The 225,980-nt window shown below is 29.9% G+C and overlaps 15 protein-coding genes and 1 long non-coding RNA gene across 26 annotated transcripts; 8 read left to right on the forward strand and 8 right to left on the reverse strand.

Annotated features, from left to right (window-relative positions):
* Positions 1-10,983: 10,983 nt before the first annotated feature.
* On the reverse strand, positions 10,984-12,669 carry LOC127263099 (adenine/guanine permease AZG2). Its single transcript, XM_051292051.1, has one exon. The coding sequence runs from the start codon at positions 12,667-12,669 to the stop codon at positions 11,104-11,106; it is 1,566 nt and encodes a 521-aa protein (XP_051148008.1). The 3' UTR covers positions 10,984-11,103.
* Positions 12,670-36,805: 24,136 nt separating this feature from the next.
* On the reverse strand, positions 36,806-39,131 carry LOC127262776 (uncharacterized). Its single transcript, XM_051291587.1, has 6 exons — positions 38,809-39,131; positions 38,291-38,374; positions 38,100-38,195; positions 37,507-37,610; positions 37,293-37,429; positions 36,806-37,103 (listed from the first exon to the last, which is right to left on the reverse strand). Exons 2-6 carry the CDS (start codon positions 38,348-38,350, stop codon positions 37,021-37,023), a joined length of 480 nt encoding a protein of 159 aa, XP_051147544.1. The 5' UTR covers positions 38,351-38,374; positions 38,809-39,131; the 3' UTR covers positions 36,806-37,020.
* A 3,175-nt stretch (positions 39,132-42,306) lies between these two features.
* Positions 42,307-50,668, reverse strand: LOC127263167 (uncharacterized). The gene is given in 21 exon segments (XM_051292172.1): positions 42,307-42,598; positions 42,600-42,611; positions 42,695-42,763; positions 43,485-43,571; positions 43,707-43,859; positions 43,968-44,114; positions 44,210-44,371; positions 44,481-44,723; positions 44,829-44,871; positions 44,956-45,019; positions 47,337-47,442; positions 47,840-47,962; positions 48,151-48,231; positions 48,328-48,370; positions 48,628-48,689; positions 49,071-49,157; positions 49,236-49,282; positions 49,360-49,492; positions 49,864-49,932; positions 50,029-50,115; positions 50,415-50,668. Coding segments are annotated over 21 exon segments (2,046 nt in total). The 5' UTR covers positions 50,547-50,668; the 3' UTR covers positions 42,307-42,502.
* A 5,028-nt stretch (positions 50,669-55,696) lies between these two features.
* On the forward strand, positions 55,697-60,978 carry LOC127263152 (uncharacterized). The gene is made up of 10 exons (XM_051292139.1): positions 55,697-55,944; positions 57,143-57,165; positions 57,342-57,420; positions 57,508-57,717; positions 58,031-58,153; positions 58,231-58,288; positions 58,378-58,451; positions 58,555-58,643; positions 58,733-58,811; positions 60,768-60,978. Exons 1-9 carry the CDS (start codon positions 55,858-55,860, stop codon positions 58,800-58,802), a joined length of 813 nt encoding a protein of 270 aa, XP_051148096.1. The 5' UTR covers positions 55,697-55,857; the 3' UTR covers positions 58,803-58,811; positions 60,768-60,978.
* A 765-nt stretch (positions 60,979-61,743) lies between these two features.
* LOC127263028 (uncharacterized) lies at positions 61,744-64,120 on the reverse strand. The gene is made up of 2 exons (XM_051291945.1): positions 63,241-64,120; positions 61,744-62,479 (listed from the first exon to the last, which is right to left on the reverse strand). Exons 1-2 carry the CDS (start codon positions 64,026-64,028, stop codon positions 61,879-61,881), a joined length of 1,389 nt encoding a protein of 462 aa, XP_051147902.1. The 5' UTR covers positions 64,029-64,120; the 3' UTR covers positions 61,744-61,878.
* Positions 64,121-71,322: 7,202 nt separating this feature from the next.
* Positions 71,323-76,482, forward strand: LOC127263150 (iron-sulfur assembly protein IscA-like 1, mitochondrial). Of its 8 annotated transcripts, none has more exons than XM_051292130.1 (6): positions 71,323-71,574; positions 72,763-72,853; positions 72,957-72,996; positions 73,773-73,938; positions 75,612-75,729; positions 76,199-76,482. In XM_051292130.1, the coding sequence occupies exons 4-6, from the start codon at positions 73,797-73,799 to the stop codon at positions 76,308-76,310; spliced, it is 372 nt and encodes a 123-aa protein (XP_051148087.1). In that variant the 5' UTR covers positions 71,323-71,574; positions 72,763-72,853; positions 72,957-72,996; positions 73,773-73,796; the 3' UTR covers positions 76,311-76,482. The 8 variants fall into 8 exon arrangements, with proteins under 8 accessions (XP_051148087.1, XP_051148089.1, XP_051148091.1 ...); XM_051292132.1 differs by having other exon boundaries at positions 72,957-72,993; positions 73,771-73,938; XM_051292134.1 differs by having other exon boundaries at positions 72,815-72,853.
* A 14,681-nt stretch (positions 76,483-91,163) lies between these two features.
* LOC127263033 (elongator complex protein 3) lies at positions 91,164-98,764 on the reverse strand. Of its 3 annotated transcripts, none has more exons than XM_051291955.1 (9): positions 98,224-98,764; positions 95,413-95,482; positions 95,153-95,325; positions 94,647-94,821; positions 93,744-93,910; positions 93,430-93,649; positions 93,245-93,349; positions 92,837-93,157; positions 91,164-91,506 (listed from the first exon to the last, which is right to left on the reverse strand). In XM_051291955.1, the coding sequence occupies exons 1-8, from the start codon at positions 98,694-98,696 to the stop codon at positions 92,846-92,848; spliced, it is 1,695 nt and encodes a 564-aa protein (XP_051147912.1). In that variant the 5' UTR covers positions 98,697-98,764; the 3' UTR covers positions 91,164-91,506; positions 92,837-92,845. The 3 variants fall into 3 exon arrangements, with proteins under 3 accessions (XP_051147912.1, XP_051147913.1, XP_051147911.1); XM_051291956.1 differs by lacking the exon at positions 91,164-91,506 and adding an exon at positions 91,529-91,543; XM_051291954.1 differs by lacking the exon at positions 91,164-91,506 and having other exon boundaries at positions 92,030-93,157.
* A 1,329-nt stretch (positions 98,765-100,093) lies between these two features.
* LOC127263012 (uncharacterized) lies at positions 100,094-106,653 on the forward strand. The gene is made up of 13 exons (XM_051291925.1): positions 100,094-100,556; positions 100,682-100,710; positions 100,858-100,960; positions 101,417-101,588; positions 101,818-102,003; positions 102,373-102,533; positions 102,635-102,911; positions 103,203-103,414; positions 103,556-103,654; positions 103,741-104,267; positions 104,580-105,343; positions 105,482-105,680; positions 106,268-106,653. Exons 1-13 carry the CDS (start codon positions 100,382-100,384, stop codon positions 106,418-106,420), a joined length of 3,057 nt encoding a protein of 1,018 aa, XP_051147882.1. The 5' UTR covers positions 100,094-100,381; the 3' UTR covers positions 106,421-106,653.
* Positions 106,654-113,768: 7,115 nt separating this feature from the next.
* LOC127263212 (nucleoside diphosphate kinase 2, chloroplastic) lies at positions 113,769-118,628 on the forward strand. The gene is made up of 7 exons (XM_051292246.1): positions 113,769-114,052; positions 114,145-114,201; positions 114,292-114,378; positions 114,510-114,590; positions 115,989-116,101; positions 116,233-116,282; positions 118,232-118,628. The coding sequence occupies exons 1-7, from the start codon at positions 113,834-113,836 to the stop codon at positions 118,297-118,299; spliced, it is 675 nt and encodes a 224-aa protein (XP_051148203.1). The 5' UTR covers positions 113,769-113,833; the 3' UTR covers positions 118,300-118,628.
* Positions 118,629-132,715: 14,087 nt separating this feature from the next.
* Positions 132,716-135,385, forward strand: LOC127263213 (glyceraldehyde-3-phosphate dehydrogenase 2, cytosolic). The gene is made up of 12 exons (XM_051292247.1): positions 132,716-132,861; positions 132,977-132,997; positions 133,135-133,235; positions 133,459-133,577; positions 133,667-133,766; positions 133,912-134,058; positions 134,141-134,201; positions 134,280-134,377; positions 134,510-134,652; positions 134,759-134,842; positions 134,927-135,016; positions 135,109-135,385. Exons 1-12 carry the CDS (start codon positions 132,858-132,860, stop codon positions 135,155-135,157), a joined length of 1,017 nt encoding a protein of 338 aa, XP_051148204.1. The 5' UTR covers positions 132,716-132,857; the 3' UTR covers positions 135,158-135,385.
* Positions 135,386-143,069: 7,684 nt separating this feature from the next.
* Positions 143,070-148,875, forward strand: LOC127263214 (uncharacterized). The gene is made up of 7 exons (XM_051292248.1): positions 143,070-143,758; positions 145,764-145,931; positions 146,282-146,386; positions 146,470-146,571; positions 147,060-147,200; positions 147,284-147,610; positions 148,267-148,875. Exons 1-7 carry the CDS (start codon positions 143,297-143,299, stop codon positions 148,507-148,509), a joined length of 1,548 nt encoding a protein of 515 aa, XP_051148205.1. The 5' UTR covers positions 143,070-143,296; the 3' UTR covers positions 148,510-148,875.
* A 3,031-nt stretch (positions 148,876-151,906) lies between these two features.
* LOC127263105 (protein PLASTID TRANSCRIPTIONALLY ACTIVE 10) lies at positions 151,907-157,320 on the forward strand. Its single transcript, XM_051292061.1, has 12 exons — positions 151,907-152,698; positions 153,166-153,225; positions 153,382-153,411; positions 153,598-153,671; positions 154,256-154,337; positions 154,813-154,886; positions 155,038-155,104; positions 155,367-155,459; positions 155,603-155,779; positions 155,863-155,913; positions 156,409-156,560; positions 156,726-157,320. Exons 1-12 carry the CDS (start codon positions 151,967-151,969, stop codon positions 157,198-157,200), a joined length of 2,067 nt encoding a protein of 688 aa, XP_051148018.1. The 5' UTR covers positions 151,907-151,966; the 3' UTR covers positions 157,201-157,320.
* A 5,079-nt stretch (positions 157,321-162,399) lies between these two features.
* On the reverse strand, positions 162,400-165,892 carry LOC127263017 (uncharacterized). Its single transcript, XM_051291931.1, has 4 exons — positions 165,344-165,892; positions 164,492-164,923; positions 164,031-164,337; positions 162,400-162,848 (listed from the first exon to the last, which is right to left on the reverse strand). The coding sequence occupies exons 1-4, from the start codon at positions 165,734-165,736 to the stop codon at positions 162,706-162,708; spliced, it is 1,275 nt and encodes a 424-aa protein (XP_051147888.1). The 5' UTR covers positions 165,737-165,892; the 3' UTR covers positions 162,400-162,705.
* Positions 165,893-186,104: 20,212 nt separating this feature from the next.
* On the forward strand, positions 186,105-188,355 carry LOC127262732 (uncharacterized). Its single transcript, XR_007841236.1, has 3 exons — positions 186,105-186,569; positions 186,716-186,781; positions 188,096-188,355. It is a non-coding gene; the product is annotated as an uncharacterized LOC127262732 (long non-coding RNA).
* Positions 188,356-188,825: 470 nt separating this feature from the next.
* LOC127262730 (mitochondrial pyruvate carrier 1) lies at positions 188,826-191,325 on the reverse strand. The gene is made up of 5 exons (XM_051291529.1): positions 191,196-191,325; positions 189,681-189,795; positions 189,557-189,611; positions 189,342-189,477; positions 188,826-189,214 (listed from the first exon to the last, which is right to left on the reverse strand). Exons 2-5 carry the CDS (start codon positions 189,771-189,773, stop codon positions 189,175-189,177), a joined length of 324 nt encoding a protein of 107 aa, XP_051147486.1. The 5' UTR covers positions 189,774-189,795; positions 191,196-191,325; the 3' UTR covers positions 188,826-189,174.
* Positions 191,326-195,352: 4,027 nt separating this feature from the next.
* Positions 195,353-197,529, reverse strand: LOC127262809 (O-fucosyltransferase 37). 2 transcript variants are annotated; one of them, XM_051291638.1, is made up of 5 exons: positions 196,741-197,529; positions 196,508-196,646; positions 196,033-196,406; positions 195,685-195,943; positions 195,353-195,591 (listed from the first exon to the last, which is right to left on the reverse strand). In XM_051291638.1, the coding sequence occupies exons 1-5, from the start codon at positions 197,346-197,348 to the stop codon at positions 195,373-195,375; spliced, it is 1,599 nt and encodes a 532-aa protein (XP_051147595.1). In that variant the 5' UTR covers positions 197,349-197,529; the 3' UTR covers positions 195,353-195,372. The 2 variants fall into 2 exon arrangements, with proteins under 2 accessions (XP_051147595.1, XP_051147594.1); XM_051291637.1 differs by having other exon boundaries at positions 196,478-196,646.
* Positions 197,530-225,980: the final 28,451 nt, after the last annotated feature.

The following is a 225,980-nucleotide window of genomic DNA, read 5'->3' on the forward strand; positions in this document are numbered from 1 at the left end:
TGATAGATTCATACAACCACATATGGAGAATATTTAGTACCATACATTTAATTCTATCCAACAAATATATATAAGAGACATGAATTATTCAATAAATTGAGGTTAGGCCCTGCAGTTACAACACATCAACAATTGAATTGACTTACACAGGACATTCACACCTTTTGGTTTGAATTTGGTATTAAAATAATATTTACGAGATATTTTATAAAATATATATATTTTTTCGAGATACGCAGAGTTTAAATAGTAAAATTTAAAAAATTTAGGGTAAAAAAACATATTCCTAGGTGAAATGATTTTTCATAAATTTATTAAAAAATATTATATATAAACACATTAAAAATATATATATATATTTATCTATTCATAAAAAGTTTGGGTGTGTTTCTTTTGGTTGAGTTTGAAAAAATTTGGTTTGAGTTTAGTATTAAAATAATGTTTGATGAGATATTTTGTGAGAGAAAAATATATATTTTTTTCGAGAACAGCAAAGTCCAAATAGTAAAATTTGAAGAAAATTATAATACATATTTGTTGAAACATGTGATGTGTATATTATTAGTATGTATAAACAAAAGATCATATATTATGGTATGTTAACACATGATATGTATTATCAATAGTGGCATATATTGTATGAACTATTGTCATGCGCGGAAGATTTATATTAAACTATATTATATTAACATTAATAGTGTATTGTATGTCTGTTATGTATCGTCTCTTTATGCACTGTATTTTTATTATATAAGATAAATTGGGTTTTATCCGCCTATTTTATATATATATATATATAGATATTGGATTTTGAGCTAAGATTTGAAAAATAAAAATTTTGAATTTGAATAGTTATATGATGTGATATAAATGAATATTAATGTGATATTTTTAATATAAAATTAATTTTTAATATAATATAAAAAAAAATAAGTGTTTGATTTGATATTTTAAAAATAAATAGAATAAACAGTGTATTTAGGGGAAAATACCCAAAACAAACACACCCTAGATGTAATGTTAGTAAAGTGGTGAACGTAGGATGTCAAATGATATCCCACTAACCCCAACATCTATACGGTGGGTGAGCAAAATATCCGAAATCCGAAAATTTAATCCGAATCAAACCGAAATTTAAAATTTGGTCGGATTTTTTGGATTTTCAGATTGGATCGGATTGAAATTTTAACAAATTTTGAATTTTCGGATCGGATCGGATCGGTATACTTAAAATCCAAACAAATCCGAAATTCGAAATATAATATTTTAATATATTTTTTTATTATACATATTTAATATTTTATTAGAAAATATTATATTTTAATATAAAAACTCAAATTTATTAATTATATTTTAATATATTAATTTTTATATATTATATATATTTAATATTATAAAATAATAATAAAATATAAAAGAAATTTAAAAATTAAAAAAAAAATAATAAAAATATTTAGAATTTCGGATTTTTTGGTTTGGTTCAGATTTTTTAATTCGGATTACGGATTTTCGGATTTCAGACTTCGGTTATTTCGGTTCGGTTCGGATTGAGTTTTTCAAAAATTTTAAATTTTCAAATCGGTTCGGATTTTACCAAATCTGAACAAAAAATCCGAATGCTCACCCCTACATCTATCTATGCAACGGTTGAGTAATGAAAAAAATAAAAAATTACTCCGTTAAGATGATTCATTTGATTAAAGAAATTTTAGGTAGTGTAATTTAATAGGTTATTATAGTAATTATAATATTATTTTTTATTATTTTTAATATAAGTGGTGGTGTTATTTTTTTTAAAAATAAAAAATAATATATATGATTAAAATAAATCTAAATATTCTAAACGTTATGTTTTAAAAAAATATATAATATGGATATTATTTTATAGAGAATTTATGTAATACAAATAAAAATATATTTATTTATCTATAATTAACATAAATTAATTTTATAAAAAATGAGGAGGTTTAAATATGAAATAGAAATATTTATTTATTGAAGAGAGATACAGAAATAAAAGAGTTTTGAATAAGTCAGATTTAAAATTTAATTAAACTGATTTATAATTGTTAAGTATATTTAAGATTATTAAATTAATAAAAAATAGAAAAAAATTATCTTATGTTGGACGTATTGAAAAAAAAAAAAAAAAAAACGAATCATCTCTGGGGAGACAGAGAGTAATATTTTAAAAATTATTGTTAGGATTGTTAGAAATTTTAGGGGAAAATAATGAGATTGTCTTATTGATCATCAAAATAAGAACTTATACATAAACAATATAAAACAGACTCGATAAATTTAAATCTAAGTAATTAATATTTGAATAAGATCAAATTTAGATATAAATCTACTAAATTTAAAACTAAATATCTAAAATATCTCGAAAAGGATCCTGACACATAAAGACGTCATTCGACATATATGTTTTGTTTAGTATAACTTACATTGTAGCCGAAATTTACTATGTACATATTCAATTGAAGATTTACTCTGTACGCCTTGAATATTGCTGAATTATGTAATGTTAGTAGAGGTGGCTTCAATTCCTTTTTTAAGTCTTTTCTATTTTTTATTATAAAATATTTTTGAAAATTTACTCAATAGGCACTTGTCCATTTTAAATTACATTGAAATAAATAACCTGAAATATTCTAATTCTAATTTAATATAAAAATGTATTAAAACATAAAAGCCCTTAAATAAGCAAACCGATTACACATAATGCATAGATAATTTCATCCAAAGATAATGCATAAATAAGTGTTTGTTTGGGGAATTGGATTAGATTTTCACTATTCATTCCATTTTATTTCCCAAAAAATATTAAATCAAACACATATTTTTTATTTTTTATATTATAACAAAAATCAATTTTATATTCAAAACATCACATCAACGCCTATTTATATCACATCATGCAACTATTCAAATTCAAAATTTTTACTGTTCAAAATCTAAATCTCCAAACACACTATTTTCCAAGATGATCATTTGTGTAATTTTAAATAAAGATATTTTAATATATAATATTTTATTAAAAAAATAATGTTTTCTTTGTGCTCATTTGAACTGAAAATGAGTTTTAATAAATATATTATTATATTGATTAATTGTGACGTAAAATATAATTATTTTGAAAAATATGCGAGTGTATTAATAAGGTAATTTTTTTTAAAAAAAATAAATTGAATGAGAAAGTAGTAATAGCATATTTGTAAAGAATATTTCTTCCGTCCGTTTCTAAAAATCATATTTACCTTTTGCGTCATTGTACTTAACATTAAAAATATCCATATTTTTGTATAACTTTTTTCTTTTACAAATGTCCTTCTATTAGTATTATAACACACTAATGGAAGTATTTTTGTAATTTTTTCTTAATTTGTATTAAGTTTTGATATAATAATTAATATTCAAATATCAACACGCAAAACGTAAATGAGACCCTTAGAGCCGTACGGAAGTAGTTATAACTTTGGTCGATCCGGATGTATGGGAGCAAGACAAATATATATAATCTTGTATCGGCACGCAATAGGCTGCAAGCATCCCTGTAGTCTATATTTCGCGGTTGGTGCCATGCAATAAATCGACAACTTGCTACGCAATATTGTAGCTGTGTGTTGTGCATTATCGATCTTTTTGTGTATCGTCATTTTATGATACAATATATATATATATATGATATGATATGATATAATACGATATTGATGGCGAGAAGGCGACCCGACTAATTGTAATTGAGAGTGGCAGGTGTGAGTAGGCATTGATTCATAATTAATATTAATGGGTTCCCATGAAGATGAAGGAGCACACACCAGACAGACAACACAGACATCTCTGCAACTGCAACTGCAACTGCCATTGCCATTCCCAATCCAGCTGTGTCTTTGCTGCGAGCGAGCCAGCAACTAACTTTATTACTCACTTGTCGAGCTGTAAATGAGCCGAACAGAGCCGAGCTTGTCATGTTTGAGCTCGGCTCGTTAAGGACTCGAGCTTGGCTCGTGTTTGTTCGTTAAGAGATACGAGATGAAATTTTTGTTTGAGCTCGGCTCGTTTAACAATTTTTTTTGTTCGTGTTCGGCTCGATTCGACTCGGTTTGTTAAGAGAAATTTTATTTTATATATTTAATTTTTTTATAAAAATTTAAATTTAGTTAATTATAATTATAATTTTTATTAATAAATTTAAATAAAAGATAGAATGAAATATAATAGTTATAGAGATATATATTTATTAAATATAAAATTATTAATTTAATTTTTTTAATAAATACTATCGAACGTTCGCGAACAAGGTCCAGCTCGTTCGTGAGTGACTTGTATCTATTGCTGTACCTCCATTCTTAATTATTCCCTTTTTGAATAAATTCACGATACCATCGTGTAGTGCCAAATTAAATCAAGACCACATTAATTTAAATATATCAGAGATGATCATTCATTTATAAATTAAAATAAGAATTACCTACGGGCGGAGTTTGAATTCTTTTTACGTGGCCGAATTGTTTTTATTATATTCCCTCGTCCATTTACCATGTTCATCTTTCCATATTTTCACAATTTTTCTTTTTTTTTTTATTTGATTTTTTTTAGATATGAAAATAATTTAAAACTTAATTAAGATAAGTATATTTGGACAAGTAAATTAAATATTTGTAATAATATTAATTTCTTTTTCTAAATCAATAGGGCGATTGATTATTTAAATTTTAAAAATTGTACTTATATATTATACAAAAATAAAAATATTTAAAATAATTAGGGGCCAACACCTTGGCCCCTTTAGCTTTGAGTCAAGGGTATTTACTTTGCTATTTTTATTTGTACAAGTCGAAAGTATTTATTTTTCTTTTAATTACACTAATATTAAGGGTAAAATAGATTTTACATTTATTTATTATACTACACATCTATAAAATGTCAATATATCTAAATTCGCGTGTAAAAATCAAATAGGTACCTTTCATTCAGACAGAGGAAGTATTTAATGAAGGTGTGTTGACGGCTATACTTTTACGTGAAATTGTGGAATATATTTGTGATACTCTGGAGTTGAGCCGGTGCTAGGCCTCCGATATTGTATAAAGATTTAATGGATTGAATAGAATACTCATGTAAAAAATGTGCACATTCTTTTTCATAAGTCTACTTGAGGGAACTCTAGAGTTAAATGTGCTGGCTCTAAGGTAATTTGAGGATAAATGACTATTTGGAGAGTCTCTCAAAGTGTGCGTGAGTGAGAACAAAACCGTCAGAAGACTCGTGTTTGACCTGTGGAGCCAGTCTAATCCCGATACACCCGGTTAGCGCGGCTTGTTGAGCCGAAGTGTTACAATTGGTATCAGAACTAGCCTGTAACAACCCATAGTCATTAACCGAACTGTTGAGGGGCATAGTGCTTTGATGAATCCTTGAATGCAATGTGAACGTCATATTTTTAAATAAGGAAGAATGTGATAGCCCCGGTGTTTCAGAAATCTTCCAGAGTGCGCGTGAATGAAGACAAAGAAATGACTGAGACCAATCTAATTCCGACACATTCGATCAGTATAGCTTGCGAGTTGAGATGTTACAATATTACCGATATTACCGTCCAATTACTAAATAAAGAAAAGTATCTTTAGTTATCTTGTACCTATCACTCCACTAACAAGATTTAAAATAAACCACGGCGTTTTGTTTTGTGTTTGTTTGTAGGGTTTTTATTCAACTTTTATTATTAATGAAAGTAAATATTATCTCAAAAGTATCAAATTAAGTATCTATTTTTATTTTTATACGAAAATTTAATTTTATATTTAAAGTATCATATTATCTATTAATATTATATCAAATAATTATTTTAATTTAAAATTTTATTATTCAAAATTCAAACTCCGCAAACAAACACTAGAATTTTTTCTTTTTACTTTATTTAATATTCTTTATAAAAACATATACTACTTCCATGCACCTTATATTAATTGCTTGCTTTTGTTCCGGCGTGTTTTTAAGATGCTATAATTTTAATAAATATTTGTCTTATTTTTTGTTTATTTTTTTATAATTTTTTTTATAAATTATGTTTAGGATGGTAAAATGAAAAAAAAAAAAAAAAAAAAAAAACTATTAGTAATTTTTTTTAAGAAAAAAGAGAGAAAAAACATTTAAAATAAAAATAATAAAAATATTTATAATGTAAAGTGTTGTTTTTATTAAAAAAATATCACATCTAATAATTATTTAATTAATAAAAAAAAAAAAAAAAGATTAAACATACTCCAACTAACCTTACTCAATTGTACCTATCACTCTGTTCTTAGAGTGGGTTTGGTACATATATAGAATCTATTGTATAGAAATGATAATGAATAGGAGAAAATGTGAATTAACCTAAAAAATAAGAATTGATTTTTTTTTTGTTTTAAGCGTGGAAATTTGCAGTTGCTGTCCGAAAGTACGCACCGGATAAATTTTCGGCTGAACCTAATACCTTACAAACTAGGTCCGACAAGACAAGTTATACTAGACGAACCATGTATGACAGGCGAACCTTGAAGCGTCGAGATTTGAACCAATGACCTTACGGTCACAAGTTCATTTACCATGACCTAGAGAATTGATTGTTTCGGTTTGATAGAATGCATGATTCAATAGAGAAATATAAGAAATAATTAATTGTCATCTAATCAAATATATATATACAAAATAATTTAAAATTATGATGATCGACAAAAAAAATATAAGTAAAATTCACCATCAATTTCAAGAAATCTCCAATTGCAGTGGTCGATGGTAGCGGAGAAGAAAATTTGGGGAAAAAATAATCGAAGATTTTTTGTGCGTACTTTCGAGTAGTAGCTCCATGTCATAAAAAACAAAAAGATTATTGATTATAGTGGTAGTTATGCTATACTTTTAACTTTTTTTTTAGGGTAAACTGTTTTTTTAGTCCCGTAACTAGACCATTTTTATCATTTTAGTCTCGTAAATGGAGCCTGTCGCAAACTAATCCCATAAGTGAAAAATTTTAGCTGTTTTAGCCCTTCGGCGCCGGAGACGCCCGCGTGGCTCGCCGGAGGTGACGTGTCCGCCAGGTGTCCTGCCAGGTCAGCGACACCTGGCGGACACGTGGATTTATTATTTTTTTTTATTTTTTATTTTTTTTAAATGTTTTTTAAAATTAGGCCAATTGAAAAAAAAATACAAATAAAATTAAAAATAAGTTTTAAAAAATGAAAAATAAAAATAAAAAAATCCACGTGTCCGCCAGGTCAGCGACACCTGGCGGACACATTACCTCCGGCGAGCCACGCGGGCGTCTCCGGCGCCGGAGGACTAAAACAGCGAAAATTTTTCACTTATGGGACTAGTTTGCGACAGACTGCACTTACGGGACTGAAATGGTAAGGGGTCCAGTTAAGGAACTAAAAAAACGATTTACCCTTTTTTTTATTTTAAATAATTTTCAAAATATAACTTCTATATAATATTATATTTTTATATCTTCTCAATAAACGAAAAAATATATTTATACATTAATTTTTATGTTTTTTTTTATATATAAACAATTTACGCAAATTATGTATATATTTTTTTATATTATTTCATTTCAGTTTTTTATGTATTTCTAATTACATATATACATTATATCATAATTCAATTAAAAAAACAGTCTATCATTTCAAACAAAACATCACATAAAAATATTTTACATTTTTAGTTTTATTTACAGGGTAAACTGTTTATTTAATTTCGTAACTGAACTTCTTTATCATTTTAGTCTCGTAGTTGAAGGTTGTTTTAAAATAGTTCCGTAAATAAAAAAATTTCGCATATCTCGTTCCCCGGCGTTGGAGGTGCCTGCGTGGCATGCCGGACGACACGTATCCGTCAGGTCAGCGCCACCTGTCGGACACGTGAATAATCTTTAATTTTATTTTTAAAACGTAAAAAATATAAAAAGACAAAGTGAACAAACTTACGGATTAAGATAACTAAATAATTCAATTAAAATTTTTAAAAATATTATAGATTATAAAATTTAAAATATAATTAAAGTGTATAATTATTTTTAAAAAAAATTAAATAAAATGAACCAAAATGAAAATACTTTAACATTTATGTGGGATATTTATGTCGGATGAAGAAAATATAATTTTATAAAAAGTAAAAAAAATAAAATCTTATATTTTTACATATTTATATAAAAATATATTCATTTATTTAGAATAATAAATATGATTACGGATGACATCTACTTTAAAAAATATTAAAAATATAGTGTGAACCACACACTAGTCACTGTGTAAACGACAACCGACATATACTAGGTTATATACCTTTCATATAGGCTGGGAAAAAGACTTCCCAAAGACTGAAAAATTGCATTCAATAGAAAATTCGTGTATGTATTATTAAAAAGGGTAAAGTATTTTTTTAATCCCGTAGCTGGATCCCCTTATCATTTTAGTCTCGTAAGTGGAGTCTGTCGCAAACTAGTCTCATAAGTGAAAGATTTTCGTTGTTTTAGCAATTTCGTGAAAGTCTATTTTGGAAAAAAAAAAAAAAAAGGACAAATCTACTACCTCCGGTAATGATATATTGCGATAGCCAAATTACAAAAAGCAAAGGGGAAAAATAGAATTTACAGTGATAAATTCCGACATATCCGATACATACACAATACTGTGAGACAATTGATCACTAGAGGGGTTATGAATGTTGACTATAGGTCAATAAGAAAACCTTGCGGATCTGCTAACCAAAAGGTTACATTGTGATCAAATGTGTAAATTGCGAAAGGAAATGGATCTGCAATCCATGAATTAAGAGACAATTACAGTGGTAACCCAACCAAATCACTTGGAGATCCCAAATATTGATTTAATGGGAAAACTAAGATGTAATAGTTGGCACAAACACTCTATAACCATTCCCTAAAAAATAACGAGTGTTACAATGTGCAAAGTGGTGAGGTTGAGTCACTGACTCTTAATAATGCTGAAAGTATAGTTGAACACTTTAAGATAGGATTACCTATATAAGTGTGAAGTGCGGGCCGCTTCAAATAAAACACTTATGAATCCAAAGATGTGATCCATGGCCGAAACGGATCAAAACGTGAGAACAAAATGAGGTTGAGATAGCGGCATGTCAATAGTATTGACTAAAATGTACACAAATGTGGAATAGTTTAATGCATCGTGTCAACTAGGCCGCTGGTACATACAATAATATTGACTAAGGAAGGTTCAAAGCCACAAACTACTTATTCCGACGTGTCGATGTCTCAAGAACTGAATTGTGTGTTGTCCGAATTAAAGGGCTTTTCCATTCATATGGAGGATTGTTGGGAATCGGTTAATTATTTAATCGATAGAATTTAATTTTAAACTAAATTCATAATTTTCTAATTTTCGGAACCGATTATTCGGTGAGTTGAAATGCATGTGAGTTGTATGGTGGTTATTAATAATGTAGTTAGGCATATAAATGTTGGTAAACCATAGGCGCGTACCACTTTCCGGATCCAAAAATTAAAATTAACATGCATGTATAATAAATTATTATTTGAAATTTCAAAATTCAAATAATATATTTATGACCGGAATTAAATTTGGTGTTTATGACCGGAATTAAATTTGGTGTTTATGACTAGACGTTACCAGAATTAAGAGCCGACGATTTCGGCTCGGCATTTAAACTCCAGGGGGTGTAGTGTGTATAAAAGACCCTCTCCATCACTTCATTTTACACACCAAAGCTTGAGAGTTTTCCCTAATCTCTCCCTCTCTAATCCTCTCTTCTCAGGCAAAGCTTTCGGCGAGTTCTCTGGTTAAGTTTTCCTGCGACTTTCCGACCTCTAGCCTCCCAACACAATGTGTGTTTCCCTCGTTTTAGTTCGCTGGAGCACCGTAATATTGGGGTGCCACCTAATTTGGAGACGAACGTTGTTTTATCTTTGGAAATATTGCGCCACGAACCGGAGCCACTACCGGGGCGTATTCGTTTTTACGGACAGAGGTTCCACCTCGACTCGACGTGATTATCGAATTTATTTCGATAATTTATTATCGAGATTATCGAATTTATTTCGATAAAATTGTCATGATTATCGAATTTATTTCGATATATTATTATTGATATCAAATTTTATTTTTCGATAATTATTTAATATTCTCGCGGTATAATAATTTTCTTACAAGCCAAGCCACGTTAGCAACAACAGGCCAGCATGACAAGTTCGGCAGCAGAGGATCATTTTAATGAAAACGTTTTACTTGCGGGACTATTTTCTAACATGGTTCATTAAAGTCCTAAAATGATAAAATGAGTAATATACAATATTTTTTTTTTTTTTTTTTAAAAAAAAGGCAAAGCCAAGGAACCTAAATTAGAAACTCATTAATTGTCACCATTCATCGTAAAAGGCATATTGGTTTTAAAGAGTATGGATATATCCAAGCATGTTTTGAAGAAAAATATTAATTCTTAAGCACCAAGTGCTATATTATTGTCATTGTCAATGGTAGCCAATGGAAACTCAATTCAAAGTATGAGACATTGGTAAGATCCTACTTCATCAATTTCAATAATCAAAGAGTAAATGGATAGATACTTGTACCAATCAAATGATTTGCTAGCCCTTAACAACATTACTTAACCATATTTTCCAAAGCAAATGTTAAATTATAACTTTATCTTTATAATTGTGCCATAATTAATTTAAAATTTCTAACAAAAGATAATCAAAATCACAAGTCATTTTCCCATATCTTTTTTACATTTACGACATCACCAATCTTTATTATATACAGTTGAAAAGGTTTATGTTACTTTGGCAATAAAAGTCAAACCTACACAACAACACTCTAAAATGAAAGTAAATTATAATTGACTTTTATTCTGCATAACACACAACTGTCAATCTAAATATTTATAACAAAAATTAAAAACAAAAAGAAAATTATGTTGAATTGTTAAGTGATAGTTATTGATTGAATAATTATCAAGTTTTAAATTTCATTTTTTATGTAAATGCTCGAGCGAATGTGTCTTTCTTGTGCTTAATGAGAAGCATATTTTGTACGGGCATCTTATTGCGAAGTTTCCTTAAATTATTTCGATGTTGTGTTGACCTACAGAGGTATTCGACACCTGAATTTGCTTGCGCAACACCTTCTGCTGCTTCTCGATCAGCCAAGCTATCCATCTGACAATATGATCGTATAGTCCTAACACCATGTGCATGCCGATGCCCCCAATGATCCCGTATGAGATGGAATACGTTAAAGGCATTAGTATTATGGTGACAAACGCTGGCACGGCCTCTTTAATGTTGTCCCACTCGACATCCTTCACCACTCTCATCATCAACACCCCGACCATCACGAGAGACGGGCCTATGGCCCACCGCGGCACGCTAGTGATCAAAGGGGCAAAGAATAAAGACAATCCAAAATAGATGGCTATGATCACCGCCGTCAATCCTGTCCTACCTCCTTCTCTGATCCCGGCCGTTGATTCTATATATGTAGCAATCGGGGAAACTCCTAAGGTTGATCCCACAATTGTCGCACTCGCATCAACCATGTAGGCCAAGTACTCACCCTCAAAGGTTCCTTGGTCATCCACAAGCCCCGCAATTTCAGCCATTGTGTACAATGAGCCCGTCATCCCTAGAACGTCGACGTATAGCAATGTAGCCAAGGCTACCCATACTTGGCCCTTGTTAAAATCGTTGAAGCTAATGGCCCAAAATATGGACTCAATTTTGGGGAGGATTGCTATATTCTTGAAATAATTGTAGTTTGTATCTCCAAGAGGTGTGTGTGGAAAAATTGTGACCGAGGTTGTCCTAAACCATGATATTATTGTGACAAAAATCATTCCGTATATCATGCTTCCTTTGATGTTCTTCATAAGGCCATAGCACATTATAACAAAGCCCGTGAAGCCTAACCAAAATTTCGGGCTTTGCATTTTTCCGTCAATACATCGACCATTGATTGAATCTACAGTTCTACAAGCAGAAAGGGTGACCAGAGTAGCTGGATCTGGGCCTACTAGGCCTACGCCTTGGTGGGCTTGTAGCCCTACAAAGGCAATGAATAGCCCAATGCCGGCCGCAAAAGCCAGTCGTACTGATGTTGGTATGAGCCGAGCCAACTTTGCACGGAGCCCAAAAACAGAGATGGCGAAAAAAGCGCAACCTTCGAGCAAGACCACGGCCATGGCAGTCTTGTATGATATCGGCCCGGAGCCATGGAAGCCCACTAAATTATATGCCACGTATGCATTGGATCCCATGCCCGGGGCTAAGCCCAATGGGAGATTAGCTAGTAAGCCCATAGCCAGTGACCCGATCATGGAGGACAAAGCCGTGGAAACAATAAGGTCATTTCTTATCTTAGAAAGACATTTTTCATAACCAGCATTAGATTTGAGGGTACACTCAGGACTGATAGTTTGGTTCTTAGGCGACGAACAATCGGCCATGGAGCATGTCCCGCCGGAATCCGCCAAGATGGTGGCATTGACCGATATAATATAGGCCATGGTGAGAAATGTGGCGGTGGCGGCGCGCAATTCGACGGTGAATGATGTCTTTCTTGCCTCTAACTTGAACAAGTTGCCAATTTTGCTCTTAGAAATGGTTTCATCTAACCTTTTGTGCATTGTGTGCTTTTCCTTAGGCTTTGGATTATGAAAAGTTTGCAACTTCTTGTAAGAAGTTTATGATGGAGAATCAAGAATGAGTACATATTATATGTATATGTATATATATATATTGGACAATCTTTCAATTAAATTAAAAGAGAAAAGACAATGTATATATATATATATTTTTATTTGTGTATAGGACAAAGACAATCTTCGAATTAGACAAAATCAACTAATACTTTTGAAATGATAATATATAATTTATAGCCATATGCCCGTATGGGATTGGTATTTTAATAAGACTTTTATTGTATTTAAAACTCTATAATTAGTTAGAAGCATGGACTCTATTATTGATTTATTGTTGCTTTAGTTTAGGGTTAGCCACTCGTGACTTTTGGGATGCTATTTTTGGGTTTAGTTTAGCTTAGTTTTTTTTTTTTTTTTTTTTTAATGACGTGGGAACTTGCAGTCGCTACCCAAAAATGCACACTAGGTAAACCCCCGACGCCTCAGGTCACCTACCACACATGATTCGCCTAGTGTGACTTTTCCGTCGGGCTTGATTTGCAGGGTGTTTTTGTGTTGTGTGAAAATTGGTTTGTATGTAATATTTTGTAAGAAGAAATAATAAAAAAATAAAATTAAAGATTAAAATAATACAATTGTGAATGGTCTATTTTATTTATATATTTTAAAGTGATTATTAGATATGATCTTTTGTATTAAAATATAAGTGTTTGATTTTATATATATTTTTTTAAAAAAAAAAAGTTAAAGAGATTTGAATATATGACATTTAAAGAAAAAAAAAGAATACTCACTTCACCTACTCTTAATTTATATTTAGTCATTTTAGTTTGTCCATTTTTAAAGAATATATATATTTTTTAGTAATTATATTTTTTAGTTTAATAAATAATACTTTTACATTTTACACAATATTGCAAAAATATCGTTAAAAAGTAAATGAGTATTAATGTAAAAATATTTTTTATTCTTCTATTGCACTAGTAACAATAAAATACAAGTATTCTAAAATTTACGCGTAAAAAGTAAACGGTTATATTCATAGTGAACTAAAACAGTATAAAAACAGCACAACAACATATTCAACAAGTGGCATAATTTTTCCGGAAGACGGGTAATTATCATACTATTTAACAAAATTACATTATTTATCTTTAATATTTTTCCATTGAAGCAATCAATATGGTGAATATTCTATACATTCACTGCAATATTTATTTTAAAAATGTATGATAAATAAATGATTGCAATGGGATTTTATTTTGTGTGTGTGTGTGTTTTTGTTTTTTTTTCTTTCAAATATTAGTGTCTATAAGAAATTGATATAAATTATTTAAAAGTATATTTAGATGTAATATTTTTTATACATTTTAAATTTTATAAGCAAAATATCTTTTTAACATGATAAGTATTTACTATATCTTGTGAACATATATGTTAAAGATTAAAAGAAAAAAAAAAAAAATTGTTTTTATGTTGTTTAAGGTACAAAAGTTTTTATTTTTATTTTTTATTTGGGCTTGTATATGGGGGTTAAATTTGTATAATAATGATTTGATATGATCTATCATTTAAAAAATATAATAGAGTATTTTTTATTAAAATTATGCATAGAAATGGTTATGGGAATATTGAAAAGTCAAAGCAAATATAATTTTTTTATGATTTTTTTTTTTAAGTTTTTCAAAATAATTATTAGATGTGATATTTTTTTTTATGAAACATTATATTTCCACCGGTAAATTATACGGGATTGGTTGGGTATAGAAATTAACGCTTTGTTCTTATAACCAATTTTTTTATCGATATAATTCTCAATATATAATAAATATTCTATTCTTTTACAAAAAAAAATTAATATTTAATATAAAATATTACTTCCTTTGTCCCTGACAAAAGTATATATTTGGATTTTTATAGTAAATTAAAAAATAATAGTATTTGATTACTTAATAAGAATGTATAAGATATTTTGATATTTTTACTTTGTTTGGGGGAAGTATATAAGATCATTTTGATAAGTCCTAAATCCTAAACTCTCTTTGTACTTTTTTTTTCTTTTTTTAAACGGATGTTATTTGTATTTTATATATATATGTGTAATGGTATATATTTATAATTTAAACAAAAGTTAAAGATACTTTAGTATTAGTATGTGATTATTTTTACTATAATAAAAAAATAAATACTTTTGATGCGCAAAAAAAATAGTAAAAATATTACTCACATTAAACAAATACTTCAAAGTAAAACACTAAACAAACAAATCCTAAGAAATAATAATAGTATTTTAATATTAAAGTGGATAGGTAAATAGTAAAATAAAATATTATGAAAACTTTAGTAACTGATTGATAAAAAGAGTAGTAGAATAAGTAGAAAATATAATGACAAATTAGTTATTATTTGTTAAAGTAAGAGTAATTATTATATATACATATCTCTGTTGTATTATTTATTTAAGTTTAGCCATGAGCTCACTAGTATATATATTATTGTACTCTTATTTTCGTAATAATACAATTTCATAATATTTTCATAAATTGTAACATGATATCAGAGCCTATTTTTCTCTTTGAGTAGACACAATATACCAATCTAGATTTTCCGGGTACATCCAACCTGGAATGTATCCGTAGTCTCCAAAAATTTGAAATTTTGTCATTAATCTTTTTGTTTAGAGTTTTGGTTTCCATTTACATTTGGATTTGAGAGTTCTGTCTGCGTATTTGTCAGCAATCGATATGTCATATTTCTCTAGAGCTATGTGTCCGACTGCATTGAGAGTCTCGTCGTTTCTGACTCTATTTAGAATCTCGTCATTTCCAACTATGTGGAGCGTACTCCCATCGCTTTTGGCTCCAGTGAGAATCCTGTCGTTTTCGACTCCGTTATGAGTCATGTTGTTTCCGACTCTAATTCAATTTAGAGCATTGTTTCTGACTTTGATACGGTGAAGCGGCGCGACAACAACAGACAAACAACTGTTATTTTTTATTCGGGTCTTTTGCTTTTGTATTCACTTTTTCTTTTATCAAACTCAAGTTGGTTTCTGTTATACCACTTGAGTTTGAGGAGATGTTGAGATATTTTAGATATTCAAGTTTAGTAGATTTATATTTGGTCTTATCTATATGTCATAACAAAAAGTTGAAAATATAATAATAATATGCAATTTAATTACAAAATAAACATCTCATTAATTGTTAATGATACCTTCCACGAGCTCACTAAACATATTGAGTTTGATTGTCACTTCATTCGACACAATATCGTCGATGGGGTTATCCATCTCGTTTCGATCTTCTCCGAAAATCAGACAACAAATATCTTCATCAAATCTTTTATTCCTATCAGCTTAAATATCTGTTTTTTATTATTTATTTTAGTTTAGTCTCGAACCCACTAATATATATTTTTGTACTTTTATTTTCGTAATAATATAATTTTATAATTTTTCCATAAATTCTAACAGTAATTGATAAAATTGCGAGCAAATAAAATTATTTATTATAAATGAATTGTGAATATAAATTTAACAAATACAAAAAAATAAATAGTAATATAAATTTGGTTGATGAAAAAATATTTTTTTTAAAAATATGTGAGTTTTGATAAATGATAGTAAAAAAAAAAAAAAAAAAAAAAAAGAAAAAAAAAATTAAGTATTTGATAGTATTATTTTTAAAGTATTAATGTTGATAAATAATGCTAGAAGTAATTTTGGGTGTAAGTCAACAGAGCCTTTATAATACAAAGAAATGATCTCTAATTTAATGTAATAATAATATACGTGTAGAATTTAAACCCATATTTTTTCCGTCACGAAAATATACTCTATACTTTTTTGGACACATTTTAACATGGTTTAGTAATAATTAATATTTTTGTTTTTAATTAAAAAAAGTGAAAAATACAAAAAATAAAAAAATAAAAAAAATAAATAAATTGAAGATATAATATATATTTAAATTCTTTGAAATTCATATAATATGATTTGCATAAAATTTGAATAATTAAGTGTGCTTTATAACTAAACATCGATTTTAAACGAATATGATATTTTGTACATATTTTAATTTAACATATATATTCACACAATAAATAAAACAAGTTTTGCAATCTTTTTATCAAAAAAACACACTCAAAAAAACAAGAAAGAAATGTTATACTCTCTCTCCGTCCCTATATTTGTAGTGGATAAAAAATAAAGGTAAAAGACTTTTTTGCCCTTGTGAGTGTATTAGTGTAAAAAATAGTGGCAATTGTGTAATAATAATGAAAAAGTAATGATAGTTTTATAGTGATATGATTATTTATAGAAATGAGACTATTGCTTTGTAACAGACAAAAATAGTAAACAAGACTATTGTATTATGACAGAAGGAGTATAATTTAACACAGCTAGGCATATATTTCGATGATAGTGGTAGTATAAATTTAGGGGTACATATATATTGAGTTTAAACTAAAGTAAATAATTTACTCAGCTGTTTCTAACATTCTTTTCGTAGTATTACTATTATAATATTTCCTCCGTCCCATAAATATAGTCTTAATTGGATTGGGTACGGAATTTAAGGAATATTGATATTATATTGATAGTTGGTAAAAAATATGGATAAAAGACTTTTTTTGCTCTTATGAGTGTATTAATGTAAAAAGTAGTGACAATTGTGTAATAAAAATGAAAAAGTATGAATAGTTTTATGATGATATGGTTATTTATGAAAATAAGACTATTCTTTTAGGACGGACAAAAATGATAAATAAGATTATTGTATTGAGAATGAGACGAGGGAGTATCTTTTAATTATACATATGTGTAGCACCTAAAATTAAATTAAATTAAATTAGCTGATTTGGGAAAACTCAAAACTCGAGAGGCCCCTACTCACTTGCAGCCCTATTCCTATCTCTACTGGATTGGACAATATATGGTAATATTGAGCATAATTAGTTCGATTTGAATTTAAATTTAAATAATATTGTGTAGGAAAAAAAATAATAATAATAAAAACTAGAGTTTTGAATTAATTTAAAGATATTAAAAGTTTTAATAGAAAATAACTCTATTTATTTGAGAACCTAGATTTTGGGTTTTGAGTGTGGTTTTAAATAATAAAAATTTAAATTTCAATGGTTATTTGATATCATGAAAATAGGTATAGATATAATATTTTGAATGTAAAATAAATTTTTTTAATGTATTCTAAGAATAAAAAGTAAATATTTAATTTGATATTTTGAAAAAAAAATGAATAAATAGTAAAAAAATAAAAATTCTCAAAACACCACAAACAAACACACCAGAGTGCTTTTCTTTAATAAAAATGTATTATTATTATTATTTTTTTATCTCAAATACATATTCAACTAAATTTTAAAAAATTATCAATTAAATATACCATAAGTACTTAATGTAATATAAATAGATATCAAATATGTATTTTAAATCTTTATGTAATATTTTTAATGAAAAATATATATTTAATATGAAACTTTTGAAGACATATATTTTGATTAATAGTGTAAAAATAAGCTTGAAAATATAAATTTGTTTTGGTTTCTTTTTTGTATTCATATGAGAATTTAATATTATATTTTATTTTGTAAGAGAAAATAATTTATTTTATAAGAAAACATGAGATTCATAATAATGAAACAAAAAAAATGCTAAGAGAATGTTTGGTTTAAGTTTGAATTTTAGTTTAAATATTATTTTGATGTTTTATTTGGTAATAAAAATACTCTCTCCGTCTCGGTGAAAGAATGACGTTTGCTTTTTGCATATAGATTTTTAAATATTAGTATTATATTAGATTGTAGTAAAAAAAAAAATACCCCTTATTAGTATAGTGTAATATAAAAATAATGGCATTTGTGTAATAAATTGTAAGGAAGGGTATTTATTATGTTAAGTAAGTAGTACAATTACTAAATTAGGAAATAGTAACCATATTTTGGGACGAACAAAAATGAAAAATGGCAACATTCGGAGAGAGTATGAGTTTTAGTGAAATCTATGTAGATTAAATAGTACTCTCTCCATTCAGGATATAATCTCGGTAGACACAAGAATTTTCAAACGATAAAATTAATAAATAATTAAAAATTTATTAGTAAAATTAATTATATTTTAATACAAATAATTATATATTAAGATAAAGATAATATAAAAGTAATAAATGTATGTAATATATTAAATTTTGAAAAATATTTTTATTTATGTTTTAGCTTAAATAGTTTAATTGGATTAATTTTTAAACAAAGTTGTGATACTTTTAAGTCCAACAAGTATCAACCATAAATCATTCTATTTGATAATTTATGTTTTGTATTTTTATTAGAAGCATATGAATTGATTAGTAATTTTTTATTTTTTTATTTGTTTAAAATGCAAATCAAACAAACACTTCACCTCAATTTTCATATTTGAGTTTGTTCACCTAACTAAAAATTTTTGCTTTCCGATTAATATTCTAAAAAATACAATATACAAATATTTACGCAAAATATTGTTGGACCCAAGAACGGTAGCAAGTCCAAGAAGAATGGTGTTGGCCCGAGTGGATGCTTTCACTTCATTAATAACATATTTAACTTTATTCTTACCAGAGATGTCGGGCCTCGTGAGCTTAGAGAGCTCCTTCATTTGGACATATAGTCTTTCCAACAGTAACAAAAAAATAGGATAGACCCGTAAATAGCGTTGGTCTATTATTTTCTAGTCAGTCAATCTGATTAGCAGCAATATTTTCTATCAACGTCTGAGCCTCAGATCGAGCTCCATGAAGTTAAGGATTACGGTATGAGCGCACATGCATCTAACTTCACATTTTTATTTTTATTTTTTCCTGACACTTCACTTGTTGAGCATCAGACTCCATTCTTCATTATTTTTTGGTGGTCTATGATATCCTTCTTCCACAACGTCTCATATATCTTAAAGAGAGAAATAACGTCTCCGTTTGATTAGTTCAATAATCAAAATGCTCGTCTTCGAAAATAGGAATTTGGTACAAGTATAGGAGAATATGGTAAGAACTAAATTTGCTATCCTACTTTCATTCCACAATTTGTTGGAGATTTGTTTAAGAAATCATAAAATAAAACATTGAATGTTGCTAAATGAAAAATTCTATGGCAATGTAATCTTATATCCATTTTTTTCCACTTTCACAATTTAATTAAACCATATTACAATTCTTATATAATGACATTGTCATAAGTGACAACAATGAGTCAACATAATTATAAAGTTATTTCCAATTACATTTATTTGTTCAAATACTTTCTCCATCCCACATTTTTTTGTCAATTTTTCTATAAATATAAAAATCTAGATAAAATATAGTTAATAAATAATTAAGAACCATATTAGTAAAAATAATTACTATACAATATAAATAATTATATATCAAAATTAAGATAATTAATTAATTTAATTAAGATTTAAAAATATTGATCATAAAATTTAAAATATGATTAAAGTATATAATATTTTTTTATAAAAATAAAATGAAAAATCAGGTGGGACGAACAGAAATAGAAATATTGTACGAACAAAGTGAGACAGAGGAAATAATATTCTTCTTTTTTTTCTTCTTCTTTTTTTTAATGGATTCTTTAATGTAAGTGTAAAATATAATTAAAATTTTTTGTGAATGAAAAGAAAAAAAAAAAAAAAACTAATATCCACATCAAAGAAATTAATCGACAGTTTCTCTCTATTTCTACGTCATCATTTCACTTTTCCCTTTCAACAAAAAAAAAAAATAAAAAAAAATATATATATATATATATATATATTTATTTTTTATAATCAGAAAACCAATGTAATGCATGCAGCATGTAGCGCAGGCAATTGAGATCATTTGAGATGACTAATTGGGGAATGATATGATCCTTCTGCAGGCCTCATCATAACCACAGAGGGCTTGCGGGTTGCGGCCAAGCCCTTCCCAATTTTATTTTATTTTTTAAGTGTAAATTTTTTATTTAGTAATCAAATTGGTCCCCAATTTATTAATATTCTACATAAATCTTCGTAATATTATTATTATTATTATTATAATTTATAATAATATATAATATTTTTAAATAAAAATATTATATAAAAAAAAATATTTTATATTAAATATCGTTATATTTTGTAACACAGTACATTTTTTTTTGTTTCTTTTATTTTATTTTTTTTCTCCACAATCACATTATAGTGTTAATGAAAATTAAAAAAGTTAAAATGACATAAAGTTGGTAGAAATAAATCGACGAGAAAGTTTTTATATTATTTTTGTATACACACAAACACCCGAATGATTGTTTCAAATAAAAATATGCTCGAAATAAGTTGAAACTAAAAATAAACGATAAAAAAGAATGAAACAAATAAAAATGACAACTTTATCCCCCGGAGCTGCACAGCTGGTTCTGTCACCGGTAACAATGGTCTTCGGCACGACGCTTTTGAAGCCTGATATGAAACTGTCGACTTCCATCCTCCACCAAATTAGCTTGCAGAGCTCCTTTTTTCAAGCCAAAAATCGACGTGTCTATGAATGCAGACTGGTGTAGAAGAAGGAGCGTCGACGAAATCCTGTATCTTTTTCTCTCCCCCATCCGGCTGTATTTCTTTATCTCTTTCATCCTGCGTCAAAACAAATGTAAACCATTTTGTCATTTTTCTTACCGTTTCAAAATCAAAATTAGACACATGGGCTAGACACTGTAAGAAATTATTAATTTTGTAACGAGATTTTTTCGTTCCTAAATTCATTTTTTCTGTTACTAATGATATTAAAGAAGAAATTAGAGATAAAATTATGTTAGCTACGTGAACTTTAGAAACGAAATTTCGTTACAAATATACTATTATATATATATATATATTTTTTTTATTTTTTTTGTGTAGTGTAGAAGGGGAAAAGGAAGGATTTTTTGGGTTAGGCCATTGCCTGTGCTCGTACCTAACTTCCGGTTTGGGCAAAACAACTGGGCCAAACCGGGCCGGCTCCCCAAACTAGGCCGCCGGCTCCTCAAGCAGCGACAATTGCTGCAGCTTGCAGCAAAAGCTGCAATATGTATTTTTTTTAAATATAATTTTTTTTTCAAATATTTTATTTATTTAATATTTATAATAATTATAAAGTAAAAAAAAATATATACAATATATATTATTTTGTAAAAAATAAAATTTTCTCTAATACAAATAAATAAAAATTTAGATATATATATATTGGGTATAATATAAATTTATAATCAAGTTATACGATATAAATTTTATCAATTAAATATAATATACATTTATATTATTTTATTCATTATCCATCGCATTAATATACATCAAAACTCCTCAAACCCCAACCAAACTTAAACATAAAAGAAATATCAAAATTCAAACTTATCTCAAAATTCAAATAAAAACTCAAATTTCCCCAAACCTCCTAAAGAAACATACCACGACCACAATTAACATATGTTATACCTAGCTAAGTCCACATTGCGGTTTTTGTTCATCCCATATCCCATGTCATTTTTTTTTTTTGAAAAATAATTATACATTTTAATATCATTTTAAAATTTTTAATTTAATTTTTCTTTTTAATTTTAATTAAACTAATTAGTTATTTTAACCTTAATTTATAATTATTTATATTATAATATAATTATTTTTACTAATATATTTTTAATTATCTACTAATTATAATTATCCTAAATTTATGATGTACACAGTGATCCGATCCAACGTGGACGGAAGGAGTAATTAATTTGCTGAGTGATCACGTTCGCGCTCACGTGACTGACTGTCTCTAACTACTAGCTGCTAGCTACAACATCGTTCATTGATCAGGTCATAATAATAATAATAATAATAATAATATTAATAATATGAGATCAGATCTTGATAAGTGGAGCACTTGGAATTGCAATTTGATTTGTTCCCACACACAGTGAATGTGAGAAAATATATATTGCTTTAATTACTGTGTTAGATTGGATCAAATCAATATGCCTAAAAAAAAATAAATAAATAAATAAGTAAATATTAATATTTCTTTCGTCCGAATTAAATGTATTTATTTTTTAATTTACATATGTCCAAGTAAAAGGTATTAGTTTCTTTCTTTTTTTTAAGTAAAAATACCACGGAACTAAATAACAAAATATCTCTAATTATCTTTTTATAATCATTCTTTCAATACCATTAACGTTATGGGTAAAAAGCGTCTAGATCGATATATTTATAAAATACTAATATATGTAAATTCGTGTACAAAAGTCAAATAAGTATCTTTGACTCAGATAGAGGAGTATAATATATAGCGCATTATATAATTATATGTAGAAAAATATATTTAATTTGACAAAATAGTAGTTTGACCTAATGAGCAAATATCTATGTATATGAAAAAAAAATAGTAAATATTAATATATATACTCTCTTCAGTCGCCTCTAAGAGTCACATTTACCTTTTGCGTTATTGTACTTAATATTAAAAATATCATTATATTTGTATAATTTTTTGTACAAATGTCTATTATAAAACACTAATGAAAGTATTTCTGCAATTTTTTTTAATTTGTACTATGTTTTGATATAATAATTAATATTCAAATATCAACACACAAAAAGTAAATGAGAGCTTTGGAGCTGTACGGATGTAGTATAATATATTTTAATAGTACATTATATAATTATATATAGCAAAATATATTTTGATTTTAACATAATAGTAATTTGACGCAATTAGCAAATATTTATAAAGAAGTAGCAAATATTAATATAATAAATATCGCATACTCCCTCCGTCCCGTTGAAAGGGTGGCGTTTGCTTTTTGCATGTAAATTTTTGAATATTAGTATTATATTAGATTGTAGTAAAAAAGACAAAAATACCCCTATTAGTATGGTATAATATAAGAGTAATAATATTTGTGTAATATATTGTAATTAGATTGTAGTAAAAAAGACAAAAATACCCCTATTAGTATGGTGTAATATAAAAGTAATAACATTTGTGTAATATATTGTAATTAGATTGTAGTAAAAAAAGACAAAAATACTCCTATTAGTATGGTGTAATATAAGAGTAATGACATTTGTGTAATATATTATAAGTTGAAAGGGTATTTATTATGTTAAGTATGTAGTACAATTACTAAATTAGGAAATTGTAATCTTGTTTTGGGACGGACGAAAATGAAAAATTATAATATTTTAATGGGACAGAGAGAGTATTTTAATATCATATTATACAACACATATGCTATATGTCTTGTAATATTAGCTAATTATTTCAAGTTAATATATTAGTTCTTCCTATTGTGCAGTACTTTATACTAATTTGATTAAATCAACACTTTATACTAATTTGATTAAATTAACACGGTAACCGCCATCTTACATATATATATATATATAAATATATGTCTACTAAACTAAATTCATCGTATTAATCATATTATTTCCACAACTTTCCATATATATAAATTTATTCAATTTGCACATTAATTAATTAAATGTATTGTGGAATATAATGGTTCACTTAATTGACTTAGAATCATGATGTTTCTTTGTGGTTTGGTTTATATCATTAGCCATAATTAAAGTTGACCAATTTATTTTTAGGGATGTGGGTGTGTGTGAGAAATTATTTCCAAGTACAGTTTTGTATATATTTGATGCCTAGCTTAATTAATTGACCTCTCCATATCATTTAGTAATGACCTAAACTACCATAATTTTCCAATAGTCCATCATTTGTTAACCCCTAGCCCATTGAATAGTTTTTTCTTTGAATAAGGGTAACTTTTAATTACACTTAGAACGATTAACGATCCGAGCCGAGCCCAAGTGTTCGTTCACGTTCGCGAACAAGACTCGTGTTCGATCGTTAAGCTTTCGAGCTCGTTAAAAATTTTTGTTGTTTGAGCTCGTGTTTGTGTTCGGCTCGATTAAGCTCGTTCGAGTTCGTTTGTTTTATTTTTTTTTATTTATATATAAATTATAAGGAAAATTTAAAATTATTTTATTTATATATTATAAATTAATATTTATTTTTTTTATAAATTATAATTTTATATGTATATATAATATTTATAATAAATATATTATTTAAGTTAACATTCGCAAACAAAGCTCGGGCTCGTTCGTTAACCAAACAAGTCTATTTATGTTGTTCGGTTCAGCTCTTTAACGTTTGCAAACGAGCTTTAATCGAGCCGAACCGAGCAGAGTTCGCGAATGGCTCGGTTCGTTTAACAGCTCTAATTAAACTAGAGTAACTCTCGAGTTGTTGGAAGTGTCAAACCTCACTTCTTTGATGATCATCAAGATTTTCGTAGTCATTGCTCTCTTCCATCAATTTTTTTTTTGCAAGGTTGTGAATTTTCTGTAGCAACACGAATCTCTTCTACTAGCACTACCAGAAATTTGTGGTTTGACCTCGAAAAATTGCCTCGGAATGAATTCCGAGACTATGGAAAATATATATATTAAATCAACAAAATTGGTGTGGCTTCAGATTTTTAAAATAGCCTCGGATTTGATTATGGGCTACTGCTCCTTTATTTCCCGAGCCTCTTTGGATTCGGTTCAACCTAATACTCCCTTCGTCCGGCTCTAAAGGTCTTGTTTATTTTTTCATTGTACTTTAATATTTTTATATTTAAATAATTTTTTTGCACAAATGTCATTATAATAGTACTATAAGACACTAATAGAAGTATTTTTGTTATTTTTTCTTAATTTGTACTATATTTTCATATAATAATTAATATTTAACGATTAACACGCAAAAAGTAAATGAGACCTTGGAGCGGAACAGAGGTGCTATTATTTTCTGGGGTGACAGTATCCATAGCAAGCAACAAATAATTAAGATCATAAGGAACTAGCTAGCATCATATACATGTATATGAAGGATTACATAATTAATAAATCATCAGATACACAAGATTAGCTAGCTAGGCAGGCTTTCAGATATATATATATATATGTATACCACAGTATGCATGCATGCATTCATTCTATTCATTACTGCAGCTGCAATTAATATAAGTAAACCCCCGACGCCTCAGGTCACCTGCCACATATGGTTCGTCTAGTGTGATTTGTCTGTCGGACCTAATTTGCAGAGTACTAGCTTCGGCCGGGTGTTTGTCCAGAACGTACTTTCGGGTAGCCAGTGGCGGAGCCAGACCGCTCGGCTTGAGGGGGCAATGCGGAGGCAAAAAGTTAAAAAAAAAAAAATTAATGTCTTAAAAAATTTATTAATGGTGTGTTCGTTTGTAGGATTTAGATAAAATCCTACTATTCATCCAAAATTTTTCCCCCAAAAACATCAAATCAAACACCTATTTTTCATTTTTTATATTATATTAAAAATCAATTTTACATTCAAAACATCACATCAACACCTATTTATATCACATCATACAACTATTCAAATTCAAAACTTTTACTATTCAAATCTCAACTCAAAATCCAAACCCTCAAACAAACACATAAATTTTATTAAATTAATTATATAATTTAAATAGTCTATTTTTAAAAAAATAAAAAATAAAAAAAATAAAAAAATAATAATAATAATGTAGATATGTTTATTGGGATGTACAATGTAAAATTGAATTTAGTGGGCCACTCGATTATTAATTAGTTACATGCAAATTGTTGGGTCCGCTGGGGACAGGCGCTGGCCAACTTGTATCGCAATCAAAATTTTGATATATATATATATAGGCTCAATTTAGGCAGATATTTTTCTAGACTTTTAAAATTTTGAAAATTTAGGAAAGATACATTAAAAAGTTAAGTACTCCATTTCATTTGATTTCTTGTGAAAAAATATACGAGTATATATATATATATATATATTATATTTAATGTAATATTTTTTAAAAAATAAATATTAAAAATTGATTGTGTACTGGTTATATATATATACACACACGTACCAACAGAATACAGTCTAGGTAGAATATTGTCGTATGATCTATCAGATCATGACGACATGGACACGTGCATTGCTACATTTTTCTTTTATAACGTAAAACTTGCAATTGCTATCCGAAAATATGCACTGAGACTGCAACGCTACGTATTTGTCCGAAGCTGAAGTGGAGCACTCAGATATTTACATGACAATGACATCAATAAATTAATGTGGGCCGGGCCGGGGTGCAATCACCGCTCATGTTTATCATAAGAGCTAAATTAATGGCGGCAAGGTAGAGTACCAGACCACCAGGATAATTAATTATATATACATATATATATATATGCAGAATAAATTACTCCCTCTGTCCCATATAATATGAGTGTATCATTGTAGACACGAGAATTTAGATAAAGTATAATTAGTAAGTAATTAAGAAGTGTATTAGTAAAAATAATTATAGATTAAGATTAAGATAAGTAAATAGTTTAATTAAAATTAAGAAAATTATAAAATTTAAAATTTAAAATGTGATTAAAGTGAATAATTATATTTCCAAAAATAAAAAGGACAAATTATATGGGACGGAGAAAAATAAAAAATAAGGAAAAATTATGTGGGACGGAGGGAGTAATTAAGGATCGGATCGGACAAGATACATGCATGCATGCATGCATATGTAACGTAGACATGAGTGGTACGATAGTACAGTAGGAGGGAAGTACGTAGCGTAGATGTAGTCAACTCATTCGGACAGGGCTAGCTAGCTGCGTTAACTAAAATATTACTCCCTCCGTTATGCAAATATGTGCTCATTTGATCGGACACGGGTTTTAATAAAAGTGAATAATAATTGTTACTTTTTCTTTTTATAGTAAAAAAAAAAAATTTACTACGAGAATATTTTTTTATGACAACCCTAAAAAGAAAGTGATCATAGATTTGAATGACGAATGGAGTATTATTATTATTATACAGGATGCCGGCTGCATGGGCCATGAGAATGACGATGCTGAAGATCCTGTGCCAATTTGATTATAAGTAATTAAGTGAGTTGATGAGATGACTAGATTAATTGGTTTGGTTTATGTATAGATAGGATTCAACATGCATGCATGCATGCATAATAGAGGTGAATTGGAGTGCATGCATGGATTATTTGTAACGTAGATTTATTATATAAATAAATACAGAAGCACCAGTTAATATAATTCATTCATTCACTCAAGTAAACGTGACAACTTCAATATATTACACACATGCAGGCAGGCATGCATTCCATCGCATATATATCTTAATTAATTAACTAATACTGTAATAAATTAACCATTCTCTTCTCATGCAGCTCATGCTTGCCTATTATTTCTTTAGTGCCTAATCAGCTAGCTCTAGCTAGCTAGGGCACACTCACACTCACACTCACACTCACACGCATATATATATATATATATATATATATATAATTAAGATACTTTGGATTGGGGTTTAGGGTTTAGTCTTGTGTTGTGTTGTGTTATCTGTGAGGTGAGGTCAGGGGCGGATGGCGTGACGGGTCCTGGGCTTGTAGTCCTGATCTGGCAGAAAGTGATGAGTGTTCTGGTCGGGTGTATTGGACGAGGAAGACGACTCCGCATTTGAATTTGAGTTTGCATTTGAATTTGAATTTGAATTTGGTGCGGAGTAAGCCCCCCTGAAATCATTATTCAAGAGGCGTCGGCTATGACGACCAAGCTGGGGTTGGGGCTCAGCAGCAGCAGCAGCTGCAAGATCATGGCTTAGCAATGGCAGCTGGAGCTGGATGATGAGGGAGATCACTACCACAACTGCCCAGGGACCGGGACCGGGAGGACCTATCTTCGTCTTCTTCATATCATCGACTCTCTATTACTTAATTTATCTGTTATGTGGCACAGATCGATCTAATTAATGATATATATAGCTAGTAAGAGAAATATATTCAAGATCTATGTATATGTATATAGTGAAAAGTAGTTTGTTACTGTTTAGGTTTATCGATCGATCAGATATGATGAGTGGCAGGCCAAGATTAAATTAAAGCACTAATTATGAGAAGCACAATCCATATATAGGTGGAGCTAGCACTACCACCCACAACACATATGTATATGTATAGAATATATATATTCCTTTCATTATTTTCATTCACTCATGGATTCTACTGTTGATTGAAAGCATAAACAAATATTAGAGTATATACTAGCTACTCGACCAGTGTGCTCTGGGTAAATCTTCTATTTGACCTAATATCCTACATACTAAATTTGACAAGGCAAGTCATACTATGCGAATCATGTGTGGCAAACAAAACTTGGAGGTGTTGGTGGTTTAAATCCATGGCTCCACAGTCACAAGTCCACCCCTACACCACCAGGTCATTATTTACGGGGCCTATTACTCGAAGTTTTTGTATTATGTATATTGGTATACAGTAATATTAGGAATATGACACGAACAAATATTTTCTGAACTTTAACAATGACAAAAATAAAAATGAAAAATTCAAATAACACAAGAATATACGTGGTTCGGTCAAGATAACTTATATCTACGGGTAAAAGCGGAGCAAATTTTCACTATCAAGAGAAAAATAAAAAAATGGACTTGAAGAGTAATTCTAAAGCCCATAACTCACAATCCCCCAAAAGTCATCAAAGCAACAACTAAGCCACAACTATATATGGTAATGCTACTTAACAAATTTTGGTGTGTTTTAAAACTCAACCCAAAGCCACCAATTTATAGGGAGAAACGTATTGCTAATTTGGCACCATAAGTAACGTGAGACAATATTTTCTTTCAATTTAAAAATATTTCAATATGGGACTAAGCCACATAACAAATATCCACCTCGGCATATCCAACATTGACAAAATAGTGAGTTTGCTCCACATTCTCCACAAAAAACCCATTAGGCTAAATCACCAACAATGAACTTCAATCCAACTCGAGCACTGTTTGAACTTGAGGATTGACAGAGATTTTTTAGACATATTAATAGGATTCTCCTTTGTATTAATTTTCTGAACGAAGTGATACTTACATTGATGTGCTTCGTTCTTTCCTGATGCCTTTGATTTTTAGTCAAATATATCACACTTTGACTGTCACAATTAATAATAGTAGTACTCTGGTGTAGATTGAGCTTACCCAAAAAATCTTTCAATCATAAAGTTTTTTTTAATTTCCTATGTCATTGTCATATATTTTGTCTCTGTAGTAGACAATGTCACAACTAGTTGTAAGGATGTTTTTTAGCTAACTGCACAACCGCCAATGCAAAATACATAGCTTGAGAGAGATTTTCTTCTATCGAGATCGCCAGCATAATTAGAATCTACATATCCAACCAGAGAGCTACTATTTTTCCAAATTCCGAACAGGCATTCGAAGTACCTTGTAAGTATTTTAGAATCCACTTCACAACCTGTCAATGTTCTTTTCCAAGACAAGACATATATTTGCTAACAACACTGACTGCCTACGAAATATTTGGTCGGGTGCATACCATTGCGTATAGAAGACTGTTGATTGCATTTGAATAAGGAACTCATGCCATTTCTTATTCCTCTTCAACTGATTGTGGCGACGGAGCAGCTGATAATCGAAAGTAATTAGCAAAAGGGACACTCGTTGGTTTAGCATTATTCATGCCAAAATCCTCCAAAAACTTCTTAACGTAGCTTTCTTGAGTTAAGGTCAGTCTTCACTATCCACGATCACGTTGGATATCCATGCCAAGAGTTTTTTTTGTTGCTCTCAAATCCTTAATTTCAAATTCACTACTAAGCTGCAACTTCAGAGAGTAAATTTTGGACATATTTTTGGCAGAAAAAGCATATCATCAACATACAACAATTAATAGATGCGAGTACCGTCAACTAACTTCAAAAAATAAACACAACTATCATAAGTACTCATCGGATATCCATTACTCAACATAAAAGAGCAAATCTTTTACATCACTGTCTCGGAGACTGCTTCATTCCATTTAAGGATTTCTTCAATAAACAGACATGGTCTTCTTTTCCTCTAGTTTCGAATCTTTGAGGTTGCTTTATGTAAATATTTTCTTCAAGTTTCCCATGTACAAAGGTTGTCTTAACATCCATCTGTTCTAACTCCAAATCCTCAATGGCAATCAAAGCAAGCAAAATACGAATAGAGCTACGTTTGACAACATGTGACTAATAGGTTTCATGTTACGTCAATTTGAGCTTACCGTTTTCCTTTCTAGGAATTTCATGGTGGAATCCTTCGCGATGGAAATGCCCTCTTCCCCACTCTAAAGGTTGCCAGTCTTTCCTGATTGGTGACCACAAGCTTCCATCTTTGAGATTGTCCAAAAGGGAATCGGTCGGCGCGACGCTCATTCTTCTTTGAGGTAATTTTGGCTTTTCCCTCCATGAGATGAGCCCAGCCTAACATGGCTAGATTAAGAGATAATTGAGCATGCCAATGCCACGTCTCCTGAACAACCTTGAGAAAGGGAGCCATTGAAAGGTGACCAAAACACTAGAAAAGAAAACATCATTAAAATCAACACCTTATACTAACTATAGTCTTTTGCAACCAAATGTGATTTATAACTATCACCTTTGGAATGCCTTCTTTTTTCTTGAAGATCTATTTGTTCCAATAATTCTCTTATATGGCGGGGTTTCACAAAAAGCCAAGTATTAATCTTGTGGAGAGACTCGATTTCTTCATTCATCGCCGCTATTCACTTAACAGAATCATCACATTGAATTGCCTTTGAATATGTGGATGGGTCACTGTCTCCACCTATTTCTTATGTAATAGACAATGCGTATGCAACAAAGTCTGCATACCGTTGTAGAGGTTGAGTATCTCTTTGTTGTCTTCCAGTGGCTATGGAATATGTTTCTTCTATACTTTCAATATCAACTGATGTCTGTTGAATATAAGACTCTGGTTGGGGAGTACTAGAATAACCAATTCCGAACTCCACCTGTTTTTGTGTATTCTCTCGTGAGCTCAAGGACTCCTTGTTAGACTCCATTTCGTCAAAGGTAATATCTTTACTGATTGAAAATTTTCGAGATTTGGGATCAGGACACCATAATCTATATTCTTTAACTCCATAAGCATAATCAAGTAAAATACATTTCTTAGTCCTAAGCTCCAATTTTCCTTCATTTACATGCATATATATTGAACACCAAAAAATCTTTAAATTAAAATAATCAGCAGGGGTACCTGATCAGATTTCTTCAAAAGGTTTGAAGTTGATAGTAAAATTTGGAGAGCGATTTACAATGTAGGCAGCCATGTTGATTGCTACATCGACATCCATTGTCTACTTTGGATGCTGCCATTCAAGAGATTATTTTTTAGGAGACCCGCCTCTAGTTGACTAAGACACCGAGTTCTAATTCTGTTTTAGTTGTGTCTCGCCAGTCTCGATCTGCTAGTACTGGATGTTGAGTTTGCAAGTCTCCTGATCACACTTGGTCCACCTGTCCGAAGATTGAGTGTCACTCATGTCATTTGCGTAGCCATATTGCTCCGGCTTGTCCTACTAGATCTCAGCGTTCAGGTAGTTCTGATCCCAAAAATTCAGGTGGTTCGGCTCCCAAACTTCGAAAGCCTAGTGGGTTTTTTTCGACTGCTTCTTCTTCGATTACAACTGCTACTACTAATGAGACTCGGCATTCATCTTACAATCTTCACGGCATAGAAGCCATCATCAAACAGGTTATGCAAACCAATTCTGCTATGTCTACCACTCTATGTACATCTACTTGGTATTTTGATTCTGGTTGTTGTCATCACATAACCTCTAATCCTCATAAGTTAACATCTATGTCTCATGTCTCCCACTTACCACCTATACATATTGTCAATGGTACTACCATGCATATTACCCACACTGGTCTTGCGTCCCTCATTCCCTATATCTTCCTGATACATATTCCATCTATGACTTAGTCTTAAATCTTATCTCTGTTGGTCAATTAATTGAATAAAGTCTTACCGTTACATACTCTTCTCGTGGTGTGCAGGTTCGGGATTCTCAAACGGGTCAGCTTCTCGGGACGGGCCGCAAGACGAGTCTGTTATTTGAGCTTAAGTCTTTCCATACTTCATGCACATATCTCCGTTATGCAGCTCTTACCTCTTATTTCTCCAATCTTCATTGGCATCTTCGCCTAGGTCATGCGTGTTCCAGTAAGCTCCAGTCACTTCATACTAAAGGTATTTTAGGTCCAAGTCGTTTTGAGTCTTTTAATTGTGTCGACTGTAAACTTGGCAAACAGTCTGCTCTTAGTTTTTCAGAGAGTTCATCTACTGCTACTGAACCTTTTTCTTTAGTAGATTCTGATATTTGGGGTCCTTCTCTTATTGCGTCCGTCAGTGGTTTTTAGTATTATGTTATATTTATTGATGATTTTTCATGATTTACTTGAATTTATTTTTTGAAAAATTGCTCTGAATTATCCTCTATTTATGCTCAGTTTGCTCAGATAATTCACACTCAATTAGCCCGTCCTATTAAAGTCCTTCATACTGATAATGCTTCTTAATACAATGCGTTATCATTTTTTCAGTTTCTATCCAATCAGGGTACTTTGGTACAGAGTTTTCATCCTTATACTCCAAACAGAATAGGCGCGCAGAACGCAAACATCGTCACATTCTCGATATTGTTCGTGCCCTCCTTCTTTCTACTAAGGGTTGTGATCATTTTTGGGGGGAAGCAACCTTGATTGTTGTTTACAGCATTAATCGGTTACCTTGGTCAGTCCTCCATGATGTCAGTCCCTTCAAGCGTCTATTTGGTCAGTCCCTGATTATAGTTTGTTCCATCCGTTTGGTTGTGTGTGCTTTGTCCACATCCCTCCCCATGAGCAGACAAAGCTTCAACCTTGAGCTCGTTTATGTTTTTTTTTGGGTTATGGCGTTGAACACATGGGTTATAGATGTTGGGATCCTATCTCTAATCGATTGCGCATATCTTATCATGTCACATTTTGGGACCGCACCTATTCCTCCACCTTATCCAGGTTTAGCACACCATTTCACTCATCTTCTCATTTTTTTTTTCATCTTCTCTCTGATCTATTCTCAGAAACCTCTTCATCTTCTTCTTCACAGCTCATTGATCAATTTGTCTTGTCATCGTCTCCTGGATTTGATCCGTCTGAGCCGACGTCTCCTCCTACGCCTCTCCATGCTTGTCGTCACTCCACTCGTGTAAGTAACCCTCCTTCTCACCTTAATGATTACCATTGTTACTCTGTCATTTTATCTTATCATGAACCTAGGTCCTTTTGTGAGGCGAATGTTGATCCATTACGGCAGCAAGCTATGACTGAGGAATTGCAGACTCTGGAAAAGACTCACACTTGAGATTTAGTGGATTTTTCATCTGGCAAGACCTCTATTGGGTGCAACTGGATTTTTAAAATCAAGACACACTATGATGGTTCCATTGAGTGCTACAAGATTTGTCAGGTGGCCAAAGGTTATTCCCAGGAGTATGTAGTTGACTATGAGGAGACCTTTGCTCCTGTTGCTCGTCTCACTACTATTCGTTGTCTTCTTGCCGTTGTTGTTGTTCGTCAGTGGTTCCATTCAAAAATGCATTCTTACATGACACACTTTCTGAAGAAGTTTATATGACCCCTCATCCAAGTTTCTCGTCTTCTGGAAAATTTTGTCGCTTACGTCGCACTTTATATGGGTTGAAGCAGGTCCCTCGGGCTTGGTATGCCACATTTAGCACTGCACTATTGGAGTTTGGTTTTACCATATGTGTTTACGACTCTAGTTTATTTCTTCTTCGTTTTTCATCTGGGATAGTTATACTCTTACTTTATGTTGATGTAATGATCATCACGGGAGATAATGTATCTGGTATTTTTTTATCTACGGGTATATCTTAGCCAACAGTTTGAGATGAAGAACTTAGGTCCCCTTTGTTACTTTTTAGGGCTTGAAATCTCTGATTGTCCCATGCTAAGTATGTATCCGATCTTCTTGCTCGAGCTGGTCTCACAAACTGTCAGGTAGCCTCCACACCATTTGCCTGCAATGTTCGGGGACTTACCCCTCATGATGGCTCTCTTCTTAATGATCCTACCCTCTACCGTCAGCTTTTCGGGAGTTTGATCTATTTGACTGTCACTCGACTAGATATCGCTCATGCAATCCATATTGTGAGTCCGTTCATGGCGGCTCCGAAGACCTCTCACCACTTTGCCGTCTTACATATTCTTCGTTATGTGAAAGTTACTCTTCTGCATAGCTTACACTTTTCCCTGACTCTCAGCGATTACTCTGATGTTGATTGGGGTGGTGATCCCACCGATCGTCATTCGACCACTGATTACTGCTTCTTCCTGGGTGATTATCTCATTTCTTGGCACAACAAGAAGTAGACTTTAGTTTACGCTCGAGTGTCGAGTCAGAGTTTCGTGCTCTTGCTGACTCTACTTCAAAACTTTCATGGCTTCAACGTCTATTCACTGATCTTGGTGCCCCTTAGCCATCTTCTACGGTTCTTTACTACGATAGTCGGAGTGCTATGAATATGGCCTATAATGATACCTTCACGAGTGCACCAAGAATATTGAACTTGACAGTCACTTCATTCGACAGCATGTTATCAATAAGGGAATTCATCTCGTTCCAGTATCCTCTGCAGATAAGACAACATATATCTTCACCAAATCTCAGGTCACTTCTGATTACTCTTGGACAAACTCAAGTTGGTCTCTGTTGCCCCATCTTGAGTTTGAGTGACGTTAGATTTAAATATTTTCTTGATATTATTTTGTTAGATTAGGCCTAAGTCCACTAATATATATATATATATATATATCTTGTGAACTCTTATTATTTTTTAGAAATACAATCTCATTATTTTACTTCAAAATTTTTAACTGAATATATGTCAAAAATATATATTTTTAATTAAATTGTTGCAATATATAATTCCTTCAAATATAATATATTAAATTCATATATAATAATATATTATTTTTATTATAGGGATGTCTTCTACCTTTATCATTTCCTTAGTATTTATGTTGAAAATATTTATTTATATTCTATTGTAGATATGAAATATTCGAATTATATATATATATGAAATAATAATTTAATATATAATCCGTTAAAATTTAACCAACAAAAGTGTCGGAATCTTTTCATTGAATTTTTATATACAAATATAAAAGTATATATCCTACATTTATACAAAATAAGTCTTAATACAAAAATATTTATAACTCTTAACTTAAAAAGTATGCATCATAATTTAAAAAGTGCACAAGTCTCTGGTCTGAATTTGTAAAAAATACTGTATTTGATTATATAATTATGTACATACTCTCTGCTTGAAAACTAGTGTTGTTGAAATTTCAAGGCTGCTCCATTTTATTTTTATTTTTATTTTTATTTTTGAAGTGTTTAATCACTAGATTGGTTGCATCATATTCAAATGAAGCTAAATAATTGGTTTGTTTGTGTTTCCGTACACTCTGAATAGTGAGTATCAATTCACTTTGATCATCGTCATGTTTGGTAGAAATATAAACATTAATTAGACGATGAAGAAATTGATATACTAGTTGTGTTTAGGTATTGGTGATTTATTGGACATTGTATTTGAATATGCATTGTGATTAGATCCGGGTATAATCGGATCCGATTCAGGTCTCGGGTCAGGTCCAACCATGTATATTCGGGTCGGGTCTCAGGGCCAACCGGACCCGACCCATTGCCATTCCTATTTGATGTTCTTGGTGGAGGTGAGAGATCGGTTAGAAATTGAGGGAAAATAAAGTAATTGTTTTATTGGTCAGGCTATAAATAGGTAATACAAAAAAGACTCAATGTAATCAAATATAATATACAGATAAGACCAAATCTAAATATAAATATATTTATAAATATCTAAAATATTTCAACAAACCCTCAATCGAACACTCAAGAGAGCTTTGAATCTCAGGATCTCTACCTTCAATTCATGTCAACACCTGGAATTAGCACCATTGCATTTTCTGAATGCAACAAAAGCCATCAATTCGTGGATCTGGTGATTTGATGTCCACAATGGCTTTTTTTGGTTCACTAATTAATTTTTATGTGACTTCTTGGACTTACATTTGGTGTAAATCATTATCAATATGTAATGTAATGTTTTTAAATCTGATTTCTTGATGATCATTATGCAGTTTCACCTATTATTAGGAGGCTAAGTCCATCTTTAAAATAGGCGATAAAGTTAGATAGATGCAATATGAAAGCCATAAAGAACCTATCTAACACTAACCGACAAAAATCAGAAAAATGTCGTAGAGCAAGCAAATGTCGAGAAGCTTTAGCTTTTCCGGGTAAAGTTGTTTCAGAGATCCGGCATTCCCATACCGGTTTTAGCATCGTAAGTCTTCTCCAGAACGACATCCATTGGAGTGTCCTTAGGACCAACTGCATTAACAACAAAAAACAATAATAACCAATCCTTCCTTTGCTAAAGAAATCTAATTTCCAAATTTATGGATTTTGGGATCAAGTAAAATGTCTCGAACAAGGTTTTATGGATGCATAAACAGCTATAAATCAACAAAAGAATTGCAGAAATGAGATTTGAGTATTCAAGAACCATATGATTTTTACCATAGTTAGGCCTGGGATGCCTCCTCAGCTTCAATATCTCCGGGCGAGGTATGATCGATCCTGATGATCCGATTCCTCTAGATACGCGCACCTTGGTGCCATCTTCCAAGTATTTAGTTCCAACCTTGCAGGGATTCCTAAAAAGGGAAATGTGAAATGTTAGGCGCCGTTTTACCAAGAAAATGGTGCAGCCCAGATAGGGTAAACCTCTCACCCGGTGACCGGATCTACAATTTGAACATTCGAGACATGGAGAGGGGCTTCCATTGTGAAAATCCCACCTGCATTGCCCTGTGTCTGCTTCACATGCTTTTTCACCTGCTCAGAAATTCGTAACTTTTAAATTTGCCTCACAGATACACCCATGATATGAAAAATTACACAAACAGGAGAAGAACTAATGGCGTCAACGAGCAATAGAGAATATTGTCTCTGTGAAATAATACTTTTTCTACATTCTCAGCCATCATTTGAATTGCTTCCCTGAGGAATCCACAAAGAATCTATTTTACCAAAAAAGGGGCACCATCACACAAAATCAATAGGGGTCGAGGATCTTTCGACAAACTCGAATTGTCAGACTAGTAATGGACATCAACAGAACACCATTAAAGAGTATATAAAGAGTTGTCATTCAAAATTATCATACTAGTAATGGACATCAACAGAACACCATTAAAGAGCATATAAAGAGTTCTCATTCAAAATTATCATGATTTGGCTGCAATGAATTTTCGTGAACTTTTTTTCACTATACAATCTTTAAATTCTCTTAAAAAATTGAGTAAACAACTTAGAATAGCTCACCAAATTCTTTCCCCCAACAATGACTCGATTTTGGGAGCGGAATACACGTTTGATAATTCCAGTTTCGCCTTTATCCTTTCCCCTAATTATCATTACCTGCATAGATGATTAACCAACAAAATCGAAATGTTAATGGAAAATGATCTGGAACAAATTTGAATTTTCCTTCAAGATTGCTTAATTCTCCTTACATTATCACCTCTGAGGATTTTCCAAGTCTGAATTATTTTTTGTGCTGCCTTCCAACCCATCTTGTTCTCCCTTGCTGAAATTTCCTATAAGAAAACCTTCACGCAGTCAGAAATCGAATCCAACATTTACTGCAGTTGAACATAGCCGACAGAATCAAATCTCATCAGGTTCTAGATGAAGAATACAACCTCAAGACAAGATCGAGAGCACACTAAACAAACGAGAAAGCTAAATTGGAACACGAATAAGAAAACAATTCACTGCAAAAACACTACAACAGAATTACTCAAATTAGAAGGCGATCAGTCACCACATTCCCATTATATATCAAATACAACAAAATTAATCAAAGAACTGAAAAAAAAAAAAGAAAAATGAGGAGCAGAATGTTTCCAAAGCTTTGGAAGTCACAAAGCAGACAAAATACAGAAAACAGAAAATGACACAGTACAAAAAAAAAAAGCTATACCCAAATCGACACCAGCAGTAACCAAAAATGAGAGAAAGAAATGCATACAAAGAAACACGGATAGTATTGTGCGCGCCCGACTGCGAGGTGGGGAGGGAGGCCGGCGGCGATATGCGAAGTCGAGATATAGGTGTGGGAGCGTGGCTGCGACGATCTCAGAGGATTGATTTGGAATCGATGGGAGGATTTGCAATTGATTCGGTTCGAATCGGCGGTTAAAAACAAATTATATATATATTAACCTCACCGTAAGGTACCAGCATTCACCAGGGGGAGCACCTGGGTGGTTGAAGAAGAAGAAGAAGAGGAGGAAGAAAGGAAAGAAAGGGGAACGAAGAGGATAGAGAAAAGAAGCTGCAGGCGCCTGCTGTGGATGTGTGATGTTTCGATTAGGGCAAAAAAAATTGAAGACCGTGTTTGGTTTTGGGACTAAAATTAATAAATTTTTGGAATTAAAATTAATAAATTTTTGGAAAATTGAATAATTATGATATGGAATGGAACAAAAATAATTTTTACCGAGAAAATTGATGTTGTTTGTTTAGTAAAATAATTTGAAAATATGTGGTGATGTTTTGATTAGGGCAAAAATTTTGATCTTGTTTGTTTAGCAAAATAGTTTGAAAAGATAAATTTTTTTTTTTTTCACGAAATTTTAAAAATATTATTGGGATGTAGTAGAAAAAATAAATTAAATTAAAATAAATTAACTTTATTAATATTGTACTCTCTCTCTCCTGTAAATATAGTCTTATTTGAGTTTCGGAACGAGATTTTAGGAACATTGATAGCCTGTAAAAAGTATAGGTAAAAGAATTTTTTGGCCGTGTGAGTGTATTAGTGTAAAAAGTAGTGACAATTGTGTAATAAAAATGAAAAAATAGAGGTAGTTTTATGGTTATATGATTATTTATAAAAATAAGATTTTCTTTGAAATAGAAAAAAAAAATGATAAACAAGACTACAGCTTGTATAATATATTGTAAATTTAAAAAATATTTGTAATATTAAATAGATTATTAAAAAAATAGATATTTTGCTACCAAAATAGAAAAATGGATATATTCTTAAACAACAGATGAAGTATGAAATACAAAGAATTGCTGAAAAAAAATAAAAATAATAAATACATATAATATATTAATTTTTTTTAAAATTAAGCTTTGTTTAGATATGATTTTTGGAATTTTTGAAATTTAAATTTTTTTAAAAATATAAAAGAATTTGTATTTGATTTACTAATATTTTATGAAAAAATATATATATTTGATATAATTATTTTTTAAATGAATAATTCTAAATTAATGAAAATTTTGCAAGGTAAACAAAGCCTATTTTGGAAACACTTATTAAAATGAAAATATATATTCTATAAAAATAATATTAATATTAATAAGAAAATACAGTATTATTAATGATATAAAAAATAATATACTATTATTTTTATATTTTCATATTTTAGATTTTATAATTTTTTATTATATAATTTAATTTAAATTAAATTATAGATATAATATTTTTTATAATTAAATTTTATTTATACTAATTCAATATTTAATTTAACTCGTTACTAAATTTATTACTATTTTAATGGTTTTTATAATATAAGAATTTAATCAATTATTATTATTTATATAATTTTTATACAACAAATAAATATTTAAATAAAATAAAAATTAACATTAACAAATCTTTAATATAATTAAAATTTACAAAAAGTTAAAAAAATATATTAAAAATAAATAATCAAAATATTTAAATCAAAATTGTCAAACTGAAACTGAAATGAAGATTCAAAAGTTTCTATTACAATTTGACCTTTTATGATGATTATTTTGGACATAAACCATTTGCCTAATCCATATTTTTTACTTGGGATATGCTGAAATTAAATAAGTATGTCATTATTAAATTTACTTATAATTTATTAACAATAATTTTATTATTTTTATTTTAATAATAATAAATAATTTATTACTATTCTTTTTACCATCATCCATTTTAATTAGTTTCTAAAACGGTGAGATCAAGGACCGTTTGGATTGACTTAAAAAATATAAGTACAAGTCAAAAGTGGAAGCAGAAGCAGTTCGATTTTGTATTTGGATAAATCATTATAAAAACAGCTTTTCGTAAAAAACTGTTTGAACGTTATATAATTAAAGTGTTTTTAAACTGTTAAAATTACTTAAAAGGACATGCAGTTGATATAATACTAGTTTTTCTATAACACTTTTATAATTTAATTTAAAATTTATAAATTATATTTAAATATTTTAAATTAAAGTATAAAAAATGTACTTTTAAATTTTGATTATTTATATTTTAAAATTTTAATTTAAGGATAATATATCAATTAAACATAAAATTACAGTATAATATTATATAATTTATATTTTATAATTTATTTTAAAATTTTATAAATTATATTTAATAATTTAAATATAATTAAAAAATTTATATACTCCTATTTACATTCGGTACTTAAATTTTAAATTTTAATCCAAATATAGTACATAAATTAAAAATAATAAATTAATTATATTTTTTAATTTGTATTAAAATATAATATATATGTATATAAGTTATTTATTTTTATATTATATTATATTATTGATTTATTATTATTATTATTATTATTATTATTATTATTATTATTATTATTATTAAGGATAAAACAGTAATTTTGACTTTGCTTATTTCAAAAACTACCTCAAAAAGTTGCTTCTGCTTTTGGACAGAAGCCAATGCAAACAGGTGCAAACTGCTTTGTAGAAGCCAAAAACTCCTGTCAGAAGTCAATCCAAACGGATCTAAAATTGATTAAAATAATTAATACTTGCATCAAAATTGATGATTTTTTTTAATATTAAAACCAAAAAAAATCTTTATTATTATTTTGAGAATATGTTATTTTTTAGAATAAATTTGAAAATATTGTTTTTATTATTGTTTGTATTTCTCTATTTTGGGTTTGTTCTCTATATATTTTTAGCTAAAAATGTTTTTGATGTTAGACATGAGTAAAAAAAAAAAAAAAAAAAAAGTACTCCATATTTTTGTGTTGAATTATTAATTTTTTGTAAATCAAAAAAATATACCACCTCCGTCCACCCGTTAATTTATCCATTTACTTTTTGCATGTTAATTTTTGAATATTAATTATTATATCAAAACATATTACAAATAAAAAAAAATGACAAAAATATTTTCATTGGTGTCTTATAATACTAATGTAATAATATTTATAAAAAAAAATAATATAAATATAAAGATATTTTTAATATTAAAAATAATAACACCAAATACAAATGAATAGATTAACGATGGACGGAGGTAATATATTATATTATTGTGTATATATTGTAAATTTTTAATAGTAGTAATACTTTCGAAAAATCATTCCACTTAAAAATACTTCTCAAAAAATCCTTTATTTCTTTATGGTAAAATAATAATTGAATGATACTTTCTAAAGAATAATTATCTCATTTAAAATGGGCGCCTTTGATTTTGATTTGAATCCAAAACCACGCCAATTGCCCATATAGTTCACAATTTTTTTTAATAATTAAAAAAAAAAAAAACCATTATTTTCTCTTGCAAATATATATCAAAATATTACTTTAAATCAAAACTTAAATAAAAACCTCACTCAAATCAAAATCAAACAAACCCCATATTTTTTGCTAAAATGAAAAATAAAACAAACCAAGACAAGATACAGGCAATAGAGTTGTGATTACTTGGCTGCAGAAAATTTGTTCTTCTTGTTGCCTTTCTTCCTCGTGCCGCTCGACTCCGGCGCTTCCTCCTCTTCGGCCTTTTGCTCGGCCTCTTAAGATCGCCAACTACATTGTATCAACCTCACCACAATAAGCATCGACGTTTTTGTAAATTTTGTGACCATCAAGTTTAAAGAAGCTTTAGTTACCTCGTCAAGTATTGGCTTGAGTTCCTTATACCGGGATTTCGCAAGGTCGAATCCATCCTTCCGGAGTTCCTATAGACCCAAAAAAAGCAATTATTTAATACAAACATGTAAAATATTATGTATAAATATTGTTGCATAACTCAAGTTTGTGTTACCGAAAAATATATACAATTTTTTTTTGTGCAAAAACAAGAAATTTTATGCACTATTTTACTAATGCAGAGGTAAATTATACTCCCTCCGTCCGGCTCTAAGGACCTCATTTACTTTTTGCGTCAATGTACTTAATATTAAAAATATCCTTTTGCACAAATATCATTATAATAGTATTACAAGATACTAATAAAAGTATTTTTGCCAACCCTTAGAGTTGGATGGAAGTAGTATAATAACATTTATATGGGATATTTTATACATTTATAATTGGATGTGGCTTGGAAAATTTGCCCCGTTCTCTTTTATGATTTATAAATTACAAGAGACTCATGTTTTATAAAATATTGCACAAATTTCTCTGGAAATTGCATGAGGTCCCTTGTGTTTTAAAAAGTATTGTATATAACCCTTTAAAAATTGCATGAGCTCCCTTGTATTTTCGAAAAGATTGCAATCTTTTAAAAAATACGAGAAAGTCTTAGCAATTTCTAAATCATAAGGAGAATAGTACAAACTTTCCAACCCATAAGGAGGTTGAAAATAATTTTGCCTTTTAAATTAAAATATAATTCTATAGACGTAATTTACTCAACTTTCATCAAAAATAAGGAGTGTAGGCGAAAGAAACACGGACCTTGCCGGTGTGTTGTGTGTGCTCATAAGCAGCCATTTGCCAGTACATATTTGTGCGCTTGTAGAAGTCCTTGAGAGATTCTCCGGGCTTTGTTTGTACAGAGAAATATTTAGTAATCAAAATGAAGAAATTGAGGGAATAGAAGACAGAATATGGAATAAAGAAGCTCGATTAAAGAAGATGACGTAAAGAGAAACACCAAAAGTTTACCGAGTATTATACCATTGGTGTTCTCTGTGCATCAGAAAGACCAAGGCTGGCTCTAATCTGCTCGATTCTGATGCGTTTCTCCTTCCGTCTAAGTTTCCTTCCTTCGCCTTTTATAATAGCAACAGCGTCGCCCATTTCAACCGAATTTGCAGCACCATTTGTAGTCTATATAATCAGACAGGCGTCACTCAAATGTATATCATTTATCAAAGAATTGGCTATAAGATTAAACGTAGTTTATATTCATGAATTCCGAAGACTAGAGTGTATCACCTCCAATTCGTCTTCTTCATCACCTGACTCTTCGCTGTCGTCACCACTGCCATCTTCATCATTTTTGCCATCCTCTTCATCTTCATCTTCTTCCTCGCCATCTTCTTCTTCATTCTCTGATTCCTCAATCCATTCTGATTCAGATGCCTGAATAAAGTTCATACCGAATTGTTAAGGAGTACACCACAAGCGCAACACTCAATTGGAAAATGATAGAAGTGTTTTAATCGATGAGCACTAACCGGAATGATGCACCTCCACTCATCCAGTTTGTTAAGGTTGAGTGCGTACAGATCGTCCAGCGTAATTTCTTGATCTTTAACTTCCATCATCCCACCATAAATGTATAACGTATCTTTTCCAACAACCATACAAGAATTGATTCGTCCACACGGTTTTACAACCTGCAAAGGAGGTTGAAGACAAACATAAAAAGCCGAGAAGATTTCTAGAATTGTCTGATAATAACTGAAATTCGACACAGCTAGATAAAGTAGAATATGCTCGACACACCTCAGGGATAACAGAGCTTTGCACAGCAGATCTCTTGGTAGATGCGGAAGCTTCCATAGTGTTACTGATTGTTACATTTCTACTCAAATTAGACGATATATTTTTTACACTGCACTCGACCTCTGCATCATCATCTTCAGAATTATCGTCTTCATCAGAGGATAAGTTACTTTGCCTTTCGGCCACTCTCAATTTGTCAGAGATTTCCATATCATTTTGTCCCATCTCAGAATCCTTCTTTTGCTGCAAAAATGTTCCATGTCTCCATAAAAACATATATCTCTCAAAATAAATAGAAGTTGAGAATCACATGAAATTTTTAGATCATCAAATCAACAAGATCCGTACCTTTGCTTTTGTTGCTTTCTCCTTTCGAAGCTCCAAAGGATACCTTTAATGAAAAAAGAGGTAAGTCTCCATAGATTCAACAAATTAAGTAAAATTATACCGAAGCATTCAGGGAGTCGGAAGCCACCAGCGATGATTGTCCAATTGGAAGCCATAAATTTCATTCAAGAACAAGCTCATCATTAGGTCACCTGTAAAATAGCTAGGATCAGAGATTCGATCATGGAGAGTGGTTTCAAGATAGCAAATGAACAACGCAGAATATACGAAGATATCATTTAACCTCTGTGAGGAATATAGAAATAGAAAAAACAAACCGATATATTAAAATAAAGCCATGTCTTGATAAAGGCAATTTAGGACACAACCAATTCCTTGACAAATTGAAAATATACTTTGGGAACAATCTGATGAAATTAGAGTAATGGTGGTCATGCGTAACATGTGTAAGAATCTTAACTCTAAGGTTCAATTATTTTTTCGGCTAGTCATCAACTATTTAGGCCAGCCTGTTACAAGGCTAGTATATATTTTGATTACAATTTACATTGACGAAAGAAGAATATATGAATCATTCCATGTCCTGGATATATATTTTTGTATCCCAAACCAAAAGGCCAAAATGGCAAAACTGTTTTCTAATTACTAACTCCGTCCCAAATCTTTTGCAATTCTTTCTAATTTGGACTGTCCAAAATCTTTTGGGACTTACCTTTTGTTTACACAGTTTTTCGGTTTTTAAAAAATTGTTTGGATATAATAGATTTGTTTATTCTGTATTTTTGGTCGGATGTATTTTAATGTTAGATATGAGAAATTATGATGATAATTTAAAAAGTAATATTTTATATTGAATTGTACAAAGTAGATAGAGTATATATATTATATATAGTGTTAATGTGTGTATATTAAGTTTGTTCATCCAATATATTTTTAAGTGGCACAATTCCCCTATAAATATTACAAAAGATACAATATATACATATTAACATAATATATATAATCTATTCACCCACAAAAAAATCAACAAATTCAACATAAAATGTTATTTTTTACATTTCTCATGCCTAACATAAAATACATATTCATTCAAACCACAAAAAAATCAACAAATTCAACATAAAATGTTATTTTTTATATTTCTCATGCCTAACATAAAAATACATATTCATTCAAAACTACAAAGTGAACCACTTCTTCTGTTCCTCCGTTTGGTGAGTTAAGAACCTCCTTCGATATGATACTTTCTAGACCTACGAGGGATTTGGTATGAGAGATGAGATTGAACCCTGTGTATTTTTTTTAAAATAATATTTATAGGAATCGTTACACCCTAAAACACTAATTGAACAAAATAAAGTTTGAAAGTGTTTTTAAACTGCTAAAATTACTAAAGAACACATGTTACTGTAAATGCATTTTTTATTAAGTTTTTCTAATTTATTTTTAAAAGATTTATAATCAAGCCTAATTGAAAATATATTTATGTATCAATATATTTTAAATTTTAATGGAGTAATCTACAAATAAAGAAAAATATAATTAACTTAAAATAAATTTTACACTACAATTTATTTTAACACTTTATAAATTATATTTAAAAATATTAAATTATCTACTATAATTAAAACTTATATTTTTTAAATATGATACCTTAATTATATTCTTAAAATTTTTAGTTAAAACACTATAGCACAAACAAAAATTAAAATACAATCATCTTAAATTTTAATTTAAGTATAATATATAAATTAATTAATTTTATGTTATGTTATTTTATTATTGTTAGGGATAAAATAATAATTTAGGTATTAAAGTTGCTTCTGCCTTATTCTAAAACACACTTGGAGCCTAAAAGTTGTGTTTGCTTTTGATCAAAACTCAATGTAAACATAAACAAAGTACTTCTCTTTAGAAGTAAAAGTCAAAAACACTTTCTGAAAACCCTCCAAACGGGGCCTTAAAATATTATCATCAATGGACTTTTTGTCCAACTAACTTGCTTCATATTGTTCAAGTAACCTAAGCGACCTTAACTCTAACGATTTAGCTATAATAATCCACTGCCTAACACCATACAACCCCATATAATCCAGACTTTACCGCTCCTTAGAATTTAACATTTTGGTTACTAGTTGCCTCAAATTAGGATTAACTATATGTTTTTATCTTTTCTTGGAGAGCAACTCCTAACCTATGTTATAACTACAGAGATAGAATGCTATTGCATAAGGACTATAAATGGTATATATTGGTTGGCGTCGGCCAGCCATCATTTGGGCTATTGGATTTAAATAGTGTGGTTTCATTCTCATTTCCTCCTGTTAATGCAGTAGACAAATTAATCACTGAATCTTACTGCAGCAATACAGCATTGAAGAGTTCCATTTTTGTCTTTTCAACAACCTAAAACCAACATTTATCTAGGAGAATATTCAAAATGCGGATACGGAAGTATTAATTTTGAGCTTAAATATATTAAAAAAAGGATTGGGGGAGGGGGGTTACCTTCCATTTCCATGTCCACCACTCCTCCAAAGAGTAAAGCCCGCTTTTTGTGTATACACATGGAGAAACCAGCACGAGGTCCAGGAGGCATCCCACTCTTCTTTACCTTTTTATACGAACAAGAAATGTAGGATTAACTGATTATTCTTGCAAGTAAACTACAAAATGTTTTCCATTTCATGACATTGTAATAGTAGTTGACCTTATGATGTACCAGAATTCAAGGGAGAAATGATTTAAGATTTATTTGCACAAATTTTAAAGCATAAAATAAGCAATAACAATAGGAAAAGGGTAAGTCTAAAAATAGGTGAAGTGAACCCACACATTATAGACAAGCTTATATAGCTATATATATAGATATATAGATATTAATAATGAACTGATCATGCGTCACAGAACATTTTATCTGACATTATCAAGAAATCCATGAAAAGTGAGCAAAAGATTGAATATAATGAGAATAATGCCACACTAGTGCATCAAAAGTAGTGAGTATTTACCTTGTTCCATTCCCAAGTTCTAGGATCAAGACTCCACATGTCTGAATGAACAATTCCTTTTTCTGATACCTTTTTGTCTGGTGATGTTGAAACCTCTTTGGAATAACCACCATATAAATAAATCTGAAATAAAAAGTTACTAAGAACATCTATGGCTGTGAGGATGAAATAATTTCAGCTTCATCAATTTCCACATAAAACTAGATTTTTTCCTCAGTCTCACATTACTAATATAGATGCAAAAAGAAAGAAATTTATATGCTAATAGTATTTGATAATACAGAAGAGAATCCCGCGGGTGAGGTGTTCACCTCATCTTGACTAACAAAAAATTGAAAGCCACTTCGCGGGCTAGGCCACAAGCATCCAAGTCGAGGTTTAATTTCTTCCCACTACAATGAAACAAATTGGGTTCTGATTAACAAACACAAAAGAGAAAATACTAGCAATTGACGTGCAGAAAATTCAAACTCATCACCGCATCATACCTTAAACTGATCGAGATCAAATACATGCAAATCATTGTAATACCTACATCAAATAAAGTTTTAGTAGGGATGTAGCATAAATTCAGAAACAGAAGCAATTCTTATAGCCAAGCAATGGTTTAAATTTGACAACTGGATGAGGCCACACTACTAAAATTTGGAGAAGTTTTAAATACAAAAGGGCATGCATTTAATATCAAGAGACGAAACAAACATAGCTCGTTGCAAAACTATACTTATTCACACACACACACACAGTGAAGTTTACATCCAAAACCAGGCTAAGAACTAGAAGGCAACCTAACTTCTCTGAGAGTATCATAGAAGCCTCCAAAAATTATAATTTTGTGCTTGTACAGGACCTGCAAAATGATGAGCCGAAGCATATTAATTTTAGAATCTGAGAAAGACTGGATAAAACCAATGAAAATAACTAAAACATAACATAAAACACAAGCATAAGCAACCATAAACAAGCAGCATTAAACACATGATATCGCGACAATGTACTGAGCGATGGCTCTCTTTTCCTCTTCCCTCTGAACCAAAGTCACTGATTCATCACTGAATACCACAAGAGACATTGGATATAAAAATCCAACCAATCTCAGATTAATCTCAGTTTTCATCTGTTTGAATTTACTGAACCTAAAGCGATGAACAGATGCTTATAGAAATCCAGTCCAGCTGATAAACACAAGCAAGCATTAATCACATTGGCGGTCCATAGGGAAAAGACTTACCATTCGATGTCCCGATCTGGGACTTGGACAACCTTTATAGTTCAGTTGCTCCCATTGGTTTGTTCTCAAATCTAGCATCCAAAAGTCCTACAAACGAACTTTAAAATTAGTATTAACTGAGATTTCACTACCATCAGTAATTTACTTAACAACAACTACAAACACCTTGTAATGGTGAAAACGCTCTTGATTGGGAGATGTGAATTCACCACCTGATTACATCATAGAACCAACTTATTCACACAGATCTTGCACAAAACTTGAGTGTGTTTTCAGTATGAGGTCCTACCGTATATATAGAGATAATTTTTCCAAGCAACTGCTTGATGAGCACTTCTAGGAGGAGGGCTGTTTGGGCTTGATATATGTTTCCACTCTTGCTTGTCAACGTCATACCGGTACAGATTGCCATATACATATGTCTGGAAAAAAAATTCCAATCTCAATCACAACTATTAACTCAAATTCCTTCAAACATGTCAAATTATAGAGTAATAACAACACAGAACCACATTATTTCCTAATGTATGACCATGAAACCCCCATTTAGAGAATTAGCACATGCAGGAATTCAATATCATTTCAAAAACTAGCAATTCCATTCAAGAAAGTTGCTTGTTTTATTTCGCTTGCTAGAAGGAAATAAAAGAAAACTGCATATAAAGTTATCAATGACTTGGCCATTTGAGTAAAACTGTTATATTTCTTATTTCTAAAATATAGGATCACAAAATTCGAGTTCTGCCAATAGTTTCATACGCTTAAGGAACATAAAAATTACAAGGACACTAACCTTTTTCCCATTGTAAAATTCACCACCATAGAGAATTAACTCTGTCTCTTTCAATGGATTAATAGTAAGCTGCCAAGAAAAGAGATTAATGATGCTCATCTATTTTTCTGGAAAATACACAATAACGCCATTAAAGATTTTGAGGTTCGGATCCTAGTATCCTACCGAACAATTCGATCTAGGAGTTGGAGCAGGGACATTGTCTTCAACATGAACTTCTTTCTTTTTTGCTTCCTCTTTTTGTATACTCAACTGCATAAAACAACTCCAAAGCGCTTTAAAAATTCAAAACCATACTTCAAACTTCAAAATTTTCTCAACAATGTTTCAAAAAAAAAAAAAGCTCAGCCTTGCAAGAAAGTTCACAAATTATGTGTCTGCAATGGCTGCAATGATCGTGAAGAGTGTTGACAGTTTGAATATGATAGAAGGGAATAAATTCCTGTAAATGCTCCCCAAATAATGCACAAACGACGAAAATCAAACAATTGAAGCAATTAAATCAAATCCTAAAAGTAAAAAGAAGTTTCACAGAGTGTGCTGATGAATACCAGAATGGCATCGATGTCGTCTTCGGGAGAGAGTTTTTTGGAGTCCCGGCGAGCCCTCTTTTCCTCTGCTTTTGCAGTTTTCTTCTCCGTCTTCTCTTTGCCTTTTCCAGGCTTCTTGTTTTTCTTGCCCATATTGCGTTTCGGTAAGTTTCTATACTACAAAGCTGCGCCGCCGTTCGCCGCCGACGAGTGACTGACCGACGGCTTTACTTCGCAGTTAAACGGCAGCGAGGGGAGCCTTTGTTGTTCTTGGACGGGCTGAAACCAGGTGGACCTTAATTGGGCTAGACCAGCATTTTATAAGGCGGCCGGACCCGGGATGGGCCTTGGGCCTTGACATGCCCAACCGGTTTCGAACCGCCGGTTTGTCAGGTTCAAACTGAATTGATTATAACCCGGTTCGATTCTGAACCGAAACAGTATAAATTATGTTAATATATACTCGCTCTGTCCACTTACAATGTTTACATTTACTTTTGGCTCGGTGTTTAAGAAATAATAGTATTTTAATTATAGTGAGTAGTTAAAAGTAGTGTAATAACATTTTTGCCCTTATTTTTTTGTGTAAATGTAACGATGTGAAGTAAAGTAAGGGTATTTGTGAAAAAAAGTAGGGTATTTAATGAAATGTAAACTTTGTAATTGGACGTCCCAAAATAGAAATATGTATATACTTTCTGGCTGGATGGAGAGAGTATTATAAATTTGTCTCCATTTTCTATTTTTGTCCATCCTAGATAACTTGACATTTTTATTTTTAAAGTATAATTATGCACTTTTATCGCATTTTAAAATTTAAAATTTATAATTTTCTTACTTTTAATTAAACTATTTACTTATCTTAATCTTAATTTATAATTATTTTTATTAATATATTTCTTAATTACCTATTAATTATATTTTACCTAAATTCTCGTATCTACGACAATAAACCCAAAATATCTGGGACAGAAGGAATAATATTTATAAAATAAAAAATAAAATAAGATTGTACCATTTAAAAACACAAATTGAACAAACTTATATACTCCCTCCATCCCACGTATCATATCAACGTTGTCGTTTCTGTCCATCCCACATACCATGTCACTTTCCTTTTTTGGAAAATGATTATACACTTTAATCTCATTTTAAACTTTTTAAAATTTTAATTATATGATAATTATTTTCACTAATACATTATTAATTATCTACTAATTACACTCCTTCTAAAATACCGTGTCTACAGTGTAGCAGACACGGTATGTGGGACGGAGGTAGTATTTTTATTGCGTTTCTCTTGCAATTACTTGTAGTCTTAAAAGAGATTATGTACCGTACAATGATTAAGTATAGATTTGCATTTTGTATATATATCAAAAAATTGTTATATAAATAATACTCCTTTTGTCCGGTTTTAAGGTCTATTTATCTTTTGCGTCATTGTATTTAACATTAAAAATATTTTTTTATTTGTCTAATTTTTTGCACAAATGTTATTATAATAGTATTATAAAACAATAATAGAAATATTTGTCATTTTTCTTTAATTTGTACTATAGTTTCATATAATAATTAATATTCAAATATTAACACGCAAAAAGTAAATTGTACCCTTAAAATCAGACAAAGATAATAATATAATATAACTAGTAAGTATTCAATATATATTTATATATATATATATATTGTAGTGGGTATATATATTGTAGTGGGTAGGAATGTGTTTATATTATGATAGTATGCATGTTATACAAGCATTTATGAATATAGGACAATTGACATAAGAGTAGAGGAAGAGAGAAGATAAAGGATGATAGTAATATTCTATTTGCATTTGTACATAGTTATAGGTGCGATGCAGAATGAAAGTTGCGGTTATTGATTTGTCACAAGATGAACACGTATATGCTATGTACTAAATCATCCACATCTTGTACACGTCGTCATTATGTGTACAACACTTTCACTTGGATGGTTTATACAAAGAATGTGTCTCATAAAAACCTTACTATGAAAAAATCTTGTGGGAAAAAAAAATAATAATAAAGGAAAAAGAATACATCATTCTTAAATTAATGTGTTCCCCTCACGTTTTGGACTTTATTTAATATCTTTCATCCGACGCATTTCAATTTCTTGCACCAATTTATTGAATGTTGCAGTCGGTAGCGCCTTCATAAATAAATCTTCAAAATTTTCATATGATAAAATTTGTTTCACATTAACTTCACCACTCTTTTGAAGATCATTAGTGAAGAAAATTTCGGAGATATGTGCTTTGTCCGATCACATTTAATGTATTCTCCTTTTAATTAAACTATGTAAGCTGCATTATATTCAAATAATATTGTACGAGGTAATATATCATCAGAAATCAAGCCACAATTTTTGTAAATATGGTGAGTCATAGACCTCAACCAAATGCATTCACGACTGGCTTCATGAATTGCTAAAACTTCAGCATGGTTTGAAAAAGTAGTTTTTATTGTCTGTTTAGCATATTTTCAAGAGATTGTGGTTCCACCACACGTAAATACATAGTCAGTTTGAGATTTTTCTTTATGTGGATCAGAAAAATAACCAGCATCAACATAACCAATTAATTCATTTCGAGATTCACTCCAATAAAATAAACCAATGTCATAAGTCCTCTAAAGATAACGAAAAATGTGTTTGATACCATTCCAATAACGCTTTGTGGGGGATGCGCTAAATCTGGCCAATAAATTTACTGAGAAAGATATATCTGGTCTGGTATAATTTGCAAGGTACATTAATGCGCAATAACGCTGAAATATGGTACCTCTGGGTTAGGTAATTTTCTTTTCTTGGCATAAATAGATCTTTACTGGGATAAAGTGATCTGATCACAATTTGTGTACTCAGAGAGTGAGATTTATCCATATAAAATTATTTTAATACATTTTGGGTATATGTGAATTGATGAATAAATATCTCATTATTAACATGATTCACTTGTAATCCCAGACAATATTTTGTCTTTCTGAAATCTTTGATCTCAATTTCTTTCTATAGATATTCAACTGCAATTTGAATCTCTTTTGGAGTTCCAATTAAATTGAAATCATCAACATATATTGCAATGATAACAAAATTCGATATATTTTTCTTAATAAAAACGCATGGGCATATTGGATCATTAGTATAACCTTCTTTTATTAAACATTCACTAAGACGGTTATACCACATTCGCCCTGATTGTTTAAGTTCATATAATGACTTTTTCAATTTGATGGAATATGATTTCTTTGTGTTTAATTTGTATGTTTTAGGCATATTGAATCTCTTAGGAATTTTCATATAAATATCAGTATTCAGTGAGCCATAAAGATATACAGAAATTGTGTCTAAAAAACGCACGTCTAGCTTTTCTCGCACTACTAGGCTCGCAAGGTATCTAAACGTTATTCCATCAACAACTAGAGAGTATGTTTCATCAAAATTTACTCCAGGTCTTTGTGAGAATCCCTAAGTTACAAGACGGGCTTTATATCTTACAATTTCATTATGCTCATTTTTTTTTTCTTACAAACAACCATTTGTATCGAACTGCTTTTATACCATCTGGTGTTTGAACAATTGGTCCGAAGACCTCCATTTTGTTTAATGGGTAAAGTTCTTATTGAATCATATTTCCCATTTTGCCTAGTCATTTCTTTGCTAACATTCATGAATCGATTTCGACTCTGGATCCTCATTTTCTTCCATTATATCAAGTGCTAAATTGTATACGAAGACATTATCAATAATTTCCTCTTTACAGTTCCAACATTTTCTTGAAGTAACATAGTTGATTGAATTTTCAATAATTTCATCATGTTCTTCAAGATCGTGCTCTTTTAGAGCAAGTATTTCATGGTTAACTTCTTCATTAGATTGAGGTTTATCAATGTCAATCATGATATTTTCATAATTATCATTATTCATTCATCTTTTCTTTCGAGGATGTTTGTCATTAGAACCGAGTGGTCTACCACGTTTTAAACATGTCGTTGATTCATAGCACTTGCAATTTGTCCATCAGGAACAATTATATTAGACAGAACATTAACAGCTTAGATATATGATCGAATGATTTTGCTTGAGTCATTGAAAGTATCCGATAACTGATTTGTAATATTTTACAAATGTTGAATGTGTTGATATATATTTTTATATTAAAAACAATCACCTAATTAGTCAAAATATGAAAGCTATGAAACAAGTAGTAAACTATAGAAAATCAAATATCAATTTCACATGCAAAGGTTGAAAAGTAGAAATAAAAATCTTGAATAATTCCTTTTGAAGTTGTCAATGTCTATATTCACCGTGTTAAAAATTTGGGGGAATGAGCTCCAATCCGCATCTCATTTTTGGAATATGTATACAGTATTATTTTATTGCACTGTACTTTCATTCTATTTTTTAAGTGAAATTTTTGTAGTGTTTTTGTATAATTTTGTTATTTTTTGGAGTGTATAATGTAATTTTATTTTTTTTAGAAGATGATATATAATTTTATATTATAAAAAGTGATATGTAATTTTATTTTTTTTATAAGATGATATATAATTTTATATTTTAAAAAGTGATATGTAATTTTATTTTTTTATTTGAAAAATAATGTAAAATTTTATTTTTAAAAAATATATAAAATTTTATTTTTTAGAAATTGATATAATTTTTTTTATATATATATATGTAATTTTTAAATAAAATATAAATTATATATGTTTGGATTATAATGTAAAAATAAATTAAAATTAAAGTGTAATTAATAAATATTAAAAGTTATATAAAAATAATATAAGAGATGAATATATAGAAAATATATTTTATTTTGTTTTTTAGAGTAAAAAATAAATTTTATAATTAGATTAAAATTGAAATTTATGGTTAAATTCTAAAACATCATTAATTTGTCTTGTCTAGTAAGGGATAATACGTGGTAAATTTGTCATTGTAAAGTTACTAGTTCAAAATAATAGAAATTAATATTTGAAAATTTGAAATTAAAAGAAATAATATTTAATTTGATATTTTGTTAGAGAAAAAGATGTATTTAATGTAATATTTTATTTTTTAAAAAAAGTGTCAAAATTTTTAAATTTGTTATGTAAACAACTTTTCAAGTGTGTTTGTTTGGGGTTTAATTATTTTAATAGTAACCTTAAAATTTAAATAATTATTTAATTGAATATTAAATATTTTGAATATAAAATTTATTTTTAGTATTTTATAAAAAAAAATAAAAATTAAAAATGTGAAAAATAGAAATAAAAAAATCTTCCAAACAAACACAGTTTTCCGAGAGCGGTTGGGTTGATTGGCTCTTCGGCGTGAAGCTCATACCAATTTCACGAACAGATCCGTTTTATGTTTGTCGTCATCAACCACTAATCAGAACAGCGCCGATCTGAAATCAATCTTTCTGTTCTGTTGGGAGAGGATTAGAGTGATGGACAAGAAGAAGACGCGAATCTGTCTGATTTTCACGACTCTGCAACTCTGCTATTTTTTTGCTCAATCACAGTCAGACGACCAGGTATTCGTAAACAATCTAAAGATATGCTCTTCGAAATTGTTAGTTGACAGTAGCAAATAATATGAAATTGTGCAATATTCGAGTTCAATCATTATCCTTCCATTCTGTTGTTTGGTTTGTTTCGTATTTTGGCTATCAATCATCTGCTCCGCTGCAGATTTGAGTTTTATTTTATCATGGAGATAAGAAAGAGAAAGCACTTATCTTTTAACCGATTAGAATGCCAAACGAGTCTTCACTAGAAATTTTGCTTCTATGCTTAGCTTGATAAGTTCATCTTTATTATTGAATACCAAGTAAATACAGAACAATTATTTCTTCATTTGTACTGTTTTTGTTTTTTTTTTTTAATCATAAAATGGATTCTTTATGCAATGTTTTAAACTAAAAGGTTGTATGGAAGAGTGTTGTGTTTACTTGATTTTTTTAGTTTTGGTTTTGGCTCAAATAGTTGAGATTGAATGTAATGTTTTCTAAAGAGTAAATAGCAAATTTTTGTAGTAATTGCCGTCAGGGTTGCATATGAAGGAAATTGAAAAAAAAAAATAAAATCAAAGTATACAGAAGATGAAATGTGGTTGACAATGGGTAATACTTTGGTTACAATTGGAACCCAGGGTGTGTGTTTTTGTGCTTCAAAGAGTTTTGGATGTTTCGACTTTGAATCTTTTTAAACTGAATAATAGGTTTCTAATGTCATGCTTTAAATGACAAATAGGTTTTGAATAAGATGTTAATGTTTTTAGAGGGTGAAATTATTATACCGTAGATTGTATAGGGCTAGAACACAAGCAACCATCCATACAGTTCTCTAATATCTGATGCAATTAAATCAACCATCCATACGGTTCTCTAATATCTGATGCAGTTAAAATCTTACCAAAGTTGGAATGCAACAAATTCTTTTGTTCGCAGTTTCTGTGATATGTGTCAGCTTTCTTTGATGCTAATTGATCAGCATGCTCTGTCTTGAGCTATTTCCTTTTTTTATCCTCACTGAAATGAAGAGTCTATTCTCTATAGCATTTTAGTGTTGTCCTTATTCATCTTATGTTGAAGCCATTGGATGTTTGGATATTGTTTAGAATCACAGTAGTTTCCTGCAATTCAATCTTCTGTTAATATTGTAAGTTCAGTTTTGTATGTCGTAACTGCTGTTCTTTCTTGTTTGATTAATGTTTCTTTGCTTTTCCCACAGGAAATTGTCATTGCTGACTCAAGGTAGCATTTTCTATCGTTTAATTCGTAGTTATTTCCTATTTGTGAATTAAAATTTACTATTTCCCTTTTCCTGTTTTGTTATTATTAATTGTGTGTTTGTTATCAATTAACTACAAATTTGACTGATCATGGCACAATTTTTGTGGCCTTGTTCTGTTGCCTTTTCTCCTGTTTAGAAATATAAAAGATGGGCAGCAACCTGAAGTTCACTGTTCCCGGGAGAGGAGTCAAGCAGCCTGGAAAGCAATTGAAGAGGTATTCTGAAGATTTACACATATGTTCGTAGATATATTTGTAGCAACTGTTTTGTAACTTTATTAGCTTTGATGATATATTTTTCAGTATCTGATTCCATTTATGGAGAAAGATAAGTATGAACTTTCTACCCAATGTCGACTTCATCCTAGCAATGATATATTTAGAGAGCAAGAGCAGCATAAAGTTCATGTAGACATAAATGAATGGCAATGTGGGTACTGTAAGAAAAGCTTCCGAGCAGAAAAGTATTTGGATCAGCATTTTGACAACCGGCACTCCAATCTGCTAAATGTTGTAAGTGAATTTTGTTATTTTCTTAATCTTTTAGAGTATGTTGAAGCTTGCATTTAATGGCTTTTGTCGCTCACAGCTGCATCACAGATGGATTTTTAGTTCCTTCTTGATTTTCTTACTCATTGCATTATTCTTTTCTTACTTTGTCCTGTTAAAATTGTCCTCGACTCATTCAATTAGAAGGGATATTTGCTTTCTCTAATTCGGAATTTGAACATAAACATTGGAAACCAGCCATCTTAAGTGTTGATTGAATTTAGTATTAACTTTACAAAGTAGAATTTCGCCACCATCTTTACCTCCTTGTTTCTAGAGTCACAGCAAATGCTTGGCGGATCTATGTGGTGCGCTCCATTGTGATTTTGTGATGAATTCACAGTCTCCGAAAACCAAGTGTAATCCTGCTGCCGCTGCTCGAAACCGTCACTTATGCGAGGTTGTACCTGAGTTTCAAATGTATTCTTGTAGCATATTATAATCCTTTTGTTTATATTGTTCGATGTTTTCTTGCAGGATCTTGCCAACAGCTGTTTTCCCGTTAGTCAGGGTCCTTCAGCTGTTCGTCTTCATGGTACCCTCATTTTCTTATTCCTCGAAACACATTGACAATCTTTTACGTATTCCGGTTTATGAAAAATCCATGTGGTAATACCCGGACAGAGTTCTTCTTGCGCCAATTCTGCGATGCCCACACATGCTCTGGTCGACAGAAACCTTTTACCCGGGGAGGGAGGGTAAGTGATTGCTTCTTGATAGATGTCTGTTGAATTTGGATGTGACTGAAAAGCCCCTTTGAATTCCTCATTCGGTTTACTTCAATTTTCATGTAAACTAAAGAAGCGGACCAATATCTTGTACATGGCGTCTGCCATACTTATTCTCATGTTCCTTCCCGTATTCTACTTGATCGTATATTTGCATCAGAGGTATTGTGCAGTTCTTGCTTAATATTTACTCCCAGTTTAAATCCCGGCATTTTTCATCTGATATCTTTCGTTATGATCATCTTTTGCAGGGAAATGCGACCAGGAACAACACAGCTTAAACGCTTCGCAAAACTTGCAAGAAAACCAAAGCCCTCTTGATTGGCACAGGTATTTTGATCCTCTCGTTGCATTTATCTTCAAATCTGACCATTTCATTACACCATAGTGCAATCAAAAAGTGTCTTGGATCCCATGTTTTTATCTTACATTTTTTCGAAGTTTTTTCTTACTAAACAGCCGGTCTACTTGTCCCTTCATGATTCACCTGTCCCATTGTCTGCGGTTTCGTATTATTTTGTTACGCCGGGTTAAATTACATGATTGCATCTATAGTTTAGCATAATCGTGTAAATCATCCTCCTAAATTTGACTATATGTCACTTTTTGTGAGTTAAAAAAAGAAAATGCACAAAAGCCTATTACATTATAGAATGATGCAGTTTACCTTCAGGGACATTTTTGTTTTGTAATTATTGCATGGTACTCCGTTTGCCCACGGAAAATATACTCAAAACTTTTGTAAATGGAGATTAAGAGAAGTAGTACTTTAATGTTGTTTTGGTCCTTTTTTTAGAGGTAAAAATAGAAGTTTTATAAGGTTAGAAATGTAAATTTTATTAAAGCAAGTTGAGTGTAAGAAATATAATAGGTCCATAATGTAAAGAGAAAAATAGTGAGTAGAAATTTAAAAATTAATTCAACTTTTTTACTAAAAATATATATATATATATTTTGATATCTATGGGAAATATGCTAGGTCCGTCAGCAAAACTTAGCTTATTTGGAGTTGGTGCAGAGATTAAAGAAAATGGATATTTTATTGAAAAAGTGAAAAAAGTAAAATGGTAATTGGGATAATTTTTGAAAATTTAGTTAGTAATTAAAAAGAAAGAAGAGAAGATGTAATAAAATTAGTAATAATTGTTGTAAATAAGTATTGAATGAAGGGTAATAATTAAATATTGATTTTTTTTATTTTTTCGAATATAGTAATGGGGTAAATTTAACGGACGGACGAAAAAAAAATGAAAATATATTTGACGGACAGAGATAATATATATTATTGTGATCTTGTGTGTACAAATTGGGGATTCTATGCACTAATACAATGTTACATTATGCGACAAATTTGGTCAGATATCTTGGCTGTGTTCCTTTAGGGTGTGTTTGTTTGGGGGTTTGGATTTTAAGTTGGGATTTGAATAGTAAAAATTTTGAATTTGAATAGTTGTATGATGTGATATAAATAGGTGTTGATGTGATGTTTTGAATGTAAAATTGATTTTTAGTATAATATAAAAAATAAAAAATAGGTGTTTGATTTGATATTTTTGGGGGGAAAAAATTGGATGAATAGTGTAAATCTAATCCAATCCCCCAAACAAACACACCCTAAGTTTTTATAAGTGTTTAAAGAATGAATTGTGAAAGTGTCATTAAAATATTTGTTTTTTGTTTTTTTAGATAAATAGTGAGAGTAAATAATACTCCCTCGGTCTCAGAACTATAGTTTGGTTGTGTTTGGCACGGGATTTAAGGAATATTAATATTATATTGGTAATGGGTAAAAAGTACGAGTAAAAGATTTTTTTGCCCTTTTGAGTGTATTAACGTAAAAAGTAGTGGCAATTATGTAATAATATTGAAAAAATAATGGTAGTTGTATAGTGATATGATTATTTATGGAAATGAGACTATTGTTTTGGGACGGACAAAAATGGTAAACGGGACTATTGTATTGGAATGGAGAGAGTATATTTTTATTTAGAATTATACATATTAAATACGATAAAAGTTGAAAGCAAGCACACCCTTTATGCATTTACTTTAAGACACAGATGATATGGATGTGATTTACCTTTTAGTGGTAGTTTTGGTTTGGACTAATTGCATAGTAATAGCAACACTTATAAGATCCCGGTAACAATGGATTGTGCCGTGATTGAAAAATGTCTCGATCCTCTTGAAAACTACGGATTTTGGTATTCTGCTAAACTTTGCAATGCATGTATTTCTTGATAAGAATTCGATACCTATTTCAGATGAACATGCATATTATTTCAGGATTAATGGAAATTGAACGTAGAGCTCCATTAAGAGAAGAGTTTGTCGACAACGATGTTTTTTTGCCTCCGGCCAACTTTAGACGAAGTGTGCATCAAGATTGTTGGTTGTAGCGAGGGTAAGTTGCATTGTGTAGATCATTTCCATCAGTTCTGTATGTATGATCAAATTGGTGTAATATTGGGAATGTATGTTCATTTTGTGACTTTTAGATGGATGTATTTTTTGTGTTACTAATGGGGAATTGTGTTGATAAAATAATTTTTTCGGTTGAATTGTTAGATTTTTAGGTTTCATTTACATTTTATTTAATATTTACAAGTTCAATCTCTACGTCACCGGGCCATTCTTTTCGGACTAATTTGAGCATTAAATTGATATAACCCTGAGTGTATCTATCTTGTTCACCTATCATGTTATTTCTTTTTTATTTTTTATTTTTTAAAAAGAATTACATCTTATTATATGACATGAGATAAGTATAAATAAACACACAATAATCGAGAGAGAGGAAGTAATATTTGTTAGAGAATACGTATCAACGTTGCCATTGTTGGATTGAAGTCTCGATTCTCGAATCCTTCCATTCCATACCTGGCTACACTTACTTCCCATCAACGACGAAACTAGCGTCTAAATTTCGGACAAAATATTATAATTTATTTAATATTTAACTAATAAATTTAAATAAAAAATAATGACATAATTATATATAAATACATAAAAAAAAACCCTCACGTAATTCTGTCCCTGCTTACTACCGTCCTTATGTCTCTATGCCTTAAAACTCACACAACACAACACAAACATTCACAAAATAAACTCACCCAAGCCTAAGGGCATCTCCAACCCTGCCAAAAAATGATGTTGCCATTTTTTTATTTTATTTTTTTTTTTAAATTTTAACTTTTAAATTTATTTTTTATTTTTCTAAATTAAAAAAAAAATTCAATTATAAAAATAAAAAATGGTTTAAAATAATATAAAAGATTGAATATTTGAAGAATGATAGTGAAAAATGAAGTTATGGTTGGAGTAAAATTATTGAGCAACTGCATATTTAAGAGTTAAAACTGAATAAATGGAGTTGATGGGTTGGAAATGATGTAAGTCATGGAGCTATGGCGTGGAACGCCACCGCGATCAGCTCGTTCGACAACAAGAACCCATCAGGATCGCTCAGCCGGAGATGCCCCACCCTCTGCCGTCGCCCCTTGTTTGTCGCCACCGCCTCCCGACTCTCATCCAACCACATAACATGCCCGCTCTCGACGTAAGGCCCATACGACACAAAAATTGACTCAACCGCCGACTCCCCGAAGGCTTCTCCGAACGCCCTCAAATCCAAACCGTCAGCCGTTCTCAGCGACAACATAACGACGTCTGTCGCCAACTCCTTAATGTCCACACCGCCGCTGCCGCCGCCGTAGTTCGACCCGTCTTCCAAACTCCGCACGTACGCGGCGTAATCTTTCAAATTCCTCGGCCGCGTGAACCGCGCGCCGCCGACGTAGCTGGCCGCGCCGAGCCCGAAGGCGCGGAACGGCTCGTTCTTCCAGTACGTCGTGTTGTGCTCGCAGCGGTACCCGCTCTTGCAGTAGCTGCTGATCTCATAGTGCTCGTAGCCGGCGTCGGTTAAGGCTCTCGACGCCGCTTTGTAAAACTCTGCCGACTGATTCTCCGAAGGCAACGGGAATTCTCCGGGCGTGTACCTGACGATAAAACTGTTAAACAAATCGAATAGCTCGCAAGTTAATTAGCTCGACTCGGGTCGTTAACAGAGATAAACCAGTCGAGCTCGAACTTGGCTCGCTAGTAGTTCAATTGAGCTCGTTAGTGATAATATTTTATATATTAATATAGTATATACTACCTCCGTCCGGCTCTAAGGATCCAATTTACTTTTTGATATTTGAATATTAATTATTACATAAAAACATAGTACAAATTAAAAAAAAATACATCAATTAGTGTCCTTTAATATTAATAGAAGGACATTTGTACAAAAAATTATACAAACATAAGAATATTTTTAATATTAAGTGCAATGACGCAAAAGGTAAATGTGACCCTTAGAGGCGAAAGCAGAGAGCATAATTTTTTATGTCAAAATTTCCATTTATTATTAAAATTTGAATATTTTATTATAAAAAATTATGAATAAAATTAAATATATTTAATTTATATATTAAAAAATATATAGAATATGTATAAAATTTAAGTCGAGCTCGAGTTCGAGCTTTACGAGTCAAGCTCGAGCTTGAATTTGAGCCTAACAGTAGAGCTCGAGCCATTATTTTTGTTCGAATTCTTAACGAGCCGAGTCGATCTTGTACCGTTAACAAGTTCGAGTCGAGCTCAAACAATCGATACTTGAGCTCGCTCGGTTCGTTTAACAGCTCTACCTACCGACAAAGTCCGAGCCATTAAATCCGAAAATATCGAATCAAGAAAACGGATCGAGTGTACTTACAGGACGCCAAACTTCGTGTTTTGCTCGACTTGAAGGTCGTACACCGAAACGTGCGTCGGCTGCGCTTGAATGCACGACTGCAAGCTCTTGTTCCACATGCCCGAGCTCTGATGCGGCAGCGACGAAATAAGGTCCAAGCTCCAATTCTCGACGCTGCTCGACTTTACAATGTCGATAGCTTCGTCGATTTCCTGGACGCCGTGGGCTCGGCCGCAGGCCTTCAAGAGCTCGTCCTGAAACGCCTGCACACCTAACGACACTCGGTTCACTCCCAAGTCAATCAGCGCCCGCAGCGTCGGCGCGTCGAACGTGCCGGGGTCCATTTCCATCGATATTTCAGCGTCGCTGCGAACTCCAAATTTATCGGACAATGCGTCGAGGATCAAACCCACTTGCTGAGGCGGCACGAGCGACGGCGTGCCCCCGCCGAAGAACACGGTTTCGAGAGGCGCGGCGGAGACTGAGGCGGATTCGGTAGCATGGATTTCCCGGCAGATGGTTTCGACGTAATTCGATATCCGCGGATCGGTCGGCGCAGCGGAGGAGCCGAGGGCGATGATCGGAAAGTCGCAGTAGTGGCAGCGTCGCCGGCAGAATGGGAGGTGGACGTAGGCGGAGGTGGGGGGAAGCTTGTGCAGAGACAGCAGTGAGGCTGTTTTGGGTGCGGCATTTTGTCGAACACTTGGTGTGCAGAGGTGTGCGAGTTTTTTGACCGGCGTTTTCGCCGGCCGCCGGAATCTGTACGGAATGGCAGCGAATTGAGGGGTGAGGGAGGATCTCAATAGCATATTTTTAACGAATTGGGAGGTAATGATCGATCGTATAATTTTTCCTTGTCGATACTATTTCGATACCGTATATATTATGGATAATTTTATTATGCCCAGACCAATCTTTTAAAGTGAAAGTATTGTCTTTTATATTCTTGGTCCATTTTTCTTATAATTCGCATAAAAAAATTTTTATTCACAACTATTTCACAAAACAAACGCACCCTATGTTCACCCAAAATTAGTTTTAAATTTTAGTTCTTAAAGAATAATACTCCTTCCGTCTCCGTTAATTTTTTCCATTTAAATTAGGTACTGAGTTTTAGATATTGTATAATTAATGAATAATTAAAAAATATATTAGTAAATAATTATAATTTAATAAAAATAATATTAAATTAATATTAAAATGACTAAATAATTTTATTAAAAAAATATATAAATTATAAAATTTAAAATGTGATTAAAGTATATAATTGTATTTAAAAAAAAAAAGACAAATTAAGTGAACTAAACGAAGTGAATAATAAATAATACAAAATATTTTTAACAAAAGTCAATAGATAAAATTAAAAAATAAAAAACCTATTACAAAAAAATTAAAAATTAAATATTCAATTTAAAATAATATATTTTAACAATAAATCAATCCCTCCAAAAAGCCGTTGGTGACAGAGCGACTCTTTGCTAATTTTGTGTTTATTTTTCACTTGCATTTATCATTCAAATTTTTTCTCCAATGTACTGTGATTCCTTTGCCAACTAATAAGATAAAAAAATAAAAAGTTAATATGATAAAAAATTTAATAATAGGGTAGCGATTGGTTGATATAGGAGAAACACAGTATATTCGGTAGAATCATTGAATCAATACAAAAATATATTTATTTGGTTTGAGCATAAATGTTAATATAGTGTATATTTTTTATTTTTTTAAATAAAAAATAGAAAAAGTAATTAAAAAATAAAAAGTTATAGTTTTCCCATCTCTTTTTAAATTGGTTCTTTGGAGTTTCGTAGTAAATTAAAAAATAATAATATTTTATTGATTAGTAGAAGTGTATAAGAATTTTGATATTTTTGTCATTTAACTTTATATAAAAAATAATTATATATATAATGATATGCTTGTAATTTAAATAAAAGTTAAACGTATCCTAATATTAGTGTATTATTATTTTTATTTAAAAAAATGAAATGAATACTTTTTTGCGGAACATACAAAAATGATAAAAATATATATATATATATTTTAAATTGAGACTAAAATGTATATTTTTTACTCAAAAAGAAAAATGAATATAATTTTTATAACCAACTGAGTACTTTTATATCTTCTTAAATACTCCTTATGTCCACACACAAAATATACAATTATTTTTGGCGCGGTGTTTAAGAAATAATATTATTTTAATTATAGTGGATAGTTAAAAGTAGTATAATGACATTTTTGCTCTTGCTTTTTGGTATAAAAGTAATAATGTGATGTAAAGTAAAGGTATTTATGAAAAAAAAAAAGGAAATATTTAATAAAATGTTTACTTTGTAATTGTATATCCCAAAATAAAAATATATATACTTTTTAGTTGGACAGAGGGAGTATTAATTTTATTTTAACATATAATAATAATAATAATAATAATTTTATCAGCATCGTTATCCTACACTATAAATTAAAGACACCCCTAATTAATTTCACAACGTATCTCCACATAACTTTTATTTTTACATTTAAATATTTAATTTTTTATTTTTGATTTTTTTGTATTTTTGGATGGATGTACTTTTAAGTATGAAAAATTATGTTGATAATATAAAAAATATTTCATTAATTATACAAAAATATGTTCATTTTGTTCTGATATGTGTTTTAATATGTTGTTCATTTGGTAAGAAAAGCTAGCATTTTTTACTAGAGATAAAATTATATTAAATTATTATTTTTTTTGAGTAATTATATATATAAATATATTATTATATCTTATGTTAATATGTATATATATTATATTTCTTAATAATATTTTTGAAAAATTATATCACTTGCAAATACTAAATGAACAAATTTATTATTTTATTTAATTAAAAAAATGATTGAACTGTAAAAATTTTTAAATTTGTTCTAAATAGAATATGTTTATGTTTTCGTTGGGTTTTTTTAACATTTCTTTTCATAATTTTTAATAATATATTCGTCAAATAGGATATTAAAATATTATTTAAATAAAATAAATTTAGAAGAAAACGCACATTCTACTACAATTAAAATATTTATATTTTTTACCCCAAATTATAATTATTATTCGATTCATACAATTTTTAATGAAAATATACTTTATTCATTCATATATGGTAAAATAGTTATTTTTCAAACACAAGAATTAATATGGGAATTAAGTGATGTGATAAATGTGCATTTATATTTTTATTGAAGTGATACCATGAGATAAATGTAATTAATTTATTTTCTATTTGAAAATATTGCATAATGTGACAAATAAAGAGAATATTATATTTATTTATAAAATATCATATACAAAACCCAAGATCACATCCGAACCCACCTCACATTTATCATTTTACCCAAAATCTAAAAGTTGGTTTTTGAGGGGGGGGGGGGGGCTGTAATATAATGGTAAATGATACAACATGATAGTTATTAAACCTAAAAATAAACAATAAAATCATATCAAAACTATCTCTTATTTTGAAAAGTTAATTTGGAAAAACTAGCATAACATTACTCAGACAAACAAAAAACAATGAAAAGAGGACTATAAGACAAATGCAACAAATTTAAACAAAAAATGAAAAAATCAAGACTTAAACCTACAAAAACTTTTCCATTAAATGTTTTGTCTCTATTTCATACATTCAAGCATCCCCATGGCAAACAAGGCATTTTACAATAAATTCAACGCAAAACTTACAACAAGATCAACTATTATTTCCATGTGGCAGATGAAGTATTGTAGAACAGTACTGTTAAAACGAAAAAAAACCCAACAATCTCATTACCTTAAAAAAAAAATTCAAGTAACACTATTCAAAAACAAATTATCGCAATTTCAATATTTCGAAAAAAGCAACGAAGATACTACAATCATGGTTGTCACGGCGCCCTTTTGCGGCGCGACGCTAGGGGACTGCCATACTGCCATGGCGACGTGGCCCGCCATGGCGACAAAATGGCGAACGCGGCGTACTATATATAAAATTAAATATATATATAATTATAAACATTATAAATCCGTAAAAATAATACATTATCAACTTCCTATTAATTTTCAAAGCTTCATATGCCTTAAATCATAAAAAAAATATAATACCATAAAAAAATATAATTTCAATCATCAAACAAAACAAAATACTATTCATGAATCTCTAAACCACTAATTTTATCATCTCAAATTTCAACAATCAAAGAACTCAAGTCCACCGCTACCACTAGGAATATCTTCCAAATCATCATCATCAATGTCATCATCTAACGATACATCTTCATCGTCTAATTCTTGCTCCATCAATGCCGAAGTTGACACTTTCTTAGGACGTCTAGAGTATAATTGTATTGATGAACCTGATGTATCTCCGATATTTCCCCTTCTAGGAATATTACTGAGTTCAAGATTGGCCGGTGCACCCATAGTTTCATCAACACGACTCCATGTAAGATCCTCTCCCGAATGAACTACATCATTGGTGTCGAGAACCCACTCATTATCCCATTCAAATTCCTCCAACACCAAAGGATTGAAGTTCTTTCCTTCCTCGCGCCTCTTTTGAAATCTATTCGCAATTTTTTGATTGTATTGAACGAAAACTAAATCATTCAATCTCTTATGCTCCAATCTATGTCGTTTTTTCGTGTGAATCTAAAAAAAATAAATTATAATATATTAGTATATGACTACGATAGCAATAATGCTTAATATATTATTTATATAAGTAATTAAATACGTACAAATTCAAATGAGCTCTAATTGCGTTCACACCCGGAGGACGAACAACAAAGACTAATTATACGGAAGGCAAGTGATTGAAGCTCAAAATGAAGGCCTCCAAAAGCATTTCACCAATCAACTAAAATTGTAAAAGATTAAAAAATATATTTAATTCGAACTTTAAAGAAAAATGAAAAAATAAATAAATAAAATAGAAATTATAAAAATTAAGCACTTACGAGGACTTTTTGCCTTTTGTTGCTTAATAGTCAAATTGTTTTCCGAAGCTTCCCCGCATATTATCATAATCATCGACTTGATTACAAATCTTTGTTTGCAATTCATCATCAGTGATCATTTTTTCAAGAACATCATTAAACATAGCCCGTGCCTTACGAGCATATGCATTATCACTCACCTTGAGATGAAACAATGCAGCTCCATACAATTCAACTTCCATTTGATCCTCCCACCGACAATCAATAATATGCATAACTTCTTTCAACAAATTTGGTTTTTTCTCAAAATCTTCTTTGATTTTCCTTTTAGTTTCATTCATCGCTACTGCAGCATCGCTGGCTTCTCATCCTCGTCAACGATCCCCAAAACAATTATAAGTGGATGCGATGCTTTTATACAATACTCCACACCAGTTCAAAAAGGAGAAGACAATACCATGTTTGCTACTAATCTCCCGGAATTTGTATTAGCCAATTTCGATGCAGTCCAATCTTCGCTTAAAAATAAGCTCCTCAAAGCATCCCTATACTTATATAAGCTCTGCAAAGTCAAAAATAAAGTAGCAAAGTGGGTAGGCCCAAGTCTCACAAGATCAATGTTGTCCGTCTTCTCTCGCATCGCATTAAGGAGCCTTACGTGCTTTTAGATATAGGTAGTAACTCTTCTTGCATTGTCAATCTTTGTCCGGAAAACAGACAATTTCCCGATATCTTCCAACATAAGATCAAGGCAATGAGCTGCACAAGGAGTCCAATATAAAGCGGGTATGCGCTGCTCCAATATTTTACCCTCTGCCTTGAAATTAGCACCATTGTCCGTTACTACCTGAACCACGTATTCTTTTCCAATTTTTTCAATTTTCGCCTAAAGTAAATCCGTCAATAGTGATGCAACTTGAGCTTGACTTGATGCATCAATCGACTCCAAAAAAAATGTACCTTCTGAGCTATTGACGAGGAAATTAATCAAATGCCGTCATCTTTTATCCGTCCACCCGCCGGCCATAAGTGAACATCCGTATTGCTTCCAAGCAATAACATGTTTTTCCTTCAATGTTTGCGTCCTTTTTACCGCCTTCTCCAAAAGAGGAACTCGTAATTCATGATAACTTGGACCATTTACACCCAGTCTCATCTGCCCCGCTGACTCAATCATTATCTCAAAACTTCGAGACTTTGCCACATTGAATGGTATGCCATTTTCGTAAAAAAAAAAAATCTGCAATATGTCCATGAAATCTTTCGATCTCCTCCTTGCTCCTTTTACACGCTTCCAATGTTCTTTGACTTCCACTACTCGTTTTGCTGTCTTTTCTCAATGACTTCCTCCAGGGTTTTTCTAAGCATTGAGGCAACCGACTTTCTTTCATTTCCACTTTGTGACGACATCGATGAAAAATTTAGAACAGATTGCGAACACTTCCTCTTGCTCAAAGTACCCGAGCTAGGATAAAAAACTGAGTCATGAGATACCCCTTGCCTTGCTCCTTGAACATTCACATCAACATCGTCGTCAATGTCGTCGTCGTCATCTAATTCAACACGACTACGACTGGGCTGTTTTCCTACTGTCTTTTTCTTTAGGAACTCCCGCATTTTATACCGGATTTTTTCGGTAATTTTTGAATACTTCTCTACATCTCCAGAATTTCCAAGCAAGTGTTGTTTCAATCACTTTATTCCCGATCGTACTTGCTTATGGCAAAGGGAACATTATACCAAATTTCTATTTCCCAAGTCCGGCAAAAAAACATATTTCCAACCCGGATCATTTGACTTAGCGTTTCTTTTGGGATCTTTGGATGGATCTATCATTGACGCTTCACTTTTGGCCATAGTAAATTTAATCCTATAAATATTTATCAATGTCAAAATAATACAAAATAAATAAAAAATTTGTTTTATAAAATAAAAAAATATAGAAAATATGTTGCAAAATAAAAATAAATAATATTATTATATTAACAAATAATATATATAAATAATTAAATAAATATTATTAAAACACTATCTAATAATAGTAATATAATATATATTAAAAAACTAGTAATAGAATAATAATGATATAAAAATAAATAAAAAATAAAGCATATCCAGCGATTTCAATCAATTCTATGCGTGAAAGATCACTTCCACTAAGAAATCAAAATTAAGATTCCACTCACCCAAATATCGAAGATGAGGAATAGCGGATTGGAGCGGCTTCGGCGATTGGAGCGGCGTCGGTGGTCTGGAGCGGCTTCGGCAGACCGGAGTGGAGGGGAAGATTCACAGAAAAGAATTTCGGCTCAACAAACCATAAAAAATTTGAGAAGGGCTTTACATTCAGACCGGTTCAGTCCGGTTCAGGTAGGTTAATGGTAGAATCGGGTTAGGGCTTGATTTCGGGTTTAGGGCTACACGCCGCAACGTCACCATGGTGTCGCCGTACCGCCTTATGTCACAAGGTGGGGCGGTGACGCCTAGCGCTCTCCAAAGAGCGCCAGAACGCCGTGACAACCATGACTACAATAATATTTTCCCATTCGTTAAAAAATACAAATTTATAAAGTAATTGAACCAATACAAATTCTCATTCACTACAATCAATTAATCGGATCTACACATACTGAGATTTATGCAAAAAAACACAAAATACATAGAAATAACATAATCATCAATCTATTTAAATGGAGGAAATAAAATTCACCGGAATAATTGAAAGGGTAGGATAATCCGTTGCAGTCGCGTGCTTTGACACCTAGTTTGAGAAAAGAGCGCTGACACTTATCGAGGAGTTGTCGTATCTTGGAAGCTGCAATTTCCGTCAAGGACAGGAGTTGTTTTTGCATAAAAGAGAGAATTATTTCAATGACGTAGCTAAAGAATATGATGCGGAAAAGAGAAAAGTGATAAACCCATGTGAATGTTTGGCTCACGATCATTTTAGTTCAATAAATAACTTTTTTTTTTATTTTTTTATCGGCATTAGATTATAATATAATATAATAAATAAAAAAATTTTTTTTTGGATTTTTTTTTTTTTTTTAAAAGAATTGTGAAATTGGATCCACGAACATAGAATTTACCCGGCCCAAGAATAATCCAACGCGATCCGAGGAAAATCAAACCCAAACAAATATTCTCCGCCCCCCGCGTAATAAATTCCCCAAAAACACCGCAGCCACTCCCCCGCGGCCCCGCCGACGCAAAGCATAATAGATTCATAACAACCTATCAAACGTAAATTTTCCCTCACCGTTGAAGTCGATTTCAATAGTTTCGAAGGTTTTCTCACCACCTACGGAGACTTTGAAGGCTCGGGCAGAAGCTTCAGCAGCAGCGGCGATTCTCCGGCGTATCGTAGGGAATCTTCGTTTTCCTCTTCTGCAATTTCGCTGGAGGGTTAGTAAACTCAATCCTTACACTATTTCCGATTTTATTTTCAAAATTTTTCAATACCGCAGATTGCTGTTATGCTTATGCATTTAGGGTTTGAATCGTGATAAATTTTATCTTCTTGTTATTGTTATTGTTGGACTGGAAATGATGACACTGCCATGATGTTCACTTTTTATTTTGCTCTCAAATCGGGCTTTCCGTATCTTATTTTCCGCTTTGTTTTCCTCTCTTCCGTTGGTATTCTGCTCTGTTTAACATATAATTTATTAATCATTAGTTTTTATATATATGATGAAGAAGCTTTAATTTTTATATAAAACATTACATTTATCCCATCACTTAGCATCAATTTTTATTATTTTTAAAATTATTTGAAACTCGTTTAAACAAAATGCATTATTAGTTCTCTTTCAGCCACCACATGGTGTTTTTTTTTTTTTTTTTTTTTTTTTTTTAAATTATGTGATGCACATTCACACCATTTTTTTTTTTTTATATAATTCTTTTACAGAGGAGGAAATATTCTATAGTATTTTAAAACTACTGAGATATTTTAGATTTAGATTTAGATTTAGTTTAATATTTGTTTAGATTAGTTTTGATTGGTTTATTTTAGATTTGGTAGGCTTAGATTACGATTTGATTTTATTCATAGGTTGGGTTGTTTAGATTAGAGTATATCGTTTATATAGACCCTTGTTTTGATAATCAATAATAATATAATTTCTGAACTTCAGCAAAATAGCTTATTTTCCTCTTGAAGTAAACACATCTTATTCACATCATTATCACAATAAACTATTAGGACTAAACCCATCAATTTTTTTTTTAGTCCGTCCGCTAAATCTACCCGTTACTAATTTTGGCAAAATTAATAAATCAACTTTTAACTATTACTCTCTATTCAACACTCAATTACTTTTATTACATTATGTTTTATTTCATTTTTTTAACTACTAACTAAATTTTTTAAAATACAACAAACTATCTTTTTATTTTTGCAATTCTTATAATAAAATATTTATTTATTTTAATTTCTACGTTGGATCCAAATGTTTTAAACTTTTAATTTTAGTGGACGGAGGAGTATATTTTATACACATATATACATATATGTATGTATATCAGGTAGCTTTTGCCTTTTTGTTGGTATGCTATTTGAATTTGATACTAGCTTCATTATACATGTAGAGTACTGTGGTGAGATGTGTTTGGCTGTATTTCCTCTAATTATACTTTGCAGAAGTTGTGGTGCAGGCAAAAGCAAGACACATGAACAAAGGTCAAATTGCAAATTAAATAATCAAATCTTATGCATTCATATCGTTCTTCTTTATATTATTTTTGGTCATTGTAATTTTCTTTTTCATGCATGCTCCAAGAAGTTTGTAGAATGCTCAACACGAAAAGAATAACAACTGAAGGGTAGTCCCCTGTTGTTGCTCTTTCTTCTAATTTGGGTGTTGCTTTTCTCCTCTTTTCCTGTTCCAGTTTTTTATATTCATTTTTTGCATTTCAGTTATATATATATATATATATAACTTAGTACTATTAATATTCAATTGTTCATTAATTTGAAAGAGATCGGTACACTCCCACACTCAAAGCTCTACTAATTAGCCTAAAAGTTCATTATCATTGCTAGGGCTAATATGTATATTATATTGGGAAATGGAGAATGGATTTTGGAGGGTTCACAAATAGACAGTGATGACAGACAAATTTAAGTCAATAGCATGGTGATTTCATCTTTCCTATTTTAGTGTCTCAATGGCGAATGAAACTGTATGACAATTTTGTTAGCATCAAATGTGAAGCAGATGGTTAGAGTGTCCTGCTGATTGTTACATATGAGTTAAATCACTAGTTTATTTTCTAACATTATATTCTTGGGTCTATGTAATTTTTCAAGTTGAAAGAAAGGGCTATTTCTGTTATGTTTCAGAACTATTTTGTTTATGTTTGCATGTTACACAGTAAGAAATTTTTTGCCTGATCGGTTATATCATTCAAACAAACATTGCAGCAGTAGATTTTGTGAATTTTGGTTTATGCAGTTTTATTAATTCCACTTAATCATGCTTCCTTAGCAGTTCATTGGAATGAACTATAATTCATTCCAATGAATCCGAATACTTGGGTTTTATTTGCTTTAATTTCATTGTTATTGAACCATTTATATGATTTTGTTTACCTATCAGGTCTCGAGAGATCGCGAAGCCACCATGCGTAAGCAAGTCCTGTCCTTGACGGAAGTTGCGGCTTCCAGGATACGTCAGCTCCTCGATAAGCGTCAGCGCTCTTTTCTCAAATTAGGTGTCAAGGCACGCGGCTGCAATGGATTGTCCTACACCCTCAATTATGCTGGTGAATTTTATTTCCTCCGTTTAAATAGATTGATGCTCATGTTATTTCTATATATGTTCTGTTTTTTTGCATAAATCTCAGGATTTGTAGGTCCGATTAATTGATTGTAGGGATTGAGAATTTGTGCTGGTTCAATTACTTTATAAATTCATTTTCTTTAACGGAGGAGAAAATATTATTGTAGTATTTTCGGTGTTTTTTTCGAAATGTTTGAAATTGTGATAATTTGTTTTTGAATAGTGTTACTCGAAATATTTTTAGGGTGATGAGATTGTTGGGTTTTTGTCGTTTTAACAATACTGTTCTACAATACTTCATCTGGCACATGGAAATCATTGCATTGCGTTGAATTTATTGTAAAATGTCTTGTTTTCCATGGGAATGCTTGAATGTAGGAATAGAGACATAATCTTTAATGGAAAAGTTGTTGTATGGTCAAGTCTTGGTTTTTTTCATTTTTTGTTAAAATTTGTTGCATTAGTATATCACAATCCTCCTTTCGGTTTTTGTTTGTCTTAGCGATGTTATGCTAGTTTTCCTAAACTAACTTTTCAAAACAAGAGATAGTTCTGATATTTTTTATTGTTTATTTTTAGGTTTAATATTTATCATATTGTATCGTTTACCATTATATGATTTTGTTTTCCATTTTACAACTACATCATATTCATCCATATTTTTCATTTCTTTGTGCTGCTATCATATATATGGGAACGGCTAGGGTGCTGAATTGGAAAAATCAGCACCCGTAATATATACAAACAACACACAGTTTTATTATACACAGCGCATGTTATGTATAACAATGACATGTGATGTTGCTTCATAATTATAGCGTGCTGTATAACAGTACGTGGTGTGCTGAAATCAATTAGTTTGTGTTGTATAAGACTATAGTATGTATTGTCAGTTCATGTGTTGTAGGTTCATAATTACAAGTATGTTGTATAATAGTATGCGGTGTGCTGAAATCAAGTATTGATTGTGCTGTATAAGACTATAGTATGTGCTGTTAGTTAGTGTTGTTAGTTCATGCGCTGTATTTGTATCATATGAATGCAGACGGTGTGCTCCCAATAGTAACACAGTGTGCTGTCTAACAGCACACCGTGTGCTGCGGTGTGGTGTGTTGTCAGCACAGTGCTGAATTTTTAAAGTTCAGCACTGTAGCTGCCGCCCGTGTGTATATATATATATACCTCAAGAATGTTTATCGTATTAATTAATTTTCAGGACCTGAAGTGTAGTTACATTTTTTTCTTTTATCACATATTTATGTTAATATGTATAATTATATATTTTGTTATTTTTAATTTTTTTTTAGCAATTTTTCTTTAACGTGAGGTCTTTTGATATCGGCCGACCTGCTTTCTTAAGCATATATCGTAGCAGTGAGCCAATTGCTCAGTAATTCTACTTCGCGATAGTTTTGGTATTGTTTTCAACTTATTGCTAGCAATATATGCAAGTGAAGACAATCAACTGTACATGTTTAGTAGTTCAATAGATGGAAATATAGAATGCTTCCTGGATCACTTCCAAGTTAAAATATAATATGTCATGGATTGTGGATAGATATTTTTAATGGAAAATGAACAAATAATAATTGCATTTGTAGGAACTTTGTTTTTGGCTCTTGCATGTATATAAGTGTTCTTTTCTCACGTTCACAGATGACAAAGGAAAATTTGATGAGTTGGTTGAGGACAAAGGAGTGAAGATATTGATTGATCCGAAGGCTTTAATGCATGTGATAGGAACCAAGATGGATTTTGTTGATGACAAATTGAGGTATGATACAAGTCTCCACTTCCCAATTTTGTACAATATATTTGTGTGCAATAATTTGCTCTTCAATCACCAAATTTGGCTCTTAAAAGTAATTCGTTAAGGGAATGAAGACGAGTTTCTGAAATTGATTTCTTCACATTTTTTGCAGTATGATTCCAGATGTGATATAGAATATAGTAATTGACAAAATTATTTTATTTGCAGCCTTTTGATATATGAATGAAATAAAAGAAATCTTGTTTTCGATTTTTCACTTAATCTTACTCTAAGAAAATAATAAGGGGGCCATGTTTGAGTTTAAGATTGGAAATTGCATGCTTTTTTAGTGTAAATTATAGGCATCAAATGATTTTGATAGTTGTCCTAAATCATAAACTGGATTTTGCTGGTGTTTGTTGTCTTTAAATTTTAGCCTACATATGATTGTGTTCGAATGTCAATTTGATATATGTATGTTGCTCCTGACTAGATCTGAGTTCATATTTATCAACCCAAACTCAACGGGGCAGTGCGGCTGTGGGGAATCATTTATGACAATGAGCAACATTGAAGCAACGAAACAAGGCAGCAGCAGCTCGTGAACATAATTATATCGACTTTCTTACAACACAAAAATACTTATGTTTGTACACAAATTTTTTAGATCAAATTAAATAATAATAATAAAAACATAGTTTATGGTTTAGGACAACTGTCAAAATCATTTGTTGCCTATAATTTACACTCAAGAAGCGTGCGATTTCTAATCTTAAACTCAGACATGGCATCTCATTCTTTTTCTAAAGTAAGATTAAGTGAAAAAAACAAGAACAATATTTCTTTTATTCTATTCTAATATCAAAAGGATGCAAAAAATTATTTTGTCAATCACTATGTTCTCTATTACATGTGGAGTCAAACTACGAAAAAAAAAAAAAAAAAAAGAATAAGTCTATTTCACCCGCTTTCAAAGTACTTTTAAAAGCTAAATATGACGATCCAAGAGATAATTATTGCACAGAAACATATAGTATAAAATTGGAAAATGAACAATTTTATCATATTTCAATTTTTCATCAATAAAATCCATATAGGTTTCTATAACATGCATCAGGACCTTGGGATCAATAATATCTCCACTCTTTTGTCCTCAACCAACTCATCAAAATTTTATTTGTCATTTGTGAACATGCGAAAAGAACTAGAGCCAACAATGGGTCGATTCATCTCGGGTTGAATACTTTAAACGAGTTAAATTACTCAACCTTAACCCGACTCGTTTATTATCGTGTCGGGTTCGTGTCAATCCGTGTACATAATTGGATTGAAATTTTTGACCCGAACTCAATTATTTGGTGTCGGGCAACCCCAGGGAGCAAGCAAGAAGAAGATAGCGGGTCAAACTTTGTCAGCTCTAAAAAGAACACCTCAATATAGCCAGAAACTGAGTGCATGCAAATACAACAATTATTAGTTCATTTTTTATCGGAAGTATCTATCTACCATCCATTACATATTATACTTTAACTTGAAGTAATCTAGGTAGCATTTTATATTTCCGTCTATTATACAACTAAACATCTAAAGTTGATTGTGTTCACTTACGGATATTGTTAGCAATAAGTAGAGAACAATGCCGAAATTATCCTAAGCATAGTTACTAGGCAACTAGCTCATAACTGCGATATATGATCAAGAGAGCGGGTGAGCCAATATCAAAAACTTAAGTTAAAGAAAAAATGACAAAATAAATTAAAATAACAAAGGGAAAAGGTAACTACATTTTAGATTCTGAAAAATTATCAATACGAGGAACAATATTCAGGAATATTTACGACAACTAACAACATAAAATTTTTTGAAGATATGAATGAATACGACGTAGTTATAAATGAAACGCATAATAATATAATGGTAAATGATACAAAATGACTGAAAAATTAATCAATAACGGCCTTGAGGTATATATATATATATATGACAATATCGGCATGAAGAAATGCAGAAATATTAATGAATATGATGTAGTTGTAAAATGGAACAAAAAATCATATAATGGGTAAACGATACAAGATGATAATATTAAAGCTAAACATAAACAATAAAAATCATATATGGACAATATCTTATTTTGAAAAGTTTGTTTGGGAAAACTAGCAAAACATCGTTGATCAAGACAAACAAAAAACGGAAAGTATAGAAACAGAACGAGGAAAAAATTGTATTTCTTTATGCATCAGATAATGGAAGAATCACAAAACGTCAATAGAAGTGAAGAGAAAAAAAATTATAAACTGATCTGCAACTAACTCTACTTATAAGTGGTTTCTCTATCTATAAAATGGGTTTCTAAAGAATATAAAATGTATAATGTTTCTTTATTTGATAAAGCGTGTTTCTCTATGTTCTTCATCCCCCCTCAAGATGGAAGCGCTTGAACGCCCAGCTTGGAAGAGAGGGTGTGATGTTGAGAAGAGGCCAGAGGTTTAGTCATTAAATCTGCTAACTGAGATGCTGAGGGAATGTATGTTGTGTGTAAACTTCCATCAAGTACTTTATCTCTGGTGAAGTGCCAGTCCAGTTCAAAGTGTTTCGAACGGTCGTGAAAACATGGATTTGCAGCTAGAAACTATGCTGACCTGTTATCACAGAACAAAGTTAGAGGAAAATGAACAGGAATATAGAGATCCTTCATGAGATGTGTGAGCCAAATGAGTTCACAAGTAATATGTGCCATGCTGCGGTATTCGGCTTCAGTAGAAGAACGACTGATGGAATCTTGTTTCTTTGTTTTCCAGAACACAAGAGAGTGCCCAAGGAAAATACAATAACCTGTAAGTGATCTGTAAGTGATCTTCTTGTAGATAAACATGAGGCCTAATCAGAGTCTGAAAAGCCAGATACCTTAAGGCTGGATTGTACCGGATAGAACAAGCCATAACAAGAAGTCTTCTGTAAATATTGAAGAAGATGAATGGCTGCATTCAGATGATGACTTCTGGGAGCGGACACAAACTGAGATAGATGTTGCACTGCATAAGAGATGTCTGGTCGTGTCATTCCCAAGTATAAAAGTTTCCCAATTAAACTCTTGTATTTGATTCCAGAAGGTAATGGTGTTCCAGAGGTGTTGTCAAGCTTTATTCCAGCAGGAAGGAGAGTTCTTACAGTAGCTGATGCATTCACAGGAAAGAATGATAGTATATCATTAATGTACCTTTGCTGAGAGAGAAATGTACCGGATTCTGTCTTGCAAAGTTCAATCCCCAGAAAGTATGTCGCTGAACCAAGATCCTTAACAGTGAATTTTTTATGTAATGCATCCTTGAGAGAGACAATAGCATCCAAGGAGTCTCCAGTTATTAGAACATCATCAACATAGACTAGAAGTGCAGTAAATGTATTGTTGTTTTTCCTCACAAATAAGCTGTAATCATGTGCTGATTGTGTAAAACCAAGCGAGATAACAAATTTTGTGAACTCCAAATTCCACTGTCTACTAGCTTGTTTGAGCCCGTATAAACTCTTCTGCAACTTGCATACAGAACCAGGAGGAGCCTTAGAATATCCTATAGGAGGATACATGTAAATTTTTTCATTAAGAAATCCATGTAAGAAAGCATTATTAACATCTATATGATGCAAGGGCCAACATTTCGCAGTGGATAGAGCAATAAGTGTTCTGACAGTTGCAAGTTTAGCAACATGAGTGAAAGTGTGCTTGTAATCAACTCCTAAGGTTTGATTAAAACCCTTTATAACAAGTCTGGCCTTGGCCCGATCAACTGTTCCATCAGGCTTGTATTTGAGTTTATATACCGACTTCGAATGCAATGCTTTGTGGCTAATAGGTAATGAGGAGAAAGTCCAGGTCTGGTTTCTGTCCAGAGCATCAAGCTCATTTTTCATGGCTTCAAGCCAAATAGGATCATTTTTAGCCTCAAGGAAGGTAGTGAGTTCTTTTGTGGTGGATATATTAGAGACAAAGGCTTGGTAGGCTGAAGGGAACTTGAGTGAAGATGATGAAATAAAAGGGAAAGTATGACAGAAATTGGCACTTGGGAGAACAAAATCAGAGAACCGTATGGGCAATGTTCTGGTTCTTTGAGACTTTCTGAGAGGGAGTGGATTAGATCTGGGAGCTGGAGTAATAACAGTGTTTGTGAAAGCAGTAGTAGGTGGACTAGGAACTTGGTTAGAAACAGAATAGTGCTCAACAGGTGCTAGACCAATGTCTATGAGATTTTCAAACTCAGGTGTCGGATCAGAAGTATTGATTTGTGAATAAGACTGTTTTTCAGTGAATGGCAGAATATTTTCATAGAAAATGACATCCCTGCTGATGAATTTGTCATTGGTTTCAAGGTCATATAAAAGATAACCTTTTGAGGTAGAAGAATACCCAATCAGCACACATTTTCTACCTCTATGAGCAAATTTATCTTTCCTAGGAAGCAAGGCTGCATAGCATAGACATCCAATAGTTTTAAGATGATCAATAGAAGGTGTGTGGCCAAAAGGTGCTTGATAAGGGGATTTCCAGTTAAGGATAGACATTGGCATTCTGTTTAATGAGATATGTAGCAGCAAGTATACAGTCCCCCCAAAAAGAAATAGACAAATTGGCATGCAATTTCAGTGCCCTCGCAGTGTCTAACAAATGTCTATGTTTTCTTTCAACTATACCATTCTGTTGGGGGTGTAAGGAACAGACCTTTGGTGAACAATTCCAGAAGAATGAAAGAGGGATTTGCAGTTAGTGTTGATGAATTCAGACCCATTGTCTGTTCTGACAAATTTTGAAGTAGTTTGAAAATAGTTTTTTATATAGGATAGAAAATGAGAAATGATAGAAGGTACCCGGGATTTGTATTGAATGAGGTATGTCCAAGTGCACCTAGTTGCATCATCAACTATGGTGAGGAAAAGAGATGTTCCATCTGAAGTGAAGTGTTATAGGGTCCCCACAAATCAAGATGTAACAACTCAAAGGCTGAATTAGAGTGAGAGCTACTCTTGGGGAATAGTAATCTGTGAAACTTTGCAAGGGAACAAGTTTCACAGTGCCAAGATTTAAAATCATTGTCAGAACAAGGGAATATCTGTTTTAGCTTGGAAAAAGAAGCATGGCCAAGTCTATTGTGCAAAATATGCAAAGAATCACGTATACAAGAGAACTTAACAACATTATTTCCAACAGAGCTGCTAGAGTTATCAACATTGCAAACATCAACAATATTTGAAAGGTCACTATTGAAAGCAGTATCAATATCAACAGTATTTAACGCAGTACTAACAAGAATTTCAGCTTTATACTTGCATAGCCCATGAATAGTTGGCCCTCTAAGAATGATTTGGCTAGTTGAAGGGTCTTGTAAAGACCAACCATTAGTGAAGAAAGCAACAGATTCAATAGTGAGCAACAGATTCAACTCCTTGTCCTGTTATTTGCTTCTGTTTTTCAACTTGTTGAACAGCATAATATGCTCTGTCTATGTTTGGTAAAGGATCTGTAGTAAGGAGTTTCCCTCTCACATTGTCAAATTCATCATTCAATTTCATTAAAAATTGAATTAGCTTAGTAGTTTCTTGTCTTGTCTTCAGTTTTTCAGTTAAGTCACAAGTGCATTTTCCACAGCTACAAATAGGATAGGCATGTACACTATCTAACTCTTCCCAACATCTCTCAAGTTTGGTAAAAAAGGTGGCCACAGAAGAAGTTCCTTGTTCAATCTGATGTATTTCCCTTTCCAGATGATAAATCTGTGAAGCATTACTATGACCAAATCTTTTATTCAATTGATTCCATAATAAGTGAGATGATCTAGCGTAAATGAAAGCAGCTTTCAATTCTGGAGATAAGGAATTAAGAATCCAACCTTTATCGGTATAATCTGCCCTAATCCACCGATGATAATCTGTGGAGGTCTCAGCAGGTTTGCTGATGCTTCCATCGATGAATCTAAGTTTCATCTTGGCACCTAAGGCCATTTCGACCTGCATCTTCCAGGTGAGAAAATTTTTTCCCCCAAAGGTTGGATTCTTAAGACTCAGGCCTGGATGTTTTGAGCTTGAGACGTATAGCGGATCATTATGCAGATCCACCAATGACATAACCGAACCAGCGTTTCCACCCTCTGTAATGCTATTTTTGTTGTTCCCAGTACATCTGGAGTTGTCACCATTGTTTTCCATCAGATTTCCAATTGCGCTTCGAAATCGCGCTCTGATACCATATAGAAACAGAACGAGGGAAAAACTGTATTTCTTTATGCACCAGATAATGGAAGAATCACAAAACGTCAATGGAAGTGAAGAGAAAAAGAATTATAAACTGATCTGCAACTAACTCTACTTATAAGTGGTTTCTCTATCTATAAAACGGGTTTCTAAAGAATATAAAATGTATAATGTTTCTTTATTTGATAAAATGGAACAAAAAATCATATAATGGTAAACGATACAAGATGATAATATTAAAGCTAAACATAAACAATAAAAATCATATATGGACAATATCTTATTTTGAAAAGTTTGTTTGGGAAAACTAGCAAAACATCGTTGATCAAGATAAACAAAAAACGAAAAGAGATCGACTTGTGACAGTAATGCAACAAAATTATAGCAAAAAATTAAAAAATCAAGACTTGACTATTGAACAACTTTTCCATTAAAGGTTCTATCTCTATTCTATATGTTAAAGCATTCCCATGGCACACAAGACATTTTACAACCAATTCAACGCATAACAAAATCTACAATAATTTCCAGGTGACAAATGAAAAATTATATAACAGTATTGTTAATACGACAAAAAATACAACAATCTCATGCTAGTTATTATGATTATTATTAATATTAAGTGTTATTTGATTTTTTTATTCCAAATATAACAATTATTTCTTCTTTATTTTTATATTTTTAATAAAAGAAAATCAATTATATGATAAGTAATTATATATTTATGTTTGAGCAGAGAAAGTTAAATAAATGGACAGATCAAATTATTATGGATTGATAAAAAGAAAATTAATTATATGAGAAGTAATTATGTAATTATGTTTGAGTATAGATAGTTAAATAAATGGACAAAATCAAGTTTGGATCATATTATTATGGATTGATCATATACAATAAAATTAATTTCCTAGCAAATGGAGTGTACAATATAATAAAATGTATAATTGGATTTAAATCCCTATTTGTCTAAAAGTATTTAGATTCAGTCCCTATTTGATAAAATTTGGATTGCACTCCCCCATTTTTCATATTATTTATTTTTTTACTCCATTTCCACCCTTCTTCCCCACCCAACGAAATGAAATCTCTGCAATTATTTTCCAATCGCCAAATTGGTGAAGAAACACCGACAACTACAAAATTGAACCTACCTTGTGGTCGCTCATGCTTTTTTGATCTTCGACACCCATCCATTCCCCGATTGTTGATCTCAAACACCCATCGCTCTGCGCCCAAATTGACGGACCTTATAATTTTTTAAGGTTAGTAACTCTATTTGGAACGAGTAGATTTTCGATTAGAGGTAAAACTAGGGTATTTTGTGGAAAATAATGATGCTCTGTTCGAGGATGTTTACTCACATTTGACAAATTTTCAAACATATCCATCTATAAATATAGTCAAACCCTATTTGCAAATATTTGATTCTTCGGGCAATTGAATATTGAAATTGCGTGGATAATAACTCATTTTCATATATTAACTAAGATCATGAGTGTTGTCTTCAAGCAGATGTAGTTCATTTCATGTATCAAATATGTCCGTTTAATGAGAGGTTCTTATCAATTTGTTTATATATTGTTCCAATTAATGTACTAATCCTTATGTTTCGTCTGTGTAAACTGGTCGACGTTATATTACCAACATATAAAGCAGTCACGAAAATTCTATTGTTGTGGTCGTCTCAGGCACAACAGAAAAAGCTATAAAGATCGGTTGCCATATTCTTTTCAAAGGTTGTAATTTTTGGTTTTGTCAAGGACGTCTTATTTGGCATGTAATTACTTTTGGTGCGTTTGATATAATGCAATATTTTAGTTAATTATACAACAGCAAGACCTCATTTGCATAGAATCGCAATTGTAATTTGGATGTATTGTGGTACATGAACACGAACAACGAATATTTGACACTATCTTTTTGTGTATGATAATTCAATAACACAGGTATCATGAAACGTAACAGAGGCATACGGGTTATTTGTGGGGGTATTTAGTTGCCCTCTTAAAGCACAATGACATTTTTTGGTATTACTGTCCTATACACAATTGATTGTAATTTGTACGAAGGAATCGGAGCACATTGTGTTGTATCCATTAGACCCATACACAATTTATTGTAATTGGTATACTAAAGAAAATGGTAGTATGGATTGACGTACATAGACACGAACAACGTGTTCGAAATAGTGCTCATTTTTCTATGATACTTGAAGCCAATGATTTCTGACAACATATCAGAGCCACACAACTCATTTTTATATTAACATTTTCAGTTGGTGTATCAAAACACGTTGGCATAGTAGTGTAGGTACTAACGTATGAAGGTCACTTTCGGTCGTATGCTAAATCCTCACAAGTATTAACAAGAGCTATAAAGGTACGAAGTTAGGAAATCATGTCATGAGATTAGATTTTTCAGTTACATGAAACATTGTAGTAGGTACACACCTAGTAGAATTTTGTACACAAAGCCAGATTAGGGGTATAGCACATCCAATCTGGAGTACTCATTTGCTTAACTGAGTCAAACCATATGCTTAGATGCTTCTGACCGAAAATAATTATGTGCGCCATAATCTGGGTTAATATGTAATAAGTCTAAAATTTTTCTATTTATGGCAGCAATCATGTACTCTAACAAACATAATTCAACTTAGTCACTTATGACTTGGTTAAAAATCTACTAATGGAAGTTGAACTATAATAATACATATATATCATACAATCTAAATAAGTCAAGCCTGATTTGTTTAACCATCTATAACAAATATGTATTGTTTACCTAATCGGTCTAATATATTAGTCATGTCTAAAAACTTCACGGATATGATCAATCATAACATGGCCAGATAATCACTGTAAATTACATACAACTGATACATGTAGGTCATCAACGTACCCCAGAAGAAAAATAGGGACATGATAGATTGCCGTCATGAATAAAATATTGCAAAAACCAAACAAAAGAAATAAGCGAGCAACATTAGAAACAGCTAGAGGCTCCGGCCCCTGTGCTAGAGCCTTTTTCAGCTTCTCTAAAATGTCGGACAGAGGTAGGCAGGGTGGCTTCCCTCCAAAAATGCGGACGAAGCTCTTGCTATGAACCATAGCATTATCCTTAGCGTATCCTCATTTCGAATGTAGTCCAAGCACCACTGAAAACTACACTACAGAAAATAGCAACTCTATGTCCGTGCTAATATTAAAGGCCATGTTGTCCGGCTGATAACTATTGACCAAAGTCAGTAATCGATGCCACGGGAATCTCATTTTCAGACAATCGAGAAAGTGTCCGAATGAAGTCTGCCCTTTATTTCCTTAATGTGAGAATATGACATTTTCTTCTTCAACTTCTCCACCTCATTTATAAAAGTAAGGAATGAAAAACTGGCTAACTACAAATTTATATGCATTTCATATTTTGTGAAAAAATAAATATTAGTCAGTAATAGGGGTATCTCGAAATATTTTATAGGTTTACTAAAGTATATTGGGAAACACTTAAAAATAAAACACACGTACACATATAGCCTCTGTAGATATAGGACATAGCATGCCAGGTTTAAAAGATGCAATTATGGGTACATAACAATATCATAACCTCAACCGATTTAACTTGTAACACAAATGTCGACCCCTAAACATGATTAATATTCTTAAAACAACCAACTAATATGTAAAAATTAAACAATTGTAGTCAAATCAAACACATTGTCCCGTAAAACCTTTCGGAAATATAAAACGATAAACCCTAAACACACAACTATGTCCAAGCACTACTTCCAGAAAATGAGGATTTTTTTAGGACGAATAGAGGCATACCATATTGCGGCCGAGGTTTAAACCGCAATCGAACCAACAATCTAGGGTCAAAAATTGTGAATAAAATATAAAATTTAGGAAGAACGAAAAAAAAAAAAAAAAAACTTACTTCTTTGCCATTTGTCGGGGTGATGGGCTCACTTCCAGCTTACTCTTCACCATATTTTTTCAATTCCGAAGACGGTGAGCGGAAATAAGAACGATCGGCTGCCAATGAGAATTGTGAAAGTTGGGTAGAATTTTGTTTGCGATTGAGAATTGCGAGTGTTAGTTTTTCCTCACTCCACTATCAAATCGTGTCTGTAACTATTCTTTAATTTTTTATTTTTTTTTTCAAACAAAAAAGATGCAAAGGTATATAACAATCATATGTAAGTATATATTTAGAACATAGGAAGTAGAGAAATAAGAGTTACGGGTATATATAATAATTCTGTAGGCACATATATATGACATCGAAGTATTGTATACTTTTTAAGATTTATAAATAAAAATAATGACTAATATACCAACGGAGAGTTTATTCAAATCAAATTAAAAAAAAAAGAAAGAAAAAAAAGAGGAAGTGCAGGTCGATTTACTATTAAGAGGGACTAAACCTTAACTTATTATGTGTCGGGGGGATTTAAGACCAACTCTCCCCGTAATTAACAAGTTAATATTACTAGTAGAGAAAGTATAAAATAAAATTCATCTTTGACCAAAGATTAATTAATAGTTACAAATTTACAATTCAATCTATAAATTGATTTTGTTGTAAGATTTGTGTTGAATTTATTGTTAAATGTCATGTGTGCCATGAGAATGCTTGATAGAGACAAAATCATTAATGGAAAAGTTGCTCTATGGTCAAGTCTTGGTATTTCATTTTTGTTAAACTTTTGTTGCATGAATCACCTTTTTCATTTTTTTATTTTTTTTTTTTATTAACGATATTATGTTAATTTTTTCAAGCAAATCTTTTAAAAGAAAAGATTGCCCTGATATGATTTTATTTTTTATTTTTAGTTTTAATATTTATTATGTTGTATTGTTTACCACTATATGATTCAGTATTCCATTTTATAATTACATCATGTTCATTCATATCTTCGCATCACTTTGTGTTGTTGTCATATATATACCTCAAGACTGTTCCTAATATTGATTAACTTTTGAGGACCAAAAGTGTAATTACATTCTTGTTTTATCACTTATTTCGATTAGATATATCAAAAACTCTAATATATGCCCATGTGTACGAATGATTATATGAAGTTCCGATTATACTCTCTGAGAGTATCAGCGTACGGTATTTATGGGTTATACAAACTTGAGATTTGGGATTTCCTAATGTCTAATTCCGTAATTTCAATGTTGTTCGTACAATTGGCCGACAATATTTTTTGCTCGATTTTGGAAGGATCTGGATGGAAAAAGTATAATTGGAGAGAATATTTATATATTTATATCAAATAATATAATTTTAAAATTAAATTAGAAACTAAAAGTATAGCAATAAGGATATTGTTTTATAGAGAATATAAAATTTTACTAATACAACAGAATAAAAGTTCAAAAAAATTAATTTCAAAAGATATTTTTCAAAAATAAAAGAAACGTTTTGGAATACAGTTAAAAAAAATATATATATTCACTTTATTTCATTTCGTGCATTCACTATACTTGTTGTTTGTGCTTTATCACCGTCGCTACCCGAAAGTGCGCAATGGGTTCGGTCACAAGTCCAACTCATATACCACCAGACCATCCCTTAAGACATATTGTTTGTTTTATATATTGTATCACCAATTTTGGGGACGTTGTTGTTTTTGCTTGCATCACCGATTTTGAAATTTTGGGGATTGTTTTGAGACTGCCACTTTGAGGTAGTCGTCGTCGACAACAAGCAATTAGATTGGGTTTTTACCATTGTTGTTTTTGATATTTGAGTTTTTTTTTTTTTTTTTTTTTTTTTCTCAGCGTTGTCTTGTGTACTTTTTGTCTTAATCAGGAGGAGAAGCGAAGCTTTTAAAGCAACCTAAGGCTGAAAAAAAACAATACGACGAGGTACCAAATTTGTGTAACTGAAATTCCCCTTCGTATATTGAATTTGGGGGTTTCAAAGGCTAGGGTTCATATGTTTGCCATGATTTACAATTATTTATTGAACTTTTTCCACGTTAATTAAAGTATTAAGGTTTTGAATTTCTTGATCGAATAATTAAGATTATTTGAGTGTATTTGCTGCATGTTAATTTTAGGCAAAATTGCACCAAACCTAACTGCAGTTTTACGAAATTGCGCCTAATCTCCTGTACTTTTAAAATTGTATCAAACTTTTTTGTGGTTTCATAAACTCTATTTCTAATCCTTCGGCGGTCGTTATTTAATGACCTAAATTTACCCAAATTGCAAATAAATTTTAGAATCTCAATTTTTAAACCCCTACGATTACAAATATATTCATTTTTCTTATATTTAGACTCAACAAAAATAGTAAATATACTCAAAATAGTTAAATTTTTTTTTTCATATTTTAATAATTTATTTTTACTGTTTTTTTAGGTTAAATATAAGAAAAGTAAATATATTTTAAATTTTAGGGGCTTAGAAATTGAGTTTCTAAAATTTAGTCGCAATTTGGGGGCATTTAGGTCAAATACCTTTAAATAAGGACCGCCGAGGGGTTAGACGCACAGTTTATGAAACAACGAAGGAGTTTGACACAGTTTTAAAAGTATGGGAATTTGACGCAATTTCCTAAAACACTGGTAGATATTGTGCAATTTAGCCTTAATTTTAAGGCACATACGATGACGAGATACTGAATTTGTGCAATTGAATTCCCTTTCGTATATTTAGTTTGGGAATTTTGAAAGCTATGAGGCATATGTTTGTTTCGATTTACATCCTTCCCTGCTCGAATTACATTAATTGCTGCAATTTAATTAAGGCCTTAAGGTTTTATAGTTCATAAGTCTGAATTGAAAAGGGCAAAATTTGATACCATATGCTTATCCCAAAATTGATTCAACAATTTTGTTGTGAGATAGTTTACTTAGTTTTTTTTTTTTTTTTTTCTTTGGCCATCTTCAAGCCGTTATAACTCTAAAATTAGAGTTGCTACAATAATTTAATTCCAAATCACAAATTTATTTCAACTCCAAAAAGAATATTCTCTAAATATTCTATTTTATATATTATTTTAAATAATTTTTTATATTAAAAAAATACAAATATACACAATTAAAATATAAAAAAATTACAGATTCGTCCTTGTAGGGACCAATTTACAATTTGTAAAAAAATTTTTAAAAAATTAAAATAAAAACACAATAATTGGCGTTGCTACATTGCAACATCAAACACCAAAAATTGTGATGGGAATAGCGTTGCGTTGGAGAGGCAAATCTCCAAATATGGATCTGCAACGTAAAAAATGACGTTGCGTTGGAGATGGCTTTAAAGATGCAATTATCCCTTCTCTCTCATTTTTCCTCATTGTGGAAAGGAGTTCCCTTTTTCTTTTTCTTTTTTTTTTTTTTTTTTTACTTGAATATCACTCATAGTTTAGGTTTAAGAAAGAGGCCTCACAACAAGCAAATGCATTCAAAAATCATTTTCACTCTTTCTTGTAGACAAACCTAAGCTATTATAGAAACACTCGTGGAAACGGGGCTTGGTGAACCCCATATTCGACTACAGTCCTTGAAGTTTAGTTACATTTTGTAAAGAACAGAATCCCGACCTATCCAGTAGCAGCATGAACAAGGATAGTGTGTCTGGCTCGACCTATACAGTAATACAACTCTGAATATTTTGGAACTTCAACTGAAGTCATATCTAAAAAGACAACATTTTGAACCGATATAGCAATATATAGACCTAGCAATGGGTCAAGTCGTGTCGGGTTGAATACTTTAAACGGGTTAAATGACTTAATCCTAATCCGACCCATTTATTATCATGTCGGATTGAATATTTTAAACGGATTAAATCATTTAACCCTAACCCGACCCGTTTATTATCGTGTTGGGTTCGTGTTGACCCGTATACACAATCAAGTCAAATTCTTTTATTCAAATCCAATTATTTTTTTAGAATTGTCGTGTTATGTTAGTTTTTGTCGGCTCTAATGTAATGTGTATAGGGAATTAGTTTAGATTATTTAAAATTGAACTTAGTTTAAATTAATGTGTATATTAATTATCAAACGAGAATTATTTTACATATATAATAAATATATTAATTAATATTAATATATTATAATCGGATTGTCTAGTCGGGTTCGAGTTGATGGGCTAAAGCTAATGTTGGATGATTTGAATTCATATGTACAAATATTTCGTTTTGCAGGAGACACATTAAAGCTTGCAGGAACAATGGATACAATGTATTACTTAAATCTTACATTGCGGTATTTGTGTTTAAAATTACATTTTAATTAAATATAGATAAAATACCGGCTCGACCCAACAATATTTTGGGCCAGAAAGCTCATTTGGCCCATTTTAATTTTTTTTAATTAATAAAATTTTATATGTTAAATGTGAGAAATGAACACATGACCTCATGTATACACTTACATACACTAAACCATTTAACTACACATTTATTTTTAACATAAATTCATCTAACATAGTATCAGAGCCTTAAGTCTCGAGTTCTTCGTGCAGGCTCAGCCCAAAACGGACAATATCATACTAATGTTGAGTTGAATAGTCTCAACAGTAGTATCAGAGCCAGGTTGATTGGTGAAATGGACTGAATAATATTGGACATTGGTTGTGGTGGTGGGCATAAGAGCCAGGTTGATTGGTGAAGTGGACTGGACGGTATTGGACATTGGTTGTGGTGGTGGACAAGTCCCACATTGGAAATTAAAAAGAAAATTTCATACCTTATAAGTCTTGGTGGTGGAAAGCCCTCGCCCTTCCCCTCATTAACCTCGTTATTAGAATTTTTCAGTGTAGCTAAGGCAGCTCAAGGTGTGCAAATTAATGGAATATTGTTGTGGTGCAAACCCAAGTCCCACATTGAAAATTGAAAAAAAAAAATTCACACCTCATCAGTCTTACATGAACTCTATTAGTATGAGGTCCAAAACTAAATCCGTGTGGGCTCAGATACTATGTTAATCATTTCAAGTCCCAAAAAGTAACAAATAGGACCCAAACTCTTTATCTCAAACTGCTGACTAAGATATGTCTGTAGATCAAAAGTATTAGACGCATCATCTCCCATAATAATCATATTATCAACGTAAAGTAAGAAGATAACTATCCCTAATGAAGAACGACAATGAAATAAATCGAAATCGTAAGCGCATGTGATAAAACCAAACTCCGAAAGTGCAGAGCTAAATGTGACTCGGGTCTGCTTCAACCAATATAAAATGCAACGTAAGCGAGAAACCTAGAGGAGGAGTCATAAACTTCTTCATAAATAGTGTCATGTAAGAATGCATGCTTAGCATCTAACTGGAGAAGGAACCACCGACGAATAACAGCAATGGAAAGAAGACAACGAACAGTAATAAGACAAGCAAATGTCTCCTCATAGTCAACTACATACTCCTATGAATAACCTTTGGCCACCAAACGGGCCTTTTGTAGCGCTTAACATAACCATCATAATTAGTCTTTATTTTGAAAACCAACTTGCACTCAATAGGTGTCTTGTTAGAAGGCAAATTCACTAAATCCCAAGTGTGAGTTTTTCCCAGTGCCTGCAATTCCTCGGTCATAACTTGCTGCAACAATGGATCAACATTTGCTTTACAAAAGGACCTAGGCTCATGATAAAATAATACGGTAGAGTAACAATGATAGTCACGCAAATGAGCAAGTAGATAACTTGCTCGATGTGAATTCTACTAGCATGATAATCACGCAAATGACTCTGATATCATGTTAGATGATATACATGACCGTCACGCCTAAAAGCTTAACTGTCTGAAATTTTTCAGACCTATATTTTTAAGCCCAAGCACGATTTTTTCGCGCCGAGTTCGAATCGAATTTTTAGACAAGTGTCTATTTTTGACAGCTATACCGCATGTGCATATAACAATAACACTTGAAAGTAAATTCAAACTAATCATTACATAAGACATAGACACTGAAATACCGGACCAGATTCTTGATCAACGGACATACGATACGGTAACAAATAATATATTACATAAATTATACAAAAGAGTAATATTTTTATTTATGTTCTCAGATATTCATTATAAAATATTTATAATTTTAATATTTCTAAAAAGCTTGTGGGTTTACCCACTTGCCTCACAATCCACCAGTGAATTGTGTCGGACTAATTAAATTTTAGCTGCCCTCACGGTGGATTGACAATCCACTTATTGGTGTAATTGTAGTTGATTGTAGGCTAATCACCCTCTTGACAACAAATACCATAAAATACTTATGTTAATATAGTAATATATAACATAAATATAATACATAAATGACGTGTTAATTAAAACAATGTATTGACCGACCTTATGGGCTGACGGAGCAAATCACATTAACCTCATTAAGTTTTAGCAAATTTCTCAATCTCATTCAAACGTTACTAACAAAATATTATCTATTCTGCTTTTTCTTTAAAAATAAAATAAAATATTCTATTTTTACCTATTTTTCTTAAAATTCGTGTCCTATTAAATAAATCCACAATTGACTAACAAAAATAAGTAAGATGCATCCTATTTTACATGGAACTTTAATACTCCCTCGCTCCATAACATTTTTCATTTTTGTCCGTACCAAAGAAAGATACTATTTTCTAATTTAGTAATTGTACTGTCTACTTAATATAATTAATACCCTTACAACTTCATTACTTTTTTATCACATAATTTAATATGGACAATTTTGTCTTTTCTACTATAAACTAATACTACAATACTAATATTAAAAAATTTACGTGCAAAAAACAAATACCCTTTTTGCGGACAGAGGTAGTATAACATCCCCAAGACAAGACATTCATAAACAAATTTAGAGGACAAAAAAAAACTATAAAGCCAGCCAATATAACACAACATTATGTAACTAATGAACAAGTTACAAACGCACCTTCTCTTCTCATTTCAGGTATTTCACCATGTACGGACCTTCGAGCTCATACCCCAGTTTCCGGTAGTAATGCCTCGTTCCCACTCCCGAGATCACCGCGATCTTGCTTGACCTGTGTTCTTTAACTGCAATGCGTTCCGCCTCTTCCATCAATAACGTGCCGTAACCTTGGTGCTGCAGTTTATCAGCATCCCGTCCGTGGACGGGAACTGCAGTTCCATAAACATGTAGTTCGCGCACTATCGAACACTTTCCCGTGAGCTCCGGGCATGTTACATTGCGCCCACATTTCCGCAGGCGCAGCAACCCCACCAGTATGTCCTGGATGCAGATCGCGACATATAGTTAATTACAAACTGTACCAATTCTTTTTATCTGTTTAGTATACAGGCGTTGAGAGTGACGCACCTGGCGTGTATCTTCGTATGAAAGAAAAGTTTCCCAACCCTCATTGGCTGTGTAATCACGTCGAACCAGCTGAATTTCATCTGGCCTTATATTGTGGTGAATATCCTAATTTTATTCAGGTGAAAATCAATTTTCTGGTACATGTCAAAAAGAACAATTAATGGGAAAAAAGTAAGTTTGCTTGCCTGGATACCAGCTTCACGTGTTCGAACGTCTCGGCATTTCAAGCCCAAGTCGTCCATGCGTGCTAAGGCAAGCTCACGGAGGTTCCCCTTCTCTACTCCAGAAGTCACTAGAGGCATAGGAATATCTCGTTGAACTCGATAGACACGAGTCCAAGGAGGAACCATTGCTAGAATTCGAGCTATAATGTCCACCAGCTGTTCAGGGGGGTAATTTCGGTACCTGTACAGGTAAACCAAATTAGCATTTACAGAGTGAAAAAAAATCGTCCGAGAACAAGAAATGGAGGTTTTAGTATATAAAGTTGATATTCTACCTCCCAGTTTTCCAAAGTTCATAAAGTCCGGTTCCACGAATCACTAGGGTGGGATAAATTTTTAGCCCATCGGCCCTAAACCTGGGGCTTTCAAAGAACTCTTTGAAACTTTCCATGTCTCTCTCGACTCCCACATTTGGAAGATCGGGCATCATGTGAGCAACCACCTGTTGTCAGAAAGTACAAAAACAGGATTATAATGCAGAGCAACAGTATACAATATGTCGAATTTATGAGGGCGCTCAGACATGAATACTACTTCAGGAGTGCAGCATGGATCATGAAATACCCAATGTTCAATTTTTCTCCTTAGAATCTAATAGAAATGTAAAGGAAGTAAACGATACATTAATAAACATATGCAGTCTCATGTATTGTTTGCTTTAAGAATTTGTGTGGAAAGAAAAAAGTAATAAGTTTAAACATCAATTAGTAAAGCTAAGAACTTTCAAATTAATCCAATGAAAAATTATCTTTGGAGACTATGATCAAGAAGAAAGAATGTCACAGAACTTTTGTTTCCTTCATTTTCAGGAACATGGATTACGCAATTCCTTGCACTAACTTTCCATTAACTTTCTTGGCAACCAACCATCCACAACTATTTCCAATTATTTCCTTCTCTTTCTATTCTCAAAAGTTAATAAACAAAACTTCTTGACAAGCATTTGATTCATTCTTTGGGATTTAGACTTGGCATCACATTTGGGTTTCATTTTGTGTATTCCCAAATTCAAAGAGACCGTTTGGAACTTTAATTCATATAGTGGTATTAAAACAACAAATGTGGTATAGACCCATATATCATCTTTACTAGATCTCTTGTTAATATTAAAAAATATGCAGGATCAAGTAATGGTTCTATGAGAACATAATAAATAGAAAAACAAACTGGAGGATTACCTTAAAACCAGCATCCTTTGCCAAGCAAAAGCAATCAGCCACAGCTGCTACAGTGTGGCCCCTATTGGTGTCACGTGCAACATCCTCATAAGTGCTTTGTACTCCAATCTCCAATCTTGTACAACCATACGTGAGCATCTGCCTCAGATGAGGTCCAAGGCAGTAGTCTGGACGTCTAATATTTCAAAACAAGGGGAACTCATCACTGGCAGAATGTGAATCATCAAAAGAAATAACAAAAATCATTTGAATGAGCTACTATGTTTTAACAGACTGTGAAATTGACAATTGAGCCAACATCTATAAAGACCAGGGAAGAGAATTGTCCCTTTCTCTGAGCAAATTATATATTATGGGTTTGAGTTGAAGCATCAAAGACATCATTTTCACTCAGTTGCATATAGAAGCATAAAGAAAAGACGAAAATATTGATCACTTATCAGAGTGTTCCTACAAGAGCTGGATACAGGAACTGAGAAACAAACACAGTAATACTTGCAACTTACGTTTCAATAGTCATTCCAATACACTTTGTTGCACCATGCTCAGAATAGGACACAGCTTCTTCTACATTGGCAGATGTATGGCCAGACAAAGCATCATGAAGATTCCTAATGAAATAGTCGCGGTAGTCTGATGGCAACGACATAAAAGTACCGCCCATCAAAATGAATTCAACCTGTAAAATATCACAAAAGTTTGAATGACATAAAACATCGGTTCAACCCAAAACAAAAGTTTTGAGCCTGTGGTTACAAGAACAAACCTTGTCAACACTGTGACCCAACCTTTTAAGCTGATCAATCCTGCTTCTTGCCTGAACGTAAGGGTTGTATCTAGTACACACAATAATGAAAGATTAGTTTGTTGACACACATCCATTTATGGTGGGGGGATTTTAAATGCAGGCTAGTAATTAGCAAGTTTTTAATAACCATCCAACATGAAAATAACAATTTGAGCAAAATAAAACAAAGAAGAAATATATTGTCAAGAATCTTCCATATAAAGCAACATTGGGCTCTACGGAATATCGCTACCTTGTACAGTCATACTCACACTGCACATAGCAACCTTGAACAGTTGTAGTCCCACTGCACATATCAACATTGTGCCCCGGCAAGTGCCTTATAAAAGGCACTCCATTTTTCAATATTTTAGTGAAAGATTTCAAGAAAGTCCTAATTTGTGTTCTTTTGTGGGTTTTTCTATAGATTTTTTTTTTTTTCCTCCAAAACACAATTACTTTTCTTTTTCATATTATACTACAAATCTATTTTACATTCAAAATATCACATCAAACATCTATTAACATCATATCAAACAATTATTCAAATTCAATTTTTTACTATTCGAAAATCCAAACCTACGAACAAACACACCTCTAGTGTTTGGGGAGGCTACTCGTTCTCTTCAATAGGAATAATTCCTCCTTTCTTCTTTCATTCTGCATCTCTCTTTGCTATTTCATTTTTTAGATTATTTTTTTCTTTTATATCTTCATTCCTCAATTTTATGGACTTCGTTATAAAACAATAGTTGTGTAATATATCTCACATCATCAATATGCAAAAATAATTTTGAGCTGATGCTCAAATTTTTACTGCTATTTCAATCAAATATACATCTCTATTTGTGCGTATGCTAAAAAATTTTATAAGAAACTTTAACAGTACAAAGATTTTATTTTTTGCATAATTTTACACCTCCACATTTGAGAACCATTTAAGGAAACAGGAGTGTATGCCTTTATTTTTTTTTTATTTCCATTTCAACCAGAACCATTGAAAATTAAAACAATATGAGACAACATAGGAATATCAGACTATGCATTCAAGTGGCATGTTTTAGATGAATAGATGAAGAAAACTAATTGTATAAAGTTTTGTTCTTTTTGCACCCAAATGCAGCACTGTTGCTGTTTCGGTATTAGGGAGAACATCACTTTTGCTTCAGTTAATGTAGTCACATGAATAGAAGATGATCATGCAACTAAGTGACTAGCAGGATGTGAAGCAAGAGGACTAGTTGAGGAACCCTTTTGTGATCAATGACATATAAAAAAGACCGAAACCAAAGATGGTAACAATTAGAACATCCTTGTATGATCGTATAAATCAAGGTCCGCCTATGTGTTAGTAATTTGATCCTAACAAACGCAATATTTTCCACCAGATATAGTTCTTTAACTGATTCAATAGCAAGGAGAAATCAGGAAACCTGTGAATCAATGAACATTGAACAGTATACATGTTTCAAATCTAGGAGGGTACTAAGCCTCAGTTCTTTTATGTTTTAATCTTTGAGAAAAAAGAAAAGAACTTCCCAGTGAATTAGCATTATGCTTTAGCGGTAAAAGGTCCTTTCAGGTCCTGCTTTCATAGCCTAACAAGTATGCTCCGAGCTTGGAAAGGTGTTGCCTTCCAACTCCGGGTTTTCATTCAGACAAACTAGTTACCACTACCTGGGATTTTGTTAATACGATCCTACTACACACAAGTCTTTTCAGATGTAATAAATAAATATTACACATTTTCTTTCAAATGATTTTGGAGAGCATCTTGAATATTATTAATACATTGCACATAACAATAACAGCATCTTCTAGTAGAGAGTATCAGCGCCACTTATGCAACAGAATTGAATGACTAAGATATTCTATAAAATTGATAAGTTTATCAAACCAAAAGAGAACCATAGAACACAAGCAATCATCTACCTCTAATGTTCTCAATCAGGCACTTGCCATCATGTCTTTTACCAACTAGCCTACTTCAAAAAACGAACCATGTTTGCTTGGAACCAAATATAAAAATCACATAAAGAATAATTTTACAGCATATCATCGATCTCTTTCACACACAAGCAATAAAAACATTGACATGCTTAACTTCAAGTCAGCCAAACGTGTCATCAGAAATAGGTTTAATAAGAGAAAACATAAGCGATGTTATTTTTTCAGAGCTTATGCAACATTGGCAGCAAAAAAAGTTAGCAATATCTGAGACTTAAACATACAAAGCAAAGTACTCATGCCCCATTATTATTCCCCTGAAAACTCTCCGATAAAATCATCAATACATGGATAACCCTCACATTGTTGGACCTTCTTTGCAGAGCAAAACCAAAATAACACCACTCTACCATGTAGAAAACAATAAATGGAATGGAAGTCGTCATGTTATAGTTGAGAATATTTCTAAATTCCCATTAATAAATTATTCCAGTTAAAAGCATGTGTTTCAAAACCAGTTTCACCCCTGCAATAAAGATCACAACCATGCCTGACAATTTAGAATGGATGCGCCACATGCTCAACTGCTCCTATCAATAACTCCCTTGCTTCAATAACCAAAAAGTACCCATTCCAAAGCCAGACACCGTAAAACTAAGAAGAATTAACGATATTCAATAAAAAAAGAACCTTTTTCATTGCCTAAAATTCAGCCACTCAAGCAGAACATCTCTTAATCCAATCAACAGCAAGCATCATGTGTGTTCAAATAAAAAAGATAATCACAGCCAGCAAATACCTAAGAAAACCCAAGAAACATATTAAACATAAGGCGACTGTTACCTTGCCCTAATAGCTCTCATGCTAGTAGGCTCATATCCCGTATAACTCTGCGTACTGTACTCGAAATCCGAATCCGGCCCCCCGGGACAATACACGCATATATTCCCCGTCGTAGCAATGTGCGGACAGCGGTGAGGCTTCGACATAACGGCGACAACCGCAATCCCCGATGCCGTACGAACAGGTTTTGCTCGAAGTTTCGGCAGTAGCACTTCTTTCTCGGATTCCGGTAGCGCCGCAATCATCTCAACGAGCTTCGGCGCCTTGGATAAACCATACTTCCTGCACGCCGCGGATTTGATGGCGTTCAGGTCCACGTCCTGACCTTTGCGCGAGAGATCAACCATAGTGGAAACGATCTCCGCAATAGCTTTGACACGCGCTTCTTCTTCCGATAGTCCATGGGAAATCACTCCGCCACGCCCTGGCCGCGGGAGCTTCCTGGTTTCCGGAACCGCCACCGCCGCCGCCATGGTTAAGAACCTCAGAAACTCTCACGCTATTAAGTCAGGCGGCAGAGGTTTATGTCTTCCGATCTGGGGTTCAGTTATTATTTTTACTTTTATTTCTTAATTTATGGTCATAAATAAGTGCGATTAGGGGGTGATTTGAGATTCTGTTTGATTTTTAAAAATTTATTTTATTAACGGATTTAAATCGAACAAATTTTGTTATTAATTTAAATAATTATATAAATTTAGGTTTCGGCTGAATTACTGCAGTAGTCCAGCCCAGGCTGTCTGGTGCCTGACCGAGTTCTGTTTTTTTTTTACTAGTTTTTTAAATTATAATTATATAAAAAAAATTATAATAATTATCAATATATATACTCCATCTGTCCCATGTAATATGGGTGTATCATTGTAGACACCGCGAATTTAAATAAAGTGTAATTAGTAACTAATTAAAAAGTGTATTAGTAAAAATAATTATAGATTAAGATGAAAGATAAGTAAATAATTTAATTAAAATTAAGAAAATTATAAAATTTAAAATTTAAAATGCGATTAAAGTGCATAATTATATTTCCAAAAATAAAAATGACAAGTTATGTAGGACGGACGAAAATAAAAAATAAAAAATATAGACAAATTATGTGCCACGGAGGGAGTATTATGTAATAAAAAATAAATTTTTTTATAATATAAAATCATAAAAATTTAAATATATATATATATAAATATAATATAAATTTATAATTAAATTATATAAATTAATATACATTTATATTATTATTCATTAACATCCCATTAATACACGTATAAACTCTCAAAATCAAACTTAAATCTAAAGCACACCCACAGTAATATTTAATGTAATTTATATACTACTCTTTTCGTCCCAAACAAGATGCAATATTTGTTTTGAGCACTGAATTTTTTATGTGAGTAAGATAATTTGGAAATCAGGTGATGTGATAGAGAGAAATGTATATTTTATTTTTTTTATTTGGGTGATGGAATGTGATAAAGTGTGGGATAGAAATTAAGTATAATTAATTATTTTATATTTTGGAAATATTGCAGGGTGTTTGGGACATAAAAAAAAATATTGCACGATGTTTGAGACGGATGCTACAAAAATATATTAGTGAAAATAATTATTTGATAATATAAATAATTATAAATTAAAATTAAGATAATTAATTAATTTAATTAAAATTTAAAAATAAATAAAATTAAAAAATTTAAAATGAGATTAAAGTATATAATTATTTTTAAAAAAAGAAAAATGACATTATACGTGGTGGGACGTATAGAACGACAAGAATGTGGGACGAATGGAGTAACACTTAAAAGAAAATTTGAAGTACGTATGTTTTTATAAAAAAATAAAAATAAAAATAAATATATAAAAAACGCTATTCCTGACAACGCCAACAAGTATAAAAATACAGCGCATTGTACCTCCTCTCTCGTCTTTCCGGTACCGTTCCGCCGCCGGCACCGCCGTACTCCGCCTATCCGGGGGGAAGTAATAGTACTGTACCTCTCCCGTTCTCCCTCTATCCTTCCGCACCGGCATCGCCGTACTCTGCCTTTGCCGACGGAAGTAATAGCACTTAAAACCTAGAAGCAGTTAGTGGTTTCCAATCTTCCTTAAATTTGAGTTTTAATTTTCGTTTCATACTTGTTTCTGGGGCTACTCTTTGCTCGTAATGAAAGGTGATGGGTTAGGAGAAAGGAGAAATAGAGAGCGGGAACGAATAGTTGTGGAGAAAGTGGGAAAAGTTATTTCCTCCATCGAGGAAGCCAGGCACGTCGACGAAGTTATTGTATCTCTTTACTCTCTGGCAGTCTGCCTATTCTCAATACCTCCCGATTCCATTTCAGGTTCACAATTTTTCTGTACATATAACAAATTTTGTTAATTGATGGTTGCGAGTCGAGCATTATATGCCTAGTATGATTATTATGCTCACTAGATTTATTTATTTATTGTTTTTTGTGAATCGCAGACAATGTTGCTGAGAAATACCGACGCGAGGTACGCTTTTGAAACTGTACAGTTGCTTTGAACTTTCTATTATAGATAAGATTATTGAAAGCTTAAGTTGAGAAGAAACGTGGAAAGAAATTGTTTTCCCTTTGTTTGAATTTGATGGAAACCAGAGTCTCCTTTCTTAAATTTCAGTTATCAGCCATGGAGGTCCCGACTGAAGATGAGGGAACTGAATGGTGGAATGTTTTCTACAAGGGATCAGGATTCAGTGCTTTTGCTAAAATTATGTTATATGGTAAATTTTGCAATTTTCAGCTATTCAGTCCTTTGTTTTCCAACACTTTGCGACAATGATCCTTTGAACTTTCAAGCTCTATGTTTTTGGTATTCATAATACATATTTTCAGCAATCTTAAAATGTTGGATTGTAGTTTCTTTGTAAATCTCTTTAGTGGTTATTAAGATAACATGGCAAAAGTAATAGTATTAATTATCTGTTGTAGCCTTTCCCATTAATCCGTTGTCAGTGGCAACTTAGGAAGTATTGTTGCGAGATAAACTTTAAAATGTGCTTCTTGTTGCACATACCATCGTCATCTCTACTCCTTTCTTTAAAGTCATACAGATAATGCATTTTCTACTTGAAATGGCAGGAAGGTCACATTGTTTTGTTGTATATTGTTTGTTCATTTGATATTGGATAGGTATGGCTTTTGCTGTGGCATCTAAATGATATTTTCATGATGTATAGATATTGCTTCCAATTGGCTCGTCTGTTTTCCACCACCTGCAAGAAAATGTGTATACAATGTGTTCTTTACAAATGGTTGTGCCACTGAGATTGTTCAAGTGTTGGTTCCTTGCCTACAATTCAGTGGAAATAGCAATCATGACTCAAGTTCTGTGTGCTCAAATGCTGAAAGGTGAGATACGTATTTTACTATCTATTCTCATAACTGCATGGTTTGATTATCTCTGTTACCTTAATGGCTTGTTTTGTTTTTAAGTCAGTTCTTAATAAAATCTGACATTTTTTATATCTAGTTCATTTTTATGTTCCTACTTTATTTAACACTACAGAAAACCATGATACAATTGTAAAGATCTGTATTTTGTATTCTGAAAAATTTTCTCACACAATATGTATGTTAGATTACTTGTGCTTTGTCTGCTGGAGAATGATATGGTACTTCAGATAGCTAGAGAATTTGCTTCCGGTGGTCAGTTTGAAGATGTCAGCCATGAACAACTGAGGCAGACTATTTCTAGGATCTCTCAGCTTATCACTTCTATTCCTGACAAAGCAAGACGTGGTGCTCCTGCTGCGCTTTCTCCAGTGTATCCTTATCTTGAATTTTAATACACAATTGGCTTTTGTCTAATTTCATTATATGTGATTCAAGTTGTGTATCTTGTTGGCACATTAGAGTTTGTAAAATCATACCAGTTAGGCTTTTTTTTATTCTATGTACATATGTTTTAGATTCTTCTCTAAACTGATGGTGGCCATGTCATTTAGCTTAGCTAACTAGCATAAAGGAAGTATGGATTGGAAAAAGATGCTGAATAGAAAGCAAACACATGTCATAAGTCATAAATTTGGTGCTTTGACTTGGAGCCCCTGTCATATTTTGAGTGTTGAGATATCATTCCATGCAATCCTTGCAACTTCCTTCTTGATTTGTTTATTTTTAACTTGATTTTAAGTTCATTCTACAAAAGACTTACCTCTCAGCTTCTCCTTGGAGCGGAAGAGTGGGATGTGAAGCCTGTTGGCGAGTCATCTGTTAACAATCACGTTCCTATGGATGGCACCATTCTTTTTGTTGGAGAAGCATTTGCTCGGATCAGTCGCCGAGGATTTACTGGTATTTTAATTTCCTCGGATATGAAGTAAAATTTTTTTGACCATCCTTGTATTTTGCCGTGTATAGAATATGAAATCTTCACTGTTTTGACATTTTGACAGACATTCTTTTGAGTGAGGTGATTCCACAGATCCTTGAGTACATTAGAAGCATCTTAAACTCAACCTCTGATCAAGATATTGGAAAAACCTTTGAGGCAAAACCTGGGTTCCGCTTCTGGTTAACGATAATGGATGCAGTGAATGATTCTCATTCTGTTGAAAGAATAGCTGAAGAACTGCTAAATCAGTTAGCTGTTCAAAATGTTAATGACATCGAGGGTTACTGGATTTTGTGGATACTTTTTGGTAGGATCTATAAGCGCCTAACTTCAATCAGGTACATAGAAAGATTTCATACTTTTCTTCCCTCAGAAGTTCAAATTATCTGCTGTGCCTTTCTAAATTTATTTGGATGCGCAATTTAAGTTGTCAGCCAATGACCATCTGTGTAATAGATGCACATGTCTCCGCTCTTCAAAAAGGCATAATCTGATGAAAATAAAGATTAATCAATAGTTTGGGTTTCTCCGTGTTCAAATATGCTTATCTACTTCTTCTTTTGTCAAATATTGGTCTGTTTCCCCCCTTAGGTGAAGATTTGTACTTCTGACCTCTCTTTGTAATCCAGGTTTATGTTTGTAGAAAAGTTTTTACTCTGGAAAGTATTTCCCACTTGCTGCTTAAGATGGATTATTCAGTTTGCTGTGCTTGAATGCTCACCAAACAGTGCCTCGTTGAAGTCTTATAATGCTTGTGGTCTCTCAGACACAGTGCACTGTCTTGTGGTAGCATGGTCAAGGCAAGAGTTTGTGCAATCATCCCCAGTTGAGCAGCAAGCTTGTATCCTTTTTATTATCTGTTAGATGTGTTGATCATGTTTGGTGTCTGCTGTGAACTTAGAATAATCAAAAGTGTTTTGTAATATTATGTCTCCATTCTGGTCAGACAATTTTCTCCTGCCACAACTTAACATGGGATCAGATGTAACTGCTGCTCTGGGCCTTTGCCTGGAGAAGATGACTAAACAAGATCTGGATAGAACAAAGGATGGATTGCACTCTATCCTTAAAGGAGTTGGCTGTAAGATTCTGTTCCTTTTCATTAATTGTGGTTTTAGTCAATTTTCTGTCTAAATCAGTTTTTGAATCATAAATTTCATATCACAGGCAGGTTGGAGAGTCCTGTATATTTGATTCGAAAAATGGCAAGCTCCGTTGCTTTAGCATTTTCCAAGGTTATCGATCCCCAAAATCCATTGTATCTTGATGATAGCTGTCAGGAAGAAACCATTGACTGGGACTTCGGACTAGCAACCCACAACAAAGGGGTTTTGGCAGTAACAGGAGACAGTGGCAAGAAAAAGACTGAAGAAAGAGAAAGCTCTTCTACTGTGCTTAGCGGGAATGAAACTGTGAACAGAGAATATAATGGGGTCGGTAAAACCTCAAAAGTCATAAAAAACTCTGATTTTGAGTTAATTGACCCAGATGAAGTTATTGATCCTGCAACATTAAATAATGAGTTCAATGCTGATGAAAATGAGATTGGCTATGAAAGTGAGGATTCTGAAACCTCAAGCAACTCATCTTTACAGCCATATGACTTGACAGATGATGATGGAGACCTGAAAAGAAAACTCTCACAGTTGGTTGATGTGGTTGGAGCCCTTAGAAAAACAGATGATGCTGAGGGTGTAAGTTCCAGACTTTTTCTCTCTTTCTCTTACAGTTGCATGGTTATAGCTGTGGTCTATTATCATGCAATAGATTAATGAGTGTTTCTTGTCATGTGAAGCATTGCACCTAATAGGTCGTATTATATTAATTAGTGAACTTTCATGAGCATTTGAGAAAACTTCACTCAATGATGATCCCCTGCACTTAAATGTGAAAATCTGCTGGTGGTATTATTATGGATGTTGTGTTTGATTTAAATGGGGTGAAGATGATTATGTGATCAAAAAGATCATTCCGTAATGTTTGAAGTCATCTTCCCAATTTTACAGGTTGAGAATGCCCTTGATGTTGCCGAGAAGCTAATTCGAGCATCAACAGATGAGCTTAAGTATCTAGCTGGTGATCTGGCAAAATGTCTTGTACAGGTTCGGTGCTCTGACTTAACTGCTGAAGGAGAAGAAGAATCAGCTGAAGAAAAAAGACAAAAGGCACTCGTGGCATTGATTGTGACCCGCCCTCTCGAATCACTTGATAGTATGAATAAACTGCTTTATTCACCTAATGTGGACGTCAGTCAACGGATAATGATATTGGATGTCATGACTGATGCGGCTCAGGAACTTGCAAATTCTAAAATATTAAAGACAGAGCGCCGACCAAGGAATCTTATATCTTCCACTTCTGATCAACCGTGGTTTGTACCAAAAAACATCGGTCCTCCAGGAACAGGGTCCTGGAAGGAAATCCCATCGACCGGAGCTCCATTGAACTGGTCTTACTCCTACGAAAGAGAATTGCCATCCAAAGCAGGACAGGTCAAGAGAGGGAAAACACGTCGATGGAGTCTTCAAACAGCACTGCAGGATAACAATATGGAATGGTCTCAAAATACCTTTCCTCAGTATGCAGCTGCATTTATGCTTCCAGCCATGCAGGGATACGATAAGAAGAGACACGGAGTTGATTTGCTGGGGAGGGATTCTATTGTCCTTGGAAAACTCATCCACATGCTCGGTGTGTGTATGAAATGCGCTGCAATGCATCCTGAAGCTTCTGTCTTGGCATCCCCACTCTTGGATATGCTGAGATCCAGGTATTGACATTGTATCACTAATGTGGGGGGAATTAGTTATTGGTTGACATTTTGACTTTTCTATCTTTGAGTTTGGCCAATCTCTCGTTAATCGGATGCTCTTTGACTTTGGATTTTGTCCTATATATTGATGGACAGGGAGATATCTCATCACGCAGAAGCATATGTGCGAAAGTCTGTACTATTTGCAGCTTCGTGTGTTATTTTGGCCCTTCATCCCTCATATGTTGCCGCTGCAGTTGTCGAAGGAAATGCCGAAATCTCTGAAGGGCTTGAGTGGGTTCGCACATGGGCTTTACAGGTGGCTGACAAAGACATGGACAGAGAATGCCACACGGTGAGTCATTCCATAAACTGAAGTTTCATATCATATTTATACTATTAACTGATGCATTTAACTGTCTCCTCCTGGCTTTTACCTTGATTATCTTTTCCCAAACATTCTTTGAGTACTTCTCGATTTACTAGTCGATCCTTTAGCTGCTCTTGCGTACCCAAAACTGCTGAAAGTCCCACTTTGCTGATCATAAATATTTTCTGAAGTGTTAATCCAAATTGGTATAAATTGCATTTACATTACCTGTATTTTTTTCTTTAAATGTATAAAATATTATTTGTAGATTTTATTGTATAATTCACCTCCGTGTTAGTTTAAATGCTATAACTCCCTTTAGTTATATACAAGGTAAGGGTTCTGAGTATATATTTATTGACATAGTAGTGAGTTATATAATAAAATTTCACATAGTATTTTATGCATCTATATAAAAACACGAGTACTGTATAGAAGGATGTTTATCCCAACTTTCTAGCCTCATTTTGAGTCTATTTGATGCGATGCCTAGACATTGTTTGTTTTGCTGTGACCACAGCATGATGGATCAATCCATTTTTCAAACATTTGATTATGTGATTGTGTTGCAGCTGGCGGTGACATGCCTCCAACTCCATGCTGAGATGGCTCTAGAAGCTTCTCGCGCGTTCGAGTCCTCAAGAGACATATCATCTGCAAAGAGCATTAATCTGCTCCCAAGCACATCGAATATATCAGTTAAGATTCCCTTTTTAGATTCATGAAAATCGTGATATTGGCAGTTATGTTTCAAAGATTAAGCTTATCCATATAACTCTCTCTCTATGGGCATTTATTTTTTTGGCAGTGTTTGTATATTTTGTTCTAATTTTTTTGTTTAAAATAGTAGTTTAATGTAGCATTTTATGCGATTATAGTTTATTTTTATGGATAATCAGGAAAGTTGTATAGTAAAAAAATCGAAAAAACATTCAAAATAAAATAAAACCCTTGTGTGTGTAATATATACATCTCTCTCTCTATATATATATATATATTATATTGGCGCCAATATTTTTCCTGAGATGCATTTCCTATAGGGAATTAATGCATTTTTGGTTTTTTGGTAATTCAATAGGCAGCATATCAATTTGTGTTGTTGTGTTTTGATCCATATTGCAATTACTGGGGAATGTTCTTTTTCAAATTATGGGCAGTTGGAAAGGAGACTGTAGGAATAATATATTTGTGGGAATACAATGGAATAGTAAAATTGACTGTAAGCTGAGTCGAGTGGAAATTCTTTTCATAAAGTAGTCTTTTTTCGTAGTATGTTTGGTAGATAGCGAATTATTTCCGAAGATGAATCGGTTTCGTCTCCGTTGATAGTGATACCTTAAATCATCTGACAAATTAGAATGAGGACGGAACTGAGTGATGTAGAAAGAGATTGCCAAAAAAACTTAACCGGAGAGGAGGTTTCCCTTTTATAGGCACACGACTGAGGTGGAAATGGAAACCAACATGATCAAATGGCCATAACATCGGCCATGATTGTTGTCTTAGTTTCTGTCGTGATTATTTACATGGATTGATTTTTCCAATGGATATATATATGAGAAAATTCGTTTTTGGGCCAATACATCTTGGCTCATCTCGAGATAATACAAAAAGAGTTTTGGGTATACTTTTTTTAGTCTCATTTTATTCATATATTCAGGTCATACTTGAATTACATATTTGAATTACATATTTGAATTTATCAGTGTTTTTTTTAAAAGCGGTCTACACTTCATACTTACATAGGTAATTCTATTTTAAAATATTCAGGTCATACTTGCAAGATTCTTAAGAATTTTTTATGCAACCTCATCATATTTGCACAAATTTACACCAGTTGCTATATTGAAAATGGTATTCAAGTGTTACCGTTGGATTTTCAGCGTTTAGTTTTCTTATTGAAAGAAAGTTTGGGATCTTCAAGTAATTTAGTTGGGTTACCACTGTAATCGTGTTTATTTTATAGATTTTAGACCAATTCCGCTCAACAAGTTGTACATTTGATCTCTTTATAAACCTTTAGTAAGTAGATTTGCTGGATTTTCTTTGGCTTCTCATAGTCAATATTCAATATCCCGCTAGTGATAAAATATCTTACAATATTGTGTCCATATCAGATATGTCAAGATTTATTGTTATAAATTATGCTATGTGCCATTACTATCATAGTTGATCATAGTATGGAATGTTATCCAAAATGTTTCTAAGCCATTCAACTTCTTCATCGGTTTTATCCAAAGCGATTAGCTTCGATTCTCTAGTGGATACACGTATATTTTGTAAATTTTCACGAAACAACTTATCTTCCATTAGCACATACATATATCCTCTCAGACATTAAGTCTTTCGTATGAGATATCCAATTAAAATCATAGTACCCTTCAAATTTTTGAGATATCTTACATAGTGTGTTATAGTTCGTAAAGAGACTTTATCAGTTTACTTATATTTTTCTCTTAGTATAGAACAACATATCTTTTCGGTTATTTCATATATATTTCTTATTTCAATTTATCATTTATGAATACAATCTTTATATTTATTTGATGAATTTCAAGATTGTTTAAAGATGTAGTTGAGAGAAACACTTGAATTAATGTTATCTTGATTACCGGTGAATATGTATCGAAGAAATCAAACCCCTTTGGTTTGTCTGTAATCTTTCATTACGAGACGGACTTCATATTTATCAATAGACACATCAGTTTTGATTTTTTAAAAGACACATTTACACGCTAAAGGCTTACAATCTTCGTATAAATCACCTAACACACAAGTTTTATTCTACATAACTGAGTCCATCGCTTTTTATAAAAGAGCATCAGGGCTAGACAATGTTTCTTTAATTGATGTTGTGTAATACCTGACCCGTAACGGAATCATCTCATTAGATGTTTAATGAATTTAATTGTTTTAACCCTTGTCGACAAGTTTATTTTAATCGGATACAGATTTTTTAGTTTTTATTTATTGTAGGTGATTTGATCTAATTAAATAGGCCTTCACAGTATCTTTTCAATGCCACTGATGAAGAGCCTATTGAATGTTGGACAAAAGATATATGTTCAATTTAGTAAAAAGTTATATGTTAAGAGTTCATGTCACAACTGTTAAATTTCAAAATTCACCATAAATCGTGTATAAATTCAATTAATCTTAAATTTTACAGATAGATAGTAATTTGAGTTAGGTATGCGTTGCCACAAACGAGAGGTCAATTGGAGGTCGGAAGAGTGAGTTACAACCCAAATAGTGTCTTAATGTCTAGGTCGTATGGTAACCGTACGGTCAAACGATTTCATAAAGTGTGTATTGCATATTTTGAAAAATTAACACCCTCGCCCACCCTTATTTCTCCCTCATTTTGTCCTAAAAAAATAGATAAGGTTCATGGGAGATTAGAGAATCACACCATTCCATTCCATTTTAACTAATTTATATTTTTTGATCTCTTTCTATTCTAAAGTATTATCCAAGCTTTGTTCATCTTTCAATGGTGTAATTTCAGTTTGAGAATGAATGTGTCTGAGTTCATCTCCATTTACGGATTGAATTTTATGTAAATTTTGAGAAATTGAGTTTAAGTGCAATTTTTCCCAAATTGATTTTCAAATTAGAGTTTTTAAACTTAATTTAGCATGTGGGGGTGTTAATTGATGGAAATTTTTCACATATTATTGCAATTGGACCTTAATTATACAATTTGAGATTTTAAAATTGTAAAATCGACATCATTTGACCCGTGCTCTGATTTTTCAGCCTTATTTGAATGACTTTTGACTTGAAAATAATTTATAAAGGTATTCTAAAGCCTTGTGAATGATTTTGATAGTTGTTGGATTGAGTCGAGATCATTTGTGAGCCGTGTGTGTGATTTTTTGTCTGAGTTATCGAGTTTTATGCATTATTGTTGTTTGATGTTCATGTATTTGTTGTGGTTTAACTTTGTGGTTTAAGATTATCCGGGGGTCCCGACCGGCTTGGAGTTGTGATTTATTGTTTGATAAGTTTACGATTAAGGTAATGAGTTAAATTATGCACGCTTGAAATGAATGGACCGTTATGATTATGTCTTCGTAATATATGGCGAACTTCTTGTGATATGATAATACTAATTGCTAAATGCAGTTGATGTGATATATAATGCATATGATAAATTGTTTATTAAGTTATTGATGTTGTTGACAAGCAAATAATTATTGTTAAATTGTATGGGCCGTAGATTTTGCTAGACTTAGTCCTTGATTGATAAGTCAAATGGTAAATTGTATTAATCATACGATTTGGCCAGACTTGGCCATTGTTTGGCAAGTCAATTGATAAATTTTATAAGTTGTCGATTTGGCTAGACTTAGCCGTTGATTGACAAGTCGATTGATAGATTGTGTGAGCAGTAAATTTGGCTAGACTTAGCCGTTGATTGACAAGTCGATTGATAGATTGTGTGAGCAGTAAATTTGGCTAGACTTAGTCATTGATTAGCAAGTCGATTGATAAATTGTGATAGTTGTGGATTTAGTTAGACTTAGCCGTTGATTAACAAGTCGATTGTAAATTGTATTAGCCATGATTTGACTAGATTTAATTGTTGATTGGAAAGTAGATTAGTAAATTGTATAAGCGATTTGACTAAATTTAGCCATTGATTGGAAAGGCGATTGGTAAATTGTATAAGTCGTAGATTTAACTAGACTTAGTTGTTAATTATAAGTCAATTAATAAATTGTATAAATCGTGAATATGGCCGTGGATTGTAAATTATATTAGCCGTGGACTTGGCTAGACTTAGTCGTTGATTAACAAGTCGATTGGTAAATTATCCATACTTTTCATTTTTATTACACAATTGCCACTATTTTTTTACACTAATACACTCACAATGACAAAATAATATTTTACCTATACTTTTTACCGATTAATAATATAATATCAATATTCTTTAAATCAGGAGCTCAATCCAACTAAGACTATAGTTTTAGTATGGATGGATTATATTTTAGTGTTAAAATTTTGTATCAGTTAATTCGAATAAAAATTTAAAAATAATTTGCTAGCTGATACACTTTTAAAAAAATTAATAATTAATGGATAGTTATTCGTATAATAATAATAATAATAAATTTTATTGTTAAAGTTTTGTATTAGTTAACAAATTATTTTTTGTTATGATACATATTATTATTTGATAGGAAGTATCATATAAGTGTCATTATATTAGTTGTATTGCATCTATAAATATAGATGTTAAGTTTCATAATAAAAATACTTCCAATTTCAATTTTATGTAAATCCCTCAGTGTGTCTCTTCTCTCTCACTATCTCTCTCTACGGCTCTCTGTATCTCCTCTCTCTGTTTCTCTTTTAATTACAAACACACACATTTTAAATATTGTATCATTATTATATTTATATTTTATACTCTCTCTTTTTTATATTTAAATATTCATTTATTTTTTGCATAAAGTTTTAAAAATATTAAAATTGTTCTTATTAGTATAGTATGATATAAAAATAATGATATTTGTGTAATATATTATAAATTGGAAGGGTATTTAAAATGTCAGGTAAATAGTATAGTTACTAAAAACGAAAATGAATACTTTATTATGGGATGGACAAAAATAGAAAAATTGTTAAGGGACGAAGGGTATATATTTTATAAGATGTTATCAATACGAGATTTTGTCGATAATGTGATAATATAAAAATAAGTTTTTTTTTTATATTTTTTAAAGTTAGTTAAATATTATTATTTTTTAATTTACAAAGATACCTTCAAATTGGGAATGAGAGAGCATTATGTCCAAGTCATATGTAATTATTATGTTATTTTTTCTATCCAATTCAAATGTATAGTTTCATTATTTTTAGTGAAATTATTTTATTAATAAAAAAATACCTCTGTACTTTACGTAATATTAGGATTCGTTTGATTGATTTAAAAAATAAGCAAAGTCAAATGCAGAAGCACAAGTAGAAGCCAAAAGTAGAAGCACAAAAAAATGTCAAAAGTCAAAAGCAGTTCGAATCTGTGTTTGGATCAATCCGTATAAAACAGAGTAAAAGTGCTTTTAAATCGTTAAAATTACTCAAAAGACACGGTGTTAATATAATAGTATTTTTCTATAAAATTTTTATAATTTATTTTAAAATTTTATTAATTATATTTAAAGATTTTAAATTATAGTACAAAAAATATATTTTTAAAAAAAATTAGTTATTTATATTTTAAAATTTAAATTTAAGGATAATATATAAATTACAAATAAAATTTACAATCCAATATTAAATTATTTGTATTTTAAAATTTTATAAGTTATATTAATAATTTTAGTATAATTAAAAAATTTATATATTCCTATTTAAAGTTGGTATCTTAATTATAATTTTAAATTTTAATTAAAGTATAACACATAAATTAAAAATAATAATTTAATTTTCATTAAAATATAATATATATATTTTTTATATTATATATAAATTAATTATTTTTATATTACAATAGTATTATATTATATTATTGTATTTATTTTTATTATTATTATTATTATTATTGAATAAAACAGTATTTTTAATTAAAAAGTGTTTCTGTTTACTTCAGAAGCTGCCTTCAAAATGCTTTTAGAAAAATACTTTTTAGCCTCAAAAACTGCTTCTGCTTTTGAACAGATATCAATGCAAATAGGTAGAAAATGCTTTTTACATAAGTAGGAGCCAAAAGCTCCTACCAAAAGTCAATCCAAACAGGACTTTACTTCTCTTTGTCCCATATAATTTGGCATTTATTACTGTATATACGAGAATTTATGTAAAATATATTCCCTCCGTGCAACTTAATTTGTGCTCTCTTTCTATTTTCTTTCGTCCCATATAAATTGTCATTTTTTTTTTGAAAAATATAATTATACACTTTAATCAGATTTTAAAATTCATAATTTATAATTCTTTTTTTAAAGTAAACTATTTAATCTATCTTAATCTTAATTTATAATATTTTTAAATCATAAAGATTTTTACTAATATATTTTTTAATTACTAATTATCCAATATCTAAAATTTCATACGGAGAGAGTAATTAGTAAGTAATTAAAAAATATGTATAGTATAATTAATTATAGATTAAAATTAAAATAAGTAAATAATTTAATTAAAATTAAAAAATTTATAAAATATAAAATATAATTAAAATGTATACTCATATTCTCGAAAAAATATATATATACAAAACAAACAAAAATAAAAATAAAAAAAAATTATACGTGACGATGCTATATGAATTTTATAATATTAATTGGAAAGTGGAGTATAGTAGAATGTTTGTTTAAAAGATTTAGGGTGTGTTTGTTTGGGGTTTGGATTTTGAGTTGGGATTTGAATAGTAAAAATTTTGAATTTGAATAGTTGTATGATGTGATATAAATAGGTGATGATGTGATGTTTTGGATGTAAAATTGATTTTTAGTATAATATAAAAAATAAAAAATAGGTATTTGATTTGATATTTTTGGGGGGAAAATTTTGGATGAATAGTGAGATTTTGTCTAAATCTCTCAACCGAACACACCCTTAAAGGATTTTAACCACATTAAATTAAAAATTTATTTTTTATATTATATTTTCTTCGTTACTTAATAAATTATCTATTTTGGTCCATTTCATAATAAAGTATCAATTTTTTTTAAATAATTGCACTACTTATATAACATTAAAATTATTATTACAATTTATAATATATTACATATATATTATTACTTTTATATTATTTTTACTTTATTTCTATTGTATATCAATATAATAATAATATACCTTACTTAAGTGACGGAGGCTGTACTAAAAATTAACTTTATATTTAAAATATTATATCAACATTTATTTATATCTATACAATTATTTTAATTCAAAATTTTGACTGATTAAATCAAACTCAAAATCCAAAAAAAAAAAAAAAAAAAAACCAACCCTAATGGTAACTTTAAAAAAGAACACTTTAAAGGAGAAATTCTTTTACTTACAGTGCAGGGACAGTAATGTAATTTCAGAGGTTGTCGTCTTAATCTGGATTGGACATTTAGACGGCCGACTGAAGAAGTGAAAAGTGAAGATTGACTTGACACACCTAACACTAAACTGCAGCAACAATGGCGGCTTCAGCTTGCGCCGTCGCATTTGGTGGAGGTGCTGCCGCTCTCACTCCGCGCGCTTCTACCGCACGCGCCACCAATGTTCGCCGTGCAGTCCTCCCTGCCACCCGCCTCGCTTCAATCCGGCCGGTTTCCAATCTCTTCGCGCCGACCACCCCTGCTTCCAGAAGGCTCCACAAGCCGCGGATATTCCTTCCACACCTGGTCGCTTCCATGGTATTCATCTCCGAAAATTTTCCCTTTTGCCAGAGGTTTATGCCTTACTTCAATTTTATAACTGTGGATGTGTTTTTGGGGTGGTTTTGCAGGAGGACGTGGAGGAGAGTTACGTTATGATCAAACCAGATGGCGTTCAACGAGGCCTGGTGAGATTTCTTCAGTCCTTAATCGATTTGTTTGTTCTATTTGTGAGAATTTCGGTTGTTGGTTACTCAATTTTGTGAAAAATGGAAAAGGTTGGAGAGATAATTTCAAGGTTTGAGAAGAAAGGCTTTAAGTTGAAAGGCTTGAAGCTTTTTCAATGCTCAGAAGAATTAGCAAAGGTCTGTCTGATTTCAGGATAACTGATTTGGTTTACATTTGTATGGATTTTGTGAGTTGTTTCGCTGAAATTATTTCCATTGATTGAAGAACATATTGGTTGGTGAATGTTTTGTTGATATTTTTCATACAGGAGCATTACAAAGATCTGCAATCCAAACCATTTTTCCCTAAATTGGTGAACTACATTACATCTGGCCCTGTTGTTTGTATGGTATGGCTCCTATTTCGGATTCTCTTTACGACCAAATGTGTTGTAATTGAATTTTGTTTCTTTGTCCTGTCCTTCAATCATTTCAATTTTTTTTGTAACATTTATGCAAAATGGCATGGTTTTGGTCTCACAAGAAAAATGATTGTGTTTTGGATTGTTTAGATGTTTCAGGGTGTCTTGGGTTTGGATTTAAAAAAAAAAAAAATCTAAATTATGTTTTGGATGTGATGTTTTGAAGGGAAAAGTAAGTGTTGAATATGATGTTTTCAATGGAAAATAAGTATTGGATTTCATGGTTTTTACAGGGAATGTATTTTAATATGGATTGCTTAGTTCGAAAACAAGATAAAAAGACAAAACACACTGCCATTATTTGTTCAAGAGTAGCATATTTTTAGGGAAATTACGGGTTTTGTTTACTTGAAATTTGGTTTTGGGTTTTGGTTTAAATAGTAGTTTGGATGTTTATGTTTAGCGAGAGTAAATAGTATATTTTTATCGGAAATAATGGTTGTATAGTGAAGAAACTGTAATCAAATTCTAAGTAATCAGGGCCTACAATTTTAGTATGCACGTCAACCTTGTCGTTTATTTGAACAATTGGAAATTAGTCTTGAAAGTAATTTGATGCTGTTGTTGTTCTGGCCTTTTGGTACTGGAATTTTGTGCATGCCAGTTATGTGAGCTAATGAAACTAACAGGGCTTGCCTATGTGGATGTTTTCTGTTCATCTCACATGGCTGGCACATGTGAAATTTCGGTGTTGGAGACTTAAAAGAGCGAATTTGAACTAGTTGTATGATTAATTTTCAATATATTTTAAGGGTGTGTTTGTTTGGGGGTTTGGATTTTGAGTTGGGATTTGAATAGTAAAAATTTTGAATTTGAATAGTTGTATGATGTGATATAAATAAATATTCATGTGATGTTTTGAATGTAAAATTAAATTTTTAGTATAATATAAAAAATGAAAAATAGGTGTTTGATTTGATGTTTTTGGGGGGAAAATTTTGGATAAATAGCAGGATTTTGTCAAAATCCATCAAACGAACACACCCTAAATAAATTGTGTAAATGACGAGAAGTCCCATGTATGAGACTGAAATCATGCTACCTACTTTTAGTCACATGAGATTTATGAAGCTGTATAGTGTTTAATAAGTTTTGAAACACTCTACATAACTTCAATTCATTCGATGACAAGTAAATTATGTTTATTTTGATGAATAAGCTTCTGGTGGGTCTAAAACTATTAGACTTTGAACTTGGATTGAAATTCTTTTGTCGACCATGGAATTAAATTTGGAAAACAAATTCCAGTGGGATTTAAATGGAAATGAGTCTTTAATTGTGAGACAACAACATGCAAAATTTTCACCTAAACTTTATGTTGTCAAGGCTTGGGAAGGAGTCGGTGTTGTTGCATCAGCGCGCAAGTTAATTGGGGTGACAAATCCTCTCAATGCCGAGCCAGGCACAATTAGAGGAGATCTTGCAGTTCAAACAGGAAGGTGCAGCCACTACATGCTCCAACTGTTACTTTTTCCCCCAAAGCAAAATTTTTTAGACTTGATCTACATTTTTCTACTTGGCATCCTATTGATCTGTTGATTCTCACAATTTCATATTTCTTCGATGGCAGGAATGTGATTCATGGGAGTGACAGTCCCGAGAATGGCAAAAGGGAAATAGGTAAGTTTCATATATTGTTTTGGACATTCAAGAATTAGAATGTATGACTGTGTCTTAAGGCTCAATGATCTTAAATATGTTTGAAACTTTACACCAAAGTCAATCAATCTACCCTGTAAAAACACTAAAAGACTTAGGGTTGTGTTTTTGGTTCTTCTGAATCTGAATTTTTTGGAGCGGAAAATAGTGACTTAATATGATATTTTGTTCGCGTACACATAGGTAGCATGAATTTTTGTGCTTCTTGATGAAGGTCCAACAGATATGCAATAGTAGGAAACTTATTATCCTGTGTCTATAAGGTTTGTTTTTTGTTTTGGTTTGGAGGGGTATTTTTTATCTGAGGTATAAGAAATTGTGTAGATAATATAAAAATAATGAGTACGTATAATATATTAATTTTCTTAGAAAAATGTGTTGGAAAATTTTGTGCAAAAGAACACACCCCAATTCTTTCATGTTCAGTGCATTTAGAAGGAAAATTCAGGTAGACAACTCCCAAGAAATGTGGTTATGGGCACGCTTAAAGATGTTTTGGGAATGGTTAAAAATTGTATGTAATATGTGTTGGAAATGATGTATTTTCAATAAAGAATAGATTTTGTTTACTTATTTTTTTAAATTTGTTTTCTCACTATTCATTAATAGACTTTTAAAAAAAAACAGCACATTTAATACTTATTTTTTATTTAAAATATTATATCAAAAACGTATTTTCTATTCAAAATATCTCATCCAACACATATGTATATATGTCACATCAAACATTTTAAGGTATGTTTGGTTGGGAATTTGGATTTTGATGAGTAAAACTTTTAAATTTTAGTAGCTGGTTGATGTGTTATAAATAAATATTGATGTGATATTTTGAATATAAAATTAATATTTATTATAATATAAAATATAAAGAACATAAGTTTGATTTAATATTTTTCGGAGGAAAGGAAAATGACGAATAGTGAAAGTCTCGGGGAAAAACCCCAACCAAACACAATCTAAACCCTCCAAAATTCCAAACCACCACCGAAACAGATCTAAATAAACCTTACTTTTTCTTTACGTAAAATTTTAAATGAAAATTAAGTGTTGGATGTGAAGTTGTTTAGATTGTGCAAATGAAGTTGAATACTACGGTAAACAAAGCAATAGCTTCTGTTGATTAACACTTTCTGAGAAAGTAATTTCCCAGAGTAGTTGAGTCCATATTAGGCATTGCACAAAATCCACATGTAGTTTTACGAAATTGCGTCAAATCTCCCATATTTATAAAATTGCGTCAATCTCCCTCGTGGTTTCATAAACTCTGCGTCTAACCCTCGGTGGCCCTTATTTAACTGTATTTGACATAAATGCGCCAAAATTGCGAATAAATTTTCAATTTCTAAATCCCTAAAATTACAAATATATTTAATATCTTTATATTTAGCCTAAAAAAACAGTAAAAATAAACTCCTGAACAAAAAAACAAAACTATTTTTTAGTATATTTATTATTTTTTGAGGCTAAATATAAGAAAAATGAATATACTTGTAATCTTAGGGGTTTAGAAATTGATATTCTAAAATTTATTCGTAGTTTGGGCACATTTATGTCAAATACCATTAAATAAGGACTGCCGAAAGAGTTAGAAGCAGAGTTTATGAAACAACGAGGGAGTTTGAAGCCGTTTTAGAAGTATATGAGATTTGCCGCAATTTCATGAAATCACATGTAAGTTTTGTGCATTTTAGCCGTCCATATTATTCAGCATTTTTATACAAAATTGAATCCACATATAAGTCACATAATCCTTCATGAAAATACACATTTGAGATGTTGTGAAACTGTTATATAAACAATTTCTACAGTTTGTGCTATGAACTTCATTGATGTCGTAGTGGCATTTCTAGAAACATTTGCTCTTTGTCCATGCCTGCTGGCTAACTTCTCCCATGTTTTCTTCTGTGTAGCTTTGTGGTTCGGTGAAGGAGAAGTATGTGAATGGACGCCGGTCCTCGAGCCTTGGCTCAAAGAGTAGTTTTTTTCTTCTTCGACAACGATGAGGATGACAACACAGCTCACCTCCAGAGCTTTTTGTCTGCTGCCATTAACTGAAGGAGCTTCATAATTCAGGTTTTTCGGGTTTTTTTTTCTTTTTTTTTTTCCTTCGTTCGTTTTTATTTAAAAAAAAAAAAAAAAGATAAACCAAAAATATTAAAATTTCTAACTATTCCATCAATGAACGGTTGGATGTTAAATATTTTTGAATTCAAGTATCTGCTCCCTCTATCTATTTATGATCTTTTCCTTGACAACTATTATTGTTGTGTTCGTGCGAATGCAATGGTTCAAATGTGATTTAGTTAAGAGCACTCCCAACCGAATTCCTCCATTTTTTTTCTTTTTCAAATTTTCCTCTAAATTTTTAACTTAATTTCGGCCCATTCCATTATTTCCTTTACAAGGAATATTCTATATATATATTTCATATTTTAGACGATTACATCTTTTTTATTCAACTTTTATTTATTAGCGTATTAATCTCAAAAATGTTTTTTTAATTTTTTATATAGATTCAAATTATATGGGTAATTTAAACATAATAATAATAAAATAATAATAATAATAATAATAATAACAACAATAATTTAATTTGATTCTATTTGTGTGAAATGTTTTATAATTTAAAAAAATAAAGAAAATAAAAAATTATAGTAAAATCACAATTACATTAAAAAAAATAATAACAATATAAAATACAAATACAAATAACCAAAATGTTAATCATTACAATAATTGTCATTAGCATATAGTTCTCATAATTGATCTATTAATGCATTCGCTAATATTACATGTATATCTTTTTCTCTAATTTTTCTGTATCGGTTGAGAAATCATTGAAATCGAACATCTTCATAGATGACTCTTTTCAACTGTAAAAAGTAGTGTATTTAGAACATCTATTTTCTGTGCAATGAAATCATGTTCATCTTCGATAATCATATTATGCATGATAATGCACGCATATATTATATCATGAAAAATATCTTTATTCTGAAAACACATGGTCTTGCAATAATTACAAAATATGATTGCAGACGCTCCGAATGCACACACCTTACTTACATGCCTCTTGTTTCATTGTTATATATTACTACTTCCGCTCGGCTCTAAGGTCTCAATTATTTTTTGAGTGTTGATATATGAATATTAATTATTATATAAAAATGTAATATAAATTAAGGAAAAATGGCAAAAAAATAATTCTATTAGTGTCTTATAATATTATTACAATGACATTTGTGCAAAAAATTATACAAATATAAGAATATTTTCAATGTTAAGTACAATAACGCAAAACGTAAATGGGATCCTTAGAGCCGGACGGAGGGAGTATTTTTTTTGGTCTTGTGGCTCATTAATAGTTTGCACGTTGACCACTTTTGGTATATAGCATTGACTAAATAATATTTCATATTGTACTATGTTATTTGAATAACATAATTTGCAGGTGGAGTAATATTGTATAAGATTGAAAAATAAATTTGATGATTCGAACACATTGATGTCATTATTTGTTCCTAACAAACCAAAATAGATATCTTATATCCAAAGATCATGATCAACCATAGTTTTCAAGATGATTGTCAGTTTTCTATGAATGCCATGTATATTGTTTGGCAAATGTAGTGGGCAATTTTTTTCAATTCTAATGCATACAATCTAGACTACCCAACAACCCTGGAATATCACGGCTATGACCAATATGCAGGAGTCACACCACATCATTAGTCTTAAGTGATCTTAGGTAGGTTTTTGTAAAAATTTCAACAACACGACAAAATTTCTTAAAATTCTCAATTGCAGTTGATTTATTGATTTCACATACTCTTATGTTGCATCTACGGTATACCATATGTCAATATTCGAAAAACATCGATTGCTTTTTGGATAGGTGATAATTCAAGTTTCCTACTCTATCATGTCGTTACTAAAAAAGTATATATAATGAGATCTAACACTCTCAAGATACAAAGAAACACAGATCGAGACATTCGATACTGGCAATGAAATATTTCATCGTTGTATCGTGGATTATCACTTAAGTGATCATTGAATAAATTGAACGCAACTTCACATCACGATAGATCACTCTATAATCGGGAGTCGAACCACCAACAAAAAAAATGCTTGAGCATATAAAGAGTATCTTGTAATCTTTTATTGCTATTATGAAGCAATTAAGAGTAATACTTTTTGTTCCGCTTCAAATTCATCGCTCGAACTCGAAGATAGATGATGAATTATAAAGTGAAGGACCAATATTATTGTAATTCATTATAAAGTGAGATGAATTATAAATTCATTTAACACTTATATTTATAGAAGAATTTAAAAATAAATATCATTCATCATTAGATATCAATTGAATGACTACAATTCAATATACAACATTGGATACCATACATGAAATGATACAATTTAAAATTTAACATTGGATACAAATTGAATAGATATAATTTTGAAATCCAACATTTAATATCATACATAAAATGATGCAATTTAAAATTACACATTAGATACCAATTTAATGAATATAAATTAGAATTCAACATTGGATACCAATTGAATGGACACGATTCAATATCCAGTATTAGATATCATATATAAAATGATACAATTTAAAATAAATATCTGATACCAATTGAATGGATATAATTCGGAATTCAACATTGAATACCAATTGAATGGACATAATTCAATATCAACACTGAATACCAATTGAATAGATATAATTTAGAATTCAACATTAGATACTAATTTAATAGACACAATTCAATATCCAACATTGAATGTCATACAATTTTTGTCTTTATGTACTAAGCTTCAAAACAATTCATCATACAATATCTAGTATTATCATTCAAACCAAACAATATATGCATTTCTTATAATTTCTTAATCAAACAAAATGAATTCTTAAGCTTTTGGATACACTATCCATGAATATATTAATTTGTGTGCAAGTTATATAAATATTTTTCAATGCGCAACCGTAGATGTGCATCAATCTAGAGATCAGTTTTGAGCAGAATTGAAGCAATATACAATGAACAAAGGAAGTCTGAATTAAATTTGTAATGTCAAATCAGTATGATATCAATGGAATAATATAAAAAAGGTTGTTCATAAATGAATTGCGAAAATATGAATCTCATTGGAGCATTGCAAGATACTGTAAGTATGTATAAATTATATGTTACGATTGAAATTTGACATGTATGAATATATTTATTGAAATTCAAACTTATTTGCAGTTGAACCGATCAAAGTTTTTATTAATGAAATATTGAATTTTTTAAAAAGTTTCAAGTTCAATTATGTTTTGCGATAACATCTCAACTGTGAAGCAACAATCTGAATTACGGAGAGCTAACTATGCCTTCCGGTAATTCTATTTCTACTTCTGAATCTAATTATCCAATATTACAAGGGTAAGATTTTCTGTAAATTTAAACAAGTATATGGGTGGCTATTCGAGTGAAACCCATTAGAGTGAATAATTATATATGTAAAAGAAAAATTGAAAGACGACAATAGTACAATATATAAACAAAATTTAAAAAAATAATAATAATAATAAAATCTTGAATTGATGCAAAAGACCTATGAGGAAACAACAAAAATAAAGGGTTATAAAGAATCACATAAAGATGATATAAGTTTACTTATAAATTTAAATACCATAGCTGATCATGAGATTTAATAGCATTTCATGAATGAACAAAGACGAGTATTAAGAAAAAAAAAAAGATTCAACAGCATTTCATGAATGAACAAAGACGAGTATTAAAAATAAAATAAAATTGTGGAACAACAATAATCTACACCTACTTTATGTTCATATTTCTTCGACGGCGATTTTAATAATTTAGGCGGATACGATCTTCCGCATATCCTCCGCTATATATATATCTTCATTTCTATTTCAGTAACTTAGTAATTGTTGCTTTTTAATATTTATAAATATGTGTACTTGTATTTTATTTTAATTTTATATTATAATAATCTTTTGGCAAAATAGCAAAAACATTCTATCTTTTGTGAAATTGCTAAAAAGGTCCAAATTTTACTTATTTGTGGTTCATATAATATTGTAAAAAATACTCAACCTATTAGTATTTAACATAATTTACAGGTGCACTTAAACTTTAATATTATTACAAATTCATAGACAACAGAGAAGGAAAAAAGTTGATTTTTTTTTTTTTTTTACATGACGTAGGAACCCGCAGTCGCTACCCGAAAGTGCGCACTGGGTAAACCCCCGGCTGAACCTAATACCAACAAATTAGGTCCGATAGACAAGTTACACTAGGCGAGCCATGTGTGGCAGGTGACCTGAGGAGTCGGAGGTTTGAATTCATGACCTCACGGCTGAACCTGCAGCCGCTACTCGTCGAGTATGCTCTAGGTAAACCTCCGATCGAAATTAATACCCTGCAAATTAGATCCGAAAAGGCAAATCCTACTAGGCGAAGTACATGATGTTTTATTCGTATTAAGAGTTTGTTTTAATTATTTGATGACATGGTTGTAATATACTCCCTCCGTTCGGTAACATTTACATTTTTTATCATTATACTTAATATTAAAAATATTCTTATATTTGTATAATTATTATACAAATGTTATTATATTTATATTATAAGATAGTGATAAAAATATTTTCATCATTTTCTTTTGATTTATACTATGTTTAATATAGTAATTAATATTTAAAAATCAATACACAAAACGTAAATATAAATTTTGTTATCGAACGAAGATAGTATTAAATATTAAAAATATTTTAGTATTAACATAATAACTAATTTTACTATAGGAGATATTAGATTTGTGTAGGATAAATAAAAATAACAAAATACATACATTTTTTAGGGAGTATGTGTATATGTGTATGATGAAAAATACGAGTGAATTGCAAAAAATATCCCACACTTATACCCTATTATCACTTTTGTCCCGTATTAATCTCCCTGGCAAAATATATCCCACATGTTTACAAAAGTCGTTATTTATGTCCTTTTATCGCGCGTGAAATTCACACCACGCGCCCTTACGCACAATCACGCGCGGCCACACGCGGTCAAATGATAGAAATAGCGACTTTTGAAAACATGTGGGATATATTTTCCCAGAGAGATAAATACAGAACAAAAGTGATAATGAGGTATACGTGTGAGATATTTTTTGCAATTTTCTCTGAAAAATACTATGTCCCTTAAATTTAAACTAGTTTTCAGTTGAGATCCTAAATATATAATTGAATTGTATTTTAGCAAGTTATCAGACAAATAAGGATGTTTTTACACTCTTATTTGAACACGAGCATATTTGCTTTAGTTTTTTTTTCCTTTCTTCTTTTTAGAAAAAACATTATAAAATGCTTCATCCGTTTTAATAAAATGTTAATTTTTTTCTATTTCGGTTTGTCTCACATAATTTGTCATTTTATTTATTAAAAATATGATTATATATTTTAATCATATTTTAAATTTCATAATTTATAATTTTTTAATATTAATTAAATTATTTAATTATTTTAATATTAATTTATAATTTTTTATTATACAATAATTATTTTAATTAATATATTTTTTAATTACTTATTAATTATACTTTATTAAAATTTCGCATTTACAATAATATGGACAATTTAGAGTGTCTGATGTAATCGGTGTCTCTAGTTCATTATTTTTTTTTATCTCTCTTATCTCTATCAAATTCACTTAACATTCAGAGTGTTTCTCCAGCTCAGTTTTGGGCTGAATTACTATGCAAACAGATTTTGGGTTGGGTGTTCAGCCCAAAACTGGGTTGTCCACTTTTTGGGGACATGCCAGACGTCTTTTTCCTATAAAACAAAAACTATAATAATTATAATTTAATAAAATATATATAATATATATATATGTTATTTTTTTTAGAAAATAAACTTTTATAATTAAAATAATTAAAATTTAGAAATATATATGTAGATATAATATAAATTTATAATCAAATTATACAAATTAATACGCATTTATATTATTATACTCCAAATTACCATCAATACGCATCAAAAATCTCCAAACTCAACTCAAACCTAAACACAAAAGAAACACAAATTCAAACTAACTTCAAAATTCAAATACAAACAAACTTCAAACCCAAATTTTCCCGACCCCCTAAAAAAACACACCCTCAAATTACTTAGTAATTGTTTAGTTTCATATATTTTTATAATTGTCTAATAATATATATTACATAATACTAGTATATTTTAATTTAATTTAAAATTATTGATTTATATAATTTTTGATAATATTATACTTCATCCGTCCTAAAATAATTTATTCATTTTTTCATTTTGATATGTCTCATAACAAAGTATATAATTCTTTTTTTAATAATTGTAATATATACCTACATTGCAAATATTCTTCTAATTTACAATATATTACACAAATGTCATTATTCTTTATCATACAATACTAATAATGTTAGTTTAGTTTTTTTACCTTTATTTTTACTATATCTCAATATAATAGTAATATTTTTAAAATTAAGTGCAAAAAGCAAATGAATATATAGATATGAGACCGATGGAATATAATTTTTATTATTATTTTGAATATTAGAATTATTGGAAATTTTAAATTATTTACATTTGAAAATTTAAATATTGAAATAAAGCTGGATTAATATATTATTAGAAAAAAATTCGTTTGCGACCATTTTGTTAAAAGAATAGGTTAAAAATTTAAACAACATTTTTAAAAACTTTTAGCTTATTGAAGAGCTTTTAGTTATTTGATCAGTAAATCGGCTAATTTTGGTGTTTGATTAATTAGTGTTTTTAATTATCTTATCGGATCCAAAAAGTTAATTTTGAAAAAGCCGTATTAGTGCGTTTCAAATTAGCTTTTTCATTTTAATTTTATTATTCCTTATTTACCCTTAAAATTAATTAATTATTTCACATATATTAATATTTTTTTATTATACAATTTATTAATTATTTAGATATATTCTAATAACTTATAAATTCATATATATAAATTTAAAATAATTATTTTTTGGAAAAAATCAATTTTGGTCAAAATATAATCAAAATTTATCAATTTTGGTCCAAATATAAAAAATCTCATCAATTTTGGTCCCAATATAACCAAAATTTATCAATTTTGGTCTCAAATATAAAAAACTCATCAATTTTAGTTCCAATATAAACAATTTCAATCAATTTTGGTCTAATTATAAACAATTATAATCAATTTTGGTCCCACCGTTAAAAAACTAACGGAAATTGCTGACGTTGACATGATGGAGGTGACGTGACAGTTGACCTGGAAAGTACACAGCCATTGACAATTATACACGGCCATGTTGTTACATGACCATGTATATTTCAGTATATAATTATACATGGCCATGTTGTTACATGACCATGTATATTTCAGTGTATAATTATACATGACCATGTTGTTACACGATCATGTACAATTATACAGGGCCACGTACATTTCTATTTTAGTTTAAAATTTTTTTTTGTTATATTTTTTTAAAAAAAATATATTTTGAATTTAAAATAGTTGATATAGTTAAAATGAACAAAATCAATAGTAATTATAATATAATTAAAATTTAGGGCCACGTACATTTCTATTTTAGTTTAAAATTTTGTCTTTTTGTTATATTTTTTTTTTTAAAAAAAATATTTTGAATTTAAAATAGTTGATATAGTTAAAATGAACAAAATCAATAGTAATTATAATATAATTAAAATTTATAAATTTTAATTCAAATATAAAAATTTATAAGATATATTCTATTGAAATGTTTTGTCTAAAATTTTATTATTCATAAAAAAAAAAAAAATCTCTTACAAACATCCAATTACACAACTATTTTTTAATTTTGTATATTATAGTAGTATTAAAAAGTAATTTATTATTTCAATACATTAATTGAATGTTTGTAAAAGAAATTTTTTTTTTGCTAAATAGTAGAATTTTAGACAAAATCTTCCAAAAGAACATACTCGATAAATACTTATATTTGAACTAAAATTGATATATTTTAAATATATTATGATTATTATTGATTTTTTTTTTCCATTTTAACTATATCAACTATTCCAAATTCACAAAACAAAAAAAATTAAAAATTAAAATATAACAAAAAATTAAAATTTTAGACCGAAACATAAAGATACACGGCCGTGTAGAATTATACATGGCCGTGTAACAACATAGTCATGTATAATTATACACTGAAATATACATAGTCATTTAACAACATGACTGTGTATAATTGTACATGGCCGTGTGACAACATGACCATGTATAATTATACTCTGAAATATACATGGTCATGTTAACAACATGGCCGTGTATAATTGTATATGACCGTTTATAATTTTACATGGCCGTGTAACAACATGACCATGTATAATTATACACTGAAATATACATAACCATGTAACAACATGGCCGTGTACTTTCCAGCTCAACTGCCACGTCAGTAATTTCTGTTAGTTTTTTAACGGTGTGACCAAAATTGATTAGCATTGTTTATAATTGGACCAAAATTGATTGAAATTGTTTATATTGAGACTAAAATTGATAAGTTTTTTATATTTGGACCAAAATTGATAAATTTTGGTTATATTGAAACCAAAATTGATGAGTTTTTTTATACTGAGACCAAAATTGATTTTTTCTCTTATTTTTTATATATCAATTATCTTATTTATATATATACTAGAACACGCTCTTGCGCGGTATACCGCGCGACTATTCTATAATGTAATGTAGTGAAACATTATTTATTTGAAATATAAACTGTAAAACAAAAATACAATCGAATTATTTGCGCTCAGGTCGGTTGGTCCTCGGTGGTTGGTCTGGTCGGTTGGTCAAGTGGGTTGGTTAGCTGTCGGATAGGCAGGTCGGAAGGTCCTCGGTCGGTTGGTCTGGTCGGTTGGTCCTCGGTCGGTTGGTTAGCGGTCGGATAGACAGGTCGGAAGGTCCTCGGTTGGTTGGTCTGGTCGGATGGTTGGCGGTCGGACAGACAGGTCTGATGGTCAGCAGGTCGGACAGACAGGTCTGATGGTCTGCGGTCGGATAAAGTAGGTCAGCTGGTCTGCGGTCGGATAGGCAAGTCAGCTGGTCCGCAGGCGGATAGATTGAGATAAGAAGGGTGACCCTGCATCTCTAGTTTTGAAATGTCAAAAATAGCAAAGATATTTCAACTTTGATAATTGTTACGCACAAATAATAATAATAATAATAATAATAATAATAATAATAATAATAAAAATAAGGATAGCAGAATCTTAAAGGAAGTTAGATACAAAGTCGGGTGGAAATGGAGAAAAATTTGCGCTCAGGTTGGTTGGTCGGATGGTCAGATGGGTTGGTTAGCGGTCGGATAGGCAGGTCGGAAGGTCTTCGGTCGGTTGGTATGGTCGGCTGGTCCTCGGTAGGATGGTTAGGGTTTAGGGTTTAGGGTTTAGGGTTTAGGGTCGGTCGGTTAGCGGTGGGATAGGCAGGTCGGAAGGTCCTCGGTCGGATTGTTAGCGGTCGGACAGACAGGTCGATGATCTGCGGTCGGATAAAGTAGGTCGGCTGGTCTGCGGTCGGATAAAGTAGGTCGGCTGGTCTGCGGTCGGATAAAGTAGGTCGGCTAGTCTGCGGTCGGATAGGCAAGTCAGCTGGTCCGCAGACGGATAGATTGAGATAAGAAGAGTGACCCTGCATCTCTTTATGAGTTTTGAAATGTCAAAAATAGCAAGGATATTTTAACTCTGATAATTGTTACGCACAAAAAATAATAATAATAATAAAAATAAGGATAGCAGGATCTTAAAGGAAGTTAGACATGAAGTCGGGTGAAAAAGGAGAAAAATTTGTGCTTAAGTCGGTTGGTCAGGTGGGTTGGTCGGATGGTCAGGTGGGTTGGTTAGCGGTCGGATAGGCAGGTCGGAAGGTCCTCGGTCGGATGATCAGGTGGGTTGGTTAGCGGTGGGATAGGTAGGTCGGAAGGTCCTTGGTCGGTTGGTCCTCGGTCGGATGGTTAGCGGTCGGACAGACATGTCTCATGGTCTGCGGTCGGATAAAGTAGGTCGGCTGGTCTACGATCGGATAGGCAAGTCAGCTGGTCCGCAGACGGATAGACTGAGATAAGAAGGTGACCCTGCATCTCTTTATGAGTTTTGAAATGTCAAAAATAGTAAGGATATTTCAACTTTGATAATTGTTACGCACAAAAAATAATAATAATAAAAATAAAAATAAGGATAGCAGGATCTTAAAGGAAGTTAGACACGAAGTCGGGTGGAAAAGGAGAAAAATTTGCGCTCAGGTCGGAAGGTCCTCGGTCGGATGATCAGGTCGGTTGGTTAGCGGTCGGATAGGCAGGTCAGAAGGTCCTCGGTCGGTTGGTATGGTCGGCTGGTCCTCGGTAGGATGGTTAGGGTTTAGGGTTTAGGGTCGGTCGGTTAGCGGTGGGATAGGCAGGTCGAAAGGTCCTCGGTCGGATTGTTAGCGGTCGGACAGACAGGTCGATGATCTGCGGTCGGATAAAGTAGGTCGGCTGGTCTGCGGTCGGATAAAGTAGGTCGGCTGGTCTGCGGTCGGATAAAGTAGGTCGGCTAGTCTGCGGTCGGATAGGCAAGTCAGCTGGTCCGCAGACGGATAGATTGAGATAAGAAGAGTGACCCTACATCTCTTTATGAGTTTTGAAATGTCAAAAATAGCAAGGATATTTTAACTCTGATAATTGTTACGCACAAAAAATAATAATAATAATAAAAATAAGGATAGCAGGATCTTAAAGGAAGTTAGACATGAAGTCGGGTGAAAAAGGAGAAAAATTTGTGCTTAAGTCGGTTGGTCAGGTGGGTTGGTCGGATGGTCAGGTGGGTTGGTTAGCGGTCGGATAGGCAGGTCGGAAGGTCCTCGGTCGGATGATCAGGTCGGTTGGTTAGCGGTGGGATAGGTAGGTCGGAAGGTCCTTGGTCGGTTGGTCCTCGGTCGGATGGTTAGCGGTCGGACAGACATGTCTCATGGTCTGCGGTCGGATAAAGTAGGTCGGCTGGTCTACGATCGGATAGGCAAGTCAGCTGGTCCGCAGACGGATAGACTGAGATAAGAAGAGTGACCCTACATCTCTTTATGAGTTTTGAAATGTCAAAAATAGCAAGGATATTTTAACTCTGATAATTGTTACGCACAAAAAATAATAATAATAATAAAAATAAGGATAGCAGGATCTTAAAGGAAGTTAGACATGAAGTCGGGTGAAAAAGGAGAAAAATTTGTGCTTAAGTCGGTTGGTCAGGTGGGTTGGTCGGATGGTCAGGTGGGTTGGTTAGCGGTCGGATAGGCAGGTCGGAAGGTCCTTGGTCGGATGATCAGGTCGGTTGGTTAGCGGTGGGATAGGTAGGTCGGAAGGTCCTTGGTCGGTTGGTCCTCGGTCGGATGGTTAGCGGTCGGACAGACATGTCTCATGGTCTGCGGTCGGATAAAGTAGGTCGGCTGGTCTACGATCGGATAGGCAAGTCAGCTGGTCCGCAGACGGATAGACTGAGATAAGAAGGTGACCATGCATCTCTTTATGAGTTTTGAAATGTCAAAAATAGCAAGGATATTTCAACTTTGATAATTGTTACGCACAAAAAATAATAATAATAAAAATAAAAATAAGGATAGCAGGATCTTAAAAGAAGTTAGACACGAAGTCGGGTGGAAAAGGAGAAAAATTTGCGCTCAGGTCGGAAGGTCCTCGGTCGGTTGGTCCTCGGTCGGATGATCAGGTCGGTTGGTTAGCGGTCGGATAGGCAGGTCAGAAGGTCCTCGGTCGGTTGGTATGGTCGGCTGGTCCTCGGTAGGATGGTTAGCGGTCGGACAGACAGGTCTGATGGTGGTCTGCAGTCGGATAGGCAAGTCAGCTGGTCCGCAGGCGGGTAGACTGAGATAAGAAGGGTGACCTGCATCTCTTTATGAGTTTTGAAATGTCAAAAATAGCAATGATATTTCAACTTTGATAATTGTTACGCACAAATAATAATAATAATAATAATAATAATAATAATAATAAGGATAGCAGGATCTGAAAGGAAGTTAGACACGAAGTCGGGTGGAAAATGAGAAAAATTTGCGCTCAGGTCGGTTGGTCAGGTCGGTTGGTCGGATGGTCAGGTAGGTTGGTTAGCGGTCGGATAGGCAGGTTGGAAGGTCCTCGGTCGGTTGTTCTGGTCAGTTGGTCCTCGGTCGGATGATCAGGTCGGTTGGTTAGCGGTCGGATAGGCAAGTCGGAAGGTCCTCGGTCGGTTGATCTGGTCGGTTGGTCCTTGGTCGGATGGTTAGCGTTCGGACAGACAGGTCTGATGGTCAGAAGGTCGGACAGACATTTCTGATGGTCTGCGGTCGGATAAAGTAGGTCGGCTGGTCTGCGGTCGCAAAGGCAAGTCAGCTGGTCCGCAGTCGGATAGACAGGTCGCTTGGTGGGTGCGGCCAAGGAGTCTTTTGGTCTACCGATTGGTCTCTGGATTGGTTGGGTGGGCTATTTGAGTTCTGGAACTGGTGGAGGCGTTTGGCGAGGCGGTTGATGTAACTGACCTGACGACGTTCCAAAACGTTTCGTCTTGGGCGGTTGACGACGGTTCCAAAACGTCTTTTCAAGCCAGTACAAAGGTAGGTTAAGGGCTAAATTGTCATTTTTGAAATGAGGGGTAAGATAGACTTTTCAAGTGGCAGATCCGTACAAACTCGTATTTATAATATAATTTTTTATTTTTTAGAATAAAAATAATATAAAAATATTAATATTATTGAGTCAATTATATAGTACTTTTTATCACATAATATTTTTATTAAAAATAATATATTTATTTAAAATTATAAATTTAATATAAATATATATTAATTAAAAACTAATATAATAAAAATATATATATTAATAATTTTTATTCTTTTATATTTATACTATTTCTAGTGAAAAAAAAAAAATATTTTTCAATAAACTTGCATTAATTTTTTACAAAATATTTTTAAAATAATAAAAAAAATATCTTAATAAAATTTTTCTAATTTTTAAAATTAATAATAAAATTCTAAAAAAGTTTGCCCACAAAAAAATTCAAGTAAATATAACACTTTAATACAAACAATTAATCAAATCAGCTAGTCAAACAAACTAATCGGATCAACTAACAACTAATTGTCGAGCACAACTCTTAAGTTATATTTCTGTAGATAAATTATTAATAAAAATTTAAAATTCTAAATTTTGGATAATAATTAATTATTTATTTATTTTTATAAAAAGTAATGGGCGTGGTTACTCATTTTTTTAATTATTTTATTATATTAAAATCTAATTTTACATTTAAAATACATATTTATATTAAATAAAACAATTATTCCAAAACAAAATTTTATTATTCAAAATCAAAACCAAAAACCATAATTTTACAAGTAAACACACCCAATAATCTTTTTTAAAAAAAAGATAATATCGACCTCTAAATTGTAATTATTAATAGAGATAACAAGTCTCATGGTAAAAATACAAAAGGTAATAGTAATAAAGATAACAACTGTAAAATAGGGCTAAGGAGTTCTCAAATCTAATTAAAAACCAAACATTAGATAAATAATTTTTTGGGAGGTTTTTTTAAATTTGGAAGTTTGGAAAAAAAAGAACAAAAAAAAGTAAAAAACTTAGTATGTTTTTTGAAAAATAAGTAATATTAAATGGGTGAAAGTGTGTTGGGTAAACAAAACCCTAATTTATTCTGAATTAATCGATCTATTATGATAATTGTCGTGCATACCATTTATTTTCCAACTATTTCAAACGGGTATGTTTGTTTGGAAGATTGAATTTTAAATACACTGTTCATCCCAATTTTTTTTTTTCCAAAAATATCAAATCAAAATCCATTTTTTATTTTTTATATTATACTAAAAATCAATTTTATATTCAAAACAGCATAACACTTATTTATATTACATCATACAACTATTCAAATCTCAAATCAAAATTCAAACCCCAAACAAACACACCCTAAAAGTATTTATTATAACTCTATGCAAGATCCGATCTAACTTTGAAATTTAGAGGAATATTCGCATATTAAAACTAAAATTATTTATATAAAAAAAAAAACCCGCCTTGACTCACGGGTCCAGGACAAAGGCGAGACAAGTGGCGGGCTATACGGGGCCCGCCACTACGCAAGATTCAATTTCAGCCGCACGATCTAATAGATGGTTCCAGAACCTGAAAAACACACTCGCGATAATTCCAACTTTATCACGCGAAACAAGGGGTGGTCAACGAAAGTCAGTCATCCAAATCAACGGTCCAGATCATTCTACAGCCTCACACCGATCATCTCGGTCCACTGCACCAAAATGCTCTGTAGAAAAACCACGAAGCTTTCCTCTTACATAAATATCTAAAACCCTTAGACACAGTTCACTACTTCGATCGGTCCGTCGCAGCTCAGCAGTCTCTCGAAAGCTCTCTCCTACAGCGGAAATGAGTAATTTTCTGTTTTTGGTGTTTTCCATTTTTTGGATGAGTTTGCTGTAGTTGATCTGCTTTGGTTTTTGAGTTACTGGCGTCTGATTTGTGTTTTTGGTTTGTTTCTGATGCAGCAATCAAGATCGGAATCAACGGTATAGATCTGAACCTTACGGTTATGGATGTGATTTATTTTTGTTTTTTTTTTGTTTGATGCTTTTATTTTTATAATATGTTTGGATCGTGATTTGAATATTTGTTTATTGTTTGCTTGCTTGCTTGATTTGTGAAGGATTTGGAAGGATCGGCCGTTTGGTGGCTAGGGTTGCTTTTCAAAGAGACGATGTTGAGGTTGTTGCTATCAACGATCCGTTCATCAATGTTGACTACATGGTATTTCGATCTCTCTTGCCTTTTCAACCCTTAGTTGGATTCTCTTACATTTTTTAATTTTTTGAAGTTTCTGCTTGCTGGTTAGATCTGTTGTGTAGTATTACTCTGATTTAGATTAATGGATCTGACAAGTCTCTTAACTTCATATAGTCTATTGAAGTATTTCTTATGATTTGTATGGGGCTTTTCTTTCGATTTATCTTTGTTTAACCTGTATTTGCAGACCTATATGTTCAAGTACGACACTGTCCATGGCCAGTGGAAGCACCATGAATTGAAGGCGGGTAAGGATGGAAAAACCCTTCTCTTCGGTGAGAAGCCTGTGACTGTTTTCGGCATCAGGTCTGTACTCTGTCGTAAAACATTCGGTTGAAACATGTTGTGGATTGCTTGGTTTTGTGACTGATTGTTGACTTGTGAAACTCTAATAGAAATCCTGATGAGATTCCGTGGGGTGAGACTGGTGCGGAATACATTGTGGAATCGACTGGAGTGTTCACCGACAAGGACAAAGCTGCAGCCCATCTGAAGGTATGATTTGTGTTAATTCTGATATTCCAAATTTGCAACTTCTTTATTCTTAACAATTTTATGGGTGAAAATGAACATGTGCTGGAGTGATCGATCATAGTTATTCATTGATTTATTGAACATCTTTCTTTTGTTTGATCACCAGGGTGGTGCCAAGAAGGTTGTGATTTCTGCACCCAGCAAGGATGCTCCCATGTTTGTGGTTGGAGTCAATGAGAAGTCATACACACCTGACCTCGACGTTGTTTCTAATGCTAGCTGCACCACAAATTGCCTTGCACCTCTGGCCAAGGCATGCCAACAGTTTTTCATTATCTTGTTTGATGTTTAGCATTTTGATCCATCTCTAACTAGTTGATTTCCCCAAATTTCAGGTCATTAATGATAGGTTCGGTATTGTTGAAGGTCTTATGACCACCGTCCACGCCATAACAGGTATGTGTAGTTTCATGTCTCATTATTATTTTTAATTTCCATGGAAGATACTGATTTTCTATCTCTTGTTCTCTTCAGCCACTCAGAAGACTGTTGATGGACCATCAGCGAAGGACTGGAGAGGCGGCAGAGCTGCTTCATTCAACATCATTCCTAGCAGCACTGGTGCAGCCAAGGTATTTAAATCTGAAGATTGTTCTGGTGATTTTTGTTGATGATTTCAAGATTCTCAATCTACTTGTGAGCCTCCTTGAATTTCTAATTATCTCTTATTGCAAATTTTGATGTTTTTATTGTTTACATTCTAGGCTGTTGGCAAAGTTCTTCCTGCCCTTAATGGAAAATTGACCGGCATGGCATTCCGTGTCCCTACTGTTGATGTTTCCGTGGTCGATCTCACCGTGAGACTTGAAAAGCCAGCTACTTATGAACAAATTAAAGCCGCTATCAAGTAAGCATGCCGATTCTATTCAGTGTTACAAATACCTATTTTCTTTCTCGTGGATTAACTTTTAAATCCCTACCATTGTAATTACGTGTGATATATTTTTCTGTAGGGAGGAATCGGAAGGAAGTTTGAAGGGAATCTTGGGCTATGTTGACGAGGATCTTGTATCCACAGACTTCTTGGGTGATAACAGGTAAACTTTCGGCTTCTCTTTACTCCAAAGACATGATATCATTGCCAATCGGCCTCACTTTTTTGGTGATTCTTGGAACTTTAGGTCAAGCATATTCGATGCCAAGGCTGGAATTGCTTTGAATGATAACTTCGCCAAGCTTGTCGCATGGTACGACAACGAATGGGGTTACAGGTAATTCGAGTGCATCCTTTGAATCTAATTCCATACGTCGTCGACACTACAGTTCGCTTTTGCTGATTCTATAATACTAAATTTCTTTGCAGCACTCGCGTGGTTGATCTGATCAAGCACATGGCCTCCGTTCAGAAGTAAATTTGTCTGCGCGGCTACGGCATTGCTAATCTCGGATGAGTCTTTGTTAGAATAAAGAGCGCTCTCTCTGTTTAGCGACAATCAACTACAGTGTGTGGCTTGTTTTTTAAGTCAAATTTGCTGCTTCATTTATAATCTTATGAGACGACTGATGCTCTCTCTAGTTTTTGAAGAATTTTGTGGATGCTGTTTTGTCGAATCTATGATATTTTCGAACCCCTTTCCTTTTGCCTGCTTGAAATAATTGTTATTGTGTCCCGGTTCGATTCTTGGCCCTTTTTAGGTGTGAAGAGGCAGAGGCAGAGGCTCTCCATGTTTGAACTTCTTTTTAATCACTTTCTGTGGCTATGGCAGAATGGTTGGGCGGTTGGTCAGTTCGCCCCCCGGCGACTTTTGAAAGGTAATCTCGTGGTGTGGCTATGGCTCTCTTATTTGATGGGGACAGTTGTGATGGTCACTTGTTGTCTACCAATGGACAGGTAATTCTACCTCAGTTCTTGTTTTGGATAAGATATCTTGTTCAATATTTGAATGATCATGACTGGAAAATCTTGGCTGTCTTTTGGTAATGTCTTGAAATTGTTTTTGTTGTTTTGAGGAGTTTGGTGAGATTTGTAGGAGAAATAAACAATAGAAAAATGAGTATTAACATGATAGTGAAAATATGTGACCAGAGCTGGCTTTTTATTTATTTATTGAAAAATATGTGGTATTTACTTGTTGTCACTTTTAGAAAGGGTTTTTGGAGTTTTGGAAGAAGTAACTAGTGTATTTGATTATATGTTTTTTAAAGAGAAAAAATATACTTCTTCTGTCTTATTAATTGGGTTGTGCAAGGTATTTAAAGAATATTGATATTATATTAGTAGTCGGTAAAAATTATGTATAAAAGATTTCTTTGTTTTGTATTAGTGTAAAAAGTAGCGGCAATTGTGTAATAAAAATGAAAAAAAATGGAGTTACACTTACAAAATGGAGTGGAGTTTTTGTGGTATTTTTTATATTTTTGGTATTTTTTTGGTGTATTATGTAATTTTAATTTTTTAGTAGATATATAATTTTATATTTTAAAAAGTTGTATGTAATTTTATTTTTTTTTGAAAAATAATGTATAATTTTATTTTTTAAAAGTGAGATAATTTTAGTTTTTGGAAAGTAATATATAATTTTATTTTTTAAATGTTAATTTTTATATATGTAATTTTTAAATAATTATAAATTATATGTGTATGGATCTAATGTAAAAATAAATTAAAGTTGGGATTAATTTATAAATATGAAAAGTTATATAAAATAATATAAAAGAGGAATATACAGGGAATTGGAGTAAAATTATTGTAGATCAATTACATTTTGACTGTAGCAACTGAACTGAAAAAATGGAGTGGAGGATTGGAGATGAACTGAAAAAATAGAGTGGAGAGGGTTGGAGATGGTCCTATGTAAATAAGGCTATTGTTTTTGTATAGACATAAACGGTACTAGAGGGAGTATTTGATGTGTTTGGTTTTTAAAAAATTAAATAGTGTCAAATGAAAAAATTTATAGTGCAAGTAAAGTTTGGTTTTTTTTTTAAAAAAAAAAAATTAATATATTAAATACATTTGTTATTTTATATTATTTACATAATTTTTTATATTTTATATAAAAAAAATATTTTTTAAACAATTTTACTAAATAAAGACACTACATTTCTTATAAATAACTATTAGAAAGTACTTAGAATCTATCAAAATTTCTTTTACTTCCATTTTTTAAAATATTTATATTTTATGTTAATAATCAATTAATATGATATTATATTTTAAAATTCATTTAATTTAAATGGCTATATTTGGCGGTTGAGGAACTATGCAATAATTAGAGTCGTTGAAATGTTGTGAAATAGGTTGGTTGGTTGGATGGTTGGTTTTAATATAAATTTAGATTTTTTTATTTGAATTTAATTTAAATGATATTGCACATATTATGTTTTATAAATTTTTTTTTAATTGTTTTTTTTTTTTTTTTTTGCTGAAATTATGAAGATGGAGTAGTGATATATTTTGTTTGAAATAAAAAAACAAACAAATATGTTTTGTCCACCTTTTGTTTTGTGGAAATCGATTTCAATGGAAATGGTGGGTCAATTATTGGGTAGAATTGAATTACCACCTTTGTTTACATTGTCAATATGTTTTAAGTAGTTCACTTTGGTATTGTCAACTTGATCAAGTAGCCTTTGCTTTAATTTGTGTTTGACTAGATAATATAAAAAGGAAGACTTAGAGCAAATATATTATATTAATTTTGAAGCCAAATAAGAGATGGTTCGATATGATATACCGTATTTTTTTTTTGTTAGAAATACATAAGAATTTTAAAATATAATTAATTAATACAATCAAATAATTAAAAAAATAAAAATCCGTTGACACAATCTGATTGGTCATTTAGAAAACAATCTACAATCCCATTTCAAACATCACAGATCAATCCCAGTCAGCCAATCCATATAAAATTTACTATAATCAAATATCTTTAAAAAAAAAAAAATCTCCACAAAATTCAAGTATTTGACCATATTCACTTCTCAAAATTCTCCATAAACTCCAAGAAAAAAGAAATCAAATTAAAAATATAACTCGATCATCCAATTCAAAATTTGAAAACACTAACTCCAATACCTTATCATTAAATGTTAAATATGTTAAATCTGTTATATTGAATTAATTTAAAATGATAGACAAAAGAATTTAAAATAAATTGAATATAATAAATTCAATCAAATTTTATATAATAGTGGAATAAATTAAAATATCTTATTTTGCAAATAACATAATCATTTATTTTGAAAAAAAAAAACATTTAAATACTTTAACTTTGTTATCATAGTCATTGCCAACATCTAACAACAATACATAGAATTTTTTATTACAAAATATTAAAATATTTTAATAGACTTAATAAATAAAAACTACAAAACTTACAAGTTTATTAGAAAGATTCTTTAGCCGGAATCGAAGTTAGAGAATGATTTCGAATATTTTTTATACCTATAAAAGATACATAAAATTTTATTAATATATTGTACAAACATAAATAATTTTAAATAAAAATTACTTAAATATAATATTATAAATTAAATCTCTTACTTATTTCGATTTCTTCAATTTCTTTGTAAAATTCTAGATCATCATCGGTTGGAACATTATAGAAATTCATCTCATTGGTTTTCAACCAATCATTAGTCCACACTAATGTTTCTACCATTTTAGCTTTTAAATTACTTCTTAAAAGATTCATAACTCGTTTTCCCAAATGAAAAGGAGACACATTAGCCATCGTTGAACTTGGAATTGTAAAAATATACTTAGCAATAGTTGAAAGAATAGGATGCTTAGTTTCACTTTCCTTCCATCACTAAAATATATTGAAACATGAATTAGATCGTTTCTCAATATCATCCGCCAAATATTTGTCAACTTCATTAGATATCTTTTTAAGATGATCTTATTCATTTTGTGCATTTATACATTCAAATAATTCATTACAAAAGCCACCACACCGCTGAAAAACCATCTTCACTACTGCACTTTATCTACATATTATACCCCCCGCAGATGAAGTTTCAACCTTTCCCTTGTACTCCGTTCACAAAATTATCAAATTATTCTTAACAGTATCAACAACAACTTTTTGAATCTTTTGAGAACTTCCTTCCAATATCTTGATGCTCGCTTTAATTACCTGATGTTTGTTTATTGGATTCAAAACCTTGTCAATTAAAATCAAGGGATTCATATTATCCCAACTCCCCTAACACATATCAATTTTAACTTCATTGCACTTGCAACATTTCTACGAGATAATTGTGAAGTAGTTCATATAAAATAAACAGAAGTACATACAATGTTCATTACATTATATGGTGATTTTTACTTGTCGCGCGGTCAATCAAATATTTTACATATTCCGTTATCATAATTTAATGTAATACAGGGGAATGGATCGTCTCCACAGGGATTGTGTGATTCACTCTTTCATATTCTAATGCAGTAAATAATATGAGGATTTTCTTGTATTATCTAATGAAGATAAAATAACAAAGCAACTAAATTAAGTGAGAACTGGCTATTAAGGGGATGTCTGGTTCAAGGGATATGCAATTATGGCAATTCTGTTTTGTCATTGATTCAAAAAGTTAGTTCTTATTAAAGTATCTTAAATTGGTTATAGTTATCAACAAGCTCTGACAACCAATTTTTCTTTACCGTGTAGGTAATTAAGGTACGGTCGTTAACTACCCCTAATTAAGCTAATAAACCTAGGTACGCTCATAGGAAATATTGTCTAATCGCATTATAATCTAGAAAAATTCAATTCAAAACAATTACTACCTAATAGGAGCAGTTAGATTTCATTATCTAACTCCCGGGAATGGACTATTCAACCTGGTTGTCACGTAATCAAGTGTGAATACAATTACGGATATTCTACCTGAATTGACTTTATATTATCAGTACCAAAATATCCAATCAATCTAACAATCACAAACGTTATTTTCAGAATTAGACAAAATATTGATAATTAAAAAGAACTTTTATGAAGAAAGTCAAGAATTTCCAAAACATAAGAACCAAACCATTATCATCTCTCAAACCAGAAAAATATTTACTCCATAATCAAATAACAAAGAACAATAGAGAAAGATAAAGTCATAGTGGAAAGAAATCTTCTCTGTCGATATGTTCCTGCGCAATCTATGATTCTGTCAGTCTCTTGCTCTTGTGCGTATTTACTCTGGCCATTCTCTCCTTTTCAACGTGTGACTCCTCTCATTTTATTTAATTTTGGCCCTAATTATTTTATAGCTGGGCTTTTGGGCCTTTAATTAAATTCTCATGTCAGAAGAGTATAGTTAGTCAAGGTCATGACTAACTTGATTGTCCAATGCTTCTTTTTTTTTTTTTTTTCAAATTCACCAAATTTGTCTTTTTTTTTTCCTACATGTCGAAAATAAACAATATGCACAGAAATTAGGTAGAATCCAATCAAAATCAATCAAATATCGCATATGATATAAACATAAAACGCATGCTATCATATTTCAAGGGTAAAACAGATATTATGGAGTGAAGTGTAAATTAAAATAAGAAGTAGAGAGTGCAGTGTTTTGGAAAAATTAAAAGGAACTGAACTTGAATGTTTATGTGCTTGGAGAGATTTAAATCCAAATACCCCTAAAAAATAATACAACATAAAAAATAAATACTCCAACATATATAGATTTATTATAAATTTTTTCAACATTCTATAAAATTAACAAAATATTCTTTCTGTTTTAACCCAGTGTATTATTTTTAATATTTTTATCTGTCATATTCAAAAGTATCAAAATTTTATTATAGTAAAAATAATCAATATAGAAATACTAAAATACCTCTGACTCTTACAATTTTTTTTCCTTTATACTTGCAAGGACGAAAATATCAAAATCATTTTACATATTTTCATCAACCAATAAAATAATACTCTACCGTTCCAAAAAAGTTGTCTTGTTTTTTCATTATCGTCTGTTCTAAAACAATTGTCTTGTTTTTTTATTTATTAACTGTGATCATCACTTTATAACAAAATTATTCGTATTTTTCCAAACTATCCATAATTATTACTCTAACATACTTTTTAAAATCTTTCAAAAATTAAGGATATTTTAGTCTTTTATATTATACTTTATACTCACTTTCAATTAAATATTATTATTCTTTCATTCTCATACCAAACTCCAACAAGATATCTCTTCTGGGACAGATGAAGTATTATTTATTAATCTACTTTATGTGAGACATGGAGAGTACTATAAATTGATCAAAAATTACTTGAAATACAGTGATATTATTCACCCAACAATTTTTTAGCGGCAATTTTTTTTTTTGTATAAATATTACAAAAAATACAACAAATAAAAATATTTAAAATAATATATTTATTTCGTCCCTTAACAACATATTCATGTGTCTTTTATATCATTATACTTAATTTTAAAAGCACCCTTATATTTTTAAAATATTTTATACATAATGTTATTACATTTGCTTTTAAACACTAATAAAAATATTTTTCTTTTTTTCTCTTAATTTGTACTACTTATAAATATAATACTAATATTTAAAATTCAACATCCAAAACGTAAATGAATACATAGCTACGGAACATAGAAAATATAATTTATCCCTTCTAAAAAAAGATAATAATTCTAACATAACATAATTTTTTATATATTATTTATATATTATTTTATTTTATTTATATAATACTCCTTCCGTTCTGGTTCAAATGAGCCCTTTCGGATTTTATAGTAAATTAAAAAATAACAGTATTTTATTAGTTAGTCCGCTCCAAATGGGTTCTTTGGGATTTTATAGTAAATTCAGAAATAACTGTATGTGTACTGGTATGTTTAAAGTTCAGGTAAAAGTTAAAGGTATTTTGATATTGATGTATAATTATTTTTACTAAAATAGAAAATAAATATTTTGAAATGAGACGAACGAAAATAGTAAAAAAGATCTATTGAGTTGGAACGGAGGGAATACGAGAGTATAATAGTAAAATTATTTTATTTTGTTTACCTTCCTTTCATGACATGTTTTTATGTTTTTTAAGTAAATGTCTTCAATTAAAGAAAAATTTGCAACATCTAAACCTAAAATTAGTTTTGAAAACTATCTATATTTAAGAATTTAAAGAGTTTATAACAGTATTTTTTTAATTTAAGGAGGTTTCAGAACTTTTTATTGTACAATCAATTTTGAGTTAAAAAGTTATATATTATTGACTTCTCAAAACTAAAATAAAAAATGATTGTGTTTTTTTATGAATTTTTCTATCGAGTTTTATTAATTAGTTTAGCTTCTTCTTTTTTTAAATATCAAATTAAATAACTATTTTTTATATTATATTTAAAAATATATTTTTATATTCAAAATATTATATAAACTAATTATTCAAATACAAATTTTATTATTAAGAAATCCAAACCTAAAATTAAATCCACAAACACGCGCACTTGATAAGTATATATTTTGTTCGATATAAAATCTCAATTTTCCTTTTTATTATGGACCCCATTACATATTATTAGAGCTGACAAAAATAAATACGTTTTGAAAATTTAATCCGAATTTGACACAAAAAAATCGTGTTTAGTCTAGAAAAATAAAAATTTCGGACCGTGACTGATCCTGTACTAGTATTGGGCTGTCGCCTGACACGGTTTTTACATTAAATTATAATTTTAAAAAGTTATTTTTATAAATATATTAAAAAATAAATTTATATGAAAAATGAAAGTATAATCTTAAGTCATTTAGTTGTTATCTTATCGGTATTATGTTATGGATTCAATTGCCACACTTAACTACGGTCCGAAAAATACTATCGGGTCGGGTCGGGTCGGGTCGGGCAATTTGAGGAAGGGAGTATTATTCTGCAATATATTTCTATATTAGAAAATATTTTCCTATCTTTTATTTTCATCTGTCTCAAGTAATTTTTTTTTTTTTTTGAAATATGATTATCCATTTTAATCATATTTTAAGTTTTAAATTTTATAATTTTTTTAATTTTAATTAAATTATTTATCTTATTTTAATTTTAATTTATAATTATTTTTACTAAATAATAATTATTTTTACTAATATATTTTTAATTATCTACTAATTATATTTTACCTAAATTCTCTTTCTACGGTAACAGACCCAAAATATATGAGACGGAGCGGGTAAAATATATTTCGAATGGAATGATTAAAAATGAATTGTCGAAGAAACCCAAGCGGATACGGCAAAATAATTAATATGGTTTTGAAAATTGATTTAATTAAACCTAACTTATTTAAAAGGTTATTTTAAGTACTCCCTAATTGGACTAATTACTTCGGCAATTCATATGTCAATTGGATTCTCTGAATATTATCATTTCGACCTTTTGCCTTAATTTCTTTCTTCCCTTTTCAAAAATTTCCCCCAAATCCGCCATTGTTTTCTGCTCCATTTTCAAAATCGATACCTCATAAACCCTAATTCATCCACTATGCGTCAATTTTTCTGCGGTAGGTGAGGACTTTCGGCTATTAATTTTCTAAATTCATTGCCGATGGCGACGTCGGCGTTCAGATCGACGACCAGACGAGACACCGTCGGCGGCGCCGGCCGCCGCTCCAGAAGCGTCAGCCGGTTCTCTCGGCAGGACGTCGAGCAGGAGACGAAGACCGCGCCGAGAGGAGCGGCGGCGGCGCAGTTATCGGAGATCAGCTTGGACGATCTGGCGCTGGAGTTCTTCTCGTCTTCTTCTTCGTGGAACGACAATGGCAGCGACGGCGGAGCTGCGGGGCGGCGGGGGAGATCGGTTTCCCGGCGGGGGGAGATTGGGCGGTGGGCGAGCGATACGGCGTCGTCGAGGAGGAAGAGCCGGTCCGTATCCAGGACTCGCGGAGAGGCTTCTAGTAGGCCCGCCGCCGCCGAAGGAGGCGGCGGCGGTGGCAGGGAGAGAGGTGTGAGTTACTCCGGGCGGCGGCGGTCGCTGTCGGTCGCACGGCATCACATCAGCGATTCCGAGGTGATTGTACTTCTCATTTTTCATTTTTTTTTATTTTTTAAATTTCAAAACGGGTGCTCCTAAATTTTTTTAAATGAAATTTAAATAATAAATATTAAAAAAAAAAAAAGGTGAATAGCTAAAAATAGGGATGGACAAAAAGATCGAACCGGATTGTCCAACCGAACCGAATCGAATTTTCAGTTAACCGATCAAATTTCATTCGAATACAAATACTGTACATTTATATTTGTTCGATATTTGTTCGGTTCATTTTCGATTTTTCATATTTTTTTGGGTTCGGTTATATTTATGTATTTATATAATTATATTTTAAAATTTATATTAATAATTATATACGGGTAGATTTCGGTTCGAATATTTGAAATATTTGTAAATATTTTTTATTTAATTAGAATTTTAATTTCTTTTTATATATATATTTTTTAATTTCGGTTCGAGATATTTGTAAATACTATAAATATTTTATGTTAACCGATAATCAAAATTTTCTGTTAGAATATTTGTTCGGTTTGATTCGATTCGCTTCTGCAAAAGCCCCAATTTGCGTAATGATATTTTCTGAATGTTGAATAAAATTGAAAAGTGCAAATAATTTACTTAGCAAAGCAAATGTACGGACGGAAGTATATATTATGTAGAGAGATTTTAGTCAATTTAAGTAAGAGAAACTTTAGATTCATCTGCTGGGATTTTCCTTTTCTATTGCAATAAAATCAATTTGGAAACGTTGTCTGATGGCAACTGCAATTGTAGTTTTGTTTAGAAAAAGTAATGTGCGGAGAATTGCATAAAAAATATTAAAAAAATAATAATATTTTGCATGAATAGTAAGTATATATATTATACTCTTTATTTCGGTTTTAAAGGTTATATTTATTTTTTTACTTGTACAAATTTAAAGAAAATGATAAAAATACTTTTATTAGTGTCTTATAATAATAATAATAATAATAATAATTGTAATAAAAATTATACAAATATAAAAATATTTTATTGGTAATTACAATTATGCAAAATATAAAAATGTAACCCGTAATACTCCTTCCACCTCATGTCTATCTGTCCATTTGTTTTTTGCACGGAGTTTTAGAAATATTAGTATTATATTGAAATGGAGTAGAAATAAAGGTAAAAAGATGAAACTAACCTTATTAGTATTGTATGATATAAAAGTAACGACATCTTTGTAAATTAAAAGGGTATTTGTAATGTTAGGTAATGTTAGATAGATAATGCAATTACTCAAATCAATACTTTGCCGTGGGACAGACCAAAATAGAAAAATGAATAGATTCTCAAGGGACGGGGTGAGTAATATTTTGGGTTTGATTTTGTGACTTTGTGTAAATAGTAAGCATATATATTATACCTCCTACTTGGCTTTAGAGTTATATTTATTTTTTTGCGGAAAAATAATGTCTTATAATAAAAAAAATAACATTTGTAAAAATAATTGTACTAATATAAAAATATTTTATTTGTTAATTGCAATTATGCAAAATGTAAATATAATCCTTTGATGCAGACGAAAGTAATATATATTAGGTTAATATGTAGAAAGTAATATATATTAGGTTAATATGTCTAAATATTGTATTTTTTTTATAATATTTATGAAAAATTGTATAGTAAAAAAATACCAACGGCAATTTTGTGTGTTTACTTGTGAGGTTTTACTATTGATTTTACTATTTCAATTTTCTGTTCTTTTAAAAAATATCAAGTGAAACAACCGATTTTTATTTATTACACTAAAATTTAATTTTACATTAAAAATATCAAGTCAATACATATTTATATCACATCAAACAACTATTTTAATTCAAAATTTTACTATTCAAAATTAAAGCCCAAAATTAAAAACTCACAAGTAAATAGAGTATCACGCAGGCTTTCGATAACTAAATACAAATATGTTCATAGTTTTATAGTTTGTTATTAATATGTGCAAGCCTAGTTCTATTGCCTCGATTCACTTTAATGATATACGCTTGAATTGCAGAGTGAGGCGAATCATTTCCACAGCTCAAGCAATCGCAGTAACCCGAAAGCTCCCGCAAATGCAAATGGCCAAATGCAGGCAACTTCAAAAGCAACAGCTTCAAACAATCGGAAACTCCGAAGAACTCAGAGCTACAAAGATCTATCGATTTCCCAGGACGGATACTCCGTAAGTTTTACATATTTACTTTACGACGAGCACTCGGGAAAAATTGCAAAAAATATCCCACATGTATACCCTGTCATCATTTTTATCCGGTATTTATCTTGCTGGCAAAATATATTCTACATGTTTGCAAAAATCGTTATTTCAATCATTTGGCCGCGCGTGGTGTGAATGTCACGCGCGGGCAAATGACATAAATAATGACTTTTGTAAACATGTGGGATATATTTTGCCAGCAAGATAAATACAGGACAAAAGTGATATTAGGGTATAAGTGTGTGATATTTTTTGCAATTTTCTCCGAGCACTTGTGTCTTTTTTGGGTAAATGTATTTATGAATCGGATTATCCAGAGCCACTCGTCCGCCCTGACCGATGATGAATTGAAGTCGAAGGATACACATCTCGGCAGAAATGGATTCGAGAAGATAATCCGGCCCGTTTTTTCTCAAAAGAAGGTTTATATATACGAATTTGTATTATGTTTTATAGTATTGTATTGTTCAATGTCTTGGCTTGAGCATTATTTCCGGGTTTTCAGCGCGAGCCTTCTATCGACGGTGCTGGAAATGGCGGATTATATGAAGCAATGCGGCAAGAATTGAGACATGCCGTCGAGGAGATCAGAACCGAGCTAAATCAAGTACGTTGGGACGTTTAATTTACTTCGATTATTACAGCGAATTATTTTGGATTGGATGCTTAAAATAATGTGTCGTTGTACGTGTGTGTTGATATGCTTTGAATCTAATTTTTCACTTTGCTGAGTTTTACGGGGGTCTCGCTGCTCGGTCAATGAGTCGGGGGCCAAGGGGGTGAAGTCCCCCTTGCTTGGGGTCCGGGTGCGCGGAGAGGCCCCTGGTCCGACAGTACGCAGTATTGAGCTTTTGAGTTAATATTAGGTTCAATTCTTCTGATGCATTCTTTTAATTTATTTGAATAGACTTAGAGATATATAATCTAGGTTAATGTGTATAAAAAATCAGAATCTGAATCCCTCAAATAAATCTGTTTTTCGTTTCTTTACGTAGATATAGCCAACGTTAGTGAACCACGTAAATCTGTCTTCTTTACGTTTTTGTTTGTTATTCGATCATTAATCATAATCTGTTACAACAATGTTTATTAAAGGTGATGGGTCGAAATCGCTCACCAGTAACGCGTGTCCATTCGTTGCCTACGGACAATTTCGAGACATTTCAGGACGATGCGAGAACGATTCTCGATTCAAGGAGTTCGTCCGCAGCCGAGAAGCCAATACGGGCGCGAAAGGTATATTTACGTATACAAGCATCGGTACTATGTACGTATTTTCCGTTGTTGATTTTAGTTAAATATAGTTATTGGTGTTGTAGAGAAGCAGCGACAGACACCGGATGTCGAGAAGGCTGACGGAGGAGGCAGAGAAATACCTCGAGGATTTCATTTCCAACGTCGAAGACACCGACATGTCGTCATTCGATGGAGAGAGGAGCGACGGAACTTCGACTATCGAAGGGTCGAGGATGCCAAAAGATCCTTACAAGAGCTCCACCGCCGCTGCTATCTCTTGTCCCGGAGAAACGGACGGCGTTGTTTTCCCGTGGTTGCAATGGGAGACTATTCACGACGCATCTCCCTCGACCAATTCCAAGATAGAAATACCCGTCACTCCGAAACTACTACGATGGGAAACAGAGACGGTAACTTCGTATCCTTAATTCTACTTAAAAAAACATATTTACGTTCTTTTTCGATTTTGGTCATTCTATTTTTCGATGGCAAAATTGTCCACAACTTCCGTGTAGTTTCAAAATTCAGCTCTCCCTGTACTTTAAAAATTGCATGGCTCTCTCTTATACTTTCAAAAATATTACATGAAACTTCCCCGTCATGCAAAAAATATAGATGAAAAATCATCTTCTCATCACGCATAAAATGTAAAAAAAAGGTTTCATGCAATATTTTTTAAAGTATAAGGGGCACATGCAATTTTTAAAGTACAAAGGCGATTTACGCTGAATTTCGAAACCACAGAGAAGTTATTGGCAATTTTATCATTTTCGATTGATAATTTTGGTTTTAATCCATCCTATATTGTGATCTTTCGCAATTGCATAAGATTGATGAAAAGATCAAAATACGGACCAAAATCGAAAAAGAAGCGAATTAAGGACCGAGAATTGACTTTACCTTACCAGTTTTCTTTCATTGCTGGAGTACATTAGCCCTACAGGCGAAATGTGTCTTTACCGGTGGTTTTTTTGGATAATATGATGTCGGACCTTTCTAGTAATGTCATTTACCGACAACCTAGTATCATCATCGAGATTATTCCTAAACCCGAGATTTCTTGCAGGATACGGAGCGAATCATTCCCTCCGGCAGCAGCAGCCGGGGTAGCTGGAGCCCGGCTCTCTTCCAGTCTCGAGACAATGATGCATGCCGAACGCCGAAATTAGGACATCATCGTACGTCTTGCCATGACATGGAGGGCTGCCTTAATGTGAAGGGCGATGAGGAGCTTTTGTTCGAAGTATATCGGCAGCGAAGCCGGATCGATTCCGGCAGGCTTTTGCTGTGCACCACTGTTTTTCATTAGTCGAGTCGAGTCGACGAACATTGCATTTGCATTGCAAGCTCTCAATGAAGTATGCGTTTTGGAAAACTTGAAGTATTAAGGGTTTGTTTGGATAGGAGGGTTCAAAGGTTTTTGGAAATTTGGAAGTTAAAAAAAAAAAAAAAAAAAAAAAAAAAAAAAAAAAAAAAGTAAAAAGTTAATATTTGATTTAATATTTTGTAATAAAAAAAAAGTGTATTTGATGTGATATTTTTTTAAAAATGAACAGTGGTTTGGGTTTCCGGATAGGGTTCGAGCTTTCGTGTTTGTTTGGGATTTTGAATATTAAGTTAGGATTTGAATAGTAAAATTTTTGAATTGAAATAGTCGTATGATCTGATATTTTAAATGTAAAATTAATTTTTAATATAATATAAAAAATAAAAAATTAGTATTTGATTTAATGTTTTTTCAAGAAAAAAATTGGATGAATAGTATATTTTGGGAAAAATCCCCCAAAACAAACACACCCTTAGTTTCGATTTTAACGGCTATGATTCAAAATTGCTTGTTTGAAAGATTTTGTTAGATTTTCACTATTTATAAAAACAAATTTCTTCAAACATATTAAATCAAACACTTATTTTTTATTTTTTTAATATTATATTGAAATATATTCAAAACTATCACATCATATCATAATATCACTATTCTAATTCATATTTTTTACTATTCAAATCATAGTTCAAAATTCAAACTCCAAACAAACACGTGGATGGATTTAATTTGTATTTGATTTAGTGATTTGAGAATAAAAAACCTAAATAGAAATAAAAATTGAATTTAAATAGTACTCCTTTTTTTTTTTTTTTTTTTTAATAGTACTCCTATTTAGGGATGGCAATGAGTCCGGCTAGACCCGAGATCCGACCCGAATCCGACTTATTTATTTAGGATCGGGTCCAATGATACAGGCATCGGATCCGGGTCCGAATCGGGTATTATGTACCTTTATCGGGTCCGGTCAGGTCTCGGGTCCAATGGTGGACCCTACTCGGACCCGACTAATATATTAATTATATATATGAAAAAATTAATTTTTAATAATATAAATTATATTAAAAATATGTTTTTTAGTTTTATTTATTTATTATAAAATTTTTTAATAAAATATATAAATTTTAATATATGTCGGGTCTAGATCCGGATTCGGGTCCAATTTTAAGTTAAATTTTAAAAATTAAAAAAAATAATTTCTGGTCTATCGGGTCCATCGGGTCTTGTCGGGTATTATTCGGGTCGGGTCCGGGTATGGTGGGGTCCAGTTCGGATCTCAGGTCCAACCATGTGTATTCGGATCGGGTATCGGGCCCGGCTGGACCCGACCCATTGTCATCCCTACTACTATTTGATACAATGAGATGTTTGGTATGATATTTTGGCTATCTTGATTTTGGACTTTTGAATCTCATTGGATAAGTGTGATCGATCTTGTAATATAGAAGACAAAAATAAAAGAAAAAAAATAAAAAATAAACCAAAAGTTGTTTGTATACCAATAACATGATCACTAATAGATCAAATACTTCTCTTAAAAATTTATTAGAATATGCACTCTCTAATATCAATATACTTTAAGATCTTTCTTATCAAATACTATAAAATCGATTCTTTTATATCTTGTCTAAAAGGTAACATCTATTTAAAGATTTGGCTAAAAATATCTTTCTAATTAATTTAAATTACACTTTCAAAATTGCTGGTTGTTAATAAGTCATACAATTTTATGTTCTCAACATCTAACGGTACAAGGGGGGATTCAAGTAGAAGGCAGTGGTGGCACTGGCCACCAGAGATTTTATCACATCAAAAAAAAAAAAAAATTATAATTAAATAATTGTACCACCACTAAAAAAATTTGAGTGTCCTCACTTAAAATTTGAATGTCATTGTTATCCAAAAATATTTTAGTAAATTATTTAAAATTTAAACTGTCATAAGTATCTAATAATTAAAATTCAATTCAATGAAAAGAATCAATTTATATTTTAAATATATATAATAGTATTATATTATTATTTTCTATATCATTAATAATATCTTATTTTTATTAATATTAATATTATTATTTTAATATATCTATTGTGCCACCACTAAAATTTTTTTCTAGATCGGCCTATGTAACCTTATGTCAACTAGTGTTTTCTTTTGATGTCAAAATATTTTGCAAACATTGAATAAACATATGTGACAAATTAGCTCAAAGAAGTTATTTTTCAACCCAATGAAAAGTTGGTTTTTTTGAATTTTTTCCATCCATCAAGTTTACTCACACATGTTTTTTTATCCTGTCTATTGGATGTTTTTGTTCGGGGGTTTGGATTTTGAGTTGAGATTTGAATAGTAAAAATTTTGAATTTAAATAGTTGTATGATGTGATATAAATAGTTGTTGAGATGATGTTTTGAATGTAAAATTGATTTTTAGTATAATATAGAAAATAAAAAATAGGTGTTTGATTTGATGTAATTTTTAAAGAAAAAATTGGATAAATAGTGGAAATATAATCTAATCCCCCAAACAAACACACCCTAAATTTATTACTCCCTCCGTCCCAGATACCATGTCCACGTTGTTCGTCCCAAGTACTATGTCCACGTTGCCGTTTCTGTTTGTCCCACGTACCATGTCACTTTACTTTTTTTTTAAAAATGATTACACACTTTAATCTCATTTTAATTTTTTTTTTTTAATTTTATTTTTTAAAATTTTAATTAAACTAATTATCTTAATATTAATTTATAATTATTTATATTATAAGATAATTATTTTCACTGATACATTCTTAATTATTTACTAATTACACTCCTTCTAAAATACGTGTCGTCTACGGTATCTGGGACGGAGGGAGTATTACATAGTGTCAAAAATTATATCGATTTCACATGTCAATATGAAATATGAAAATTTAATTTCTTTTTAGAAAAAGTAAAATATAATAAAAAAAAATGTAAGCTAATACATAAAGAATAAATATTCTGACGCCCAAAGAAATTAATGATAGAACATATATATGGTGATATAAACAAAATGGTCGAACAAATTATTTTTTAATCACTCTTAATAAGTATATGCAAGTGAAATTTATGTTACGATATATCAGGCCATCTTTACTTCATTAATATTTTTTATTAATATTCTTCAAATATTCTATTTTTTTATTATTTAAAATAATTTTTTATATTTATAATTTATAATAATTTTTTAAAAATCTAGGAAAATTAAAAATTAAAAAAAAAATAGTAAAAAAGGGGAAAGCAAGGTCCATTTTTTGGAGCTGCGTAACACAAAAATTGGCGGCGTTACATTATAACAATCCAAATAAATGATTTTTTGCCCAAAACTAAAAGGAACCGTTATCCGGTAAGAATTAACACAAAGCCCCTGTGGTTATATTCCAAAGAGATTTTAATTCCAAAGCTCAAAACTCACTGCGATAATGGCGCTTCCATTCTCATTCTCCTGCGCCATTTTCCCTCTACCCTCTCCAAAACCCTTCCTTAAACCCTCTTCAACCTCCATTACTTTCCCATTCTCCCGTCCCCCCTCTCGCCTCCGTTCCTATTCCTCCGACGAGTTCCCCGTCGGCGACGACGAGGCCTACCTAGCCTCCTTCCTCCCCAAGGAGAAGGAAACCGAGGAGGAGGCGCGGCGCCGGAATTGGATTGAGCGCGGATGGGCTCCCTGGGAGGAAATCCTCACGCCGGAAGCCGATTTCGCGCGGAAGTCGCTGAACGAAGGGGAGGAGGTTCCGCTGCAGTCGCCGGAGGCCATCGAAGCTTTCAAGATGCTGAGCCCTAAGTATCGGAAGCAGAAGAGGGAGGAGATGGGGCTGACTGAGGATGAGTACTACGCCAAGCAGTTTGAAATGAAGGGGGAGATTCCTGAGCCGCTGGAGACTCGGTGGAGTGGGCCGTTGGTGGTGGCGCTGGTGCCGCCGCGGGATTGGCCGCCGCGAGGGTGGGAGGTGGACAGGGAGGAGCTCGAGTTCATCCGTGGCGCGCATAAGGTGTTCTCTTCTAAGAGAGTGGATTTGGAGACTGTGGAGGAGAAGGTGGATATGGAGGCTGAGGAAAAGGATTTGTGCTTGGAGAGGTATAAAATGTTCTTGAAGCAGTACACCGAGTGGGTTGAGGCGAATCGGGACCGATTGGAGGAGGAATCGTATAAGGTTGCTTTCAATGTTCGAATTTGAGGATGTGATTATGGTTTTTAGTTCTTTCTAATTCAAGCTGCATTTTAATTTTGTGTGTTAAGGTCTTTCGAAAATTGTCTACTTACGAGCTTGGATTTTTTTTTCTTGATTTGTTACTTTTCTGATCGAAATTGAAGAACATTGTAGTAAATAGAGAATGGGATAATCTTCTTCATATAAAGCAATTGAAGTTTGATGAGCATTTCGAAATTTTGGTATGTTAGGGGTTGGGAAGGACCATTTTGGCATTAATATTCTTTCGTGTAGTTAAGAATGTTCTTAGGCTGTGTGCATCGGTAGTAGTTGCTGAAAAGCAACGACTAATTGGCTTATTACTCGTAGCTGTGTGATGTATGATGATCATTGAACATTCCTGAGATAGAGTCATCTTATTTTGCTCGTAAGAAACTTGTTGTTGAGATATCTTTTTTTTAACCCTGCAGTATGATCAAGATTATCATCCTGGCAGGAGGAAGAGGGGAAAAGATTATAAGGAAGAAATGGTAACAGGAAAGCTGCTTTTTTACCTTTATTTGATGTATTTCATCGTAGTTTTTCCTCTAATATTTAGGTTGACGTAATGGTTTATCATTATTAGTTTTCATGGTAAATAGATGAGCTGACCATTACTGTTTTCTACGATGTTTTGGGTTTTGCAGTATGAGCTACCATTCTATTTCCCCGGACAAGTAAGTGAATTGATCGAATTTCTGTTTGATTCCTTTCTTGTTTTCAACTTCTTATCGAACCCTTAAGTGTACGATGTTTGCTTCTAGCGTAAATCCAAATGCATAGATATTAATGAGTTTTGTATAGTTAAGTCTAACTGGTTTTACAGAGTTCAATTTCGATATCATGGATTCTTTTATTTTCAGATATGTGCCGGGAAAGTAACTGCGCTGCATCTTTATCAAGGAGCATTTGTGGACATTGGAGGCGTGTATGATGGGTCTGTGCTATTTTCATTTTATCCACTCTTGTCGTATATGATCGAGTAGAGCTGTCTATAAGAAGCCTTTCGATTTCAGTTCCATGTTGAAATTCTAGGTGTCTGTTTTCTGGTTATTTTGAACTAACTTATGCACTGCCAAAATTCGATTTATCAGCGACTAAATTAGGTGATACAATGCATAACTTTGAACTGATAAAAATTGAATAACTCGCACTCGAGTTACTATATTAATATTGCATGGGTTTCTGAGGTTTTAGTGAGTTTATTTGCTCCGTACTCGAAATCAAATGATTCTGTTCCAATTCATTAGTCTTGAAAAGAACAGAGCTTAGATGCCATGTAAATCTAATTGATAATAAGTTGCAAGTAATCTTGAAATGGTGCGATCATATATTTAGCAAGTAGTTCTAAGGGTAGTATTCATGAGATTTTTGCTCGATATGCATATTAGTTGGTGATGAAGGCAATGTCGAATATCTTTCAGGGGCAACTAATCTTTGCATTATATTGATGTGTAGCTCGCATCACACTTTTATCTCAGGATTTTGTATGAAATGATAAATTTGTTTGATTCATTTCAGCTTGGTTCCTATCAAACGAAACGACTGGTATTGGATCCGGCATCATATCAAAGTTGGTATGAATGTCATTGTTGAAATTTTGGTAAGTCTTACTATCTGTAATTTAATGTTCTTATATTGCTATTAATCACGGTTGCCTTTTATTTTTGTACTGATCAGTCGTTATCAAACCACTAGTATACTATGAAGTTTACCAATACTTGTAAACACCAGAACACATACATATAAACTGCATTACGTATGTAAAATCATAGAACAGATGTAATTAAGATGAGTTAAAAAAACCCCGAAAATGGCACACTAATTAGTGTCATTCAAGTATACACTTAAATGTATTTTAGACATGAGCTTATGTGAGAACTTAAATTTTATCATAGCGCTGCTTAAATTGAAGAAACCTTAATTTGAAGTTGTTGAGTTATCAGTACATCAGCAACTTAGAGTGTGTTTACTTTGTGGGATACGATTAATAATTATGTTCTCAAAACCGTCAACATTTTATTTTTTTCCTTTGAAGTATGTTTGATGGACAGTGTAAAAATTTCCTCCATTTGCAGGCGAAGAGAGATCCTTATCGCTTTCGATTTCCAATTGAGCTGCGGTTTGTCTACCCTAATATCGATCACTTAATGTGAGCTTCCTTGTATTTCTTTCTTCATGGATTTATATACCTTTGTGCATTCGAATCTGTTAGTCTATACCACCTTCCAGTTTGTAGAAAAATATTCGATATGCAACTATTCTAGAACTCATTGATGTGCTTCCTTTAACGCCGCTTGCAGCTTCAATAAATTTGACTTCCCACCAATATTTCACCGGGATGAAGATGTTAACCCTGATGAATTGAGAGTAAGTAAATTCTCTTCTTTCAAGTTTCAATTTGTCCTACTGGTCTTATGTAAACAGTTCTTATGAGACCCGAGTTTGTTGTAACTTAGTAGATGTAAATGCTAAATGAATTTGAGACTCATTTCTTCTTTATTTGTTTCGACGCTGAAATATCTATGGTTTAGAACATATTTATTCAATGTACTAATCTAATATGTGTTACGGGAATAGTGTACTTTCTGTTTTATGTTTTCTTCAGTAGTTTGGCTCATTTTTTTGGCAGCGCGATTGTGGAAGACCTCCTGTTCCAAGAAAAGATCCCGGAATCAGATGGGAGGAGGAGCCGTTATTATCGAATCACCCGTATTGTGATAAGGTATTTCTTATGAGCATTGCCTAAAGTATTTTAGAACCACAGCATTGCTTCATCTTTAGATTTTCTAAGAACAATTCTATACTTCAAAAGTTGGGCTTATATTTCCTTTCGTTCGCATTTCTATTACTTTTGTATGCTTGCAGCTATGGCAGATTCATAATGCCGAACAGATGATTTTGGATGAGATGGCGGCAAATCCTGCTAAATACGAAGGCAAAAAATTGTCGGAATTGAGCGATGACGAAGAATTCGACGAGGATAACTCTGTCGAATATGATAAAGTTTACTATAAGAATTCGCTGCTTCCTTATATTAAAGTGGTAAGTAATGTTCATTTTCATCGTTATATGGTTGAGAATTATGGCAATAAATGCGACGTTGTTCTCTCTCTATCGCTTGACAGAAAGTAAGCGTGAAAGAACTCGACTTGGAAGCTGCATTTGCGGAGCGCCAGGTATTGCATCACATATCGAACATATATATATATATGTAATCATATGTATGTATATTATATAGGCGAAATTGTTCATAACTTCCTTATAATTTCGAAACTCGGCGTAAATCTATTTTACTTTAAAAATTGTATGACGCCCTCTTATACTTTAAAAAACGTTGCATTAAACTTCTATATGGTTTTGAAATTTAACTTAAATCCCCACCTTACTTTAAAAATTGCATTGCGTCCCCTTATACTTTAAAAAATGTTCCTTGAAATCCCGGTCATGCGAAAAATATAAATAGGATATCATTCTTTCATCACAAAATGGAGGTTTCATGTCGGTGTAGTTTCATGCAATGTGTTTGGAAGTATAAGGGGTGTCATGCAATTTTTAAAGTATAAAGAGATTTTAAGCTGAATTTCGAAATCACAGTGGAGTTACGAGCAATTTTATCTTATATGTATATACCCTCTTCAAGTTTTTGAGTTTCCAATTCTGCTTCGCTTCAGCGTTATTATAAACTCATGAAAGAAGCCGAAGAAAGAGGGGAGAAATACAAAATCAAGTTGATGAGGCGAAACGAGGAAATGAACGAATACGACCTTATCCATTGGCGCCGGTCTTTCGAGGAAAGAGAAGCTCTCCTCCGCGACATAAGCTGGTATTCCTTCTTCCTGATTTTAAGTATCCAATTTTAGATTTAGTAGAGATTATTTAGATTTGAGTCTCTCGAATATGTTTTATGCTGTCTATAATTTTCCAATTTCCATAAAATATTTTCAAATGTACTTTCTCCGATAACTTTTTAATCTTTTCTAACTTGCAGTCGACGGACGCTCGGGCTTCCATTAGAGGAACCGGGGAGGTACGTCGATCCCAGACTATTCGACAAGGATCAATACGACCCGGACAACCCGTTGTACCGCTACGACTACTGGGGGGAGCCGAAGAATTCGGAGAAGAGCCGGCAAGAACGAATGACGGACACTCACAACAAATCCATCGTCGGGAAAGGACAGGTTTGGTACGAAATGTCGTACGAAGACGCCATCGAGCAGCAGAGGCAGAGGGAAGCTCGCGAAATGGAAGCGGGACGGCGCGGCGGCGACGAGGAGGAGGAGGATTCAGAGAGCGATTTGGAGGAGGATTCGGACGCGGAGGATGACTTGATCTTAAGCATATTGACCTCTCCTCCGCCTTCTTCTTCTCGTAGTGAGAATGAAGAAGAGTCGGAACAACCGCACGTGAATGGCACGGAGTCTTCGAGATTGAGCGATGAAGGATTATCGTTTGAGGATTAGTTCCTTCCTTACTTCTTCCTGAGGATGTGTGTAATCTTTTTGTATGTAAGAGCTCTGGTTATGGCTTTTCAACTTGTGCCTCTATGGATTATTATTATTATTACTAGTATTTTTTTTTAATTTTTTTTTATTACGTAGAAATTCGCAGCCGCTACCCGAAAGTACATATTAGGTAAACTCTCGGCCGAACTTAGTACCCTACAAATTAGGCCCGACAAATAAGTCACATTAGGTGAATTATGTATGGTAGGTGACCTAAGGCGTCGGGAGTTTGAACTTCACAGTCATAAATTCAACCCTCGCACTATTAGACCATTTCTCACGGGACTACTATTATTATTAATAGGGCTTCCAAAAATTAACCCGATCTGAAAACTCGATCCGAACCTGACTTGAAATAGTTGGGTTTGGGTTGAGATTTTCGACCCAATTAATAATTGGGTCAAACTCGTTTAACCTATTTAATTAAATGGGTCAGGTTAAGGTTTATATTTTCGATCGGAAAATAACTTATTTAACCCGTTTAATTAATATTATTTTAAATTTAAATATATTTTTAAAATTTTATCAATACAATTCAATATTTATGGCCAATTTTATAAAAATAAATAATAAAAAATAAAGGATTATGTTGTGTACTATTACGCAGTGTTTGTTAATTCAATTCTTGAATATCGATTTCATGATATGAATAAATAATTTTTTGTTTCAATATGTATATATATTATGCATTTGAAAATTTTGTTAGTATAAATTGTAATTGTAAATTAAAATTTAAAAATTTTAGATTTAAACGGGTTATATGAGTAGGTTGACCCAATTGATAAAATGTCAGGTTAATGTTGCAAATATCAAACCCATTTAATTAAATAGGTCAGGTTCAGATCAAGGGTTTTGTAACCCGTTTAAGCTGACCCGAACCTAAAACCGACCCAACCTGATCCGTTTGTCGGTCCTAATTATTATGGTAAATTTTTTTTTAAGTAGAAATTTTTTACATACTCAGTCCTTCGGCCCAAAAATGAAATAGAGGCTCGTCTTATTAGCAACCCAAATCTCCATCCCCTGGTTGTTTCATTACTTATCTCCTTGTTTTCTTTAAATACTTATACAACATTCTTTAGATAGTTATATACAATAAATTATGTCCATGATTATCAAATCTACTTAAAAACAAATTCATGTCTCGATCAGATAGTATACAATTTGTTGATAACATTTCTTTGATATGACAAGATGGGCGAAATGACTCTGTAGTTATGGTTCGTGATATTCATGTTTATCCAGTTGATGGTTGTATTAGAAAAGTTTTCATGTTTTTCATTTGCAGACGATCTGGTTCAATATCCGTTGCTCGACTCATACTGTCAGTCTGGATGCATGTTTGTATTCTAAAAAACCGTCAGATTTCTAATGTGTAATGTGCTACTAATGCCTAATGCTAGCACTTTATACAATGAAACTATAAAAGATGAAGTTGCAAGCCACCACATGCATTTTTTCTTTTTCTTTTTTGACATCTTGCACTATTTCTTCAAGTCTTTCCATCATGTTGTATGTTGTAATACCATGTCGGTTTTGACCGTTTCTTTCATTTTTGCAGCAGTAGCAGTTAAAACAGGCATAGGGATAAGAGTTACATTTTAATTAGAGAATATTATTGCCATTGATTGCAAATGCGCCCTTCTAGTGGAAGTGTGTTATTAAAAAGTTTCGTACAACAATATATCGTGGACCAATACATTAAAATTAAAATTCAACGACTTGATTTCTACAGGTTAGAACAGTCCCAAAATAAATACCGTCAAGAAAAATTTCAAGGAATTCTAGATGCTTATAATAGCCAAGGCCTTAATGACTTCTCCATGATTAGAAAGTCAATCGTACTTCCATTATAGGTGTCCTTCACGACATGCAATAAAGGTACATGAATGCTACGGCACTTGTGTAAATTTTTGAAAAGCATATATATATATATATATATTTTTATATTATTATTATTATAATGACTTGCAATCCTAATTGGCTTGATATTCAATCTAGTTTGTTATCTAATGATAGTAGTACAAACCGCTTGGAACTTGTCGGACGAGTGTTCCGAATGAAGCTAGAGGAATTGAAAAGCATGATTTGTTTAAGAATAATATACTTGATCAAGTTCAAGCATTCTTGTAGGTTATTGAATTTTAGAAAAGAGATTTTCCACATATATATGCTCTTAATAATGTTTCCTCAATTGAACATGCATAGTTCTCAATCTTATGATCAATTACAACACCCTTATTTGTATTCTTTGGTTACCAAATACTTTATGATCTTTATGGACTATCGAATCCAAACAATATTTGTATGTTGAATGAAAAATGCAAAAAATATTACCCAAAAAATTTTGTTCCTAAAATGCTCATGCTGAAAATGGATTTCTATAATATAGATGATGTTATTATAGGTCAACTGACTATGCTCATGTTCGGGTATTGGGCAGTCGTTGGATTGTTCTTTATAACCCAAAATTTCTCGCTAAATTTGATTGTTGTCATATTAATGTTGGAATCTGCTCAATGATTAAGCTCGTCAAATATCTGTATAAATATATCTATAAAAGACATGATCGGGTTTCATATTTTGTAGGCTCTTCTTCAAACAACTAACAAATTGATGAAATCTTGGCTTTCCGAACTGGTCGGTGGGTTGCTCCTCGTTCTTACTCTTCAACTCCACATGTCTAATTGCCAATACACGCCATTCCAAGCAAGCCAAAAAATTACTGTCTCGCTCAATCCTACCCTTAGGATGCTTACAAAATTCTTTAGAATGAATGCTTTGAATTCATAGGCCCAAAATCTTAAGTTATTGTACTCCGTCCGTCTCTCAAACTTGTACTCGAAACATTTCGGCATGGGTTTTAATGTATGGAATTTTGGTTGATACTTTTTGTTACTTTTGCCTTTTAAAAAGTGGTACTCACTCCGTCCCATAAATATAGTCTTAATTGGGTTGGACACGAGATTTAAGGAATATTATATTGGTAATGGGTAAAAAGTATAGATAAAAGACCTTTTTGCCCTTGTGAGTGTATTAGTGTAAAAAGTAGTGGCAATTGTGTAATAAAAATAAAAAAAGTAGGAGTAGCTTTACGATGATATGGTTATTTATGGAAATAAGACTGTTGTTTTGGGACGGACAAAAATGGTAAACAAGACTATTGTATTGTGACGGAGGAAGTATAATTATTTTACTAAATAAAAATGTTTTTAAAAGACAAACGAAAATAAAAGGTGAGCACAATTTTAAGGGACATGGAGAGTATAAGGATTTTTCCCAAATACTTTGCATGAAATTGTACATCTCAAACATGACATAAAAGACAATGTGGTATAATTATTGGTGGAATTGTTATAACGAAAGATATTTTCTTTGAATGTTGCTTCAATATTGCCGGTGTCCTAGCAAAATATTTACTTGCACTCGAACATATCATAGGGCTGGTTCGATACGGAATACCGAAATTTATATCGTATACCGTACCAAAATATTCGGTATAGTTATTCATCGTACCGTTACTGAAACAAGAAATTGGTATACTGAAAATTCGATTTTTATATCGACCGTACCGATTATTCGGTATACTGAACTATCTGTGAGTTATCAGTATATACCGATTTATATCGAAATACTAAAATTTAAAGGGTATCGATTTATAGCGTATTATACCGAAATATCAATATTTAAACGGTAGATATGTACCGTATTATACCGAAATTTATACGGTATTGACATATAAAGTATTACACTGAAATATCAAAATTTAAACAATATCGATATATACCGCAGTATACCAAAATACAGCAATACCGAAGTAGTACTTTTCTTTACTATTTAAAATTATTAAGAATATATTACCATATATTAAATATAAAAAGTAAATAATTTTGGTAAATACCGAAATACCGAAATATAAAAAATAATTTGGTATATCGATTTTTTCAATATATTTTTGATACGATATATGCGGTATTTCGATATTTCGGTGTATTTTCCCAGCCCTGTACATAACAGAAGAAAGTCTATGACATTGTGATTAGTAAATTAGACACAAAATCATCTTTCATTTATTTTGTTGATGGACCAACTGCACCAGAAAAACTTATTTGTATAATGTCATTTTTAATTATACGGCAATGCTTAATGTTTTTGATATATTTTATAAAATTAATTTATATTAATTATAAATAAATATATATTTTTATTTATTTATATTATGTAAAATTTTATTATCTATAAAATAATATCTATATGGCATATATTTTTTTATTGAAATATAATTTTTAAAATATTTAAATACATATTTTAATCTTTATTTTAAAATTAGTAACAATATTTATTACATAATATATATATATATAAAATATCATAAGTCATAATTATTAATTAATTAATCATAATCACCATAAATACTATGTCAGATTTTATCTTTCCTAATTAAAACCCGATCTATACCAAGTAATGATTTAAATATAAATATTGATGAATTTATTTAGCATGTAAAATGAGTTTTAATATAATATAGAAATTAAAAAAAATATGAATTCGGATGAAGGATTTTGGTTAATAGAATTTTTTTTTATATATATCATAACCATTAACTATATAATAAACTAAAGGGAAAAAATCATTTTTGTCCTAATATAAAAATTTTAACAATTTTAGCCCAATGTAACCAAAACTCATCGTTTATGGTCCCAATATAAAATTTTTATTAATTTTAATCTCAATATAACCAAAACTTATCATTTTTTTTCCCAATATAATCAAACTTTTTTTTTTCTTTTCTTCCAATATAATCAAACTTTATCTTTTTTTTGTCCCACACCGACGAAAAACGCTGACGTGAAAAAAAATCAAAACCGCAGCATTTTTCATCATTTTGTTGACGGTTGGACAAAAAAAATAAGATTTGATTATATTATGACTAAAATTGATAAAAAATTTATATTCGGACAAAAAATGATAAATTTTGGTTATATTGAGACAAAAAATAATAAATTTTCGTTATATTGGTACCAAATTGATTAATTTTAATTATATTGGGACCAAAAATGATTTTTTTCCCTAAACTAAATATAGAGGATTATGTAAATATATATATATATATATATATATAACACAGATGTTTGTTTGGAATCTACCCATAAGAAAAGTAGAAGAAATTATAAAAACTTAATATGGAAATTTCTCATGTTTCTATAAAACAAAATTTCTCATGCTGGGAAATGAAAATATCATAATACTCGCATACATATGTGCCCAGAGCAAAACAAATATTTCATGAGATGTAAATTATAAATAAAGCATAATTAGAGCTGCATAGAAGGCATAAAATTAGGCGGAATAAAAAGTATAAGATACTGACTTGTATGTTGTTGTTTCACTTCACTTGCTTGTTAGGATAGGATAGGGAATAGAAGTTCTGCTGTTGTGACGGGGTCTGTGATCGATCGTTCGTTATCTGATGGTGATGGTGACAGTCTTCCCGAGAACGAAGAAAACCAGGGATAAATGGATGAAGAAGATTGTGTTGATGAGGATCCGATCGACCATCCATCCAAAGATAGTGAAACCACCTGTGTTCGACTGCACATATACAACTGGCAGAATGTAGAAAAACATGTTATGATCATGTTAGAATATGAAACTGAAATTCGGTATTTCAATCATAAGAATGCGTACGTATTTATAGTGATATACAAATCGTTTAAATAATTAAGGCAAGAATCCTACCAATAAGATAACTACCATAAATATAATACTCCCTCCATCCCAGAACTATAGTCTTAATTAGGTTGGACATGGAATTTAAGGAATATTGACATTATATTGGTAGTCGGTAAAAAGTACAAGTAAAAGACTTTTTTGCCCTGTATTAGTGTAAAAAGTAGTGACAATTATGTAATAAAAATGAAAGAGTAGAGGTAGTTTTATGGTGATATAGTTATTTATGGAAATAAGACTATTGTTTTGAGACGGACAAAAATGATAAACAAGACTATTGTATTGGGACGGAGGAAGTATATTGCTTCGAAATATATTTTAACATATGAGATATGGATATTGGAATGATGTACTTAAAAAGTTAATGCAAAGAACTGCAACAAAAAGTAATGATCGTTACTTAGTTTTTGTTAGATTTCAGATAGTCCCCAATAAAGATGAAAAACAAAGGGAAATGGTTAAATCAGCACTCATAATATATATATATATATAAACAACACATATTTTTATTACACACAGCATATACATACGATTGTTTGTTCATAATGACATATGTGTTGTACAATAGTATGTCATGTACTAAAACTGTTATATATGTTGTATGCGACTATAGCATGTGCTATTAGTTATGTTATTTGTATTATATTAACATATATAATCAACTATCTGTAATAATATTGTGTGCTGCCAGACAACACATTGCTGAATTTAAAATTCAACACTGTATCCGCTGCCAAAACAAGTAGTCAGCCAGTCGGGAGAAAGGAAAACGAACCGAGCATTAAGCTAAGCTCAAATTTCTGCAGACGGCAATTGTATAATCAGATTGTCGATTTCATTTTTCTAGAAATATGACTCAGTAAAAGCTTATACTAGAAACAGCTAAAATCGATATACACAAGGATTGATCATTAGCTATCGATATCAAATGACAAGATTCCTTTTTTTTTTTTTTTTTTCAATTTTCTTACTATGCAATCGTCGCAATTAACCATTAAAATTCAATATTTTTATCATGCAGCTAAAACATTAAGAGTTTGTAGTAGTAGTGCTCATACCGAATGCTTGTCTTCTGTTATATGATGATGTAGAAGATACCGGCTGCAAACTTGCAGCCAACGGCATGTAGTCGCTAGACTCCAAATCGCTTTCAGACAAAGCAGCAGGTAGTGACCCCACAGGAGGGCAAGACTCAGTATTTCCGCCATTATCTAGAATTCCAGAACCCGAAACATCATTGGAATTGCAGGTAACCAGAGCATGCCATCTGCTAGCTATCGAACCAAGACTAATGGCTCTGTGCGACATTTTTGCCGCTGCACTTAGAAAGAGAACCATTCCAACCAACTGAACAATGGATAATACCTGTATTGATTAGTTCATTAGCAAAACAATAACATATATATATATATGTGTGTGTGTGTTTTCTTTTTGCGAAAATTAGTATACTCGGGGGTAATTTATTGATAAAACTGGTTTGAAATAGCAAAAAATGTTCGACAAAGTATTGGATACTTACTGCGAAATCCCCTGCATTGACGATGTTGATGATGCCCTGATTTTCAGTTGTCTGCAGCAATGCCATGAACTGACTGGCTGTAATAAACAAGAACTCCAGAAGAAGAAATATCCGAAACCTATGACTTATTTTGGACAAATCATGGGTTAGGCTCATGTGCTCCTCTATGTAAACTGAAACATCCAAATCTCTCTCGAGAATTTTTCCGTAATTTTCAAAGTGTATTATTAGCAAATTTCCAGCCAAATTGAACAAAGCACATCCAGATAGAAATACCAGTGTTGCATATGACCAAGATATTAGAGAGGCCAAAAACAAGACGGTAGACAACCACCAAGAACCATGATTAATAAAAATCAATCGCGCAACCTCGCGGGCCGCCTTCAATAGGAAACAAACCCCGAACCATGTAGCCAGCATGTAGTAGAAGCCCTAAACAATATTGAGGACTAAGTTAAGCAGATATTCCAGGCAGAAAGAAAATATTAAATTCCAGTAAAGTTCTTAATGATGATGATGATTATCATAAACCTTATCATAGTTTCTCCTATTGACTCTAGACAAGCAATTACAGCTAACAGATTGTTTAGAAAATTCGAAAACAAAATACACTTCCATGCTTGGGAACCCTAACAAGATCTTGAATAGCAATGATAATTATTGATGCATCAGGAGGCACTATAAGATGACATAAAGTTCATTTCAAAAATAGTCAAACACGTTAGCAAAATAAATGGCAATCTTAATTGCTTTTCCCCAAATATGGTGAACAAATGCAAATGTTCGCGTAATTACTACGTAGCACAACCGAACGGATGCAATTAGTTAACCAAAGTAACAAAAAATGCTCACGCGAATCTTCTGAATGTACAGTTTCCGGAACTGCGCCGTGTGTCCATGGCAGCGATCGACGAACAGCGCCTTCCGCACGCCATACTTTCGCAGATTTCGCGACAGGCAGAGGAGCGAAACGGCCGCGACCACCGCCTGAGAGACGGTAATCTGAACCTCGAACGTCTCAATCTCATACTTATCACATCCGTCGCACCTCGAAAACTCGATAACAGAGAGCGGCAGAGCAACGGCGAGCAGAAAAAACGCGAGCCACGAGGCGGTGGCGCTGAGTAGACTGTGCTGGCGGAAGCCGAGGAGGCCGAGAAATCGGTCGAGAGCAGTCAAGCATCGGTCCAGCTCCGAGTCCGGAACGGGAACCTCGAGGAGCGGGAGCTGAGCAGAGGACGCCATGGAAGTACAAGCAGGCGATGCAAGAGGTACAAGGCGGTGATGCTGAGCTGAAGTGAGAATGCAGCAAAGCAAAGCAAAGCAGGAAAATGAGGAGACAGGTTTGAATTAAGGAAGGATCAAGGAAGAAGGGAACAGTTGAGTAGCAGACAGAAATAACTCTCTTTTAAGACCATCTCCATTATAAAAACCATTCAAATATAATATATATATATATATATATTATTTATTTATTTATTTATTTTTTCAAATCACATCTTCTTTCTTCTATTTAAATAAAAATTATACCTCATTCCAACTTAATTGATATATTTTTTTTTATTTTATAACGACTAATATGATTTTATTTTTCGTAAAAATTATTAAATTAAAATATATTTAATAAATATAAATCAAATACTCCCTTCGTCTCAATTGAAAATATTAATTTTACCATTTTCGTCTGTTTTACTTTAAAGTATTTATTTTTTATTTAAAAAAATAATCATACAAAGTATTTTTAACTTTTACTTAAATTATAAACATACTTATTACACATTTAATTATTTTATACATAAAGTCAAACTATATTTTATATACTTTCACTTATAAATAAAATACTATATTTTTATAAAATTAGTTTTTATACATTATGTAGGACCATTCAAAACTTCTTTCTTTTTATCTCTTTTAAAAAAATAAATATTTTTTATCTATCTTTAAAACTTTACTTTTTTTTTTAATATAAAATTTTAGTTTATGTTAATTATAAGTAAACAAAAGTATATTTTATTTATTTGTATTATAGGAAATTTTATTCTCTACAAAATAATATTTATATTGCAAATATTTTTTATTTTAATATATTTTAAAAATATTTAAATATATATTCTAATTTTTAAAGTTATTTTAATCATTTCTACTTTATTTCTACTATGTTTCAATATATTAAAATATTTATAAAACTCAATAAAAAAGCAAATGAACCCATAAGTATATGACAAGGAGAGAGTATAAATAAATTTAATTAAATAGTTATTTATCTATATTTGAAACTCTCTATTTTTTAATAAAACTAATTTAAATTAATTCTAACTAAATAAATAAATTTATTTATTTATATTATATAAAATTTTATTATTTATAAAATAATATTTATATTATATATAATATCAAAATATTTAAATATATTTTTAACTTTTTTATTTATTAATTCATATTTTTAAAATATAATAATACTATTTTTATAAAAAATAATAAAATAATATCGTAATTTATTATTAATGATTTATTAATTTATTTATTTAAATAACTGTAGTCATAATAAATTGATCATTATTTAAAAAATATATATATTATTTTATAAAATTATATATAAATAAATATAGTAACAAAAATTTTAAAAAATAAAATAAGGATTGCTCCTCGATTTCTGCGCACCTATAGCAGTATTTTTTTAATCGAAAGCACCGCACCGCCCATGAATCTCTCAAAACGAATTAAAATAATAATATTGTACTATTTCCTCCTTTTTCTTCGCATTTCCTTTACATACTAATATTCTATTTTTTAATTTGGACGTACAACAATTATTGTCCTATTTTTATTTTTAAACATAAATTTTACATTTTTACCTTTTATTTATTTATTACTTTTAATTTATACTATACACTTAAAGACAAATTTGTCAATTTATAACAAAAAAATAATCACCTAAAAACCAGTGTAAATATACGTTAGGACAATAGAAATTGGACGGAGGGAATAATATATTATCTAATCTCGTGACAATTGAGATTTTTAGTAAAATTTGTTAAATTAAGATATATTTAATAAATATAAATCAATTTAATTAACTATCTACCGTATATAACATTCATTCAAATCCTTTTTTATTTTTATATTTTTCTTAAAAAAATATTTTATATACATTTAAAATTTCACATCTTTTATAAAATTAGTTAATACTTCCTTCGTCCCACATATTATGTCCATGTCGTCATTTCTGTCTGTCCCATATTCCATGTTAATTTCCTTTTTTTAAAAGGATTACACACTTTAGTGTCATTTTAAACTTTTTAATTTATTTTTTTTTATTTTAATTAAATTAATTAGTTATCTTAATCTTAATTTATACGTCTCACCAAAGATATCCGAAATTTTTGGTTCGAATACAGCACACGATTTTAGGTATTTATTCGATTTGATTCGAATATCAAATACATGTATATTTGCAAATAGCCCCGCAGCGTCCACTCCTAAATAATAGCTTGTTTAATATGAGGTGAGCCGGAGAGTTTAATGTATTATTATTATTATTATTATTTTATGTGAGGTATGAATTTGATTATATCAGTTGATTTATGAGGTATGGGGGGTATTAATGTTTGGGGTATGATGTATTAATGTTTCGCAAATAATTGATAGATGAAACTTATTAGTATATGTAATACAAAGATAATGATATTTGTGTAATATATTGCAAGTTGTAAGGGTATTTGTAATGTTAGGTAGATAGTACAACTACTTAAAAAAATGAAATAGATATTTTGTTATGGGACATATTAAAATAAAATAATAAATACTTTGTTATGAGACGGAAGGAGTATAAATAATAAACATACTACTCTTGTTAAATGTATAATTGATTTATATATAAAATATAAAAGATAAAATAATATAATTTTTAATATATTACAAAATTCTAAATGATCATTTGTATTGAGAGGGAGTAAGGATATTTTTATTAATTAAAGCACGTAAACATTTATAAAGTAAAATTTCACAAGGTTTGTTCAGTGTGATTTCAAATTGAAATCAACGCTATTAATTTTAAATAATTTTTAATAAAAATATATTATTTTATCTCATATTAAAATATTATTTAAATAATTTTTTTTAGAGCAGCTAAAAGTTTGTTTGATTTAAATTTTAAATTAATTTTTTTATTCTCTCCGTTTATGATTACTTTATCAGTTTATAATTTTATTATTTTTACTCAATACGTCCCAACATAAATACTCTTTTTACTAGTTTTGTTTATTGCACTCAAAAGTTTCAATTTCGAATAATATGTTTGTTTTGGATTTGAATTTTGGATTATAATTTGAATAATAAAAGTTTTGAATTAAAAGAGTTGTACGATGTGATATAAATACGTGTTGATACGATGTTTTGAATGTAAAATTAGTGTTTAGTATAATATAATAAAATGAAAAAAATTACTTTTGATTTGATATTTTTTAAAGAATTTTTTTTTTTGGTAAATAATGTAGATTTGCCAAAATCTTATAAAAGAACACATCATAAAATACAAAATTATTATTACTTTATTTGTACTCTGTAAGAGAAAAAATATTAAATCATCTTGTATATTTCTTATAACCAATAAAATATTATTGCTTCATGATCCAATACAAAAAAAAAAAAAAAAAAAATGTGATGGACAGGGTATTTAAAAAATAATAATCACTCAGTCACACCACAATTTACACTTGTTGGGATATGAAGTCTGATTATATCACAAAATCTAGGGATATGAATTATATATGATTCGGATATTATATCCTAAATTTAGAGATATGATTTGAATATTATTTTCATAGATTTAGACTATAAATATCCATGTATTTTCACTTTAACATGTGTCTGCGTACTTGCGTACTTTATAGTAAAATTCCTGGTTTGGCAGCACCTCAAACATAGATCATTCTGATCGAACTGGTTTACCATTTTCTTTTGTTCTTTTGTCCTTGTTGTCTCTTCTTGATTCTCTCGGAATTTCCGTAACAAATGGTATCAGAGCCTGGTTCGTTGATAGGATGGACTAAGAGGCATCCGATATTGATTGTGGTTGTGGGAATCCTTGTGACCTGCGGAGGTGTCTTGTGTCGAAAGTCTCTTGGCGGTGTTGGGTCGGTCCCGACAGTTCTGGTAGGTCAGACAGCGGGTCCCTTTGTGATAGGATGTGCAAGGTGGGCAGGGAATAATAAGGGTTTCGGAAAACGCAACGGATGAGATATATGATGTGCTCTCATATCAAGTGAGCCTTAGGTTTGTTTGTGGGAGTTAAGATGGGTAATCGTCGTGTTGTCAAGGTATTCGATGGAATGAACTTTGGTTTCTGGAAGATGATAGAAGATTACCTGTATGGTAAAGATCTAAAGGCGGCGTAGAAGGAGAAACCCGAAAACATGGATGAAGTTGAGTGCGGTTCGACTGAATTTAGATCTGAGGCAAATGGAAATGGTGAAGATAAAAAATGGTCAAAGTTGAAGACAAAGAACAAGGATAAGGATGATGCAAGTCAGGTGGTATGTTGGACTGCAAATGGCACTTGAAACGACAATGCACGACGCCAGAGAAGGATCTGGGTTCGGAAAACGCAGCCGAGAAGATATCCGATGCGTTGATTCTGAGCGTCAACAGTCCAATGGAGTCATGGATTTTGGTCTCAGGAGCGTCATTCCACTCATGCAGTGATTCGGAAATCATGGAACATATACCATAGGTAATTTTGGGTGTTGTTTATCTTGCAAATGATGAGACACTAAAAATTGTAGGTTAATGAATGATTCGAATCAGAACACCGAATGGTGGGGAGTAGAGACTAAATGACGTGAGCCATGTCCCGGGTCTGAAACGGAATCTGATTTCCGTTGAACAATTGGATAAGGCAAGTTACTCGACAATTTTTTTAAACTAAGTTGTGGAAGGTAACCTAAGGATCCATTGTGGTGGCCCAAGGAATAAGAGATGAAACTCTCTACATGATGAAAAGCATAGAATACGGAATCGGTTCCGTGGTCATAAATAATGACACACAAATTTATGGCATTCTCGTCTCGGACACATAAGCGAGAAAAGGATAAATGAGCTTATTTTCAAATGGAAGATTGTCAGGTCTCAAGTCTGTCAATATTGGAGTATGCGAGGACTGGTTCTTTGGGAAGCAACGAAGGATGGCGTTCTCAAATGATGGAAGAGACCTAGAATTGGGTCATACGGACTTGTGGAGACCAACTTCTATATCGACCCTTGGAGGCTCACAATACTACACCACAGTCATTGACGACGTTACAAGGAAGGTGTGTGTATATTTTCTTAAGTGTAAATATGATGCTTTTGATACCTTTAGGAGGTGGCAAACACGTGCAGTAGGAGTAGTGAGCCGATTTATGAGCAATCCTTAAAGACAGTCTAAGGTGGTGGCCTTAGATGAATTAAGGTTGTGTTCAACCTCAAGTGGCCTCGATGAGTGATGAAGGAGGCTTAGCGATGTCATTGCCGATTAAATAAAATATTGATGTGGAAAACGAAATCAGTCTTCAAGTGGGAGATTGTTGGAATATGAAACATGATTATATCATAAAATCTTCGGATATGATTTAAATATGATTCAAATATTATATCATAGATTTAGAGATATGATTTGTATATTATTGTCATAGGCTTAAGTTATAAATATCCATGTATTCTAACATTAACATGTGTCTGCATACTTTATAGTAAAATTTCTGGCTTGGCAGCACCCCCAAACGTAGATCATTCTGATCGAACTGGATTACCAAATTCTTGTCTTCTTTTGTCCTTGTTGTCTATTCTTGATTCTCCTAGAATTTCTGTAACAACACTATTTCAATTTTCTCTCGTAACAATTGACACATTTCTATTTTGGATAAATTTTATTAAATAAAAACATACTTAATAAATATAAATCAACTTAATTAACTATATAACATAAAACATCATATCTATATATATATAATGTAAAACTCACTCAAAACCTCTTTATTTTTATATCCCTACTTAAAAAAAATAAATATTTTTCAGTAGGTTCACTCAACATTTTTAGATAAATTGATTTTGTGTGTGTGATATGAAGAATTGTGTCAATAAAATAAAAAATAGTAATTTTTTGTTGAATAGTTAACTTTTTATGAATGAATAATATATATATTATATTAATGTGTGTATATTTGTATTTTTTTAATAAATACATATAAAAAATTGTTTTATTGAGAAATGTTGAGTGCACAAACTATTTATAAATATATATATTTTTAAAAAAACTCTACAACTTTTATAAAATTAATTTATATTGTATATATTTTTTGTTGCAGTATAATTTCTAAAATATTTAAATACATTTTTTATTTTACTTTTAATCATATGTATTAAATTCATTTTAATATAAACTATGTTGGGACGGAATAATAATTTTATTACTTTTTTTTTTTACTTATTTCATTATTTGTTGTCACTTTATTAATAAATTTTGTGTAATCTTATTTTTTTAAAAAATTAAATTATTTACCTCATTTTAATATAGTAATATTATTTTTTTTTAAGTATTTCTGCCCAATTAAAATTATAGGTTGTGTTTCATTTGTTAGAATTTGAGAAATTTTAGTTTGAGTTTGAATTGGATTTAAAAATTGGGATGAATTTAAATTTTTGTGTTTGTTTAGATTTGTGGATTTGATTGGGTTTTGAAAGTTTTCATATATATTAATTTGATAAATAATAATTATAATAATATAAATATGTATTATTATTAAATTATAAAATTGATAATAGTTTGATTTGAATATTAATTTATCATGTAAGTATATAGATAAATAATTATGTATTCATATTATATAAAAAATTAATTTTTATAAAATAATATCTATATTATATATTTTATTAAACTATATCTTCTCTTCGTCTCATATTAATTGACATATTTTTTATAGTTGTCTGTGACATAATAATTAGATATATTTTCATTTTAGACAAAATTTATTAAATTAAATATATTTAACAAATATAAATCAATTTAATTAATTAGATAACATATAATATCATAGTATAGATTTCACTCGAAATCCTTCTAATTCTATCTCTCTTCTAAAAAAAATAAATATTTTTATTTATATTTAAAATTTCATACATTTTATAAAATCAATTGATGTTAATTATAAATAAATAAACGTACTTTCTATTTACTTATATTACATAAAAATTTTATTTTCTACAAAGATAGGTATATTACATATTTTTTATTGCGATATAATTTTAAAATATCTAAATATATACTTTAATTATGAATATAATTAATTATGTAAATAAATAAAAATAATAATATTATAAATAATTATTAGTATTAGAGCATCTTCAACCAAAATCTCTGTTTTTCCGTAGGATTTGTAATATATTTCTCTATTTTTGCAACGTTGTCTAACTTATTTATCTTTCATCATTCCCTCTATTTTTTTCAGGATCAACAATTTTCTTTATATAATTTATTTTATATACAATTTTTTAATTTACAAATAACATCAAATATTTAATATAATATTAATTATAAAACTAAAAAATAAAAATAAATTATTTTATACATAAATAAAAGATATTGACAAAAAATAAAATAAATAAAGATAATAATATAATTTATACATATATTTAAATTAATAATATTTAAAAATTAAAAATTAAAAAACACACCATTTCTCTTGAGACGATCCAAGCGAATTCTAACTTCTAAGTTGAGAAGGTGAGAATTGTAATTTACAAGACGAGTTAAGATATGATCTTAATTAATTAAATATATATACACTAAAAAATAATAAAATTGTAATACTATATATTCGTTTTATTAGAAGAATACTGTTTATATGTTAGTATTTAATATTAAAAATATTTTTATATTTATGTTATTTAGTTTACAAATGTTATTGTATTTATATTGTAAAAAACTAATAGAGATATTTTTATATATATTTGTTATTTATACTATATATTAATATTCAAATATAAACCTAAAAAAAACCCATGGTACTCATGAGATAGAGACAATATTAATTTTGTATATAAATTTATATTTAAATTCTAAATTAATACTTTGCTATACCAATCACTTTATATATTTTCTTATAGTAATTTGTTCAAAATTAATTTATCAATTTGTTTTTAGTAATTATACTATACTTTAAAACTTAAAAATATTATTGCATTGTCATTGTCAATATATAGCTAATTTATTATCCATACTTTTTGTTGTGAATTTATTCCCGGATCCTCTGAATTTATCGAACAAACCTCGTATACAAAATACGAAATCAATTAGTAATAACGAAAGCGAATTAACTCGAATAAACCCAAATCTTTATACTATCGAAATTAAACTGAAATATAAACAAACTTTAATAAAAGGCATAATCTGGAATGAAGAAAAACAAACACAAACAAACAAGAAGTAAATCAATTTAGAATGAAAGCACTCCATGTTTGTCGCTTTGCTCTTTAAATGAAATCGAAGCCACTGCCGACGACGGCTATGGATTTCGACAACTTTGCTCCGACTACCGTTGACTTCAAGATTGACAGCGTCTACTCCCGACGGGCGAACATACAACATCGTCTTCCCTCTAGGCAGCAGTACGTCAACGACTAGATCTTCACCGGAACAGACCCGAATGGACTGCGGGAGAACTCCTACGGACAGCGCCGAAATTCCGCCGATTTACTCCGATCTTCTTTCACCGGCGGCGAAGGGACAACGGATATCGGCTCAGTCTATGGTGCGAAGTGGCCCAAGGTAATCACGCCTCAAGGTTGGAGGTCAGCTAGTCACTCCAAGCCTCGACGCCCACCAGAATCGGCACAAGAAAAGGGTCCCGAATCTCACCGGAATCGCTCTGCTCACTTGAACTCTATTCGCAGTTCTCTCCCTCACTCTCAATCTCTCTAACTCAGCTATGGTGTATCTCACCTCTCCAAAACCGACTCACCTAAAACCCCTTTTTAAACTAATATTTAATAACTTCTCCAAACTAAAAAACCACACACGGTTATAACCAATATAACAACCTAACAAATTGACTTAGGGTTGGATATATGGGTTTGGGTTAAAGGGTTTAGGTACAATCCTGTTGGTCGGGCTACATAGTGGACCAACTTATTTATTTATCGAGAAACTTATCGAGTTAGGCCTCAAACGGCCAAAATTTCCAACACTTTTTTTAACAACATATTTTTAAACATTAATATGAAAAAATCTCGATATAAAAAATAAAAGAATAGATAAATATACGACACAATGAGTATAATTTTCTTTTAGTAATCCACAATAGTTATAAAATTACTAATTTAACAAATATTATATTATACAAAAACAAAGTGATATATATAATTTGTGTAATTTTTTAAATATAATTTTTACTGTCGCAAGTGATTTACAATAATAATGTTAAAAATATAATTTTAATGTTTATATTTGATTCTTGATAATATATTTATATAAAGATATTTAAGGGAAATAATTTATTACGTATTATATAAATATTTATAATTTATTCTCATTATATATTTTAATTATTCATCACATAATTATTAATATTTATTATTTATTCTCATTATATATTTTAATTATGCATTAAAATTATGTGATGTTATTTTCAAAAAGATATACTATTAAAACTTTAATTTTTTAATAAATTATTAAAAGTCCATGAATTTTTACTTAAGCATAGAATATATAATTCAATTTAAATATATTTAGGGTGTGTTTGTTTGAGGGATTGAATTCTTTTTGCACTATTCATCCAATTTTTTCCCCCCAAAAACATCAAATCAAACACTTATGTTTTATTTTTTATATTATACTAAAAATCAATTTTACATTCAAAACATCACATCAACACCTATTTATATCACATCATACAACTATTCAAATTCAAAATTTTTACTATTCAAATCCCAACTCAAAATCCAAACCTCCAAACAAACACACCCTTACTTTCAATTCAACAAATAAAGATATTTCTACTATGTTTGTTTTATTTGTAATACGCGATAATCTCATATTAAACAACACAATTATTTTTATTTTTACATTATCGGTGTTAAATTTGTAATTTTTTTTAAAAAAAATATTATATCAACAAATTTATTGTACTATAAAATATTTCATAATCATTCAAACAACAAGTGTTATGATTGTTTTCTGTTCAACCAATATACATACATCCATACTAAAATGGTAAATCATACTCCCTCCGTCTATTTACAAGGGTTACATTTACTTTTGGCGCGGTGTTTAAGAAATAATAGTATTTTAATTATAGTGAGTAGTTAAAAGTAGTGTAGTGACATTTTTGTCCTTACTTTTTTGTGTAAAAGTAACGATGTGATGTAAAGTAAGAGTATTTGTGGAAAAAAGTAGGGTATTTAATGAAATGTAAACTTTGTAATTGAATATCCCAAAATAGAAACATGTAAACTTTGTAAGTGGATGGAGAGAGTATTAAATATTTTAAACAACAAAACAAAAATATTATATTATAAAAAATCCAAAAGAAGTTGAAAAAAAAATAAAAATTAGAAGCAAAAATACTTTTAAAATAATTTTAAAATCAGTGATTTTTAAAGAAGTTGAAGAAAATAAAAATAAAAATTAGAAGCACAAATACTTTTAATATAATTTTAAAACCAATGTGCATACTTGCTATTTGTCAAAATTGGATGCGTGTTGTTATCTGGTACTATAAATTTTTAAATACAATGTTGTTAAAATTTAAATTATTATTTTTTTTTATATAGATTTTTAATTTTTTAATTTTAAAATATAAAAATTAAAAAAATTATTAATAAAAGCTTTTTTAATTAATAATTAATTTCAATCCTAATCAGTCATAATTGAGAACTTATCCCCTCAATACAGCAAATCCATTACCTTTGCATTTAAATATTTTCATTAAATAAGTGACTAAAATACTTATTTTAAGAAACAAAAAACTTATACTCCCTCTCTTCATATACTAATATCCCAGACGTCCAATAACTATTGTCTTTTTTTTTTACACACAAATTTTATATTTTTACCCTTCATCAATTTATTATTTTTAATCTCTACCATATAATTAAGGACAATTTTGTTAATTCATAACGAAAATACATTCACCTAAAAAATCGTACAAATATACTTTAAGACAATAAAAATTAGACGGAATGAGTAATATATATATACAAGCAAAATATAGATAGTTGATTTAAAAAGATATACAATTAAAAAATAGTAATAATAGTTGCTACTTTTATTTTTTTAATTAAGAAGAAAAACGCTTCAGTTTTTTTATGTAACTTATTAATTTTTCTATCATTTGGAAACAACTTTTTTAAAAGCATTTAGCTTATTGAACAGATTTTAGCTGTTTGACCAGTCAAAAAGCTAATTTAGGTGTTTGGTAAATTAATTTTTTGAAAGAATTTTTTGACCCAAAAAGCTAATTTCTGAAAAGCTCATCTACCCAGCGTTTTGAAAGAGCTTTTTCATTTTAATTTTGATTATTCCTTATTTATCCTTAAAATTTAATTATTTATTTTATTCGTATAAATATATTTTTATAAAATTATTTATTAATTATTTTTAATATATTTAATTTATTAAATTATATTTTTATTTTTATAAATTTAAAATAATTACTATTATTAATTATCACATATAAATTCTTTTATTTGAAAAATATATAAATTTTTAAAATCAAATCAAATAGAAAAAAATAAAAGTTATTAATTTATTTATATATATTAAAACAATAATTAACAAAATAAAAATATATATGCAAAATATTTATTATTTTATATTTTACATATTTTAATAAAAAATAATTATTTTTTAGTAAAAATAATTTTCTCAAATCTAAATAATAAAAATAAAAATAAATATTGTATAATTTTTAAAATTTAATAACAAAAATTCTCATAAATTTAAAAAAAATGAACAAAATTAAATATTTAAAAAAATATATATAAATATCCTTAATAGTCATTTTATGTATATATCAGTTAATGTCAAACAGTTGTTTTACCAAATATTTTAATACAAATAACTAATTGAACGAGCTAACAACTAATTAAATAAGTTAAGAACTAAAAATTATTAGTTAATTGCCAAACGCAAGCTAAAGCTTTTACTCTTCCCACCTTCCCACCAACATCAACGGTTAGTCTTCCCTATGAAATCAAAACTCTTTAAAATATTTATTATATATTTTTGTTATAAAAATAAATTACATATGGCTACACTTCTTTAAGATGTACTATTTAAAAACTATTATATATAATGATCGATCAACATTTTTTTTTTTAAGAAAATGCAAAAAGGCATTAATTCAAATTTTACATTAGATAAACTCGTAAATTTTTTTTTACAATAATTTTTTTTTTTTTATCACAATTTTACCAATATATAATTATAAATAATGTTTTAAATATGAATAAATGCATAATAATAATAATAATAATAATAATTTGTTATATACAATTTTAATCATGTATATAATATTGGATAAGCTCAAATTAATTAATATTAATTAACTTATATACTACACTAACATAAATATTATTATTATGCATTTATTTATATTTAAAAATATATAAATGATCATTGGGTATGTTTCACACATTACTATTTGCAATGACCAATTAAATTGTACAACTAATTAAAAAAAAAGAAAATAAATTTAAAATAGTTAAAAATTTATGTTTTTTTTAAAAAAAAGTATAACCCACTGTGAGTTCAAATATATATATATATATACACTAGTGTTGGCATCGTGCTTTGCAGGGTTTTATAAATTGGTTAAAATAATATTACAAAAATATTCTTAAAATTAATTAACAATTAATACTAAATTTCTCATGTGACAAATTTTTATTGTGTCCATGAAGATATAATTAGTACTATACATATATAAACACAATTAATAAAAAATATTAATAAATTATCGTACTAATTATATATCATTTTCTGTTATATATTTTTAAAAAATATTAGTGTGCTAAAATAATTAATAATATGTGTAAAAATATGTCTAATTTTATAAATTTTTTAAATAGAATAGTTGACATGGAAAGATAAATTGAAATTGTTTGTGTGACAATTTTTAATACATACTTACAGTATCTACATTAAAAATTGTATATAAAATATAAATAAAAAAATTACAATGTATTTATAGTTATATAAACATACAATCTTTGTAAAATTAGCTTTATTTCAAATATTTTAAATATCAATATGGTCCATTCGTCCAATAATAAAGAAAACTTAACATTCATATAAAAAAATAAAATTATAAATTGAAAAAAATAATTATAAAGTTAGTATATATTATACAATAATTATGTAACAATTTTTAATTTAATTATTATATAAGAAAATATATGATATAATTAAATTATTTACACATTAGAACAACTACTAAATAAAATAGAAAATTTGTTTTAAAAAATAACTTTTAATTTTTTAAAAAAATTAGTATATAATCAATTTAGCTTAATTTCTTATTGCAAATTTAATAAATAAGCAAAAAGAAATATAATTTAATAATTAATATTTAAATATCAACTATAATTATTTAAATTTATTTTTTAAAATAAAATTATACATTAATTTATAAATAAAAATATTGTATTAAAAAAAACAAATTATTTAAAATTTTGAAATTTACTATTTTTTTTAAAAGCTATTCAAATATATATTAATTGAATATGATATACAATAAGCGTTAATAATAAATTTATATATTAAATACAAATCAATAAATAATACTCCATTCGTTCCGCCATAAATGATCTCTTTTTTTTTTTTTTTTGCCGTTGGATAAAATATGATATTTTTTATTTTTAGTAAATTTATCAATTTTAAATACAATTAATAAATATAAATTAATTTAATTAAATTTTTAATATTTTATACATGTAACCCACTCAAAGTATGTCTCTCCAATTAACAATTATTTTATTTACCTTTAAAATTCTACGTATTTTTACAAAACCAATTTATGATAACGATAAATAAATAAAAATAAATTTGTAAACTTACACTCTTGCATCTTTATCTTTGTTTTCTTAAAATGAAAATAAATATAAAAGTTATATTCATTGGGGAATGGGCAAAATGAGTTTTCACCAAATAAAAAATAAATTAGAAATAAATTTTATAAAATTAAAAAAGTACATATATATCTTCTAACACTGTAAATAAACTGTAAATTTTATATAAATTTTAAATATCCCACTATTATATTAAAATGATGATAAAAAACTGTAAAATAAAAATAAAAAATAAAAAATATATGAATCTCAAAAATTTCAAAATAGAGAAATTAAAGAGTGATCACAAATATAATTAATTATAATTATAATTATAAAATAAAAGATATAATTAAAAAAATAATAGTACGTATGAATATATAGGCAGAGTGAAAGTGAAGTGAATGGTAAAACCTATATCGACAGAGCCGCCAACTCTTCTTCTTCTTTTCTCTAGGTCTCCCTTCCTCATCGTTCTTCTTCCGCCTCTACGCTGCCGCCGTCGCCGCCGCCGCCGGTCGCGAGCATAACAACTCCGCTGGTTTGGATCGAGACAGTTATGTCACGCAGTAACAGAAGAATGTTCAATGTTAACAATAAACGCCCACCGCCATCCATGTTCGACTTTAGAGCGAAGAAGTATTCGGTAACTGAACGTCCCTCCTTTGCCGAAGATCGTAGATCATTCCAAAATCCCTAACGATGGCTACCTGAACTTCCCAAATTGCCCCATCTCACCAAATATCGTTCCACCCTCTCCCTCTCTCAAAAAACCCTTCCGCCCAAATGATCAACCGAAGCAGCGCGGAATCATTTGTGAGTTTCCTTAGAATGATAATTTCTATTTCATGCTATTATTTCGATGTTTACTGTTTTTGTTTAATTTTTGTTGTCCAGACATTCTGCAAACCTTGGCTTTCATGGAAGTTATTCGGAGCAACAGGTAAGATTTGAGGGGCGGATGGATTTTCGGTTGCGGTGGATGTAATTAGGGTTTGAGAGGATTTGAACAAATAGAGATGGGTAATTCTCTGAATCTACTGCCAAATTTGAATCGGCTATATATGTTTAGGCTATTGTTAATAATTATTAATTATTATGTTGAGCAAGTGTTAGAAGTTATTTATCGGTTACCCTAAATGACTACTCTACATCAATTTGTTGGTTTATATTGTTAAAAGTGAAAGCAATGCTGATTTTATTTGGAAGTTCTATTACTATTTCAATTGTTGACATCTGAATTGGATATGATGTGGTTTCATTTACTTACTATTTTAATTGTTAAAATAGTTATTACTATTTTAATTATTAATTGTTCAATCCCATGAAGTAAATACACCCTCGAATATCTGCTTTGTATTTCATATTTCTTGAAATTTTATATTTTGTTATTCTCATTCTTGAAGAATAACTGCTTTATATTTGACCTACAAACATTTGCTAACAATATGATCTATTGTTATTTTGACCTATGAATTCTAATGTAGTGGACAGTGAGGAAATAGGGTATTTGTGTACATAATTTGCTTACTGCTGGCCTTGTAGAATGTGTTTATAGGAAGCTTAAATGGCGTGCATGTTGTTGTGATTTTGTTGGTTATTTGAGTTTATCATCTTCTCCAATATATGCATTTGCAAAGTTGTATTCAATGCTTCCACCAATTTCCTAGTTTTTAGGTTCTAATTTCCCAGATTTGGTGTCTTTTGTTGAAGAGATGCTATTCTACTTGGTTGAAGAAAAAGATAGGTCCAGGTCTACACAATATAACTACAGTTGACGAGGCAAAGATGATCTTGACAGATGAAGATAAAGTATTTGTGGCCTATCTAAAAGGTTTGATGGTAAGATACCTATCATTTTTTCTTACCAAATACTATTTGCTTCTTAATGATGTATTAGTTTGTCCGTTGCACCGTAGCTATAAGTTTTTGGGCTAGAACAACAAAATCTTTATTGGAAAACGATTTCTTCTTTGTGATCTTGATTGATTTACTGGAATTTTGTAGGGTTCAGAGAGTGAGGAGCTTGCTGCTGCTTCAAAGTTAGAGAAGATGATGTTAGCTTTTAGTCTTTTACCAGATTTCCAATCCAGATATTAACGAAAGTTTTCCATATTAATCCACATGCGAAGCATCCATCCTTGGTCAGTGTAAGAAAAAAGTTGAGAAACTTAGCAAATTTGGTCGGATCCCTCAGTCCAAATTTCTTGAATTTAAGTGATTTATAATAAAATTCATTATTGATTCCCTAGCTCATTATTCCAGGTGGCAAATTTACTAAATCTGCAATAGATGAATTTGTGTTTAAGAACAAGCGTCCTTAGTCACCAATTTTTACTTGTGAAAGTGCTCCATTTGTGTTTGAGAATCCAATTAGGAAACATGTATTGCATTCCTACATGTTTACATGCTTGTGTTAAGGAGGCTTTTAGTTTCACCTAATGTTTAATTCTTTGATGTTTCAACTATTACAGTTAATTCTTTTTGCAACGTCCAACGATTCAGACAGTTTATCCTATATTCCAAAGAGGCAGCAAAGGTTTTCAAGGGAAAAGTGTGAGTAATTCTTTCAATAGCTTCTTCTTTTTTTGGCTTTTTTTTTGTGTGTTCAACACTTTTAGGGAAATATTTGTGAGCAATGAGATATTATAATGAACAGTTTTTATTTGTTTCGTTGTACTGCAGTTTTCCTGTAAAATTGAATCCATTTGCTTAAATTTAAATATAGCATCGCTAATGATAATTGTAGAGAAGAGATGTCCCTTGACTGCTGTTTATTGGGTTCCCCTTGTCACTTTGTAGACTCCATTCTTGCTGTCTATGAGTTTACTAATTTTGAAGCTTTATTATGAGCCACAAGTCCCCATTTATTTAGTATTTTTCCTTACTATTGCCTTTTATTGGGGGAATAATATTGCACAGTTGACTCCTTCATCTAATTCAACTATATTTAAGTTTCTTTTTTCATCGGTGCGTGTTTGACAATGTGAAGTCATATACTCTAAATGTGGTGTCCCGAAGGTATGCAATATTTTTTTCTTGGTCGTGCCTTTCTATTCTACGTAACTAACTATATCGCTTGATTGGTTGCAATACAGCCAAGCCATAGATTGGTTGTTGGTGGGAGTGAAAATGGTGCTATGGTATGTTTGGATATAAGAACCAAGGATTTCAGTGGGTAGAATAGATGCAATTACACCCTCTGGTGCTACTAATAGAGGAAGGTGCCTATTTATTCTCTTGTCATGCATAAAGTTTTCCATGTAGGTCCTTTGATAGATATTTATCTTATTTGTGTTGTGTTGATTGTAGGAGATGGTGATAACAATTGTGTTGGATGGAAATGGAGACTATTACATGGCAGTTGAAAGCAGGAAAGAGAAGGTACACTATAATTTGCTATATCCATGATTGCAGTGCCATTCTTTTCTTTCAATCCTCTTTTGCTTTATCGCAGTTGATGTGTTATGAATTTCATCTACATTGAATATATGATTTGTTGTGCTGGGTTTTTAGGCAGCATATAGAAGTCTAGTGTAGGGGAACCAAATGTCATGCATTTTTAGTTGTAAAATGAATAAAGACCAATCTCCTGCATTATTTGAGTCTAACTGTCATATGCAGCTTGATCTTAAAGCCTGATGTCTACTCGGTAATTTTTTTAATTTATTGAATGTTAACAATATGCATTTACTTAACAAATTTGTTATTATTATATACTTTTTAATTCAATCTATGTTTCTTATTGTTTAAATTTAATTTCAAACAAAATACTTATTATTGCATTACATTATAAAACATCCGTGCTGCATAACCCATGAATGGGTTTTAGTATATATATATATAATTGTCAATTTTTAACAAACTTTAAATAAACTTTGCATGCTGACCTGATTTTGATCCCTATTGATCAAAGCTCACCTTCGTGATTATTGTTGATTTTTTAACAAATTTTATATTAATTCCCTCAAATCCTCTCCGATCTTTACTCACTCTGTAGATAGATGCAATATTACAATATAAAATTCATACTTCTAAAGACGTTTCTTTTCTTATCCTTTTCAAGAACCAAAATGGTCACTATTTTGTAGTATCTTATATAATATTGATTTTGAATTATTAATTATAATCAAATCATGAATGTTACATATATTTATATATTTATAGGCAAAAGCAAATTAACTTTTTTACAAAAATATGTTAGTAAAATCGATAAAAAATTAAGAAAACAGGGATAAGAGACATATCAACAAGATCGTGTGTAATCACTATTTGTCAACTCTTTTGAAGTGGATTATGAGACGATTGCCGTCGTCTCCTCGACTAGCCCAGACCTCGAGTGTCATTTTACTAATGAGTCCATTCTTTTTCGCAATCTCATATTATGACTTTCTTATGGCGTACATATGTGTGTTTTTCCCTGACAGTATCTTGTTCATTCTCGACTCTTGCCTTGTCCCCTCAAGATTGACCACGTACAATTCAGAGGCTCTCTATTCTCAAGGCTTGATAATAGAGAACATCTGGATTATACGTGATCAATCTTAAGGGATAAGGCACGAGACGAAATGAACAAGATTTCGTCGGGGGAAAACACACATAGATACGTCATAAGAAAGTCCTGATATGAGATTGCGAAAAAGAATGGGTTCACCAATGAAATGACACTCGAGCTCTGGGCTAGTCGGGGAGACGACGGCAATCACCTTATTATCCATCTCAAAAGAGTTGGTGAGTAGTGAGTACACACGATCGTGTTGTTGATATGTCTCTGTTTTTTCTTGAATTTTTGATCAGTTTTATAAACATATTTTTTTTGTTGGGAAAATAAGGATGCATTCGTCAATTAATTATTCTTGATCGATGATGATATGAAGAACTAATATGCTTTTGTCTATGAATATATGTCATGTTCATGATTAGATTATAATTAATGACTATTCTGGTTCTTGAAAAGATAAGAAAGGCCATCGAGAATGTGAATTGCAGAGGAAGACGATTTGAGTAAATTAATATAAAGTTTGTTAAAAATCGACAATAATCATGAAGGTGAACTTTGTATGATTCATGGGGGATCGGGATCAGGCGTGTAGAGTTCTTTAAAAGTTTGTTAAAAAATTGACAATTATATATATATATATATTCATGGATAATAAAGTTGTATCATAGTCCATTCATGCCTTATTTACTCTTAATAAATAAATCAAGACAAAAAATAGATTAAATTAATGAAATATAAGGCGAATTGAACTCTATCTTGTTTGTGATAAATTAATTCAAATATTTGTATATATTAAGCTAAGATTATATCATATCACAATCATATATATATATATAATCATGGATATGGATACATTATTAAATTGGTTAAATATAAGACTAATTGAACAATGATCTTATTTATTATATCATTTCACAATCAATTAGTATTTGTGTTGTATAAGACTATAGCATGTGTTGTTAGTCATGTGTTGTATTTGTGTTGTTGGTTAATAATTACAAGTGTGTTGTATAACAATATATGGTGTGCTGAAATCAAGTATTGATTGTGCTCTATAAGACTATAGTATGTGTTGTTAGTTCATGTGCTGTATTTGTATTATATGAATGCAGACTGTGTGTTGCCGGTAGTAACACCATGTGTTGTCTGACAGCACACACAGAGTGTGTTGTCAGCACAGTGTTATATTATATCATATCACAATCAAACATTTATCCGGTTTGCACGTATGCTTATAAATTCTCATAATTCAATTCCTCAACTTAACTGCAAATTCATTCATTAGTCCCTTCAATTTTAATTGCTGTATTTATTCATTCATTCTTTGTAGTTACTTAATTTCTATCGATGAATAGCGCAGAAGAAGAAGAAAGCTGTGAATTCGAATTCATCTGCACCTGCAGCAAATTCAGATTCTTTTAGCGAAGAGAACAAAAGTTATGAATTTAGCAGCGTCAAGGAGCAAGCATTCCTTTGGACCGATCTTCTATTCCTCCGATCGTCAGGCAGTTGGAAAAATTTCTCGGAATCTTAAATCACAATCAATACGGCAGCGTTGGTATTTCCATCAACTGCGACCCCTTTGAGAAGATGGCCGCTTTCATGATATACAAGAATTTTGAATTTATATATATTTCACATGAAAATAGTAAAGTGAAGCAAATTGTGGATGTATATTAAATTTTGTAAATGAGATGCAAGAATTTAATCAAATATTAGTTGGTAGTTTAGTTTTACTTTATTCCAGGTAGAATATTATTTGTTAGTCTATGTAACAGGGCACTTTTGTCAACAATGATGTGTGGTGAGAGCAAACGACCTTATCGATGGCCTCTGATAGCCGGTAAAGGCATTTTTTCCTATGTCCTAAAAAATAATCAGGCAATGACCTTCGTTTCCAAACGGAAAAACTGAGGCACGGTGGTGAAAGCCTCGTGCAATAAAGGCTTTTTTGAATGATTGGATGGTTCCTCATCAAATATTTTTCTGCTGGCTTAGCAATTACTCGACACTCATGAGAAATTTGCTTGTACAATCTTGCACATGACTCTATTATAGGCTAGAAAGCAAGAACACAACCAGATGTACCAGACAAAATAGAGTGTACATTAGCTCTCTGAAAAATGAAGTATAACCGATAAATCTTGTATATAGTCACTCGAACGGATCGGGTCTAACACATGCCAAAGTACATCCACACTCGGATAGACTCTATCTATACAAGATACATATAAAGGTAGCCTATACAAAGAAATACGGATAAACTATGTCAAACGGATATATAGTAATTCGGTCAAAAAGGCAATCTCGTTCTCGAATATTTCGGAATGTTCTGAAGGGTTCCAAAACCTTCCAAAACATTGTGGGAGATTCCAAAATCTCAAGGCATATCCGTTAATCTTTCTGCTTTGGAGCTTTGGAGCGCCGCAGGCCGCTCCTTGGTGTCCCCTCTGTAAGTTGCAGCACACTCCTCGGTGTTCCTCGGCCAAAATTTCGGTTAGCAACACTTGTCACCTTTAAACCCTCTTTTCGAAGTCTTCATTGTAATTTCAGAACATTCTCATATTGTTTGATTTTTTTATTATTTAATTTTGTTTATCAACTCTTTTTAAACTTATTTTCTTTGGTGGTTAACGAGAAAGGTGAATCATCACAACAAAAAAATTCAGAAAAAAGAGTTTTTGGCCGCTTTGGAGATTGATCATCAAGTAAGAAAATGAGTTTGTTTTATTTTGTTTTTTTTTTTTTAAAATAATATGTTTCTTGAGCCATTATGGATTATTTCATGATTTAAAAAAATACAAATCGATTTAAGCATGACACATCACCTATAGAGGCTTCTTTTTTTTTTTTTACGAAAACCATTGTACTTGCTCGGGGAGGATTTTAAGGATAAAAGAGAAAAATAAAAGTGCAAATAATGAAACAAAAAAATTGCAAAAGTTTTGGAGTGTGTTTGGTTTGTATAGTTTTTATTTCAGACTTCTTTATTTGATTTTTTATTTATTTAACATAATATTTTTTTTAAGTAAATAATATTCTCTTCATCTCAATTCAGAATACATTTTTTTAAATTATTTTTTTTATGTTTTATTTAAAAGTATTTATTTTTATTTTTAGTAAAAATAATTATACAGTAATACCAAAATACTATTAATTTTTACGTGAATTACAACCATATCATTATGCATACAATAAATTTATCCATAAAAGCCAAAAAAACAAAAATATCAAAATCTTTAACACACTTTCATCCACCAATAAATTATTATTATTTGTTAATATAGTATAAAATTACAAAATAATAGTTTAAAGTGAAAGTGAAAACCATGTTTGTTTGTATAGAAAATCGTACAAAAAAAAAAAATTGGTTTAATGAACAAACAATATATTTTTTCGTCTCATCTTAATCGTCATTTATGTCCTATTTTTATTACTTTCATTTTTGGTATGGTGATTTCGGTGATACTATAATTTTGATTGTTTTCATTTAATCATTTTGCCCTAATAGTTTATTTATAATAATTTTATAAATGATATTAAAAAGTTAAAAGCTAAAGAAAAAATTGTGTGAATAATAAAAGATTGCAAATTATTTCTTTTGTAATTTTCTTTTTCTTTTTTTTTTTCGAATCAAAATACAAAACAAACACACTCGAAGTTTGTTCAATTGTATATAGTTTTACTATTTTTTGTTGTGAGTTACGAGCAATCGTGAAAATATTATAATAAATAATGTTTTTTTTTTATGTTTTTATTGACTTTTGTCTATTTTTTGTTTATTATTATTATTTTCCGTTCCATTTAATTTGTCTATTCTTTTCATATTCGTCCTACATAAATTGTATATTTCATTTTTTTGAAAATATAATTATACTCTTTAATAGCATTTTAAAATTTAAAATTTATATATTTTTATTTTAGTTAAACTATTTAGTCATCTTAATCTTAATTTATAATTATTTTACTCACACACTTCTTACTTATTTACTAATTACATCATACCTAAACTCCATGCTCAGTTAAAATGGACAAATTAACTGAAACAAAGAGAGTACAATAACCAAAATGTTCGCCTTGAGGGCAAGGAGAGTTCAGACTTCGAGATAACTGTCGCCAAAGTTACGAAGAAAGAAACAGACAAAAATATGTCGTTGAGTTAGCTTTGGAAGTAAATATTCTTTGTGCATTTTTTATAATCGATCTCTATGGTTTCCATTGTTTGCTTTATGATTTAATAAGAAGTTGTTTTTCAGCTGTTTGCTTGTTTGTATTTTTTAAAATATTTATTTTTATAAAAGTATATTATTTTATTTAATAAAACCGAAATTTAAAATTCAAACACATTTTATGTTCACAACGGTATAATTTTAGGTATCTTTGGCTGTCATCTTTATAGATTTAAACAATCATTGATTTGTGAAAGTGAATATCTATTACTCCCACGTCTCATCTATCTACCATGTACATGTCTACATTGTCCGCATCTCATATCACTTTTTTTTAAAAAAAAAAAAAATAATTATACACCTTAATCTTATTTTAAATTTTTAATTTAAATTTTTTAAAATTTAAATTAAACTAATTAGTTATTTATATTAGTTTCACTAATACATACATGAAAAGACAAATTAAGTGGACGAACAAAAATAGAAAAAATGGACAAATTAATTGAGACGAAACAAAAATAAAAAAAGTGAGACAAATTAATTGAGACAAAGGGAGTATAAAATACTGATACCAAACCCAAACTAAAGCAGATCCATAATATTGTCCATAAAGCAACCCATATATTCTTTGGCATAGTTTTGAATTTAAAATAAAATAAAAACGCTAAACCTTAAACTCAAATGACAACCAAAAACAAAACCTTAAATTTGGGTACTAAAAACTTCTCTTAAAACATTTTTTCGTAGTGCCTCTTGATCATCAATACAATTCATTATTTTGGCGAAATAAGAACACGATTATCTTTCGAAATCACAAAGTTTTGTTAGTACCCACAGAATAAAAAAGATCACAAATAACCCACATGTCAAAGTAGCCATCTTCAATCTTACATTATCCCAAATTGAGATCATTCCCAAAAATCGATATTGGATCATTCGGATGTGACCTTTTCCTTCTTCTCTCCCAAGTACCTAACAATATAGACGAGGATTAGTTGCGCTTGACTAATACGGATTCGGATTAATCATAATTCCATGTCAAGAAATGCGCAAGATTAACGGCAGATATGGTTTTGTAGGAGTGTTTGTTGTGCTTTACCCTTGACCTTTAGCCCACCGGGAGAGCTGATAAAGTTGCACTGTCTCGTTGGAAGCATGGCAGGCGAGTAGAAGATAGTTACGAGGCTGTACCATCCAAGCAAACCTCATGAACAGCCCAGAATACACGCACATCGCTGCATTGTTTTTAGGACGAGAAAAAGAAAAAAAGATCAGAGTATGTAAGAAACATAATGTTCAAGTGATTCGGCTTACCTGCAGTCATGTTGCCAGAAATCATTTCCGGAGGTTTTTTCATGTCCACGAGCCCCTGCAATTTCAATTAACGAGAATTTAGAGGTAATCTATTTTGAATATTGTATGTGGTGTAGAAGCTCACCGCAATCACAAAACCCCAATTTGCTACGGGACCCCAGAAGTGAGTTGTTTTGGGACCAACAGGGCTGTTCAAAAATGCTTTGAAGGAAGCCATAAATGTCTCGATTAGGATAAACCTGCATTTTGTAAGAGATAATTATGGCCTTTAGGGTCGGACAATAAACAAGAAAACAGAAGTTTCAGAGCGTATACAACGAAAAATACACGCCAGATTGTGTCACACGAGGTTAGATATGAGGAATACTTTCTCAGTTTACTGTCACAAACTAAGCTTCAAGAATGGTTTCTCAAGGTTACCTTACTAGAATAGAGCTTAGAACTTTTCTTCAAAAGATGCCGGAGGGCAGATTCAAGCAACAAAACATCAAAATGCGGTGAAACAAGGAATTATATATATAATTCTGCAAGTGAAATCAGTACATGATATACCTACCGAAAGTGATCATCTATATAAATGTCTATGTATCATTCAAGATCACGTTCTTGTAATATAGGATCATATCAAGTGTGATTTATCATATAGTTTCAACAAAAATGAACCCCAACAGATACGTAACATGGCGAAACACTACATAACACACAAGTTTCAACACCAACTAGCGAATAATAATCAATCACCTTAAGTAGGCTAAAACAAATTCACAATGTTTATAACATTTCTTGCAAATTGACCTCATAGACAGCAAAACAAACTTCAAAGCCCCAATTCAGGTTCTCAACCAAATCTTACTAAGTTAGGGTTCAAGCCAAATACTCCTTACAGCACACAATCAAATATTTTGGACTAAATTTTTATCTACATGTGATCCTTTGATACCAGTTTGTGAGTAAACTGCATCAAGCTCATCCAACCCATCAACAAAATCAACTAAACAACGATGAAATGAGATCTTTGGAAACAAAACTATCATTGAAATGGAAAAATAAACTAAATAACTTCAGCCTAGCTTGAATCTATAGCCTGGCATGTTATATTATGATATTGACAAAGTAATTTATCCAAATTATGCACATGTTAGATAAAACTCATGGCAAAATTAATGAAATAACAAAGCAACTGAAACTTTTGCCTTGAGAGATACTTTAAGAGATAAGATAATCCTTTTCCAATCTACCAAATCCATATGAATTAACGAACGAATAATCCCGAATGAGACACAAACTGAAATCAATCCAAAGCTAAAATACCTAAAAATTCCTATAATCGGAACCAACGTATAATCAATCAGAGTAAAGAAGGTAAAATAGTCCAAGCAAAGCTAAATACCTCAGAATCAAGTAACAATAAATCGGTTATCGTTCATGTTTTCCCCATCCAACATCCGAAGAACAAATTATACATAAATCTCTCCGGTCACACTGCCTTAAAATTGTGAAAAAAAAATAAAAAAATAAAAAAAATCGCGAGGAATTGAAATCTACAACAAATTCTTCGAATTGACCTAATAATCCAAGGGGTATAAACACTAGTGCACATTCAAATGCGTATCCGGTAATTTACAGACAGAGATCTCACCTTGAAGAATTTCGATTTGCGATTGAGAGGAGTGCAAGAACTGCGAGGGCGCCCGGGAGAGATGATTTGCTCTAAAAAAGTCGCGTCTGGTGGCTGCGATAGACGAAAATTTTAATTGAACATTAACAACAACAACAACAACAACAATAATAATAATAATAAAAATCAATTTTTTTTTTGTCAATATAATTAAAATTTCTCAATTTTGTTTATAATAAAAAATTGATTTTTTTAATAATAATAATAATAATAATAATAATAATAAAATTTTCTATTTTACTGTTTTATTTACTTCCTCTACTCTCCGTCCTTCCATATTTAGTAATTATATACTCACTCAGAAAGTATACATATTTATATTTTGAGATGTCCAACTATAAAGTAAATATTCCATTAAATACTTACTTTTTTCCTCAAATACTTTACTTTACATCACATTATTACTTTTACACCAAAAAATAAGGGCAAAAATATCATTACACTATTTTTAACTACCCACTATAATTAAAATACTATTATTTCTTAAACACCGCGCCAAAAGTAATTGTATACTTTATGAGTGGACGGATGGAGTATCAATTATTTTTATATCCTTTAGTCTCTCGCAAATTGTCTGTTTTTTTTTTAAAAAATATAATTATACATTTAAATTATATTTTAAAATTTATAATTTATAAATTTTTATTTTAGTCAAATTTTTTAGTCATTTTTTAAATTTAATTTCTATTATTTTTATTATATCATAATTATTATTACTAATACATCTTTTAATTACTTAGTAATTATGTAATACTTATTGTCTTGTGGGACAGAGATAACTAAATAATTTAATTAAAATTAAAAAATTTATAAATTATGAAATTTAAAATGGAATTAAAACGTATAATTATATTTATACAACTTATATGAAACAGACAAAAATAAAAAAAATAGAAATAAATTATATAGGATGGACGAAGTATTATTTTTGTATATTTATCCAAGTACATATTCCTCCATCTCATTTGAAAAAAGCACTTTGAGATTATATAATAGATTAAAAAATAATAATAACAAACAAAAAAAGTATTTTAAATTAGGACGAAAAAATATATTTATACTAATATTAAAATATTACTCCTTTCGTCGCAGCTAAAGTGTCCAAGTTACCGTAGACATATGAATTTTAAGTAAAGTACAATTAATAAATAGTTAAAAAGTGTATTACTAAAAATAATTATAAATTAAGATTAAAAAAAATTATAAATTATAAAATTTAAAATGTGATTAAAGTGTAAATCATATTTGCAAAAAAGAAATGACAAATTATATGGAACAGATAAAAATAGAAAAAAAAAAAATAGACACTTTATATAAACCGAAATATTAATTTTTATACTATAATTATGAATATATTATTATATTTTAACAATTAATAAAATAATTATATTTATTAATTTACTAAAAAATCCAAATTGATGCATATTGTTGCGTGACAAAAAGAATATTGTATATTATATGAAATTAATTATAATTAGGTAGATTGATTCTATCCATCATTATTTTTATCACACCCTAATATACCTATCTCCTTTAACATTTATAAATATCCATTTCAAATATTCAATATATTAATTGTGATTACTAATTGTTCTAATTTATGGGTTGAACTTTCTCTATTTAAAAATTATAGTCTTATTTGAAGGAATATTGATGTTGTATTGATAGTCAGTAAAAAGTACGAATAAAAGACTTTTTTGTCCTTGTGAGTGTATTAATATAAAAAGTAGTGGCATTTGTGTAATAATAATGAAAAAGTAAGGATAATTTTATGGTGATATGAGTATTTATGGAAACAAGACTTGTTTTAAAACATACAAAAATGGTAAACAAGACTACTGTATTGAGACGGAGGGAGTATTATTTATGTACAAGCATTTATCGCCCTAATATTGTTATCTACTTTAACATTTATAAATATCCCTTTCAAATATTTTTTGTATATTGAATTTTAATATATTAATTATTATATCAAAATATAAGTACAAATCAAGAGAAAAAAAAAAAGGCAATAATGTTTCTATTTGTATTTTATAATACTAATATAATTATATTTGTATAAAAAATTATACAAATATAAAAATATTTTTAATGTTAAAGTATAATGACGCAGAATATAAATGTAACTGTAAATGGGACATAGAGAATATTTAAAATATACATGGGATGTGTTTGATTAAGGTTTGTTTTTTTTTTTTTTTTTTTTTTTTACGTTAAAAATCATTGATTTACATAAATTTTCATAAATTTAATAAGATTACCATCTTTGGTAAGCAGTGTTTTAACTTTTTAGTTGTTTGACCGATTAAAAAATTAATTTAAGTATTTGATAAATTAATTGTTTAAAATAGGTTATCAAACCCCAAAAAATTAATTTTTGAAACGTCGTATAACCCAACGTTTCAAAATTACTGGTTCTCTTTAAAATATTTTATTCCTTATTTGTAGTTAAGTATAAGTCATTCCTTTTACAAGTATAATATATTTTTCATTGCACTATTTATTAATTATTTTAATATGTCTTTTAATAACCTATAAATTTACTTTTATAAATTTAAAATAATTATTAATTTATTTCTTTTATAAATATCGAATATATTAAAATAAATTTATTTAAAATTATAAATTTAATAGAAAATTTTTAATTAAAATTAACTTCGTAAAAATATATATACATTTTTTTATTTTTTACATTTTATACTATCTCTAATGGAAAAAAATTCATATATAAATTCATATATTTAAATAAGAGTATAGACAATAAAATAATTAACTTAGTTTTAAAATAAAATGATAAATAACATTTAGTTCTCAAACCACACGAGAGATATAGACAATTTTGTTAAAATAATATTCAAATTCTTCAAAAAAAATATATTAATTTTAAAAAAATACATTATTATTCTTCATTATTATGTTAATTCGTTCTTGTTATATATAACAACCAAATGAATCTTTATTTTGTTTTTTTTTTTCCATTCCAAACAAATATCAATATTATCTTGATACAATTTTCAATAAAATACAATATTTTTCTTACAAAATATTATATCAAAATACTATTTAAATAAAAATTAAAATCAACATCTCATTTCAAATCAATTTCAAACCATGTCAAAATATTATTATTGTAAAAATATGTTACCTTCATCGTTGCAAGCTAGACATGAGATGTGGGGTGTGTTTACGAGTAAGATTTTTTATTATTTATTTTGATTTTGAATAGTAAAATTTTGAATTGAAATACTTGTTTAATATAATATAAATATGTATTGATGTAATATTTTAAATGTAAAATTAAATTTTAGTGCAATATAATAAATAAAAAAATGAGTATTTGTTTAATATATTTGAAAAAAAGAAAAAAGAAAATTTCAATAATAAAATTAGATGAAAAATTATACAAATAATATTGAATACTCCCTCCGTCCCATATAAAAGTTACCATTTATTTTTTGCACGCAAATTTTTTAACATCAGTATTATATTGGGTTATAATGAAAAAGACAAAAATACCCATATTAGTACCGTGTAATATAAAAGTAACGATATTTTGTGTAATATAGTATAAGTTGAAAGAATATTTATTATGTTAGGTAGGTAGTACAGTTACTAAATTAACAATCTAAATTAACAATCTTTCAGGGAATATAAGTTTTTAATTTAATATTTCAAATAAAAAAATATATATACTCCCTTCGTGCCATATATTTTGGGCTTATTACTGTAGATACGAGAATTTATGTAAAGTATAATTAGTAGGTAATTAAGAAATGTATTAGTAAAATAATTATAATTTAATAAAATTAATTATAAATTAATATTTAAATAGCTAAATAGTTTAATTAAAATAAAAATATATAATTTTAAAATTTGATTAAAGTTTATAATTATATTTAAAAAAAAATGACAAATTCTGTAACACAAACAAAATAGAAATACTAGACAATTAAGCTAGAATGACTGAGTATTATATATCAATTTATTAAAAAAAAAAAAAAGACTATTAACAGTAAAAAGAATAATAATAATATTAAAAAAAAAAAAACATACTCAAACATTCGAATCAAATTTTTATTTATTTACCCACATTTATTTAGGGACAACACATCAAAAAAAAAAAAAAAATCAAAACTTCTCAAGATTTACACATACACTCCGGCACGGGGTATGCCAACACATCCCTATCTATCTTCTTCCTCCTCGACTCCGGCTGCCCCATCGAATACTTATGCAGCCGCCGGACCGCCTTCCCCACCTCCTCCTCCGCCGCGGCGGCGGCGTCGTCCAGCAACGGCAGCATCATCCGCTTGTTTGGCTTTATGTGCTTCCGGTGCCCGACGTACGCCCGGTGCCCCTACAAACATATCCGTCAGCTTCCCCGCCACCGCGCAACCGCCGGAAAAAGCCGCGCAGACATATATACATACACATATATATATACACACACCTGCATCGCTCGGCCCATGTTGCCGCCGTGCGACGGCACGAACACGTCGCTGCTCAGCGACACGATGTAGTCGATGGCCGCGAGGATCGACGGCTTGCTCAAATAAGGTTCGAGCTCGCCTTTCCGCGCCAGGGTCAGCTTCGTCGCGATGTTCGGGAACTCGTCGACGAGCGGCTGCAGCGCGCGGCTGCCCCCGAACGGCTCCCCGCCCGCGACGTAAATGTTCGCGTCGCGGGGCGCGCCTAGTGCTTTGAGAAGTCTGCATCATTTAAGAGAAAAAAAATTAGATGTCTACTAGTTTACCAGCTGAATTGAGTCGAGCTTTTTTTTTTTTTTTTTTTATGTTACCGGGCGACTTCCCGGGCGTTTAGAGGACATAGTCCGGCGAGACGGCGCGCGGATTTCGTCATGTTGAGCTTGTCGGTGAGGAAATCCGGGTTCGATTTCCGGTCGATGGCGATCGCGTTGTCGTATTCGGATCCTAGCCCGGTCGGGCAACCCGTCCGGACCCAAACGTCCTTCTCCATTCGTAAATGGATAGCAACGTACGGACCCTCGATCCACATCCGGCGCGCGACTTGCTCGCCAAGATCGCGGATTTGTGATGCGAAACGTAGTGCGTGGAACGCGACTTTGCAACGGAGTTTTTGGAGATCGGTCGGGAGGTTCTTCGATAGCCGCGATTCGAGGCCTTTTAAGATTAGGAAGCCTTCTTCGTTGAGCTACACAAAATGAAAAACAGATATCAAAACAGGGGAATTCGACGAGAAGTTAGTCGATGTTTACGACGAACTTGGTGAAGAAACTTCGCGCGGATCCAAACCGGCGAGACGTGCGCGGGAATTTGGTTTTCGATCGATTGTTTTGAGACCAAATAAGTCGAAGGGAGCGACGACACGATGCGAACGTCGGATTGTAGCGTTTTCTTGAAGTGTTCCAAATCAAAGATATCCGAAAACTCACTACGGATAAAAAGAAAAAAAAATAAAAATCGATCGATTAGTTAGTCTTCGACGACGAGCAAAAAATCGAAAAAAAGAAAACTTTATAGCTCACCTCTCGTCTTTCCACACGCGGTTAACTTCCAAAACCGGGACGACTAACGCGGCCTCGAGAATTCTCGCCATGACGACAGCGTCGACGATTTGATTCCGCTGCTGATTGAGGCCACCGGAGACGACGACGACGAGGAATCGCCGCTTCTCTTTCGCAATTTTCGCCGATGCTTTTCGATAGTCGAGGCTGAAGTCGAGGCAGGGGCGGTAGCCCTCGCCGTCGGGCTGCCGCCAGAACTCGGCGGCGGAGGCGTTGACGGTCACCGGCGGCCCGCGCGGCGGCAGGGGGACGGTGGCGCCGGTGGAGAGGGAGACGGATTCGTGGTTCGAGTGATCTTTCCAGATTGAGGAGAGGGAGGCGATGTAGAGAGGGGGGATGGGGGAGGGGTTGGGTAGGGGGGGGCAGGGAGGAGGAGGGTGGGTGGGGGGGTGGAGGGTGAGGAGGCAGAGGCAGAGGAATGTGCAGAGGAGGAAGAGGGGGGTGAGGTAGGGTGAGCGGAGGCGCCATGGCTTTTTGGGGATGAAGAAGAAAGGGGAGACGGCGGGGAAGCACGGCGGCGTTAGGGTTATGCAGGCGGTCTTGAAGGCTCTCGGCGGCGGTTTCGCCATTGATGGATAAGTAATCGGAGCTTCTTCTGATTTCTGGTTATGGAGATTCTGTTAGGGTTTTTGGAAGCGGAGGTTATTTTTTTGAATGAAGAAGAAGAGTTAGTTAACTGAAGTAGTTGCAGGATTTGAAATGTCTGTTTTACCCTTGACTGGTAAGGGGAGAGAAGGAAGAACAGAGGCGTTTGTGGAATTGTGATTCAAATGTTGTGTTTGTTTGGAGTTGTTTTTAAGTATTTAAGTTGTGTTTTTTCGTGGGTTTTAGCATATATTTTTGTTATTTAGATTTTTCTTTTTTTATAAAAATATAACATCAAATAATTTTATTTTTTTTATATTATACTATAAATTTATTTTACATTCAAAATATCAAATCAATTTCTATTTTTTTATCGCATCAAACAATTATTCAAATATTTGGTCACAACGATTTTAGATTTTTAGCATTATTTTAATACTTTCAAAAAATCTTTTGGTTAAACTGAATCTATTGTTTTAGAAAAATACTCTCTCCGTCCCGTCCCGTCCCATGTAATATGGGTGTATTACTGTAGATACAGGAATTTAAGTAAAGTATAATCAGTAATTAATTAAAAAATGTATTAGTAAAAATAATTATTATTTAGTAAAAATAATTATAAATTAAGATTAAGATAACTAAATAGTTTAATTAAAATTAAAAAAATTTAAATTTTAAAATTTAAAATATGATTAAAGTGTATAATTAATTTTCCAAAAAAAGAAAGGACAAATTATGTGGGACGAACGAAAATAAAAAAATAGGGACAAATTATGTGGGACGAAGAGAGTATTAAATTAAAATTTATTTTTATTTTTTATTTTATAATAAAAATAATTTTATATTTAAAATATCATATTAATACATATTTATATTACAATCAAACGGGTTTTTAAATTCAAAATTTAAACCTTAAAACAAACACAGCTTGTGGGTGTGTATATATTTTTTAAAAAATATTATATATTGTATTTTATTTATCATCTAAATTTATATTAATTTTATTTTTGTATTATTAAAAAATATTCTTTTATTTTAGGAAAAGTTATATTATGTTCGTCTTGCAACAAAAATATCATTTGTTTTTCTCCATGTATGTTCTTTAATATTAGTATTCCATCCGTCCCGCAAAAAGGTTGTCATTTAATTTTTGCATCATTGTATTTAATATTAAAAATATCTTTATATTTTAATAATTTACTTGACAAATATCATTGTATATGTATATAAGAGACTAATAAACATATTTTTGTTTTCTTTTCTTGATTTGTACTACGTATTGATATCATAATTAATATTCAAAGTTCAAAACACAAAAAGCCAATGGCAACCTTCTTGCGGAACAGAGGGAGTATTATATTAGTTTATATTTAAGTATGGTGTAATATAAAAGTAATAACATTTGTGTAATATATGATAATTTATAAGAGTATTTATTATTTTAAATAACTAGCACAATTACTAAATTAGAAAATAGTACCCTTAATTTGCCAGAAATTTCAAAATTGAAATAATTTTTAACAAAATATTTTTTTTCAATATTCTTTCTATTTTTAAGTTATTTTAAATTTTCTTTGTCAATAATTATAGGAGTACAAAAATAAGTTTAATCCTTAAAACCCTAATTTGTCATAGGCCTCTACTCTTACGTTTCTTGAACAATTTAATAAATAAATAAATAAATAAAATCCAATCAAGTTCTTTTTAATATGCAAGTTAATTTCTGTTCGCAATATTTATTTTTTTTATTTTATTTGACAATACTTTAATTTTAGAATATGACAAAAAGGAGTATTATTTTTATAATATATTTATTTTTTCTTTCATATTATCTAATTTTAAAATTATTTTATTGAATATTATTTATCAAAATTTTTATGCTAAAAGTCAAATGTTACACATCTAATTTAGGACGAAGATAATACTAGTATTTTAATTTTAAGAATATAATTATCTATTCTATGATATATATATATATATATATAAACTAATATTTTAAAATCTACGGAAAAAAGTATTATAGAGTTTGTTTACTGTCTTTTTTATATATGCATTTTTTATTTTTAATACTCCCTATATTCCGACCATCGTGTCTCGTTTACTGTAGACAGAATAATTTAGAAGGCGTATAATTAATAAATAATTAAAAATATATTAATAAAAATAATTATTGTATAATAAAAATAATTTTAAATTAATATTAAGAGAACCAATTAGTTTAATTAAAATTAAAAAAAATTATAAATTAAAAATTTTAATATGTGATTAAAGTTGTTAATTTTTTTTTTTAAAAAAAATGACAGAATAAATGAACAGACGAAAATAAAAAGATATACACGATAATTGGCACGAAAGAAGTAATATTTATAAAGAATCATTACGTTCAAAGAATACTATGTGTGCAAACCCTATTATATTATATGTAATTCCCAAATTATCTAATAAAAGAATAATTTTACTTTCTCAATTCTTTAAAAATTAATCAATTTTTCTATTTTGGTTCGCCCGTAATAAAGTATCTACTTTTTTTTTAGTAACTATATTATCTACTTAATATTACAAATATCTTTACAATTTACAATATATTGTACAAATATCATTACTTAATACTCCCTCCGTCCAAGCTAAAAATATACATTTACTTTTGGCGCGAAGATTAAGGAATCATAGTATTTTAATTATAGTGTGTAGGTAAAAGTAGTGAAATGATATTTTTGCCCTTACTTTTTTGGTATAAAAGTAATGATGTGATGTAAAGTAGGGGTATTTGTGGAAAAAATGAGATATTTAATAAAATGGTTACTTTGTAATTGGACGTCCCAAAATAGAAATATGTATACTTTCTAGCTGGACGGAAGGAGTATCATATAATACTAATTTAGTCTTTTTACTTTTATTTATACTATTTAGTGTTTTTATTTTTATTTTTTATTATATTTTAATATAATATTAATATTTTTAAAATTTGGTTTAAAATGGACAAACAGATAAATAGATATAGGTACGAGAGAGTATTATTTACTACTATAATTATGTCAGTTTAGTTGTTTGTTTTTTTTTTTTTTTTTTTTTTTCTGTTTTTGTGTATTCTAAATTTATATAGTCTACATATAATAAAAAAAAATTGTCCACTTACTATTTTATGATTCATATTTGAATAAACAATAATTATTTTTTTACAACCTTTTCTATTTACCATATTACATTTTAATTAAAATTTTAATACCCTATAATAACCTATATTTAGTTTATTATATTTTTATATTAATATATTATTAGTTTTTTTAGTCTCGGGTAAACTGCTTTTTTAGTCCCATAACTGGACCCCCTTATCATTTTAGTCCCGTAGGTGGAGCCTGTCGAAAACTAGTTCCATAAGTAAAAAATTTTCGCAGTTTTAGTCCTCCGGCGCCGGAGACGCCTGCGTGGCTCGCCGGAGGTGACATGTCCGCCAGGTGTTCCGCCAGGTTAGTGACACCTGGCGGACACGTGGATTTATTTTTTTTCAATTTTTTTTATTTTTTTAAAATTAAATCAAATTAAAAAATTTAAATTATATAAATAAAATTAAAAATAAATTAAAAATATGTTTTAAAAAAAAAATTAAAAATAAAAAATAAATAAAAAAATCCATGTGTCCGCCGGGTCAGCGCCAGGTGTCGCTGACCTGGCGGACACGTCATCTCCGGCGAGCCACGCGGGCGTCTCCGGCGCCGGAGGATTAAAATAACGAAAATTTTTCACTTATGGGACTAGTTTGCGACAGACTCCATTTACGATACTAAAATGATAAGGGGGTCCAGTTACGGGACTAAAAAAACAGTTTACTCTTTAGTCTCTGGATTAAAAATGATATAAGCATCTCAGATGAAAAAATATTCTTTATTTTATATTATTACATTCAAAGTTTGCATTTATCAAAATTTAAATAAATACAATCGAAAAATTTTACGAGGTTGTTCATCTAACAATTTTCTCAACTAGGACATGATTTTCTATAAATATTACATTTTTTGCTTCAAAACTATAGGGATATTTGAAAGATGAACACGAAAATTAAGAAATAATAGTATTACATTGATAGTGAGGTAAAAGTATTTTAAAAAATTAAAATATCTTTACTTTATGTAATATTGTGAAAAAATATGGATAATTTTGCAAAAAAATGAGAAGTTAGATACCAAAAATGAAAATGTGATGATTGTTTTGAGACGATGTAGTATTAAAATGTAATATATATATACGGGTAAACTGATTTTTTAGTTTCTGAACTCCTTTAAAAAAAATTGAAAATTAAAATTTAAAAAAATATAAAAATCTACGTGTCCGTCAGGTGTCGCTGACCTGGCAAACACGTGTCCTCCGGTGAGCCACATGGGTGCCACGTAGACATCTCCGATGCCAGAGGACTAATATTGTGAAAATTTTCCACTTACGGGATTAGTTAATTTACGACAAACTTCAGTTACAATACTAAAATTATAAAAAGGTCCAGCTACGAGACAAAAAAATCAGTTTACCCTGTATATATAAATTTACATAATACATATAATATATGTATTTCGTCTATTCACAAAAAATCAATAATTCAACGAATATATTATTTTTGTGCATCTTTTTGTACAAAGATGAAAAATATATTCATTCAAAAAAAATATAGAGTGAACTCACTCAAAAACCACCGTTATTCTGTCAGATTAAAAATTTAATTGTGGGTTAAATATAATTATTTGGGCTATCAGTCAGGTTAAATCTATATTAAGTGATCTATTAAATTTATTGGATTTAAATGTATTTACTAAGTGCAGGTCTCCTATATGCAGAAACCCGGTAACTTATTAATAGGGTGATGAAGCCAATTAATAATAAGATATATAAATTAGGGTTGTGATCAACCGCAACATCCATTACTTTTCGTATCTTATCGTGAGTAACGACAAAAATCCTAGCGGTTTTCTCATGAGGGGTTGTATCATAGGCTTGAAGAACATAAAACTCTTTATTAATTTGTAGATCCTGATCCTATTACGCTAATGGAATTAGGTTAGATTTATTAACTTTATTTTATTGTCTCAATTATTTGAACACGACAGATCTTGGGTCGAAGATTTAATTTCCGATAAATTCCAACAATTGGTATTAGAGCAAGATTACATGTTGAATTATTGGAATATTTTATTGGATTAAAAAATATTTAATTGGATCGATTTTTAATCCGCATGCATGTGTACAGTATGTTTAAAATTGTGTTTATGCACACATATTAAATTCATATTGGACATATTATATCTTATAAATACAAGAATTGTACTTCTGCCATTTGAAATTATTATTTTACCCTTTCTCTTATTTACATGTTTGTCCTTCCCTTCACCCTTGCGTGAAATTGGTCTTATGCATTTTTGCTTTTTTTTTTACTTACATGGTCAGTAACTAATTAGTTTAAACCATAATATTTTTTTATTACATGTAGTTGGTTTACATGGAATATATTATGACTTTACTGATGCTTGTAGATGTTTCATTACTTACATTTGTGTTTGTTTGGGGGTTTGAATTTTGAGTTGGAATTTGAATAGTAAAAATTTTAAATTTTAATAGTTGTATGATGTGATATAAATAGGCGTTGATTTGATGTTTTAAATATAAAATTGATTTTTAGTATAATATAAAACATAAAAAATAGGTGTTTAATTTGATATTTTTTTGGGGGAATGGGATGAACAGTGGATTTAAAATCCAATCCCCCAAACAAACGCACCTTAAAGAAGATTGGTAATAATCATATAACATATCTTCTTTTTGTGGAATTTACTAAAAAGATCATTTCGTTGTCATCCGCATGTTTAAATTTTTTTGAATAGAAGATGTATGTCTTCTTATTTTACTTAGGGTGCGTTTGGCAATTAGCATATAGTTTTTACCTGTTAGTTTATTCAATTAGCTGTTAGTTGTTAGCTGATTCAATTAGTTGGTTTGACTATCTGATTCAATTAGCGGTTTGTATTAAAGTGTTTGGTAAAATAATTGTTTGACATTAGCTGTTTATATATAAAATGATTATTAAGGATATTGATATGCTATTTTTTAAAATATTTAATTTTGTTCATTTTGGTTTGAAATTTATGAGAATTTTTGTTATTAATTATTAAAAATTATAAAAATATTATAAAATATATATTTTTATTTTTATTATTTCGATTTGAAAAAATTATTTTTACTAAAAAATAATAATTTTTTATTGAAATTATGTAAAATATAAAATAATAAATCTTTCGTATATATATCTTTATTATGTTAAATTATTGTTTTAATATATATAAATAAATTATTAACTTTTATTTTTTTTATTTGATTTAGTTTTAAAAATTTATATATTTTACAAATAAAATAATTTATGTGTAATAATTAATAATAGTAATTATTTTAAATTTACAAAAATAAAAATATAATTTAATATTAAATATATTAAAAATAATTAATAAATACAGTTATAAAAATATATTTATAAAAAAATAATTAAGTTTTAAAGGTAAATAAGGAATAACCAAAATTAAAATAAAAAACTCTTTCATAACGCTGGGTGAATGAGCTTTTCAAGAAATTAGCTTTTTGAATCCAAAAAGCTCTTTCAAAGAACTATTAGTTTTTTTACTAATCAAACAGCTAAAAGCTATTAATAAGCTAAAAACTACCCTCTTAAGCTGAAATCATTTTATGAAAATAGGCGTTCATGGTTTAGGCTTAGCTTTCTTTACTTTCAATCTCAGTTCCAGCCACTAGCATTCCTGATCTCTCCAAGTACAGTAAGTGACCTAAAATTTGCATCACGTTTTGAGTTAAATGTTAAGGTTGTTTTACTTTGATTTTGTTGCAATCATATCGAACTTGTTTACTTGTTTTACATGTGTATGTATATATTTTATACGAAATTATTTTTATTGTACACACCGGCGCGGCATCGCGCGCGCCGGGTTCTAGTATATATATACATCATGCAATAATTTATTCATTAATGTAGGTATGTTAATTTGTAATCAGATTTAATACGTGCAAAATTTATTGTTTCTCGGTTTGAGGATCCAATTAATTTTGGGATATAACAAGATTTTTTTAACATTATGTGTTTGTGCAAATTCGACTATTAATGCTTAATTTATTAATCTATAGTCTCATTGAGTGACATATTTTGTATAATAATTCCGCTGCATTTAGTCTTGGATTACTTGATTATTTTAATAAATTCATAAATTAATTGATATTGTTATGACTTTCATATATATTGGACATACATATTTATTTTAATGTGAATTTAATTAACAATATATAATACAATATAATATATTTTATAAATTAGTTGAAACAGTTATGTTTTCAAAACAACCTATGTTGTGTAGATTAATTTATTTTATATATTAGGAGGTTGTGTGTGTGACTTATAAGACTGCTGATTGACCCAAAAGCAAATAATCGATTAAGTAGTTACATGTATGTTTAATGACATTGAATGTGGTGATGATAGTTTGGTCATTTGTGTGTGAATAATAAATCTGTCCAAAGATGTAGTGTTGTTTGACACACTACTTTATTGTCAACATCCGATTGTCAAAACAAGTTTATCACTGGCGAGTCAGTTATTTGTCCAAAGAAAATTGTTGATGTTGTTTGATAACTTGTTATATGATTGCTAGTTAAATTTATAAATCCATATACGGAACATTCATTTGCTTATACACATTCTTTATTTTTATGGAATCAAACTCGTATACATTAAACACAATTTTGATTTTAATTTGGTTTAAGGAAATTAAAAACTCATTAATAATGCTTGTTAAGTTTTGACAGTGAAAATCAAATATTTGAAATTGTCAAAGTAACCTCCCTTGTATGAAATTTTTATTTGATAACGTAAGTGTTTATATGTATTTTAATGCATGTGATTATTCTTCGGCTCAAAGGCAGTTGGTAATTTTCATAATAAAATATACATCTGCGATAATATGCATGAGATAATTATATGAATTTAACTTATGTGAATAATGAATCGGTCCAAAAAGTGATTTACTGTTTGACATTACTTATTGTATATACATGATTATTGCAACAACATGACTGTTAGCAATCAATGTTATTGATCCAAATATTGATCATTGATGTTGCACTTAGTGTGTTGGGATGAGATTGCATTATTTTTTAGTTTCGTTATACTTTATGAATGTTTATGTGTATATTTATTTGGTCCCAATATTGTCCGAGAACAACTTTAGGCATTGGTAATAATCAATATTAATTTATTTAAGCCGCATGAATATTGACTTGACATTAAGAATATACCAACTCACACATACGGTGAAAAGCAAATGAAAATCAGTTGTTTGAAAAGTAATAGGTCTAACCCCTAAGTCTAAAGATCATTAAGAAAAACACTCTATAAATTTTTCGGAATACGATATTTGATGATATTACTATTGTCAATGGATTCTTTGTCGAAATTAAAAAACGCTTTACTAAGAGCATATACAACAATATGTAAAGACAGACCATCAATTAATAATACCAGCTTTTCTTTCTTAAAAAACCCCACAATAACCAATATGTAGAAGCAAAAAATTTATTGCAGCATCCAAGCTGTTCGGTGTAGGTTCTGCTCGGTGTAGGTGAAGCCCATTCACAGGCTGTGAGAGCTAGGTGATACCATTGTGTGTGTTATTTTTTTAATTTTAAAATCAGATTGTGTCAGCTGATACGTAGTATATATATAGAGACATTTATTTCAACTGTTGTATATCCTCTGAAAACGATAAAGCGAAAATGAACATTCTTCTCAAAAGTCTCATTACCATAAGATATAATGACATGGAAACATAAGGGAATAGTTCATAGACACACATGCAGGATGGATGTTTGGTGTAACACAACTCACATCAGTGTCTCTATGCAAGATTAATTCTATTGCTAAAAAATTAATTGATGCTGAAATATACATCTATATGGGTGATGACAAGAAAGTTAAAGTTGAAGTCATTGCTAATTTGAGATTGTTATTAAGTACTAGTTTTTGTTCAGATTTGGATGAGACATTTTTTGGTACCATCTTTAGTCGAAATTTAATTTCAATTTATGTTTTGGATAAATTCTGTAATTATTGTTCATTTAGATATAAAGTTTGTTTCTTCCAGAATTCAAAATTAGTTGAAACTAGTATCTTATTTGATAATAATCATCATTATTTACTTAATAGTGTGGCCTCATATAATATATTAGCTATTGAACATATTCGTATAGCTTCCACGATTGTGAATCCGCTTAATTACGAAAGGGTTGCCACATAAGTTCCTATAGTGAGCATGTTGCTCGCATGAGAGTAGAACCATATTTTGATACTTCGGTTGAGTGTGAGTTGAGTAGTAGTGTTCAAATGCTATTGAAGTTACTTTATTTTATACTGCAGTATTCAGTATGCATTATTCAATATTCAGTTTTAATTCAATATTCAGTTATTCTAAATTAAAGTTAAGGTGGATCAGTTGAAAATAAGCATGTTCAGATCACATTACATGAAATTTATCATGTTGTCCATCTGCACTTGATTGAATCTTAAATTATATTAATGTTGTGATCGTTGATCGGTCTCATTGCTATAGATGCAGTGATGGCTGCTTTGATCCATATTGATGTAATTTCTAGATAAGATTGGTAAAATACATTAAACGATCTGGTAACAAAGTTTTCATGAGCTAATAAGGTTGTTCAATGTACATTTACCCAAGTGAGATATTGTTGGATTAAAAATCTAATTGTGGGTTAAATGTAACTATTTGAGCTATCAGTCAAGTTAAACATATACCAAGTGATCTATTAAATTTATTTGGCTGAAATATATTTAGTAAGTGCGGGTCCCTTATGTGCAGAAACTCAGTAACTTATTAATAGGGTGATAAGGCCAATTAATAATAAAATATATAAATTAGGGTTGCGGTCCCATGTCTAGCAGCAACATCCATTAATTTTCATATCTCATCGTGAGTACCGGCAGAAACCCTAGCGGTTTTCTTAAGAGGAGTTGCGCTATAGGTTTGAAAAATACAAAATTCTCTATTAATTTGTATATTCGAATCCTATTATTCTAGTGGAATCATGTTAGATTTATTAGCTTTATTTTATTGTCTCAATTATTTCAACAGGACAAATCTTGAGCTTAGAATTTCATTTCCGATAAGTTCCAACATATTCAACTTGCATATTTATCAATAATAATATACTATTCGATGTTACAAAATATCAAATCAAAATATATTTGAATAAAAACTAAAATAAACCGTACCCATTTTAAATTATTTCAAACCACAACAAAAATAACATATATACTCCTATATGCCTACGGATGTGTTTCGCGGTTGAATTTTAGATTAGAATTTTGAATAATGACAAATTTAAATTTAAACAGTTGTAATATGTGATATAAATATTTATTGATGTGATATATATATTTATTGATTTGATATTTTTTTGATATAAAATTAATATTTTAATATAATATTAAAAAAATAAAAATAAAAATTGAGAGGAGAGTAAAGAACAAGTGGGCAGGTTTCAACATTAATGGGGATGGGTTTGTGCAGCGGGGTTGGCATATTAATTTGTGGTATTAATTTTTAGTACTCAAAAATGGAATTTGCTACGGCTAGGGGAATGGCTGTTGCCGGACCGAGTTAAGTCCTGCTCATTCATAGTACAAATCCGACGCTTACATGTCTATCATTATACATAATTCGCTTAATATGACTTGTTTTGTCGGGTTTAATTTATAGAGTATTAGGTTCGATCGAAAGTTTACTTCGTGCACACTTTCGGATAGCAGCTGCAGATTCTCATATTATAAAAAAAAATAAAAAAACTAAGGATTTACCCATTGCGTGACTGCGGATTTTTATATGTAAAATTTGTACGAAACACTCTCTTTGATATTTGGTTCTAAATAAAGACCTAAATTATGTCAGTTTTATATAAATAAATAAATATCTTAAATAATTTCATTGAATAAAATAAATAAATAAATAGTTTTTTATAAAAATTAGATAACAATTTGTCTTCAAAAAATTATAAAATGAAGGATTAATCAATTATTTATTTATTTATTTTATTCAATAAGATTATTTAGGATATTTTGCATTTTTTTTTTATAAAATTTGCTTAATTTAGATTTTTATTTAAAATCAAATATCAATTTTTGACAATAAAGGTGTTCCGTGCAAACTTTAAGTTAACACAAAAGGATTTCACATAATAAATAAAACGATATTTTGTGCATTTTTACTGAAACACAACGAGGGATTATATAATTTACCATAATAATAATAATATATTAATAATTTATTAATATAGCTTTTAGCTGTTAGCTGATTCAATTAATTGTTAGCGTTTAACTGATTCAATTAGCTGGTTTGATTAGCTGATTCAACGAGTTACTTGTATTAAAATGTTTGATAAAATAACTGTTTGATATTAGCCATTTATATATGAAATAACAATTGAGGACATTTATATTTTAACATTTAAAATTTTTTAATTGTGGTTTTTTAGTTTGTTATTATTTTTTGAAATTATGAATGTGTTATAAATTTCTTTTTTTTTAATTTTATATGTGAGAAAAATAATAAATTTTTTATATATATTTATTATATTAATTATTGATTGTTTTATTAATTTATTATATTTATAATTTTTAATAAATTTATTCTATTTTATTTAGTTTTAATATAAAAATAAGTTAATAATAGTTATGTTTTTGTTTTTATTTTATTTTAATAAACATATATAGTTTACAAATAAAATTAATTATATATAAAAATAAATAATTTAAATTTATAAAAAGGAAATTATAATTTAATAAATAATATATTAAAATAATTTATAATTACTGCAGTAGAAAATATATTTATATGTATTAGAAATAAATACTAACATTTTAAGGGCAAATTAGGAATAAAGAAAATTAAAGTGAAAAAGCATTTCAGGTTATATAGTTTTTTGAGAAATGAGCTTTTTGGGCCAATTAGCTATTTCAAAAAGCTAATTTACCAGACACTTAAATTAGATTTTTGACTGGTCAATCAGTTAAAAGTTCTTAAATAAGCAAAAAGCCTTCAAAAAGTTGTTTGCCAAACACCCCCCATAATCTGGTGGTACAGGTGGATCCGTGACTGTGAGATAATGAATTCAAATTTTCGATGCCTCCAAATTTTATATGTCTCACATGGTTCGCATAATTAGATTTGTTTTGTCAAATTTAATTTGCAAAGTATTAGATTCGTTTGCGGTTTCCATATTTGTTTTTTTATTTTTTTAAAAAAAAGAAGGATTTTTTAAAGATATAATAATATATTTCAATGACATTTCATCAAAACATTTATTTTACAATAGTTATTTGAATAATAATTTAAATTTAATATTTTATTAAAATTATAAAATTAAATAGTATTAAAAATAGTTAAATAAACACATATATTTTTATAGGAACCATATTAAAGTAATAAAAAAAAAGCTGAAAAAAAAATCCATAAAATAAAATGAGTTTTTATAATTTTATTGTTGTATTTTTCTACAATGTATTTTTTGGAGCATTTTTTTTAAAAAAATACAAAATTAAATAATACAAACTGAACGTTTATAACTTTATATATATATATATATAATAAATGAAAATATTAAAATACACTATAAATTTAAGATTAACAATCAAGTACTATTATAAATATTGAAATATTATGTTCGATAGGATATGAACTCGTCATCGTAAAATTATAGTTTTAAAACCCTGAGGCCCCTCATATCAAATATATATATATATATATTAAAATATTCAATTAATATAGGCACTTTTATTTTATTATTTCAAATTCAAATAAATATTATTTATTTTATACTATTTTTAATAAAAATATATTATTTTTTTACAAAATATTATATAAAAATAATGAATATGTTCTTTTTTTTTAAAAGAAGCTAACATTTTTTTGCAAAAAAATAATAATATATTATTATATAAAAAATATTTATTCAAATTATTTCGCAAAACAAAAACATTCACTATTTAAACAAAATATTAAATTAATATTTTGTTTCAAATTAATTATAAATCACAACAAAACAGAGGCAAGATAAATGAAAATGGTAGAAATTTGTTTGAGAGAGTGAAATGATGTTGTAGTATATTTTCTTAAAAAATTTAATTTTTTTTTGTATTATTTAATTTTTATAATTTTTTTAAAATTATATTATTTCAATTTTACAAAAAAACACATTTAATTTATTATTAAAGTATTTAATTTTTACGATTTTTTATAAAATTGTACTAAAATATAATCTTAAAAAACATCGTATATAATTTATAATTTTTTTTAAAAAAAGTCACTAAAAATATTTTTCATGAATTCTTATTCGTTAAAACTCTCTTTTTATCAGCAGGTTAATCATTTATTCTTGTTTGATCATTTATATAACTGCATTTTTTTTATATTTTTCAATTGAATTATTTATTTTACCAAACAAGAGAATTAATTCTCATTCTTTACTCAATTCTATTTTATGCAATTCTATTCTTTATACTAAATGCCCCTAATTACTTCCATTTAAATACTCCTTAAGAAAATATTTAATTAAAAATAAATATTGAATATAATATTTTATATAAAAATTTTAAAATTTAAATAATATATTTTTAAATAAAATATAAACACTGAAGGTAATTTTTTAAAAATATTTTTATCATAAATTATTTAGTGCAAAAAATAACCATAAACAAATTTTGTATTTATTCCCTGCCTGGTTTGATATAATACTCCTTCCGTCCTACATACCATACCATGTCCACGTTGTCGTTTCTATCCGTCCAACATACCATATTTACGTTGCCATTTATGTCCGTCCCACGTACCATGTCACTTTCATTTTTTAGAAAATGATTACACACTTTAATCTTATTTTAAATTTTTTAATTTATTTTTTTAAATTTTAATTAAACTAATTAGTTATCTTAATTTTAATTTATAATTATTTATATTATAGATAATTATTTTCACTACTACATTTTTAATTATCTATTAATTACACTCCTTCTAAAATACCGTATCTACAGTGTAGCAGACACGGTATGTAGGACGGAGGGAGTATCTTTTATGATAAAATAAAATAATTTATTTTTATAAAAAAATTACGAAGACTATAATTCTCATTATATTCATAACTCCTTTTATAAATCTTTTGCAAATGAACCCATAATACTGTGTTTGTGTCTATTTCACCAATAAATAAATATAATTATATATATTCAAATTTTTCAAATTTTAAATAAAATTATTTTATATATTAATTATGTATAAATATATACTTTCTTGCTCCAAAATAATTATCTCATTTTCTAAAAAATTTGCATAATTTATTTATAATAAAATATTTTATTCATTTATCATTTTAGCATATATACTTTAATAAATAATAATAAAAAAAAATCAATTTCAACACTTTTTATGAATTCTTTAATAATACTTTTATTTTATACAAATTCGGTTTTTTAATTTTTAATTTTCCGTACAAAAATAAATTGCAGAAGTATACCATGAAAACTATTACTTCCTCTGTCCCATTAAAATGTTACCATTTTCTATTTTCGTTGGTCCCAAAATAAGGTTATCATTTCCTAATTTAGTAATTGTACTATCTACATAACATAATAAATACCCTTTCAACTTACATTATATTACACAAATATCATTACGTTTATATTATACTATACTAATAGGGTATTTTTGTCTTTTTTACTACAATCTAATATAATACTAATATTCAAAAATCTACGTGCAAAAAGCAAATGTCACCCTTCCAATGATGGCATTTTCTATTTTTTATAAAATTAGTTTATGTTAATTATAAATAAATATATAACTTTTTATTTATCTATATTATATAAAATTTAATTTTCTAAAAAGATATATTCATATTATATATTTTATTGATTTTTTATTAATTAAAAATACTACTTATATAAAAAATAGAAAAATAATACTCCCTCCGTCCTATACAAAGAATAACGTTTGCTTTTTGTACGTAGATTTTTAATATTAGTTTTACATTGGGTTATAGTAACAAAGATAAAATACCCTTAATAGTATTGTGTAATATAAAGATAGTGACATTTGTTTAATATATTGACAGTTTGAAGGGTATTTATTATGTTAGGTAGGTAGTACAATTACTAAATTAAAAAATAATAACTTTGTTTTGAGACGGACAAAAATGAAAAATTGAATTTTTTTTGTGGGACGGAAAGAGTATTATAAATTAAACTTAGCCAACTTTTTGTCGCAATTTATAAAATCAAGTTCACAATAGGAGGGACTGATTTATTAAAATAACTGATCTATCATTAAATAATTTTATTCTTTAATATGTCATATTTTTTTAAATTTTTACAAAATAATAATTTACAACATCAATCAATTATATATTACTATAGTTTATTTGGTATTGTTTCAAATCGATAAGTAAAATTATTTGTTTTTTTTCTCCCATGTATTTCTTTGAGTTTTCTAATATTTTTTACCCTTCTTTATTTTTTTCTTTAAAAAATCAAATTCAATTCTTAATATTTATATTATATTTCTACTAAATATTAATTTTATATTCAAAATATCATATAATATTTATTTATATCAAATTACAAAGAAAAACTCTAATTTAATTTTTTTATTGTTATTTAAAACTTAAATCCAAAATTCAAAATCCAAACAAACACACTCTATAAAATTTTAACATATATTTAATTTATTTTAACTATTTTTTATACTACACATATAAATATTGTATATATATAATCAAAAAAAATAAAAATATAGGGGGTGGATGAGGGAAGGGGGGCTGCAGCCCCCTTTGAAGCGGATTGGCATAAAGTTGGAAGAGGTTTGTCGATTAACTCGAGATAAGTTCATTCGCGAACAGGGATGTAAACGGGGCGGGTTTGGGACTGGTTCTGCAGGCCCCGAGACTTGCCTCGTTAGAAAATATTAGGCTTTGAGACCTGTTCCGCCCTGTTTTCACCCGGTCCCAGGACCCGTCTCGCCCCAAACCCTCCGGGTTCGGGGCCAATCCGGAAAATTCGTTTTTTTAAAAAAAATATATAATAATAAATATTTTTTTAACAATCGAATACTAAAACAAATAGCATTAAAAGCACAAAAAAAATATAAAAACAATCAAATATTGATCCATAAAAATAAGATAAATAAATAAATAATATATTTTTATTATATAAATATACATATATTAGGTATAATAATTTTAAAAAATTATTTGGAGCAAATGACTAATTGAATTTTATATTTAAAATTATTTAAGTAAATAAATAATATATTTTTATTATATAAATGTACATAAATATTAGTTATAATAATTTTAAAAAATATTCGGGTCCGGATTGGGGCGGGTTTTTAGTAAAACCCGTAACCCGCCCCGAACCCGGTCGGATTTAAAATTTTAAATCCACAACACGCCCCGAAATATATTATTTAGACCCAAACCCGCCTCATTAAGAGAGGATCTGGGACGGATCCGGGACTAACTCGCCCCATTTGACATCCCTATTCGCGAACTTAAGTAAACTAAATCCAACAATATAAATATAAATAGACTCGTTTTGTTAACAGTCAAATCCGAATCTTGATGCCTTGATCACGGATGTTCGTTATTAAATATATATATATATATGAAATTATTAATTATAAAAAAACAAAAGAAAATATTGTACTCCCTTCATTTCATAAATATGTTTTAATTGGGTTGAACACGAAATTTAAGGAATTTTGATATTATATTGGTAGTTGGTAAAAAGTATGGATAAAAAACTTTTTTGCCCTCGTGGGTGTAGTAGTATAAAAGTAGTGGCAATTGTCTAATAAAAATGAAAAAATAGGGATAATTTTATGGTGATATGATTATTTATTGAAATAAGACTATTATTTTGGGACGAACAAAAATGGTAAGTAAGACTATTGTATTGGGACGAAGAAAGTATATAAAATAAAAAATAAAATAAAATATCATACATATTCAAATGAGCTCGAACACGGCCAAACAAGCTTAATCAAGCCGAATACATTGTTTAATGAACTGAGCTCGATCCCAAACTACATACATACACAGTGGCTGATTGTTCCACCCCAACTCCACTTTTACCCTATTTTATTAAAAAAATTTATTTTTAAAAGAATAATATATATATATAATCTATAGAAAATATTTAAAATAAATAAAAATAATAATAAAAATATCAAAGTGTTGATTTTTTTTAATAAGAAAGTGCATTAATTTTTTTTTTTCCAAAATATAATATATCAATATTTACTAATAAAAAGATTGTTTTTTTTTTTTTGGAACTAGATATAATAATTAATATTTAATATTAGCATAAAAAAGTAAATATAAATTTATTAAATTGACGATATTAATATTATTTTACAAATAAAAAATTTATTTTGTAAATTTAAAATTTTTGCCCCCCCCTAATAATATTCTAGTTCCGCCGCTGTACATACATACACACACATGGCTTCGACGCTTAAGGAATCAAACAATGTCGGATCCACACTATATTTCTAATGTGGCCATTATGCGAATTCTTCAGTTACGTTCGCATCAATTACTCCAACCATCGTTGATTGTGTTTGATTATCGATTTTCTTTTAAACGCCTCGTCGGGGTTCCCAATAAACTCTGTCAACAAGATTGAATGGAAGAATGTTACTATTCATCGATGTTTCTTAACTAATGCGCGGAAAATTGAAAGTACACGACGATGGCTATAACATAAAAGAAGCAAAATTTCGGTGTCCCATTGCCGGAGATTTGATCCGTGGATCGCGAGTACTTTTAGGCGCGAAATTCATCCTTGTTCGTCGTCCAATTGTTATATAATTTACATATACTTCTTCATCCGTCATTCAAATCTTGAGCAGTTTTCTTTTTGAATTATCATCAAAAAAAATATTTTTATTTTTTTTTCAAGTAAAAAATCATTATTATTTTGTAACTATTATTACTCACTTAAAACTATGTATTGGTCAAATTGGCACATATTTGTACGACGGAAGGAGTAATAAATAAGTATAAAAAAATTGTATTGGAGATCTCTGCAAAGATTTCCAAAAATCACTTTTGTATTTTATTTTATTTATTTATTTATCTATTATTATTATTATTATTATTATTATTATTGCTTATAAACTTACGTGAAGGGGAGAGGGGATCTTGAAATACTCTTATGTCTTATCCCCCAATGTTAGTATAGTGTGTGTTTCTTTACGAGGGTTTCGGAAAATTAGGTATGAGTTTGATTTTTATTTGAATTTTGTGGTGACATTGAGTATGATATGTTTCTTTTGCCTGAAATTTAGGTTTTTATTATTTGAATTCTGTGTTTCTCGAAAAACAATAAAACATCTTATGATACATTATTTTAATACTAAATTCAAACCAATTTTTTTTCAAACCCATCTAAAGAAACATACGTGTTTCTTTTCGTTTAGGTTTGGGTTGGATTTGAAGAGTTTTGATGTGTATTGATTTGATGAATAATGAATAAAATAATATAAATGTATATTAATTTAATTGATAAAATTTATATTGTATGATTTGATAATTATGAATTTATATTATATCCAACATATATATATTTAAATTTTTATTTATTTGTATTATAAAAAAATTTATTCTCTACAAAATAATATATATGGTATATATTTTTTTACCTTATAATTATTATAAATATTAAATTATATTTTAATTTTTTAAAAAAAATAAAAAGCAAAAAAATAATAATAATAATAAAATAAAGGGAAAAGGTTGTGCGTGAGATGGTGTTGGATGATTAACGGAGAATCCCAATTTGGGGGGTTTTTACTGTTTTTTTTGTACACAATAAAATCCCCAAAGTGGGGTTGAAGATGTTACTCTAAAATATATATATTCTATACAAAGACCACTAAATATATATTTTTTCCGTCACCGTCAATTTATTTATTTGTATTTAGCGTCATTGTTTTCAACGTAAAAAAATATTCTTATATTTGTATAAATTTTTATATAAATGTCATTACATTAGTATTATAAGACACCAATAAAAAATATTTTTATCGTTTTTTCTTGATTTATACTATGTTTTGATATAATAATTAATATTAAAAAATTAACATAAAAAAAAGTAAACGGATAGATTGGCGGTAGACGAAGATAGTATATATATATACAGCGGCAGATCTAGGATTTTGAATTTGGTGGGTCGATAAATTAATGTAATTAAATTAAAATTAAATTAAATAAATATATCAACAGAAATTTACATTAGAAAAATACGAATTTTGAAATTAGCAATCACTTATATAGTTGTAAATGTTCACAACAAAATTTATATTTTGGCATCGACTGACAATAGATCTAACTTTCATAAACACATGTCTTTTTAAAAAAGTAACAAAATAATCATTTAATAATTATTCTTCCATATTATTTGATGATAGTTACAATTAAAAATGACCGGTCACAAGTCCAACCTCTACGCCACATGCATCCGTTACATGACTAGTATACCTTAATTATTTTAATACTACAATATAGTTGAAACCCATATAGAATGAGAGTCAAGATCCAAAATAATTTAGAGCATTATTTGACAATGACATTCAAATGATGTAATAAAAAATTTCCAATCTTGAGTGAAATCATTTATATGCCCCACACACAAAGAAATTTGTGCCTTCAAAATGATGCATTTAATATTTCTTTCAATGGGTGTGTTATTTTATCAAAAAGAAAAAATAAAAATAAAAATCCCATATTAATATAGTATCATATTTATTTGTTATTTTTATATTTTTATATAATTTTTTATATTATATATATATATTGTTTTAATTTATCTCACAAAATAAACATGTCTACAATAATCTATGTTCGTTCCTTTAAAAAGTAATATTTTCTTTGTCTCACTGCAAGGTTGTTATTTGGGTTTTGCGTCGTTATATTTCACATTAAAAATATCATTATATTTGAATAATTTATTCTACAAAAAATTTATTGTATTTATATTATAAGAGACTAATAAAAATATTTTTTATCTTTTTTTTATTATTTGTATTACGTCTTGATATAATATTAATATTCAAAGATAATATGAAAAAAATCAATGATAACCTTACAGCTAGATAAAGAGAATATTAAATATTTATTAATTTAAATTTTTACTATTCTTAAAATAAGTGATAAATAAACAATAAAATACAACCAAACAAGTCATCTTGACTTATAAAAATACATCATTATAACATTGCAATGATTAAAAGTTATTTCATATAAAAATTTACATATAATCACACTATTGTTTTAGATGAATTGATTTATTTTTTTTGTGTAGGATTGAGAGTTATGTTACTAATATAAAAAAAATATTTTGTATTGAATTATTAATTTTTTATTAGTGAATAATATATATATTATATTAATATGTATATTTGTATTTTTTAATAATATTTATAAAAATTTATTTTATTAAAAAAGGATGAGTGAACGGACTTATATATAAATATATTAATTAATTGAGTTCTTTTAATCTATTTATTTTACAATATTACCTTTTTTATAAAATATTTAATTTTTTTATATAAAATATTACATTTAACATATATTTTTCACTAAATAATGAAAATGCAAACAGGAAAACGCCCTTTGGTAAACTATTTTAATTGATAAAATATCGAGTAGTGTACTTTAAAAAAAATGTGTTATAATTATTATTACTATATCCGTCGTAGCTAAATTGTCCCTTTTAGATTAGGCACGGAGTTTTAGGTATTATATAATTAGTAAGTAATTAAAAGGTGTATTAGTGAAAGTAATTATTGTTAAATAAAAATAATTTTAAATTAAGTTCAAGATGACCAAATATTTTAATTAATGTAAAAAAAATTATAAATTATAAATTTTAAAATGCGATTAAAATATATAATTATATTTCTAAAAATAAAAATAACAAACTATATAGGACAGACGAAAATATAAATAATGGACAAATTAAATGAGACTAATCGAATATTATTATTATTATTATTATTATTATTATTATTATTATTATTATTTGTCTAATATAAATTTTTAAAAAAGAAAAGGCACATTTAATTGATGAATAAATATGTTGGCGAATAGCGATTGAGGTTGAGGTCAATTCCCAAGGTAAAAGGTCAAGTTAATGAATTAAATGCAAAAAAGAGATTGAAATGAATGCATGATTGAAATCAATTGGTCCACCACGTTACATAATATAATAATAAATAATAATAATAACACGTCATCAAAAAAATAAAATTAAAAATAAATAAATAAATACTCACGTCATCAAAAAAATAAAATAAAAAATAAATAAATAATACTCCCTCCATCCCAGATATTATGTCCATGTTGTCGTTTATGTCCGTCCCACATATCATGTCACTTTTTTTTTTTTTGGAAAATCATTACACACTTTAATCTCATTTTAAATTTTTTAATTTTAATTAAACTAATTAGTTATTTTAATCTTAATTTACAATTATTTATATTATTGGATAATTATTTTAACTAATATATTTTTAATTATCTACTGATTACACCCCTCCTAAAATATCGTGTCTACAGTTAGCAGACACTGTATGTTGAACGGAGAGAGTAAATAATAATAATAATAATAATAATAATAATAATAAGATAATGTTGAGTGGGGATAGATTTTATTTTCAATTATATATAGAAAATAAAAAATTGGTTTATCATGCTATCTCCGTCCCTTGATAATCTATCATTTTTTTTATTTTTGTTTGTCCCATAACAAAGTATTAATTTATTTTTTTTAGTAATTGTACTGTCTACATAACATTACAAATACCCTTCTAATTTACAATATATTACACAAATGTCATTACCTTTGAATTATACAATACTAATAAGGACAATTTAGTCTTTTTATCTTTATTTCAACTACATTTTAATATAATACTAATATTTCTAAAATTTTGTGTATAAAGTAAATGAATATATAGATACGGGACAGAATGATAATAATCTAATAATAAAAAGTTTAACACCGTCGCTACCGCTTGAATTATCTAGGCTTTCTTCTCCTATCTTTTCAAATTATTTTTCTAGTATCTTTTATAAATATATTATATTTTTATTTTTATTTAAAAGATTATTTTAAATATAAAAGTATTTAATGTTTATTTATATAAGTATATTAATTTTTTTCATTTAATTTTGTATTAATAATACTTGAATCTAAAAATCTCTAAATAATATGTTTTTTTTTTAAGTTTAATTTTGTCTTTTTGTTTAAATATTCGTTTGGATATAAGGCTTCGTTCACTTAGTATTTTTAAATATATTGACTTTTTGGGTGTAATATAAAAATTATGTCAAAAATATAAAATATTATTTTAAATTGAATATTTGACTTTTTTTAATGAATATTTAAATTTTTTTTAAACTTTTATAAAGGATATTTTGTATTATTTATTATTATTTTTTAAAAATTGCAATTGAAAAATAATATTAAAAGACATAGCGAAATTTGTTAGGGAAATAATATTTTTTTATAAAAATTATGATTAATGTATAATAATAAAAAGAAAAAAAAAACTAAAATTAGACTCTAAAAGAACATACTTCGATAAAAAAATATTTATAATATATTTATTTTAATACAAATTTATACTATATTTTATAAATTTTATTGTATAATTTAAAATTGTGTTAAAATAATAAGATAATTTTTTTTGATAATGTAGGAATCCGCAACAACTGCTTCGAATGTTCTTTGGATAAATCTCTGGTTAAACTTAATAGTCTGCAAGTTAAATTTGACAAAAAAAAAAAATCATATTAGACTAACCATGTATGACATGTAAGATATAAAGGATTAGAGTAATATGATAAAATATTGAATGTATTTTTTATTTTTTTTATGTTTTAAATTCTTTATTTTTTTATTATATAATCTTTAAGGGCTTGATTATTTTGGTTTGTTTAAAATATATATATATATATATAATAAAAAATCGTTAAGTGGTATTACAGGTCATTCTAAATGAGCAACTGATTTAGCAATTTTTAGAAAAAAAAATTAGAAAAAAAAAAAAAAACAGAAGTGGTTTGATTTTTGTTTTTAGATGCATTGTTACAAAAATAATTTTAAGAAAAAATATTTTAATATAATAAAATTGAAAGTATTTCTAAATTGTCAAAATAAAAATGTTAAATTAAATTTATAATTACCTTAAACTTTTTCTATGATTTATTTTAAGACTATAAAAAATATATATATATTTAAAATTTTAAAGTTATTTAATATATATTGAAAACTGCTAAAAAAAAATCTATAAATACATAAATGCCTAGTTTATTCTTTATAATATAAAAATGAAATAAATATTCATCAAAACACAATAATAACATTAACTTGTTCACATTATTATACAATTTAACAACTATATATATGTAAAAAAAATTACATTAATAATAAAGATTCAAATGGATATTTATATGCTACAATTGTGTTCTTTATCCATCAACCTAAATATTAGGGAAATGTATAAAAAATTAAATAAATAAGATTTGCACTTGAAATCAATGAAAGTTAGGTGCATGTGTTTCTTTGAGGTTTGGAGATTTAAGGGTACGTTTCTCCAGGGAGGTTTGTCCCATTTTACTGTAAAATTACTGTGCACAGTAAAATGAGCGCCAAATCATATATTTTTTTTTTAAAAAAATAAAATTTTATTTAATATTTATTATAATTAAATAAAAATATATATATACAATATATATTATTTTGTAGAAAATAAAATTTTTTTATAATACAAATATATAAAAATTTAAATAATATGTTGGGTATAATATAAATTTATAATCAAATCATACAATATAAATTTTATCAATTAAATTTAATACACATTTATATTATTTTATTCATTATCCATCAAATCAATACACGTGAAAACTCCCCAAACCCAAATACAAAAGAAACAACAAAATTCAAATAAAAACCAAACTCAAACTCAACTTTCCCCATACTCTCCTAAAAAAACACACCCTAAGTTTATGCTTTAAACAAATATTTTATGTTATATTTTAGGAGAAAAAAAATACTTACCTCCGTCCCAGAGCAAGATTGTCATTTACTTTGTGCACATAGATTTTTTAATATTAATATTATAATGGTTGTAGTGAAAAATAGGAAAATACCCATATTAGTATTGTGTAATATAAAAGTAATAACATTTGTGTAATATAGTGTAAGTTTGAAGGGTATTTATTATGTTAGATAAGTAATACAATTATTAGATTAAGAAATGATAACCTTGTTTTGGGACGGACGAAAATAAAAAATGACAACCTTTCAATGGGACGGAGAAAGTATTAAAGCATAGAAACTTTAATTATTTGGTTACTGTTTGAAATTGAATTGAAATATAATATTGATTTCAATTTTTATTTAAATAATATATTAATGTGATATTTTGTAGTAAAAATTTTGAAATCAATGGCAATTGGTATCTCTACTATTTTTTACTTTTATGTTAATTTTTCTCTCAGGTAAAGGTAAGTATTCGGATTTTTTGTTCGGATTATGCCAAATTCGAACCGATACGAAAATCTGAATTTTTTGAAAAAATCAATTCGAATCAAACCGAAATAATCTAACATTCTAATTTTTTATTATTTTTAGATTTTTAAAATTTATTTTATATTTATAATTTTTTTATAATATTAAATACATATAGTATAAAAATTAATTATATTAAAATATAATCAATAATGTTGAGTTCTTATTTGTATTAAAATATAATATTTTTAATAAAAATATTAAAAATATAATAATAAAATATATTAAAATGTTATATTTGGAATTCCAAATTGATTTAAATTTTAAATATACCGACATGAACCGATTCAGAAATTCAAAATTTATCAAATATTCAATCTAAACCAATTCGAAAATTCTGAAAAAAAATTTTAAATTTTAATCTGATTCGAATCGAATTTTCGAATTTTGAATATTGTATTTACCCCTACTCTCACCTACATCAAAGGAGATATTATTTCCAATTGTATACAACAACAAAAAAGAAAACTCATATGAATTTATTTATTTTTATTTCTCTATTATTACTTATGTATTTAAAAAATTATAAATATTTTATTAATTTTAAATTAATTAATAATAAATCAATATTAATTTAATATAAAATTTTAATTAACAAAAATATATACAATATTGAGATCATTTTATATTTTTAGAAGATCATATTTTTTATATTAGGTATGACTAAACGTGTTAGTAATATAAAACATAATACTGTTACTATTTTATTTTGAATTGTTGACTTTTTATGTGTGAATAGAATATATATATATATATTACTTCATATTTTTCAGTTAAAGTGTCCATGTTACTATACACATGAGAAGTTAAATAAAGTATAATCAGTAAATAATTAAAAAATATATTAGTAAAAATAATTATTATATAATAAAAATTATTATAAATTAAGATAACTATATAGTTTAAATAAGATTAAAAAATTATAAATTTTAAAATATAATTAAAGTGTATAATCATATTTCAAAAAATAAAATGACAAGTTACCACTACAAGAAAAAATCATTTTTGTAACAAAATTTTTTTGTCTCTAAATCTACTTTTTCCGTTACTAATGACATTAGAGACGGAATTAGGAACGGAATTACGTTAGCTATGTGAACTTTAGGGACGGAATTCCGTTACAAATATATTATTTTTTTGTAGTGTACGTAGACAAACAGAAAGAGAAAAAAATGGACATTTTATATGAGACGAAAGGAGTATCTATTGTGTTAATATGTATACATTCTATTTTTTATGCCCCTCCGTCCCACATAAAATATCCACAATTTACATTTCGGTTCGCTCCACATAATTTGTTATATTTATTTTGAAAATATGGTTATACTTTTTAATCACATTTTAAATTTTATAATTTATAATTTATAATTTTTTTAATCTTAGTTAAATTATTTATTTATCTTAATTTTAATTTATAATTATATTTACTAATATATTTATTAATTACATATTAATTATACTTTATCTAAATTTCAGTATCTACAATAATGCAAACAATTTATTCGGGACGGAGAGAGTTATATTTATGAGAAATCTTGTCACAAAAAATTAGGTTAGGTGGACAAGCCATCCCATTTTTATTTTTTTTTTAAGAAACTAAACTGGTATATACCTTAGTGTATTTTTATCGAGAACTTTATATAATGAATAATATTAATTCTAAACTGAAATCATAAATAAACAAAAACAATAAAAAAAACTTTAAGGGGTGTACAATGGATTTTTTTGAATTTTTAAAAGTTCGTAGATTTATGTGGAGTCTACGCTGATTTTGATGGCTTTTAGTAATTATTTTAATGAATTTTTACAGATTTGATTGAACCTTTTATGAATTTATATAAATTTTGTAAGATTGTAGAATATATATATATATTTTTTATGAATATATACAATTATTTAAATTTATATCAAATACAAATTTTATGAATATAATATATTTATAATTAAAGTTACTTATATATTATTATATTTTTATTAAAATAAAATTTATTTTAATTATTAATAATGTAGAAGTATTGTAACATATGCAATAATACTAAATTGTATATTAATTTTTTTAATTTCACAATTTTAGTATTATATTATCATTCAATATATCAAGTTAGTTTTATATTTCTTTATTAGTTATTATTATTATTTATATAATTTTTTTACATAAAAATAAATACATATATAAATAAAATAAAAAATACAATTTACGATTTTTGAAATAAATCTTAAAATAAAAAAGTAAGTAAATATAAATCAATGATTTAACAAAAAATATATTTAAATATTTATTACACTATCACCTGAATGACAATATAGTGTGTTCGATAATTGAAAAAAGAAAAATGACACCGAAACAACAATATATTATATTTGATAATTAGAAAAAGGATAATGATACCAGAATAACAATATATTATATTTGATAATTGAAAAGAAAAGACGATAGTTATATATATTTATTATGATAATAATATTTTAAAAAAATATATTTATAATATAAAAAAATATATTTTAAAGAAATTGATAATAATTCGCTAATATATTTTAGTTTTTTATTATTATAATTATTAAAAAATATAATAGTATTAATAAATACTATCATATTATTTATTGCTTATACAAAAAACAACAATAATAATAACAACAACAACAGCAACAACAACAACAATAAATACTATTATATATATCTATTATGATAATAATTTTTTAAAATTATATTTATAATATAAAAATATATATTTTATAAAAAAAATGATAATAATTCGCTAATATATTTTAATTTTTAATTATTATAATTACTAACAAATATAATAGTATTAATAAATACTATCATATTATTTATCACTTATACAAAAAACAAGAATAATAACAACAACAGCAACACCACCACCACCACCAACAACAACAACAACAACAACAATAATAATAATAATAATAATAATAATAATAATCCATCAAAATCTCTAATGATCTCCACTGATCAGTAGAGATTTTATACTATACAAAATTTTTACAATTTTCCATTAAAATTCATAAAATTTCAAAGTTTATGGATTGTTGAATACATGAAAATTTTAACAGAGTTTTAAAATCTGTATTGAATACCTCCGGATTTTAAAAGACTTTTAAATATCTGAATCAAATACCTCGATTTTAAAAAAAATTTAAAAATCTAAATTAAATACACCTAAATTTTAAAAGTCCAACAAAATTCCACAGAATCTATTGAATACACTCCCTAAATATATACCATTAAAAAAAAAAAAAAAAACCTGATGCTTATAAAAGCAAACTTGAAAATTAGTGAGGGCTTTGGTATTTATTGATATTTGATAATTTTTACTTCATTTATCCACTAAATATATATTTATTTATTTGATTTGCACACGAATTTTGATAAACATAATATTATATTAATTGAATGATATAAAAAGTGTGTACTTTTTTTTTTTTTTTGTTATAAATAAAATATATTTTTATAGATAAATAACATTTAGTTGTCCTTTTTTTTTTTTATAAATTTTGAATTTGAATAGTTGTATGATGTCATATAAATAGATGTTGATGTGATATTTTGAATGTAAGATTGATTTTTAGTATAATATAAAAAATAAAAAATAGGTGTTTCGATTGATATTTTTAGAAAAAAAAATTGAATAAATAGTAAATTTAAAATCCAATCCACAAACAAACACACCCTATATACTTGCATTGGCGGATAAGAAAAAAAAAGAAAAAGAAAGAGCACTATTCAACCCCTGCAACGACGATTAAGGTCTTTTTGTTTGATGTATCCAAATGAGGGACCGGACTGTTTGTCCTTAATTTAATGTGTTTGTGCTTGGTTGAAGGGAAATTTATAATAGTGTGAATGTTTGTTGTAATG

Source organism: Andrographis paniculata, unplaced genomic scaffold (genome assembly GCF_009805555.1).
Source record: "Andrographis paniculata isolate CXL003 unplaced genomic scaffold, ASM980555v1 Contig66END, whole genome shotgun sequence".
Lineage (NCBI taxonomy): Eukaryota > Viridiplantae > Streptophyta > Magnoliopsida > Lamiales > Acanthaceae > Andrographis > Andrographis paniculata.

Excerpts from the sequence above, each read along its gene's own strand:
- LOC127263099 (XM_051292051.1), bottom strand. The coding sequence starts at position 12,669 with ATGCACAAAAGGTTAGATGAAACCATTTCTAAGAGCAAAATTGGCAAC.
- LOC127262776 (XM_051291587.1), bottom strand. The coding sequence starts at position 38,350 with ATGGGTTGGAAGGCAGCACAAAAAATAATTCAGACTTGGAAAATCCTC. Across the intron at positions 37,611-38,099 it reads TTGTTGGGGGAAAGAATTTG|GTGAAAAAGCATGTGAAGCA; the intron begins GTGAGCTATTCT and ends ATTTCTGAGCAG. Across the intron at positions 37,104-37,292 it reads GCATCCCAGGCCTAACTATG|TTGGTCCTAAGGACACTCCA; the intron begins GTAAAAATCATA and ends TTGTTAATGCAG.
- LOC127263152 (XM_051292139.1), top strand. The coding sequence starts at position 55,858 with ATGGACAAGAAGAAGACGCGAATCTGTCTGATTTTCACGACTCTGCAA. Across the intron at positions 58,452-58,554 it reads CTTTTACCCGGGGAGGGAGG|AAGCGGACCAATATCTTGTA; the intron begins GTAAGTGATTGC and ends TGTAAACTAAAG. Across the intron at positions 58,644-58,732 it reads ATCGTATATTTGCATCAGAG|GGAAATGCGACCAGGAACAA; the intron begins GTATTGTGCAGT and ends CATCTTTTGCAG.
- LOC127263212 (XM_051292246.1), top strand. The coding sequence starts at position 113,834 with ATGGCGGCTTCAGCTTGCGCCGTCGCATTTGGTGGAGGTGCTGCCGCT. Across the intron at positions 116,102-116,232 it reads CTTGCAGTTCAAACAGGAAG|GAATGTGATTCATGGGAGTG; the intron begins GTGCAGCCACTA and ends CTTCGATGGCAG. Across the intron at positions 116,283-118,231 it reads GAATGGCAAAAGGGAAATAG|CTTTGTGGTTCGGTGAAGGA; the intron begins GTAAGTTTCATA and ends TCTTCTGTGTAG.
- LOC127262730 (XM_051291529.1), bottom strand. The coding sequence starts at position 189,773 with ATGGCTTCCTTCAAAGCATTTTTGAACAGCCCTGTTGGTCCCAAAACA. Across the intron at positions 189,612-189,680 it reads ATTGGGGTTTTGTGATTGCG|GGGCTCGTGGACATGAAAAA; the intron begins GTGAGCTTCTAC and ends TTGAAATTGCAG. Across the intron at positions 189,215-189,341 it reads CGGTGGGCTAAAGGTCAAGG|GTACTTGGGAGAGAAGAAGG; the intron begins GTAAAGCACAAC and ends CTATATTGTTAG.
- LOC127263017 (XM_051291931.1), bottom strand. The coding sequence starts at position 165,736 with ATGGCGTCCTCTGCTCAGCTCCCGCTCCTCGAGGTTCCCGTTCCGGAC. Across the intron at positions 164,924-165,343 it reads TGTACATTCAGAAGATTCGC|GGCTTCTACTACATGCTGGC; the intron begins GTGAGCATTTTT and ends AATATTGTTTAG. Across the intron at positions 162,849-164,030 it reads TAACAGAAGACAAGCATTCG|TTGTATATGTGCAGTCGAAC; the intron begins GTATGAGCACTA and ends ACATTCTGCCAG.
- LOC127262809 (XM_051291637.1), bottom strand. The coding sequence starts at position 197,348 with ATGGCGAAACCGCCGCCGAGAGCCTTCAAGACCGCCTGCATAACCCTA. Across the intron at positions 196,407-196,477 it reads GCGCGAAGTTTCTTCACCAA|CTCAACGAAGAAGGCTTCCT; the intron begins GTTCGTCGTAAA and ends CATTTTGTGTAG. Across the intron at positions 195,944-196,032 it reads AACGCCCGGGAAGTCGCCCG|ACTTCTCAAAGCACTAGGCG; the intron begins GTAACATAAAAA and ends TAAATGATGCAG.
- LOC127263105 (XM_051292061.1), top strand. The coding sequence starts at position 151,967 with ATGGCGCTTCCATTCTCATTCTCCTGCGCCATTTTCCCTCTACCCTCT. Across the intron at positions 155,460-155,602 it reads ATCACCCGTATTGTGATAAG|CTATGGCAGATTCATAATGC; the intron begins GTATTTCTTATG and ends GTATGCTTGCAG. Across the intron at positions 156,561-156,725 it reads CTCCTCCGCGACATAAGCTG|TCGACGGACGCTCGGGCTTC; the intron begins GTATTCCTTCTT and ends TCTAACTTGCAG.
- LOC127263213 (XM_051292247.1), top strand. Across the intron at positions 133,236-133,458 it reads TCATCAATGTTGACTACATG|ACCTATATGTTCAAGTACGA; the intron begins GTATTTCGATCT and ends CTGTATTTGCAG. Across the intron at positions 133,578-133,666 it reads GTGACTGTTTTCGGCATCAG|AAATCCTGATGAGATTCCGT; the intron begins GTCTGTACTCTG and ends AAACTCTAATAG.
- LOC127263150 (XM_051292130.1), top strand. The coding sequence starts at position 73,797 with ATGCGTAAGCAAGTCCTGTCCTTGACGGAAGTTGCGGCTTCCAGGATA. Across the intron at positions 73,939-75,611 it reads CTACACCCTCAATTATGCTG|ATGACAAAGGAAAATTTGAT; the intron begins GTGAATTTTATT and ends TCACGTTCACAG. Across the intron at positions 75,730-76,198 it reads TTTGTTGATGACAAATTGAG|ATCTGAGTTCATATTTATCA; the intron begins GTATGATACAAG and ends GCTCCTGACTAG.
- LOC127263033 (XM_051291955.1), bottom strand. The coding sequence starts at position 98,696 with ATGGCGGCGGCGGTGGCGGTTCCGGAAACCAGGAAGCTCCCGCGGCCA. Across the intron at positions 93,911-94,646 it reads CAAAGGATGCTGGTTTTAAG|GTGGTTGCTCACATGATGCC; the intron begins GTAATCCTCCAG and ends TTCTGACAACAG. Across the intron at positions 93,158-93,244 it reads CATACGAAGATACACGCCAG|GACATACTGGTGGGGTTGCT; the intron begins GTGCGTCACTCT and ends ATCTGCATCCAG.
- LOC127263028 (XM_051291945.1), bottom strand. The coding sequence starts at position 64,028 with ATGCTATTGAGATCCTCCCTCACCCCTCAATTCGCTGCCATTCCGTAC. Across the intron at positions 62,480-63,240 it reads AACACGAAGTTTGGCGTCCT|GTACACGCCCGGAGAATTCC; the intron begins GTAAGTACACTC and ends TTTTATCGTCAG.
- LOC127263012 (XM_051291925.1), top strand. The coding sequence starts at position 100,382 with ATGAAAGGTGATGGGTTAGGAGAAAGGAGAAATAGAGAGCGGGAACGA. Across the intron at positions 100,961-101,416 it reads TGCTAAAATTATGTTATATG|ATATTGCTTCCAATTGGCTC; the intron begins GTAAATTTTGCA and ends CATGATGTATAG. Across the intron at positions 105,344-105,481 it reads TTGGATATGCTGAGATCCAG|GGAGATATCTCATCACGCAG; the intron begins GTATTGACATTG and ends ATTGATGGACAG.
- LOC127263214 (XM_051292248.1), top strand. The coding sequence starts at position 143,297 with ATGGCGACGTCGGCGTTCAGATCGACGACCAGACGAGACACCGTCGGC. Across the intron at positions 143,759-145,763 it reads ATCACATCAGCGATTCCGAG|AGTGAGGCGAATCATTTCCA; the intron begins GTGATTGTACTT and ends CTTGAATTGCAG. Across the intron at positions 147,201-147,283 it reads AGCCAATACGGGCGCGAAAG|AGAAGCAGCGACAGACACCG; the intron begins GTATATTTACGT and ends TTGGTGTTGTAG.